The sequence below is a fragment of the Punica granatum genome, chromosome 6 (assembly GCF_007655135.1).
Source record: "Punica granatum isolate Tunisia-2019 chromosome 6, ASM765513v2, whole genome shotgun sequence".
NCBI classification, from domain to species: Eukaryota; Viridiplantae; Streptophyta; class Magnoliopsida; order Myrtales; family Lythraceae; genus Punica; species Punica granatum.
The window spans coordinates 27,600,156-27,857,177 of NC_045132.1; the positions used below are offsets into that span (position 1 = coordinate 27,600,156).

General features: G+C 39.6%; 41 protein-coding genes, 2 long non-coding RNA genes and 3 pseudogenes across 67 annotated transcripts; 22 read left to right on the forward strand and 24 right to left on the reverse strand.

Moving 5' to 3' along the window:
* Nucleotides 1-4,480: 4,480 nt before the first annotated feature.
* Nucleotides 4,481-6,438, reverse strand: LOC116211825 (E3 ubiquitin-protein ligase RDUF2-like). The gene has a single exon (XM_031546353.1). It carries the CDS (start codon nt 5,924-5,926, stop codon nt 4,814-4,816), a length of 1,113 nt encoding a protein of 370 aa, XP_031402213.1. The 5' UTR covers nt 5,927-6,438; the 3' UTR covers nt 4,481-4,813.
* A 5,243-nt stretch (nt 6,439-11,681) lies between these two features.
* On the reverse strand, nt 11,682-12,973 carry LOC116212526. The gene is made up of 2 exons (XM_031547185.1): nt 12,268-12,973; nt 11,682-12,122 (listed from the first exon to the last, which is right to left on the reverse strand). The coding sequence occupies exons 1-2, from the start codon at nt 12,616-12,618 to the stop codon at nt 11,952-11,954; spliced, it is 522 nt and encodes a 173-aa protein (XP_031403045.1). The 5' UTR covers nt 12,619-12,973; the 3' UTR covers nt 11,682-11,951.
* A 3,742-nt stretch (nt 12,974-16,715) lies between these two features.
* On the forward strand, nt 16,716-19,829 carry LOC116210138 (transcription factor LUX-like). Its single transcript, XM_031543954.1, has 2 exons — nt 16,716-17,998; nt 19,603-19,829. Exon 1 carries the CDS (start codon nt 16,974-16,976, stop codon nt 17,952-17,954), a length of 981 nt encoding a protein of 326 aa, XP_031399814.1. The 5' UTR covers nt 16,716-16,973; the 3' UTR covers nt 17,955-17,998; nt 19,603-19,829.
* Nucleotides 19,830-19,856: 27 nt separating this feature from the next.
* On the reverse strand, nt 19,857-21,810 carry LOC116210137 (pentatricopeptide repeat-containing protein At5g59600-like). Of its 2 annotated transcripts, XM_031543953.1 has the most exons (2): nt 21,686-21,810; nt 19,857-21,518 (listed from the first exon to the last, which is right to left on the reverse strand). In XM_031543953.1, exons 1-2 carry the CDS (start codon nt 21,695-21,697, stop codon nt 19,998-20,000), a joined length of 1,533 nt encoding a protein of 510 aa, XP_031399813.1. In that variant the 5' UTR covers nt 21,698-21,810; the 3' UTR covers nt 19,857-19,997. The 2 variants fall into 2 exon arrangements, with proteins under 2 accessions (XP_031399813.1, XP_031399812.1); XM_031543952.1 differs by having other exon boundaries at nt 19,857-21,706.
* Nucleotides 21,811-21,880: 70 nt separating this feature from the next.
* LOC116210139 (chaperone protein DnaJ) lies at nt 21,881-24,489 on the forward strand. Of its 3 annotated transcripts, XM_031543957.1 has the most exons (6): nt 21,881-22,043; nt 22,131-22,409; nt 23,072-23,228; nt 23,638-23,670; nt 23,819-23,913; nt 24,067-24,489. In XM_031543957.1, the coding sequence occupies exons 1-6, from the start codon at nt 22,035-22,037 to the stop codon at nt 24,304-24,306; spliced, it is 813 nt and encodes a 270-aa protein (XP_031399817.1). In that variant the 5' UTR covers nt 21,881-22,034; the 3' UTR covers nt 24,307-24,489. The 3 variants fall into 3 exon arrangements, with proteins under 3 accessions (XP_031399817.1, XP_031399815.1, XP_031399816.1); XM_031543955.1 differs by having other exon boundaries at nt 21,885-22,409; XM_031543956.1 differs by lacking the exon at nt 23,638-23,670 and having other exon boundaries at nt 21,885-22,409.
* A 133-nt stretch (nt 24,490-24,622) lies between these two features.
* Nucleotides 24,623-26,717, forward strand: LOC116210136 (pentatricopeptide repeat-containing protein At1g11290, chloroplastic-like). The gene has a single exon (XM_031543951.1). It carries the CDS (start codon nt 24,646-24,648, stop codon nt 26,518-26,520), a length of 1,875 nt encoding a protein of 624 aa, XP_031399811.1. The 5' UTR covers nt 24,623-24,645; the 3' UTR covers nt 26,521-26,717.
* A 390-nt stretch (nt 26,718-27,107) lies between these two features.
* On the forward strand, nt 27,108-28,956 carry LOC116210513 (low-temperature-induced 65 kDa protein). The gene is made up of 4 exons (XM_031544397.1): nt 27,108-27,304; nt 27,470-27,718; nt 27,832-28,506; nt 28,596-28,956. The coding sequence occupies exons 1-4, from the start codon at nt 27,220-27,222 to the stop codon at nt 28,637-28,639; spliced, it is 1,053 nt and encodes a 350-aa protein (XP_031400257.1). The 5' UTR covers nt 27,108-27,219; the 3' UTR covers nt 28,640-28,956.
* An 82-nt stretch (nt 28,957-29,038) lies between these two features.
* On the reverse strand, nt 29,039-36,341 carry LOC116212323 (annotated as a pseudogene).
* A 1,698-nt stretch (nt 36,342-38,039) lies between these two features.
* LOC116211956 (tropinone reductase homolog At1g07450-like) lies at nt 38,040-40,731 on the forward strand. Its single transcript, XM_031546506.1, is given in 6 exon segments — nt 38,040-38,214; nt 38,429-38,636; nt 38,786-38,974; nt 38,976-39,000; nt 40,031-40,137; nt 40,334-40,731. Coding segments are annotated over 6 exon segments (798 nt in total). The 5' UTR covers nt 38,040-38,137; the 3' UTR covers nt 40,526-40,731.
* A 2,639-nt stretch (nt 40,732-43,370) lies between these two features.
* LOC116212441 lies at nt 43,371-46,793 on the forward strand. The gene is made up of 2 exons (XR_004157851.1): nt 43,371-43,494; nt 46,532-46,793. It is a non-coding gene; the product is annotated as an uncharacterized LOC116212441 (long non-coding RNA).
* A 422-nt stretch (nt 46,794-47,215) lies between these two features.
* LOC116210473 (tropinone reductase homolog At2g30670-like) lies at nt 47,216-49,395 on the reverse strand. Its single transcript, XM_031544349.1, has 5 exons — nt 49,040-49,395; nt 48,603-48,810; nt 48,089-48,305; nt 47,874-47,980; nt 47,216-47,559 (listed from the first exon to the last, which is right to left on the reverse strand). Exons 1-5 carry the CDS (start codon nt 49,111-49,113, stop codon nt 47,368-47,370), a joined length of 798 nt encoding a protein of 265 aa, XP_031400209.1. The 5' UTR covers nt 49,114-49,395; the 3' UTR covers nt 47,216-47,367.
* A 2,363-nt stretch (nt 49,396-51,758) lies between these two features.
* Nucleotides 51,759-55,879, forward strand: LOC116212324. Its single transcript, XM_031546875.1, has 3 exons — nt 51,759-53,906; nt 54,236-54,736; nt 54,893-55,879. The coding sequence occupies exons 1-3, from the start codon at nt 51,759-51,761 to the stop codon at nt 55,877-55,879; spliced, it is 3,636 nt and encodes a 1,211-aa protein (XP_031402735.1).
* Nucleotides 55,880-67,721: 11,842 nt separating this feature from the next.
* Nucleotides 67,722-70,053, forward strand: LOC116212360 (tropinone reductase homolog At5g06060-like). Of its 2 annotated transcripts, XM_031546925.1 has the most exons (5): nt 67,722-68,168; nt 68,329-68,536; nt 68,705-68,921; nt 69,159-69,265; nt 69,616-70,053. In XM_031546925.1, the coding sequence occupies exons 1-5, from the start codon at nt 68,095-68,097 to the stop codon at nt 69,808-69,810; spliced, it is 801 nt and encodes a 266-aa protein (XP_031402785.1). In that variant the 5' UTR covers nt 67,722-68,094; the 3' UTR covers nt 69,811-70,053. The 2 variants fall into 2 exon arrangements, with proteins under 2 accessions (XP_031402785.1, XP_031402784.1); XM_031546924.1 differs by lacking the exon at nt 67,722-68,168 and having other exon boundaries at nt 68,175-68,536.
* A 6,662-nt stretch (nt 70,054-76,715) lies between these two features.
* On the forward strand, nt 76,716-79,006 carry LOC116212359 (probable protein phosphatase 2C 24). Its single transcript, XM_031546923.1, has 4 exons — nt 76,716-77,547; nt 77,716-78,042; nt 78,160-78,265; nt 78,391-79,006. Exons 1-4 carry the CDS (start codon nt 77,047-77,049, stop codon nt 78,741-78,743), a joined length of 1,287 nt encoding a protein of 428 aa, XP_031402783.1. The 5' UTR covers nt 76,716-77,046; the 3' UTR covers nt 78,744-79,006.
* A 748-nt stretch (nt 79,007-79,754) lies between these two features.
* LOC116212361 (methylsterol monooxygenase 2-2-like) lies at nt 79,755-83,202 on the reverse strand. Its single transcript, XM_031546926.1, has 7 exons — nt 82,887-83,202; nt 81,845-81,982; nt 81,244-81,389; nt 80,956-81,075; nt 80,661-80,873; nt 80,475-80,555; nt 79,755-80,092 (listed from the first exon to the last, which is right to left on the reverse strand). Exons 1-7 carry the CDS (start codon nt 82,914-82,916, stop codon nt 80,011-80,013), a joined length of 810 nt encoding a protein of 269 aa, XP_031402786.1. The 5' UTR covers nt 82,917-83,202; the 3' UTR covers nt 79,755-80,010.
* A 1,787-nt stretch (nt 83,203-84,989) lies between these two features.
* LOC116211121 (pentatricopeptide repeat-containing protein At3g46790, chloroplastic) lies at nt 84,990-87,505 on the reverse strand. Its single transcript, XM_031545348.1, has one exon. The coding sequence runs from the start codon at nt 87,366-87,368 to the stop codon at nt 85,398-85,400; it is 1,971 nt and encodes a 656-aa protein (XP_031401208.1). The 5' UTR covers nt 87,369-87,505; the 3' UTR covers nt 84,990-85,397.
* A 7,185-nt stretch (nt 87,506-94,690) lies between these two features.
* On the reverse strand, nt 94,691-96,668 carry LOC116211123 (extensin-like). The gene has a single exon (XM_031545350.1). It carries the CDS (start codon nt 96,427-96,429, stop codon nt 94,948-94,950), a length of 1,482 nt encoding a protein of 493 aa, XP_031401210.1. The 5' UTR covers nt 96,430-96,668; the 3' UTR covers nt 94,691-94,947.
* Nucleotides 96,669-97,426: 758 nt separating this feature from the next.
* Nucleotides 97,427-100,978, reverse strand: LOC116211127 (serine/threonine-protein phosphatase PP1 isozyme 2-like). Of its 2 annotated transcripts, XM_031545358.1 has the most exons (4): nt 100,093-100,956; nt 98,274-98,833; nt 97,853-98,072; nt 97,427-97,698 (listed from the first exon to the last, which is right to left on the reverse strand). In XM_031545358.1, the coding sequence occupies exons 1-3, from the start codon at nt 100,283-100,285 to the stop codon at nt 97,899-97,901; spliced, it is 927 nt and encodes a 308-aa protein (XP_031401218.1). In that variant the 5' UTR covers nt 100,286-100,956; the 3' UTR covers nt 97,427-97,698; nt 97,853-97,898. The 2 variants fall into 2 exon arrangements, with proteins under 2 accessions (XP_031401218.1, XP_031401219.1); XM_031545359.1 differs by lacking the exon at nt 97,427-97,698 and having other exon boundaries at nt 97,859-98,100; nt 100,093-100,978.
* A 286-nt stretch (nt 100,979-101,264) lies between these two features.
* Nucleotides 101,265-103,702, reverse strand: LOC116211131 (ras-related protein Rab11C-like). Of its 2 annotated transcripts, none has more exons than XM_031545364.1 (3): nt 103,430-103,702; nt 103,116-103,289; nt 101,265-102,064 (listed from the first exon to the last, which is right to left on the reverse strand). In XM_031545364.1, exons 2-3 carry the CDS (start codon nt 103,278-103,280, stop codon nt 101,576-101,578), a joined length of 654 nt encoding a protein of 217 aa, XP_031401224.1. In that variant the 5' UTR covers nt 103,281-103,289; nt 103,430-103,702; the 3' UTR covers nt 101,265-101,575. The 2 variants fall into 2 exon arrangements, with proteins under 2 accessions (XP_031401224.1, XP_031401225.1); XM_031545365.1 differs by having other exon boundaries at nt 103,116-103,293; nt 103,430-103,683.
* Nucleotides 103,703-103,923: 221 nt separating this feature from the next.
* LOC116211133 lies at nt 103,924-105,577 on the reverse strand. The gene is made up of 2 exons (XM_031545368.1): nt 105,435-105,577; nt 103,924-104,682 (listed from the first exon to the last, which is right to left on the reverse strand). Exon 2 carries the CDS (start codon nt 104,660-104,662, stop codon nt 104,084-104,086), a length of 579 nt encoding a protein of 192 aa, XP_031401228.1. The 5' UTR covers nt 104,663-104,682; nt 105,435-105,577; the 3' UTR covers nt 103,924-104,083.
* Nucleotides 105,578-105,806: 229 nt separating this feature from the next.
* On the forward strand, nt 105,807-108,984 carry LOC116211126. Its single transcript, XM_031545357.1, has 5 exons — nt 105,807-106,575; nt 106,936-107,232; nt 107,356-107,557; nt 108,304-108,393; nt 108,592-108,984. Exons 1-5 carry the CDS (start codon nt 106,261-106,263, stop codon nt 108,693-108,695), a joined length of 1,008 nt encoding a protein of 335 aa, XP_031401217.1. The 5' UTR covers nt 105,807-106,260; the 3' UTR covers nt 108,696-108,984.
* A 1,186-nt stretch (nt 108,985-110,170) lies between these two features.
* Nucleotides 110,171-111,135, reverse strand: LOC116211135 (copper transporter 6-like). The gene has a single exon (XM_031545369.1). It carries the CDS (start codon nt 110,877-110,879, stop codon nt 110,388-110,390), a length of 492 nt encoding a protein of 163 aa, XP_031401229.1. The 5' UTR covers nt 110,880-111,135; the 3' UTR covers nt 110,171-110,387.
* Nucleotides 111,136-114,173: 3,038 nt separating this feature from the next.
* LOC116211132 (copper transporter 6-like) lies at nt 114,174-115,056 on the reverse strand. The gene has a single exon (XM_031545367.1). It carries the CDS (start codon nt 115,041-115,043, stop codon nt 114,417-114,419), a length of 627 nt encoding a protein of 208 aa, XP_031401227.1. The 5' UTR covers nt 115,044-115,056; the 3' UTR covers nt 114,174-114,416.
* A 1,126-nt stretch (nt 115,057-116,182) lies between these two features.
* On the reverse strand, nt 116,183-116,764 carry LOC116211137 (copper transporter 1-like). The gene has a single exon (XM_031545371.1). The coding sequence runs from the start codon at nt 116,678-116,680 to the stop codon at nt 116,303-116,305; it is 378 nt and encodes a 125-aa protein (XP_031401231.1). The 5' UTR covers nt 116,681-116,764; the 3' UTR covers nt 116,183-116,302.
* A 385-nt stretch (nt 116,765-117,149) lies between these two features.
* Nucleotides 117,150-118,723, forward strand: LOC116211134 (annotated as a pseudogene).
* Nucleotides 118,724-119,292: 569 nt separating this feature from the next.
* On the reverse strand, nt 119,293-121,401 carry LOC116211125 (UDP-glucose iridoid glucosyltransferase-like). The gene is made up of 2 exons (XM_031545356.1): nt 120,845-121,401; nt 119,293-120,308 (listed from the first exon to the last, which is right to left on the reverse strand). Exons 1-2 carry the CDS (start codon nt 121,356-121,358, stop codon nt 119,413-119,415), a joined length of 1,410 nt encoding a protein of 469 aa, XP_031401216.1. The 5' UTR covers nt 121,359-121,401; the 3' UTR covers nt 119,293-119,412.
* A 7,161-nt stretch (nt 121,402-128,562) lies between these two features.
* LOC116211120 lies at nt 128,563-132,754 on the forward strand. Its single transcript, XM_031545347.1, has 3 exons — nt 128,563-128,866; nt 129,614-132,073; nt 132,163-132,754. Exons 2-3 carry the CDS (start codon nt 129,824-129,826, stop codon nt 132,442-132,444), a joined length of 2,532 nt encoding a protein of 843 aa, XP_031401207.1. The 5' UTR covers nt 128,563-128,866; nt 129,614-129,823; the 3' UTR covers nt 132,445-132,754.
* A 590-nt stretch (nt 132,755-133,344) lies between these two features.
* Nucleotides 133,345-137,813, forward strand: LOC116211128 (phosphatidylinositol:ceramide inositolphosphotransferase 1-like). Of its 4 annotated transcripts, XR_004157619.1 has the most exons (13): nt 133,346-133,909; nt 134,015-134,104; nt 134,760-134,846; nt 134,929-134,997; nt 135,134-135,214; nt 135,656-135,727; nt 135,860-135,920; nt 136,009-136,111; nt 136,303-136,398; nt 136,500-136,546; nt 136,684-136,811; nt 137,090-137,157; nt 137,459-137,813. XR_004157619.1 is itself a non-coding variant. In XM_031545362.1 (12 exons), exons 1-11 carry the CDS (start codon nt 133,877-133,879, stop codon nt 136,809-136,811), a joined length of 867 nt encoding a protein of 288 aa, XP_031401222.1. In that variant the 5' UTR covers nt 133,345-133,876; the 3' UTR covers nt 137,459-137,813. The 4 variants fall into 4 exon arrangements, 3 of the variants coding, with proteins under 3 accessions (XP_031401222.1, XP_031401221.1, XP_031401220.1); XM_031545362.1 differs by lacking the exon at nt 137,090-137,157 and having other exon boundaries at nt 133,345-133,909; XM_031545361.1 differs by lacking the exons at nt 137,090-137,157; nt 137,459-137,813 and adding an exon at nt 136,902-137,043 and having other exon boundaries at nt 133,345-133,909.
* Nucleotides 137,814-150,273: 12,460 nt separating this feature from the next.
* On the forward strand, nt 150,274-154,762 carry LOC116211124 (serine/threonine-protein kinase BSK5-like). Of its 4 annotated transcripts, XM_031545352.1 has the most exons (11): nt 150,274-150,839; nt 151,024-151,247; nt 151,478-151,613; nt 151,701-151,834; nt 151,958-152,063; nt 152,255-152,340; nt 152,562-152,750; nt 153,040-153,204; nt 153,377-153,484; nt 153,737-153,983; nt 154,552-154,762. In XM_031545352.1, the coding sequence occupies exons 1-10, from the start codon at nt 150,761-150,763 to the stop codon at nt 153,977-153,979; spliced, it is 1,470 nt and encodes a 489-aa protein (XP_031401212.1). In that variant the 5' UTR covers nt 150,274-150,760; the 3' UTR covers nt 153,980-153,983; nt 154,552-154,762. The 4 variants fall into 4 exon arrangements, with proteins under 4 accessions (XP_031401212.1, XP_031401215.1, XP_031401211.1 ...); XM_031545355.1 differs by lacking the exon at nt 154,552-154,762 and having other exon boundaries at nt 150,274-150,845; nt 151,024-151,170; nt 153,737-154,157; XM_031545351.1 differs by lacking the exon at nt 154,552-154,762 and having other exon boundaries at nt 153,737-154,157.
* Nucleotides 154,263-156,053, reverse strand: LOC116211122 (pentatricopeptide repeat-containing protein At2g37320). Its single transcript, XM_031545349.1, has one exon. It carries the CDS (start codon nt 155,855-155,857, stop codon nt 154,316-154,318), a length of 1,542 nt encoding a protein of 513 aa, XP_031401209.1. The 5' UTR covers nt 155,858-156,053; the 3' UTR covers nt 154,263-154,315.
* A 488-nt stretch (nt 156,054-156,541) lies between these two features.
* LOC116211130 lies at nt 156,542-157,659 on the reverse strand. Its single transcript, XM_031545363.1, has 3 exons — nt 157,442-157,659; nt 157,020-157,346; nt 156,542-156,909 (listed from the first exon to the last, which is right to left on the reverse strand). Exons 1-3 carry the CDS (start codon nt 157,599-157,601, stop codon nt 156,740-156,742), a joined length of 657 nt encoding a protein of 218 aa, XP_031401223.1. The 5' UTR covers nt 157,602-157,659; the 3' UTR covers nt 156,542-156,739.
* Nucleotides 157,660-158,123: 464 nt separating this feature from the next.
* LOC116211136 lies at nt 158,124-160,159 on the reverse strand. The gene is made up of 3 exons (XM_031545370.1): nt 159,798-160,159; nt 159,431-159,473; nt 158,124-158,616 (listed from the first exon to the last, which is right to left on the reverse strand). The coding sequence occupies exons 1-3, from the start codon at nt 160,056-160,058 to the stop codon at nt 158,465-158,467; spliced, it is 456 nt and encodes a 151-aa protein (XP_031401230.1). The 5' UTR covers nt 160,059-160,159; the 3' UTR covers nt 158,124-158,464.
* Nucleotides 160,160-162,425: 2,266 nt separating this feature from the next.
* On the forward strand, nt 162,426-168,154 carry LOC116211554 (neutral ceramidase 1-like). Its single transcript, XM_031545996.1, has 10 exons — nt 162,426-162,693; nt 163,380-163,741; nt 163,914-164,122; nt 164,746-165,090; nt 165,314-165,578; nt 165,663-165,933; nt 166,035-166,160; nt 166,373-166,436; nt 166,557-166,726; nt 167,606-168,154. The coding sequence occupies exons 2-10, from the start codon at nt 163,401-163,403 to the stop codon at nt 168,152-168,154; spliced, it is 2,340 nt and encodes a 779-aa protein (XP_031401856.1). The 5' UTR covers nt 162,426-162,693; nt 163,380-163,400.
* A 1,174-nt stretch (nt 168,155-169,328) lies between these two features.
* On the forward strand, nt 169,329-177,543 carry LOC116211556 (cytosolic enolase 3). The gene is made up of 13 exons (XM_031545999.1): nt 169,329-169,627; nt 169,725-169,879; nt 170,094-170,268; nt 170,409-170,480; nt 170,599-170,715; nt 170,892-170,972; nt 171,385-171,461; nt 171,676-171,779; nt 172,150-172,248; nt 172,349-172,434; nt 176,193-176,279; nt 176,440-176,637; nt 177,143-177,543. The coding sequence occupies exons 1-13, from the start codon at nt 169,523-169,525 to the stop codon at nt 177,209-177,211; spliced, it is 1,425 nt and encodes a 474-aa protein (XP_031401859.1). The 5' UTR covers nt 169,329-169,522; the 3' UTR covers nt 177,212-177,543.
* Nucleotides 177,544-177,636: 93 nt separating this feature from the next.
* On the reverse strand, nt 177,637-179,980 carry LOC116211560 (proliferating cell nuclear antigen). The gene is made up of 4 exons (XM_031546009.1): nt 179,262-179,980; nt 178,401-178,553; nt 178,203-178,300; nt 177,637-178,093 (listed from the first exon to the last, which is right to left on the reverse strand). Exons 1-4 carry the CDS (start codon nt 179,578-179,580, stop codon nt 177,869-177,871), a joined length of 795 nt encoding a protein of 264 aa, XP_031401869.1. The 5' UTR covers nt 179,581-179,980; the 3' UTR covers nt 177,637-177,868.
* Nucleotides 179,981-180,126: 146 nt separating this feature from the next.
* Nucleotides 180,127-183,815, reverse strand: LOC116211555 (protein GRAVITROPIC IN THE LIGHT 1-like). 2 transcript variants are annotated; one of them, XM_031545997.1, is made up of 3 exons: nt 182,609-183,815; nt 181,571-182,362; nt 180,127-181,176 (listed from the first exon to the last, which is right to left on the reverse strand). In XM_031545997.1, exons 2-3 carry the CDS (start codon nt 182,262-182,264, stop codon nt 180,410-180,412), a joined length of 1,461 nt encoding a protein of 486 aa, XP_031401857.1. In that variant the 5' UTR covers nt 182,265-182,362; nt 182,609-183,815; the 3' UTR covers nt 180,127-180,409. The 2 variants fall into 2 exon arrangements, with proteins under 2 accessions (XP_031401857.1, XP_031401858.1); XM_031545998.1 differs by having other exon boundaries at nt 181,571-182,469.
* Nucleotides 183,816-184,194: 379 nt separating this feature from the next.
* LOC116211561 lies at nt 184,195-185,785 on the forward strand. The gene is made up of 3 exons (XM_031546010.1): nt 184,195-184,488; nt 184,827-184,919; nt 185,296-185,785. Exons 1-3 carry the CDS (start codon nt 184,258-184,260, stop codon nt 185,500-185,502), a joined length of 531 nt encoding a protein of 176 aa, XP_031401870.1. The 5' UTR covers nt 184,195-184,257; the 3' UTR covers nt 185,503-185,785.
* A 6,403-nt stretch (nt 185,786-192,188) lies between these two features.
* Nucleotides 192,189-195,081, forward strand: LOC116211559 (serine/arginine-rich splicing factor SR45a). 11 transcript variants are annotated; one of them, XR_004157697.1, is made up of 7 exons: nt 192,330-192,494; nt 193,022-193,122; nt 193,231-193,339; nt 193,437-193,586; nt 193,691-193,841; nt 194,010-194,073; nt 194,258-194,335. XR_004157697.1 is itself a non-coding variant. In XM_031546003.1 (7 exons), exons 3-7 carry the CDS (start codon nt 193,022-193,024, stop codon nt 194,884-194,886), a joined length of 1,053 nt encoding a protein of 350 aa, XP_031401863.1. In that variant the 5' UTR covers nt 192,330-192,494; nt 192,673-192,814; the 3' UTR covers nt 194,887-195,081. The 11 variants fall into 11 exon arrangements, 7 of the variants coding, with proteins under 7 accessions (XP_031401864.1, XP_031401868.1, XP_031401863.1 ...); XR_004157698.1 differs by having other exon boundaries at nt 193,691-193,838; nt 194,258-194,334; XM_031546003.1 differs by lacking the exon at nt 193,691-193,841 and adding an exon at nt 192,673-192,814 and having other exon boundaries at nt 194,258-195,081.
* A 175-nt stretch (nt 195,082-195,256) lies between these two features.
* LOC116211558 (calmodulin-binding receptor-like cytoplasmic kinase 1) lies at nt 195,257-197,748 on the reverse strand. 2 transcript variants are annotated; one of them, XM_031546000.1, is made up of 6 exons: nt 197,361-197,748; nt 196,988-197,235; nt 196,718-196,886; nt 196,319-196,411; nt 195,929-196,227; nt 195,257-195,763 (listed from the first exon to the last, which is right to left on the reverse strand). In XM_031546000.1, the coding sequence occupies exons 1-6, from the start codon at nt 197,605-197,607 to the stop codon at nt 195,443-195,445; spliced, it is 1,377 nt and encodes a 458-aa protein (XP_031401860.1). In that variant the 5' UTR covers nt 197,608-197,748; the 3' UTR covers nt 195,257-195,442. The 2 variants fall into 2 exon arrangements, with proteins under 2 accessions (XP_031401860.1, XP_031401861.1); XM_031546001.1 differs by having other exon boundaries at nt 196,319-196,408; nt 197,361-197,746.
* A 2,155-nt stretch (nt 197,749-199,903) lies between these two features.
* LOC116210038 (putative esterase F42H10.6) lies at nt 199,904-201,577 on the reverse strand. The gene is made up of 3 exons (XM_031543831.1): nt 201,310-201,577; nt 200,655-200,795; nt 199,904-200,226 (listed from the first exon to the last, which is right to left on the reverse strand). Exons 1-3 carry the CDS (start codon nt 201,499-201,501, stop codon nt 200,083-200,085), a joined length of 477 nt encoding a protein of 158 aa, XP_031399691.1. The 5' UTR covers nt 201,502-201,577; the 3' UTR covers nt 199,904-200,082.
* Nucleotides 201,578-212,559: 10,982 nt separating this feature from the next.
* Nucleotides 212,560-214,413, forward strand: LOC116212325 (protein OCTOPUS-like). Its single transcript, XM_031546876.1, has one exon. It carries the CDS (start codon nt 212,560-212,562, stop codon nt 214,411-214,413), a length of 1,854 nt encoding a protein of 617 aa, XP_031402736.1.
* Nucleotides 214,414-214,676: 263 nt separating this feature from the next.
* Nucleotides 214,677-217,411, reverse strand: LOC116210877 (annotated as a pseudogene).
* A 4,796-nt stretch (nt 217,412-222,207) lies between these two features.
* LOC116210060 (laccase-4-like) lies at nt 222,208-226,975 on the forward strand. The gene is made up of 6 exons (XM_031543862.1): nt 222,208-222,486; nt 224,547-224,698; nt 224,810-225,054; nt 225,174-225,299; nt 225,506-226,429; nt 226,644-226,975. Exons 1-6 carry the CDS (start codon nt 222,328-222,330, stop codon nt 226,772-226,774), a joined length of 1,737 nt encoding a protein of 578 aa, XP_031399722.1. The 5' UTR covers nt 222,208-222,327; the 3' UTR covers nt 226,775-226,975.
* A 6,706-nt stretch (nt 226,976-233,681) lies between these two features.
* On the forward strand, nt 233,682-234,732 carry LOC116210039. The gene is made up of 2 exons (XR_004157400.1): nt 233,682-233,786; nt 233,976-234,732. It is a non-coding gene; the product is annotated as an uncharacterized LOC116210039 (long non-coding RNA).
* A 10,310-nt stretch (nt 234,733-245,042) lies between these two features.
* Nucleotides 245,043-247,853, forward strand: LOC116211384 (transcription factor DIVARICATA-like). Its single transcript, XM_031545745.1, has 2 exons — nt 245,043-246,415; nt 246,757-247,853. Exons 1-2 carry the CDS (start codon nt 245,982-245,984, stop codon nt 247,244-247,246), a joined length of 924 nt encoding a protein of 307 aa, XP_031401605.1. The 5' UTR covers nt 245,043-245,981; the 3' UTR covers nt 247,247-247,853.
* A 4,710-nt stretch (nt 247,854-252,563) lies between these two features.
* Nucleotides 252,564-255,904, reverse strand: LOC116212326. The gene is made up of 4 exons (XM_031546877.1): nt 254,608-255,904; nt 253,506-254,430; nt 253,234-253,410; nt 252,564-253,138 (listed from the first exon to the last, which is right to left on the reverse strand). The coding sequence occupies exons 1-2, from the start codon at nt 255,902-255,904 to the stop codon at nt 253,784-253,786; spliced, it is 1,944 nt and encodes a 647-aa protein (XP_031402737.1). The 3' UTR covers nt 252,564-253,138; nt 253,234-253,410; nt 253,506-253,783.
* Nucleotides 255,905-257,022: the final 1,118 nt, after the last annotated feature.

Sequence of the window (257,022 nt, forward strand, 5' to 3'; positions counted from 1 at the left end):
AAGCTGACCCGTCGAGATTAGGTTAAGGCGAATTTCTGGAACATGCCTCACCTTCTTCAGAAGCAACTTGCAGCCAAGCTCGGTCTCTAGACAGACATCACCAGTACCGACAATCTTGCATGACTGTCCATTCCCCATTCTCACATAACCATAGTCTCCGGTAGTGTAAGATGAGAAGAAATCCCGATGAGGAGTGACATGAAACGAGGCACCTGTATCTGCAACCCAGGTAGAGTCCTGACATGTGAAATTCACATAGGCTTCATCACAAATGATGTAGGTCTCTCCATCAGATGCTACTGCTGTAGTGCCTTCTTCCTTCTTGCTCTCACCGTTGCCATTCTGATTTTTCTTCAGAGCTCTACACTCCCTTTTGTAGTGTCCCTCCTTTCCACAGTGATAGCAAGTGACCACTTTCCTCGTCTTCGACTTTGATCGACCCCTCGATTTGCCACGTGAGTTACTATGCTTGGAAGAGAAATTTCTGCTTTGACTTCTTCCCCGTTGTTCAGTAACCAAGGCTTCAGACTGAATGGAAATCCCCGAGCCTTTCCTTCTAGTCTCCTCATTAAATAAACTTTCTGTCACCGTGGCCAACGATAGCTTCCCGTTTGGCGCAGAATTGCTTAATGCAACCACGAGTGTGTCCCAATTATCCGGTAGAGTCCCTAAAAGTAGACAAGCCTGCAACTCATCGGGTAATATTATCTCCAGGTTCGTCAACTGGTTAATAATATCCTGGAAATTACTCATGTGCGCAGCCATATCACCTCCATCCTGAAAACGAAGATGAACCAGCTTCTTCACGAGGAATGCTTTATTTTGCTGTGTCTTCCTCGCATAGAGATTTGTCAATTTATCCCACAAAGCTTTTGCATTTGTCTCCTGAGCAACATGATGATAAATACTATTGTCTATCCACTGCCGAATCAAACCAACAGTCTTCCGATTTGTGCGTTCCCAAGCCTTGTCATCCTTATCTTTGGGTTTCGCGGAATCCCCTTCAATGGGATCGTACAAATCCCTGCAAAATAGAAGATCCTCCATCCGAGACTTCCATATAGAGTAGTTGGTTGCATTCAACTTGAACATAGATCCTGTAGATTCCTCCATCTCGAAAACACCGAAAAACTCAAAACTTCTCTAACCCGAGACTCTGATACCACTTGTTGGGAAGGGATGTACTTATCCAAATAATAACGCAGCGATTAATCTTCCTCCCCTACTAGTGTAATCGAGATAGGAACTAATCAAATCAACCAACAAGCAGTAAAGTAAAAGAACACCAAGAATTTTACGTGGAAAACCCCGATGTGGGGAAAAACCACGGGACCAACTCCGAATCAACAATCCACTATGAATGAAGGTTATACAATGTCTTTCATCAAGGTAAACCCTTGGATCACCAAACTCAAGAGAAACACTCTCTTGGATCACCCAAACACTAAATTCGTCACCCACACCGGGTGGTTCACAAAGTCAGCTGAAACAGCACCTACAGAGCTCGAATAGAAATTCTGACCGTTCAGAACTTAGCCCCACGTGTTGTGAAGCTGCTGTCAAAATTTCGTCCCAATCGGAGTTCGTTTGACGTCCCGATCGAGGTTTGATCTCCAGCTGCGCGCTGCCCCTGTTTATCCGATTTTGCTCTGTTCTTTTGTTGCTGCTTCTGCTGATCTGCTGCTTCTGTCTGCTGCTGCCGCACATCCGCTAATCTGCAGCCGTTCTGCTGCTATTTATTCCTCAGCTAGTTTGCTGAAATATTAACCCTAACAAAACTGGGTTCTTGGGCTTATTAAAACCCGATAAAAGCCCAATACAATTGAGCCCAACTTCCTCCAAATTGGAGGGATACCCAACAAACTCAATTGTTGGGCCGGTTTCTCTCCTATATGAAGAATGGTGAGGGCCGGTGTTGGAAGTAATCCCACATGGAAAAGTTGAGAGGAAATCCATAGGTTTATAAGAGATAATGGTCTAGCAACCCATTGGCTTAAGCTTTTGGGTTGCGGATGGGCCCGAGTCCAAAGTAGACCTGTGGATTTTACCTAACAAGTGGTATCAAAGCCCAAGGTAACGATCCTGGGGAAGTGCACACGCTATGCGTGGAAACCCACACCACGACAAGGCCCGAGTGTGGAACTCGTGGCTAGTGATGGGCCTAACAATTGGTATCCGAGTCCGGAAGTGGAAGCCCGGCTCGAAGTCCTCCATATAGTCGAGAAGGGGGGGAATTGTTGGGCCGGTTTCTCTCCTATATGGAGAATGGTGAGAGCCGGTGTTGGAAGTAATCCCACATGGAAAAGTTGAGAGGAAATCCATAGGTTTATAAGAGATAATGGTCTAGCAACCCATTGGCTTAAGCTTTTGGGTTGCGGATGGGCCCGAGTCCAAAGTAGACCTGTGAATTTTACCTAACAGATTTGATTGGAGAGGAAAAGGGCATGTTCACTGAAGGGGAGAAAGAGACTACCACCACACGAACCTTACCGAAGACGGAGAGAAAGGGGGAAGGCCGTTGCAACCTCTAGGACTCCATCAAAACCATCTCCACGACAGATCGAGGACGGAGACATCAAAGACATTATGGAGAAAACAATTGCAGCCACGTGGACGACCCAATAATGGAGGGCAACATGTATGACCAAAGCAGGGGATACCGCGACAACCACAGCAACGAAATTGACCTCGAGGAGGGCAATCTAGACGGCCACAGACACGGTGCCTTCAAGGGGTGCCGCCACCATCATATCCCACCAGGGCGGCTCTTTTGCAGAGAGAGAGAGAGATCACATTCATGGATCAAAATATGATGTGCATATTAGTTATGGCGCTTTTGCATCGGCTACCCCGATTTCAGAACAATATGCTGTGCAAGCTATACATTTTATATTATGGGTCAAAATATTTGCTCTCAGACAGTCTATGACAGAGTCTAGTACACATATATTAAGTATTAATTTAAATATATTAACGTGTGTAACTAAATTTTAATTTGGAGTACAGAGAATGAGAACATTCATTCATTGAAGCGCGTCAAAGATATATAGATAGTGCACCCCAGCTGGCCCATACATACATTTACATTACATACATAATGTATAAATATCACCAGAAAGCCCAACCATGCACCCACCTCCTCCCCTCTTTTCTATATAAAGACACAAATTTGTTTATATATAGATATACATATTATTTGAACCATAAATAGATAATTTTTCTATTTTTACATAAATTGTGGTCCCTATTCTAAAAGCAAAAATCTGGGGAATTTGATGACTAAGGCTAAGGCACGCACTTCGTAAATCACACACACACACATATATATATATATATAGGAAAAAAGGAAAAAAGGAAAAAAGAAGAAGAAGAAGGATTATGAGTATGCAGAACGCTGTCACTGTGCAAAGGACGACAAAGCAAAAGCATGATGATGAGCACTCAGCATTCAGCAAAATTAATTGAAAAATTGATTTTCTTAATCATTATTATATATATATATATATTAATTAGTTAAATGATAATAATTCATGAGGTCGGTCATGGTCGCAAAGGGACAAGCAACTCGGACACAATTTAGATTGATTGATACCCCACACATATTGTTCTCAAATGGGATCCCACGTGAATTTCTGTTGCAATTAGCTAGACGTCGGATGTTTCGGTCGTGACTTACTAGTTGGTATCTACGTCGATATTATGTTTCCAATCTAATTTAAAATTCGTGAGAAATAAAAATCACGATTTCTTTTGATCGAGCATAACATAAACAAAACTGAAATTGAAAATATAAAATTAAAAGGAAGATGATATAATAATACATTACTAATACACATGTGGATGGAGATCTCCGAAAACAATTTGATGATGCGTCACACATTTGTCTCATCTCTATGAAACCTAGTGCTCTATTAATGAAATCTCACACATTTTGATATAATATTTATTATCATCTGACATTAAAAAATAAATATATGAGAAAAATATAAATAATGTAGTAGGCACGTATTACAGTCAAAGAACCAAAAGATTCTACATTTAATTTTCACATGAAAATTGAATCGGTCATTTGACTTTATTTAACTTTTCATTTCCTTGTCCTACGCATAATTTTCTGTTGTAACCGACAGTAAATGTATAAGGGGCGATTGCTATTTGCTAGGCTGCAAGGCAAGTGTAGAGGCATCATGCGGACGGATGAATGGATGAGTCATTGCCATTTCATGGCATAGACAATATGAGTTGTTTAATCCCATGACCAGCTAGCTCGCAATCCGATCTTTCTCGTGCATCTTCATCACGTTTCCTATTGGAATATTAACACGAGAAGATACTATATATATGGCCAGATCCGGTTCTATCTCAGATATATCTTTTTCCTTTTACAGAAATATATATGTACTGTGTACAGTTAGTTACCAGCATGCATCCACGATTAAAGAATCCAACCCAAAAAACAAGTACCGCAGGTTCTGGGAAAAACGATGTAAAACTCGAACTTCATATATGTTTGTTTGTGTTTCCTCTGCTGTGCAGTGTGCTCTGCCATATATTCTCCTCATTTCCAGAAAAATTTCAAACAATCGGGAGGATAAGTTGTACGAGTCAAAAATTTCTTTCTTCCTGCAATTACATAGGTACTGCATCTATCTATGTCTATACATGCACTGATAATCTTACCGATCATAATCTTAGTTCTAGCAAAGCAAATGAATTAATAATAAATGAAAAAATTTTGAACAATTTTTACTACTTTTTTTTTCTTTTTAGCTCTAGTGGGATATACCAATTAATTACCGAGTTCATCTCAACTCTAATGCTCCAGAACCCAAGTTCTGTTCCTCCTCCTCCGGAATCCACCGATGCTCCGGCTTCTCCGAATCGATCCCGAATCCGATGATTCATTAGACAGTCTAGACCTCCCCAGGAAGGAAAAAAGGTTCCGGAATATCCTCCCAAACCCGCTTCTCTCTCGCGTTCGACTGCTCAAACCCCATGAGACGTTCCTCGGAGTCCCATTCGACCTGCCGAAACCGCCATCCATCTCCGTGTATACACCGGGCAGCTCCCTATCTCCACCTCTCCTGAACCTCCCCACAGCGAACCCACCTCCCGGCAGTCTCCATATCGTCAGCCCGACCGGCTCCTCGTCCCCGGCTTGATTGGAACTGTTGACGGGGCTCGGGTCCGCAGGCAGCTCGTGGCGGCAGACTGGGCAGGAGTTCCGCATCGAGAGCCACGGGAGGATGCAGTCGGAGTGGTACACGTGCTTGCACGGCATCTCTCGGGCCTCCGCTCCGAGCTCGAATGCGTCCTTGCAGACGGCACAGTGCAGTTCCGATCCGATGTGGTCTGAACCGATCTCGATCCTCGGCATCGACTCGATGGCCGCCTTCGAGGCAGGCGGGTTCTCGGGCCGCCCGAATCCAGTGATCTCCAGCTGCGCGAGTTGCTCCAGCAGACGGTCGAACCCGGACCCCATGAGGAAGTCCGACATGGTGGCAGGCAGCGGCCGGAGCCCTGTGCCAGTGCCATCGTCGTAGTACAGCTCAAAGGTGTTGCTTTCGCTGTCGCTGTCGGAGGTAGGCCCCCGGAGGACGATGACAGGGTTGAACGGGGACCTGTCGCCGGCGGCGGGGGTGCGCCGGCGACGGACCCGGGAGTCGGTAGTGCGGTTGGGGTGATCATCAGCGTGGGCGACTCCAAGCATGGCCATGGCGGAGGGGGGGAATCTCGGATGAGGGGTGGGGCTATCGGGGAAGGGCTCCGGGGAGGAGCTTGCGTCGGCATCGGCATCGGCATCTGGAGGGAGCTGTTCGATGAAACCGGAGTTGCAGTAGGGGCAGGAGACGGAGTCGCTCTGGGTCCAGGCGCTGACGAAGCGGGCGCACCGGTAGCACCAGTACGTCGCCGTTAAGGATGTCATCTCTGCTTCTCTCTCCTGTGTCTCTGCGTAGCGCTTTCGGTTCAGATCCGGCCGGCGGGCGATGCTGAAGGAGCTCAGCTTAAGCTGGAGAGAGAGAGAGAGAGAGAGAAGATTGATTGGTTGATTGACAGAGAAAAAGCAAGAGCCTTTGGAAATGTGAGGGGAGAGAAAGAGAGGGGGGACTTTTTATGGGAGGGGGGAGGGGAGACGGAGGGGATAACGGCGAAAGAGTGTTCATACTTAATGGGGTGACGTGGCATGATGTTACTGGAGGGGAGAGGTGGAAAGAGTTAACGGAGGTGTCCCAAAAGGTTGATCGATGCCGATGGGCGGGATGGAACTGTGACGGAGTGAATGAATGAGCTCATTGATGCTGAGCGCGTAGGAGTCGGAGAGGAGCGGTAGCTGAGCTGAGGGCGGGCAGAGGAGAGATGGTACTTTGACTTGACGAGTTTTAAAAGACGCCGAGTTTGAATTTCAAAAGGTATAATAGGAGGAGTCTCCCATGCCATGGAAGATTCCTCGTCGAGGCTTCATTCTTAGGGATGTTCATGGACAGGATATGAGATGGCTGAATCCTTCCCAAATCCAAGCTCTTTATAAAGAATTGGTCTCCAAATCCTTCTCGCTAAGTTAAGGGGTTCCCATCGGAAACCTATCTTCATAAATACACTCTTAGCCATTATAAAAAAACCTGAATAGTAGCGACAATAAAGCAAATATTATATCAAACGAGTTTTAAGAATAAAAATATCAATTAAATTAATATCGCTCTCGAACAAGTTCAATAATATCGAGTTTTACTAATACAACGATGAGGAAATAATAGATTTCGATGGAATTCTGTGATAACTCGAGAAGATCGATACTTGACTGATGTGGAGAGACTGGAATAGCAGAGAGAGAGAGGGGCGGAGATGATAGGCACGAGTAGAATATGTCAAGGGTGAGGATGATTGATAATTACTAATTGAAGTTTATTTTGTAAAATTAACAAATGAATTGAGGAATTTTAAGGCTTGCTTGGTTTCAAAGTGTGATTTTAAAATCGCACTTTAATTTAATTCTACCAATGACAAAACAAAATAACTCATACAAAGTCAAAGGGTGGATCCCATTTATACCACTCTTTTTTCCACAACAAAACAAAATAACTCATACAAAGTCAAAGGGTGAGCTCCATACATAACCATTTATACCTTAAAATTTTACTTTGAAACCAAACGCAGCATTAGTAATTATACCTTAATGGGTTTGGGATGGGTTTTAATGCAAAATACCAAACCCTTCCCAAACCCTCTAGGGTTTTAATAAGAATCGCTAGACCTTTCTCGTAATCCAACGGACAAACTCCTTTAACTACCCATTAGGGTTTGTGAATGGTTAAGACCCGTTTACAGAAACCCATTAACGTCCCAATTCATTCTAGTCCTGTCATGTCTCGCTTCATCGCTCCTTCTAAACTTTATTATTTTACACGTGTCATTCAGGGATTGAGTTTTATACAATCAAATGATTATGTATTACTCACCTAATATTTTCTCTCTTTTTAATGGCTGACCTGGACCTTGGGCCTAGCCCTATCCATGGCTTCACCCCTTCACTGATATTTTTTTTCGCCATATGGGAAAGAAAATAAAAAAGAAAGACAATCCATAGATTATAATAGTGTGTTTTGCTTATATGACTCCGTGTTATCATGACACGGGTCTCCCTACCATTAGATTCGTGTGGGTCCCATAGCCCATTACACCATCCAACGATGGGGCGAGGAAACTCCGTGTCACGATGACACGGAGTCATATCATATTAGATTCTCTATAAATGTGCATTTGGTAATGAAGTATAATTATGATTTTATTTTATTTCACGAAATAAAAAAACAAAAGGAGTTGGGAAAGTTTATTCTTAAATTGAAGAAAAAAATAAAAAAGTAATGATTTTATTGTTTTGCTAATATGACCATGTGTCATCATGACATGAGTCTCCTTACCTGGATACGTGTAGGTCCCGCAACCCATTACACCATCCAACGATGGGGTGGAAAGACTCCGTGTCACGGTGATATGGAGTTATATCATATTAGATTTTTTCTATAACAGTGCTTTTAGTAACGAGTATGATTATGATTTTATTTTACATGATAAAAACAAAAGGAGTTGAGAAAGTTTATTATTAAATTGAAGAAGAATATAAAATAATAATGATTGTTTTATTGAATTGAGAAAAAGTAATGAATAATTGAGATAATTTAATATTAAAAATTAATTATAAAAATAGATAAGAAAAAGCACATTATAGAATTTATTATTAAATTGAAGAAAAAGATAAAAAAAAGTAATGATTGTGTTATTGAATTAAGAGAAAAATAAAGTGAAATTAAATTAAGTTAAACTTAACTTCATTTTTAAACAAAGTATATTTTTTTAATACTAAATTATTTCAACTATTTATTTATTTATTTTTTAAAAAAATTTATGATAAATTCTCTCACATATATTTTCTTAATATTTGTTAATAGTGAATCCACCTAACTATTTTGTCTCCATTTGATGGAGTGAAATAGAATTATAATTATACTCTGAAACCAAACGCCCAATAAATATTTGCATGAAGCAACTCGTGGACAGGCCACACCAACTACGGAGCATGAATTATTGATTTTAGTCGAGCATGAATTAATCTCAATCAACTGATTATGATCTTATGAAAAAAAATTGCGTTTTGGCAATAGTATAAGCTTTTGTCGTACGGAGAAATCATGATAAGTTGAGCGCTCCTATAATATGTATATACACATAAATTGCACATCGTCCTCTTTTATGAATAAACCGTCATATTTCGAGAATCGAATATGAAAAATTAAGCCTTGTTTGTTTATGGAGTTAAATTTCACTTAACTCTGCCTTATTTTTCTCGCAATTTAACAATACAATCATTATTACTTTTATTTTTTTTCAATTTAATAATAAATTATCTCACATAATTTTTCTTAATGATTATTATAATTAATTTCATAATATTAATTATCATAATTATTTATTACTTTTATATCAATTCAACAACACAATCATTATTTTTTTTTATCTTCTTCTTTAATTTTTAATAATAAAATTTTCCACTCCACTCTATTCTTCTATTAATTCAACAATATAATCATTACTTTTTTATCTTTTCTTTTATTTAATAATAAATTTTTATACATTCTTTTTTTCAATTTTCATTATAATCTCATTTAAATATATATATTAATATTTGAAAAAAAGTGGAGTTAATCAAAAACTACCTTAATATATCAGATAGAAACGTGCGTCAACGTATTACAACCTTTTTATCTCTTATATTTTCATTTAATTTGTTTTACAAATGATATTCTCGTCAAATTCAAAAGATGGTCATTTACTGGTCATAGCTGGCAGCCAACGCAATTTCCTACCATCTTCCAGGGACGGGGATAAACCTACCGATGTCAATATCGCATATATATGATATATACATATAATAATAAACATAGTAAAATAATGCCCACATCCTAATAACAAAGTTCTATTGTACGTCTAGTCAAAGTAACACAAAAAAAATTTTAATCATTTAATGGGGGAAGATAATGATAAATGTTCCTTGCATCAACGGGATTTGGATTTTGGAAATGAACACAAGCAAAGCAACATATACACCATTTGTCTATGGGCCAGAAAACCAAGAATCCCTCCCCCACACCCCAAATGTATGTATGTCTAATTTCTGTTTTGACAAGTTATTTGATAATGTGTGTGTGTGTGTGTATATATATATATATATATTCATGCGTAATGGGAAATGAAGCTCCCCAAGTTCTTCATAACGAAAGAAACGAAGCAATATATATGTAATAGCTTTGATCGAACCTACTAGATACATATGTCCAGTCCACTGTGCACATAAGTGAATTATATAGTAATATAATTGTAGTTAAAAATGTACAAAATGATAGACAAAAGATTATACTGGAAGCTTCTTGCTCTAATCTTTCCTAAATTCGGGAAAAATATTATCAACAATTGCAAAAAATATTTTGAATTGATCTATAGCTGCGAGCCTGCGACAGAATGAAAAAGATTGCTGACTCGGCTGTTTGAGCCCTTGTGATCGAGTATTTCGCATGAAACGAAAACTGAGATTATATACGGACCAATAACATAATATGGACCAATAAAATTTGAGATTATATGGGCCCCAAAATAATATGGTTTCACGCCTACGCCTATGGGTGGGTGTACGGGCCCTTAATAATTAGTGAGCAATTAACACGAGAGAAAGAAAAGGTTTGAGTTGCTTCCGTGTATGGGTTCACGCCTAAAAAGAATACACGACTTGCAAGTCCAAAGCATGATGACCAATTGTCTCTTCTTTCCTTTTCTTTTCTCACCTTCCTTTTTCTTTAAATTTTTATTTTGATATTTTTTTTCATTCAATCCTATAAAATTTCGAGAGAATTTACTCTCCTAATTTTAAGAGATCGAGTACTTAAAATTTACTCCTTCAACCGACAAATACGCGAGTATTCTCCCCCTCAGTATTAAAGCAGCTTTGCTTATCGTCCAACCAACATATAGTTTTTATTTAGCATATATATTTTTTAATCTTTTTTATGTGCATATTGATATTTTGAAGTTCAACCGACCTGATTAATTCACTCGAATCCAGTTAATTTATTAAGAAATAAAATTCTCTCAGTATAAATTTTCTCCATTCGCAAGATTTCGAACCTAACACCTCATGTTATAATTACACCTCACACTAAATTAATGACTTTTGGGTCTTATATTTATTATATTAATCAGTAAGAGCTTTGCTAAAATCCTCGCAAGCATCCCCTTTCTACTAAGATGCGACCAACATTCATTCTTTCACCCCCCCCCCCCCCCCCCGCCCTTTATCCTTTGAGGCCATTAATGGAATAGTTTTGAGGAAGGTATGCATGGATTTCCTTGCCCTGCATGCTACCTGCTACGCGTATCTGAGACGAGACTTCGAGATTTTGGAGGGTAGAATAAGGAGCAATGAATATGGATACTAACACGTATTTGGGACAAGACTTCAATGGTACGTTTAGTTTCAGAGTTAAAGTAACTTTGATTTTGATTATGGAAAAGGACAAATGATTGTGTAGTGTGTTGAGTTACAGTTAAAGTTAAAATTTTTGTAATTTTAACTGTGAAATCAAACGGAGCGCAAGAGTTTGAAAGGTAAAATAAGGAGCAATTGATACGCTAGAAGCATGAACTTGACAGCCACATTTTACGTCGAGATAGTTTTTTTTCCAAATTAACTATTTGTCCCTCTGTTAGAGATGTTCCAAAAATGTTTACGATCGAGTAAATAGCTCTACGAACTAATGGATCGGATCGAATTGCAAAATGGAAAGATTTGTACAAATTATACCTTTTCACTTTGTGAAAAATCGTTAGGTATGAATATGTTAGATATCTGTGACTCGATTCGTGAAATAATATCCCTCTCCAAAAAAGCTTTTTTTTTTTTTTTACCACCGCACAAAGAAATTCTTTTGTTATGAATGAACAAGATATTGAGGAATTATCCATAGGTAAAATCATAATTATTGATATAGGCTCTTTCCACATAAAAGGGAATCTTTTGTTACAATAGAAGCAGAAGTGATGTGCATTTTTAAAGAATCGAAGTGGATTTGCTTTATAAAAAGAAGATATCGCTCAAAAGAGATATGTGATTATTGTCTCCAAGATCGCCTGCGAGATGAAAGGCTCTTGCACGGTTTTGAATGAACCATTTAATTCCCCTTGGCACGATATACAAAGTACAAAGTTGTCAAAATCGAATATGCTGCAACTTTCATGCCCATTTTGAGACTCAAGAGAGGAAAAAAAGGAAAAAAGAAAAAGATCAGAACGCCTCACGAGAGTTAATGGCTATTACATACAAAAAAAAAAAAAAATTCGAGAAGAGAAGTAAACCATCACTGCGACAGCCAACAGATTACCATCCAAAGCTAAGCAAATCCCATCTAATCGTCAAATTCATCTTCAACATCAGTCTTCTGCCCGAACCCTCTGGGGCCAGCCCTTGCCCTGACCTTAACCTTCTTCCCACCCTTCTTCTTCTTAGCTGCCTCTTCCTTCTCAAACTTCTCTCTCTCCCTCTTCTGCAAAAAATCGGTCACTCCGATGTAGATAACCTGGTCAAAGCACAAATTTAGGATTGGCCACAGTCCCACGTCCCAAAATTACAACTTTGGCCCAATTTCGGGGGCAAACAATCGATCGATCCGAGCTATGAATCGAATCTAATGCGCGAGACCAGCTTTAGGTTTGCTAATTTACCCCAATCGTGAGAACTGATAGACCGATGAACGCGATTAAGAGAAGGACCGAAATGATGGTGTATACGCCATCATCACCGCTGCTGGAGACCATCTGCTGAGCGTCCGATGGCGAGGACAGAGCATCTTCGGCCGCAGCGGAGGCTGTGCAGCCCCGGCGGATCTTCCGGGGAACTTCATTGGGCAGTAGGGACTGAAGAAGAAGGGGTCTTCTGCAGGAGAAGGAAGCTGGTGAGGTGACAGTAAGGAAGGGAGCAGCGGCGCGTTTCGAGAAATTAGGGGGTCTGAGGTTTAACGGCAGGGAGGGATGAAGAGGCGAGGCAGAAGATGACAGACACAAAGGTGAGGCCATGGGACATCTATCTATAACAGAAGAAATAAGAGAGCAGAGCTGAGCTGCAGCTGCTTAGCATCCACATTCCACATTACAGAAGGCAACGGAATAGGAAAGGCAAGGCTCTGACGAACAAACTGTTTCAGTTTGGAAGTTCAGAGTACTATGGGCCTTAGAGCCCAGTAGCTACAAAGATCAAAGGCCTCCCGGGCTGTTGGCTTTCCTCAGTGGATCTCCATGAGAATGGTCTTTCTTTATTCGTCGGGCCCCGAGCTATCCGTCGAGGCCCCGCCGACGGCCGAGTGCGTCTCCACCGGGCTCATGCGACATCGCAGGCCTCGAGTGGCAGTGGGAGACTCTTGTTGGATAATAATCCCCGAAAGGGACTACAATTCCACTACCTTTATATACCATAACTAGTGGATATTCACCGGTTGTGCAATAACTTTTTGTAATTTTTATATGATAACAAATAGATAAACACCACATATGCATATGAATTAACTAATACCGATATAAAAAAAAAAGTACATGAAAAACTATATGTTTGACCGAATATACATATTAAACGCTATAAATTGTGAGTGAGAGTCAATGGAGTGAAAATCACGAGTAGTTACTATGCTCTTATAAAAAGGACATCACATATATACGAGGAGATAATAATCCTATATTACATATGTAGCTGCAATATGAAGAGTAGTAAATATCATGTTGGAGTTTTGATATAAAAGAAAGTTATACTAACTACTAAGCTCAAACAAAGATGATGCATGAAATGAACGGGGATACATGTTTATTAAAATGGGGTTACTTGAACCCACTTAAATTAAGAGATTATTTACATTGTTAATATTTTATTTGCTTTACTTTATTTGTTTTGAAAAATATTTATAGAATACATGGCAAATGACGCACTGAACCTCTTTGGTCTCTTATTCTTCAATTGAATGTGAAAAAGGATGTACAGAGTCAAATATAAAGATTCTCTCTCCGAGAAAGGGCAACTATTATCAAATAGTTTGTTATCATATTATCTAATATATTATTTAACGGAAAATTTCATTTTGTAACTGCTCTGACTTTTTATAACATTAAACTTTATTAATATATATATATATATATATAAACTGCCAAAATTTACTATTTTAAAGAAAAATATTGCAAAATAAATATTTTAAAAAGTTCACTATTCTATTTTCTCAAAAATCTTCTCTATTATTATATCTTTATAATGCATATAAATGCAATCCAAAAAATAGTAAATGTTCATTTAAATTGGAATTATAAGTTTAATTCACGTGAAGTTATGAATTTGAAAAGTTATTTTTGATGAATATGGATTTGAAATTTTAATTTAAATGACATGACACAATTATATCTCAATTCTTTTTTTTTTATATATATATACTAGTAAGGTTGCTCATGTAATGCAGGGTGAAATTAATAAATAAAATCATACACAGTATATATGAGGGAAAATATGTATTACTTGTTTCATAATTAAATTATATTTCAATTTTATACAATCATTATAAATTATTTGAAAAGTTTGACGATTCAATATCCATATTAAAAATACATTATGTATTTTTCGATCGACCCTTATTATGCTATTACATTGATGCATCTTATCCATAATATTGTTGGCTTATTCAAGTTCTATAAGTAACAATCCTTATTTAAATACTTTGTAAATCAACTTATAAGATTGAACTAAGAACAATTATGTTATATTATATTATGTTATGTTATGTTATATTATATTAATTGTCGGGGCAGTTTCTCTCCTATATGGAGAATGGCGAGGGCGGGTGTTGGAGGTAATTCCACATGGAAAAATTGAGTGGAAATTCATAGGTTTATAATAAACAATGATCTAACAATCTATTGGTTTAAGCTTTTGAGTTGAAGATAGACCAGAGTTTGAAGTAGGCCTGTGAATTTTTCCTAACAAGTGGTATCATAGCTCAATGTAACAATATTGGGGAAACGCAAATGCATATGTGTGAAAACCCACACCGTACCAAGGCCCGTGTATGGAACTCGTAGCTAGTGAATGGCCTAATAATTGGTATCTGAGTCCGAAAGTAGAAGTCCGGCTCGAAATTAGTTATGTTCGGTGTGTTGCTTGCCGTAGTATCACGGGGATTACGACGGAGTTCTCCACATAGTCGATAAGGGGGAGAATTGTTGGGCTAGTTTCTCTTCTATATGGAGAATGGTGAGGGCGGGTGTTGGAGGTAATCCCACATGGAAAAATTGAGTAGAAATCCATAGACTTAAAGGAGACAATGGTCAATGGTCTAGTAATTTATTAACTTAACCTTTTGAGTTGCGGATAGATCGGAGTCCAAAATAAGTATGTGAATTTTTCCTAACAGTACCATATTGTATTATTATTTTATGATATTATTATTATTTACTTATTTCATGGTTAAGTAATGTGCATATTTAAATTATTTTATTTACCTTTAAAAAAAAATAAAAGAGAAACTTGAGAGTATGAAAAATAAATATCCTCTTCGCGGAAACTTTCAAAATATTTCCGCTTTAGACGGATTGATAGATAGATAGATTGATAGATGTAGATAAAGATATAAATATAGGTAAGATAGATATAGATAAAGATATAAATATAGGTATGATAGATATAGGTATAGATGTGTATGTGGTAAGCTATGCATATTTATTCAATCATAAAAAAAGTACATACTTAGTTGAAGTCTGATGATCTACGGATCATCCCGCTACAAGATAAACTCATACAATCCGTTAAATAAACAAAATACAAATTGCCAGGAACCTAGGTGAATATAGCAAAATCGTCCCGCTGGATAGTTTCCTTCTTCGCAAGAATATTCGTGCAAAACTTAACTTTCCGTTTTATATATGATTAATCACGTATAAATGCACGACTTTTACTCAAATTTTTAATTTTAGCATGACCTTTCATTTTAGTTTCAAATATAATACGATCTTTGCTTGAATTTCCACAGACACTACATTTCGGAAATAGTATAGAAATGTACGACATTTCGTTTTAGTCTAAAATCGAGCACAACCTTTTATTTTAATCTCAAATCTAACACGATAAGTGGACCTTATAATTTTTTCTATTTAATTTCACATTTTTTTCCTTATCAAATAATGTTACGACATGTGCCACCGTTAACGCCTAGTTAGCTCTACCGTTAAAATTGACATAAAATTTAACGACATACTAGATTTGAGATTAAAACGAAAAATCATATTCGATTTGAGACAATAATGAAAATATTTTTATACTATTTTTGAAATATTATGTTAAAATTGATAATTCAAGTAAATGCGGTGATTTATATATATATATATATATATATATATAGGCGCGCGTAGCCTTGAATCTATGGAACGGTGCTTCTTATAAACCTGCATAATTGCAGTTATATAATGATGATTGATGTAGAAGTGGAGATGATAAAATCTGTTATGAATCCTCGGGAATCCGTATTACGTCGGGTATTCCGCCGTAGATTGACGCTCTTTGGAACGTCTATAAACATCGGACGGCCCACATGAAAGGAAGGCATGGTGTCGTCCTAAATTGTCCACGTACCCTCCCCCACCAGCTGTCCACCAACACCCCCTCCTCCCATTGGTCGAGCCGCCTCAAACTTTATGCTCTTTCGCACTTTCGCCCCCACTATTATTCCGGCAATTGCATGGGGGCCCAGGCCGGCAATATTAAAATAACAAGAAAACAAAGAAAACCAATTTTACCAGAACGCCCTCAGAAAGTGCACCCGCTTTACTCCCGTGGCAGCCCTCAGCGAATCACAGCCTCTTTTGTGATGCCTCAAATCCCACGCGCCCCCTCCCATTTGACCCACCTACGTGGCTCCATCAGACTCCAGTTTGGACGCGTGGAGAACATCCAGCGGCGAGTAAGGTCTACGAGTGCGATGTGAAAACCCCATCGGAGGGAAGATATTTAGAGGATCAAAAATATCTGCCTAAAGTAGTCCACGTTGGCAGAGGCTGGAGACTGATCTGGAATCAGATATTGCACTTTTTCTCTAATTTTCTTTATTTTCATTTTCATTTTATTTATTTTCGCCGATCAACAATTATTTTTTTCCGTTTCTCGCGAAAATATCTTCTCTCTTCTTCTTACTCCATCTCCATCTCCACACCTCAAATCTCTCTCTCTTGTGTCCGTCAATCTCTCTCCTCTTTGAAGATCCGAAACTGACTCATGATTGCTCGGTTGCTTCACCTCCAGCTCATAGCTCGCCGTTTATGAACCAATCAATCTGACATAGAGAGCGGCAGTGGTCTGGAGGTTTCGGATTATCCTCCCCGGAAACAAACCCTACCGGGTGGAAGCAGCCATGGGCGAAGAAGTGAAGATGACTGAGTACGAGAACGGCATCGAGGACGACGATGAGGATGACAACTCTGGTGGTGATGATGATCGCGTTCTCGAGTGGGAGGCCGGGTTGCCGGCCGCCGACGATCTGACCCCCCTCTCCCAGGCCTTGATCTCGCCTGAGCTGGCCTTGGCTTTCAGCATCTCCCCCGAGCCCTCCCGGACGCTCCTGGACGTCAACCGCGCCTCGCAGACCACCCTCGCGAGCCTGCGCGGCAACTCCGCCCAGTCCCAGGGCTTTTCCACCAATAACAACTTCAAGTCCTTCGCTGAGAACCGTGACCCGATGGCTGTGGATCAGGACGATGTGGATCGCACAGACTCCCGGAAATCGAGGAGGATTGAGTCCCCTGAAGAGGCGGATTCCGCCCTCCGGGCGGATAATTCTACCGATGATCCATCCGCGAGGACGCTGAAGAGGCCGCGATTGGTCTGGACTCCGCAGCTACACAAGCGATTCGTGGATGTGGTCGCGCACCTGGGAATAAAAAACGCGGTGCCTAAGACGATTATGCAGCTGATGAATGTCGAGGGGTTGACTCGGGAAAATGTGGCCAGTCACCTGCAAAAGTACAGGCTCTACTTAAAGCGGATGCACGGGCTGTCTAATGAAGGCCCATCCTCATCGGATCAGTTGTTTGCATCCACTCCAGTTCCACAGAGCTTGCATGAGAGCGGAGGGGCTCATAGTGCGCATGGAAATGGGCACATTCCGGTCCCAATTCCAATGTCCTACGGGGCCCCACAGATGATGTCCATGCCTATGTACGGAATGGCCCATCATGGGCATATGGGGATGCAAATGGGAAATCCAGGCGGAAGTGCCCCCGGATATAATGGGTTCGACTCGAACCCGTATATGATGCAGCAGAGGGACTGGTTAGGGAACAGGTATGGGTCAGTTGTGTCATATCCAGAGTCTGCTACCCCGAATGACAAGTGAGGTGCAGCAATAGCTGCATTTCGCCGGCAGTATCAGACATAGAGGTGAGCTTCTTGATCCTTGAATTTGTTGAAACTCAATTGGCTGTTTGGTTTCATCATTTTATAGGAACTCACATGCAGTTGCCTTTAGGGTTCTTATAATAATTATAATTAGTAACAGAAGTGAGTCGAACTGATGTTATTACCTTGTTCCTAATAATGATTACTTTCTGTGAAAACAAAATTTTTGTTCTTTACTGACAATTTCTCTGGCAGATTCTGCTTTTCATAATGAATGCTAAAAATATCCTGTAGCAATGCTTAGGGAATTTTTGAAATATCATGTCTCTATGGGAACAGGGATCTCATGCGCGGTTCCTTACCGCCGGAGTGCGTTTTGAGTGTTAAGCATATCTCAATATGCAGGATTCATTTGATTGGTGGTTATTTGGAGTCCCTGTTCCTTATACATGATACTCTGTTTTGGAGGATTTACTCCTCTTCTTAGCTTATTACATAAGAGTCTCTGTCTACTGAGGTGGTCTTGTCAGACTGCTGCCAAACGTATTTTCGTATTATGACAATACATCAAGCTTGACGAGTTCAACTTCTGTTGCTGCGGATGTGGTACTTGTTGTCGCTGCTTGTGGATTTCATCTAAATCGTTGTTGCTGTTTATAGCTCTCCTCTAAATTTTTCAGATAAAATTATTAGATTTTGGCATAGAGTTGGTGATTTGTAATGTTTACGGATATTCATTTTCGCGAAATTGTAACGCATTAAGTTTCAAAGCAATGCAGAGAGGGTCTTACAGTTTGCTCTATAGTGGTCAGAGATTGCATCTAATTTTTTTTTTCTGGCACTGCTTTAGTTTTCATTTCTTGCATTTGATACATTTGTCCGCTCTTAAGTATTGGGACTGAGAAGTGAAAGACGTCGTGTCATTCAGTGATAAAATATGTGGTCAGAGTTATTGTTAAGGTACTATTCTTTCTGGCCATTCTGAATCGTTGGCGGGTTTAATGGTATGGTAAGTACTAAGTTCGAACCATCCATTGCCTGCCATTAATTGGCTAATAGAGGCAGTCTCGAGCTTGGTAACCATCTAATCCTTCATTCAATCTGGGCAAGTAATCTTCGCTCATGCTGTAAATAGTTGCATTGTAGTATGCTGCCAGAAAGCTAAAAGAAACCGCCGCCGGGGGGGGGGGGGGGGGGGGGGGGGGGGGGGGGGGTGTGTTTTGGTTTTGTTTTAGAATTCTGGGATTCTCCGTACCTTTTACCTGCTATAGGAGGCTCTGAGACAGGTGCTGACATTGCACCTTTCGCTGAAATAACGAAATGACCTTGTTGAAGAGGCCTGTAATGGGCAGGGCCTTTAGGGGAGGTTTCATATTGTGCTGTCAATTGTGATTGTACGTGAATGATGGTTGTTTTTATCACGAACTAGTTGCCAGACGCAGTATCACCATTTCCATGAACTCGGTGGTACCTCTGCAGTTGGGAATAACGAAGAGGACGTTCTCTCATTTCTTTAGTGTATGGCTTCTATTCAACATTTGAGATTGTTTTCTTCTTTCGGAAGTTGTATTGGTTGCCGTGCATTGTTTCTTGTTTGTTATGAATAATTATTTTGACTGTGATCTTGGTCTTGCAATTCATCGCAGCCAATGAGATAGTGCGTCAAGATCAGTAAATTGTTTTCAGCCGAGTTCATCTTGATGTTCAAGGTCCCTTCTGCAATTGGTACTCCATGAAAATGCGCCAGTTATAATTGCTGTTTCGAAGACAGATGATTATTAACTTGTACCATTTTCCTTGATCCAGACAGTTATCTTCTTGGACTGAAAATTGGTATTCCTTTTTAAATTAACATCGTCTTTTTTTGTTATCATCCGATCGAAGCATCAGAATTTCTCAATTTCAATATTCATGTACTTTGTTTTGAAAACAAACGATGCAGTGCCAAATAAGTGAACTGATATCATGTGAGGCCGAAAAGTGGAGCTGAACTGAGGCAAAGCCTGTAACTCAGAAAATCAGTGAATTTGTGTCTGCTCGATCACCCCATTGCCTCTATCCAAGTACGACCGAGAAACTCTCTCATTTTCCTTCTCCGTGTCATCCTCTTTAACTGCGAAGCATATTCCCAGCCACCAGCATTGGCGTACAAACTGGACAACAACAAACCACTCCCTGGGCTCCTAGGCTCGAGCTCAGACAGATGCCGAGCAGCCACCTCGGCGAGCTCTATGCTCCCGTGCATTCTACATGCACCCAGCAATGCTCCCCAGACAAACATATCAGCTTCCATTGGCATCGCCTTGATCAGATTGTGAGCTTCCATAAGATTTCCCCCTCGACCAAGGAGATCCACCAGGCAAGCATAATGCTCGAGTCTTGGCTTGATTCCATATACCTCCTGCATATTCTTAAAAAGGCTTTTCCCGAACTCGATCATCCCACCATGGCTACAGGCAGTAAGAGCTGCGGTGAAGGTCAAATGATCAATCCTCCCCCTATCCTCTTTCTCCATCTGAGCGAATGTTTCGATGGCTTCGTTGCAATAACCGTTGTTTGCTAGCCCAAAGATCATTGTGTTCCAAGAAACAGAGCTCCTCTCAGAAATCTGATCAAACGAAATCTTTGCATGCGATATGAGACCGCATTTTGCATACATGTCCACAAGAGCACTTCTAACAAACACATCTGTTTCAACTCCGATGACAATTGCATGCCCGTGAATTTCCTTTCCACGTCTTAAATCTGCCAGTGAAGCACAAGCAGGCAGGATGCTGCTGATTGTGGCCGAGTTTGGAAGAATACCACGAGCCATCATCTCTGCGAATGTCCTGAAAGCATCACGAATCCAGAAGTTTTGAACGAACCCAGAGATGACGGAAGTCCATGAAACAACATCAGGCTCAAATCCATCAATCATCATCGTCATGAAAACCTTAGGAAACATCGAAGCATCGCCCTTACGCGAAAACCCGGCAATTATGCTATTCCAAGTAACAAGATCAGGATTTAAACCCGCAGATCTCACATTCTCCACCAGCTCTAATGCCTCTTGCATCAACCCATGCCGCGCATATCCTGACACCAGAGCATTCAACACGGCCAAGTCTTTCACGGGCATTCCCTCGAATACCTGGCGTGCCCTTCCGACAAGACCGCACTTCAAGTACATATCGACCAATCCGCAGCTCACAAATGGGTCATCTTCCATGGAACGCTTCTCAACAATGGCGTGCATACACTCTCCAGCCCGTAGATCGCGCAGTCTCCCACAGGATTTGAGGATGCTGGGGAGCACGAACTCCACGGGCCCTGTGCCATGTCTCTGCATCTCACGGAATGCTCGCAGGGCCTCGTCATGGTGCCCCTGTCGAGTAAACGCGCTGAGGAGGGCAGTCCAGCGTCGGGGCTCTGTCTGGGGAATTCCGTCAAACGAATGGCGAGCCTCGGCGAATTGGCCGAATTGGACGTAGAAAGCAATGAGCTTGCAGGCGATGTGGGTGGGGAGAGGCGGACCATTGACGATCAGGCGAGCGTGGAGGGCTCTGCCTGAGCTCAACGACTGATTAAGGCAGTAGATATCGATTAGTCTAGCGCAGACGTCCGATGAAGAATGGATTAATGAACAGTTGAATGCTGAAGTAGTTAGCTTGAGCAATGATACGGCTTTGATGAGGGAGTTCATCAGTCATAGCCAGAGGGAAGAATGGATGCGGACATTTTAAATACCTCACACGCCATTGATGATATTCTTCTTCATGGCAAGGATTGATTGATTCTCAGTTTTATGAGCTCAATCTCATCGTTCCCAAAGGGCCAATTCTTTCTGGGCCTTTAGCCCATTTACTCTTCACTGCAACTTCTTGGATTTGGTTTAGCTCATAATCCGAAATTGCTCCTCCATCTCTCTCTCTCTCTCTCTCTCTCTCTCTCAGCCGTTACAATTTCACAGGAAGTTGATAAGAAGAGAGAACGAACGTGAACAGCTGCAATCCTAACATGTCTCGGGCGGGCAGAATCTTCAGCAGCAGCAGCAGCATGAGATGAGATCCATCGCAGTCAGTCTTACTTCACGAACATGCTTCATGTATTAGCTTTGCCCCCCTCACAACCTCACCTTCTCTCCTGCTTCCCGTCGAAACCTCACTGTTTTCTTCTTCCCTGCCGTGCCAAGGCAAACTATTGCTCCGTAAGACCACAACCCAATCGCAGGAGCTGGTGCAGATGTCAATCTGGCGAGCCTGTTCTTGCTTACCCTTTCCGGTCCTTCCCACAGCCGAGTCACTGGAGGAGTTGTGCGGGTCGGAGGAGGTCTCCCTCTTTCCATTTGAAAGCGAGCCGCAGGGAATCTCCCTACGAGGTATTGGGCGTCTCACCCTCTGCCACCGCAGATGAAATCAAGAGGGCTTATCGGAAACTCGCCCTCAAGTACCACCCCGATGTCAACAAGGAGGTAACTCTCTTCATTTCTTCTCGTTCAACCATTAATTCCGGTTGTTTCTTCATCGCTGAATCTTTGTGAAGTTTGTGTCTTTGGCTTGAATTAGAGGGATGTTCTTTGAACTTTAGCTGGTGTTGGTTTTGGTTTGGGACAAATAAAATGATGCATTTAGCTAAAGGGTGAGCCGAAGGTCATCTTGCTGCTCATGGTTGATTATGAGTGCCGACTCTCGTTTTTGAGCTATGAACAGAAACAATTACGCTAGCCTAAAACATGAGCGATTTTTCTGGGAAATCAACTGGTATTTGTACCAAGTTTTGTTCACCTCTGTATAATGGACAACAACAAAATGGGGAGTTACTCCCTCTTATGTACTTTTAAAAAAAAAAATTTAAATATATATATATATATATATTTTGAAGTCCCTTCTATGTTGTGATTCTTAATTTCCCTCCTTGTCTTGTGGATTTAGGATCGATATTGAAAATACATTAGCTTCAGTTTGTTTATATGTATTCTATTGATCGCCTGCCTTTTGCCTTGCTGGATAGGGATTTTCCACTTGTTTATCACCTCATCCATGTTTCATACTCCAGTTTCATCGTCTGTCACTTCTAGCGAGCATTTTTTTTGTTAATAATTAGTCCTGCAAACATTGTCATTTGCTATAACAGGCTAATGCACAGGAGAAGTTCATGAAAATAAAACATGCATACAATACACTGCTTAATTCCAGCGCCTACGGAGGAAATCGAACATCTGGGTTCTCTTACTCTACTGCTGAAAGAAATCAAAGCAGAGAAACTCAAGAAGAGGATTTCTATGGATTTGGTATACGCTCATATAACACCCACTCAGCACTCCATATCACATGTTTACATATCTTCATCATGTCTAGAGTGTTTGGACCATATGGTATCCTTTCTGAGAATGCTATTAGATGGATTTTCATGTCACTGAGTAGACCTCTAGATATATATTAAGAAAATCAAATTTTCAGTGTCATGTTGCCTGTTAAAAATATTTCCATGAGGTACTAGTGCTTCCAACCGTTATATTTCCCTTGAGACACTAATGCCGGGTCCCCCAATTCTTTTCCTTCTTTCATGATAGAAGAATATTCTTGCATATAAATTGGGGGAAAGCTTTTCTTTTCTTTTCTTTTTGGTTTGTTTATTCTCTGGTATCCTAGGAGCTAGGTTTGTTTTGTACGTTCTTATAGTTACCGTTTATGCTGCAGGTAACTTTTTGAGGGATGTCCAAATAACAATAGGTAGATAGTCCTTGCTGCAAGATAATACTAAGTCCCACATAGTTGATTTTGAAACTTTCCTCTGTCCAGACTCTATTGACATTCATTCCCCTTTCAACTTGTCAGATTATTCCATGTGGATTTTTAACTTCTGAATCTGCTGTTACAGAGGACTTCGTCAGAGATTTACAGGAAGAATTCCGTAATTGGGAAGCTACTGCTTCTTCACAAGGGAAACCGAAGAGCCTGTGGGAGGAATTGGCGGTATGGCTTGTTTGTTCTTGCGGGGTTCCTTAATGCATGGAACGAAACAGTGTTTGTTAATATTTTGTAGTCATTAGATTGTGGATAGTCAGTAGAACGTGTGACTCTCACTTCCCTCGAAAAGTTGAGTTCATGTCTTGCTTATTCATCCAGGAAATTGGTGAAGAATTCGTGGAATTTCTAGAGAAGGAGCTCAACATAACCGACTCCGATGCTGAATCCAACAGCGATGATGATGGACAACAAAGGGGTGATCCTTTCCAAAGTTCTGGCAGTTCTAAGGGGACTGGAGATAGTAGTCGAAACGAAGCCGCCGGAGGGAGCAGCATCGAGGATAACATTGATGAGATCGAAGCCACCCTTGCTCAGCTGAAAAAGGAACTTGGCTTGTGACAGGAGGAGAACAGTATGTAAATTATAATTTTTCAGATGTGTACAGATGTATACGCGGATTGTACCACTTTTTTACCGGATTGTGAAATCCAATGCAATTGTAAGATTACTCAGTTAAGCTGTGCAATGCAGTCAGTATATTGTATGTTGTCCCAATTGACATGAATGAACCATTAAAAAGGACATCTTTTGGCGCTGTCTCGGATGTTTCTTCTGGTCTTTTTACTTGCATATCTTCAGTTAATGCTTTACGAAACGAAAGATTAGATGGAAGGTTGAAATTCCAGAATCTGCAGGAGAGGCTGTGCTGAGAGCTTCTCTGGGAAAGAACGATCGGGCATGGCGGGGAAATGGGACTGCCATGTTCTTGCTGCTGGTTGCCTGAAGCAGAGCCATGGACCTATATCCCGCTCCCTAAACACCCTCACCCGCCCCTGCAGCCCGGGCGGGAGTTGCTTCTCTGGTGGCTCCCAGCCCCAAGAACTGACCTCAAACAAGTACGTGCCACACCCATCTGAATTGAAGCTCCTCTCTCAGTTACAACAACATGGAACCTTCTCCGCTGATCCTTACGCACTCAACAGAATCATATCCTCTTGTGCAAAGTCTGCATCTTTACGCATGGGTACTCAGGTCCATCCCTTTGTTCTCAAATTGGGTCTCAGCTCAAATGTGTATATCTCGAGCGCCCTTGTTGCTATGTATGGGAAATGCGGTAGAATATGGGATGCCCATGACCTGTTCAACGAAATGCCCTTTAGAAACGTTGTGACCTGGAACTCTTTGATCTCAGGCTATATAGACTCTGGGAGCCCAGGCACTGGCATAGATTTATTCATGCAAATGCTTAGATTTGGAGTGAGCCCTACGCCTTTCAGTGTTTCAACCGTCTTGATGGGCTCGGCACAGTTGAAAGCTAAAGCTCTTGGATGTCAACTCCACGGGTTGAGTTATAAACTTGGGATCTGCTGCAACATTGTTATAGGAACCGGTCTAATTGATATGTACTCCAAATGTTCGATTTTAGATGACGCAAGGAGGGTGTTTGATTGGATGCTGGATAAGAATGTGATTACCTGGACCTCTATGGTCACTGGACACGCCCAGAATGAGCAGCCTCAAGAGGCAATGCTATTAGCAAGGGAAATGCTGCAGTTGGGTCTGCGGCCAAATTATGTAACTTACAGTAGTTTGTTAAGCTCATTTAGCAGCCAGGATTATTTAAATTACTGCGAGCAAATTCATTCTCGGGTGATTCGGGAAGGTTACGAATCCAACCCATTTATTGCAGTAACCCTTGTAACAGTCTATTCTGAATGTAGCAGTAGCTTAGGGGACTTCTGGAAAGTGTGCGCGGGCATAAAAAGGTGGGACCAGATCGCGTGGAATGCTATTATAGCTGGATATGCTAATCTAGGACAAGGGAAAGAAGCTCTGAGTTGTTTCGCCGAAATGAGGAAGGCTGGAGTTGAATTAGACTTCTTCACCTTCGTGAGTGCTCTAAAGGGTGCACGCATCTGCTCTGCGCTCAAAGAAGGGAAGCAACTTCATGGACTCATTTTTAAGATGGGGTGCGCCTCTTTGCTGCGAATCCAAAATGGACTCGTTTCTATGTATGCAGGCTGTGGCATGATTGGAGATGCTAAGAAGGTCTTCTCATCAATAAAAGAGCATGATGTGGTTTCATGGAATACGTTACTGTCAGGTTGTGCTCATCACGGGCTTGAAAATGAAGCTGCTGATGTGTTTGACCAGCTGAGGAGGATGAACATCAAGCCCGACGGCACTACCTTCCTCGCAGTTCTGACTGCTTGCAGTCATGTGGGTTTGGTGGAAAAGGGAGTCGAATACTTTGAAATGATGAGGAATGAGTATTCCATCGAGCCACAAGTGGAGCACTATGCGACTGCTGTGGATCTTCTTGGCCGGGCGGGGAATCTCCACGAAGCAGAGGCTTTGATCGATAAAATGCCAATGGAACCAGGTCCCTCAGTCTATAAAGCTCTGCTGAGCTCTTGCCAGATTCATGGAGATAGGGAAACTGCGGAGCGAACAGCTAAGAAGCTTCTTGATAGGTATCCCGATGACCCAGCCACTTACATTCTGCTATCCAATGTGTTGGAGATGGGGCAAAACTGGGTCGATGCAGCTGAAACGCGGTTACTTATGTGTGATAGAGGGATTAGGAAGAGTCCAGGTTGTAGTACAATTTGATTTTAAGTGACAGAAATGCTCTAACATGCTTGTAACTATGAAAATTGTGGTTAGTCACGGAGTTAACTCACATTATTCAGAGCAGTATCGTTCACGATTAACGGTTGCTCAACAAAACCAGTTTTCTGTTATCTTGATCTTGGACATGTAATACGTACAGACGTACATTTAATATTATTCATATAACAATTTTCTTCTGTATTCCATGTCATCAAGAATTAGTTTTTCGGCCTTGCAGGTCAAAAAAATTCCAACATCCTCGTACTAGTTTGACCCGTTTGAACATGAAAAGTGTGGCAATGAAATTTTTTGTCAATTGGCCGAGGCCAAACTTTCGGTTGGTGACAGGTTTTTACAGTTGCAAGCTTTTGGTCTATAATCTAGGCCTGGGCAAGGCCTAAGGATTCGCCTATTCAGAGGGAAGACTGTTCCCTTGGCCGGTATTCCTTAACTTAAGAAGAGGGCCATTCAATTTCTTGACACCACGTGGAAACATTAAGCTCCATAATTTATTTTAGTTCCTCGAACTAAGGGGCACTCTTCTTATTGTTATTACCAGACACGTGCAGAGTGGTGCGCAACCCGTGTTCGAGGGCTGGTATTAGTTTTTTGCAGTTAAAGACCTAAAAACAAAGAGAAATAGCGATCGATCTTTTAGAAACACGGAATTATCTCACGAATATCAACATCATTGGAGAAATGGCGCAACTTCAACGCCTGCAGAGACACAACAACTCTACTCCTAAAACACCTAAGAGCCCAACTGTTGAACAATTCCTCCAAGGTAATTGAGAATTCTCTGAGAGGTTCATGAAGTCCTCGGTTTTCAGTTTGATGACGATCACGGAAACTCAAAAAAGCACAACATCAGTCCCCGTCCGTTCAGCTGATTATTTTAAAGAGTTTCCGGGAAAGTTTCCTTTCGCGGTGTTGATTATATGCTATGCAGGTGAGGCTTCGGCGTGGTCGGGAACAGCTTCACCCACATTGCTTAGGGACCATGATCCGGAGTTTGATCACCCTCAACATCATCAGAAGCAGTCGGTCCTCAACAAGGTTAAAGAGAGGGCTCGAAGGTGGCGTCACTCTCTTAGCAAAAAGAAGCACAGCGATACCGTAAACACCACGCCCTCCTGGGGGGTCAGCTTGGAGGAGGAAGATCTCGGGGAAGAAGATCCCGAATATCTCGGAGCTCCAAGTAACATCTTCCATTTCCCTTGTTGAATATATGTGGAAATTTTTACTGACCCAAACGGAACTGCCACCGGGGGGTTATCATTTAGCCTGTATTCATGACATTGCATCTTACAGTGTACGAGTCGGAGGTGGCCCCTGAAGGGTACAAGGAGACCGGGAGGCCACATCTCAGGACCACCCCGGCGGTTCCCGAGAAGCATGTTACGCGAAGCACTGTCGGGAATTATCCCGAGCAGGACAAGGAAACAGAAAATCCTCCCAGTCCTAGTCCACCTAACAAGACCTTAACCTCAACTGTGACTGCGAAACTGGCACCTGCATACAATGCCGTTTCCGATGCGACCACCACAATTGCTTCCAAGATCCAGAACATCTCCGTTAGTGCCCCTACACAGGCTTCACCTTCTGCTTCGACCTCCTCCCCTGCGAGTGCTCCAGTGACCACCGAACACTCTCCTGAGTTTTATGATGCGCCAGTCAGTGCTCCGGCGAAAGTTTCGGGGACTGCTGAGAGTACTGGTTCAGGGAAGCAGATGTGGGACAAGGGCGTTTCAGTGAAGGAGTATCTGATGCAGAAGCTGGAGCCTGGGGAGGATGAGAAAGCTCTGTCTCAAGTGATCTCTGATGCTATGAGTCCAAGACGAGCTCCAGGGGATGCTGGAGTTGTCGAGAAAGTGAAAGAGGCTGTGACTTCCCTGCTTCGTAAGGAAGAGTCCTCTTCGCTGGTGATTGTCCACTCTGGTAAAAACTCTATGTCACAGATTCCCGTCTCCACCAATCCTCAGGAAGGTAAAAGTTCAAGATCCTTTCAGCACCCCGAAAGTTGCTCTGACCACAATATCTGAGCCTTTTAGTGACCGTTACTTCTTTTATTGTAGTTGCGGAGGGAGACAGTCATGGAAGAGTAGTTCAAACCAACTAAGGTGGCAAAGAATGAAATGGTTCTAGGCAGCTGCCGGTGAAGGATTTAAGTGGCTCGTATGATTTTGTATGCTATGTTTCTGTATCAATAGCATAACATAATCCCCACTTCTCGGTTTATATGTCACTCGTGAATTATTTCTCTGTCGGAATATTTACAATCTATGTAGTCATACAGATTTTATCATATTCGAAAGGGAAAGAAGTCTTTCCCTATTAACTCTGTTTCCGTGCTGATACCACAGCATGAAGTAAAACGGACTGTTGATACTGGAGGTGAAACTGGATATTTGAATGGAAAGAGAGTCCTTTGTCTTTTATTTGTTGCCACAAAAATCGAGTTTCCCGTTCCATACAAACAGTAATTTACCAGAGCAGAATCTAAGACTACCGCAACAATCTAAGACTGTGCGCTTAACATATACTGGCAGCTGCCATTTGTCACTCCTAGTTGTCAGGTCAAAGTTCTTTTCGTTTGGGTCAGTGCAACCTTCGGGGACGGGGACATTGACCTGTTGAGCCGCCTATCCTGCGTAGGATTTCACCAAAAAGAACTGTTAAAAATGCTCCTCTGATTCAACTGAATGAAAACGCGAATTTTCGGCACTAACCATAGAAAGTTCATCACTTGATGGAATCCTCGTTAGCATCTCCAAGAGCAGCCTTGCTCAAGTACTTATTAGCCAATATGACTCTCTTCACATTCCCCTGCTCTTGCACCAGCATGTTTCCATATTTGAGCAACTTCTCGAGGGTCATCTCGGGCTGCTCAATGGTCCGATGTCCCTCCTTCGAGTTGAACAGTTTCTTCCGAATGCTCTCGACTCCAACACCTGCTATCCACTTCCCCACCTCATCGTCATAAACCCGAGCCCTCAAGGCGCCAAAGAAGTCTGCATAATATTCGAGAATAACCAAATCACAACTTAACACAATCTGAAAAGAACTTTTTCTCCGGACACCCTCAAGTTTAACAACCAGGCTATCACCGACAGATTGACTAGGGAAGGTGTCCACAAGCTTCACTATGTCCTTTTGGGGAACATCGTTCGATCCTGAAGATACAAGTGCAGACACCAATACGGCCTTCAGGGGTAAGGGCCCAGTGGAACTGCTCTTAGTGACCATCACGAAAAGAGGGGCGTACAGTGTGGAGAAACCGTCATCAGTGACAATGATCGGGACATGGGGGTTCTCCATCCTTGTTATACATACCAGGGATGGCATCCTCGTACAATGCCATCCTTGTTATACATACCAGGGAGCTGGACATTAGTTGGGTTATATCAGAAATGTTCATGAGGGCGGCATTTTACCATCTGGTTTTTCATTGTGTACTGGCTGTCCCACCGAGCCTGCCGGCACCGGCATCAAGATCATTGATGAAGAGGCAGCATATCTTCCCCTTCTTGATGATGTCAGCGGCTTCTCTATGCCTTGGCTTAATCAACTTCGCTGGCTCTCCAGCGTTCCCACCCTCCAGCACTCATCATGATTGGGCTGGATGACATTTTGAAAACATCGAACGCGTCATGAGGAATAAATAGAAAGGATCATGGCAAATCGAGGATCGTGTTGTTAAAGACCCACGTGATGTGCATCTTCGCAAAGATGAGCTCACACTGGAAGGATTTTCCACGACCTTTTCTGTTGGGTATCCCTCCAATTTGGAGGAAGTTGGGCTCAAATTGTATTGGACTTTTATCGGGCTTTAATAGGCCCAAGACCCATTTTAGTTAGGGTTTATATTTGTTAGGCGGCATATATATATATATATATATATAGCAGCAGCGGCAGAAAAGAATATAGGAGAAGGCTGTAGAAGAAAGAAGCGGCAGACAGCAGAAAAGGGGCAGCCGCAAGCAGACAGCAGATAGCAGAACAGAGGAAGAGCAGAGGAGAATTCTGCTCAACAGGGGCAGCGCGCAGCTGGAGATCAAACCTCGATCGGGACATCAAACGAACTCCGATTGGGACGAAATTTTGACAGAAGCTTCACAACACGTGGGGCTAACTTCTGAACGGTCAGAATTTCTATTCGAGCTCTGTAGGTGCTGTTTCAGCTGATTTTGTGAACCACCCGGTGTGGGTGACGAATTTAGTATTTGGGTGATCCAAGAGAGTGTTTCTCTTGAGTTTGGTGATCCAAGGGTTTACCCTTGATGAAAGACATTGTATAACCTTCATAGTGGATCGTTGATTCGGAGTTGGTCCCGTGGTTTTTCCCACATTGGGGCTTTCCACGTAAAATTCTTGGTGTTGTTTTACTTTACTGCTTGTTGGTTGATTTGATTAGTTCCTATCTCGATTACACCAGTAGGGGAGGAAGATTAATTGCTGCGTTATTGTTTGGTTGAGTACATCCCTAACCCCAACAAGTGGTATCAGAGCTTCGGGATAGAGAAGTTTGAGTTTTTTTCGGTGTTTTCGAGATGGAGGAGTCTACAGGATCCATGTTCAAGTTGAATGCAACCAACTACTCTATATGGAAGTCTCGGACGGAGGATCTTCTATTTTGCAGGGATTTGTACGATCCTATTGAAGGGGATTCCGCGAAACCCAAAGATAAGGATGACAAGGCTTGGGAACGCACAAATCGGAAGACTATTTGTTTGATTCGGCAGTGGATAGACAATAGTATTTATCATCATGTTGCTCAGGAGACAAATGCAAAAGCTTTGTGGGATAAATTGACAAATCTCTATGCGAGGAAGACACCGCAAAATAAAGCATTCCTCGTGAAGAAGCTGGTTCATCTTCGTTTCCAGGATGGAGGTGATATGGCTGCGCACATGAGTAATTTCCAGGATATTATTAACCAGTTGACGAACCTGGAGATAATATTACCCGATGAGTTGCAGGCCTGTCTACTTTTAGGGACTCTACCGGATAATTGGGACACACTTGTGGTTGCATTAAGCAATTCTGCGCCAAACGGGAAGCTATCGTTGGCTACGGTGACAGACAATTTATTTAATGAGGAGACTAGAAGGAAAGGCTCGGGGATTTCCATTCAGTCTGAAGCTTTGGTTACTGAACAACGGGGGAGAAGTCAAAGCAGAAATTTCTCTTCCAAGCATAGTAACTCACGTGGCAAATCGAGGGGTAGATCAAAGTCGAAGACGAGGAAAGTGGTCACTTGCTATCACTGTGGAAAAGAGGGACACTACAAAAGGGAGTGTAGAGCTCTGAAGAAAAATCAGAATGGCAACGGTGAGAGCAAGAAGGAAGAAGGCACTACAGCAGTGGCATGTGATGGAGAGACCTACATCATTTGTGATGAAGCTTATGTGAATTTCACATGTCAGGACTCTACCTGGGTTGCAGATACAGGTGCCTCGTTTCATGTCACTCCTCATCGGGATTTCTTTTCATCTTACACTATCGGGGACTATGGTTATGTGAGAATGGGGAATGGACAGTCATGCAAGATTGTCGGTACTGGTGATGTCTGTCTAGAGACCGAGCTTGGCTGCAAGTTGCTTCTGAAGAAGGTGAGGCATGTTCCAGAAATTCGCCTTAACCTAATCTCGACGGGTCAACTTGATGATGAAGGCTACAGTAATGAATTCAGCAATGGGAGATGGAAGCTCTCCAAGGGTTCGTTGATTGTGGCACGGGGTCAGAAGACCGACACTCTCTACAGGCTGCGTGCCAGACACAACTCCGGTCAGGTTAATGTTGTTGAGGATTATCCTATCGAGCTATGGCATAGGAGACTTGGGCATATCAGTGAGAAAGGTATTCAAATTCTTGCTAGAAAGCAGTCTTTGCCCATTAAAGGTATGCACTTGAGCACCTGTGATCACTGTTTAGCTGGTAAGCAGAGGAGAGTTTCTTTTGTTAGAAGTCGTCCCTCTAGATGCCATCATATACTTGATCTTGTGCATACAGATGTTTGTTTTATGTCGGATAGATCTCTTGGTGGTGCTCTCTATTTTGTGACATTTATAGATGATCACACCAGGAAAGTTTGGGCTTACCCTATGAGAACTAAAGATCAGGTGACTGAGATTTTCAAGTACTTCCATGTAGCAGTGGAAAGAGAAACAGGCATGAAGCTGAAATGTGTCAGAGCTGATAATGGTGGTGAGTATAGAGGTCCTTTCGAGAACTATTGCAGGACTCACGGTATCAAACTTGAGAAGACGGTACCGAAGACACCACAACAGAACGGGCTTGCAGAGAGAATGAACCGCACAATTGTTGAGAGAGTTCGTTGTATGCTTTCTCAAGCGAAACTGTCTAAGCCTTTCTGGGGCGAGGCAATGAGGTCAGCGGTTGATCTTATTAATCTTACACCGTCAGTTGCACTTGATGGAGATGTACCCCAGCAGGTGTGGACCGGCAAGAAAGTATCATACAAGCATCTCAGAGTATTCGGGTGCAGGGCATCTGTTCACATTCCTCGAAATGAAAGATCAAAACTTGATGCCAAGGCAAAACAGTGCATCTTCTTGGGTTATGCACATGAAGAGTTCGGGTACAGGCTTTGGGACCCTGATAGCAAGAAGATCATCAGGAGCAGGGATGTTGTCTTCTTTGAGGACCAGACAATCGAGGATTTGCAAAAGTTAGAGAAGGCCAGTGTAGGCAATCCTCACGAGATCTCTATTCCTGTACCGGTTGATGTAGAGCATCCAATGGAAGAGGTACCTGGTGAATATGAAGAAACCACGACTGGGGGTGAGATTCCTCAGGTAGATGATGATGTGACTACGGATGATACAGGCTCGCAGTTACAGTTAGGGCCTGCAGATCTACCTAGACAATCTGATAGAATAAGACGATCATCTACAAGATATCCGCCTCATGAATATGTGCTACTGACTGACGGGGGAGAACCTGAGTGCTATGATGAAGCTGTGGCACATGAGTACAAGGAGCACTGGTTGAAGGCGATGAATGAGGAGATGAACTCCTTGTCTGAAAATCACACGTATGACCTAGTGAAGCTACCGCAAGGTAAGAGAGCATTGAAGAACAAATGGGTCTACAGGTTGAAGACAGAGAACTCGCGACCTCGATACAAAGCTCGACTGGTAGTGAAAGGTTTCAACCAGAAGAAAGGAGTTGACTTCGAGGAGATCTTCTCGCCCGTTGTCAAGATGTCATCGATCCGAGTTGTTCTCGCACTGGCAGCTAGTCTGAACTTGGAGATCGAGCAGCTCGATGTAAAAACAGCTTTCCTGCATGGTGACTTGGAGGAAGAAATATATATGGAGCAGCCTGAAGGATTCCGAGTTAAAGGTAAGGAGCATTTGGTGTGCAGGCTGAGAAAGAGCTTGTATGGGCTTAAGCAAGCACCTCGGCAGTGGTACAAAAAGTTCGACTCTTTCATGTTGAGCCATGGCTACACACGGACAACTTCAGATCATTGTGTGTTCGTGAAACAATTCTCGGATGGTGATTTTATCATTTTACTGTTATATGTGGATGATATGTTGCTTGTCGGTCATGATATGAGCAAGATTGCAGAGTTGAAGAAAGAGCTCAGCAAGTCCTTTGCCATGAAGGATTTGGGACCGGCAAAGCAGATCCTTGGGATGCATATTTCTCGTGACAGATCAAGTGGAAAACTTTGGCTTTCTCAAGAGAAGTACATCGAGAAGATTTTGGATCGGTTCAACATGGGTAATGCTAAACCAGTTTCATCACCACTTGCTTCTCATTTCAAACTTAGCTCGAAGCAATGTCCTACAAGTGAGAAGGAGAAAGAAGAGATGAAGAAAGTTCCTTACTCATCAGCTGTAGGAAGTTTGATGTATGCCATGGTCTGTACAAGACCAGATATCGCTCATTCTGTTGGTGTGGTTAGTCGTTTTCTCTCCAATCCGGGGAAAGAGCATTGGAATGCAGTTAAGTGGATTCTGAGGTATCTCAGAGGAACATCCAAGGTGTGTTTACACTTTGGCACTGGTAAGCCGGAGTTAGTGGGCTACACGGATGCGGATATGGCAGGAGATATTGATTCCCGGAAATCCACTTCGGGATACTTGATGACTTTTGCAGGGGGAGCTATCTCATGGCAGTCAAGGCTTCAAAAGTGCATCGCTTTGTCTACAACGGAAGCCGAATACATTGCGGTGACCGAAGGTTGCAAGGAGATGTTGTGGTTGCAAAAGTTTTTGCAGGAGTTGAGCTTGAAGCAAGAAATGTATGTTCTACACTGTGATAGTCAAAGCGCCATTCATCTTTGCAAGAATCCCACTTTCCATTCGAGGTCGAAGCATATCGATATCAAGTTTCATTGGATTAGAGATGTGTTGGAGTCCAAGCTGGTGAAGCTAGACAAAGTGCACACCGATGAGAATGGAGCTGATATGATGACAAAACCTCTCGCTAGGGAGAAACTTCATGTTTGCCGAAGTATAGCCGGTATGCTTGAAGCCTCCAAATAGTCGGGAGGGGGAGTTTGTTGGGTATCCCTCCAATTTGGAGGAAGTTGGGCTCAAATTGTATTGGGCTTTTATCGGGCTTTAATAAGCCCAGACCCATTTTAGTTAGGGTTTATATTTGTTAGGCGGCATATATATATATATATATATATATATATATAGCAGCAGCGGCAGAAAAGAATATAGGAGAAGGCTGTAGAAGAAAGAAGCGGCAGACAGCAGAAAAGGGGCAGCCGCAAGCAGACAGCAGATAGCAGAACAGAGGAAGAGCAGAGGAGAATTCTGCTCAACAGGGGCAGCGCGCAGCTGGAGATCAAACCTCGATCGGGACATCAAACGAACTCCGATTGGGACGAAATTTTGACAGCAGCTTCACAACACGTGGGGCTAACTTCTGAACGGTCAGAATTTCTATTCGAACTCTGTAGGTGCTGTTTCAGCTGATTTTGTGAACCACCCGGTGTGGGTGACGAATTTAGTATTTGGGTGATCCAAGAGAGTGTTTCTCTTGAGTTTGGTGATCCAAGGGTTTACCCTTGATGAAAGACATTGTATAACCTTCATAGTGGATCGTTGATTCGGAGTTGGTCCCGTGGTTTTTCCCACATTGGGGCTTTCCACGTAAAATTCTTGGTGTTGTTTTACTTTACTGCTTGTTGGTTGATTTGATTAGTTCCTATCTCGATTACACCAGTAGGGGAGGAAGATTAATTGCTGCGTTATTGTTTGGTTGAGTACATCCCTAACCCCAACATTTTCTTCCGCAAATGCTGAGGATGAGAGGAACCTTGATGTTGAGCAAGGTCATGAAGTTCTTGGTGATGTGAACCACGCGAGCTTGTCCATGAAAGCAGGCGCAATGTAGAACCCATCCGTCCTGTTGTCCAAGTTGCGTCTGAAATCACGATAAACACCTCTATTAGCAAAAACTGTCACGTTCCTGAATCTTATTCTGCCACATAGATCATCTCGTTTTATATACTTTTTTCTCATCTCAACTGGAAAACGACCACAGGAAGCTGGAGAATATTGTAACCAGACCTTAGAGTGGACAAAGAAATTAAGAAAATGAAAAACGATTTCTTTCATGGTTGTGTTATTTACTTACTGGCGAATTCCGGAGCTGATGTATTCGTAAGAGCTCATGACAGCATAGTGGGTCCCGGAGTAAATAGGAGCTTGAAAGAGAGAATCCACCATTCCTTCGACTCTGGTGATGTCTTGCTGATCATCGAAAGTGTCACAGGCGAGGCCTCTCCACTCGTCCTCATTGGTCTGCTTGCTCTCATCGACTTCAGCCACAAACCATCAAGATTCAAGATGTACGAGTGTCGCTAGCAGGTCCCATCCAGTTACTTAGGTTAGGTGCGGATTCTACTAATGAATCGGGGTTGATGTCAAGAGTGCATGTATAACGAATACATTAAAAGAGGTTTAAGTAAGCAAGTCAAGTAGCTGATGTGAATAAGCGGGACAGGTACGTCACTTATGAAGCTAAATGGCGGGAAAGTAGAATGTACTACTTTCCCATTGACAGTTCCGACCGTTGAGATTGTAGCAGTCATTTTTGGCTGGCCGACTCGGAAACTTGTGACAATCTGATGATCAGATGGTTTCTTTCTCCACTCCAACTTGCTCATGAGCAGGCGCAGTCTGCAGTGTGTTTTGTCAAAAGAAGCTTCTAGTCATATGGCACTTGACAGTGCAAACCAGATTGGTTGAAGCTCAATGCTGTGAGCTACCTTTTGTATCGATGATTCGAAGTGTGAGTCCCCATGAAGTTGAAAAGAAAGATTCGAAGTATGAGTTTACAAAATAGAAAAAGGAGATTCTTGTCTTGGATCTAATAGAAAAAACAATATTCGATAATTGGAAGTCAATATGTTTGTTTACAAAGACAAGTTGGGCCTCTTTCCATCCTCGAGCCTCTCATTCAAGTCCTCTCAAAGGGATTGAATGTGATTGTTTCAAGATGCTGTACCTATTACCTTAATGGGCCAAAGTCCAGTTCCCTTAATGGACTAAAGGCCAGCTGACTTCTGGTCAAGTCTTGACCAAGATACCTGGGCTGTATGGCGAGCCCATGGAGATATTAAATTAAATGGACCAAAAGTCCAGTTGCCTTATTGGGTTCAGCCGTTGAAGAATATGAGGCTCTGGAGTTGTTTGGGCTGTCAAAATCACCCACTCATTTTACACGTGCCTGGAATTATAATTCCAAAAAAATAAATAGTAAAAACTGGGATCATTATTTTAATTAATTTAACTTAATCATAACTTGTCTGCAGCCTACTGGTTCCACGTTTAACTTACTAATGATGATCTAAGTTAATTTAAAAGTCTAGTTTCAAAGAATGATCTGTTTACTTAGCCAAAAATAATTAAAAAAAAAGTTTAATTTAAAGGGCAACGTGTAACATATTGATAAAGGATTGACGAGTTAATTTAATTAATTTGAAGGGCACGTGTAGAGGTATGGACAGAAAAGATAAGAGGAAGCGGGAAAGTAGAGAAAATAAAGTTTTAGCATCAATTTCATGTCATTTGCGGTTAAATCAGCTATCTATCTTTTCAATTTTTGTAGTAGCCTAGCAAGGCGCATTATATAATATATATATATATATATATATATATATATATATATAAAAAGACACTTTTCGAAGTGTGGGACAAGACATGAAGGGTACAGATAGCTAATCAGGTGGGCTAGCTAGAGATATTTCTCACGTATATGAGGTGAGCATTCTTCGTGTAGATGTATGATGATCTTCTGCCAGTCGCTATCGCAGTCAAGTAAAATTACGAATAATCACATTCAATGCATGCGCGCATCTTTTTCGCATACAACCAAAAGGGCCATGCCCGCGCCTTCTCTGTTTTTCCACACTTTTTCTCGTGCCTTGTCGTTTTCCATATACATAGAATACATGTCCAGAAAAAAAAAAAGGAGGGAGAATAAGATATTTTTTGCTTGCTTGGCTATATATATATAAATATTGGCCGACTTGGGCAGGAAGGATATGAGCATGTATATATCCTCAGTAAGAGTGACTAACAAATTGATAGGTAGGTAGATAGAAGCCGAATTTTTTGTTGATATAATGGCTCGTCCTCAGCAGAACAAATGGTCCCTCCATGGAATGACAGCTCTTGTCACCGGTGGAACAAGAGGAATCGGGTGAAGTGAACAAGAACCATCACACTCTTCCTTTTTAGTTTGTTCTATTCTACTGCGTATTTCAATCTCTCATTAATAATAATGACATTGGTTCCTCCTGATCAATTAATATTGAAAGCTATAGCTAGCTAGGACATACCGATTCGTTGTCCATAGATTCATAAACATCTATATAAACTGATCATGAATATAGTAGATTATGCATGTGACACAGGCACGCTGTGGTGGAGGAACTAGCAGGACTCGGCGCGTCCGTGTACACGTGCACCTTCACTGAAGCCGAGCTTCAAGAATGCTTGGAGAAGTGGAAGGTCAAGGGATTACAAGTCACTGGATCCGTGTGTGATGTATCCTCTCGGGCTGACCGGGAAAAATTGATGAAAGATGTATCCTCCTTCTTCGGTGCTAAGCTCGACATCCTTGTGAGTTACTTAACATATATATGTGTGTGCGTGTTTATGGCGCCTATATGTATATATATGTGTGTGTGTCATCGACGTAGCTAGCTAGGGGAGTTTAGAAGACATCATCTAATTATTGCAATTGTAATTGTACATATGGTTGATTCAAGGTAAACAATGCTGGAACAAACGTATGGAAGGCCACGACCGAGCACACGGCAGAGGATTTCGCGTTCATCGTGAGCACCAACCTCGAATCCGCCTACCACCTGAGCCAACTCGCACATCCTCTGCTCAAGGCTTCTGGAGCTGGAAACATCGTGTCTCTGTCGTCTGTTGCCGGGGTTACGTCCGTGAATAGGATCACTCTATGGGATCACCAAAGGTCGCCACATTACATATCTAATCTAGTTACTAGTTAGTTTTGTTTTGTTTTTTTTTTAATAAGTAGGGTTTGATAAATTAAGTGCTTAAAAATTAAATACATAATTAATCAAGGAAATAAATTTATAGGAAGAGGATAAGAAATGATAAGGATGATAAAATATTTTGTGAGATAAAAAAGATCACCAATATGTTAAAAATCACTTATGTCACCAGTGTGGGTTGGCTCAAGCGGTTCGGCGCTTATACCCCTTAAGCAAGGTTTCAAGTTTGAGTTTTGTGAATAGAGAAAATATACGCCGGGAGAGATTACTCCTTAGTAGGTCGACCGGATTCGATTGGATTAATCGAGACACAATTGGACTTTCGGATGCTAGAGTTCATATCGAAAAAATCACATATTTCGTTAAGTCAATTTTTTTGGGTAAATAAGTCATTTTTTTTCCTTGCTCATCATTATCTTCTATCTTTCTTTCTGTCATATTCATTTTTCATTATAACTAATTTGTAATTAATTCTTAATCACTTATTTAATTAAGTTGTAATCAAACACAACCTATACTTTTATTTCAATTATTGATTGGTTATTTAATTTCCGGAAACAAATGGATAATCGGGCATAAATGGAATGTATGCAATCAGCCATGTATCCATTACAATTTCCAACGTTCAAATATAATACATATATACCAACAAAGTGTTGATTAAATGATAAGCAGCTCTAACCTCCATAAGGAAGAAAAAAAAATTCAAGTCCCGAGAAATACATTTATTGAGAGGGAAAATAACCTTTAATACTTGATTTTTTGAAATTACGAGAGTAATGTCTCCCACAATTTTAACTAATTGAAAAAAAAGTATAATATATATATATATATATCAAGAATTGATCCCAAAAACAAAAAAAGAATACTTTTATGTATGTATACATAAGTATATATATAAATCTTGATGTTACTAATTCACGGAATTCTGCTTCTTAGCTAATTAAAGTTAGTGTGACGTTCATTTCATGCATGCATGTGGTCCAGGAGCCATAAGTCAGCTGGCTAAGAATTTGGCTTGTGAATGGGCAAAGGACGGCATAAGAGTCAATGCCGTTGCTCCTTGGTTCATCTGGACGTCACTTACAGAAGCCGTAAGTCTAATTATTAATTTATTGTTAATCTATTAAGCTCCTTAATTACTTGCAATTTGTTAGGTAGTTTATCTAATATAGATTGTTATATATTGAAGTGTTTTTCTTTTTCTCTTTCCTATCTTTTTAAATAATAATCGGACTAATAAAAATTATATCTTGTATTATTAATTATTGATGGTATATATGCATGCAGTATCTGAGTGAGGAGAAATTTAACGAGGCTGTGGTGTCGAGAACCCCACTAGGACGGACAGGACAGCCAGAGGAGGTTGCGGCTTTGGTGGCATTCTTGTGCATGCCTGCGTCTTCATACATCACCGGCCAGACCATTTGTATTGACGGAGGCTTCACTGTCAACGGCTTCTTCTTCCCGCCTCCCGCATAAATTATATGCATGCATACATCTCTCTCTCTCTCTCTCTCTCTCTCTCTCTCTTTCACTTAATTTCCAGCATTAGTTAATCGCATCATGTACATATGTCTCCGTGTAGACTATTTCAATTTAATTTCTGGACTTGTTTGGAATGGGATTAATAAACGATGAATGTGACTCGACCGGGATTACAATTCTTGATCGGTCGCATTACTCAATTCCTCTCTCCGCTATATGATTGATAAGCCCTTCAAATCTCTGGCATAATTATTATGGCACATGCATGAGTCATGTCTCCAATTAATTAGCCTCAGAACTATTCATAAATTGGACCAAATTCCAGATCTTAATAAATTGTTCACCGCGCTACGGGTTTGCCTTACATGGACTGACTGAGCCTTAGCTTGGGAGTGCTTTTGGCCGTCTCGATCTATAAAAAGTCTTGATTCAGACTCTTCTCCCCTTCAACTCATGATCAACTTCCCCTACCTTTGGGCTTGAACAAAATTCTCCTTCATGAAGCAATTTATATCATAAGTAGATTAGTGTATGTATATATATATATAAGCAACGTGAGAAAAATGATTGCTGTCCCTTCATAGAAAGAATCGTGTACATGGGAACAGAATGGACCTGGCATGCACGAGCCGTGTATCTTAAAGACCAAGATTTAAGTGGTTACATGGACCAGGCGTTGAACCTACGATGCAACTCATCTAAAATCTATAAAGCTACTTACTTTTGAACAACGCGGGGGAGAGTTTGATTCGCCTTATATAACACTCTCATAATTCTTTGTAATTTTTATTTTCTATTAATAATATAGACGACGACCCGTACTATGCACCGAATTAAACTGAACTTTAATTTGAAAATTATAATCACGCTAAATTATTTTTAGAAAAAATATATTTCTTAAGTCTTTTTAATTCCTGTATGCCACATCCTATGTCTTTTACAGTGTTAGTAGTTCTTTTAATGATGAATTAGCTCATAAAGCCATCTTCATTGATATGTATTAGGGTGGTTATATAGGCAATCAAAGAATCATGGATAAGGGAAAAGAATCAGAAAAATCTGGACGAAAACGAAATCTCTAGTTTAGGAAATATCTATAACTACCCAATATGTACAACCATCAAAGATACGATACAATCTATCTAATCTAAAATAAAAAGTACACAGAATTTTTCATTTTTAAAAAATGGATATTGTTTTAATTATTAAAAATATGAAGGCAAGCAACCTCAATTCATTGGAGGAAATGCGTCTTCGAATCTTAGAAAATGTACTTGTTTAGAAGAGGAGTATGCTCTATTCTTCGGAATTGCAATAACAATGTCTCTCATAATTTTACCAATAAATTGTTGATTGAAATAGTAAGCAATCTTAACCCTTAGAAGGAAAACACGAATTCGAATTCTAAAAAATACAATTGTTATGAAGAGAAATAATCTTTAATATTACATCTCTTAAAATTATGAGAACAATGTTTTTTATAATTTTTTATTAAGAAAATGAAGGTAACAGTGACTTCAAGGAAATGACAGCGAGAATTGACGTGGCACAAAAAATAGTACAAAGAAAAAAAATGAAAAGCAGGGGAAATAATGGTTATAATTTTTTTTTAGCGTGCACTCTATTATTGGGACGACTAATGAGCCACGACTAATTTAGTTCGAGTTGTGTTAATTTACTAAAAAATAAAAATATTTTGGTAGAAATTTTTATCATTCACAAGACTCTAGATTTTACTTAAGGGAATAAACACCAAATCAATTGAATCAAATACGGTTGAAAACTCGGTAAAAATCGAGTTAGGAGAATACGTTTTGGGCAAGAATTGATTGTTAGGACTTAGAGATTGTCTTGTTTTATGTTAGTTTTCGTATAGTTTCAGTTTGGGGTTTGATTTTATAGGTTTATTAACTTTTAAATCGTTTTTAGTTGATTTTTCGAGTTTTCCATGAACTTCTTGCTATTGATCTTGAGTATATTATTTTAGGGACAACTTTGGAAGCATGGAGAAATCCAATGATCGTGATGGAGACTTTGGAATCATAAAGGAAGTAGAGATTTACGGTTTGTTTAAAAAAATAAATTTTACTTAATTTTACTTTTTCCTCAATTTAATAAAACAATAATTACTTTTTTATTTTTTCTTGAAATTCTCTTTTATACTTTTTTTCTTATATATTATTACAATTAATTTTTTAATACTAATTTCTCTAAACTATTTAACACTTTTCCTGAATTTTAACACTTTTTTCTCAATTCAACAATACAATCATTTTTTTATCTTCATTTTCAAATTCTCTCATGTACCTTTTCTAATCACTTTTGTCTTCATCTCCTTAAATCAAACTAAATCAAATTAAATCGAATTTAACTTCATTACCAAACGCTATGTAAAAGTTTATTTTTTCCTCTTCGGTAGATAAAGTTTTGTTAGATATTTTTGCGGACATGGCTGCCTATTTTGAGGGTCTCTCTTGTACGATTTTTTTTAATTATATGAGACATTACTCTCGTAATTTTGGGAGATCAAGTATTAAAAGTTATTCACCTTCCAACAAGTACGCTTCCCGGGACTCGAACTTATGGTCTCCTCCTTATTGGGATTGAAATTATTTATCAGTCAACCAACACTTTATTGATATGTATTTCATTAATTCTGATATGTAGGTAAATTTCGGTCTATATTGCGAAAGCCCAATCAATTAATAATGGTCCATGAAGGCCCGTAGGTCTATTATCGAGGCCCAATTAATTTCCCTACATTATACATATTCTCCCCATGGGATACATATATAAAGAAGTAAGGCAACCCCCTAAAAACCTAAAAAACTCTCTCTTGAACACTGCCCCTACACCTCTCACTTGAGTGTTGGAGGGGGCTCTCAGGCACCAACCCAAGAGCACTTCTGGCAGGTCCTGGAGCAGCGGTTAGACTCGAAGGACCCGAGGACCCTTCATGATGGGTGAGAATTCCGACCCGAATTTTTTTTCCGCATCAAATTTTATAATCAATTGATCATAGTTCTTATTTTAATGATCTTTTGGCCATATGTTCAGTAACGGTTGAGAAAGATATTCCCTTTTTCTCAATTGGTAATTAATAAAGGTAAACTATCATGAAATAATAATACTAATATGAACAATTAATAGAAATAATACTAATATGAATCTACCCAAAAAAATAATACTAATATGAAAGAGAGATCTTAATCTTTGCTTTGATTATAGTGAATCCGTCGGCCAGGAAAAATCATAAATGTATATATATATTCCTCCTGTTATGTGCCCACGAGGATATTATTTTCTCGTGTGATCATAATCAGTATATATATCTATTTAAAGAATCATTCAAGAAGACCATTTATCTATATATTATATAAAGTTGAATACAATGTAATAAATGGTGGCACAATAGTATATATATAATTAATTAGGGATACATATATATACAATTAGGATTAAATAGGATTAAATTAATAAATACAAATACATTAAGAGTTTATAAATAAAATTAATAATAAATTTAGCATATATATATTTGGACATGAAATATCTTAATTTTAATATATCCTCAAAAGTCGTGATAATTACAATATTATCCTCAAAACATCTAGCATACTAATTTTTGACTGAATTGGAGAGATAATAATTTTGAAAAAATTACATCACTATTCATGCTCCAATATAATAGTAATATATAAATTAGTCATAATTTCTTAAGATATTTGGATATAATTATTAATTATTATATACTATAGAAAAAAGAAAAAATTTCTATTATAATTTAGAAATTTAGATAACAATTAAAATTTGAATTAGGTTAAATGCAATCTACATATATATGAAAATAAAGTACAAGTCGAATTCTCACATCACCACCTCATTAAATAGAGCTATCTCGCTTTGTCATGTCGTCACTTATGTATTGAGGAATTTTTTATGTTTAAATTATACAGTTTTCTTATTCAATAAGGATCAATATATCTCGAGATTCTGTGTGTGTGAAATTCAACGTATATATATATAATATTGCCACAAAGATTCAGAATAAACAAAATAGTATAGTTGAAATAAATATATACTAGCAATATTAATTGTTCAATTATGGGATGACTTTTACACTTATTATGAGGATAAATTTGAGTTAATCTGATAAGACTTCTATTTCAGGAGAATATAAGGATCAGATCTTCGATATTCTGTAAAAGGTAAAAAAGAATATATTTTGAATATATATAGACTACGTTCTTATACATACACGTAATGTTTATATTTTCTAATATGTTAAAAAGAATATTTCTGTAATTTTCCAATTTTATATCCAAACTCGATTCTATAAATAAATCTAGAGTTTGGTTGGTTACGTACCTTCAATTCAAAGCTTTCAATTCTTCCCATTCAAGTTCACCATTAGTCACGCACCCTCTTTCAGAGCTTCCGTAACCAACGTGGGACTTATACCTTCTAGTAATTTCCTTTTGGTTTTATTTCGTTGTCATATTGTTGCTAAATTATAGTCACAAATAATTCTGCCACTCCCCTCTTCCCATCTCACTTTTTTTATTCCAGTGAAAAAAGATGAGCAAGCTTTGATTTCATTTGAAGTTAGGTTGAATTTGCAAAAAGACTTATATGTATTATTCGGGCAGGGTTTTATTATCGAGTTTGGCGAGACCAATACGAAGTATGATCTTTCCTTCTCGTTGAACTTGATATTTTTCTTTTGATTCATTTATCTTTTTAATGTATATAATATTGTTGATTTTGAGACGCTAAAATTGTTTATCCCGTGATTAAAGAATTAAGCCTTGAGAAAGACATATGGACAATTGGAGTGAAATTTACAAGACTGTGGAATACTGCAAACACAAAGACTAATGAAGTCATTAGTCTTGAGTAATTTTCCTAAATGAAGAGGTATGTTTTGGTGTTTTTGCATAATTATAATATTCATTTAATTATTATTGTATCTAATGAAATTAAGGTTCTTTAATGCATACAAGCGTAAGAAAATCTCAAATCGATTTGTAGAAATCGTTATTTCGTGAAAAAAGCTTATACACCATTAAGAACTACAAGAGTTTCAAGATCATCCTATTTGAAATTCAAAAACATAATATATATATATATATATGGTCTAATAAAGGTACTTCATGTTATTATGAACAATAAAAATATATACATACATGTATATACTCAGCAAAGTGAATATATAAGTTTATATCGGAGATGATAATATTTTAACAATTTAACTATGCGGTATATATATTTATATTTATTGCAAATCATAAATTATTTCGTACTATATATGACTTCATACATATAATCTATATATCTTTAACACTTTAAATATTAGGAAAAATATTTCCTAAGTATATATGCATTCAAACACATATATATAATATAATTGCGCTGAATTGAGAATAAAAAATCTATATTTATTTAACTCAATAAATATCTTTCATATTATCTATATTAGGAAATATCTATATATATACTTGATATATTATAATTTTTCATATTACTTTTTACACAATGGTAAAACTAAATTTTATCGGTATAATTAAACTTCTTATACAAGATAATCACATCTTTTTTTGGTGAATGATATCGCTAACTATATTAAATTGACAAATATAGTTCAATTATTAGATATTGATTATTTTTTATATTTTGAATAAAAGAATTACTTTTTTAATAATAGTTGTATTATTATTTATAAATAACTTCCCGCGCAACGCACATGTTTTTATCTAGTTATATTTGTAGCAAAAATTCTGCGCAATGGATGGGCCAAAAAATCTAATTTTAATATAAAAAAAAGATGAGTGGAAAAGGAAGAAGGTTATCAATCAAGATTTGTATACTGAGACCAAAGCATGTATCGTTCCAAGACTTGTAGCTAGCGTTTATTTTAGGCAAATATTAATTTCAGAATTGCCAACATTTAATTATAAGAACGCGTCTCACATCCTTCGTACCTGTAATACATTTTTATAGTTCCCCTGCAAGAAGCTCAGGTTTTGCGACTGCTGGTGGTACCAAGTACGTATGCAGAAGAAGCCGTTGATGGAAAAGGTGCATTGTAATTCCGATGTATGGATATGTGGATTTATAATAACCTCAATTCTAGTTGATTATGAGAGTAGTAATAACGTTGCGGAACTTGACTAATCAATGTCTACAAAGAAAATTCTGGAATATATACTATAAAGAAATATAGGAAAAGGAAAAAGGTGGTGGTCCAGATTGATTTTCGTTACAGTTAACGTATTCCTTTATTTTTTATTACAAATAAGGGCCATGAGTTTATTACGAGTAAATAAAAATTAAATATATTTATGAGAATCAGATTTGAAACCTCTTTGTTTTTATAATATAATTAAGCGAGGGCGTCGACTACACGATACTATTCTAGCTCCTTTCTCTACGTAATTTATTATTTGTTTCAAAGTTTCCAGTGTTTTTCTACCATGAAATAGCATAGGGAATGTCTTGGGATGCAACATCCATGCATGGTGCTCAACCAGGAGAATTACAATACATAAGAGAAATATTGATTATTGGATATATATCAGCTCAGACAAACACAAGCGGAATTCACACGTTATAGGCAAGAACACTTGTATAATACTTTTTTTTTTTGGGCTGAGTAACACTTGTAGAATACATATTACTATTGGATGTTATCCACACATATATAAAGCTAGCATACTAGTCGAGCATGATGAGCCTGCATACAAATATATCGATAAGACATCCTTACGTAGTACAATAATATGCACGAATATGATAAGCATATATATAATATTTTTATATATATTCCTAATTAGATCTCATATCTCGGGTTGGAAGAAGAAGCTGTTCACAGTAAACCCTCCATCAATGCAAATGGTTTGGCCAGTGATGTAAGAAGCTGCAGGCGTGCACAAAAATGCCACCAAAGATGCGGCCTCCTTGGGCTCCCCTAAGCGTTTGAGTGGGGTTCTTGACACCACTTCCTTCAAGAACTTCTCGTCCATCAGGAACTGCATCCCATTTCCATTGCATGCCCGGCCCCATGCACATGCATCAACCATGCACAAAATCCATCAATCAAATGCATGCACGCATGGATGCATGCATATGATAATAATATTATATATTGTGAAGCAAACAAGCTAGACATGCATATCAAAAATTAAATGGATAAGGTAAAAATTCATTATAAAGACGATGAAGAAAGAAGGAAATCAATCAATAAATAAAAGAGAAGTGCCAATCTGCATGCATAATTTCTCTCTCTCTCTCTCTCTATATATATATATATATATTGAATTTGAGTTGTTTAATATAATATTACAGCAGTCGAAAGTGGTGTCCGGATGAACCAGGGAGCAACGGAGTTGACTCTCACGCCGTCGTTAGCCCATTCACATGCCAAATTTTTGGCCAGCTGGTTCAGGGCCGCTGTCAAGAAAACAAATGCGCCAAATAGAAGATTAATTATATGTTATTCATCTGTAAATATATACAGTTGGTTTCAATTGGAACTACAATTACAGAGGGTCATCTAACCTTTGGCAATTCCATAGACCGATCCCGTACCAACAGACGTAACGCCACAAACTGAAGACAGAAACACAATGTTTCCTGCCCCCGAAGCCTTCAGTAGGGGATACGCGAGTTGGCTCAGATGGTAACCGGATTCAACGTTGGTGCTCATCAGAATTGAGAAATCAATTGCTGTGTATTCCAGAGTAGGTTTTCGGAAATTTACACCGACATTGTTTACCTTGGTCCATACAAGATATATATCGTTAATCACGCAATCACAGGGCTGCATGCGTGCATGACAATCTAGATATAATATACAAGTTGGATTTGCAGTAAATACACAAGATGATGGCGGAGATAACTTTTCAGTCGGTGTGTATATGTAGTACAATTTATAAAATTTTTAGTGGCATCCAATATTATATCCTTAATTGAAGATAATTTTTTTCGATTAATTCAAGATAATTAATAAGAAAAGGTAATTAATGACTAATGTGGCATATATTATTGAGAGTGTACGTAGAAAGAAACTCACAAGAATGTCGAGTTTGGAATTGAAGAAAGACGAGACGTCCTTTATCAATATTTCCCGCTCAGCTCGAGAGGATACATCGCACACTGAACCAGCGACCTTGAAACCCTTAACCTTCCAGTGATCCAAGCACTCATTAAGCTCAGGTTCACTTAAGGAGCATGTGTACACCGTCGCACCTAATCCTGCTAATTCCTCCACTATAGCATGCCTATATATGCATGCATGCACAAATTAACATCGATCGTTCATGCACATAACAAGACATGTATACACGTACATATTAAGCTATATTAAGCTACTGATCGGAATATAATTGTGAAAGATCGCATCAAAGCACTGCTACAATTAATGAATATGATCACACGGAAAAGCAAAAAAGAGTACTTTTGCGTAAAATGAAAAGAAAGAACGGAATAGAGTGACAATCAATTGAGCACCCGATTCCTGCTGATCCACCGGTGACAAGAGCAGTCATCCCTTGAAGCGACCATTTGTTTTGCTGAGGAGCCATTTTGAATAGTAAGTGTCAATTTACTATCAGCCTGAAATTAAATGAACTTATGTGTATATATGTATCTTTCTTGCTAGCTCTCTCTCTCTCTCTTTCTGAGTCTGGGGTTATGCCAATTTCAATGTCCTAAGGGGCCTATATATATATAATGGCAGAAATCACAGGCACAAACTTAATTATCTTAGTTTTCTAGTCTGTTTTTTTTTTTTTTAATTTTGGTGTATATGTTTAATTTATTGTTAGCAAGTTGATTACATGAGTTTAATTAATGACTCCTTTTAAGTTTAATTAAGCCGTGATTAGAGGGATCACAGATCTGTCGTTTTTTGAATAATGGAATCTCAAATCCCGACCGACCAGAAAACCTTTATATATATATATATCTCGTCCAAATATTCCCCTTTTGTCTCATTTTCGGTTTGTATTTTCACCAATAATAATACAAAGTTTTTTGTCACTGAAAATATAAATTTTAATAACCATCACTAGATTTAAATTATGGACCTGAGAGTAAAATATGACCAAATAACGAGGAATTGGCGAGGAGAGAAAATGGAGACTGCGAATTCTCTCTCGACGGAAGAGTCTGACCAACTCCGGCGAAGTACGAAGAGGACTAAACGTGTTCGAATCGATCGCTCTAGACAGGAGAGGTCTAATGCTGGCCAGGTGGGCATTACACCAGACACTACAGAGGGGATAGAGAAGGGTTTGGCTAATGATAAAGGGAAGCGAAAACTATCCTACAGCGCCGTCGTGGCAGGAGATGGCGAGGTCAACATGGATATGGAATCAGAGGAACCAACTGGGGAGGGGAATCTGGGGGTAAAACAGGCAGGTGTTGAGATGCCGGCGGCAGAGGAGATACCGATGGAAATGCCTGAGGAGATACCAGAACCTTCGAGCGAGGAAGAGGAAGCTGATCCGGGCTCTGAATTTTGCCCGAATATTAGGTTTTCTAAGGAACAACTCAGACGTTTTCGCGCTCCATGGTGGGGATCATTGATTGTGAAGGTATTGGGACAAAGGGTTGGGTACAAGTATCTCAAGCAGAGGCTGACACAACTGTGGAAGAGGTCTTTCAAGCTAATTAGCCTGGGAAGCGATTTCTTTTTGGTGAGATTCTCAAACAAGGCGGACCGTGAGGCAGTTATAGCGGGTGGCCCCTAGACCGTTCTCGGGCACTATTTGACAATCCAACAATGGAGGCCTAACTTCGTCCCTTCAAAGGCGACTATTGATCATGCAATGGTGTGGGTTCGTGTCCCCGAATTTCCCATGGAATACTACAACGATAAAAGTCTTGCTGAGATAGGTAATTACATTGGACGAATTGTTAAAGTAGATCGTGAAACGGCCTCCTCGGAAATTGGAAATTTTGCTCGCTTTTGTGTTGAAGTAGATCTAAACAAAAGGCTTAAGTCCCGGTTCACAATCCATGGGGAAGAGTACAAGGCAGCTTTTGAGAGCATCCATCTGGTGTGCTTCCAGTGTGGCTGTTATGGTCATCGTCAGGAAGTTTGTCCTGAGCTTGTACAACAAAATCGGGTGACACCATTGTCGACGAGAACTAATGAAGGAGTAGAGCTGGCTAAGCAAGTGGCGGAGCAGGAATCTGTCCTGGCAGAGGTACAACCGAAAGTTGTAGTGCCGGTCCCCGCGCCAGCTCTGACCACGCAGTCGGCGGCCGGTCCATGGATGATTGTCCAACGGCCAAAACAGAAGCCCCGCGATTCCCGGCGAAACAAGGGTGAGGGTGATAGTAACGGAAAGGAAGTGGGCGGGATAAAGGCCATGGATCACGATTTCGTGTGTTGGAGGAGGATTCTGCGGTTTCAGATAGGGAAGTGGCAGGAGGACAGCGGGTTGGATCTGATGCAGGAAAGTCTACGGTGAGGACTAGTGGTGAGTTGAAGTCAACAGGCTGTCAAGATTTCCAATTTAAGGGTGTGGGCTCTAGGGCCCAGGCCTCAACCTCTAAGGCTGTTAAAGGTAAAGCAAAAACAGTAGCTGTTAGGCCTCAGGCAAAAGTACGAGCGGTAAAGCCCATTGGGAACTCAAAGTCACTATTTTCATTAGGGTCGTGCAGGACCTTGGATGCCCAGTCTGCAGGCCTCCAAGTTGGGGAGGCGACACCCCGAGTTGAGATAGCTAAGGGGTTTCCTTCATCGGGCCAAGCCCCTGAGCTCAACCCATCAGCTATTTTCGGAAATGTTCCCCCTTTCTCGCAGCTTCAGCTCACCCAGGTATCGAAAGGTGCTGATCGAGCTACTTCTGACACTTCAATCCAGTGCGGAGAAGATAGAAGCGGGGATTGGTGTATTTCGGCAGATATGGCCCCAGATCCCATGGTGAGTGGGGTTTCTCCATTACAAAGTTCTTCTATGTCTCCGACCCTTGGGGTAGCAGCATCTCAAGCTGAATTGTTTTTGGCACCAATGGACACTGGTTCGGAGCCGCATGAGGCTAATACAGTGGAGGAAATTATGGTTGTCGAGGAGGCAACACATGCGACGAAGGTCGGGGGGACAATAGTTAACCAAGTTCGGTTAACGGAGGAATTGCATAACTCCATGGAAAGGGGCCAAAGCCCTCAGGATAATTGAGGTATTAAACCTCAGTACCCTATATTCATTAATTTTTTAATGCGTGTCCTCTGTTGGAATTGTCGTGGAGCAGGCAGTAGCAGGTTTGTTCGGGTCATGAAGGAGATGATTCGTGACCACCGACCGAATATTGTGGTAATAGTTGAGCCACGAATCAGTGGAGCTAAAGCTGATGCTGTATGTCGGAAATTCTCGGATTATTCGGTTGAAAGAGTTGAGGCGCAAGGCTTTTCGGGAGGCATCTGGGTCTGGTGGCAACCAAATGTTGTACAGGTGACAGTACATGACCGCCATGAACAGGCTTTGCATTGTCGTATTTCTCAGAATGATCGCACATGGGAGTTTACGGCCGTGTATGCTAGTCCTTCTATAATGAATCGGAGAGATCTCTGGAGTTGTCTTTCAACCATTTCAGCAGGTATCACAGGACCATGGGTTGTATTGGGAGACTTTAATACGATTCTCGATGCGTCAGAAAAGAAGGGCGGAGCTCCATTCAATCCAATCCCGGCAGCCCACTTCCAAGAGGCACTAGATAATTGCGGACTAATGGATCTAGAGAGTAGCGGACCACGTTTCACATGGCACGGCCCTGTACAAATTGGGTATGAACGGGTCTTTGAGAGGTTGGATAGGGCGGTCTGTAATGTGGAATGGCGTACGACATTTACTGATTGTAGTGTTCGTGTTTTGCCCCGACTGAAATCAGACCATCATCCTCTCTTGCTTGATACAACTGGCTTTCGGGGCAGTCATCAAGGGCGAAGACCTTTCCGCTATATGGCTGCCTGGCATTTACACAAGGACTTCCCCCGATTCGTTCGTGAAACATGGCACAACGTCACTGATTTACCTGGGGGTCTAACTTATTGTCGAGAGCAGCTACAAATTTGGAATCGAAACATGTTCGGCTCGATTAATCGGAGAAAGGAGAAGTTGATGGCTCGCCTTCTAGGGATACAATCCAAACTTCAGCGAGGAACGAATCCTTTCTTATCGAGGCTCAAGGCAAAGTTGTCGGCTGAGCTGGAAGAGGTGCTATCACAAGAGGAGATCATGTGGTATCAAAAGTCTCGATCGGAATGGGTGAAGCTTGGAGAGCGAAACACAAAATATTTCCATGCCAAAGCAGTCCAGAAGCGTAGACGTATTCGAGTTGAAATCCTACGAAATGACGAGGGGGAGTGGATCAATGACGAGGCTATGTTGAAGTGTATGACTCTTAGACACTTCCAGCGACTATATGTGGCATCTAATGACATACGGCCTACTACTTTACTAAATGGTTTTCCTGCTGTTCTACATGATAAGCTCCAGCATCTTGATAGAGCTATTACACCGGAAGAAGTTTACAGGGCTCTCTTTGATATGGATCCGTTTAAGGCGCCGGGTCCCGATGGCTTCCAAGCGGTGTTCTTCCAAAAGAATTGGTCGGTTATCTCTGAAGCAGTCATTAAATTTGTGCGGGATGTCTTTGAGAACAGACGGTCCATAGCTGAAGTGAACGATACTCTATTGGTGCTTATTCCAAAAATTCCTCAGCTAGAGACACTGCATAACTTTCGACCGATAAGCTTGTGTAATGTTGCCTTCAAGCTTGTAACGAAATTGATCGCCAATAGGCTGCAACGCTATATGTCGGATTTGATCTCTCCGAATCAAGTCAGCTTCGTCCCTGGGAGACACATTCAAGACAACATTGTCATTGCGCAAGAACTGGTTCATACCATGAGCCGAATGCGAGGGAAAAAACTCTTCATGTCGATCAAGATTGACCTTGAAAAGGCCTATGATAGACTGAGTTGGGACTTCATTCGTGACACCTTAGCTATTGCGGGGTTCCCTTCGAATTTGAGACGAGTAATCCTACAGTGTATTACGACGGCCTCGATGCAAGTTCTGTGGAATGGGGAGCTTACGGAGTCTTTCAACATGGGTCGTGGAATCAGGCAAGGCTGTCCTCTTTCTCCTTATATTTTTGTCCTTTGTATAGAGAGGTTGTCGCATTTGATTTCTAGTGCAGTAGGGGATGGGATTTGGAGACCAATTCGAACAGGTAGGCATGGGTCACCAATTTCTCACCTAATGTTCGCGGATGATCTGTTGCTCTTCTCGGAGGCTTCGATGGAGCAAGTACAAGTCATCAAGAACGTGTTGGATGCATTTTGTGCAGCTTCGGGGCAGAAGGTCAGTCCAGCTAAGTCGTCGTTGTTCTTCTCACGAAATGTCCCGCCTGATCTGCGAGCCCAAATCATGCAAGCCAGTGGTTTTGTGGTCGCGCCTTCGTTAGGGCGATATTTGGGAGTGCCTTTAATCGTAGGGAGAGTCACTCGAGATCATTTTCAAAGTGTGATTAAGAGGGTCCGAGCTAGATTAGAAGGATGGGAGAGTAGATCTTTGTTATTAGCAGGCATGATCACTCTTGCCCGAACAGTAATTCAAACCATCCCTTATTATTCAATGCAGGTTCTAAAATTCCCAGCATCAATCTGTGATGAATTAGAACGTATTTGCAGGAATTTTATATGGGGTCACTTGGCCGATCAAAGGAAGCTTCACTTGGTAGCTGGGAGACCCTTACACGGCCTGTGGTCGAAGGTGGCTTGGGACTACGAAGACTCAGGCAGGCTAACGACGCATTTCTGGCTAAATTGGGTTGGGGTCTATTGACTGAAAAGGAGGCTTTTTGGGTACGGGTACTTACACAGAAGTATGTGGGGCGTGTAGATGAGGGTTTGAAGTTAAAGATTTCGCCCCAAGATTCATGGCTATGGAAAGCAATTGCGCGGGCTTGGAATCAGGTTTCGGAAGGTGCTACGTGGGCCATCAATCGTGGTGATAGGGCCCGGTTCTGGGAGGACAGTTGGATTCCTAATTGTCGACCGTTATTAGATTTGTCGCGAAGGGAGGTGCCCGCAGATCTGCGAGGCCGACCAGTGGCGGATTTTGTAGATGTCAGTGGCAGCTGGAATTGGAACGTATTCTCGGATTGGTTGGATCACTCTTCGATGTTGAAGGTAGCAGCGGTGGTGCCACCGAAGGCTAGCATGGAGACTGACTTCTTGTTTTGGTAGAAGGAGACTTCAGGCTCGTTTTCGGTCTCATCTGCGTATTTGTTACTATGCCCGAGATCTAGTCTACACCCAGAAAATTTGTGGAAAATTATATGGCAGTGGGATGGACCACAAAGGATCCGTTCGTTCCTCTGGCTCGCCGGGCATGACCGATTGCTTACAAATGAACATCGGGTAAAAAGAAATTTAGCTTCATCCTCGCTGTGTGCTAGTTGTAATATTGCTGTGGAAAATACTCTCCATGTTCTACGAGATTGTTCTTTGTCTTGTGCGGTCTGGAAGCAGCTAATACTGCGCTCCATGTGGCAATCCTTCTCCTCTGTGCCTTTGAATAATTGGCTGGTCCAAAATTTGAGTATTAAGGTAAAAAATCAGAAGGGTATCTCATGGGCAGTGGTGTTTGGCGTGGGCTGCTGGCTTATGTGGTCGTGGAGAAATAAGTCAATTTTTGACCAAACCTTTTCTAGGCCGCAAGATGCGCATGTGTCCATTCTTCGGGCGGCCGAGTCCTTCTCTGTAGGATGGCAGGATCAGGTTGTAGTTCGCAGAACTGTTAGGGAATGGCAACTCGTGGGTTGGAATCGACCTTCACGTGGGTGGATCAAGTTAAACACGGATGGAGCCTCGAAAGGGAATCCGGGTCCAGCAGGAGCGGGAGGAGTCCTTCGGAAGGAGGATGGTGTCTGGACCGCGAGTTTTGCGAGAAATGTTGGGATTGCAACGGCAGTAGTGGCGGAGTTATGGGGAGTGCTTTCAGGATTGGAGCTGGCATGGGAGCTCGGTTATCGGCTTGTTTTATTGGAAGTTGACTCTTTATTAGTCACTCGTCTCATCGCTGGTAGTGGGCCGAGAGCACCACAATTGAGAACCATAGTTCGGGAGATTCGTTCGTGGCTTGAGCGTGACTGGCAGGTTGAAGTCAGTCATCAGTACCGGGAAGGGAATTCTGTAGCGGATTGGATGGCACGATGGTCACTTAGCCTACCCTTGGGGTTACACATTCAACATATTCCACCGCCGGAAGTTAGAGCTCTACTTGCTGGAGATATTATTGGGGCTGCCTTACCCCGTCTTTGTTCGATTTAGTTATTTGTATATTTGCTTTCTGTTTTGTCCTCGGGCTTCGGCCCCCTATCAACCGAAAAAAAAAAAAAATGACCAAATAACTACCACTCTTCAGTCTTCACCCCTTTTTCCCTTCCAGCTCCCTCTTTTCCCTATCCTTCTTTCTTATTCCAAAATTTCAACCGTACATATTGACATTTTTTGCCGATTTGACATTTTATGTTTTAAATATTTATCTATTAATATTATATATGTTGCCCGTAGCACGTGTGAATGGGCTAGGGTGGATATATATATATATATATAAAAGATAGAGTATATGGATGACCCTTCACCTACGGTACCTCCACACAGTACAATACATTTAGAGAGATCTAATGGTCAATTTTGTTAGGCAGTCCATTTTGCCCGGTTCAGATGCATAAATGTGAAAGATGTGCTCTCAGCAAAAAAAAAAAGAAAAAAAAGTGAAGGATGTGTTAATTTCTTGGTGTTAATTTCTAGAATCCCACATTGACTTACCACGTTGACTTATCGCCCTTGGATGTATTTTGTGTGGGTTCGAGCCATTGAACTACACCAATAAAATCAACATCTCCTTCAGTAAATTTAGGGACTAATGAAACTTCAAGTGGAACTTCGAGGTCGCTTGGACCAAGATCTGGATGGGCAAAGATCGTGACATTGAGTCATCAATCTTATGCTCTATAGTGCTTGCGGTAGGATGTTCCTCTAATTGTTCCTGACTCCACAGCCTGATCATTGTGGCTTCATCATCACTCTCCTCGTACGAGTTGATGTCAATGTAGGCCGACAACATTTTATGGAATTGGTTGCCAAGAATGGAGACAAATTGGCTACCTAAGGCGATTGATTATTCCTAATCATCTCGCAAATTAATCATGTTTCCCAACTCGAATTAATCTTTGGTTATCATATCCCGCTCCTAAACTTAGAATCCATTTCCCAAGTTCATCTAAGTTGCTAAAACAATCTAATTGTGGCCAATCAATTAAAAAGCATTAAAAACGGAACATGATAAACACAATCAGTCAATCAATAGACAATGAAGAATTAAGAATAAACTCTAGATTCCATTGAAACCCTAGGAAATGATATTAGCTCATAGTAATGAAGTTCAACGACCAAGAAATTAAAGAAAACATAATTAAACTAAATAAGAGTTAAAGAAGAATCAAAGAAAACACGGCATGTCTTGGGCTCGGGTCGTCTCCGTCTTCTTCTTTGTCTCTTGTAGTTCTCCCATGTATCCCTAGCTCTTCCTTGGTGTCGACTCCTTTCTTACATTCAGCCAAATTCTAAATAAATAAGAGAGAACTCCTAAAAATCCTCTAAAAGTTTGTTCTAATTAACCAAAAAATAAGATTTTAACTTCCTAATTTGAATAAAAAGAAATCGCAATAAAATATCTTCTTCAAACGTTGATTCTCAATCTCTTCTCATCATATCTTCTTTCTAAGAAAGTCTCCAACTTGTTTAGTTGCCCGAAATAAGCCAAAGCAACTCAAGATTCATTGAGAAGCTCGTGTACAAAGTGTGTTGCAACACAATCGAAGTGTGCTTCTAATAAGTATAATAGATTGCTAATTCATTAGGCTCGTATTTTCTATAAATTACTCGGTGTAATTTGTATAATTAGTGGACAAAATTGACAATTGAGTTTAATATATAAACATATGTATATATATATATATATGTATGTATGTATAGTGATGGAACAGTATTTGATCGTGGTGCTATATGTGTATATGCATGTCGAGCGATCAAAAGCTTTGACCGATACATTAGAACTCAAGAGGTTATTTGGGGGACAAATAACTACACGGTCTATCCGATTGTTTAATTATTATTAAGTTCCTTTATGGGACACGTCTCAAATAAAAGATACGTCTTTTCTTTCCGATGGTGCCCATTGAGCATAAATAAATAGAGGTTTCAGTGCCAAAAGTCGTAATTTTGATTAACTCGATACAATTCTAGACTATTGAGTGAGAGTATGGTGTTTTACGATTTTCTATCATAGAACACACAAAGGCTTCATTGTATCCTCAAATAGACTCGCTAAAAATCTAACAGCAACTTTGTGTGGGAGTGAATAGCTCTTTCGGAAAGCATTGCTCCATGCCTCGAAGCAAAAATTCATCTTCCTTGACCTCAAGTTTTGTTCCGCCTTCATCTCCAGACCATCCGTCGCAAGGTACAAATCCCTAACAATCAAAAAGAGTTATTTGTGATGGTTATGGAGACTATCATCGCGTTTGAGGTAAGTAATGAAATCATTAAACCTTGGTCATTTGCTTATATGGTTGATTTGTATTCTCTGTGAGATGTGAGGTTTGCACATTTAAGTCTAAGTTTCTTCAATACATGCAAATGAATGATTATATCAATTTAAAATGATAGTGATTTTCTTGATAGTTGTGAAATTTATATTTAATCAAAAAAACTGTACTTTGGTGGATATAATCAATTAAAGATTGGTTGGTTGTAAATTTCATCTGGGCTATTTAGTTTGATCAGCCGATATAGTTTGCATGCATGCTTGTGAGTGGCCACGAGATTTAAAAAATATAGTGGAGGTTTAGATCCATGGGTGTCGCAGCGGCATTGAGGGCTTGTGATGCAATGGATGCCACTCCGTGATACGGTGTCCCTTGACTTGGCGGTAATTATATTTATACATGTGTGTGTATTTGTGAGTGCAATAACCATTTTTACACTTTGTTCGAGTGTTTGTAAGCAAAATTGACAGAGAATAAGTTTCCATTTATATGGAAAGTTTATTTTGGATTATCTTGTGATATGTTTAGTGGGAGGATTGTGGTGGTAGAAAAAGATTAAATTTGATCTCACCTATTTCCTTAAATTTTGCATAATTTGAATTGATTGGTGATAATTAAGTGACTTTTACTTACAAGAGATTATTGTGTGTTCTGCGCTTCTTTCGATTTTGTGTACGAAATCAAAGTATTTCACAGTGAATAAAGTAATGATAAAGGTAATGATTGTATATCTCCGTATGTTTATGGAATAGTATGAGAAAATATCTTGTGCCAAATTGTGGGGTTTTTGGCCTATTAATGAATTCTCGATTAAAGGATAATCAGGAATTACTTGGGCTTCGTGTCGAGTACGATAGTTGAGACAAGAAAAATTGTGTTCATAGAAAACAAGTTCTCAAACGACTCGTTGGAACCGGATGAAGTGGAATTCGAAGAGGTGATCATTGGTGATCAAACCGACCAACATCTTAGTGACGAATTTATTACAGAATCAAGGATGTGTCAATTCCCAAGCATGTGTTGTTGAGAGAAATATGAATTCCGTGTAAAGAAAAGTTCTCATTAATTAAACTAAATGTGTAAGGTAATCTACAACATCACAGTGAAGGTATGACTTCTAGGGATTCGATACTTGAGAAGTGTCAATCCTAAGTGGATGACATGTAAATCTTGATGACAAACTTAGTAGGTGTTCGACAAATCAAAGGGTAAGTAATCTTATGATTCAAGGTGAAATGAGATTAAAAAGGATAATTAAAATGAGATTGATATGCTTTAGCTATATATATAAATCTGCGGAGGCACGAAAGATCCGATAAACAAACCCAATAAATCGGGAAAAGTTTTGAAAAGTTCAATCACTTGTGCACCAACTATTAGAACATCCCATTTCATAAGTCAGCGAGGGTCGTGATAAAGCAAAGGTGCAACTAGTGTGTTCATATCTTTATCATGTAAAACATATTATACTATACTCGATATTGTGTTTGTTGTGTGCAAACTATTAATAACGCACCATGCATCTCTGGTTTCGTAGTGTGTCCTTTAGGCAATGCATGCATATTAATGTGCTTAATCTGACATGAGGGAAAAAAAATAAAAGATTTACTTATAGATCAGCCATAATTATATTTTATATTTATATTTACATTCACACCGTTACGGACACGTGTACTCTTTTTTTTTAATTTCTCCAAATTTTTTTTATATTTTCAAAAACTTCTATAATCTTATATAATCTTTCATTTTATCTCACGAATATTTTTCGAATATGTTTGATTACAATTGTCATATATTTTTCTCATCTTTTCCACCTATATCTTATTGATAATTAAATTTAAAACAAAGTATCTGCTATTCATTTTGTAAAAAATTTTAAATTATAATTAATTGTTTTAATGTATTATATATACATATATATGTATGTTTAACGCATTGTTGAAATTTTTTTTAATGCTTCCAACTAATTAATGTACTCTTTTATCTTGAAACAATATATCGTCCGTCAAACAATCTTGAAATCATTAAAATAATCTTACTTGAAGTATAACCAACAAAAATGAATCTAAATAGTTCATATGTAATTTTTCGAAAAAATTCATTTTATATTTATATCATGTTAACTTTCTCTCCTTTTTAATTAATACTCTTTATCATTTTCTCGCTCTTTCATTTTCATCATCCAAAATAATTTCAGAAAGAGTATGTCCTATTTAATTTTTCAAATATATTGAATCATAACAATTTTGATGTTATTAATTTTGATTTGGTTATACTTATATTTTTTTATCGCATTGCAATGTCATTGACCTTTTATGAACATTTTAGCTCCCAATTGTATTATAGTATATACTATATCAATTAGTATTCTTTTTATCAAATAATTTAAAAATATTTCCGAATTTAAATCCTCAAAAGACTTAAATCACTTAAAAAAATTCATCAAAATGACATTAAAATAGAGAAATAAGCTAAAGTTATAATGTAAATGGATGGTACACTAAGATTAAGTACAAATTCATTAAGTGTATAAATTTTATTAGGTACAAAATCTTTTGGAACAGTAATATGTGACATTATTAAGAAAGAATTGGAGTCGATAAAAATTTATATAAAAATAATAATTTCAATACAAATTAAATTAAGTTCGATGATACAGCATTATCAAAAACAGATGCGCATGCAAATGAAAAAAAATGAATCAATGATATGCAATTATGAAGAAATAATAAAATATACGCACCTACTATATATGTTTTTAAATTAATTCGGTTATTATCTTTTTATCATAAAAAGAGATAAAATAAATAATTAATTGTTTTGGTTTTATATTTTTAAAGTTAATTAGGAAACTTAATTTTTGGCCAGTACCATCGTGCGGGTATTAGTTCCTATAGTATATATTTATACTACAACACATAACACTAACAGGTCAACCAAGACGTGTATATATTATACTACAAGACACACGATTAAAGAAATTGATTTGTATGGTGTGATTTTGTAATAGTTTGATGGGCACAGTATATTATGGGAGGTAAGTATAGCAGACGTATACATAAATCTCATTTTAGACACACACTTTCATCTGATAATTAATTAAGAGATTTTAGATTTGATACTCATTTATGAAACTATTCGTATTCTTTTATTATATATTACGATCTTCATTTCATTGTATTAAACTTATGAACCTCTCTCTTTCGTAGCAGGAAAAAAAAAATTTTCGGACTCTGCATGAAGAACAGTGATAGACATAAAATGATATATATTTTTTTGGTTTGGGGGGTGGGGGGGGGGGGGGGTTTAACACCTTGGAAATTATGATTTTCTTTTATACATCACTTAGACAATTAAATGTTTGTCATGTATAAGTATTATTTTCACATAATAAAATTTTCTAGCTAAACAGTATTAAACACACATGCATATACTTTTTTCGTGGAGAAATAAATTTAGAAAAAAAATTAAAAGGAAAAACGAGCATTCACTTTTCAAAACTAAACGACCCTTGTCCCGTTAGTTTTAGCGCGCTTTTTATTTGCTTCAAAATTAGCTCTTTTATTGCCTGATTTACTCATATTTCTGTGGGCTCCATCACCGTTATCCACCGAACATGAAGAAACTGCAATTTGACATCAAAGTGAGTAGTTTATAAATCCAAAATGCATGAAGGAAATATGAAAGAAGAATATATATATATATGTATATGTATATAACAAACGATTATTTAATTTTTGATCCCCTAGCATGAACAAATTAATTAAAACAGTTCCCGCATCAATATATTATTATGCAATGTGAACGGGGCAAGTGGGGCTGCCTAATTGAGTTTTGTACTGTTCTTTTTATTTATTTATTTATTGGTAATAGGAGTTTTATACTGTTCAAACGTTCCGATGTTGGACTAGGCAAGTGCGCTACCATTATTGATTAATATAGATATAATAGAACTTCATTTCTTCTATTTTATATACTTGTGACCGGTACAATGGATGTAATAAAGACTCTTTCTTTTCTTTTTTTCTTTGTAATTACAATGGATAATTAAGACTCCTTCTTATACTTATCCAAAAAAGAAAAGGACTCTTTCTTATAAATTGGAAATACTGAGATTAATGGCGCGTTTGATTTGTAAATGATATTTTAAAATCAGATTTTGATTTTGAAAAAGAATGGTATAAATGGTTATGTATGGAACTCACTCTTTGACTTTGTATGAATCATGTGATTTTGATTTTGATTTTGAAAAATAGTGGTATAAATGGGGTTTACCTTTTGACTTTGTATGAGTTATTTTATTTTGTTGTGGATAGAATTAAGTTAAAGTAAGATTTTAAAATTTTACTTTGAATCCAAACGGAGCATAATTGTTTATAGCGCCACGGTTTGTCTTAAATGAACCGGAGACTTTGGAAGTGCTTTGGTTTCAATGTACAAGTCATAGTTAACTCCTCCTTTTTTTTCCCTCCGTTTTGCGTTGGATTGATTCTATTTATATAGTTATATATATTGTTCACTTTTTTAAAGATAAAGAACAATAAAGAATCTTCAATAAATTATGTTAGATTTTGAAAACTAATCTCCAATAATTAGACTAACTTTAAATGACTCCGTGACTATTTTACAACTAATTGTCCTAAAATGTTTATATTTAAGTAATATAATTTGATAGAATCAGTGGATTCTGATTAAATATCTCTAGAAGTCCTATGTATATACTCAACATTTTTTTAATAAAAATTATGTTATTTAAGAACAATTTTGAAATCAATTATTTTGTTATAAATATATATCATGTACATATGTATATTTAATCACCAATAATACAGGGAAATATTGCATATATATTTAATCATACATACAATTTGTAACCTTATTTAATATGATCTTATTTAGGCTTGGTTTGGAAGTGTTATTGATGATGGTGAAGTACTGAAATAAAATTATTGAAAAATAAGTATTAATTTCAGAATAAGTTAAAGTGTTTGGGGAAAATTAATTTAAAATTGTTGAAAGTAAAAATAATAATTATTATTAATACTTGAAATAGAATAAGTAAAAGTAAATTTCATAAGTACCTATTAACCTGTTTGAAGAAATCACGTTTGCAATAATAATTTCGACCCAAATCATGGTTTTAAAAATTCTCACCAAACACCAAATCTACTTAAAATTATTTGAAAAAATTATTATGAAACTTCCAATCGCACTCACAAACGAACGAACTCTTAGTGTAAGTGTAGTTTATTTTATTATAGATATAGATTTTTTTTTTATGATCCCTTAGTAGTTAGTAGGGGCCAGGTCAGCAAACAAATTAATTGAAACAATTACATTGATGCATGTCGCTGTGAACAGGGGAAGCAGGCCGCCTAACGGAGTTTTGTAATGTTCGAACCTTCCCCGTGTTGGACTAAACTTCCCCTATAGTTATCATCAATTATAGAGTAAATTATATTGATGATCCAAAAAATTTTACAAAATTTTTTCAATATGGTATAAATTTGTTTTTTGCTGCTTGATGGTACAAAAGATTTCAAAGTTATTTCAGTATAGTACAAATCGTCATCTCGCCATTAACACCATTAAGCTGTTCTTTACAATATCTGTAAAATTTACACCATCATGTAACTTACGTAAAATATTTTGTACTATTTAGTTACAATTTTAAAACATTTTGTACCATCATGTAACGTCCCACAAAAACTGGTTTTGCACCATCAGCGTCGGTTTGAAGGCGTCAATAGCGAAATAACGGTTTGTACTATATTGAAACAACTTTAAAATATTTTGTACCATCAAGTAGCAAAAAAAACTTTTTATACCATATTAAAATATTTATAAAACTTTTTGGACCATCAGTGTAATTTACCCTCAATTATATTATCAATCTAATTAGAACTCCCTCCATCTCTTTTTCTCTCTCAATCCACTGCCAATATATTGAGGTACATACATACCAAGTAATTAATATGAAGCGAAGGTGATCCAACTACATATATAGATTAATTAATTATTTCTTCTTGGCAAGAGGACCTAAAATTTTCCGATTGCTCCAACATAACAATACCTAATCCCCTACACATCACTGATTAACTTATAGACTAATTACAACTTTATCTGATCGGTCTCCACTGCCTCATTTTGAGCCCATTTCGAGATCTGACCAGCGAGAAGAGGAAGCAGGCAGTCTCTCCGAAGAATGGAGCTTCATACACACTGATGCTGCATGGACCCCAGAAAACGCCACCCTTGCAGGAACTAGAAGCCAACGAAACAGGCCCATATCACACTCATGGATTTCTAAAGCAGAAACGGCCTCTCCCCTGCAAGCTGAAGCCCGAGCAGTCTTGCTCGCAATCTCCGTGGCGCTTGACCAAGGATGGCAAAAGATCTGGATTAGGTCGAATGCCCTGCTGCTAATTGAAGCTATTATTTCTCCGCATCGCTCCCCTTGGGAAATCAAACCTTTAGTCTCCGACATCGTTAGATTATTTGCTCTTTTCTGGGACTGGAAATGTACTTGGGTTCCACGATCGGATAACTCTCAAGCTCATGACTTAAGCCAGCTTGGCAATAAGTCAAATTTTCCTTCCTTTTGTATGTTTGAGGGTTATCCAAAGTTTGATGTACCTTTTATGAATTAATACAACCCCTATCTTATTTATAAAAAAAAAAAAACATATATTACATTTATATACGCCAATACAAAACGAACAAAAAAGCTTAAGACAAAGGGTTTGTGGTCGCAGTTTTGTGCCATCATTGTTATTATATTAATTTATTTAATTGATTTGTGCAGGGGCGCGCTATAGAGTGGATGAATTATGAAGAAATATTAGTTAAGTGTTACCAATCAATATTAAGTGGAAATATATTGATCCGTTTTAGGGTCGGTTTCCTACTTTTAGGCATTTTAATTGGATGTTACACAACCAAGTATTTGAGTAGTACTCATCGAGTATTTGCTCAAGAATTATAGCACGGGATTAGGGGCTGCTATGTACACATGCTCCTTGAGTGAAGCTGAGCTTAATGAGTGCTTGGATCATTGGAAGTTCAAGGGTTACAAGGTCACTGGATCAGTTTGCAATATTTTTGGACCCGCAGCAAAGCGCAGAAAGAAATCGCTTAGGTACTTTCAATATAAGAAAAATCCTTATTAAAGACGAATACTAAGAGGCAATTATAATATTAGTCTCTTTAATTCTTATTTTGAGACAAATACAATATATGTCTCTCATATGAATCTTATTTACCTCTAAAAGCATCTAAAATTTAATTTTTTACTAAATTACAAATCTATACCACAATTATTAGCAACAAATAAGTATTTAGCCTCAAAAGAATAACCTTTAGAAACATATTAGTTGAGGCATATAGAAAATTTATGGCTAAATATTTTTTTAGAATATAAAAGACTTAATTACTTCTAAATCCAATTTTATTTGCCACTAATGTATGTTGCGTTTGGTTTCATAGTAGTATTTTAAAATTAGATTTTGATTTTGAAAAAGAGTGGTATAAATGGGGTACACCCTTTGACTTTGTATGAGTTATGTTGTTTTGTTGTGGAAAAAAGTGGTATAAATGGGTTCACTCTTTGATTTGTATGAGTTATTTTGTTTTGTAGTTGGTAGAGTTAAAGTTAGAATTGTGATTTTAAAATAATACCCACAAACCAAACAAGGCTTATATTCTTTTAGAGTAAAATACCATTTTTTTCTAAATCTAATTCTCATTTGCCTTAAACTTAAGAAATTTTATCTATAGAGTAAGTAGATAAAATGTTGAAAGTCTAATGGATTACTTTTACCTAAAATAAATAAATTATTCAACGTGAATTAAAGCATATTCAAATTACTCTCAACATAAGTTGAAAATATATTTTATTTATTTATGGATGTGAATTACATTATGCAGATTTTGAATTAAATAAAATAGTATATTAGCAATCTTTTTATGTATTTTACTTCATCTATTGTGTTTATATATGATTTATTACATAATTTTTTGGATAATTTAACAATCTTCAACTTACCACACGAGAATTAGCAATATATATATGCACAATATTTGATTTAATATTATATGCATATTAATTATTTTCTTAATTTTAAATAATTATATAAATAAAATTTTTACATATTTATTGAGTCTTGACAAAAATTTAAATTAAATGCAATTCAATTTAAAGATGCATTGTGGCGAAATGGTAAAGGGGCAAGACAAAATACTATATTAGAGGTCAATAGTTCGAGTCGGGTTCAAATCATAATATAAAGATATGAGAGAGATAATAGTCAAATATAATTACCATCATTTATTTTGGAAAAAATTTATAGAGGCAATTACAATTGTCCTAAATAATATATTTAGTAACAAAATTTGTTGTTATATATTCTTTTGGAGGCAAATTTAATTAACACTAAAAATATGAATTAGGGACTTTTTATAATTGTTGCTAATTTGCCTCTATAGATCTAGGCAATTTACTCTTTTATCTCTAATACCTTTAGAGGCAAATAAATGGTTAAACATCTTCTTCTTCTTCTTTTTTTTTTTTATGAACAAGGTAAGTACTATTAATAACTAAGAAACTCGGTCCTTTACAATACGGGACATAGGAATCCCCATTATGTCTTTAAGTAAATCAAGACCTAAAAAAGTACAGGAGCAACACTAAAGATGGATAAATCCTCCATTTGGCCTCCTCCTGCCCGAGCCAAATGATATGCACAAAAGTTAGTTTGACCATAGATGGTTGTTGGCTGTATTTCCTTGAAAGATTCACATAGCATCCTGCAGTCATGGATGATGGGTTCAAGCAGAGTATTAGAGGAGCCATAACCCCAGAACCGTTCGTAAATTAAAGTAGCATCGATCTCTATAAACAGTTTCCGAATGTCCTGGAATTTTGCTAATAGGAGACCCTGACGAAGAGCAATAGTTCTGCAACAATACTAGTTGTTATTCCGAGATTCATGGAGAGACCAACCGTCCAATTCCCCGCCTCATCTCGGATGATTCCCCCCGGCACTCGCCTTTCTTGGATTACCACAGCTCGAGCCATCGGTGTTAAGCTTGTAGTAGCCCAGTGGCGGAGGGGACCAACTCACCTCGATGTGAGACAACTAAGCACCGTGTACGTGCATCCAAGGACTTAATCTTGCTATGCAATCTCATGGTTGCAAATGACACTAGCGAATTGCTTTTTGTACGATGGGACCACTTTCGTCCTTGTATTTCGTTTTTTCCACAACTTTAATGGTGCATATCTGTCAAGTTCTAGTACGTTCTGACGCCATTACTCTTGATTAAAGATTGAGATTATTATGAATTGATCGTCAGTGGTACACATATCCATACGTCTCTATCGTCCCAGTGTTCCTTATCGAAGTTGGCTTCTTCTTCTAGCTAATTCTTTTTTTACGCACCACAATTAATCGATCAGGACAAAAAAGATATTTTTGGTTGTACCATAACTCGACGTCGATCTGATTCATCCCCTGACGTCGTCATTCTGGGCATAATAAATAAGTGAAACTGCACGAAGGAAACTTCATCGCCCACATCGCCTTTGAATACGCATGCATACATTTCTGGTTTGTGGGCTCACATGTATCGATGGACAATTTCAACTTCTCGCTTGCATGTAGAAGTAGAACTATCAAAATATATTACATAGACCGGCGACACATGCATGGACATAGTGATGTGAACTAGCCGATTTTTCTTGATCAAGAGCATGTGATATTGTGCCACCTCAACTAGTCTCATATAATTTCCGTGTACGGAAAATTTTATGGTTATAAAGATATATATATATATATATATATGTATGTATGTATGTTTGTATGTATGTATGGGTAAGGACTCCAGAAGGCATGACGTAAACCCAATAATTAATTTCTCGCTCAGTTAGGAAGAATGGCAGCTCCGGATGGAAGATGGTCTCTCCAGGGGATGACCGCTCTCGTCACCGGTGGAACCAAAGGAATCGGGTACCTAATTCTCTGATCAGTGTCTTTAACTGTTTGTTACCATGCCAGAAGAAACTAGAAATCATGACCCGATCATTCCGTGTGCATACGACTTTCTGAGTTGTGCATGCAGTCTGAGTACACACATATATACATATGTACAACTGTGTGATATTACTAGGTATGCTATTGTGGAGGAACTCGCGAGACTGGGAGCAGCTGTCTACACATGCTCTCGGAATGATTCAGAGCTTAACGAGTGCCTGAATAACTGGAAGGCAAAGGGCTTTCAAGTTGCGGGTTCAGTGTGCGACGTATCTGCCCGAGCTGAAAGAGAGAAGCTGATGCAGACAGTGTCATCTGTCTTCTCATCAAAGCTCAACATCCTAGTCAGTGACCAAATTATTTGATTCCTCCTTCGCAGATTGTCTTCTATTATTTGGTATATATAAAGTGGCAAAGAAAGCTGTATGTGTCATTAATTTTTTCTTTTTCCTTTTTTCCTTCTCTGTTTTTTCTCTGTGCGCGCGCTTGTTTGTGTCGTGGTCCTGTATTAGGTAAACAATGCTGGAACGAACATAACCAAAGCCACCACAGAGTACACGGCGGAGGAGTTTGCTATCATCATGAACACGAATTTCGAGTCGGCATATCACCTTTGCCAACTCGCACACCCTAAGCTGAAGGCTTCGGGTGCGGGAAGCATCGTGTTCGTGTCTTCCATATCTGGGGTTATTTCTAGCCCTGCTGGATCTATATATTCTGCCACTAAAGGTTATCGATATGATACCAATGATATCTTCAGTCGTAGCACTTATTGATTATATATGTTTGAGTATCTAATTTATCATGACATTCTTCCATGTTCTGATCACTTAAGATCAATATGAAATTAACCAATCGTAGCTGGCTAGCTAACTACTTCGATTATTTCGTTACATATCAGTGTCAATTATCGCATGATTTTTTGTTATGGATTATTAATTTCTTTTCGTGTGGGTTTGCTTGCAGGAGCCATGAATCAGCTAGCGAAAAATTTGGCCTGTGAGTGGGCAAAAGACAACATAAGATGCAATTCGGTTGCACCTTATTACATCTCGACACCGCTAAGCGAACCTGTAAGTGTGCCGAGAAATTAATCGCATACCTTGTAATTCATAAATAGGAGAAGATATCAATTCAATAATAAGTGGAACTGAGAAAATAGTGTAGTGCAATGACACACATAATAACGGGGTTTAATTTTCATAATAGGACTACATGCTTTCTTTTGTTAATTTTTCTACTTTCTTATATTAGGCTCGTGCGCTTCCTTTTATAATTCAAAAAAGAAAAAAAATTCAATAAGCTGAGTTTTAAACTCAGAAAACTTTTATTGGTAGGAGTTCACTGATCACCACATGATTAATTAATTCTGATCTAATATATATATATATATATATATATGTATATATGCATGCATTTGCAGCACTTAAAGAACGAGAAGTTATATGAGGCCATTATATCAAGAACGCCGATGGGCCGCGTAGGAGAGCCGAAAGAGGTGTCCTCCTTGGTAGCCTTCTTGTGCATGCCGGCAGCATCTTATATAACCGGTCAAACTATCTCCGTCGATGGGGGATTCACCGTAAATGGGCTCTTCTTCGACTGGACGGCCAACTAATTGTACATCGCTCATTTTGAATACTACGACGACGACTTTCCGGAACATAAAGCCATACACGCCTACTGTTTGCTGCTATATAATAAAGAAATAAATACTGTGCTATATATGCTCTTTGTTTTAATATTTGTTCACGTAGTACAAATCTATAGGGCGGTTGAAAAGTCAAAAATATCGATAGTTCTTAATTTAAAGATACGGTTTAAAATAAAATAAAGAAGTTGTATGTTCTTCCTTCTCTCTTTCTCCGATGTGTCAAATCTCTCCGTAATTTGCTTTCTTCTCTCTCAACCTCTTAATCCTATGTTCTATCTTTTTTTTTTTTTCTATTTCAAAATTTATCTCCAACTCTTTTTTTTTCTCACTAATAATTTGTTTTCTTCCTCTTTAAAATCAATCCATCCATCCATAAGCGTATTGAATCTCGCATAGTGTACGCTGGCAGTTATCAATTATACTCATTTGCATAGTTAAAAATAAAATATTCAAAATTGGGAAAGCTAGCCAGCAATTACAAAGTTTAAGTTGATTTCATTTGACGGAGAAATCATGATTTATACCATGACATGTCAAATTTTAAAATCTTTATAGGCGGTGAAAATTGAGAAAAATAAGTGTTATAGTGCTATTTTTCCTCATTATCAAGTATTCTCGTTTAGGCTTTCTTATTGGGCTTTGCAGGCCTTTTATTACTGGGTTATTCTGGCCCGAACAGTGAGAGACCAAATCAGTATAAATGTAGGGAAGGATCATATCATGATGTATCAAAGGGGAACCAAATTTATTCAAAAAGGAATCAATTGATGCATCTCAACTATTTCAGGAAGGATATTTGCATATTTGCTCTTATTATTATTACAAGAGCACCGCAGATTTCATCGGATAATATATATATATATATATAGAGAGAGAGAGAGAGAGAGAGAGTATATCTCTTACTATAAAATACGAAAAATTCTTTCGTCTCACTATCCATTACTAAAATTATGCATATTACAAAATTGAGTAACCAAATAAATTTAGAGGCAAATTGAATTAACCGTATCGGAAGAGCTCGGATCTGAGGTAGCCAGCACAGAGACAGGGAGAGCAGCAAAGAGGATTAGGAGTTCTAAATTTTTTTAAGATTTTGGGACCAAGTGCCACTGCCCGCAGCGAGTGTGTGGACTTCATAAATCTCTTTCATCTGGACATAGAGGCAATGTAATTACTAAACGTGAAAGGGACAACTTACAGGGCTCGTGAACTGGTTAAAACTGCAGCTCATTTTGATTTCCAGAGCTTTTGAAGGGTTGTTTTTCTGGAAGTTTTTGCTGCGTAAATAAATTGCTTAATGTGAATGATATGTTTATGTTTCGTCAAAAAAAGACTTCATAAATCTATTGGGAGAGAAAGTCTTCTATGTAGCGAATATACAACGCGATAATGTCACAAGTAAATAAAGTTTTCCTAATATCTATTATTTTTAGAAATTAAAAAAAAATCTATTGTCAATAAAGATAATTTTTTGTGCATGTCTAGTGATACAATATTGCGTGATATACGCATTACACACAATACATTCTCGTTTGAGTGGGGGAATTGGAACACTGCGCATGTAAGGATGCTTTTAGACTTTATTAACGAAATTCATTTTACTTATAATAGCTAGCTTGGGATGCGTACATATACATAGTTATATATATATATATATATATATATATGTATATTCCATAAGGAAAATTAACCAGGAAAGAGCATGCATAGCATGTGCAAAGGGCATACTAATCTAATTAGGAAAAGATGTGGAGTTTTGACGAGGAAAGGATAATGAACATGAAGAATCCTTGTGGAGTTCATGATTCCTTCCTAGTCTATGCAGTGTTTTGCTCGTTTGGGCTTTCTTCTTGGACTAAATGATAAATTAAACGAAATCCACTAAAGTATTGTACTCCAAAGAATAAGGAAATGAGTTGTATCAATATCCGGACTTTTTTTATTTTTATATATAAATATACAAAAATAGGTCCCGCGTAGCAGCTTGCTTGAATGGGCCCAAATAGTGAGAGACCAAATTAATGTAATATAGCAAAGGACCAAATTGATGAATTAAAGGGGAACCAAATCTATATAAAATACAAAAAGTCGGATCAAAGTATTGGAAAACACCACGTGAGAAGAAGAAGGCTTCTCCTTGCGTGACTATTTGTCTAATTGCCAATTGTCATGTAACAAGTGGCACAATATTATGCAGTCACATCGCTTACATGAATTAAAATTATTTGTAATAATGGAAGACAAAAATATTAATATAATAAATTTATTATATTGTTAATATTTTGCTTGGTGATTTACATATTGGTTAAGGCACTCGTACGAAAATATTAAAATTTTCAAGGAAATATATAATATTAGTTTACCGTAATGTTTAATATATAAAGTATAGAAGATAAAAAGCATTTTGATAGAATTATCATACTAAATGTATTGATTATCGCAACCATTTTGGCTAGCATATATGTGCGGGCTAGTTCGTCTTGTGAATCCATAAAAGGAAACAATTTATGCAGATCATGCAAAACACTCCATTGATGCAACTCAAGAGCGATATTTGTATATTTGCACTTATTATTAAATTAAGACCACTGACTTCATCGGAGTGTATATATATATATATATATAGTATATATACACTAGACGCATATCCGCACTAAAATAATTATTCCACTTGAATTACTAAAATAATTGGCCAAAAAATCACAAAAATAAAATAAACTTCATTTACAATATCAGTTTAAGTAAAAGAAATAATCTAAATAGATCTAATATGACATTCAACAATTTTAATATTCGGAAAATTAATTAATAAATAAATTTTCATTGGAAAAAGATAGGCGTTTGCTGGGGGAGAGAGAGAGATGGAGAGGAGAGGGAAGAGAAAGAGAAGATGAGAGAAAATAGAGGTGAAAAGTGCAATGGGCGGTTAAAAGAAAAAAATGAAATTACTAATATATCCTTTTATGTGCTTTTAAGCATTGTTATCAGAACCGGACCGGACCGGCCGGTTCGACCGGTCGGACCGGGAACCGGCACCAAGTCCGGACCGGTTCGCCTAAAAATCGAAATGGCTGCTTTGAACCGCTGGACCCATTGAACCGGCAGGTTTTAAGTAAAATTTCATTAAACCGGCCGGTTCTATGAGTTTCCTATTTAATGTAAAAATTAGTTGGTTGTGTAAGGATTTGAACTCATGACCTCTTGCTTTTCATATTAGCATACTACCAACCAAGCCACCACCACTTTTTTGTTCTTTTAACTCTACTTTTAAGTACTTATTAAAATACAATATTTATTTTGAAGTAAGAAATATTAAATATAGATACTTTCTTATACTATTGTTATATTTCTTTAAAATCATCATACTTTTATCTTAATTATCATAATTTTTTTAATAATATGAATATTTATTTTATTTTAAATAAACGAGCGGTCCGACCCATCAAACCCCCGGTTGGACCCATAAACCCATGACTCCGTACCCCTTCCGGTTCATCATCCAGTCCAGTTCTGATAACACTGCTTTTAAATACATCATAATTTGAGTAGTTGTAATTTATAATTTTTATTCTTATAAAGGGTATTTTTAAAATAATAAAAATTACGTCAATTATTTTCTTTTTCCTTTTGTTATATAAATAGATAGATAGATAGATATAAATTATACCTCCTCCCTCTCTATACTATTATAAAGCTCGAAGTACCATTTCCTCTCACTTTTCATTATGGAAATTGCGCATACTATGTGTAACTTAATCAATAAAAATGGTTATATTGAGATTATGATAATAATTTTTTTTGTTAGTAACAATCCTCTAACTTTATTTTTATTCGATTACAAGATAGGTCCGCGAGCCTAATACAATGAAATAGAAATTATAATTGCGAGATAGTCTTACCGAGTATCGAATCTAAAATCTCAATTATCAGAAGAGAACGTATACCACTTATTACACATTTTTTTGATTGAGTGCCTCGATTTTAACTTTGCCACTTTTACATTGGATTTTCTTTTGTTTTTGGCTTTTTCTCTTTTTCGCAATTATTATTTTCTTATTCTACTAAGGTTAGTTCTCAAGTGCCTACTTGATTATTTAGTATATCAAATGTATAATTTCCGCACGTAACGGGGATACTCCCTCTAATATCATATTATATTATATCACTATATTAAAAGGAGGACCCGGTGTCTCAGTCTGTTGCTTTTTTATCGATTTTATTAAATTATCCTCAATATATTTATTATAGTTGCAGTAAAGTAATATAAAGGATTAAAGACATGAATAAACTGTAAAACTACTCTAATATTGAACACACGCATCTCTGGTCTCTTCTCTTTTCTTATTTACACGTCTCCTAGTCCTCAACTCCCTTCTCTTCTCTAAGCACAAACATTATATATTGACAGTTACATATAGATGTCGTTTGTGTTGGGACCTGTGTTATATTTCTGTTAGTAAAAATGTGGGCGTCTTTATGGACTTGATAATATACTCTGTTGTATACTTATCTAGTTCCAACATCGATCCTACCACAATTTAATTGTTTAAATAAGGTTTCATTAAATTTTCTCTTTACTTACTCTATCCTGATAGTTTACTCAGGAAGTTTTTTCTTTTTTTTTTTGGACATGTACGATATTTATCTTGAAGTTCAATTAAGCGCGATTAATTCAGGTCAGGTCACATCAATCCATTAGTCGAAGAAGTATATGCTCTTGGGTTGGTCTCGGGTCAGGTTAGCCCGTTCAAAGTCAGGTTGAAACGTGGCCGTAGCAAATAGCAATGAACGGGCGCGAGTCACCAGAAAGGCTCCCAAGTGTCGGAGAATGCGGGGGGACTGCCCAGGCCTATATCTATATCTATATATGTATATCGACATATATATTTTCAGCGGGCGTCAACAGACGACGTCGACCTGAGGGCTGCTTCTCTCCCTAAACCCGCGCTACGTAGAGTTCTCTGGTTGGGCCACGCTATCTATCCCTATCATCCCGCTAACTATAATAATTAATTATCAATAAATAAAGCTTGACAAGTCCTTTTCCTTCTTTTAAATGCCCAAAGTGTCCATCCTCGTAAGACGCGTGTCCACCAACTTCCTCCACCCTCAAAATACCCGGGCCCAAAGAAACATAATAATAATAATAATAATAATAATAATAAGAGTGTAGCGTAGTAATGACATATTTTTCGTATGATAATTAAGAAGTTTTAGTTTCAGTATTCCATGAAATTACTCATATTTATTTAATAATTATTAGGATTTCTGTTTCATTATATTAATTTTCACGGCGTCCTTTCAAATCGAAAAAAAATAAATCAATAAATAAATAAAGGAAAACAAAAAGATCATCCTTTCAAATGCTCCTTGAACTTTCACTGCCTATTCAATCCGCACCTTCCATTTTCGTTGTCCGCCATTTCGATCTGAAATGTTTTCCTCAATAAGATGCAAATCGCGAGCTCCATCAAATACTACGTGCCACTCAAGCCGCATAAAGATAGATAGATAGATCATCACACAATAAGAAGAAGAAAAAAAAGTCTTTCATCATGTTGTGAATTATATCGAGAAATTTAGATTTAGAAAAAAAAATATTGAAATATATTAGGTGAAATTCTCTAAATCGAGGGAAACATTTGTGGATAAAGTATAAATATTTAATTAAATTGATAAATGAGGGTTTTACACACTCAATATTAAACTCATCTTTTTCAACACATTTACAAGACATTATCCGAGATGAATTTTACAATTCTCTCAATTCTCATCACTCTCATTCAAATAAATCATAGACACTACAAGAGAGCAATTCGAAAATACCCAAGAGAATTAACTTGTGATTCTCCGATCTCACAACCCATTGTGTTGTCTTACAAAGCTTGCCCGTATATATAGATTTAACACTCTGAATATTCTCGGAATATATCTTAAAATCCTCTAGAATATATCCCCTTTGATATAGGAAACATGATACAAAAGACCTCGCTCAAATAGGAGATGACCAGTTAGCGATCATATCTCGAATCTTGTCGTTTTGCTCTGATTGACTCCAGAACTGTGGTTTGTCATCCCTAACCATGGTTCACTAGTTACGCGTTAGTGGCCCTCAAACCACAATTTTGCTCCTCAAGTCAAGATTCAGCATGTGGTCCACATGCCTTGACCGCGGACCTTGCTAGAGTTTGGCATCCTTTCACCTCTCCTCTCGTCGATTCTACTTGTTTCCTCTGAATCTTTGGGTTTTCGAATTCTCCACCAAATAAGAAACACATCTCAAAAGATTAATTCAATCTCGCAATAATGTTATAAGTAAACAAAAAAAAACCATCTAGAAAAATACAAAAAGAGTATAAGTGAAACTCAAATCGTTTAATACGAAGTTCTTTTTTAATAACATAATATAACTTTGAAGATAATAGTTTCTCTTGAAATGAATTGAATTGATGATGATGAGGAAATAATATATCATTTTTATATATCTCGGTCTACGATATCAACGACACGAGCATTTCAGTTTTAGGGGCATTTTGCGGCGGAGATGTGCGACTCCATTTCAAAATCATGGGGAGGCAATATTGAGATGGATGAAACCATTGGGGAGCAAAGTGAGAAGAAAATAGACTACATGGCCTGAACAGACATTCAATTAAACACCTCCTCCCATATTTTGAACGAGCCCCGCGTGGGACCGGACACCAAATCGTGTCGTGTCGCACCCTCCTCCCGCTGTTGCTGCCTGATTAGCCCACGTACCCATAGGCCAAAAAGGTAGGAACACGTGGTCAAGGTTCGGCTCTGAGATGATGAAAGATGGACGGTCTAGATTGCGTCATTTAGGCGGAGCAACACTGCGTGACGCACATTAGTACCGGATTGCCGTGCTCCTCTTCTTCCTTCCTCTTTCTCTCAAGTATCAATGATGAATTGTCACGTCTGCAGCGCTTTACGTTGAGGAAGAGGAAGCCATGAACGCTCCTTTAAAGCTCACTTATTGGCATTCCAGCAATGCTTTTTCATTTTGCCCTCTTGATTTTCTCTAGCATAGCAAGTTGATAATAGTAGTAGTTAAGAGGAGGAGCTCTCTCCGTCGCTGAAACTTTAGCATAACTACAGCCAGCGCAGCCTGAATAATTAGAGGCGAGGAAGAGAATTAGAATAGCCATTGGTGCCTCAACGGAAGTTTCTTCGACGGAGATGGCGGAGATCTGCTGCGGCGTCGTGAGCGAGGCTTGCACGATCGCAGCATATCAGCCGAGCTCGAGGGCGGCCAGGCGGAAGAGGATGGAGCTCAGGCGGTTCAAGTTTGTGGGCGGCGCCGGCCTTGCTCCCGCGACGGTGTCGGATATTAACGAGCAGAAACGGCAGAAGCTGAAGGACTGCCTCAGTCGCAACTGCGAGAAAGCCTCCGAGAGCCGTCTCTCCGACGGAGATAGACGCGGATCGGAGACCAGAGACATCTCGAGCGATGATGATCGTAACCTTCCTTCAGTGTCTGACGTGAACGAGGTTCTTCCCATTCCAATGGGCCTAGGACTCTCGAAGGACCTCCCGAAATTCGGGGTGGCGTCAGTATGCGGGAGGAGGAGGGAGATGGAAGATGCGGTGGCGGTCCACCCCTCGCTCTGCATCCAACACCAAGATACCTCCAGCGGCTTCCATTACTTTGCAGTTTACGACGGCCATGGCTGCTCTCATGTAAGAGATCTGATCTCCTTCCATCTCGCATTAATGGGATATCTGACTGCATGAGAACCTCGTGTGTGTGTATATATATATATATATGTACCAGATCAGATTATAGAGCAAATCGAAAACAGTTCATGATATTTTCGGCCTTCCGTACGTTGTGTTGTTGTTGCTTAGGTAGCGATGAGGTGCAGGGAGAGACTGCACGAGCTGGTGAGGGAGGAGCTGGCGTCGGTGGGGGAAGGAGGTGGGACCGTGGAGTGGAGGGAGGCCATGGGGAGGAGCTTCCGGAAGATGGACATGGAGGTGATTGCATGGAATGAGAGCGTGGCGGGGAGGGGCTCCTGCAGGTGCGAGCTACAGTCCCCCGAGTGCGATGCCGTTGGATCAACTGCGGTGGTTGCTATTGTGACCCCCGATAAGATCATCGTGGCCAACTGTGGGGATTCGAGGGCCGTGCTCTCTAGGAAAGGCAAGGCTGTTCCTCTCTCCAGCGATCATAAGGTAAGGTTGGTTCTCGATCGGAATAGATAAGAGTGACGGTGATCATAATAAGAAACGTGGTCTTAGTAATTTTATCTCTTGCCGCTCTCATATTTGGTGGGTTGTATTGTTGAGCAGCCAGATCGCCCGGATGAGCTGGACCGGATTCAATCGGCCGGGGGCAGAGTGATCTATTGGGACGGCCCTCGAGTTCTTGGTGTCCTGGCCATGTCAAGAGCCATAGGTGAGCTTGATTTATATATCTGTCTGATCCACTAGTGTCTTAATCTTACATGCCTCTTTGGTCTTTAATTAATTAGTAGTAGTGCTCGCTTGATTAATGACCTGTGGGTGGATGCTGATTTGCAGGCGACAATTACCTGAAACCCTACGTGAGCTGTGAGCCAGAGGTGACTGTGATGGAGCGGACGCCGAGCGACGATTGCCTCATAATCGCAAGTGATGGACTGTGGGATGTGGTGTCCAACGACACAGCGTGTGGGGTGGCACGGATGTGCCTGAGGGGGAAGGTACGAGCTCCAGCAGAGGGAGAGGAGGGCTCCTCCTCCAACACATCGCCAGTGGATGATAGCAGCTGGGGGGAGATGTTGGACGGGGCATGTTCGGATGCGTCGATGTTGCTGATGAAGCTAGCACTGGCGAGGCACAGCACAGACAACGTGAGCGTGGTGGTGGTAGATCTCAGGAGATCCATTACGTAGGCTAGGAATGGGAAGCCTTCTCGGATCTGGTCTTGGTCTTTCCCTTGGTCGTGTGTTGTTTTCTGGAAGGGAGAAGGGGTTGTAGGAGGGAGATGGGGGTATGTATGCTGCATGTAGTAGGAGTATAGTAGGACTGGACTCTCTTAGACTTTCCCTTGATCATATAGGGAAATTTTTCAATTTCACTAAAAGGTGAAATTGGTGATTTACGGATATGATGGTTGACATGAACTTACTTGTGCGCTTGCACGTTTATCGTGGCATCCAGTACAAAGCGAAAAACAATTACGGACTACAAAGGTGAAAATGTACAAAAGCGAAAAATAATTACGGACTACAGAGGTGTAAAACAAACACGAACTTCAACGGTGGGGGATCATGGCATGGCATCTTTTTTTGGGTAAATGCATGTATGGATAAACACGAGCGCCACCACCGGTTGACGTGGTGTAATAAGCGGGAGCTGAAGGCCTTGTGCTTTTGGGCCTACACTAAGAAAGGGGCTTGAGTACGGGATAGAAGGAAAAATGACCTTTGCAAATTTAGTCCAAGGGCAATAAAAGCCATGACAGCTAGAAGGCCGACAAACCTTTTACAAGGCTTTAAAAAGTTACAACTTGCCATGCGTTAGTAACTACTACTATTAACGTAACGTAGAGTCCCGCTCCGCTTAAGTAAAAATCTCGGATTCGAGGATTTGTAAATGTGAAAAATTCATGCAAATGTAGGGTTTGAGCTCTACGGCTCTTTATTGCACTCATAGACTCCTACTGAAGGTTTTGGTGCACACAGTAAATCTCCCCTAATTTTCATCTAAAATGCAACAATTGCAGACGTCCAGTAGCACTGCAAACGTGAGAGCCAACAATTCAAAGGCTTACATGGGAGGAGCAGTAGAATGGCTCCTTGGTTCTTCTTCAATGGCTTCTTTTGTACGTAAAACCACTCCACTTGAATTGATACAGAACACAGCATGGATAGGCAAAGATATATCGACCAAAAAGCAAAAGCAGTAAGTAAGATGGCTGGGCAACTTCATTGATGCAGAAAAAAAATATGGCACATACAGTCCAAAGGTAGATCTCCACAGTTTCCACATCAAACCAAGAACTAAAATCAGAACAAACTGACTGAACACTAGGGCTGGCATCACTCAAAGAGGGATGAAAGGACAGACAAGGACCTCTCCCAAGACATCCCTTTTCAGCAAGGAGGAATCCATCTGCTCACGTCGTCAGGCCACCCAAAAAAAATTGTCTTCCCTCAGTTACATTACCTTGATGCCATATTCTGTTTGTTCGTCCTTCAATGCCTTCAACTTTCTATAACCCTTGTCAGTACCAAAGATCCTGAAAGAGACTCGAAAGTCATAGCAGCCAACTGTCAGCCATCATGCTTGGAGATCATCTTTTACTTCAACACAAATGCATATATTCTGCTTAAAGAGAGGCTCAAAGTTTTCAAAGACACCAAATAAATTACATGCTACTGGCACTATGCAGAATGATACTGTATTTGAACCATTCCCAGACTTCCGGGTTTCTTTACATCTATACCATTACCAGGTATTATAAACAGTCATTTCTTGGCATTATTTGATCGCATCGCATTTAGAACAACTGCATTCCTCCAACCCCAGCCAACTACTTATGGAAATACTAAACATCACAGAGAAAGCAAGCAAATGCTCCACCCTAATGCTTCCGTTCAAGGCACAGTTCAATCACTTACCTGTCCATATAAGTAAAGGTAGATGAATAGTTCCCGGACTTGGTATAAAGCAGCCGGTGATGATAATCATGAAAATCAGAACTGAAAAAGGGTGAAGATTAGATATTTTGCAAGTCATAAATTGAGAAAAGTCGGAAAGCTAATTGAGCTACCACGTAAACCACGAGGAGGAACTGTAATACTCACCCTCCATACAATGGCAAAAAGTTTGAAAGGCTCCAAGGAAAATGATAGCCGCAGTGAGCCTCAACTGTCTCCAACACCCTCAGTACCATCCATAACCACAGAGTCGAGAGATGTGGACCAGTTATAGCAGGGCCAATAATGGTAGCAAAGCCAAGAAATAGTATCTCAGCAGGATGAGCGTATTCAGAGGTCAAACCAAAGGGCGTAGCATACCTGTAAGAAGATTAACAAGCTGCTCAGCGTCTTCACTAATTCTAATAATTAAACAGTAATCCACTTATCTCATCTTGCTTACTCGTGATGGACGCTGTGCACATGCTTGTACAACCATTTTGTATGTAAGATCCGGTGTCCCCAATAGAATACGAAGTCCTCGAGGACGAAGTAGAAAGCTATCTGAGACATTACCACTTTCCTGAAAAATTAAGAGCAGAAGATCGATTACTATTTCATAACCAGGAGGATAGATACTTTGAAATCATGCCATGAGCATTTTGCATTTCCTTGGATGGACAGCCAAGCTGAAAACGGACCATATAATGTCCCATGAAAAGGATTTAATATATAAAGAACCTGAAGATACCAGGACGGCAATGGCAGACTGGTTTGCATGCCCATGTATCGGAAAACCGGATAAGAGAAGATCATGACCGGCAAATTTACACCCAAGTGGTACAGAATTAGGCGAATGATGCATTTCTCCTGAGCTGCCACGGTGTTATTCTTTGGCTGTAAAGAAGAGAAACTCAATGAGAAAGCTATAGGCATAGCTTCATTCGTGGTATCGAGTGATGGCAAAAGACACCTGGCAGGCGATGGAATTATAAATACTGACTGCATGGATAATCAACATGGATAATCAACATAAACTTCTTGTTCAAATGATAAGCATGTTCAAGAAACCATTAGACAGATCATCTCACAGAGAGCGAATGTGAAGTGGCAAAACTGCTCCACAAAGCTCAATTTATGAAACACTCAGCCACTCCACTCCACTCCACTCCACAGAGATGGAGACGCTTCAATGACTGCTACTGAATATTAAAAGGACACCAATTGAATATCCGGCTTCGCTTTGGTAGGTGATGACACGATTTTGAATACGTGTTCAAATCCAAATTTGGTTTCACCAAGAAAGAAGGGTGTTAATAAATGAGAGTGACGGCAAATAAAAAGTGACAGACCTGAATCTTATACTTGCTCAGCCATCCTGCCCTCTCAAGATAAATGAAAGGAAGTCCTGATAAGAAGAAAACACTCTCGTGGAGAAAGAAACTTCCAAGACAAGCCAGCTGAAAGTCGCTGAAATGCGTGATCAAATACTGCATCCAGACATAACAAGTTTAAATCAGTACACAGCATAAAATCTGCGACATGGAAAGGCACGGAGAAAGCCTTGAATGAGACTCGTGGTGTTTCAACATCCCAGTCACTTTCACATCGTTTTAATAATTTCAATCGCATTCCCTATTTTGATTGGAGAGCAGCCAATCAAAATAGATCATTAGCAGCAGTTAACATCGGGAACCAAAATAACGCAATCTGGTACGGATTATGGCGAATCTTTGGTGAACATCTAACAAAACGTTTCCAAGCACTGTACGGCCAACTCCCAAAAGCCATGTCCTACTCGAACCTATCTTATAAACTTGAAGAGGGAGCTGGAGCCGCACGCTGTGCATCAAAGGAAGATGGAAATGCCAAAGTGAATTGACAAGTGACAAACAATCAGTCTAGATCCCTCATTTGTGAACACCAGAATTTGCACAGAGGAAACATTGATTGAGCACTGAGCCTCAAGTCCTTATCCTCCGAACCAGGAAACACGTGGAATGACAGTAAACAAGTGGAGAGTGAAAGAATTAAACATGAATGAATGAATGAATGGATGGATGGTAAAAGCAGATTAATATTATTGAGAGCCGCCAGTCGATTAAGACTGAGCTTCAAACCCGGAAATCGAAATGTGACGGAGCTATCAGGAGAGTCGACATCCGATGAAATTCGCGTCTCGACGGAGGCAGCACAAGAAGGAAGGAGACGCAAAAAACGTGCATGCAGGAGGGCAGATCCAGGACAGGGAATGCAGAGGACGGAGAAACCGAGGGCAGGTTGAAAGAGAAGGGAAACGTTCAAGCACGAAATAAGCTCTCAATGATTGAGGTACAGAATATCAGAGGGAGGCAGGGAGAAGGAGAGGGGAAGAGAGAGAGAGAGAATGCCTACCAGCCAACAGGACTCCATAATCGACGCCATGAATGAATTTTCAGACAGTGAACTGGCCAGAGGAGCAAAGTGATAGAAATGCCAGCAGTTTGTATCTGAGTGTCTGTGTGTGTGTGTGTGTGTGTGTGTGTGTGTGAGAGAGAGAGAGAGAGAGAGAGAAGGCGGAGGAGGAGGGAGGAGGGTTGGGGGAGGGCCGGGGAAGAGAAGAGGCGGAGACAGAAGCCACGAGATGAGACAGACTGTCAAAAAGGGATCTGAGGAGCAGTTGTTTGTGAGTGAGAGCGAGTTCGTCCCCTCGCCGAATACCTGATTTTTTTTTTCCCCTTACCCATTTATAAGAGAATATAATCATGAATTTGTGGAATCACACTAAGAAGCATCTCGTGACTGTGTGTGAATAGCTAAATCTAAAAATTCTAAATAGTATATGAATATCTTGTGATGTTACGGTTTCTGATATTACTGAAGAAATGATATGAGATTTTTCTTTCACGAGACTTTTAAATTTTTTTTTTATATTCAGATACTTAAAAACACAATTGTCCTTATATAAGTAAGAATTTTTTATATTTACAATAATCAAACTGAAATTTTATTTAAAAGGGATATGTACCGAACTTCTTGAACGAGCGACACTTGTTATTTTTTTAAAGATGTTTTGGGTTTTTTTTTGTACTTGTTTTTTTGGACTCATTCTGCTTTCAAACATTCCATTTCAGATTAATGATGACGTGGCAATGATACCGTGGACGTAACATCTTCATGTTCTCTAAATTTTATTTTTCTTTTCCTATTTTATCCTCCTCTTAAAAGATAATTATATGAATGAATAAATGATGAAGGATATTATATAGATAAATATAAGAATTTGTGTCTAGCCCATGACGCAACCACCCATCACTTTCAATTTGCAACCTCGGACTCAATAAACTACTTGACAAAAGAGGTTGATACTGCATTTGCAAGCATAAATACAAGATAATTTCACTACCTAATAAGTGCTTCCAATTTTCAATCGAGCAAATATAAGTAAATTCACAATCTAATTATCTATGTCGCGTCATTAATATAGCATCAATTGGATACTCTCGATGGAATGGGTCAAGATACTTGATTCTTTCTTTATTAAGTCAACATGGAGAAGAGTAATTTGCACTTTATTTAATTTTAAAGTTTATTTTCAACTCTACTTTACTTAATTCCATTTATCTTCAATTCAATAATACAATTATTACTTTTTCTTTTTTTAAAATTTTTTTTAATCATTCAATTTAATTTTTTTAATCATTCAATTCAATTTTTTATACTAAATTCTCTCAACTATTCATTACTTTTTTTCATAATTCAACAATACAATTATTATTTTCTCTCAACCATTCATCATTGTTTCACGTTTTTTCTCATAATTCAACAACATAATCATTACAATTCAATTTATATATATCATAATTCAACAACATAATCATTACAATTCAATTTATATATATATATATATATGTATATATTTAGAATAATGTCGAGCTCAATTCACTCTAATTCCAAATAAAATATAAATAATTGATTAATTTCCCTAGAATTACTTCAGCTGAGCAATATCTAGCAGCCCGTCCATCGATGGTACCATGTAAAACTAGGTGCCACCTGATAAAATTAACTTCGTCCCTCCCCTTTCGGACTTTCATATACATAATTTCACGTGCATTTGTATTCTTGTGCCACAATGTATGATTTAATTAATTTTATAATAATGATTAATAATATAATAACTTCAAATACAAAATAACCTCTAATGAAATCAAAATACCCGCTTCACCGATAATTTTTAATTAAAAAAAAAAACAGTGGATGCTTAGCTACTCCGCTAGCCTAAATATAATTTGCAGAAGCATGCTCCAATTGATAAATCTTACTCACGGCTTCTTCCAATTTCAACTTGATACTCTCATCCATTATATATATAAGATTGGCACTCTCATGGTCATTGACTCATGGCAGTGCACTGCTCTCATTCCATATATCCCACGGCTTTGAACAATGTGACAACAGTTACTATCAGGACTAACCTATATGTGGATCCTCTGCCTCAAGCCTCTGCCGAAAACAAGTATAAAGAGCTGGCATGGGAAGTAGACAAGAATCATAAACATTACATAAGCCAATCCCAAATGATCCACGAAGCCATTATGCTCTGTCATTTCATACAACAAGCATTGGCTCCGTCCAACATCCACGTGTGTATAACAATAAAACAGTTTACTGCTCATAAGAGTAGCCGAGGTTGACGCGATTATTTATCAGTCAGATGAGAAAACCTGTCATCTGAACTGTCTATACATGTGGTCTCCCTCTCCGCCATCTCAAGAGAATGCGCAAACTGTCATCTTGCATGGACCAAATAGTTGAGCCCAGACAGTTCGAACAGATGTTGAGATTCTGCAGAGCTGCAGGGAGTTTGCAGCATACTCCAAGAAAAGCAGCAGTGATTTACACTAGATCCGTGAGACAACCCAACTACCAATAATCCCCGCAAGAGCAGACACCATCCCGGAAATGGTGGAACCGATTCACATCTCGCACAAGGATCTCCCGGTTTGTAAACTTGGAGATGAATTTTGTGACTGAGTGACAGTCTTCACATAGCCTCAAGTTCTTGGTGATCCGAATTGGTTCTCCCTTTCTGCTATTTATGAGTCCAAAAGCAACTGCTCGTTTCTCGCTGTGGCCTAACAAAATCCGCTCTTTCTCTTTTGTATCAAGATCGTAGAGGACGATCTTGGTCTGAGGAACATATCCTGACTCCTTCATCTCCATGGACAGTTTCTGCAACAGAGCATGGAGCTGTTCAATCTGTGGGTTTAGCTCATCATCAACCGAGACAAAGGAATAGATCTTCCTCTTCACTTCAATCCAGCTGCGCCCCGGGACTTTCTGTAGCCCACGAGCCTCTAAAAGCTTCTTCACTCTCTTCAACTCCTCCCACAGCTTGGCTCCTGCATATATATCCGCTAAGAGCACGTAATTCCCAGCATTTCTCGGTTCGAGCTCAAAAAGCCTCGAGCTTGCTCTCTCAGCAAGCTCAACGTTGCAGTGGATCCTGCAGGACCCAAGCAGAGAGCCCCAAACTTTGGGGCCAGGCTCTGTTCGCATCTCTTCTATAAGCTTCGCTGCTTCATCTAACCTATTTGCACGCCCGAGAAGGTCCACCATACAAGCATAATGCTCCACAGTGGGCCGAATCCCGTGTACCTCGACCATCGATTTAAACAGCTGCTTCCCTTCCTCGACCAGACCTGCGTGACTGCAAGCTCCCAAAACACTAACAAACGAGACAGGACTCGGTGAGATTCCATTAAGGGTCATCTGTTTAAAAATTCGGATGGCCTCCTCTCCGAATCCGTGAACCCCATAACTGGATATCAGCGAATTCCACGAAATAACATCCCTCTCCTCCATCCGATCGAATACTAACTGTGCCAACCCCAGCTTTCCACAGCGGGCATACATAGTTACAAGCGCACTAATAACAGGCAGGATCGAATTGAGACCCCTCCTCAGAACAAACCCATGCACTATTCTTCCCTGTTGTAGAGCAGCAAGGGCTGCGCAGGCTTGAAGAACACTGACCATGGTCACAGAGTTTGGTACCAAATCAGCTGGGTAATGCATCATCTCACGGAAGAGCTCCAATGCTTCAAAGGGCATCCCATTTTTGGAATAGCAAGCAATCATAGCGCTCCAAGATACAACATTCTTAACAGGCATTTCCTCGAATACGTAACTCGCCCTCTCCACACACCCAAACCTTGCATACATGTCCATCATAGTGGTCATGATGTGCACATGCCCCTCGTATCCATGCCTCAAGATATGGGCGTGAATCTCCCTCCCCTTTTTCAAAAGGGAAATCATGCTCTCAGAAACAACACAAGCTTTCAATACATAAGTGTACGTGAACCTATCCGAAGGTATATTGGTGCGGTTCATCCTCCGATATAAATCCATTACCTCCTCTCCCCGACCCGCCAAAGAGAGGGCCCGAAACAAGGAGTTCCAGACAAAGATAGTTCTTTCGCGAATTTTGTCGAACACGTCGCGTGCACTCTCCACAGCATCCAGCTCGGAGTACATATTGATGAGTTTGGTAGCCAAGAAGGGATCTTGGCCGAACCCATTATCGAAGAGGTGGCGGTGGACGACGCGGCCGTCGGAGAGGGAGTTTTGGCGGGAGCAGGATAGTATTAAGAGCTCGTATGTCAGCTGTGTCGGGTCGGGCTCCCGGGAGAGGACGTGGAGTGCCTGTTTGAGGTCGCCCTGCCGGCATAGCTTTTGGATTAGTCGGTTGTTGTTGGACGTTGAGGCTGCAGCACCGGTGAGGGTGGAGGGGTTAACGGTGAGCGAGCAGAGGAGCGGCTTCCGGCGGGTAGTGAATTGGACGGGGATAGGCGGTTTCTGTATCGTCTGGGGAGGCGTAAACGCAAACATCACAAGCAACACTAGGCTACGCGAAACAAACACTCCGTCCGATTGCTCACGACCAATTTTTTAAGTGATCGGAGAAGGATGGTCACTTGGCAGGGGACAATGCAAACAGTCCCATAATTTTGTAATTTTCATTCATTTATACTTTTATTTATTTATATAACTATTATATAAATAAAGTCAAAGGATGTTCTGTTGGTCTCACTTTCACCATAAAAATATCCATATTCTTTTTTTGCTGAATCATAGTAAACATACTTAAATTTATCAAAGCCACTGAATCTGGATCAAAACAGATAATAAATCACGTAAAATAATTTACCACTAACTTCCACATTCCTATATTTTCTCCTTTCTCTTTTCTCTCTCCTTGAATAAAACGTACGAAATCACTTTTTTCCAAATTATATTTTATTAGTTATTTGATAATAGTAGTATATCCTAATTAAATTCTAAATTATTTAGAAGTATTGTGCATATTACTCATTTTTTCATATTGATTATTCATAGATGTCATGTATATATGCTTACGAGTCATTTAAATGATTAATTAATATATGGAAAGCACAGTGTTATCAGAACCGGACCGGATGATGAACCGGAAGGGGTACGGGGTCATGGGTTTATGGGTCCAACCGGGTTCGATGGGTCGGACCGCTCGTTTATTTAAAATAAAATAAATATTCATATTATTAAAAAAATTATGATAATTAAGATAAAAATATGATGATTTTAAAGAAATATAACAATAGTATAAGAAAGTATCTATATTTAATATTTCTTACTTCAAAATAAATATTTTATTTTAATAAGTACTTAAAAGTAGAGTTAAAAGAACAAAAAAGTGGTGGTGGCTTGGTTGGTAGTATGCTAATATGAAAAGTAAGAGGTCATGAGTTCAAATCTTTACACAACCAACCAATTTTTACATTAAATAGGAAACCCATAAAAACCCATAGAACCGGCCGGTTTAATGAAATTTTGTTTAAAACCGGCCGATTCAATGGGTCCGGCGGTTCAAAGCTGCCATTTCGATTTTTAGGCGAACCGGACCGGACTTGGTGCCGGGTCCCGATCCGACCGGTCGAACCGGCCGGTCCGGTCCGGTTCTGATAACAATGGTTTAAAGGTGTGTTTAAGTTATGAAAGAGAAGAGAGAAAAAAATCAATGGGAGAGATGTGACAGAGATATGGAATGAGAGATTTTTGGGAAGTGAGAGAAAATTATGGAAAAAATGAAAGACAGTAATTTCTATAAAGTTAAATTGCACCAGGTATTCTATATTTGATATTTTTATCAAATATATCGTATGGTTAAAAAATTAGCTTAAGGGGATTATGATTTGCATAATGGTTCAATTCTATGCCACCGTGACCGGATCCATTAATTCTTGACTGACAATCTGATGTGGCGACGTTGAGGGCATATTGACGCTGACGTGTAAATGTTCGTGGGCCATCCAACCCACTATGGCCCTTCCCCGTCCTTGCCCGAGCCTGGCCGACCTTGCCCGCCCTTTGACGCCAATCCTCTGCTCTTATCTTCCCAAATCAAACAGATAATCCCCAAATTCCTAACCCTAAATTGCGAATGCTCCTCTCAATCCTATAATGCAATTAAGGTTTTAGTTCGATTTCGATCAGAGAATAAATATTATAGAAGCACACACATATATAATATATTATATATTATAATAGAGCGAGATTTTTTTATTATTCTGAAAATATAATTAAGGTAATGAAATCACAAATATGACCATTATAACTTCATCAAATCAATTACCACTCCCTTTGGAATCCCCCTATACGTGAGAACTCAATTTGTTTGAATATAATTAATTTGAATTCTATTTGTTTGGATTACAAAAAAATACAAGAATTAGAGCAAAATTTAAGATTTACGTTGAATTTTAATCGGGCCAAAATCAATAAAATTGACAACAATTCAATTCATTTGATTACTATGAGCTTAATTTAAGATCTCAAATTCCTTTGTTAATAAATCACACCATTCTTAAGTGCATTCTAAACAATTTTTTAAAATTTTTTTCACTTTTTTTGGGTAAATTATAATTAAATGCTATTAATAAAAATTAAGAAATGGAGAGACGAGGCATGCATGAAATTCTTTTCCATTAAATCTATCAATAATATTCCAAATGATATAATTCATTTACAATTCAATTGAACTAAATTCGACCTAATTGAAATAAATTGAATTCAAATGATTTATGTAAAAATTGATTCAAAACGATCAGAATTAATGCCGGTTATAAATTAACTATTTTTGAATATCTCATATAATTAAAACTGTTGTTTTGAAAGAGATGGTGGTGGCGAGTGCTTAGGTTTTCTCCACCCACGCCCACCATCTTTTTTCTTTTTTTAATTAATATTAAATGTTTTCTTTTCTTCAAATAATTTAATATTATTTATTTATCTTAATTTCTTCATTCGTATAAATTAATATTCGAATCCTTTGGTGAAATGAATAGGCACAATACAAATCTATAATTGAAACTAATTCTCAGAGTACTGATTTAACTGTGACTATCGGAGGTTTTTTACGAATTTTGAATTGTATATTGTATGCAAAGTTCGTTGCTTCACATTATCGTACCATTTAAAGCTTATATGATGAAAAATTCTCGCTTGGATAGTGACTAGATCGAGATTATGAAAAGCTTTTGATGATCTTCGGATCTACAATGCAACTAAAGTTTGTTACTTCAAATTAACATGGCCACTTAGAGATTATAATATTATCATCGTGCTTTTCTAATTAGAAATTTAGAAAATTCAAATGTAGCTAAATATCGTACAACATATTAATTAGTCTAATTCATTTTAGAAAATTTGGATCATTACTATCAATCAAGAGGTTATAATTTCTACAGGTAAATAATTTTATCATTAGTTTTACTTATACTCTATAATATAACAAAGTATAAATTGACTAAAAAAATTTTGACCACAGTATGGCACGGATCCGTACCCTCGGATATATATGTGTGTCATTTCATTCAATTTCCTATCATTTTCCTTTTATTTTTCCCCCCTCGCTCACTCATATGGTCACACTTGTCTCTCATTCTCACGTCTCTCTCTCTCTTCCTTCCCCCTCTCTCCTTTATGCAAGAATTGATTCGATGGCACTTTTTTCTCCAACAATTCAACTCCTTTAAGACTAACTGGCCACACAACTCCCGTGCCTTGTTGCGAGCCGGACGATCACTTATTGAATAATTAGAATGAAATTTTAACTTTAATTTATTAATTATTTGTAAGTATCACAATTATTCAATGAATAAATCATATTTAAAGCATGATCGATCTATCTACAATATGTAAATACACTATAATTAAATTTTTTGACATCTTGTAACACATGAACTCTTAAATTATAATGAAAAGTAAATATGTAAATAAAGAAAGATCATTCATTAAATTAAATTATATTTCTAAGGGAATCAATGTCATCATTCTTAAAAAATTGCAGGAGTCTTACTTACAAAAAAAAATAACAATCCACGTGCTTTGTGTATTTAAAAATTTAAGATAGATGTTATTATATTTGAGAATACCATAACCGTTTCTATATATAGTATAATTTTCACTATCTTTATCTTTAGCCAACATACCATTTATCTTATTTAACTTATGTCATACTTCATATTCATATGATAGGTTGCACTCATTATATTAGGTTTGGTTAATAGATAATCAAAAAATAATTTTAGAAATATATTTTAATATAAGTGATAAATATAAAAGTTTTCACCTGAAAGTATGGGTCCTTAGTATTATTTAATACCATAGTTTATAGAGGTGTCGCCTCTCATAATATTATGGGTTTTCTTTCTAGAATATGAAAAGAAATTGAGACTTCTAATAGTTAATTTAGATCATTATTGTTTTGTGAATAGAAAAAATTATTGATTGGGAGAGTTTTACCTCTTAGTAGATCGACTTTACTCGAACTGAATTAGTCAGGACTCATTGGACTTTCGGATACCATGATACAAATCGAAAACAAAAAATTGGATGATAATTTATTGCAGAAATATTGTTTATAACATGAAAACAAAAATAACATAGATGGTGGAGTAATTTTTATAAGTTAATATTGTGGAAATAATTTTATTTAGTCATTAGACAAAGATGACAAATTCGTAGAGCGCGACTCAAGATTGTATTTACCCAAAATTTAATTCATTCTAATTTTATAAAAATATGTAAAATGTCCTGCATCGAGGAAAGGATGTATTTATTAAAAAAATTAATATTTATCAAAGTGAATAAGGAAAGGAAGAATGAAGTGATGATTAAATAATTTAAAGAGAAAGAAAAAAGGAAAAATATGAAGTGACAGGTCAAAGGAAAAATTATGCAAAACAAACGGATGAAAGGAAGGCGAGCATTGAAGATCGAACACGAGACCTCTCACTAAATGAGGTTTTGCTATTCTGCTACAACGGCACTAACGTGATGTTTGGTTCATGGGAATTCCAATTCCCTGGCATTCCCATTCCGGACAGGTTCCATTATCATGCTCCTTGGTGCCATTTGGGGTCGGAATCGAGATTCTAATGGCACCCCAATTCCGTACGAATACGGAATTGTCACTCTCCCCAAATAAGTCAGATTTGCAATTCTCACATGAGGGGAATAAGCCCCAATAGAGAAAGTCCAAACTACCCTCAACCTCGACCACCGATGCCACGCAGCTCCCGCTGCCGCCACATGACCTTCCTTTGCGAACCTCCAATCGACCTCTCCCGGCACAGAGAGACCACAAGAGATCGTCAAGGGGTCGGCGACCTCGCGAACTCCCCTGGTCGAATCAATCCAGGAGGTCGGATCTGGGGTGGCTTAGGAGGTCGGATCGCGACCGGGGGTCGCGAGCCCAGCGCGAACCCATCCCGGGGGTCGCGAGTCCAGTGTGAACCCAGCCGTGGGATCGCGGGGTCAAGGTGGGTGGCTTAGGAGCTTCTGCTACATGGTTGAGAGCCATGTACTGTTCATCTTCTTCAACGTGAAGGAGATGAACAGTCCTTTTTTCTTTTTTCTTTTTTTAATTCTATTTAATATATTATGTTAATATTTTAAAAAGGGATATTCATGTCCTTTTATCTTGTTTAGGGTGTATTTCAAGCATACTGAAAAAGATTTAAAAATATTATGTAACATTGCACTAAAAGTAATTTTCAAACTAAAAATTATTTTGATTCGCACGTAATGCGAGTCTTGCCTCTAATTCATTTTTACAAAAACTCACTTTTACTTCCTTAATATGTTTTTAATAAAATAAATTGAATTAATAACAAACATTAAATTAAGATTACAATTATCTTTTCTTTTTTGGGCAAAATAAAAGGGGTCAAGGGATAGAAACTTCACAGGACATAATCATATGGGTTCGAATCTCGTCGTGGAATATCTATTTTGAGCCATGTCTATACTACGAATCAAGGGTATGGACTCGTCACCGTGACTCTAATGAGATAAACACCACCCATCCGGGGCATCAGGGCATCCAGCAAGAAAGAAAGAAATTACAAATCAAAATTGAATCAAAGAACGTACCATCGGGCATCCAGGAAGTTTGAGATGAACATTGGGAACTGAAAGAACCTTTTTCCCTTCACATCAGAAATAACCTGCTCAACAAAGTTTTCAAGCATCTGCATTGCCCCCTGAAAGATTTCTGCTGTAACGTCGCTCACTCCGTATTCTGTAGATGTAGCATGTCCAAGAGATAACTCCATGACGATGGAACCCCAAGTCCTTCCCCTTCCAGGTACGTAGATGTAACACTCAAAACTCCTGCACCCAATTGCCACTGCTACCTCTCGAAATGTGAGGTTGCATGCAGCAAGACAGAGCAAGCACCGAATCTGACTTGAAATATCATGCACAGGTAAAAGACGATATGGTCTCGAGCCTCAGGGACTTCATGACAAGACACACACGTCTGAATCAATATGCATGCATGGCATCCCCACTTAGAAAAAGTCTTTCTTTAGCGGCGAGCCTATATTCAAGATAGCTAGCCTAGCCAGGAAATAAATTAAAGAGGCTTGAGGGAGATTGAGCCTTTGGAACCCCAATAATAACTTGTGCCGTGGCACTTTCTCCTTATGTGGTCTAAGAACCTGCCGTCGTAAATGAGAAGTTTTGAAATTCCACATGTTAAAATCCCAAAGGAGAGATCTACCTAAAAAAATCCCAATGGAGAGTGCCAACAGAAGCTCCTACTGTAACTAATTAAATTAGCAATTCTGATAATCCTTGCAGCATTATTCTTCCATGATTTATGATGAATTATTGATGATATTTCTTATCTGTACCCCACTATGGAACAGAAGTTTTGGATGCATTGAGGTAAGCTTGGATTTTCTTTTTCTTTTTCTTTTTCTTTTTTCTTTTTTTGTTTTTTGTTTTGCCGTAACTAAACTTTGGAGTTCCTGAGGAAAAATCTTACGAACAAACGGTGTGCCCCCCGCACCAGTCTGATTAATCGAATACAATGGAAGGAATTGGAATGGGTGTGGACTTCTCACGCGCCCTTGCTTTTTCCTTAATTATTTTACTCACAACACAACGTTGTTATAATACATTAATTATTCCAAGTACGTTTGGTGCAGATTAATTTACCTATTATTGAAATTCAGAACATATTTACCAACTACCTATTATCAGAATTCAGAATGTATATTTCATCATCAGGGCGATATGACGTCATCCAAACAGGATTGGTCTCCGCGATTTGATTTGATTCGAACAGGTTTATAGTCTCAATTAATAGTGAATATGCAAATGATAGACTGGCCGAAAAGGGCTCCTGTTCTTCTAACCGAAAAAGAATTTATCGCATAATTTTTCATATATCACATCCATATGAAATTACAAACAACGAAAAAGAATTTATCACAAATTTTTTATATATCACATCCATATGAAATCACAGACTTTTTGATATATCACGTCAACCGAAAAAGAATTTATCACAGATTTTATATATATATATATATATATATATATCACATCCATATGAAATCACAGACTTTTTGATATATCACATACATCCATTGACGATTCATGTAACGGTATTATATACTCCTGAAAGGTGTTCATCCATGCATCGACGATCCATACATTGACGATTCATGTAACGGTGTTATATACTCCTGAAAGGTGTTCATCCATGCATTGATGATTCATGTGACGGTATTAATACTCCTGGAAGGCGTTCTATTTGCTCGTAGCTCTCGTCTGATACCGGATAGACAATTCTAAAATGATAGGAGAAATAAGAGGGGAAGTGAGCATAAATATTTTATTTTCATAATATCTAAACGAGCGAGGAGTGGAACGTTCATTCAACACACAAAGCTGGCTAGCATATTATTATTATTTGTCGTTCCTAGCGAAGCGTCACTATTAACACACTCATTTTTTTTTTTAGAAGAAAAAAGAAGGGAAGGAGAACAGAACATACAACACTGCCGGTCAACAATACACAGACTAGATTTTTGCGACCTTAATTTTGCAACTCTCCAGGCTCAATATCAATGACATGCTACTTCGCATACGGGGGCGGTGGTATCCCATATTGTGGTGGCGCAGGAGGCGGCGGTGATGGGTAGCTTGGCGGTGGTTGATACGTTGGACGAGGTGGAGTTGCACGAGGAGGGGGAGGTGAGGGAGGAGGTGGTGATAGCCGCCGTGGTGGTGGAGGTCGGCGAATGGGAGGAGGTGGACGCCTTACTGAGGGTGGTTTGCCTCGAGAAGGTGGTGGTGACGGGGGTCGTAAGGGTGGTGGTTGGTATTGGTATGGGGGTGGTGATGGGCAGGGGGAGGGAGGTGGAGGTCGGGGACGAGGACGAGGAGGTGGTGGTGGTGGCGGCGGATGCCTAAGGGAGGGGGCTTTGGCTCGTGAAGGGGGCCGTAAGGGCGGTGGTTGGTACTGGTAGGGGGGTGGGGATGGGTGCGAGGAAGGAGGTGGAGGTCGGTGACGAGGTGGTGGTGGTGGTGGATGCCTAAGCGAGGGTGGTTTGCCTTGAGAAGGTGGTGGGGATGGGGGTCGCGAGGGTGGTGGTCGGTACTGGTACGGGGGTGGGGATGGGCGCTGGGAAGGAGGTGGAGGTCGGTGACGAGGTGGCGGTGGTGGTGGGTGCCTAAGCGAGGGCGGTTTGCCTTGAGAGGGTGGTGGGGATGGGGTTCGTGAGGGTGGTGGTCGGTACTCGTACGGGGGTGGGGATGGGTGCGGGGAAGGAGGTGGAGGTCGGTGCCAAGGTGGTGGTGGTGGCGGGTGCCTAAGCGAGGGTGGTTTCCCTTGAGAAGGAGGTGGTGATGGGGGTCGCGAGGGTGGTGGTGGGTACTGGTACGGGGGTGGGGATGGACGCGGGGACGGAGGTGGTGGCGGTGGATGCCTAAGTGATGGTGGTTTGGCTCGGGAAGGTGGCGGTGGGTGCCTCCATGTGCATGGGGGTGGCGAGGGGTAGCGATATGGAGGTGGTGATGGATATTGCGGAGGAGGTGTAGGTTGGCGACGGGGTGGCGGCGGTGGATGCTTTAGTTTGGGTGGTTTAGCTCGCGAAGGTGGTGGTGGATGCCTATGTGAGGGTGGCGGAGGGTAGTGGTAGGAGGGTGGTGATGGAGGTCGGTGATGAGGAGGTGGCGGTGGGGGATGCCTAAGAGAAGGTGGTTTGGCTCGAGAAGGCGGTGGTGGGTAGCGGGGTGGTGGCCGACATCGAGGAGTTGATGGAGGCGGATAATGCCGCGGGGAAGGTGGTGGCGGTGGAGGATGATGCCGGGATGGAGGTTTGGAGCGTTGTGGTGGAGGAGTTGGATAACCGTAAGCTGGGGGAGGGGGAGGAGGAGGGGGATACCCATATGCATCTTTCTTATGGACAAAGACTTCACCACCAACAGTAAAGTTGGCTCTGGCGGCGGCAGCGTCATCAGTAGCAGAGGAGAGAGCAAAGCCGTCTCCGACCAGCAGCAAAACATACAGAGACAATGCAGCTAGCAGCAGTGTCTTCTTGCCAGTCATCTTCATCTGAATTTCTTCTTTCTTCTTCTTCTTCTTCTTCTTCTTTTATAAGTAATACACACATGCACGCACAGATCAGACTACTCACATTGCTCAAATGCCTGACTGAGGAAGGAGGAACTCTCTACTCTCTAAAGAAGAAGAAGAAGAAGAAGAAGGGCCGAGCCCAGTGAGTGAAGGGAGGAGAAGGGTGAAGTTGTCAGCACATATCAGATTTATCTGGTCTCTGGAATGCATGCATGTATGTATGTATGTATGTAGTATTAAATATAGAGAGAGCACTTCCCAGCTACACAGTACCCATCCATGCAAAAGAATTTAATGGGAATCATACGTGTGCTTTGGAGCTTCTCCCTCTCTGATGGGTGGGACCCAGCCTTTTGCAATTTACGGAGATGGCAGTGGGCAGGGCGAATATTATCTCATCTTTGGACTGTTTCTAGGGGTGAGGGAGGGGGGAGCAAAGCAAAGCTAAGCAATGTGGCTCGAGGAATTTGACATTTGGAGCCTTAGCTCTAGGGTGAAATGAAACACACAAAACGGACCGACGTCAAAGGCTGGCTGGGGCTGTGCCCCTCTTAAATGAATGCAATGGGGGAAGATCATTAATTATCACTATTTTCACTACCTGTTTGCTCTTTGCTGGCTGCCATATTAAGTTTTGACTCTGAGGGTCTGTGTCAAAGATAAAAAGAAATGTTGTCGACAATTTCCTTTGGAAAAAAACGATATATATTGTTAATAGAATTATTGCCGATGATACGCATGTCCTATCCATGGCTGCCATATGAGTTTTGTTCATTTGATGCCTATGCCTCCACCCAACATTTGCGGTTTTGGTTGAAGAATAATTATATGAGCCCTTGTTAATAATGCATGCCTCTGTGCCCTACGTCTCAGCCTGGCTATTTATCTTATATCAACACAATGAGCAAAGCCAATTTCCGTTAGTTAATTTTAAGAGTGGGCTTGTCTGTTGATGTTGCCACCAGAAGATGCAATATTAGGATGAAGAAAATGCGGGAGCAACCACTCGAGCATAAGTAGATAGAGAAACTGGATCTAAATAGATCCCAGGAAAATTTAAAAAAAAAAAAAAATGAAAGTCATTCCACTGGTGTCCGCAACCATCATTTACAGCAATTATACTAGCATGGACACCGGAGCTAAACCAACCTGGAAACTCTATTTGCAATTTTCCCCATATCAGTAGAACCTTGTACGAAATCACAGTCTTGCTCCCCTTCGTTTATTGCTGCTGAAGGGCAGAGAATCCTGCAAAAACCAAGCCCAGGATCGTCATGTTGGAGTTATCGCACTATGCTCTCAAGAAGCTAATAGTGGCTCAATCATGGGGACTCAGCAACTCCCGTGGATTTGCAGCATTTTGAATTAGTAATACAGATACAGAGACGGAACAATAACTTACATGAGAAAATTCTAATAGCTATCGAGGTCGAGGGTCATAAACTTGTTCAGCTGAATCTGGCCTTCCTATCAGCTGGTTTCAGGATTTGAAAGGAGCACATCAAGCTTTCATCAACACTCATCATTGCACCAGAGTTATCGAATTCACCACAGTAGTTTGGGGCAGAGAAAATCGTGACCACCTGTCTTTCTGCAAAGAATTCGTACCCATCTTCCACGACCTGGACATGACGCATCTATGTAAATAAGCTGCACTCGAGGAAAAAAAAAATGTATCACTTTTCTATGATCTGACCCTAATTAGGGGTGCTTTCCATCCGTATTTGTCAATTTTCGTAATCTTCTTGCTCGCCATTTTGGAAAAAAGGAATATATGAAAATGGAATCGTTTACCACAAAACCAAGCAATGAATGTCATTTACCTGATGAGCACGGCAAACAAGGTCTATATCATGCTCTGTCAGGAACTCGGATACCTTATCTGGGCCGAAGGTGAATGAGACTCCTCGGTCGTTAATCCCCCAACCCTGGGCATCTTTACCAGGATCCGACCAAAGCAAGTCACAGAGCAGACCTGAATCAGGTATATCAGTTGGGCGAGGCAAATTCCTAATTTGGTCCAGATCAGTCAGATCGGGTGATAAACCACCATGCATGCAGAGAATCTTGTCGTCAATAAGAGCAGCCACTGGGAGACAGTTAAAGCAATCAGTAAATGTCTTCCACAGCCTCACATTAAACCGGCGCTTGCATTCATCGTAAAATCCATATATCCTATTAACAGAAGCACATTCATGATTTCCTCTTAAAAGGAAGAAATTCTCAGGGTATTTGATCTTGTAGGCGAGGAGGAGGCATATTGTTTCCAAACTTTGCTTGCCACGGTCCACATAATCACCAAGGAATAAATAGTTGGACTGAGGAGGGAATCCCCCGTACTCGAAAAGTCTCAGAAGATCGGAATACTGCCCGTGAATGTCACCTGGAATGTCCTCGAAGAAAATACAAACAAAAAGTTAGGGGGGGAAAAAAGTTAAAGGCGACAAGGAAACTTAGCTTAATACTCAACATCTTGTGCACTATGGAGTGGACGGGGACCATGAAAATTTCCAAGCAACTAAGAGTTAACAGCCAGGAAATTGATATTTCAACAAAAAAGAACTCTTTCCCATGTAAGTAGGAACGTGACCTGGCAGTACTAGGTCACCAAAATCCAATGAAAAGTATACTAACACATTCTCCAGGGTCCCAAGGTAGGTATGTGTTCGTATTCAAAAAACCTATCCTCCAAACAAGGATAGAGAGAGATAGTCGAAGATCAAAAGATTAGCTGGATATCATGGCCTATCCCATGAAAATCCTCTAAACGACTTAATAAATAAGCACAGAAAATGCCAGTTCCACGCCCCAAAAGAGTTAATGACATCGGATTCTCTCGTTTCTAGCTGGACGCAAGAAAGTACATATGTATGTCAAGATGGGATTTTCTCCTAGAATAGAAACTACCCTTAAATTACACGAGATGGGAATGCATTTGTAACGGCAAGTATAATCTTTTTTGTCATCAGTGACAGAGACCGTCATGCCTCCGCAGTCGATGTTTCATCTATATCAGTCATTAAAAAAGGGACAAGTCATGTAGAGTAATTCAATTGCAAAAACATAAGTTCAAATCAGTAAGATCATATGACATCCGTCTTTTCTGTTGCGCTTTTTCTCCCATCAGTAATCATAACCTTCTATATGAGCAGGAAAAACAGAGGGAACGAGTAATAAACGTCTCTAGAGTGTAGAGAATAATACATAAAACAATTGATGGCTCGAAGAAATTATCCAAAACCTTAGAGAACTTTCACCGTTCCTATTCTTTTTGACATTGAAAACCTTGAGGCTACATGGCCAGAAAACACAGAGCGAGCACTTCAATTGAAAAACACTATCGTGAACTTAACTCTTCATTTCCGAGCTCCAAAATTCGAACCAAATTGGCAAATTCCTCAAGTTGCACAAAATTTCATCTTTTTTTTTGTTTTTTGGATAAGTAAGTTACACAAATTAATTATCACTGCTAATTCCAAATTCTCAATGCCCAAACTAACTGCAAGATTGATCAGACAGGCCTATAACATCTAAAAGAACACAGGAAACGATACTACATCCCTCATTGTCATTGGCATGCAAGTCAGTGTTATGCACCCAGATTGACCCAGAGAGTAAAAGAAAGTAGGAAAAGAGTAGTACCGCAGATCTTGATGGGAGCTTCGAGCTCGAGCAGGGCGGGTTGCTGGAGGAAGACTTCACGGGCAGCGGCACAAAGCTCCCGGATCTCCGCCTCCATGAGCTGCACCTGCTTGCAAGCCCTGTTGTTCCTGTGATCCAACAGCCTCTGTATTATCCCATCGAGAACCACCGGCTCCATTCCCTGTTTGGCCATTCGAGATTCAAGAATCTGCCCGCAACGCAACCCTCCAATTCCTTTTTTCCCCTTGTCCGGTCCTCTGCGTATCACTCCCAAAAAGCCGATCACTGTTTGTTGGTTTTGGTCTTGGCTTGTGTTTGTCTTGCAGTGATAATGACGATAAAGGGCGAAAAAGGCGGAGCGTGGGAGGAAGGAGCGGCTGCTTTTGATTGGAAATGAGCGTGTGGGTGTGGGGTGGGGGCTAGGCTCCCTCAGGATGGAGAGACCAGCGACAAATTATTATCATTATTATTTTAAGAAAAAAGGCAAAAGATTGAGTTGAGAGATCAATCCCTTGGGGGAGTGCTGCCTTTATGGGACGGTAGAGGCAACGGTGAAATCAGCTTATTATATTGGTGGAGACGAGACGTAAAGACAAGAGTCACGGAGAGGGAGAGATGAGACGAGAATCGGGGGGAGAGGAGCATCCATCCTTGCTCGCATCCTGCAATTCCGATGAGGCCCGCGGAGATTACCATGGGAATGATGATTGATGATTGGTGGATAGATGGGTGAAGTAGATTTTGTCGGAAAGGATGAACAAACATTGGACGTTTGCACTGAGGTCGCAAAAAAAAAAGGGAAATCTGCCTCTCTGCGCTACATTGCGCTGGCCGTTTCAATTTATCAGCCGGGGCCAGACATAGTCCCTGCCAAAATGAGAATGATCGTCGGCTTTTTTGGATGCTCTGCTCTGCAGTGCCCGGTTTCTTTTTCTCTCTTTCTTTGTTTAAAAGCTGCACCGTGAAAGAATTCTTCGAGTCTCCAATCAATTTCATTTCTGCGTAATGTTACATCCTTGGCGCTCTCGATTAATTGCCTTATACTATCCACGAGCCAAAACTATTTTTGACAGGTTTACAACGTGATGGTAACGCTGAGAAAAGAGAAGATGAAGTTTATCCCATTCACCTAAAAAGATCCATTTCCGGGAAAATCAAGTGACAAAAAAAGAGAGAGGATAAAGACAGTATCTCCATTGATTTGCCCATGCTACCCCGAACATCCAACTATCTTTACTTGACATTTCCAGTGTGAAGATATAACTGTAAACATGACGACAAGAGAAAGAAAGTATATCGAGATAGGTTAGGTTTCCCGGCACCACTCAAAAGCTTATAGTACTGCTATTCAGTATCACTTCCACGATCAGAATTCCAAGGTAGAAAAAGAATCAGGTACTCTACAAAGCTTTGGACCTGTCCGTCCCGCGAGCAAATGGGTTTTGTTTGCAGGAAAAACCTTCCCCTCTATCGAATCTTTGTCCTAAGTAGAACAACAGCTTTTCTTGTTCTCGCTCCCCAATGTATCTGCAACATTAATCGTGGTTCCCTGACCGGGAATTGCAGCAGCACCTGCTGCTTGCTGAGCTGCCAATGCCTTCTTGCTTATAATATGGTATATCTCGGACAGAATTGTTTGGAATGCCTTCTCTATGTTTGTTGCATCCAATGCAGATGTCTCCAGAAATGAAAGGCCCTCCCTCTCAGCCAAGCTCTGGCCGTCTGATTCTCGAACAGCTCGAAGATGGCTCAGGTCAGACTTATTCCCGGCCATCATTATAACAATGTTAGAGTCTGCATGATCCCTCAGCTCACGAAGCCACCTTTGCACATTGTCGAAAGTCTGCCTCTTGGTTATGTCGTAGACAAGAAGCGCCCCAACTGCTCCCCTATAATAAGCACTAGTAATAGCTCGATACCGCTCCTGACCAGCAGTATCCCATATCTGCGCCTTGACTGTCTTTCCCTCTACCTGCATTTAAGAGTTTTAGTCGCATTATAAGATTAGCATTAACTTCAGATCACGATTCATTGGCGACATCTGCTTGAACAACTCGGTGTCTCATTCTCCTATACACTCATCAATAACCAGCCTCTCTAATACCATCTGAAGATTCAGACAAATAAGTTTTAAACTTAAGATAACTTCGAGACCAGTGTCCACCATGAGTTAATAATAAATTTACTGGAAGTCAACTTTGCTAAAGAAGTTACTCGTATCAAACAATTTTTCTCCAAGGAAAATGAATAAAAGAAGCTTGACTACATTCAGTCAGACAAGCTCACATACACCACTTATAAGAACATATATGCATATCATAAATAGGACACGATCAGCAAGGATACTAGGATATACACACCTTTCCTTCTTACAATACATTCCAATGCCCCATCTGACTACTAAACATTGCACGATAAATGTTTAGAAGAATGACCATTCCCGGCTAGATTCCATGTCCAATAACCCAGGCCACCTATCAAACACCACATGCCCTGAAAGATAAGATCCAGTCTATCTTCCATCTACTGCTGATTGTTCAATATCGTTCAGGGGGGATGCTGACTTATTAGATTACAACATAGAAAGGCGAAATGACAATCTTGGATACAAGCCGGTTATCAACATTATGCAATGAGAGTTTCCATTACAGTAATCGATGTCTATTGATTGGTGAAGTCATCAAAACAATAGCTTATGCTTGTGAAAACGGGGAAGCAGCTTATTCTGGCATGGCATGTGACCCCCGAGTTATGCTCCATTCAAGAACCTCAAGACGGCGAGAGCTCTCGATGATATGCTAACAATAAAGTGGACTGCTTCATGTAGCAGGAGCACCTCATAGGAACGTGTGCCCACACACTGATATATGCTAGATCGTTACTATATTTACAGCAAGCAACGATGAACGGCCAAATTGATGGTGCAGAGAGCTAATTGGAGGATCAGACTACCTAGCAAAGACCTCACAGTGGCGAAAGGTGAAAATTGAGGAAGCATCAGAGGATGAGAGAAGCACATTCACCTGCAAAGTTCTGGTGGCGAACTCCACGCCGATCGTGGACTTGGATTCCAAGCAAAACTCATTTCTCGTGTACCTCGAGAGGATGTTGGACTTGCCGACGCCGGAGTCTCCGATCAACACGATCTTGAATAGATAGTCGTACTCGTGATCCACCCGACTAGCCATCTCCGAGACCTATCTAGCAGATCGAATCATCAAAACCAATCACAGATCAAAACGCGAAACACAGAGAAGCGGTCAATTCAGTCCAAATCAAATCGAAATGCGAGGAGGAAGGTATGTGAGATCAATGAGCAGCTCATCAAGAAACGGACCTGGGAAGGTGATCGAGATGGTGGAAATGGAGAGCGATTGGGAGGAGAGGGGGACAGGGAGAGACAAAAGGAGGTGGAAATGGGGGGAAGGGAAATTCAACGGAGGGAAGAGGGAATCAGAACCGGGACAGGAGGGAGCTGTCTCGTCTGTGTTGAGATGAGGGATCGATTGACATTGTCAAGTCGCCATTTTTATTTTTTCTCTCCGGAGGGCGAGAAACGGAAAAAACGATGAGAGTGATGAAATGGCCTTTTGAAACGGCCAAACCAAACCTCCTCCCCTCAATTCTTTCCTCTCTCTTTCTAATTATTATTATTTTTTTGTGACCAAGCCTGGAAACTATTTATTTTTATTATTATAAATATCAAAACCATAACATACATTTCCATTTATTAGTAGCATTTTCATCATTCATTTAAGAACTTATTATGATGATATAAGAAATTGTCTATTTATGTCACACATTTCGCTATCCTGATTCTATTGCACAGTGCTAAAAATTTATGATACTCGTTTATATGTCATATCGTACTGCAAGAAGTAAGTTTTAATATTTTTCTTTCAATGTCGATCCTACCATATTAATATCTTTTGATCGCCGTATAGTAATACTCAGGACTCCAAAAACAATATGTAACTAATAATATCTAACTTTAATGTTTAAATGAATAAAAGACAAGGCAAACGTAAATAAAAAGTGCCGATGGGACTAGGATCGCTAAGGGCACAATTGCAGCCAAGGTATACAGACTCCCGCAAGCCAAAGTCCCCAACTTGATCTGGACCAAGTTCACGAGAGCCATCATCAAGAACCCGCACCCGAACACCGAACCCACGCCCGATACCAGAATCCCGACCCGCAAACCGGCAAGGTTAATGTGACCGAGGTCAATCCTGCGCATGTCACAGCAGTCATCGCCTCCGCTGCCCGGCCAATCTGTGATCTTGATGGCCTGCTTCAGAGCCAGAGCTATTAGGCTAGAGAACAGGAAGGAGCTGAATGAGTATACGTGGAAGGCCACCAGCTGCTCGGCCACTTCGTTGTCCGCGACACAGGAGGCCTTGAGACCACCCCGTGCGATTGGAGCGGAGATGGTGGAGCCGGGAGTGGCAGTGAGGCCGAGAAAGAGTGCCACGGTGAAGAGGGAGTTCACATTGATGAGGCCATCCAAGGCCATAACGTGAATCCTCGTCGCGGATGTAAGCAAGAGGCATCCAGATGCGACCGGCATACTTCGGCCACTGGAGGCAGCTGAGGGAATCGGAAATTAGGCAAACGTGTCAGAGGAGTCTGAAATTATATATATCGAGTGTATTTGCCTTTTGTTGGCTGCCAATGCAATGGCATGAATTGAGTGGCGTCGAAGCATGGAAGACATTGGAAATGGAAGCAACCTGTGGTGTGTACTCACAAACTTAATTTTTTTAAAAAAAAAGAGGTATCTATTAGAATCTTATCTGACCATACCACATATACCACACAAGACGAAGATTTTCAAACTCTCCCCCTTGAGAATCTTTATTGGCCTATTCTGATTCCATTCCCTGAGATCATCGCATGTATGAAAACATCAATTCAACTGAAGACAGACTCCATAGTTTACGGACTCCTCATCACCAACCGGGCTAACAACTAGGGAAAGGTTGGACAGCAAATCATCTGCCTGTCATGCACCCAAATTCCTTCTCTTCTCCCCCATGATTATTAATTTACAATAACTATTAGTTAAGCTCTCAACGTATACCGATAATCTTACAGTTGAAATGTGGTCTGGGATAACATGTATGCGTATCCTACCAAAAAAAAAAAACACCACTTGATATAGATTTATCTTGAGATTTAATTTTTAGATATCTGAATTCATTTCTGGTAGTTTTATTATTATTATTATTATTATTTTCAGAAGTACAGAGAGGAAGATACTATTGATAGAAGCCTTATACTCAGGAATCACCATAATATACTCTAATCTTAAAATAAATAAATAAAAAGAGGAGTCGTACTTTCAATTTTGGTGACGAAAGTGCAGTCCCAACGAATGGCTGGAGAGCTGAAGTTGAACAGCTGCAGGGCTGGGACAATGTCCAATCCAATCCAATCCAACTACTAATTAAAACCCATAAATAAACCCAACTGACCTTCAAGCTCTGTCCTAGTAAGCCTAACTCCCACACACACACACATATTTGCCCCCAACGCAGCCAAAACTATATATATATATATATATATATATATATATATATGTATATGTATGTATGTATATGTGCATGCCTTTCTTGTCCTGATGTCTGGTTCTAATACCCAATGACTTAATTTAGTTTAGTATATTATTATTATTATTATTATTATTATTATTATACGTATATAAAATACACACGGTTATGAAGAATGGTTGGTTGGCAATTTAATTCTAAAGGCCCTCTCCTCTCCTCTAACCTCAAATCTTGCAGTTGCGCTAGGCATCCAATTCACTTCTCTGAAAATCGCAACTAAGATCATTCATTGTCCTTCGTGTCCTTCCTTCCTCTCCTCCCGTGCTTGGGTTGGGTTGGGTTCCTCCATAGCGTAGCATAGCATAGCATAACAGCGGAGGGTCTGTTTTGTGGGTGTGTTCTTGTTGGTAAATCATGAGCATATTCTCACTCTGTGTTCGGGTCTGACGGGACGACCGCTCAAGGTTTAATAATTATAACTTCGCCAACCGGCAACCTCGAATCATCAAAACCCCTCCTCCTCCTCCTCCTGTCTGACAATCCTCCGCTACTCACCTCACATCCTATGTACTTCTGATTGATTGCTCTGAACTGAAGTGCCAAACTTCCATTTATTATGGCTGCTCACCTCCACCGAGCACAGTCATTGCTCCCACCTCAGATTCACCACCCACTGATCTTGTCAGACCAGTTTCGTCAAGAAGGGACTACTGCTTCTTCTTCCTCTTCTGGGTCGAACTCGGAATCAGGTCCGACCTCGCCTTCATCTGCTTCAGGAAACAGAGGAGGAGACGAGGACGACATCGAAATGGACGATGGGTTCACAGCTGAGTTGACCCGCCGTATGGCTCATTACATGCTTCAGGAGGAGGACGATGACCGCTTGCCTCGGCCCAGCATTGGCCTCTCGGCCCTCCCCCAGCAGTGCCAGGTAGGTCTCCTCTCTAATCCATCAATCAATCAAGACAGATTCTTCATTCTTTTAATCGAACCGCAGCCACAACCAACTTTTTGCTGACGGATAAATGAATATATAAATATAGTTTGTTTTGACCATATCTCCGGCAATTTTCTTCGAGATTATTATTATTATTATTATTATTATTATTATTATTATATGCAACTAACGACGAGGCCCTTAGATTTGCCATTTTCTGTTTTAGATTCTCGGTTGATTTTTCAGCTCACCTTGCTTTGCTATGAAATCATCTCGAGAGATTTTGCTACGATTTGGATTTGACAGTAATAGAGCCGCTCTGATTATAATTTTGGGGTATTTATGGGTACAAAGGAGTCATGGGGTCCAGCTGATGTTTCGATTTCACCTCACTCTCCCTTCTGGTCACCTCCGGTCACCCCTCCCGTGGAGTCCGAGATGGAACGTGCCGGGGAAGTTCTTCCATACCACCTAATCAATCGATTCAAGAAGATGGAAGTATCAGCCACGAGAGGTCTTGAACGTCCTGACAGTTATTCACTGAGGACCAAAGCACCTCCCAAGCCCGCTTCACGCAAGTACAATCCGAATCTAGTTCACCACTCGAATCGGGCCATTTTGGAGGACATAGAACTTCGAGGACCTCCGCAGGTAAGTATTGTGTTCATTATCGTCTAATATGGCCTGGAAGCTTCGTGCGACCACCTTTATTGAATTTTATTTTATTTTTACTTTCGAGTATTTTTCACTAAACTTGAGACCTTCTTAATACAGTTCAATCTACCAATGCCGGCCAAAACCGAGCAAAGGACCAGTGGGCGATCTCATCTGCAGCATCAGCTCAACCATCAGGTATCGGGATCGGGTATGCAGGCAGTATTCCTTAGCAAGTGGGGTTCTGGAAGCAGGTCTTGCGGGACCGGCGTGTTCTTGCCCCGTGGAGCTGGCAGTTCTGCTGAATCGCGGAAAAAACCCAGTAAGCGCAGACTTCTTTTAGTCTTGTGTTCAGTAAAATACTACTCGATACATTGTGATACCCAATTACTTATAAATTCATTAATTTCTCTTTAATTTTTTCGGATGGAACAATATGTTTCAGCACTCGTCCTTATGTGACAACGTGACTAAGGTGATGTGCAATTTGGCTACCTCAAAACTAGACTTAGCGTGATGTGAATCCGCAGGTGCATGCGAAAGCGTAATCCGTTTCGATACTATGTAAAATATCATTGGACTTATAAGCGATTGAGCCCATTTCTAATTCATAAGTTTGAGCTGATAGATTATGATATCCAATCACTTATAAATCCGTACATTTCTCTTTAATTTTTTTTGGTGTAAGACAATATGTCTCAACATGTTGCAATCTGGTTCTGGGTTCTTTATTATCTCTTTGTACTTGGGCTTTTGACAGGGATGGGGTTCCGTAGTAGTTGGAGTGGTTAGATGCTTCGTCAAGTTCTCTGAATGTTGTATTGTCTGTTTGCAATTCGTCGGATTCAATGCAATTCCAATTTCTAAGATACCACTAGCGTAGCGACCCGTGACCTTTATAGCTGCTTAACTTAAAAGTAGGGGCTAAAGTCACCAAAGAATCAACGGGGGAATCTTCGTCCAGGGACCGCAACACACTAAATAACAAAATTAGCACCGGAGGTAGGTCAAGCTACCTCGTTTCGTCGTCGGGAACCGAACCAGCTGATACCGATGTTTCTTGATCAGGGTGTTCGACGGTTCTGATTCCTGCTAGAGTGGCCCAGGCCTTAATGACGCACTTTGAGAGGATGAATTCTCAGCCACGGGCGAGTATCGGTAATGTTCTTGTCTTCTTGACCAGAGAATCTTCTTTTGGCAAAAGTCATTTTCTATTCCACCGTGAAATTGAAATTGAAATTGATGTGGTTTTTGTCTCTTTCATTTCTCTGCTAGTTTCAGCTCCTCAATCCCGCTGATCTAGTCTAATGTCCTTTTTTTTGCAAGTTTGTTCATAGTGCCTGTTCTCTTCTGCAGATGGAAGATTGGGAGGATTGAAATTCCAACAGAAGAGCCAGTCCCAGGCGGCTCCAGCCCTTAACAATAACGACACGGGCCTTCCCCACGAATGGATCTATTGACACCCCTCTTTGATCCTGTAGGCTGACATAAGGATGATCGTTTTCGCTGTCGGAGAACAGGATGAATAAAGAGCGAAATCGAAGGCATAGCTCAGACTTTTTGTTCAGGGTACTTATCTACAGTATTGGTAGTAGCAGTAGTAGTAGAGGAAGGTGGGATTATAATTAATAAATGATAAAAAAGAGCCAAGTATGGAATGGGGTTGGGGTCTCTCTACTCTGCAATCTGTCTTGCTCCTTAACAAATAAATAAAAATCATATGCCCGATCTGGTTCTACAATTATTCAAGAAGAAGCTGAGACTACCTTTTCTTGTAAACCTATGTTCTCCACTCTTCACAAGAAGTTGGCCTTAGCGGGCGGCCATTGGAATTAGAATTGGAAGTAAAATTAATGTGTCGATTTTGGCCTGGGACGGGGCGTTCGGCATAGATCAAATTTTCTTGTTAATGTTGAGCATAAAAACCACTACGCAGGAGTAGAACTCGACAAATGATTATTATTATTATTATTATTATGCTAAGGGGAGTTCTGCCCCACAATTGCATTCGTTGATTGAAATTATTGATTGATTTATGTTTGATAATTAAATATATATGCCTGGGACTGGGCTGGGATCATCTTTCCCATTCACGGAGGGACAGGATAGGCCCAAAATAAAATGGCATCAGCTTCGCCTTTTAGGGGCCCGTAATTGATTGATGGGGCGGCAATGGATGTCAATGAGAGAGAGGCATCGAACAATCATTCCCGATCATCAATCACTTCACAAGCAAAGCACGCGCTAATAATTAATTAGTATAATAATAACAACAATAATAATAATAATAATAACCAGTCCATGCCCATGCTCAGCAAAGCATTGGAATGTTTTGTCGTCACCCGTGGGGCCTCACCTCACTGGAACACAAATAATAAATAATTGGTCATGATGGCTGGGCTGGGCTGGGTAACGCATGGCTGTTGGGGTTGGCTTGGCAGGGCAGTGTCACTCACTCTCTCAACAGTCAGCTATGCAATGCTGTGCTCAGCTCGGGTTTAGCCCCACGACCACCACCACCACCACTACTACTACTACTGTTATTGTGCTCCTCCTATAGCCCGATTTTGGGCCACTCAAACTTTGGGCTTGGTCTCGAACCGAAGTGTCCAATCGTGTTGGAATTAATTTAATATTCATTCATTCGCTTGGAGTAGTGGATGGATGGATAGGAAGAGATAAAAGGGTCCATTCCATCTGTCTGCCTTTGTATTCAATTCAATTCAATTCACGTACACATCCATTTCTATGGTCCCTGCCAATTCTTGTTCAGCAACTTCTTGTTCAGCAATTTCTTGCTCCAACCCATTCACAGTATGTATATACAATCCCAGCTGCAAATTCTGATGGAAGGATCTGTGACAATTTCTCTTCTCGTTTTACGGCCATAATATATACATATATGTGATATGATCCTACAGATTAGACGAAGTTATTATATATAAGATAAGATAATAATAATTATTTTTTTAATAATATAATCAAAATCCAAAAGGAAGGTCCTGTCTTATTATATTATAAGACAAAGGCAAAAGCTACGTTAATTAATTACACAAGATTTAAGTTGATGATGATATTACTGCATTGCTTTTGCTGTTGCTGTTGCTGTTGCTGCTGCATCGATCCGGTCGGCCTCAGGGTGATCCTCAGGCTCAGCAATTCATTGTGGGAACATCGGAGGTCTTCACATATGGCGGCTGCAATTCCCCCCGTTTCCCAAATGCTCCGCTCCCGAATATCAGAAACCCCACCATGTGCCCCACGATCGCCGCGATAAACACCCCGCCGTTGAACGACATCAGAGCCAGCATGATCAGGTACGCCAGCCCCATGCGGATCGCGTGCACCATCGTCTTGGCGACGCCTCGGGCCAATCCGCCGCCCTGCCCCATCATCAGCCGGCACCGGGTGAGGAACTCGACGAGGACGGCGAGGGCGAAGGTGACGAACAGGGCGAGGACGTACATCCCAGTGCTGGTCCCGGGCCAGCCGGAGAAGAGGATATAGCCGTCCTTGCCCCAGAAGAAGGTCATGTGCATCATCGTCGTCATCTTGTGGGGGTGGTGGGGTGGAGCCGGCGCCCCGGTGGTGGCGTTGGCCGTATGCGGCGGCGCCATCCCGCCCATGCCGCCGCCCATGTCCATGGTTGCAGTGCAATTTGGGGGGAAGGGAAAGGAAAATGAAGAAATTTGGGTGGAGAGTAGGGCTAGGTTTTCTTTTTATGTTTTTTTTTTTTGGAGATATTATGGAAAAATGCCAAAACTGATCATGAAAGGACCTTTATGGATGGCATATAATTTGGTCCTACGGTGCACAGAGAGAGAGGGGGGGAAGGGAGTAGTAGTACAGTACAATACGATACGATGCCCCATCGGAATTGGTTATTGCAGTACAGAAAATTCCCAACAACATTTGCTGTTCGTTGCCGTCCGGCTCACGCGGCATTTCTTCTTATTTAACTTCTGTTTTATTTTGCTGTCAATTGCATTCTTGAAAAATCCTATGGTACATATACCTCATGTAAATATACCCATACATATAGATTATTCAAGTAGTTTGTCATCTATTTCTTTTAAATTAAATCTCAATTTTGGATCTTTCTGAATTGCCAATGAAAAAAATTTATAATTAAAAAGTTTTATCTCAATTCGAACTAAATTAATTGGTGTTTATTGAATTTTTTGGACACAGAGTGCACGGATAAATAAAAGTAAAAACATATATGATATATACACATGAATTTACTTGAAATACTTTGAATAATTTAATGATAATTTAAGAAAAATTATATAAAAATCAAGTAAAATGACTTGACATCAAGTAAATTATTTTTAAAAATATACAATTGTTTTATTTGTAAGTATTATTCAATCTATATATTGTAAACCAACCTGTCATTGCATTTGCAGGGAAAGGAAAACTTTTATGGATGGTGAGTTTATACTTACTCACCTTATGTATTTGGTCTTTGATGTAATATTCCTTTTCAGTCGTATCGAACAAAAATTAAACGAATGAGGCCAATTGTATCAATCATCAGTTTGAATTCTCAACCACGTACGATAAATTTAGACGAGAGTTTTTTTTTTTGTATATTCCCTGATTTTATTTAAATTCGAGGAAAATTTCCATGCTGGAAGAATTGAAGCTCAAACAATTGTATCAACTGTAATATAACATGAAATATATTCTTTTTTATTTTTATGAATGACATGAAGTATATTCACTATACATATACTTGAGAAGAATCAAACGACCATATATACTGTTTCCTTATACACCAATGACTTTCTCACCATCTAATCGGTGACATTACCGAGAATATCTTCTTTTTTCTTTCTGGGGGTAAAGATAATATCAATTTTTGTTTTAAATGTATTGGTCAATTTCCACCAGACAGATCCTACCGAAACCATACAGAGTCTTTACGAAACAAAGTCTATTGTGGTTTTTTATTAAAAAAGGAAAAAAAAAAGAAGAAGAAGTTCTACCAGCTAGCTACAAGCTTTTCAAAATTAGCCTTTTTCTCCAATTTAGAAATTAGAAAACTCGACATGCATTAACTCCCTCTAATTTGACTTCACTTAATTAATTAATTGGCCGACTAATTCGTCATGAATTATTAATGAGGATATTTTTTTTTAGGGGATTTTTTTTTTGGAAAAAGCGTTTTCCTCTACGGTACGTCTCCAAGTCTAAAGAAAGAAAGGCCTGATTCTTGCCGTTTTTAGTGCTTGTACTTTTCGTTCTTGACGTCCCAAAGTTGAACAAGTCCTCCCACCGGACACATACTCTCCCGCTACATTATATTCCATTTTAGTGTTTCCTTTCTTTTTTCGTGGTTATTTTATATATATACCATAATACCATACACTACAGACCTTATTATAGTGTATCTGGTACAAAAAGTGTCGCAAGATTAGTAAGTCTAAATTGCTAAATAGATATGACAAATTATGTTAGGAGTTCAATGAAAAACGAAAAAGAAAAATAAAATGTTGGCACGGGGCATATATATATATATATATATATATGTATGTATACCTATACATATGTAAGGGTAAGGCTTTGGTGTCATGTTGATTTCTTGAAAAACAACATAATCTACTTTCTTTTGCTTTCTCATTGCCCTTCAATTACATATACTAATTAAGGGTAACTAATATTGCTTGACAATCTGTTGGATACGTCTTGGAATGTTAGAATTGAGCACACGTACCGTAAAGGAAACTCGTGTGCGGATTGCTTTGCGAGGAAAGCTCTTCAATTGCTTCTTGGTCTTTATCGTTATCATTGTCCACCGGTTTATCCTGGAGCACTGTTTTTCGGTTATATTATTGCAGTATCCATACCCATCGTTATTTTTCATAATTTTTAGTTTTTATTGTATTTTCTTTTCTTTCCTTGCGCATTTGCCCGGTTTCCTACCGAATATATATATATATTGTGCGTGACGATCAGTGGGCTAATGTAAATATTGCGAATCCTAGTAAAGTCCGATACCTTTTCATTGCCGAATCTAATTTATTTTATCAGTTCTGATATATAGCTCTTTTTTTTTTGTGTTGCTTGTATATATCTCTTGTTATTGATTATTTCCAAACCGGCTAGCTAGTACAGCACTGTCCCATCTCTTAAAGTCGGGAAAATATTTACTCAGTCATTTGATCATTTAACACTCAATCACAATGAATAATACTCAATGAATATCTTCTCCTCAAAGTCGCCGTGTCTTGACTTAACTTTTTTTTTTTCGATTATAAGAAAAGCTTGAAGTGTAATATAATGAAAAAAAATTCTAAATAACTAATAAAATAGCATATATAGCCTTACTAGGTATTAAATTTATGATTTATAAGTCAACAGACGAGAGCGTGCGCCACTGTTCTACACTTTTTTTTTATTGGCTCGACTTAACTTTGCAATTCTCCAAGATATATACTTATCCTCAGCTTCTTTTTAAGAAGTAAATTTATTGTTTTTCTTATCTCGTCCTCTCACGTTAGAAACATCTTTTCCATATGTTTCTAGCTAGACCCCGAGACTCTGTGCCCTGCCATTTTATTATAGGTATCATAAAGCTATCAATTAATTAATCAGATGTTTATCATCGCAAGATTTTTTGTTTCTTTCTTTCTTTTTTTTCATAGATATGGAGAGATCAATCCAATATCCCTCCGAATTGAGGATGTACGTTATTGTTCCGCAAGCAAGGTACTATATATGGAATTACCCTATCATCAGAAAACTATGCTTTGGTGACATGGAAGAAATAACAAGGTGGATGGAGGGGTTACACCCACATGTTGCATTTCTTTTTCTTTTGTTTACGTATCGTAGGTCTCAAACAAAACTAATTATCATCTCATGCATTGTGTAATTAACTGAACATGCCCTATACATTTGAGGAAGCAAAAATGTATTACATTAGAAATATATACGTAAAAGCATCGAGCATAATGTATATATGGCATAGATTTCCAAATTTCTTCACTTTCTTTTTTTACAGGATAAACATGAAAATTACCAGATAAAAATTAAAAAAAAAAACGAAATTGAAAAACTTGTTCACAATTTTACTTTGATGAACACCAAATAAAATAGACGCTTATTATAGCAACACGGAGCAAGTGGGTACTGTGAGATATATGAAATATATTATCAGCTAATGGTAGGATAGATCAACAGCCGCATGGCGAAGGATCGGACGATACTGCTTTCTCCTCTGGCTTGGCCCTAATGGCCCTACTCCCAAAGAGAAAGAAGCCCACAGCGTGCCCCGCCACCGCGACTAGTAAGACCCCGCCGTTGAATGACATGACCGCCAACATCAAGAGAAAAGCAAGGCCAACACGTAGGCCGTATAAGGCCGTCTGGACGAGACCAGTCATGATGCGATTTGGTGGCGACGAGTGTGTACTGGGAGGGGAGCTGCCTGATGAGAATTTGGCATGACTACAGTGGGAGAGCCACTCGACGATGACCCCAAGGAAGAATACGAAGATGAGAGCAAGGGCATACATGCCATCGCGAGTGGCCGGCCATCCCCGGAAGAGGATCTCGGAGTCCTTCCCCCAGTAGAAAGTCATGTGGGTGTAGCTCATCTCGTGACTTCCCATATGATCGTGATCCCCCGTTCCTTCCATATCTGCCTGTCTCTCTCTTTGAATAACTATAAGAAGAAAAAGGAAGACGAGAGGGTTGAAGAATTGAGTTCTATGGCTCTGTGGTATTTGAATGTGAGATGGACGATATATATGTGTGTGTATATACAAGGGGGATGGAGACGAGAATGAAACTAAGAACATTTATATACACACACAGAAATATATGTAATGAAGTACATCGCTAGCTACATTCTATCTGGAAGGTTATGCTCGTTATGTACTGCACATGAAGTACGCCTTGTGTGCAATGGTAATTGTCACAAAACACATCAAAAATATTATTTTTATTAACAATATATATATTTTATTTTTATTTACATATTAAAAATCAAAATGACAAACTTGTGGTATTACCACATGGCGCCACTGTTGCATACAATACAACACTTTCACATATCAGAAATTTTCCAACCAGACGTGATTACAGTGGAAGAATCAAAGGCTAATTAACAGCAATCCCAAAGTCAAATAGAAATTATTAACACGTCCTTTTCTTGCTGAATAGAAATAATTATAACATCGCCAATGTAATGTGTGGCACCAATTGATAACTCTATAATATTATTGAATACAAGAATTATTGTAATCTATCACTTGCATACAGTCACATCGTAATTTCATATGAGTCGGGGTAGATAACAATTTGTAAGTATAGTCTGTGTACATGGAGTCATGATTGTCTAGTTTCGGAGTCAACCCCTTTATTATTTCATCTGCCAACCGATATTATCATAGCCGGCAGATATTACCATGTTATACGTGTCACTAGTACTCTCTCTCTATATATAGTCTCGTGGTACTTCTTAATACACTGACTGCACAACTTTTGACATGGGAATAAATTGATTATTGACGAGTTTTTTGGTTAAATATAAAAATCTCCTTTCAATATCTATTGTTTTCATTGTACTTTCATTGATATCTCTCGACTCGATGTGTACAACAAAAAGAAAATGCAGTCCTGATAAATGCTTGTCCTAGTGCCGCACTAGTTCGGGCTTATAATTAACTTCTTACGACCTCACTTTTGGTTCCTGATTTTTCGCACAAGCACTCAAGATTAGCGTGCTGATAATAGCCATGATTTTTATTTTCCTGGCAAGACCAGGGAGATATTTAAGTTTATATATATATATTGAGTTCATTGAGGCTAATCCTCACTTAGGCATGAAATTTTTTCTTTTTTTTCGGTGGATACTTAACATGAACTTTAATTATTGGAAGTTCATACACTAAACGATATGAAACTACTTATGCACAATTATATAACGGAAAATATTAGCAAAATATACGTGTCTAGATACCATAATGTAACCTACAGAAGATTCTGCAAATTGTACAGAGCCCGTTGTTGCAGCTGGCTACTACAATATATATATATATATATATATGAACTATCATCAACAATTCAATGGAGGAAGATCGGAAGGTTCTTGATAGTCCCCGACCCGCCACTTCCTGAACATCTGGCTGCCAAAAACCAAGAATCCGAAGGTGTATCCACCGACCGCGGATAGGAATACACCACCATCAAATGACATGATTGCAAGCATCACCAGATAAGCCACCGCCACTCGAAGGGCATACATAGATGTCTGCAGAATCCCAGCCATCACGCTATCAGTGTTGGACTTGATCAGGCGCACGTGAGATAGCCACTCGACGAACACCGAGAGCAGAAAGACGAGGAGGAGGGCTAGCACGTAGGAAAGTAAGCTGTGGCCTGGCCAATTGGGGAAGAAGATCTCGGTGTTGGTCTTGGCCCATGAGAAGGCCATATGATCTTTCCTTTTCTTTATCGCGAGGCTGGCTGTCTAGGGGTGTAAAAGCAAGTGGAAGCATAAATTTATATACAGGGAGAGACACGGAAGTCCCATATAAGGAAAAGCTATATATATTATATGAATCCATGTGTATGTACGTACTTGCAAATTTCTGTACTACCCTAGCTATGTGTAGTGTATAATATATATTGATGCTTTGGGCATTTTCGAAACTCTACAAGAAAGCTTCCTTTCAGTAAAATTATCTGGCAAATCTACGAACAAAACACATTGTTCGATAAATCTACACTCCTGCACACATATTCTTTCGAATTCTGAAAATTCTCATTGCATCATTCATACAAAGAAAACTTGCCAAAAACATTTCAGTTCAAAACTCTCGATCAAATATTGAATATTTATTTGATAGGATATATATTTATATTCTAGGTCGTTGTCAAGGTACAAAGTGGTGAACCTCGATAATGGCCCAAAGAGTGAGAGGGGCATTAAAATATCTGAAGTGCTTGCCTTTTTCCTTAAACTATATGCCGTTAGTCCAATGAAGTGAAGCTGACAGCCCGGCACTGCACTACATACACATCCGCCGGAGAGAGAGCTTTAGCACCATCTCTCAGTCCCATCTATGATTTTGCAGTACAAACAAACAAAGACAGTCGTACAAACAAAGACAGACGTACACACACACACACACAGAGACGGCACAACTGTGTAAGAAGACCTCATTCCCTTGGAATTGGACTCGGGCCAGTTTGTGTTGTACATTGAAAATTGTGGAAAGGCATGGCAACAATGCAGAAATGGAACATGGGACCACTGACAGGGCCCGAGATTCCTTAGTTTTGAGCCCATGACTGCGTAAGCTTTGGATGGAATGTGCTACAAGGTTCTCCTATGTACGAGAAAGTTCGTTATTAACTGCCAATTTGAACATGTCTCTGGAAGATGCCACAGCAGAACAACCCCCCCACCCCCCGGCTTCTGTATGTATACCTCAACTCACCCTTCTCTTCTACGTCAGAGATCTCAGAGCAATTGCGAATCACCAAGCATCTTCCTCTACTTCGCTTTCTATATAGTCTCTGTATTTTCAATTACTCAGTAGGAAATGTCGCTGATTCCGAGCTGGTTCGGTGGCCAAAGGAGCAATGTACGTCTTCGACCCCTTCTCACTCGATGTCTGGGACCCCTTCAAGGACTTTCCTTTCCCTGGCTCTTCCACCTCCCTCTCCTCTGGCTTCCCTGATGCCCTCCGGGAGAATACTGCATTCGTCAACAGCAGGATCGACTGGAAGGAGACCCCCGGAGGCGCACGTGTTCAAGGTTGACCTTCCGGGGCTGAAGAAGGACGAGGTGAAGGTCGAGCTCGAGGACAACCGCGTGCTCCAGATCAGTGGCCAGAGGGACACTGAGAAGGAGGACAAGAATGATACATAGCACAGAGTCGAGCGCAGCTCCGGCAAGTTCATGGGGAGGTTTAGGGTGCCTGAGAATGCAAGGATGGATCAAGTCAAGGCTTCCATGGAGAATGGGGTGCTTACAGTCACCATCCCCAAGGTTGAGGAGAAGAAGCCCGGGGTCAAGGCCATTGAGATCTCGGATTAAGCTAGATTGGTGTGATTGTGATGTGCTTATTGGAGTAGGAGTGCGTTTGATTCAATTTAATTAAATAAGTGCTTAAAAGTTAATTACAAGTTAAAAGGAATATAAGAAAGAAGCAAAGATGAGAGATGAAAGTCTAAACTACTTAATCATTAAGCAAAAAATCACCTAATGAAATAAGTAAAATTTTTTGAATTAGGCGGTGTTTAATAAATTAAGTACTTAATTTTTAAATACTTAATTAGTTAAGAGAATAAATGTATAGAAAGAAGGCAGGAATAAATAAAAATGAGAAAAGTTTTATAAGAGATAAATAGTAACAATAAGTGAAAAATGACTTATTTTATTAAATTAAATTTTTTTTACTTATTTCATTAAGTGATTTTTTTGCTTAATGATGAAGTAATTTAGATCTTATCTCTCATCTTTTCGTCTTTCTTACATTCATTTTTTCTTATAACTAATTTGCAATTAATTTTTAAGCATTTATTTAATTAAGTTGAATCAAACACACCTTTAATGAAATTAGTCGTTTTTCACTTATTGATACTCTTTATCTTTTGCAAAACTTCTCTCATTATTATTCATTCTTCCATTCCTGCTATATATTTCTTTTAAGCGCTTACATTTATCAAACTGTGGAATGTTGGGTTGGTACTCTGTGAGTGCTTAATATATGAACAATAAAAGCAGATAATGAAGCTACTGCATGAAGCTTTATAAATATTTACGGTAATTATACTACTAATAAATCTTCTTACATATTTCTTGGCTGATCACCTGGAAGTCTTTACTGAATCGATAATGCCGGAAACCCCATTGAATCTTACGTCTAGCATTACCAGGGAAAGGTCTCATCGAGCCGTATTTTCGGTGAACTTGATTACTTAGATCAAACATAGTCTAACTAGCAAAGCAGTGACATTACTTGACAACCTAAGCAATACAACCACCAAGTAGAAAATATTAATTAGGCTGTAAATTTTCCGTGTTTAGAAATCTTATGAACCGAAGAATTTCCCCTGTTTTGAGCAAATCTGATCATACAATGGATTGATGCCTAATTGCCAAAAACTAAAGCTAGCTCTTTACACACACACAAACCGGCTCTCTTGGATATCGGGCTAAATTGATTGAAGAAACTCAATTAACCTCTCCAAGGACCCGTAGGATGATCCGCCTTCTTGAATACTAACCTCAACCTTGTCCTTCAACTTCGACATCCTCTGCCTCATCTCCTCCCCTTGTGTCCCCACCATGAGTTCTCTTATTGCCTTCTCAACACTCCTCCTGTCGTTCTCACCGTCCCCGAGTTCATAGCCGACCTTCCATACACTGGTGAGATACCTTGCATTCACTCTCTGGTCACCAAAACACGGCTGACGGATCATTGGGACCCCTTCGCAGATGCTCTCTAGAGTAGAATTCCACCCGCAATGGCTCCAAAATCCTCCTACAGAACCATGGCTCAGCACCCTCCTCTGTGGTGCCCATTTCACAATGCAGCCCCTCTCCTCAACAATCTCCTTGAACCCTTTGCTGAGTGACTCAAACCCGCTCCATTCAGAACCCCGAACTAGGTTGGGTCGGACAACCCACAAGAAGGGCTGCCCGCTGTTGGCTAACCCCCAAGCCATTTCCATCAACTGCCTGTCATCAATGGAAGCGATGCTCCCCAAGCTTATATAGATGACCGAATTTCGACATTGCTTATCGAGCCAAGAGATGCAAGCATTGTCCTCTTCCAAGAGACCAGTAGAGGAGGAGGACGAACCTGCAGGAGCTAGTTTGTTTAGAGGGCCCAGCGAAAAGATTGGAACCCGATAATCTTCCCGAAGCTGTGCCAGTGGTGATTCCTCGAGACACTCGAGGGTGTTCCACACGAGTGCTGAGGATGTTCTGATATCACCAGCCAGGGATATCAGCTGCAGATGATCTTCTAGTCTCCCGAAATGGGAGATTGGGAGATCTTTAAAACGGAGAGGTTGAAGTTGCGGCACAGGGTCCTGCAACATGGACTCTGCAGATGACAAGAGCAATTCTTTGTTGATGTGTATATATATATAACATCGCAAGTCAAGTTTCTTATATAGTAAAATCTTAAAAAAAACTAGAGGGAGGCTACTAAGCAAATACATATAAGGAGGATACAGGATACTGAAATGAAGCAAATATGAGCTGGAAGAACAACAGTCTTTATTAAAGAGTAAAAATCGGGACCTGAAGTCCAATACCGTATTAAGCAATTACACCTCTTACTGGAATGTGGACGAACAGTTATCCATGAAGCTGGCTTTAGAAACATACTGATGCATGTTATAAGTCTTAAATTCACAAAATGAAATATCTAAATGCCTCGCATTACTCATTGGTCATTTGGACCTCTAGTCGAGTGACCAATTTACTTAAAAGCTTATATATCTGACCAATTCTAGATGTCGCTACAATATTTGATTCAATTCATAAATATATATATATATACACACGTGTGTGTGTGTATGTATAATAAACAGAAATCGATCATATATATATATATATATAGCGAAAGATTTGTACCCTGTAGTGGAATGAAACCTAGAGCCTTTAGCTGGTGTAAGAAGGAACGAGCCAGTGAACTTGCAGCACTGTTTGTGTGCAGAATGACACTTGGAATCTTCAGAGGACGAGCTGCCGATTCTGAGAAGTACATGAGGGCATCGTAAAAGACGCAAGCTATCCGGTCTTGAGCTAGGAATTCTCGAAGGGGCTGTTCACATTTAGTGTTAAGAGTTAATACGAGAGATACTAGATCTCGGGACTGGACCTCATCTTTGGATAGTCTGTCTTCTATGCATAGGAAGTGGAAATCAGGGTGACTAGAAGGATGGGGATGGTTGAATTTTGTGTGAGCAATCGTGATGGAGAACCCTCTGGAGTGAAGGATGGTTCCCAGCTGAAGCATAGGAGTTAAGTGCCCCTGAAATGGACCAGGGACTAGAACCAGTCTTCGATGTTTCCTCTGTTCTACCCCTTCCATCTCTCTCTTCCTGACACTTTTCTCTGAAGATGTATAAGAATTCTGGGAGTTCATCCGTTTAGGTGGCTGCGGACTGCTGATGTGATGTTGAAAGACAGGTAGCACCAAAAGCAGTCTTACATAATAATATCCGATGCCCCTTCATTTTGTTCCTTGTTAAATCCAAACCAACCCCTGCCGGTTACCTAATCATCATCATTATATACAAATATACATGTATATACAGTGTTAATAATTCTTTAATTTTTAGCATGGGCTGGAGAGTAAATTTCCTCCATACTTTAGTTTAGGGGCAAGACACTTGCGCGGTGTCCAAGTGAAGATCAAAGTTGAATGATGAAACGAAACATTAGCAGCTATTCTGCTTCCGTCATATAGAGAACCAATTCTTTGGATGATCATCCCCCCTCTTCTACTGAGAATAGATTAACTGAAATAACATCAAGACAGAGAAACAGACCAAACGAAGGAAGTTTCTGAGCATTGCAAAAAATATATATTATAATCAATTATAGATTTCAAGAATGCGGCCGGCTCGGTGATAGTGACATTTGGAATTACAAAATCAGAAGCAGCCACTTTCTCCTCGGTGATGATGTGAGGTTATCTTTTAGTCCAATTTCTTGGAAACAAACAGAGCATTTCTTGCCGTATGGCTCCATTTCTTGTTCTAACAAATGCAGCGGCCAAGCCTCTTCTGTGGAGGCGGGGAATATTCTCCAGAAGAATCGGGTAAACTGCAATGACATAAAAAAAGTTACATCCTTGATACAGTAGCATCCTCGTATTAGTCAATGCTTTCAATGCCTTGTATCACGAGGAATAACTTGAGCTTGTTTCACGGTTCCCACCGATATAAACTGGACAATTCATTCCCCATATCTCAAAAGATTGCATTACGAGCTCCTGTGATTCATAAAGTCCCAAAGCTGTCTATATCATAGGTTAATTTACTCAAGAACAACGTCAGATGGAAGAGCAAGAACAACAAAGAGGTCGGAGTTGCAGTGTGGTTCTGGTCCCATATCCATTTCATGGGCTCGTAACTCCCATGTTCAGCTTGGGAGGAGCTCTGCACTCAAAGGGCTTCTCCATCACAATAGCTCACACACAGTTCAGCTTTCCTGACCAGTCTAATTTCCCCAACTTCTCATTCATATCACTACCTGCCAGCTTCTCGGAAGACGAACTCTCCTCGAGAGATTTTGCTGCCCTTGTGGCATCCCTCGATATGAGATATGAGGGGCCGTTCCTAGAGTCACTGTCGCAGTTCAAGGATCTGCCACTTTTTGGCATGGTGGATTTGGAGTCGCTGCTGCAGTTAATCCGACAAAGTATTGGATGAGAGCATCGCCTCGGCGATTATCCGGAACACGGTGGACTGCCTAGAGCAATCAATACCAGCACAGCTCCCGAAACAAAAGGGCGTGCCAATTTTGCCAATGGGACCGCTGCACAAAATTGCCCCACCGTCCTCAATCAGTACATCACGGGAAGGAAAAACCGAGTGCATCTTTATGGCTTGAAAACCAAGAAGACAATTCAGTTGTCTACTTGAGCTTGGGAAGCATAGCTGTTAACTCTACAAAAATAGAGTTATTCGGCACTTTTAACGGGTATAATAGGAGCTAGCTTGTCGAGATTAGGTTAGTTTGAGTAGGTTTTTAATTATTTTTCATTCATTTGCATTTTTTAAGAGGTTTAGGAGTTTTTATTAGTTTTTTGGTATTTTTAGAGTCATTTAGTTTATTGATCTTTCGCAGCCTCTAAGTTCTTCGTGATTTTTGACAAGTTTAACTTGGGTAATTAGTGCAAATTGCATATGGATAGAAGCTTATCGAGTTAGGAACGCAATGGTTTAAACAGTTTGTGATTTGGAGCTCAAACAAGGAAGAAACAACAAGTTAGAGTTCGGTGCGCGATGTTGGTTTACAGACCTGAGAGAGCACAGGCCGTGGCAGGTCGTTCATTTGGCTGAAATTCAACTTTCTTGATATCCGGCATGGGTCTCGAGAATATTTAAAGAAGAAAATTAAGAGGGCGATATTTTGATTTATTTGGGATATTGTTCTTGGATTTTAGGAAAGATATTCAGGGAGAAAGCATGGGCGTGACTTTGAAGGTGTGGACAGCAAAGGAGAAGAAGACACCATAGAGAAGAAGTCGACTTGGATTTTATTGAATTTTCTTAATATTTTGTTGATATCTTTTGAATTTAATGTCTATGTTGAATTCGTCTTATATGTTTTGTAATTCTTATGGACTAAATTTCATATGCTAGGATTAAGATTAAACCCACTCTTGGCTAATTTGTTTATTTTATGTTGATCTAATTAGTTTTAGATCTTGATCTATTTATTATATCTCGTGCTTAAGGCTTGCAATTGATAGATCAACAGTTGTTATGATTTGTTAATCTAAATGAACATGGAAAAGGAATTTTAGATTTAGAACATGGATAAAGTAGCCTAAGTTCAATCTCGAGGAATCAAGTTGATTATTGGGCGAGATAGGAATATACTTACACACCTTAGGTAGCCAATTCAAGTTGAAACTTAATGAGTTTAGTTTAATTACAATTCCTGTAGGAATATATGGGATTTGTTGAGTTAGATATTTTTCCTAAACAATTCGGAAGATACTTAGGAAATACTTGTGAAATTGAGGTTAATAGATTGTGCCTTAATCGAATTAGGGAAAGAGGGAGTAGATCAGATTAGCAAAGTGTGGGGAAAATTGTAATTCTAGGTCGTCTCACTAATTGATCGTCGGTTGTTTTAATTTGCTTTATATTTCATAGAACCGAATTTACTATTAGCTTGACTTCAATTAGGTTGTTATAATTCAAACGCTAGTAGAATTCTAGGTCAAGTTCTCGTGGAAACAATATTCTACGTACTTTATATTACTAGTTACGGCCTGTACGGTCGCGGCGTCATAAAAACCGTCAAACAATAGCTTCTGTCGACGTGGAAGAGCTAGTTGAAATGGCCTGGGGACTCGAGAATTGAGGCCTGCCTTTTCTGTGGGTTGTCCGGCCCGGAGCAGCTAGAGGGTTCAACTGGATTGAGTTCCTGCCTGAAGGGTTTGCCGATAGAGTGGGTAAAAGAAGACAGTTGTTAAGTGGGCTCCGCAAACGGAGGTACTAGCGCACCTTGCTGTGCGATGCTTCTGGACTCACTGCGGTTGGAACTCGACTCTCGAGAGCCTCTCAGAAGGCGTGCCGGTGATATGCAGGCCGTGCTTTCCAGACCAGACAGTGTATGCGAGATACCTGAGCCGTGTATGGGAGGTGGGCTTGGAGATGGAGGGGCAACTGGAGCGAAATGGCGCAGAGAGAGCAATAGGAACAGTGATGACTGACGAGAAAGGTCAAGTCATGAGACAGAATGCTTTGGCTTTGAAGCGTGACCTCGAAGCTTCGATCTCTGAAGGCGGTTTCACTTCCGTTTCCGTACGTGAGCTGGTCAGATTGATCAGCTCATTCTGCTCGTGTTAGGCAACTTCACTTCTTCCGCAGAAGTACGGCTAGCTAAAATTGTACTTTTTAATCCCGTGACCCAAAAGCAAGCATCATTAAAAATATGATCTGGAGAACACAGACTTGTATCGGAAACTTTTGAATGGATGCCGAGGCGCTGACTGCTTGCTCCGAGATTTGCTGACGAAGAACTCAAATCGAATTACAGAAAGGTTGATAAAGGCGGGAGTATATTTATAAGTAAACCGGGGAGAGTTCTGGTAGTTTCCCGGACGGCCGACCGACAATTAACGAACTTTCTCCCTGGACCAGAAAAATTAACGAACTCTCTCTCTCTCTCTCTCTCTCTCTCTCTGTCGTACCGTACGTACGGTGGGCCATTCAGGAGTCTGGGCTTAGGCCCAATCCCATTTCCAAAGCCCATTCATGAGCTCAATACTCCGCCATCCCGTACAATAATAGATGGTCTCCAGCTTGAACTCCCATTCGACCTGTTAGGAATAATTGGTTAGGAAGAAGGGAAGATAACGCTTTTAACATGCGTGGAATATAACAGATGGTCTGCGCATCCGTGGACGAAGAATAATATGTCAATATTTAGTTGTCTTGGAACTGTCAGACACAATGGGGCCAACGTCGGTGATTGATCTCAACTGTGAAAAGGAAAATCTGAGGCCACGTACTACAATTGTCGAAGCAAAAGCATATGTTCTATCTTTTATTATCTTCTTTGATCATGCAACTGGTCCTCTTCTTCTAATAGCCCTTTCACCCATTTAGTATGCGGTAATAATCACGAGACCAAAATTAAATGAATACAGGTCTGTAACCCCACAACTCATAGAATGCATGTCGATATCTCGAACGTACTGGAAGTTAACATTATATGTGTGTGTATAGATTCGTTCATTATGTGCATAGTATCTTCATGATCATCTATTGACTATCATACATATATGTGCGGACCTGCAGGGATGCTACTAGTGATCGAATCATGGTAAAAGCAAAAAATAAAATATATAAAGATTTCTCCGAGTCAATGATCCAATTATATATGCAAAGCATGTGCTATTAATGCACATCATGCCAGTTGCGTGACCTCAGATTCCTCACGTCCACACGTACGTAAAACGTTCCACATTTACAAGCGACTTTAACATCCGCGCGCCATATTATATATATATCGAGTCCATGTTTATTTAGAATATACCCGTACTGTTGAAAATGATTTAATGTTTTTTTTATTAATTTCTTCTCTTCTCTTCTCTTTTTTTTTTTATGGGTAATTTCTTCTCTTTTCGCATAATTTATTTTACTTTCCAATGATGATATTTCGTTATATATAAATTATAATAAGCGATATGTACGTCTAGTCTCCTTATTTCACTGCATTTTTTTTTTACCGTAGAGACAAATATACCTTTATTTCCGTAGTATTTAAACTGTATTAACTCAGAAGACGAGCTTGATACAATTCAATAGGTTAGAGCTCATGACAAGGCCCATCCAATATATGTTTACCAGCTGATTAACAAAAGCAAGAAAAGAAAAGGAATCTGACAATGGATGGCCCCGGCCGAGAGACAGAGAGAGAGAGAGAGTGAGAGTGATGATTAAGCAAATGTGGATGGTGGGACCATATGCAATGTGATGACCACAGGATCATTTGATTATCAGTTCATAATAATCTGATTCTTTTGAACGTGCAGAAGCACATTTCCTAATTAAAATGCTGGCCTAGCCTTGGGCTTGGATCTCAATCTCATGTCACGGTCTTTTTTACCGATCCCTATATTTATACTTATATATGTCTTTGTAATCATATCAGGGGTCATATATTTCATATATATATATATATATATTATGCTTAACTAAACTCCTCTTCCCTTTTTCCTATTTGTTTTTATTATTGTTTCGACTTTTTTTGCTTTTACCATGTTAACTTTCTCTTTATTTTCAGTAAACTCTTCCTTTTTTCCAGTTTTATATCTTTTTATGATTCATTCGTGTCAACTTTTCAATTTAGAGCCTAAAGTAGGTTTTTGCTTTCGGATAATAGGCGCGGATTCAAAAGCATGGCATCTTTTTAATTTTTCTTCGTCCTTTTTCCTGTTTCCCTCCTCAACTTTTTAATTATAATTAGGTGAATGTCGGGGCATGATGAGAGGTATACGTTGTAGAGAAAATATTTTAATTTTAACAAGAACAAATTGTGAAGGATGATTAATAAGATGAATATGACCAATATGACCATACACATGCATCCTCTCATACTTGGCGCCTTTTTTCACATTTCTCATACACATGCATCCTCTCATACTTGGCGCCTTTTTTTTCACATTTCTTAGCTCATTTATTTCTTTCACAAGTGTCTGAGTCCTCAATTTGAGGTCATCAACTTTGTCTTCCCATGCGTTCAGCTTCATCTCAGTGACTTCCATCTTCTCCTCCATTAGTTTAAGATGCTCAAATAAATTCTTCCTTTTAGCCATTAAAGATCGCAAGGCCACTCTTGTATAGCCAAGAGTCATCGGCATCATGCCATTGAAAGAAACCACGAGCATTCTCCTAATTCAACAAAAAACAATTATTCATGTGAACCATCAGAACAATTCGATTTCAGCTTTGTTTAATCAAAATAGTCACATATCTTCCAAAATTCACATCCCCAAAATCTTCTTCCCGGATTATTATGGCTCCAGGAGGTGAAGAGCACAACTCGAACACTGCGATGATAGAACTTCAGCGTTTCACAAAATATTGAATTTTCGAAGTATCCCGCGGCTCTCTTTCCATAATGAATTCAACAAACGAAATCATTCACACGAGCTCCTTTGTTTTGTCACCACTCTCGCTGCTAAAATTTGAGTAATTGTAATCAAATTTCTACTTTATAAAACCGCAAAACCTAAATTTGGGCAACGATTCATGTCCCCATATGATTTCCCCAAAACCCTAATTTCTACTTCAGAAAATTTCCCCAATTTTGCTCTGATTTTTCCCCCTAATGCACCCTTAAATGGAGCCCTAATTAGCCGAGAAGCCATCGTTTTGGACCGGAAGGGGGATGAACAGTGAAGTTGCGTTTTTGTTCCTCCCTGTCAAACGCTCGAAGAAGAAAAGAGGGGGCAAGGTGGTCTTTTCGGTTTCGGGCCCCACCGGACACATGCTCAACTATCCAACTCAACTTCCATTTGCCTTCTTAGCGCCGTTATGGTGCCACGTCGACATTCTCCGTTAATTTTCACGGACAATGTAATTTCGTGCTAAATGTTGCACTAAACTCAAAGTTTGTACCTTTTTGACTAATTATGAAAAGTTCGTGCTAAAAACCGGAATACGTGCAAAATTGGTTTTTTTTTTTTATCAATTAACCCTTTCGGAAAACAACATTACGGGATTGTAGTTGTTGTTTATATGCCAATGAACCTCACCGAAAATAAAAAGCACATGGCAGTCCACTGGGCCCACCACACAGACCCATCAAGTGACGAGAGACCCCCTGATTTAATCACAACCTTTTAGCAAACACAACACAAAAACCTCTTTCATTCTTAAAATTCTTTTCTTTTTCCTTATTTTTTTCGGTGAATCTCTCTCTTTTTTTTTAATATTATAGCCATATAGGTGAAAACAAAAAAAAAAAGGGGGAAAAGGAATGAGGCGTCAAAGGTAGGGCCCGCTCTGTACTCCCTCGCCATGAATGATGTGACCGCTCGATTAACCAGCTCTTCCATCTCCGCCGTCTGATGATGATGATCTCCCCCCTCCCAACTCTCACTAATTAAGTACTGCACTGCAACCCTGTCCTCTTCGTCTCTCTCTGCTCACGCTTCTGCTCTGCGCTCTCTGCAGCTCTGGAGTTTGGGGAAGAAAGAGTCCGAACCGACGGCGGGCATTGGGGATTACAAGTTCGAGACGATTCCTTTTGCCTTCTCAGCCGCTGATCCCTCTGAGCTCTCAGCTCCACTGCCAGCTGCCAGCTGCCGCACCACCGACACCTCGACCTCGATCTCCGCCCGCGATAGCTAGCCGACGTTGTCACTGTGGCATCGCTTCCCTCTCCCCAGCTAGCTGAAGGGTACGCGTTTCTTCTGTTATTCTTTCTCCATTAAGTTCTTCAATGATAGATGTGTGTGGTGGTTGAGGTAGAAATGGTTTTACTGCTCGCTTGATCGGTGATCGATTCTCGTGGTTCTTAAATGATCGATGCTAGTGTTTCGTATAGTCTTTCATGAAGTTCTTTTGTTTATTTTCTTTCAGTCGTTTTGCTTTCGGTAGGTTGGTTGCCGCTTTAGAGTTCAAGTCACGGCAACAATGAACTGACCGCCGAGGAATGAAATTTGGACATTTTAAATTGAGAATCATAACCTTAACCACGATGCTTATATTTGTTTTGTTTTGTAATATAATAATGCAACTGCTGTTGAAAAGCGACGTTACCATCATCGATTTCCAAGTGTGGATGGGTGCTCTGTTTCGAGATGCTGGAATATTGTCCTTTTTCCTTTAGTTGCAGCAGAAGGTTAGCAGAGGGGATTAGGAGGGGTCGTTTTCTGCCTTATCTTATGATCTTCATAGGGGTTGCTCAATTTTTCATGGACCACCCCATTTCTGCTCATGACCTTTCCAGTTTCTTCTAGCCGTGCCACAAAATTAAATTGTCCTCTTCGATTATTCAAAATTTGTTTGTTACAGGGCAGTTTCAATTTTCCGATCCAGTTAGATTTGGTTATCCGGTGTTTTTAACTTTTATCCCTGTCATGATTGATACTTTAGTCTGTGGTATGTATGTTGAAAAATTAACATGCTTTTGCTTCTTCTTCAGGAGAGTACCAGATGGGGCACATGCAGGACAAACCCTGGCATGGAGATAAAAGATAGCGAATTACTAGATATTTGATCAGTTTGCCAATGGACATAACTTGTCCGCAGGTTGTCCGGATCCTATTGGTAGCTCAAGAAGATTTCAAAGGTTTGTGCAGACACTAAAAACCTATTGGTGAACATCATAAACAGGCTTTAGAATATTGATAGTATGAAGCTGGGGGACAGGTTCCAAGCAGAAAAGTTCAATCTTTCTTATGCTGATCTCCATTACGAAATCACTAAGGATGTACAAGATACACGTTCACTGGATGACCAGAAGAGGACTGTGAGAAGCACAAATGAGGACGATGAGCTAGTTAAGTACATGTCCAATTTGCCAAGTTTCCTCAAGAGAGGGGAAAACATCCAAGAGAAGACATTTAGCGTTGGAGTCCTTGACTGGGGACGCCTAGAGAAATGGCAGCATAGTCACAAACAGACAGTGCACAAAGCTAGTAGGTATTTTACCTCTAGTACCAGCACATCCTCATCACACTCGACGGAGGCATCTTCCAGTCATTCCAGTAGAGGTCGAAGTTGCTCTCCTATCAATCAGAGGATGCATCAGCCTACACTTCGACCCTCTCCAATAGCTTCTCTTGATGAACATGATGTGGCAACTGTCAAACCTACTGGAGAAAATGCTTTTGTAGTGGATAAAGGCAACAGTGTGCTCGATAATTATTCGTATAGTGCAAACGCTGCATTAGATCAAACTCTCAAACTCTGTCCGGAAGACGAGAGAGAAGAGAGCGAGAAGAGAGAGCTTAATCCCAAGATGTTTCAGAAGATAGAAGCGTCAAAAGATGTAAAAGGGAATGTGGTAAGATCTTGTTCGAAGGAGAAGAAAGAGGTCCAACTCCAAGAATGCAAGTCTGGAGAGACAGTTGATCTGTTGGAACAATCTAACGCTGGTAAATCTGGCGGTGAACTTGCGGAATGGCCAAATAGAATTGTTATTCTTCTGCCCAGAAACGTCCCTAGCAGCGGTAAGTTTGAAGTATCGCAGCTTCCTGATTCCACTGCCAGTTCAGAACAGAAATCATCAGCAGGGCGAAGTCAAGGAGGCATCTCTGGAAAATGTTTGGAAGTTCACCGGGCGAAGTTTGATTCCAATTTTGTGCAGATTAAGCAACGGATTTCACTAGATGCGAGTCCAACAAAGTTACCGTTGGAGGGGTTTTGTCCTGTTCCTGCACCAGCTAGAGCTTCTGTGAGCCCACGCACAAGCAGCAATGTGCAAATGAGACCCTCTAATGTTGCTTTGTTGAAAGATGATGCTGGTAAGCCATCTAAGGGACTGGATTCAAAAACAAGCAAAGCGTCAAGTGAAAAGCCAAGAAGCACTTCACCTTTCCGCCGCTTGACAATTGGTGTTGGGAAGATTGTTAAGAGCTCTAACTCAAAGGAGGTTCCAACTTCATCAGATTCAAGTTCTTTACAGACTTCTGTGAGTTCATGTCTAGAGAAGCTTGAGTCATCTGCTACCTCTCCAGCTAGATCCAGGTCCAGTCCCCTGAGAAGGTTGTTGGACCCATTGCTGAAACCAAAAGTGTCAAGTTACAATCATTCTGATTATCCATCAAGGAAGACTGCAGCTTCAATTGGACTGGGTTGCAATTCATCCAAGGGCCGGCCAGATTCCACGGTTGTACAGCCAGGAAAAGCCAAATTGGATTTAACCGGTCGTAATTCAATTAATGTTGATAATTCACATTTGGAGAAGAACAGTGGCTTACCCATGGTGCAAGCTCTTCTCCGGGTGGCATTCAAGAATGGTTTTCCGTTGTTTACCTTTGCAGTGGACAATGACGGAGATATTCTCGCAGCCACGATGAAAGAATGCAGCAGCTCCTCAGTAAAGGATAATCGAAGTTGGATTTACACGTTCCTCACAATCCGGGAAGTCAAGAAGAAGAACGGAATCTGGATAAATCAGGGAGGCAAGAGCAAATGTCATGATTACGTCCCCAGTGTTGTGGCCCAGATGAAGGTTTCAGATTCCCGCTCATCGAACTTGAGAGAGTTTGTTTTATTTTCTGTGGAGCCGAGAAAGCAAAATCAGTCGAGCTCAGACTTCAAGCCAAATGATGAGCTTGCAGCAATCGTATGTCAGATCCCTTTGAGATTAAATCCATGTTCAGTCGGAAGCGGGCATCAGGGAGTTGTCTCTGATGACATGGATCATGAGGATCTCGTCAACACGACAGTGATCCTTCCGAGTGGGGTCCACAGTTTGCCGAGTAAGGGGGGGCCTTCTTCGCTTATTCAGCGCTGGAGGTCAGGTGGATCTTGTGATTGTGGAGGCTGGGATCTGGGTTGCCAACTGAAGGTTCTTTCTGGAGATCATCACCCCAGGGAGAGAGTGAGTTCATCAGAAGCTGCGTCGGCAGCAGATCTCTGTGTCCTTTTCCCTCAGGTGCTGAAGTTTTTCTTTGATTTGGACGATCATTAGATCTTTACTTTGTCAAGTTGATTTATGTTATTTGACCGATGGACTGTTGACAGGTGGATACACAAGAAAATCTGCCCGAGCTTACTTTGGCTCTGTTCAAGGATGGAATCTACTCGATCGAGTTCAATTCGTCACTCTCTGTGCTACAGACCTTCTCCGCCTGCATAGCAGTCCTGGAAAGTAGAAAGATGATCGAGAACTTGGAAGATCCGAATCTTTCTGTAGGAAAATCTTCCGGTGTAAGCATGCACTCTCATAATGGAGATCTTCCTGGAAAGTATATCTCTAATCCTCCCCTTTCTCCAGCCGGGAGAGTATTAGAACGGCCCATATAGGAATCAGCTCATAGTAGTTCATATGCACTTATGCTCTGATGCAATTATTTTAGATAGGTAATGGGGTGATCGGAATCAACTTCGACTTACTGGAAGTTCATAGCTTGTAAAAATATAAGCATCATGTCCAGAGTTTCTACAATAATTATATGTATCTTTAGTAGTGATGAGAATGCGGTTCTCTTTTTGTGTTAGGTCCTGCATTCTGACTGATTAGGAAGCATTTGGCAGCTTCAAAGTGTACTTCAATGGGGAACATTGTTCACTGTTTATTATTAATAACATTAATTAAAGTGCGCATATTTCTATTTATGGCTTAAACTTTACAAAATGTAACAATCTATACCTCCGAATGACCCCAAATTACCCATGGTAATCTTTACTAATAGTGGATCAATCATTCTCTTTCGGATGATAATTTTATCGAATATATTGAACGGAAATAAGTGGAAATATATAATATATATAACCCTTTTTTCAGAAATACAAACTCTTTTTGGCTGTATATGCTCGGTTGCAATTCGATTTTCATGGACCTTTATAGAGCATATGGACAGCGCGTGGATTTTATATTTTTGAATTTTGAAATGTCTTCTTAAAATTGAAATTATACGCAATGGCTGCTCACAATCACACGAATAAAATTGACAATAGTGAAACCTTAATTTGTAACCGAAAGACAAACGAAAAGGAGCTTTCATGAGCCCGCGCCGGATGTTCTCATCATCGGGAATTTTTTTTTTCTTATCTATAATTGTCCATCGTCAAAAATAGTCAAAACATATCGACCGACGAATAATAATAATAATAATAATAACAAAAGGCAAGTAAAATTTAGCCTAATTAAATTGATTGAATTGGTCTAAGCTTAATCAATCATCATCCCAAGTGTGTTTAGATGTCAAGCTTTGGGGTTGGGGGATGCAAGAGGAAGAACCGATCGATTGATCGATCACGCGCTGTGTGTGTGTGTGTGTCTGTGAGAGAGAGAGAGAGAGAGAGAGAGAGAGAGAGAGAGAGAGAGAGAGAGTGAGAAGTGAAATCTACAATCCTGACCGCGGAATCCTCTCGATTCTCATTTCCGCTTTACTCCCTCCTCCCCTGAACTGATTTGTCAACAAACATATTCGCGCTCTGATACAGTTTCTCGCCATAATTTTGAAATATTGAAATTTGATCTGATCGATGCTGCTGCTGCTGTTTTTGCTTGTTGGACTTGGATCCGATTCGATTCTGCTCAATCTTCTTCGTCTACTCCGGTCTTGCGGTTGGTCGCTTTGATCCGGAGTATTCTGTTCTATCTATTTGATTCTCCACCTCGTTCTTGCTCTCGCTCTCATTTCGTAGCGGTAGTGGGTTCATTAACACTGAGTATCAGCTTTCTTGAGAGGCGGATGGGCGATTGACCTCCGGCTCAGGCTCCGATCGAGAAATGCCGGTCCATGTTGCTCGTGAAGCTCCTAAGGTTTTCCCTCTCTTTTCCATTTCAGTCACGAACTCTCTGTCTCGTTTCTTCATCATGGCTCTACTTAACTATCTTTCTCTGTAACATCACGTCTCTGACTTGAAGCTATGGAGGAAGATTTGCTCGGAGGTCTCTGTAGAGATTGCGCTTCTCTCTGAGAATTGGAAGCATCTTCTAGCTGGGATCGTTTTTCAGGTTTGGGCTTTATCATTGATTGGGCTACTTCTTCACCCTCCATTGATGAGTTGACGCTGCCGTTATTAATGCGATGATGATCTCGTTTAATGCTAGACTATTTGATACCATTACTTCCTAATATTATAAGTTTACTATACGATGACCTTGGTTCTGGGGTTTAAGAGATATCGTTGTCGCTCCAACACTTTAACTAAGCGCATCTGGAGATGCAGCCAGCCACATTTGCAGTCTTCTGTTTATATTATTATTTTTTTAAGAAAAGAAATGATCATCTTAATTTTCAGAACTGTGCGAATGTATCACCGAAGTCATGCAATGCAAATGCTGCACACTCAGTATATAACTTGTTAACTCCATGGCTAGGCTGTTTGTGCATGAACTTAGGTGGGTGAATGTCGTTCAGCAAGTGTTCCATCCTGCTTGATGTAGATTCTTTTGTCTTGCTGAAAATTGTTTCCAGAAGGAGTGAAAATCTCTTTTATCAAATTCTCCCTGCTTCTCCATGTCTCTGGATGTCTGCATGGTTACATTTGCCCCATTTTTCTCTTCTTTCCGAGGGAATCTCTACTTTCATTAGGCTCTTTATATATAGTTACTGATGGTTTTATGGGTATTCGGAGGGTCAACTCACTCTACTTCCCATCTTTGGCAGTACCTTCATGGAGTGGCTGCTCATGGAGTTCACTACTTGCATCGACCTGGACCAACACTGCAGGATGTTGGGTTTTTTCTTGTTCCTGTAAGCAATGTATCCTTGTTTTTTGACACTATATTTTTATAGTTGGCTCTTGTAAGTCTTTTATCTTTTCATTATGTTGCAGGAACTGGGTCAAGAAAGAGCATATATCAGCGAGTCTCTGTTTTCGGTTATATTTTGTTCCTTTGTCTTGGTGAGATTTCATGATTCCTTCTACTTTTTGTCCTCGGCTGCTTGCTTGGCGTCCACATTATAAGTTTTGTGTTTATATCAGAATGTCATCATGATTTATTTTGTATTAGCAACCTACTGATTCTTCTTCATTGCAGTGGACATTTCACCCTTTTGTTTTCCAGAGCAAAAAAATCTATACAGCCCTCATATGGTGCAGGGTTCTTGCTTATTTAGTTGTAAGTTTCACTTTGTTGATCTTTCGCTTGCTTCTTTTCCTTTTCCCCCTTTTTGGTGAAAACTTACTAATCGTACTGTTTTACATGTTAATTAATTTGGCTCCTGTAAGGTCCTGATTCTCTTGCACTAGGAGTTTAGCAATTGATACTGTAATTTACTTTCTATGGAATTTCTTGGTATGGACAAGTTTACAATTATCAGATTGATTTTGATATTCTGAAGTAGTTAGTTTTGTCAGACCTTGCAACACTAAGTGATTAGTTTTCTTTTTAATTGTGTGTGTGTGTGTGTGTGTGTGTGTGTGCGTGTGCGTGTGTGTGCGTGCGTGCATGCATGAAACTAAAAATGCATGTCACAGGTGTGAGTTGATTGATAGTTCTGCCTGAGATTCTGTCGATTCTGCCTAACAATGTTCTGGGCATGTCCAATGGTTTTTCTAGGCGTGCCAAATTCTCCGCATCCTCACTTTTTATTCAACTCAGCTACCAGGTCCAAACTACCATTGCCGTGAGGTAAGCTTATTTTGTTGCTGGTAGAAAATCAATTCTACTAGTGGCACATAGTAATCTACTTCTTCATTTATTTTTATTCTTGGGACTGCTAGATTCGTTCTCCAGCATACTATGAAATAATGGTTCTTTCAGGGTTCAAGACTTGCTAGGCTGCCCCCTCCAGAGAGTGTGTTCGAGGTGGTTTTGCTAAACTGTAAGTTTAATCTCGTATGTTTTTCTCTCTGTCGCATGGTATCGTATCCATTTATTTGTTTGTTTATTAGTTAATTTTGAATGGGCAGTTCCCCGAGGGATTCTCTATGGATGTGGTGACTTGATTTTTTCATCACACATGATCTTTAGCTTGGTTTTTGTTCGCACGTACCACAAGTACGGTGTCAGCAGGTAACTCATTATCAAGTGGAAAGATGATTCTTTCTAACGACTAGTTCAGTTTTTGTTACTGAATGATTTGTCTAATCCGATAGGGCTTAATGTTTGGCTGCACATGGAGCTGATGGGTGTTTATCATCTATTGGCAAAAAAACAGTTATTCATATTTGTGATTTGGTGCTATTCCGCATTCATGCCTGCAGGTTTATGAAGCTGTTTGGCTGGTTATTAGCTGTGGTCCAGAGCATATTAATCATAGCATCTCGCAAGCATTACACAGTTGACATTGTAGTCGCATGGTAATCATAGAATGCTTTTGCTCGGACATTGATGAGGGAATCCTTGAGGAGTGAAGTTTTCTTTGGTAGCCTCATCGATCATTTTTTTTTTCTTTCTGCAGGTATACTGTAAATCTGGTAGCTTTCTTTGTTGACAAAAAATTGCCAGGTCAGCATTCTTTAAACCGGCTTGTTTCTGCTGTATATATATATATTTTTTTAAATTAAAGTGTTTGAGCAGTTAGTTCAGTAAATTTCCAGTTTGAGAGGATATGTGACTGGGTGAGTAATGCTCGTTTATTGCAGAACTACCTGATAGATCCTCTTCTGCTTCTATGTCTCCCTCGTTACTTCCTTCTATCGCCAAAGATAAGGACAGCAAGAACAGAGAAGAGAGATTCAATCTCCTTAATGGGATCACTGTGAGCACATAGGTTGAGCAAAGCGATATCTTATCCTAACCTCCAATAACAGCATTCCTGGCTCCATTTGATTTTTCAATGCTCAAATTTGTGTTCTTTTAGATCTACCATGAACCGTACTCTCTTGGGATTGGAGCTGGTAAGATGAAGAATGATGAATATGCTAATACGAGCAACATGAGCTGAAGATAGCTGTGTTGCTGATTTATACCTTTTATGCACTGAGTTCAGTGTTTGAAGCTGTTGCGACCTCGAGTCTGAATTTGTGTCCTGATCTGTGTTATTGTTAGGAGAATGCAGCAGTGGAATTACACGTGATTGCTAAAATTGCAGCACTGTACAGCAGCATGTGCCTGTGGTGAGAAGTGCTATACTTATTGCTCTTAAAAACTAGAGGGGGAGAGAGACTGAGAGAGGGAGAGAGAGAATGGGCTTTTGTCGCATTGCACAGATCCATGAGACTTGGTTGCATAATCGGATCACCAAAGGAGGGGACGATACGGGGAGTAAATTGTTTGCGGAGCTATTCTTCTCCCTCTCTGGCATAGGAGAATTCCATTGACTTTCTTCTTTGCAGGAGCCGCTATTGTTGCTTCACTATTTAATCAAATTCGAGTTGATACAAATATGGAAAATTGACCTATGTCCTGAATTTGTAGGTTCCTATGCAACACATAGAGACGATGTTAATGGCAAGTATCTGAGGGGATGACAACACAGATCCAGCAGTACCAATACCGATACTAAGTGCTAAGCTTCACTAATAATGCAATTACAAACAAATTACGACATTCACATGCAGCTAAATTTTGTCTAAAAAATTTGATCAAATTATAATCTTTTTATTCTCGCGCGAGTACTAATTGAGAACAGCAGCCGCAGCAGGAGTTTGTCATGCGATGGGGTTTCCTTTTAGGCCATTTTTTGACCCAATTATTATGAACTACTGATATGTGTGTCCGCGTTATATTGCGGGAGACAGTTTTCGTGACAATCATGTCATAATTTGCTACACGTTCAAAATTGATATATTTTAGGGGTTTCGACGCCATATATCTTTTGGTTTGATCCGTTTTTAAAATTTATCTCATGGTTTAAAAATTACCTAAAAGTATTTATAGTTTACATGTTGTTCAAGATCTATCGTAACGTTAATTTGTCTGTCAATTTTTAACGGAGATTTAAGATGGATCAGTTTTAATTTTTCCGGATGAAGTATAATATAATATAATACTTTGCAGCTATACCCACGCAGAAGCACAGAGCCAGGGGTGCAGGTGGCCCAGCCCACTAACTCCATTTGCCTTTTAACATCCTTTTCGCTCATTGCAATAATCTCTGTTATATTCATCGGACAACTGATGATGTGGGAAAGAGGAGACAGCCTTTGTTACTCCCCAACATGCCTCTAGTTGAGTTGAGTTGAGTTGAGTTCTCCACAATACTACCTTTCCTCTTTTCTTTTCTGCTTCCAAGGGTCTTCGAGTCGCAACATGGTTGTCCGTATGTAACTTCCCATGCCAAGTACCCCTAGGCAGTCCAAGTCCGACAAAAGTAAATCGATTCGGGAAATGGACTACTATAGTATACATGGAGGAGTGGAATCTTGGCTGGTACATATATTATATATATACTAGTCGTGAAACTCGTGAATTGTATGAGATAGATCTATCAATTTTGAAAAAAAAATAATTAAAGAAAATGAAAATTACTTGGAAAATCAAAAGTGAATAAAAATAAACAAACAACATTCACATTTAGTGGTAGAAAAACTTACTTTCTGAAATACTTTTTCAAGATATTAACTCACATCACCAATCATGAAAAAATATGAAAAAAATTAGAGAAAAATAAAAGAATGAAATCTTTTTATAAATATGAGAGAAAAATCAAAGTATAAATTTAATCAAATCACCTACATTTAGAGAGAGACATAGTTTCAATAGCTCGCATCTAGTTGTAGACGTATTATTTAAGAGCTGAATAGACTCCTATTTACATGTGTGATAATTCATATTTATAACTACCATATAAAATATAGTTAAAATATAATATGATTTATTTATTTATTTTGCGAAAATCTGATTTGTTTTTTATATTAAAATAGTTATCTACAAAAACATATAATTCATATATTCTTTTTCTTACTATATGTACTAAAAGTTACATAACCATATATTAATATATTGTATATTATGTATGAATATACACTAATATATATATACTTATTTTGATGTTAACATTTATTTATAAAATATTCATTTTAATTTTAAAACTTTTGAGATTATTAAATAATATCTATACATATAATAAAATCTTCTCTTTTGTATCAAATACATTATGTTATATAGATTATAAAAATTAAAGAAATCAAGCAATTGAATTTTCTGACGAGATATCTTCAAAAAATATTTTCTTATTAAAAACAATTTCGAAAATCAAAAAAATCAAAAAATCTAGAAAATTCCATATTTACCTATAATATATTATCTAATCTATTTTTAAAAAATAGATATCTATAAAACAGTATAATTCATATATACATTTTCTTATTATATATAATAAAAGTTGTCCACACAGCCACATATTGATACATCTATATTATGTATGAATATATAATAGTACAAACTTATTTTGATATTAGTATCTATGTGATGAAATATTTTTTTATTTTAAAAATTCAAGATTATTTAATAATATATAGATTATAAAAATTTTAAAATCAAGAAATTGTATTTTATGATGAGATATCTTTTAAAAATATTTTTTTATTAAAAATAATTCCGAAAATTTAAAAAAATTTAAAAACCTAGAAAGATCCATTTAGAAAATGCATATTGCATTCAACGGAGATCACCATAATATCCAAAGGATTTTATGGTATTTTCTATTTTATTAAATGGAATATTATTTCAAGAGATTTTGTTGCTAATTTTGTAATTGACTATAATTTAAAATTTTAAAAAAACTCAAAAAATAAGAAAATTTCATTCATAAATAGCGCGTTCTAAGGTAATCTAGGATGAAATATTAACTTTCATATTAAAAACTTAAAGATTATGAAATAATATATAAAATATAAAAATTAAAGAAATCAAGAAATCAAATTTTATGATGAGGTATCTTTTATTAAAAATAATTCTGAAAATTAGAATACCTAGAAAGTGCATTTAGAAAATTTATATTGCCTTCAATTGGAGATCACCATAGTATCTAAAAGATTTTATGGTGTTCTCGATTTTTTAAATGAAATATTATTTCAGAAGATTTTATTGTTAATTTTATAATCAAAGATAATTTAAAATTTTAAAAACTCAAAAAATCGAGAAAATTTCATTAAGAAACGGAGCGTTTTGAGATTAACTGACCTAGCCACCTCGTACCTTATTTTCATATATGTTAGTCTTGGAGCCCGTGCGTTGCGCGGATACTTCCACCAACTTGAAAAAAATGTATATAATAAAAAATTAAAAAGAAAACCTCCTTCGAGAATCATGATTGAATAAAGAATAAAATAAATAAATACCTTTGCGTTAGGGAGTAATAATATTTTTCGAGAGATGAAACTCACATCACAAATCTTGAAAAAGAATATGAGAAAAAAGCAAAAAATTAGAGAAAAATAAAAAAAATGAAAATTTTCAATGAACATGAGAGATAAGATCAAGGCATAAATTTAATCAACTAACTTGCATTTATGGATAGACATACGTTTCGAGAGATCGCATTTAGTTGTAGACATATGAGCTGGATATATCATGTTTATGTGTATAATAATCCATATTTATAACTATCGTACAAAATATAGATAAAATATAATATGATTTATTTTACTTTTTCGGTGAATAAATATATTTAGTTTTAAAAATAAAATATTGCTAGTTCCACGGGGCGCAACGAAAGCGAAAAAGGAACAGAAATTCAAAATTTCCTACCCGTGAAACTAATTCCAAGACCTACTAGAAGAATAAGAGTAAATAAAAGCGTACCTGGAATATTTAAAATTGTCGACCGAGCGTCCCACGCGTGACGCCTCTATCGGTATCCACACCGACTTTGTCGACGAGTCTTCGAGATCGGCGGTGCTAGCGACCAACACTCGAAAGAAACACTGATGCGACACCCGAAATTTTCAGACTAATAGACCTAATTTGAGTTGAACAATTCAACCCAAATAATATATATATATATATGTGCTGATACATATATGTGTGCGTGCATATATGTGTATGCATATAAAATATATATATAATTTGGGTTGAATTGTTCAACTCAAATTAGGTCCATTAGTCTGAAAATTTCGGGTGTCGCATCAGTGTTTCTTTCGAGTGTTGGTCGCTAGCACCGCCGATCTCGAAGACTCGTCGACAAAGTCGGTGTGGATACCGGTAGAGGCGTTACGCGTGGGACGCTCGGTCGACAATTTTAAATATTCAAGGTACGCTTTTATTTACTCTTATTCTTCTAGTAGGTCTTTGAATTAGTTTCACGGGTATGAAATTTTGAATTTCTGTTCCTTTTTCGCTTCCGTTGCGCCCCGTGGAACTAGCAATTGGTATCAGAGACTAGCTAGTTAGAATCCGAGTAGATAATAGCATAAAATATGATTTTATACTTGGTACTGGTGTGATTATGTTTGATATTTGCGGTGCATGACTGTTAGACATGGACAATGTCCTAGTTGTGTTAGTATAATAGTTATGCGTGTGGACTATTATGTAATGGTTACATAATAATGTATGGTAAGATCGATTAAATGTTAATAAAATCCCTCAAAATATTAAGTCCTTATCCTTCCACCGTGTAACGCTAGTCAAGACCAAGATCGATGAGTGTGTAGACCTTGCTCTCGCAGGATGCCCTCATCTATCCTAGTAAGACGTGGTGTTTACCAGTGGGCCGGACTTAACTGAGCAAGCCTAATAGGATTAGGAGTTCAGAGGCATGTAGTTGGGCATCGATCTACAAGATAGATTTGAATAAAGGAGTTATTCACCCAACTAATCAAGAGTTGCATGTGATGCAATTGGGAAAGTGAGTTCCCTACCTAAATAGCCAGTTTTGGGTGAATCAGCCCTCGCTGACTCAGAGCTTGGTGCGATATGGATCTTGAACTACTATGAGAATGATATTCTCTGAATCAATATTCAGGGTCATTGATTTGATATAAATAGTGGGAGCAATATTTAATAAAGTCCTCATTAAATATTGTAGTGTCATAATACTTATTTTGCATTTTTTTGTGGTAGTTACCATGGCAGGGAGCACCTCTAGTACTTTCTGTTTGCGATCCGTCCTTGATAAGGACAAACTGTCAGGGAATAATTTCCTTGGTTGGTATCGAAACTTGAGAATTGTTCTCAACCAAGAAAAGAAACTATATGTCTTAGAGCAACCTCTTCTTGCGCCACCACCTGACGATGCCCCCCAAGCTGAGAAAGATGCTTATAGTAAGCATCATGATGATGCCGTAAACGTCGGATGTCTCATGTTAGTCACCATGGACTCGGAGCTTCAGAAGCAACACGAGAACATGAAGGCGTACGATATGATCGTGCATCTCAGGCAGCTCTATCAAGAGCAGGCCAGACATGAGAGATTCGAGATCTCTAAAGCACTTTTTCAGGCAAGGTTGACTGAGGGTAGCCCGGTGGGTCTTCATGTACTCAAGATGATTGGGTACGTTGAGACTCTGGGAAGACTGGGATTTCCTCTGGGTCAAGAGTTGGCCACAAATTTAGTCCTACAGTCGCTGCCCAGCAGTTATAGTCAGTTCATCATGAGCTATAATATGAATGACTACAATAAACCATTGCCTGAACTGCTTAACATGTTGAGAACAGCTGAGCATGATATCAGCAAGGGGACGTCTGTTCTAATGGTCCAGGGGACCAAAAGAAAGGGCAAGGGCAAGAGTAAAGGCCAGAGGGCTAAAGGTGCATCCAAGTATGACTTGGGTGCGTTGAAGCCTAAAGCCAAGGTGGCGAAGAATGATTACTGCTTCCATTGTGGCAACACTAGACATTGGAAGCGGAATTGTAAGATATACCTGGAAGAGTTGAAGAAGAAGAAGGGAAGTGAGACTTCCACTTCAGGTATCCATGTTATAGAGATTAATGTATCTACTACTTCTATATCTTGGGTATTAGATACCGGGTGTGGTGCTCATATTTGTGGAAATATGCAGGACCTAAAGAACAGTAGATCGTTGGCAAAGGGCGAGGTGGACCTCTGAGTTGGAAATGGAGCAAGAGTTGCTACATTAACTGTAGGGACTTATCACCTAGTTTTGCCTACTGGGCTTGTATTAGATCTTAACGACTGTTATTATGTACCTGCTATTAGTAGAAACATAATATATGTTTCTTGTTTGGACAAGAAGGGATTTTGTTTCACTATCAAGAACAAGTGTTGTTCTATGTACATGAATGATGTATATTATGGCAGTGCACATTTAAGTAATGGTCTGTATGTTCTTGATCTAGATACGCCTATTTATAATGTGGAAACCAAACGGTTCAAATCTAATGATTCGAACCCGACTTACCTCTGGCATTGTCGTTTAGGCCATATTAGCGAGAATCGCATCTCTAGACTCCATAAGGATGGATTACTGGACTCGTTTGATTTAGAATCGATCGAGACATGCGAACCTTGCTTAATGGGGAAAATGACTAATGCCCCTTATACCGGAAAAGGTGAGCGAGCTAGTGATCATCTGGCTCTCATACATACTGATGTATGTGGACCAGTGAACAAGCTTGCTAGAGGTGGGTATCTCTACTTCATTACATTTACTGATGATTTCAGTAGATTTGGATATGTGTATTTGATGAAACACAAATCTGAATCCTTTGAAAAGTTCAAAGAATTTAAGAATGAAGTGGAAAATCAGTTGGGTAAGAGCATTAAAGTTCTTCGATCAGATCGAGGAGGTGAATATTTGAGCTATGAGTTTGCTGACTATCTTAAACAGTGTGGGATTTTATCTCAACTGACTCCACCTGGAACACCACAGTGGAATGGTGTAGCTGAGAGGAGGAATAGAACTTTATTAGATATGGTTCGATCTTTGATGAGTCATGCAAACTTACCTGACTCCTTTTGAGGATATGCTCTACAGACAGCTGCTCTCATATTAAACAATGCTCCGTCGAAATCAGTTGAAAGGACACCATATAAGATGTGGTATGGGAAGCGTCCCAAGATGTCTTTTCTAAAAATATGGGGTTGCGAAGCTTATGTGAAGAGATTGTCTTCAGATAAGCTTGGCCCTAAATCGGACAAATGTTACTTTGTGGGGTATCCTAAGGAAACTCGAGGATACTATTTCTATAATCCCATCGAGGGCAAAGTGTTTGTTGCTCGAACTGCGGTATTCTTTGAGAAAGAGTTTCTCTCCAAAGGAACTAGTGGGAGAAAATTAGAACTTGGGGAAGTTCTACCACAAAATGACATTGACCAATCGACGGGCGATGTTGCAGAACAAGTACCACAAGTTGTTGTGGCACAATCTTCTACACAGGTGACACAGGAGCCTCGTAGGTCTAGTAGGATACGTCATGAGCCCGAGAGATATGGATTTCTCGTGACTCAAGACAATGATGTATTGCTCATAGATAATGATGAGCCTACAACCTATGCGGAAGCCATAATAGGCCCTGACTCTGAGAAATGGCTAGAGGCCATGAGATCTGAGATGGAGTCCATGTACACTAACCAAGTATGGATTTTGGTTGATCCACCTGAAGGGGCAAAACCCATTGGGTGTAAGTGGGTCTTCAAGAAGAAGACTGATATGGACGGTAATGTGATTACCTTTAAGGGCCGACTTGTGGCAAAAGGTTTCAGACAAGTTCATGGTGTTGACTATGACGAAACTTTTTTCCCCGGTGGCTATGCTTAAATCCATAAGGATCTTGCTTGCAATTGCAGCTTATTATGATTATGAGATCTGGCAAATTGATGTCAAAACTGCTTTCCTGAACGGGAAGCTCCTCGAGGATGTGTATATGACGCAACTTGAGGGTTTTGTCGATCCACATAGTGCCGAAAAGGTTTGTAAGCTACAACGGTCTATTTATGGGCTGAAGCAAGCTTCTAGGAGTTGGAATCTTCGTTTTGATGATGCAATCAAAGAGTTTGGTTTCATCAAGAATGAAGATGAACCCTGTGTTTACAAGAAGGTTAGTGGGAGCATAGTAATCTTCCTGGTGTTAAATGTAGATGACATACTTCTAATAGGGAATGACATTCCTTCCCTACAGTCTGTAAAGACTTGGTTGGGAAGGTGTTTCTCTATGAAGGACTTAGGCGAAGCTACCTACGTGCTAGGTATTAGGATCTATAGAGATAGATCCAGGAGACTGCTTGGCCTAAGTCAGAGTGCATACATAGATAAAGTGCTTCGGCGTTTTAGCATGCAGGATTCTAAGAAAGGGTCGCTGCCTATGTTACATGGCATAAGCCTTTCGAAGGCTCAAAGTCCTTCTACTCGAGAGAAGAGGGACCGCATGAATAGGATTCCATATGCGTCAGCTATTGGATCCATCATGTATGCTATGTTATGCACTCGATCAGATGTCTCGTATGCTTTGAGTATGACGAGTCGATACCAATCAGATCCAGGTGAAAGACACTGGATTGCGGTAAAGAACATCCTTAAGTACTTACGAAGGACTAAGGAGATGTTTTTGGTATATGGAGGCGAAGAAGAGCTCGTTGTAAGAGGTTACACCGATGCTAGCTTTCAGACCGATAAGGACGACAGTAGATCGCAGTCAGGGTATGTGTTCTGCCTGAATGGAGGTGCTGTGAGTTGGAAGAGTTCCAAACAGGAGACAGTAGCCGATTCTACCACAGAGGCCGAGTATATTGCTGCCTCTAACGCTGCAAAAGAGGCCGTTTGGATAAAGAAGTTCGTGACAGAACTTGTTGTGGTTCCTAGCATCGCAGACCCAGTGGATCTCTATTGTGACAACAATGGAGCCATTGCGCAAGCTAAGGAACCCAGGTCTCACCAGCGATCCAAACATATACTCAGGCGCTTCCATCTCATTCGCGAGATCATCGACAGAGGAGATGTGAAGATATGCAGAATACCAACAAATGAGAATCTCGCAGATCCACTTACGAAACCTCTTGTGTAGCGCAAGCACGAGGCTCACACTAGATCTATTGGCATAAGACATGCCAGATTGGCTCTAGTGCAAGTGGGAGATTGTTGGGAATTGGTGTATGCCCTAGAGGCAATCTATAATCAGTTTTGTAATATGATATCTATTTCATTATAAAACGAGGCATATCTGTTATTGTGTAGATTGCGCTAAATATGATTTTACACAATAATGTCCTTGGAATAGTAGGTTCAATAGGCATCAAGTGTGACTTGATTGTGAGATCCTATAATTACTGAACATTATTCCTAAATGTCCATAGTCAAAGTATTATCGTTAATTAGGACAACGTTAATACGGTTAGACTAGTGTGAGTGTTGATTGATGACCAAATCTCATAGGTCATGGATATGGAGATATCAAATCACACCACATGTATACATTAAGAGTAATGTGTATTGGACTGATCCGCCATGAGATTGCTACATGGGTTGTTACGTAACTGTCATTAGCATATCTCAAAGTGACTATAGTGTAATGGTCCTTTGACTTGAGGTCACCATGGATTCCTACATGTAATGTCATATACTTTGATACTGTCAAATGCCACCGTAACAGGTTGGTTATAAAGACAATTATTGGGTATATCATAGAGCATGGAGAGGAATATGAGTGACCAAGATAGGATTTGTCCCTCCTACGAAACGGGAGCGATATCTCACGGCCACTTGGTGGTTAAGTCTAAAAGTGTATGCATACCCAAATGAGTCGATATAGCGATATCGAACTCATTTGTTCTGATAGACTTACCCGGTAAACCAAGAAAGAGAGATATTGAGCCATACAAGGATGTCATCGACCATGCCTTGGGCTCAATAGAGATATAGAGGACAATGGATTATATTACACGGTAATATAGGTCACGAGGTTCGTCAAGAAATTGACTTTCCGATTACTTGAGTAATAGTGATACATTGCTAGATGCCGCTCACTGTTTGTAATATTGAAATAGAGATTTCGATATTACTGTCAACGTAATTAGGAACCTACAGGGTCACACACTACGACTAAATTGACGAGATATTTTGAAATAATAAAATCGTCTAATTGAGATTAGATGATTTATGGTGTGACCAATTAATCGGATATTTAATGAGATTAAATCTACCGATTAATTAGACCCGATTTATTAGATTAAATGGACCAAATTGATGCACGATTAATATCATGACACATGGCTTTTGTATTAATAGACATGTGTATGGACACATGTCATGTGAGGAGCAATCTAATTTTAATCCCACATCGGTGGGACTTTAAATTGCTACCCCCCTTAGCTGCTTATAAAAAGGGGCAGTAAGCATGCTTACAAATATAATATAGATATATGCTTATATGTGTGTATATGCATATACTTTTATATATATAAAAGCATTGGTATATATGTGTGCTTTTATATATATAAAAGTATATGCATATACACACATATAAGCATATATCTATATTATATTTGTAAGCATGCTTACTGCCCCTTTTTATAAGCAGCTAAGGGGGGGAGCAATTTAAAGTCCCACCGATGTGGGATTAAAATTAGATTGCTCCTCACATGACATGTGTCCATACACATGTCTATTAATACAAAAGTCATGTGTCATGATATTAATCGTGTATCAATTTGGTCCATTTAATCTAATAAATCGGGTCTAATTAATCGGTAGATTTAATCTCATTAAATATCCGATTAATTGGTCACACCATAAATCATCTAATCTCAATTAGACGATTTTATTATTTCAAAATATCTCTCAATTTAGTCGTAGTGTGTGACCCTGTAGGTTTCTAATTACGTTGACAGTAATATCGAAATCTCTATTTCAATATTACAAACAGTGAGCGGCATCTAGCAATGTATCACTATTACTCAAGTAATCGGAAAGTCAATTTCTTGACGAACCTCGTGACCTATATTACCGTGTAATATAATCCATTGTCCTCTATATCTCTATTGAGCCCAAGGCATGGTCGATGACATCCTTGTATGGCTCAATATCTCTCTTTCTTGGTTTACCGGGTAAGTCTATCAGAACAAATGAGTTCGATATCGCTATATCGACTCATTTGGGTATGCATACACTTTTAGACTTAACCACCAAGTGTCCGTGAGATATCGCTCCCGTTTCGTAGGAGGGACAAATCTTATCTTGGTCACTCATATTCCTCTCCATGCTCTATGATATACCCAATAATTGTCTTTATAACCAACCTGTTACGGTGGCATTTGACAGTATCAAAGTATATGACATTACATGTAGGAATCCATGGTGACCTCAAGTCAAAGGACCATTACACTATAGTCACTTTGAGATATGCTAATGACAGTTACGTAACAACCCATGTAGCAATCTCATGGCGGATCAGTCCAATAGACATTACTCTTAATGTATACATGTGGTGTGATTTGATATCTCCATATCCATGACCTATGAGATTTGGTCATCAATCAACACTCACACTAGTCTAACCGTATTAACGTTGTCCTAATTAACGATAATACTTTGACTATGGACATTTAGGAATAATGTTCAGTAATTATAGGATCTCACAATCAAGTCACACTTGATGCCTATTGAACCTACTATTCCAAGGACATTATTGTGTAAAATCATATTTAGCGCAATCTACACAATAACAGATATGCCTCGTTTTATAATGAAATAGATATCATATTACAAAACTGATTATAGATTGCCTCTAGGGCATACACCAATTCCCAACAAATATAATTTATATATCTATAAAATATTATATAAAATATTTTAAAAAATAGATATCTATAAAAACATATAATTTATATATACTTTTTCTTCCCATATATACACTAAAGGTTGTACGCATAACCATATATTAATATATTTATATTATGCATGAATATATATTAATACTTACTTATTTTTATGTTAATATTTATGTGATGAGATATTACTCTTTATTTTAAAAATTCAAGATTATTAAATAATATCTATATATATAATAAAATTTTCTCATTTATTTCAAATAAATTCATGTTATATAAATATTAGAAATTGAAGAAATCAGATTCTATGATGAGATATTTTTTAAAAATATTTTTAATTAAAAATAATTTCAAAAGTAAATAAATAAAACTTAAAAAACTCTTTTAAGAAAATACATGCTAATATATACTTATATTTTATGTTAATATTGATGTGAATAAGTATTAATTTTTATTTTAAAAAAGATTATTATTAAATAATATATACATATAAAAAAATCTTATCATTTATTTTAAATACATTATGTCATATGAATTATAAAATTGAGGAAATCAAGAGATCGGATTTTATGATGAGATATCTTCAAAAAAAGTATTAAAAATAAAAACCTAAAAAATTCCATTCGGAAAATTTATATTGCATTCAATTAAAAATAATTGTATTATCCAAAATTTTTTGTGATATTCTTGGTTTTTTTAAATGGAATATTATTATCAAATTTTTTTTCGAAAGATTTTGTTGCTAATTTTCTAATAAAAGTATTTAAAATTTTAAAATCTCAAAAAACGAGAAAATTTCATTAAAAAACGAAGCGTTCTGAGACCATTTAACCGAGTTTGCCTCATATCTTGTTTTCATATAGATATAGATGTATATATATAGAGAGAGAGAACACAGCGGAATTGGCATAGATCAAACTGAGTTTATTCCTAAATTTGTTTGGCCTATTTGATTGGGGTAACATGAAAAACAACCACGTCGACGGGAATGATCATAATAAATATTATTAATGCATGTTGAATAAATGAACAATTTAATGCATGGGCATATGGGAAAAGAACAACAAAGGGGGTGATATCCTCGGCGCATGTTCAACAAACTTTGTTTTTCTTTTCTTTTTTTTTTTCCCCTCAAAGTTTAATGAACTTTGCTTAGAATGTGCCATAATTAGCAGATGTCATGGACCGGACGAATGATGATATTGAATAAATAAAGGCATATCTATCTATCTATCTATATATGGGTAACGCAGCGGAGCCAGCCGTCAATCCAATCCCAAAACCAACCAGCCAACCAGCTCCCTTCCACTTCACTCTACTTCTCTAACGGGTCGGTCCGTCTAAGTAGTAGTTTTTGTCACAACGGAAATGGCAAAGAAAGGAAAACACGACACAGGAAAACAAAAGGAACTACTGTAGGAGTCTCACTGTCTCAGTCTCAGCCGCAGTCAAAGGAAAGAAAATGGAGATTTTTTTTTTTGTGGAGAACCCATAAATTAAAATAATAATAAATGAAAGATAAAAAAAATAATAATAATGGGGATGGATGCGGAGCAGAGCAGATTGAACTGAAGATGAAGAAGAAGGGACAGAGACAGACAAGCGGAAGCTCATAGCATATCATGGAAAACTCCTCCATTAGCTCCTCACATGGTGTTGAGATAGAGAGAGAGAGAGAGAGAGCTGTGGATCTGAAAAGAAACGAAAAGCTATCGTCTTCCTCAACTCAGCCCATCTTTTCTAAGTCTAGTCTCTGCTTCTCCTGGTATCGTCGTCTTCCCATGCCATCCTCCTCCTAGCTCGAACCCGAAACAGAACAGCCAATGCCTTGCTGCCTAGAAGACCGGACCAGACCCTGACCTCACCGGACCATCAAACCATCATCAATTAACTAACGAGAGCTTTGCTTTCACTCAAATCCAAATCACTCTCTCTCACTCACAGCTTTCTTCTTCTTTATGTAAGGGCTAATAAGGATTAGATTAAAAAAAAAAAGGAGTAGAAACTTTGTTGCAGTTGTTCCATCCAGCTCCCAAAATCAATCTGCCCGGATGGGAGTCCGCTGCTCCAAGGTCTCTCTCTGCTGGTGGCCCTCCCATCTCCCTTCCAACCTCCACCCCTCCGATCTCGGTGATTGTATCCTCCTCATCCTCTCATCTCCAGCTCCCCCCCCCCTCCCTCGCATCCTCATTTCCTTTTCCACCTACACTCTTTCTAGATTTGCTATCTCTTCACCATTTTACTGCCACGGAAAACCTTACCTTACGGGTTTCAAATTTTTTTTTGTTTGCCCTCTTATTTTTTAATACATTAGAGAATGGGGTCTTGAGTGAAGCAGGCAGCGGATTGCCGGTGTTCAGGGAGTACAGCCTCGATCAGTTGAAGGCTGCCACTTCTGGCTTCTCCCGCGACAACGTCGTCTCCGAACATGGGGAGAAAGCTCCCAATGTGGTCTTCCGGGGTAAGCTCGATGATGATCACTGGATTGCTGTTAAGCGCTTCAACAAGTCCGCCTGGCCCGATCCGAGACAGTTCCTGGTCTTACTGACTCCAATCCCATCCTCTTTGCTTTGCTTTCATTCTGATGCAGCAGCAAATAATTATTAGATGGCTTATATAGAATCTCTTATGTGAACGAATCTACTGATATTGTCTTGGTGCCATGATGATGCGAGTTGTTGGTTTATAGTATATGCGTAAAAAAAAATCATTTGCATATATGTTGGTGGCGAATGGAGTGGTGATATGTTCGGTTTTTTCGATTCTAGGAGGAAGCAAAAGCAGTTGGGCAGTTAAGGAGTGAGTGGTTAGCAAACTTGATAGGGTGCTGCTGTGAGGGCAATGAGAGGCTGCTTGTTGCTGAGTTCATGCCGAATGAGACTTTATCCAAGCATTTGTTCCACTGTAAAGTCGATTTCAACCAAATCCCTTCAGTTCAGTTACTTGTTGGAACAATCATTAATCCCTAGGAATTAATTATATTCTGTATAGGGGAGAATCAACCCATGAAATGGGCAATGAGAATAAGAGTGGCTCTCTACTTGGCACAAGCACTGGAATACTGCAGTGGGAAAGGGCGGGCTCTGTACCATGACCTTAATGCTTACAGAGTCCTATTTGACAAGGTAATCTTGCCCTTTGCATATGCACTCCTCAAAAGCTTTTGCAACTCTATATGTAGCGTAATATGTATGTTCTCGGCATATGAGTGTTTATTTCCTTAATTATAGTGAGTCAGCCCTTGACAGGATGGTAATCCCAGGCTCTCTTGCTTTGGCCTCATGAAGAATAGCAGAAACGGCAAGAGCTACAGCACGAACTTGGCTTTCACTCCTCCAGAGTACCTTAGAACAGGTAATGGACTCACAAACGAAAGAGTTCCATTCCCTCCTATACTCTACAATACTTCAGTTTCTTTCATAAGCAAATTACGACTGTAGTGTGCTGCCATCCGCTGAAACTGAAAAGGCCCACGATCATTCATCCATCGTATGTTTTCTCAGTTTACTTGACGGATAACTTTCATGGATGTTTCTTTCTGGCAGGAAGAGTGACACCCGAAAGTGTAGTATACAGCTTCGGCACCGTGCTGCTTGATCTTCTCAGTGGAAAGCACATTCCCCCAAGCCATGTAAGCTTCTCTTTCTTCAAATGGAATTCTCTTTTGTCCAATGAATGCTTGTGCAGGAATCTTCTGGATTTTTCGGCTCTATATATGACTTGAGCAGCCTTCTTGAATCGCCAAAAACATTTGTTGGTTTTGCATTTTATGATCTCTGCTACAACGCCATGGATACTATTCTTGTAACTAGATTTTACCTACTTCCTGCTGGTTCTTCTTGTTGCTTGTAGGCGCTTGACCTGATACATGGAAAAAATTTTCTCGTGCTGATGGACTCATGCTTGGAGGGGCATTTCTCAAATGATGACGGAACCGAACTTGTCCGCTTAGCCTCAAGGTGCTTACAGTACGAACCTCGAGAAAGGCCACATGTCAAATCTCTTGTGACTTCTCTGTTGCCTCTTCAGAAAGATACTCAGGTACTCTCTCGGAATGCCTCATTATTAAAGCTCATGGGGTGGTTACCGTGAAAAAAAAATGCAATTTTCTTCTTTTCTTAAAGTGGGTCCATTTTCCTTAAGAATTCCATCCTGCAGTCCGATCAATAGTAGGGATTTTATTCTTACCTGTATTAAATATGTTCATGTTATGGAGGAGTTGGATTAGTGTATGATCTGACGAATATAGTTCTTTGTAAGATCACTTACTTGTTTCCGGTGCATGGAAAAACTTTGAAATGCTTTTCTTTTGATTTTATGGTATTTGCAGGTATCGTCATACATTTTGATGGGTCTTTCCCAAGAAACTGCAGCCTCGAAACAAACACTTTCATTGACCCCTTTTGGTGAAGCCTGCTTCAGGAAGGATGTTATTGCAATACATGAAATGCTAGAGAAAATGGGATGCAAGGATGATGAGACAGATGCCAGTGAGGTATGTAGACTCTGCTTATTGCATGAAACTTCTAACGTGGTGGTGCTTTCAGCTTATGTGTAAGAAAGCTGCTTATAAGTTGCAAAAATGTTTGTTACGAGAATGAGTTCGGTGGCTCATACCCAAATATACTCATTTTTTCGATGTGTCATTACGGATCTTGTCATTGCAGGTTTCTTCCAAAATGTGGCAAGCGGAGGAGTCCTTGAATTCTAAAAACCACGGGGATGCAGCATTTCGAGCCAAAGACTTTACCACCGCCATCGACTGTTATACTCGAGTATACTTTCACTGAAGTGTCTAGGTCTTTTTATCTTTTGGGAAATCTGATCATCTTGAAGTACAATTGAAAAGCATTAACCAAATCTGTTTCGTGCATAAAATCACTGGTTGTTCTAAAGCCAGTATGTAGGAGCTCTAAACCAATCACTTTTAAGAAGGCCCGACCCAAGCACCGCGTGTTTTCAGCGGTTTCATTATGCAATTAAATTGCTCCAATAACAAGTTTAACTTCTCTTGCTTCATGTTGCAGTTCATCGATGGGAGAACTGTAGTAACACCTACTGTTTATGCACGGCGGTGCTTATGTTACTTGATGAACAACATGGCTCAAGAAGCTCTTGGAGATGCTATGCAAGCCCAAGTTGCTTCTCCTGAGTGGCCCACCGCCTTTTATCTTCAAGCAGCTGCACTTTTCAGTCTCGGAATGGACAATGATGCTGTGGAATCCCTGAAGGATGGCACGAATTTGGAAGCCCATTTATACAGAAACTGAAAATGTAAGGTTTTTTGCCTGTTTTTGTTACTTACTGTATGTATACTGGTCTCTTTCCATGTCGCATTTCAAGTTTCTGCAGCGACTAGTTGTAACTTGTAACAGGCATTCTGTTTCTGTTGGTGCATGTTTTCATCGGACAAGACCATGGAATTTAGGCACTAATATTATTTTTTCAGGTTGCAAATCGAAAGCCAGCCCAAATGCCCAATGAATTGGTATTCAACTGATCATGCATTAGTTATTTCTTGGGATGGTCAAAATACTCCATCTCGCGACCTTATAGCATCTAAATAAAGGATCTTTTTTCCATTTCTTGTGTAAGCTCCATGCTAATCAAATTGTTTCACGAAATAGTATTCCATCATCATCTTCCTCATATACCTCAGGCGAATAACCGAAACTTCTCATATGAACCAGCAAACAATCTAGGATGGATAGAATGTGAACTCTGCTATCATTTGACACATCTTCTGCTCTGAATCTGTGGACTTTTTTAGAAATCTCGATCCAACTGTATCCGGGACAGGTCCTAAGCCCTCTATCCTTCATGAACTTCCTCACCCTTGCAGCTTCATCCCAGTAACCAACACTGGCATAGAGATTTGCAAGCTGAACATAAGTGGCTGCACATCGAGGCTCCAGCACCAGCCTACTCTCTGCAGCCTCAATCCCGATCCAGACACCCCCATGGACCCTACAAGAAGAGAGCAACGATCCCCATATCACACCATTCGCGCTGATAGGCATCCTCTCAATGAAGCTCCGAGCCTCTTCAAGCTTCCGGCTCCTGCCCAGGAGGTCGACAATGCACGAGTAGTGGCCCAATTCAGGCTCCACCCCGTGCATGGCCATTGAGTTGAAGTAATCCCGGCCCAGCTCCAGAAGACCGGCATGGCGACATGATGATAAGATACCAAGGAAAGTGATCCTATCGGGTTTGACATTCCTCTGCTTCATCTCTTCGAAGAGCTTGTTCGCTTGAACTGCCTGACCAAACTGGGCGTGGCCTGCAATCATTGAGTTCCACGACACGATATCCCTACTGGGCATGTCCCTGAATACCTGCAAAGCTTCCTTAATGTCCCCGCACTTGCAGTACATGGAGATGAGGGAGTTTGCGACGTGGGTGTGTGAATTGAAGCCTGCACGGACTGTTAGGCAGTGGACGCTCCTGCCCTGCCCAAGGGCCCCGCTGCCCATGCAGGCAGCCAAGAGGCCCACGAACGTGAGATCATTCGGCTCTGAGCCTGAAATCCTCATCGAGCCGTAGAGCTTCAAGCACGCATTGACCTGCCAGCCCTGGGCATAGCCCGATATCATAGCCGTCCACGAAACTACATTCTTCACGGACATTTCGTCAAGCACCTTGTGCGCATTCTCCAGCTCGCCGCATCGGCTGTATAAGGTGATCAAAGAACTTCCGACGTAGGAATTGCCAAAGAATCCTGTTTTTACTGCTAAGCAGTGGAACTGAATCCCCCCAAAGAGATCTCGGGTGGACCCACATGAGCTGACGGCACGCGACAGAACAATCGCGTCGACCGCTTCCCTTTCCTTCCGAGGATGAGATGGCAGAGAAGTCGGTTCGGCTTCTGCGAGAAACTCTGGTTCAGGGACTGTGTGTCGTGGGCGTGCATTTGGGTCTGCCCGGAAGAAGTCCTGAATGAGCCTAAGGTGGCTTTGGCGAGGTGTGGGGACATTGGGACTTCGCGCTATCAGGTCAAGAACTCTCAGTGCTTTGTCCACTCTGCTGCTTCGGATCGGCCCAGTAGACTTGGAAGAAGAAGAAGAAGAAGACAAGTGAGAACGCGGCGAGAGTTGTTGGAGATGGCGGACTGAGAAGGATGGCTTGTTCAGGGGGAAGAGTGTTTTCATTCCAACAAAAAGCCCATCATCAAGATTCGAAACTTCCCTCCCTATTTCATTTTCATTTCATGGGCAGTAAGCTGAAACCGTCCCTTATCTTTCTCTTTCTCCCTTTTTTGTCTCAACATGTCTCTGGTTGAGCTTAAATGGCCAGACGCAATACGTTTATGGAATTTGTTACTCATATATATATATATATATGAATGGTTTTAATCATGGCCTAGACATACTGTACAAGGATGATGCTCCTATCATCCTATGTAATGTCTCCGAAAACATACATTTACTCGGATTGGAATTGACGATGATGATGTAAAATCCTCATCTGATTTGGGAAGCTCAATATGCATCGAAACTGAAGATGTATAGCTAGGTATTTGCCTGCCTTCCTATAGCATTTCTTGTATCTACTGTAGTGACCTCCCCCTTTGCAAGACGGGAGTTTCTACAACAACCAGTTTTTAAGTTCAAACATCTCATAGTGTAGTGTGTTGTTCTCCTTTCTTTCGGATATATGATTTCCCGACATACCTGTCCTTTCTGTTTTTGATAGTTATGGCGATGTCTATGTTCATTTTTTCCAAAGTTGAGATCGTAGTTCTTCTTCGTCAATATTGTAAATGGCAGCTGGAGTTTGATAAAATGAATTTTTGAGGTAAATTTGGAGCTACTTTAATTCAGTAATAATTTGTCTAACTTCAAAGATGAATAGTGTCCATAACGTTTATTATAGTGTCAATTACATTCTCCACATGACCTTTCAATACATAATTTTCTACTATAACAATAGTAATGGTAATAATAACAGAAACTCTGAAGTACAACAAGCCGATGTGCTCATATCGACATGGAAAGTGCAGTGAAGGGGAGAAGTCAAGCCGACTACTAGTATTAGGGCTCAGCTACAGGGCCAGCAGCTATGCCAGCTAGAGGAGCTTCTGCTACTGGGGCAGCGGCTACGGCGGAGACTGGACCTGAGGTATGACCTGAACTCTGAATCTCCATCATGGCTCGGTGCATATTTGTTCTCTGCGCCTCACACATGCTCGGCAAGTAAACTCCTGCAGTCATTCAAAGAATTCCATTTCAATACTGAGCTAGTTTGTCGATGCTTACATGAGTCCTGCAGTTGGAATTTGAGAGGTGTTATGAGAATATTTGTTGCCCTTACCTTCTGCAGTAGCTAAGTTGAAGTAGAGATCAACAATGTTTGGGCAGTAATCGTAGCACTCGCTCGAACAGAGCTTCATGGTGAAGTGCGGCTGGAGGAGGGAATCGGAAGATATGCCAATGGAGTTCCTGTCCACCCCACATGCTCTGATGCAGTCGTCGGTCTCGATCCACTCGTGCATTATGTCTGCGACCACTGGGGAAGTCTTGCACTGGTACTCCATACTTCCTCCTTGGGTCATGTAGTACTCTAACAGGCATCTCTTTCCCGATGATGCAATTGAGAACGAGCACATCTGAGTGGGCAATTGCTCGCATGCAATATCACCTAATACGGAACCACGCATGGTAAAAACTGCGTTAGTCAAGCAAAAAAAAAAAAGAAAAAACGAATGCATAAGGTATTAGTACGATGACATGTACCTAGAGCTCCTTGAAGAAGGAGAGAGAACACAAGGAAGAGGATCAATGCCATTATAACTATAAAAGAGAAGACAACTTGCCAAACTCTTCTAGCTCTCCAATTAAATTGCTGGGATTTGATTGAATTGGTGGGGGGAATTTGTTTTAGGATGTGTGGCATTTATAAGAGATTTGAGTGAGTGAGTAGATAGATAGAGGTCAAGGCTCGACCGACTGAGAATCTCTTCCCCCAAAAAAAAAAAAAAACTTAAGTGCCCCTGTGTTGTTTTTATGTCGAAGAATGTATCCATCTTCAACCGTCGGGGCAACGGTGTTTTGGTGGCAACGAAACCCACCAAGATTTGGGATTTCTCTCTCCGGTCTTCCTCTTTGCTTTCATCGCCTTTGTCACTTTGAATTCAATTTTGACGTTTCCCTATATCACTTACTTATCAATCAACAAAAGAGAGAATGTTGCTTCAAATATTCCTGGTGCCAACCTTTTATTTTTCCCCCAACAAGCTAGGAGGTACTGGTAATTCAATGGTATGGTTCGATAGCTACATCACGTTGCTATCGCAAACTGAAAAGTAAAGATAGGAGGCCCTTCTTCCAGGATTTCTTATGTTAGGAATTCATCATTCAGGTTAATATGCATCCAAGGAACCCAGTAGTCGTAGATCAGGAGAAGAAGACATAATTGTTCTCGCTGTATCATCTTCCACATTTTCAGTTGCAAGGTACGTTCATTATCACAGCGAGTTCACGGGCTCACTGGATCATGAGTCCAACAGAACGTTCAAGCTGGGGGGCATGCTAGAAGGACAACAAAATCTCAGAAAGTGAGGAATTACATTTATGAGAACATCCTGCAGCATGCCTATCAAATCTATCCACTCGCTTCACCCAAAGGCTATTGAAATATCGAGCACATCTAGCAGACCAAACAATTGAACACTAGTTCTACACTTGAGCTCCGCAATACTTGAGTCCAAGAAAATATCCCCTTGGAATAGAAATTGTGATAGCCTCCATTTGACAAAATCATGCCGCTTGAGCTTCACTTTTGGAAGTACTGTCTTCAGTTGCACTTTTGATGCTGGGTGAGCTCCCGGTGCTTGCTAAATTAGGGATGTACCTCCAGCAGCGCTTGTGAACACCGCTTATCTTCTTGTGAGCTTCTGCAGCTGGCAAGCCTGAATTGAGAGTAGAAAAGAATGTGAAGACAAGTCGGCCAAAATGTCAAAAATTGAGCAGCTCCAAATGTCATAACAATTTTTTCTTGCATCCCAATGTTTAAGGGTCCCAGAAGTTGTCACTTGGATGTAACATTATCGCATCTAGAATTGACATCTTCTTAGTTGGTCTGGGGAGTGAAGATATTGCATCTATTCTCAAGTAAGTAAAGGTGACAAGTGCTCACGAGAAGAAAACAATGTGATATTGATGAGAATAATGATTTCGACTTCACAGCGATGGGAGGGATAATGCATTGTGACTTAACTGCTTCTCCACATCTTCATTAATAACAGGTGTGTCCAGCTGCAGTTTTTAAGCAATAACATCAGAAAGTCTACATCCTAAAGCTCGCTGATTAAAGTACATGTGTTGCTACCCACTAGTATATGCGCAATCAGCTTTCTCATTTAACTAATGGTGAATGTAAACAAATTGATGCCTCTAATAATCTTCACCAACCACAGCAGGCTGCTCTCCAATATTTCCCATCCAAATGCTCACTGGAGACAACCTTTACACAACTATGACTATGAGGGGTATTGGTATTATGGAAGCTGCAATACAATTCTTCCTTGAGACGAATGCCAGCAACAGCGATTATTCTCGAGTTTTAGTTTGATCTTCTTTTCTTTTCTTTTCTTTCTGTTTTTTTTTGATAAGTTAGTTTTGTTTTAAGAAAAGCTTCATTTACTTATCATGGTATCAATCAGCAGTGTGCAGTCAAGTTCAAATCACATTAAGGAAATTCACGCAAAGAAAAGTATTACTGACCGTCTTTGTGAACAATTCCCCATGCCTTGCCGTGCCTGCCATCCTGCAACGTACCAATCACAAAAACCCTGATCAGCCCGAAGTTGGTCCAACGATCCGTTCATTAAACCTCCAAAAGGAATCAAGAAGAAAGCTAACTCCACGCACACAACACTGGTTAACGTTATTAAATGGACCTTACATGCTTTATTTCACGGGCCAAATAGTTCTAAGTATCTCCTTGGGGTAAAATGATTCATTTCAGAATTCAATTCACAGGCAACATGAAACAAACACACTGTTTCTGAACTACTTGAACAGCACACCATTGACAGCCTAAAGAGATTAACTTTAATGAAATGGAGATGGGACAGCAGAGGAGAAGGACCTTGTAGAGATTGATTTTGGTGATTTGATAGGAGACACCGGTCCAGTGGGTCTTGGCCATGTGGTACCCGATCCCCCAGTTGGGCAAGAACTGAGCCACCTCGAATAAATTCTTCTTCTTCTTCCGCTTCGGCTTCTTCGAAGCAGCGCCGCCGCTCGCCGGTGACGCCGCGGCGGTACTGAGGCTCCTGAGGAAGTTAAGAGACTGCCGGAGCGCGCTCAATGCTGAACCGGCTCTGTTTGATAGAGCGGCCGCCGCCATTGTTAGACGAAGCTTTTCCTCTTCTTCTCAGGGGAAAAACACACCTCCCCGTAATCTGTGTCTGCTCCGCCGAGTCCGTTTCTTCTCGGTGCGCATCGGAAGCTGAAGGAGGAAGTAGAAAGGGAAGCAGGTGGCACTGTGGGAGGGGGAGACGGGCTTGGGCCGTTGCGGTATTTCGGGCTGAAAGCCCGTCTAAGCCCGCAAAATGGGCCCCGGAGATCATGCGCCGAGAAACTAGAAGCCCAATCCTCGTGGGCCTTCGTCTCTCCGAGCCCGAAACACTTCGTCCATAATAATATTAACCGGAGGAAACGTGTCCGCACCACAGACAGAAATCATATATAAAATAAATGCTAAAATATTCAAATAAGTATAAGAGCACTCAAGGTTTTTCTGAAATTTGTAAAGAAAGAGATCAACAATGATGTATTAAAAATCTATAATAATAAAATAACAAATGAAAAGCATAAGTAGAAAAAAAAGATACGAATGCAAACTTAGAAAGGTTATGGAAGTTCAATAAGATGTTCGAAGCGGAGGGGGATGAGAACTGTTAAATTAATTGGTGGCTAATTATTATAAGAAATTTATAATTGTACCCTCAGTCTACTGATTTTCATTAATCACATCGTATGTAGCGTGAGTGATTTTGGTAATAAAAAGTGAGACGAAAGGTGGCCTACTTATCATCCTTGTTGATCAAATTTTATTCTATCGAGAGAGCAATATATAGGGAGAAGAGTTGATGTAAAAAAGATAATGGTTAGATATTTCTTACATATTATTTTTAAAAAATTTATTTGGAATTACGTACATTTAAAAAAAAACATTTCAATAAGATTGGCTAATGATAAAAAAAATTGAAAGCCGTCTCAAATAAATTGCTCAAACCTTATAACTTTTTTCATAATTACTTTAATTTGTATTTAATTAACTGTGATGTATTGATGCTATATTATGCTAAGTGTTATTCCATTGATTGGCTAACATATGAATAGTTGCTTAATTAGATCTCTTTCGTTCCATGTGGCATGATTTGGCATTTCATCTTAACTTTTAGTATTGTATACATATAGGTAAATAGATATAAATCTACAATATTAATTTTAATATCACAATAAAAACGATAACATGAGATTCACTTGATCAAAACATGGTTTGCTCTGGGTAAAATTTTGGGAAAGTTAATATACACGAGATGGGATCTAGCGTGGTTCTGATAGACAACCGCGATGAGACCATCTTGGACAGGTAATAAGGTGAAATATAATCATTACTCTACCCATTCTTTATTTCATTCTTCTCGAAATTCAATATTATAATCATTATTTTTTAAAATCTTTTTATTCCATTTAATAATAAATTTTTATTCATACTCTTTTTTAAATTATTACCACAATCAATTATTTAATAATAAATTCTCAATTTAATTTAAAATATATATTTTTTCTTTCATTTAATAATAAATTCACGCTCATATTTTTTTATTACGACTATTTTTTAATAATAAATTCTTTCAATTATTATTTTTTATATGGATGGAATACAAACCCAAACCAACCTTATTATTCAATTTTCGAGGATACAAAATCTCAAAAGATAAGTAGGTCCCACCAGAATTTCTTAGATATTTCCTCAATTGGAATATATCGAATGATTAAGGTAAGGTTGTTTTCACCCTTCAAAACCGGGGCGATCACGTATGAGTGTGAACAGGAAATCCTCTATTTTGGCTCATATCTTCTGTTTGATGTATAATGATGATGATCTGCTCGGCCTTGTTTTTGTCCCCTTACAGATGCTTGCTTGTGAAAATCGTCCATCAAATTATGTTCATTCGCAAGCCTTTTCTAGTAACGTATTGCTTTTATTTGGAAATCGAAGTACAAACATTATAGGAATAGAATTCGCGTGACTCTAAAGTATAAGTGCGATTCACCCAAAAAAAAGAAGAAGAAAGTATTAAGTGCCTGTTGCTCACTATTTGAAGCCAAGCTGAATCACCTCAAATAAAAAATCATCAGTCTCCTAAATAAAATCAACAGTGAAAAGAAGAATTATTTTATAATGACATTGTATCGAGCTCCACGTAATCACAATTTTTTTTTAAAAAATGGTATGTTTACTCTTGTAAAGTATACGTATTTTAATGTATAATTACAGACATTGCAATTGTTGGGAATAACTCAAGTGTACCATTGTTAGCAACATAAATTGATGATTAATTTGGGTTCAGCTCACCGTGCACCCACCAGTCAACCGCCTTTTTTATTTTTATTTTTTCCTCCTCAAAGATAAATAATTCGGAGAAGCTACTGTCATTATGGTGTTTCCTTCATCCTCATATCATAACAAAATTTAAAAAAATAAAAAAAAAAAACATAGACATTCCGCTTTGCCTTCCCTTCGCTGCAACCGGTTGTGTACTCTTTTGACTCCTCTTCCCATCGCAATCCCACGGAGAAGGGAAGCTCATCTCTGCTCTCTCTCTCTTTCCATCCTGCAGATTCTTGCTGCTTTTGATTGGGTCCATATAAAGCCAAGCAGATTCATAGACTCTGCAGCTCAAATAGCCTTCCCCATGCAACTGCAGCTTCAGCCCGTGAGCTGCTGAGTGCTGACCACCGTAGTAGAGGTACGCGGTCTTCCAAAAAATTTTCAGCTCTGCTGCTGTTTCGCTTCTTATTAGGGTTTGCTTTTGTTTTTCGTTGAAGATCATGTTCCGTTAGTGGAGTCTGCTGGTGCCGTCCCTACGCTAATGCTCTTTCCGTTTCCATTTCTGATTCTCTGACGTGGAATGGAATGATCGGCCGAGCGCGCTCCAAACCTTTCTGTTAGCATCCTGAAAAACTATGGATTGAGGTCTTGGCCGGTGGAGCCGTATCGAGTATTTTTTTCGGGATTGAGCTTTACTTGAATTCGATATTCAGTTTCTATCGCCTCGCCTAAGTAGTAGGAACAACAAAAAGTGCGTTTTCCCCACCTAAATGCCAATTGTACCACCATGTCGGGGAAACATTAAATTGATCTTCCGACCCTCTTCCTCTCTCGTGGTAGACAGTTCATGTGTTTCATTTGCTTTCATTCATACGCACTTCGCCGGACCGATCTAGCATCCCAAAGTTTTCTGTAATTCAATTCACCACTCCGACTCCGACACACTTCTAGCGTGCACGTCAGTTTACCAATTTTTATTATTTTCTCCTTTTTTTTTTTGGATGGCTGAATTCTCCTTGCTTTCTTTAATTCCATGGAGATAAAGTTTGACAATTTATAGTTGTTGGATCCAGGCAAATGATATAGTTGTTGATTGATCACCAGGTCATTTCTCGAGAAAACACGATGGAGAGCTCTCTCTTTATTCTCAGGATTCAGAGGCCATTGTCAACGCTTTGGCTATGGATTGCTCTAGCACTTCTTCTGCAGAGTAGTAGAGGAGTGCTCTCTGATTCCAATTATTTAATTGGTCTTGGTAGCTATGACATCACTGGTCCAGCAGCCGATGTCAATATGATGGGGTATGCAAATACAGAACAGATTGCCTCAGGCGTCCACTTCAGGCTGCGAGCACGCACATTTATTGTGGCAGAGCCGCAGGGAAACTGTGTGGTATTCGTGAATCTCGATGCTTGCATGGCATCGCAACTGGTCACGATTAAAGTGATTGAGAGGTTGAAAGCGAGGTGATGATTTTCTCTTGCTATCATACTCCTTTGCTGCTGTCTCATTTATAATCCAATCTAGTTTAATAGTAGTGAAATGTTGGGGGAGATGAAAATTGCATCTCTCTATTACCATACGTGCACTCTAAAAGCTGATTTTTAGTCACTAATTAACACTTTCAAATCTTGGCAGATATGGCGACTTGTATACTGAAAAGAATGTAGCTATCAGTGGGATTCACACCCATGCCGGCCCTGGCGGCTATCTCCAATATGTTACATATATCGTGACATCTCTTGGCTTTGTCCGACAGTCCTTCGATGTTATTGTAGATGGTATTGAGAAGAGCATCATACAAGCTCATGAAAATCTTAGGCCTGGTTCGATTTTCGTGAACAAAGGTAAGAGAGTAAACTTACTTTCATGTTTTCCTGTCTGTTTCATGGGCTGCAATGCACCTGTCCATGATATATAGGCTCCAAGATTATATCTTACTTTCTAGCGTTTGAAATACTTTTGAAAAATTTCGAGCGACCATTACGCTATGTTTGGATTGAGAGGTTTGGGGGTTTTCGGAGGGGAGGGTTTGGAGATGTTACAAACCCCTCCAAAAACCTTTTGGCAGAATTTTATAAAGGTTTTGGAGGGGTTTGAAACACCTCCAAAGGTCACAATCCTAACCCTCCAAATTGGGAGGTTTAGGAGGTTTTCGTGCATTTCTTTATAAAAAAAGAAAACAAATTTGACATTTCGACCCCTAAAAAAATCTGAAATAACAGAACAAATCCAGTCAGAACCTTCCAAACCCGTTAATGAGCTCTATCCAAACAAAGGTTTTGAAACCCCGCCATTCCCCCTCAAAACCTTCCCCTCATTAACCTTTCATAACCTTCCAAACCCCTCCCCCCCTGAACCCTTAATGAGGAATATAGTATTGGGGACTCAATGAATTCTAGAAAAATTGTTATTCTTTTCCTTTCTGCAGGCGATCTTCTTCTCAAGCTCATGTGCTTATAATTTGCAGGGGAGATCTTGGATGCTGGTGTAAATCGCAGTCCTAGTGCTTATCTCAACAACCCTGCAACAGAGCGCAACAAGTATAAGTATGACGTTGATAAGGAGATGACCCTTTTGAAATTTGTTGACAACGAATGGGGTCCAGTGGGCAGCTTTAATTGGTTTGCAACACACGGAACATCAATGAGTCGTTCAAACTCATTGATTAGTGGGGATAACAAAGGGGCAGCTGCTCGATTCATGGAAGATTGGTTTGGCAAGAACATTGTTGAAAGGTCCTATTCTGATGATGTTGAGGCAGATGGGATTCCTCGAAGAGTCTCAAATATTATCCCAGACATTCAGGAGAATCGTAAGGCTGTCACTTCCCTTCCGTAACCCTAATAAATTCTTATAAGCATGGAAATAATAATTGTTTCCCTTGACTTTCACTGGGATCCTAAAAGTAACAATGATTTCCCATGTTTGAAAAATGTCTGAAATGCAAACATGCTTTATCTTGCAAGCTGACATGTATCACCTCAATGCATTTGAGAAGTTTATTTATGGTGCTGTATTTCTACCTTATTTTCTAGATCATGAGTTGTTGGAGCTTGCTGCCTCTTTCCAATCTCCCTCTGGTCAACCGGCAACAAAGATTTTGAGTGTTGCAAGACGTGTAAGGAGTGCTCTCAGGCAGGCTGAGAAGCCTGCATTTGTTTCTGCATTTTGTCAAACAAACTGTGGAGATGTCAGCCCTAATGTGCTAGGGGCATTTTGTATAGACACTGGGTTACCCTGTGACTTCAATCATAGTACCTGTGGTGGCAAGAATGAGTTATGCTATGGCCGTGGACCCGGGTATTTGTCATTAAGCTTTCTGGAAACTTTAGACACCTTTTGCTTATGAGAGACTAAATGGAACGTTTTTACTTGATTTCTCAGTTATCCAGATGAATTTGAGAGCACACGTATTATTGGGGAGAGGCAATTTAAAAAAGCTGTCGATCTCTTCAACAAAGCATCTGAACAATTGAAGGGCAAGGTTGACTACCGTCAAATTTATTTGGACTTCTCCAATAATGAGGTGACAATGACCAATCGGAGTGGAGCTTCTGAGGTGGTAAAGACTTGTCCTGCTGCAATGGGTTTTGCATTTGCTGCAGGAACTACTGATGGACCGGGTGCTTTTGACTTCAAGCAAGGGGATGACAAGGTAATGCTCAATTGAGACTCTTAAGTCAAAACTTTTGTTTACTTTCTGCCATGTACTGCCTTACTACTCTTGTGGCAATGTTCTAATCCGTGATGTATCAGGGAAATCCCTTCTGGAGGTTGGTGCGTAACCTACTTAAAACACCAGGGCAGGAACAAGTTGATTGCCAACACCCAAAGCCTATATTGCTCGATACTGGTGAAATGAAGCAGCCATATGATTGGGCAGTGAGTTCATCATATAACTTAAAAATGCGGAACATTACCACTCGCTGATTACTCTTTAGAATGGAAAAAAGTTTACTTGATCTTGAGCCTCCTGCACTCGTTGCATGTCTTATCCTGGAAAGAATGTTTTGGTTTATATTCATTCTACCATATGTCAATTGTTCTCTATGAGCGTGATGTTTATATGAATATGACTGTCTTGGTTTGTGTAGCCTTCAATTCTTCCAATTCAGATCCTCAGGGTAGGGCAGCTGGTAATTCTCAGTGTACCAGGAGGTAGGAAATTAATGTCAGATCTCTGCATTCATGTTTGGCTTGACCCATGAAGCAAATGCAATTAACAGCATTCATCAAATTATTTTAACTCTTGGAGATTTTGTTACATTATTCTCGCAGAATTCACAACTATGGCAGGGAGACGGCTTCGTGATGCTGTGAAGTCAGTCCTCACAAGTGGCAGTCATGGACAGTTCGATGACAATGTCCATGTTGTTATAGCTGGGTTGACTAATACCTACTCACAGTATATAACAACTTTTGAAGAGTACCAAGTGCAGAGATATGAGGTCAGTACGCATATCATTAAAATTTTTTTTTTTGGTAGAAGGAATGTTAAATTTCCCATATATTACTATGGTGACAGAAGATACCTGCACGAAAGAATTTTTTGAATGAACATGATCTTCGTCCTTCCTGAGTGATGACCAATCATCGTAAGGGGCATGTGCACTTTATTTCCGCAGTAGTTGGTTAAGTGAGTAGATGCATAGCGAAATTCTAATCATTGCCATTGTATTCTTCACTTCCTATTGGGATTACATGCTAGAAGATGTGTTTTTTGATGAATATACGAAAAATTTTTTTTGCTTTCTAACTAATTGAAAAAAGGAAAATAAATAAATAAACACCATTTTTACTTTAAAAGAAGAACTGAAAATTAGGACTTTGTTAGGTCATGTTTGATATGGTAGAATGGAAAGGAATGGGCTCTATAATGTGAAATATAATTTTATTGAGAGAAAAATGAAAATGTGGAGGAGTGTAGTTAAAACGGATGAACTTATCTATATATGATATATGAACCTCAAAGAAAATATATCATACTTAATTAAAAGCCGGTTGATATGATGGAATGAGCATTTAATTAAGTTTTTTGAAAATATTATTCCATGAAGTTGGAGAAAAAAAGATCGTATAATGGAATATTTTTTTCAACTTATAAAAGAGGCAATAAAGAAAGAAATGGAGGAAAGGATGAAATATCCATTCCATTTCTATTCCTTTCAATTCCGGTGTATCAAGCGTGACCATTACAGTAAAGGGAAGGTAGGTTGACGGAAGGCAATTTTTGTTGGTGCCTTTCATTAATGCTCAGGACTTTTACTGTTTAAGTTTGTTATTGCGATCCAGAAACTTAAACTGGTATTTATGTGATACTTTCACAGGGTGCCTCCACATTGTATGGTCCCTACACTCTCAACTCTTACATTCAGGAATTCAAGAAACTTGCAAGTGCCCTCCTGAGCGGGCAACCTGTTGAATCAGGTCCACAGCCGCCTGATCTCCTGAGCAAGCAGATAAGCTTACTTACTCCTGTTGTGATGGATGCGACACCAGCAGGGATGAACTTTGGAGACGTTGTATCTGATGTGCCCAAAAATTCGACCTTCAAGAGGGGCAGTTTGGTTAAAGTCGTTTTCTGGTCGGCTTGTCCTCGGAACGACTTGATGACCGAGGGCACATTTACCCTCGTTGAGAAGCTCCAAGGGACAGATACATGGGTTCCGGCCTATGATGATGATGATTTCTGCCTTAGGTTCATATGGTCTCGGCCTTCAAAGCTTAGTCCCCGGAGTCAGGCAACTATAGAGTGGAGAATTCCTGATTATGCAACTCCTGGGGTGTATAGAGTGAGGCACTTTGGTGCTGCGAAGGGACTCATGGGTTCTGTTCGCCATTTCGCAGGATCTTCTAGTGCATTTGTAGTTTCTTGAAGAAGCCCGACAGATATTCTTTACTTGTAAAGGCTATTTCCAATGCTTATACATGACTAAGCATCTAGAATGGCATATGTATTTGGATTCCCTTCATCTCATATAGCTATGCCTGTTGTAGAGCGTAAAGCTCTGTGTGTATGTCTTTAGGGCCTCTGTGCGATAAGTACAATAATCTTCCTAGAACAATCAAAAGAGCCTGCTGGGGACTTGAAAGTACAAGCTGGTGACTTTCAAATTCCATTCTCCCATCCTCCTACAAGCACGTCTAATTTAGCGATGTTATTCGAAGCTCCTCGAGGCCATTTTCCTATTGTGCCTGAATGACTGGCACTTGAGAGTCGGTCTCCAGCACGATGTCGGTTTTGACAGAGTAGAAAAACTTTTGGGGCGGGGGATTGAGATAAACAGAAACAAGTATGATTACTATAGGTTACGTTTAGTCTCGCTTGGCTGGGTTAGGATTTTAGGGGGGATGGGAAGGTATTTGAAATCCCATGGATATGTGGTATCATATATCCCGATCATCTGTTTGGAAGGCGTCACGGCATAGAATTGGGATATGAAATGGAAAAGACCGAGGTATCCATCAATTTATTTAAAAAAATCAAAAATAAAAAGAATAATCAGGAAAAAAAGAAAGAAAGTGAATTACAAAGTGATAGAGGAGGCGACAATCATGTCAACCAAGTCGGGCAACATCAGGGTTCATTGATAAAATGAATTGGGTGGTAGTGACTAGCGTTAAGCCTTCACCGCCTTGGAATCATCATACTTTTCTCAAAAAGAGAAAAGAGAAAAAATAAAGAAAAGGGAAGGTGGTGACTCAATGCCAACCACCATGATCCCTATCAAGGTCGCTGGTGGCCACTACCACCTAGTATGAGGTTGCTAGAGAATCTTGAGGCCGTTGGGACCTGCTTAGGGCCGTGGTCGTCAGCTTTTGACCACCGCCCGCCCTTCCATATTTTCTCATATTCAGTGGCCTTTTTTAAAAAAATTGATACAAAATTAGGGACGATAATGTCATTTTGCTCAACAGCTACTGGGCCATGTGGGCTTAAAATCTGGTATTGTAAGTCGGCCGAGTGGGCTCATCGGGTCTGAATCTTTGCGAACCTCGGCCCTTTTCATAAATGGGCTTGGTCGTCGTTCCTGTCCTCCTCCTTCTCCTCTTCCTCCATAGTGGAGTGAGTGTGGAGTCCTGAGTTCTCGATCTCCAGCTCAGCTTGGGCGCTCGCGAGTCACAGCTCCTCCTCCCTCTGTCCGAAGTGATCCCTTACGTTGAGATTTTTAGCTGCGGATCATTGCTATTCATCTTACTGACGTCGCCGGAAGTCCCGTACCCCGGAGGAAGAGGAGCTCGAAATGTCGGTACAGGAGTACTTGGACAAGCATATGCTCTCTCGCAAGATCGAAGATGCTGTTAATGCCGCCGTCAGGGCCAAGACTCCCGATCCCGTCCTCTTCATCGTAATCCTTCCTCACTCCCTCGTTTTAGCTGAGCTCAATTCTGGCGAATCGTTCAGTCGAGTTCTGTTAATGTGCAGTGTGTTTTGAACTTGTGCAGTCTAATCATATGCGGAAAGCGGTTTCCTCTGTAATAAGAAAGATAAAAGCGAGGCAAATTCTTGACAGCAGAGGCATCCCTACGGTGGAGGTGGACCTCTACACTAACAAAGGAATGTTTCGAGCCTCAGTTCCTAGCGGCGATCCTTCTGGAATGTGAGATTTGATTCTGGCATGGAACTCGACTTTACGTATCTTCTTTGCTATCTATAAATTGGTGGGAGACGAAACTAATAATCCAAAGAAGGTTGCAATTAGTTGGTGATTTTTCAATAGAGTTGATGAAACTCAAATGTTTGAACTGCTACGCTTCTAGTTGAGAAAAACATTCCATATAATGCGACTTAAAGGCTTGAATTGATGTTTTAAGGTATGAAGCTGTTGAACTGCGTGATGGGGACAAGGGGATGTATCTTGGAAATAGCGTGATGAAGGCCGTCAAGAATATAAACGACAGAATATCTGAAGCATTGATTGGGATGGATCCTACTCTTCAATCTCAGATTGATCAGGCCATGATAGACCTTGACAAGACCGAAAAGAAGGTATCTATAGTTGATATCATTTGTCTATTATACTTAATTGTCTCCCAGCATTTTTTTTTCCCTTTTATGTTTTTGTTCATATCTCAATATTGAGTCATGAACTAGCAGATATGTTATGTGGAATATGACATACTTCTCAGGGTGAACTCGGTGCTAATGCAATATTGGCTGTTTCCATTGCTGCCTGCAAAGCTGGAGCTGCTGAAAAGGAGGCATGTAACTTTTGTTTCTCATTTAATGTTTTAAACCAACATCTGCTGTGCATGTATGTGTTTGTGTATGTGCATGTGTTTTAATTTTTGTAATTATGCTCATGATGCAACAATACAGGTTCCACTATATAAACATATTGCTGATCTTGCTGGGAGAACCAACCTCACTCTTCCAGTCCCTGCCTTCAGTGTTATTAGTGGAGGAAAACATGCTGGCAACAACCTTGCTATTCAGGTTTTTTTTTTTTCCCTTTTAAATAATAATAATGCTACTAGTTTTATTCAGATCATTTAGCCGGTCTGTTAATCCCTTAATATTTCTGCCTCCATGTTGCCTCTTGGTTTATTTCCCTTTGATACTCAGGCTTGCCAACTAGTGGTAACAGTAATAGTTGGTTTTAAATACCCCAGGAAATCATGATTCTACCGGTTGGAGCAAGCAAATTTGAGGAGGCATTGCAAATGGGAGCCGAAACCTATCATCACTTGAAGGTCTTCTTCGAAATAAGCTGTGTATATATATTTTTATATTAATGTTTTACTTCATGGTGATAGCTCTTCAATCTCCATGTTTCGTCGACATTTCAATAATTATAGAGGTTGACCTTGTCTTAGGTGATTACCTCTGAGTCTGAAGAGTATTAATGAATGTCCTTTTAATGATTCGTGGGTATGTGTGAAATTAGCCACTACTGTTTTATGGAATAGTTAATTGGATCTATATGTAAAATGTACCTATTTGCTGGGTGAGTAATTACTGAATTGAATGGCCATCATATTTTTGTTACCTTGAAGAATGCATTCCTCTGAATATCACAAATTTAAAAATGCACAACATATAGTATTATCTTGGTTTAATTTTTGTACACTCACCACCTTTTATTCTATTCTAATGAAAACGCAGGAAGTTATTTCAGAGAGACATGGTTCACATGGATGTAATGTTGGTGAAGATGGTGGTTTCGCCCCAAACATTTCGAGGTTATCCTACATTTGCTGTACATTTCCAGTTTCCTCTGGTCATCCTCAAATGATATGATAGGTGACGGAATATGTTGCAGATAAATTAGGATTATCTGCTATCTTAGGAGTAGTTATATCACACTCATCAGGATAATATATGGACTGGGTAGAGCTAGAGTAATTATTTTGAGCTAGCTGAAAATTTAATTATGTCTTCTACAATTTTTTGCAGCTTTACAGAAGGCCTAAATCTTGTTAAAGAGGCTATTTCTAGAACAGGCTACAACGACAAAATAAAGATAGCACTCGATGTTGCGGCAACTGAATTTTGCATAGGTGATTATAATCTTTTATTGAAATGCTTTTATGCAAAGTTAGTAAGAAAGGAAATAGCAATGTTTCATTCAAGCAATTAATTAAGTGGCATGCATAATCATTTTCATGGTATTACTTGCATTGCATTAGCTTGGATACAAGAATATTGTATTAATGTGGATTATGCACAATGATGTCTTACTGAAGTGCTAAATTGTCTATAGTTTAAGGACAAATTAACAGCCAATTTAGAGAGTGCTAAGAATGCGAAAGACATTTAGGGTCCATTGTGGACTGATGCAATTTAATTAGTTGAGAACTTGAGACCACTGTAGCTTTATATGTTGAAGGGTTGCAAATAGCGAACTGATCTTCTCTTATGTTCATTCAGGGACAAAATATGATTTAGACCCCAAGTCTCCTAACAAGTCAGGCCAGAATTTCAAATCGGGGGACGATATGATTGACATGTACAAAGAACTCTGTTCCGGTATCCCATCCTCCTTTGAAGTTTATCCAGTGAATGGTTATATATATATATATATATATACAGCCTTCTCTTTCGTTAATACTTGTCTGTTGTGCATCAGATTATCCTATTGAATCAATTGAAGATCCCTTTGACAAGGAGGACTGGGAGCACACCAAATATTTTTCTAGTCTTGACATCTGCCAGGTTTGCTTAGACACTTGACTATGGATGCGAATCGCTCTGTGCCTCCTTTTTTTTTTGATGAGTAATACTGAATGTTATTGCAAATAGTAAGGAACATCATGAAACGTCACTGCAAGGGTATCCCTAGAAGATAGTAAAAGCATCACAGCCTAAACTAAAGCCAAGTTGACAAAGGTCACGCGCTTGGTAATTCTACACTCTAGGGACCCAACTGCAACAACATTATGACAAAAGAGAAGATAAAACCATAATGTCTGAAATGATATTCTTGATTATCCAAGGAGCATTCCGGGAATTAGCAAAAGCATCTACTACTAATAAAGTGTCAATTTTCAATGCAAATTTTCGACCATCCTGCATTATGGGCTAAGGAAAGGGCAAGAAGGACCGTAACATAGTGATGTCGTCTTGATGGGTGCACACCATGACTGGGTGATGATCTGGTTGTGAAGCCGAGCTACCCCTAATATGCATGCTTTGTCTCCTCTCCAAGCTGCATAAGAGCTGATTTTCCACCATCCAGGTCTCAAGTTCTGTACAGCGATTCTTAGGGGCTGTAAAGTTCGATCATGGAGAGGGTCCAACATAATGGGGTAATTCTCCGACATGCCAGGACATTGGAGATGGCTGCAGGCTTTAGGCTGGGGATTTGTCGAGCTGTTCGAAGGTTGTGGCTGCTGATGGTCTTTAGGGCTTGAATGCTCCCTGAAAGCTTTCCTGATGCGTTGCAGCATTCGGTTGAGTTCGGTCTTGGTTCTTGCAAACAAACTTTCATTTCTTAGGTTCCATAAAGTGTAGAGAACAATAGCACCATAAGTTGAGAAAGACAGATGATCTATGTGATTAATAAAAAGCATAGTAGGGGGCTGCACAATAAAATTTACAATATCAGACAAAGAGCTTGTAGGAAAATTATCTGAGATCAAGTTCCATGGTGATTCCTTCCATGCCACTCAATAATAGATACAACCACCAAATAGGTGGGTAAAATTATCGAAATCGGATTGACAAAGGGGACGTGATGTTCCACTTTTAGCAAATCAGGGGAGGCATTCACTTGCTACTCTCCATAAGTGGATTTTCAATCTTTGGTGAATCTGTAGATCCCATATGCACTTCTATTTAACCATAGAATTTTTATTGAATCGAGATCTTTGATAGAGCAATAAAAAGAATTGTGTGAACTCCTGAAGAGGTGGGAGTCCAAACAATATAAAGGGAGATGCAACTTTGTAATATTCAGCACACTATCAATATCGAACATATTTCTGATCAAAGGAATATTCCACCTTTTCGGGTAGAAGAGCATTAGGTCTCGTACCTTGATGCCATGGTTGGTGTCAATATCTATTGCAAGTAAAGGTTTAAAATTTGTTATACTTTTCACCCATGGGTCCTTCCATATTGAAATTGAGGTTCTGTTACCTATAGAGTGGCAAGCACCTACCTAGAGGGTGTCGCGACACTATTGCAGCCCTTTCCAAATGTGTAATGAGTTGGTCATGGATCTTTGTTTGGGGGATAGGAAATTGCCGTATTTTGCTTTCATTGCCCTCGTTATTGAGCTATTTTTGTTTGAAGTTAAAGCCCAAGCCATTTTGAAGAGCATGGCCTTATTGGAGTCTTCTGCTCTTCTAAAACCCAAGCCACTTGAGGCTTTCGGTTGGCAGAGGGTATCCCAGCTTTTCGAGGCGTAGTAGGAACTTTTTCTCTTTGCTTCCCCACCATAATCGTCTAGTGAGCTGATCCATCTTATTTAGAGTGGTCTTTGAGAAATGGAACAAAGACATAATATATATTGGAGTATTACCAATGGCTGAGTTAATGAGGGCCGCTCTACTTGCCCATGAAAGTTTCTTTGATTTCTAGGCCTCTAACTTACCTTTGATCTTGTCGATAAGAAATTGAAAGGATTCCTTTTTCCTTTTGCGGAGAAAGAGTGCATTGCCAAGATATTGAGCATCGGCCTTGAGCTTTTTCATTCCAAGCATGTTCTTGATGCTTTGACGCCTTGAGGCTTGGGTATTTTTTGAGAAGAATGCCCCAGATTATCAAGATTAATTTGTTGGCCCGACTAGGAACAAAACTTCTCCAAGATTTCCTTTGTATGAATAATGTCAGTGTTTGTGGCCCTTGAGAGGATGAGTAAGTCATTGACAAACATGAGATGGGAGATGGTAGGTCTGCCACGACTAATTTGAACGCCTTTAATCACACTATTTGCCTCAGCCTTGTAGAGTAATCTAGACAAGATTTCTGTTGATATGATGAAGAGATAAGAGGAGATGGGATCGCCTTGTCTGAGGCCTCTTTTCGGGTTGAAGTACCCATGGGGAGATCCATTGATGAGAATGTATAGTGAAGTTGTGGAAAGACATTGTTCGATCTAGGAAATAATTTGGAATCAAACCCAAAGTTTTTAAAATCGATTTTCATTCCAATCAAGCCCCTACCAGCTTGCTGTTTTTCATGTAATGAAGTATTTCATGGGCAAGGATTCCGTTTTCGTTTATCCATCTTCCTTCAATAAAAACTATTTGATTTGGATATATAATTCTATGAAGGAAGGGTTTGAGCGTTCAGCCAAAATTTTCGAAATTACTATATAAGAAACATTGCATAGGCTGATCGGACGGAAATTTTTGAAATATGCAGCCCCTGGCTTTTTTGGGATAAGGGTAATGAAAGTATTATTCCACTCTTTTAAAAAGAAATCATGTTTGGAAAAATCATTGCACAGAAGAGTTGAGAAGAGGTTGAACTGTCTCCCCATAAAAACTATATAAAAGAGTTGGTAGTCAGTCGCGTCCTGGGCTCTGAGGTTTGGTATAGCTTTTAAGGGCCGGGAAATTTCATCAATGGTGGGGATGTCAGTAAGTTTCCGATTCTCTTCCTCGGTGATAATTGGGCTAATAAGCCCCTCTAGATCTGCAGGGAATGAGGGATTAGAGGACGAGAAGAGGTGCGTAAAGTTTTGGATAAAATAATTACTAATGTCCTTCGGTCTTGGATTGTAACTCCATTCTCCAATTTGATTGCTTCAATATGATTTGTACGGCGTCGGATAACTGTTGAGAGATCTAAGAACTTGGTATTTCTGTCACCGTCTTTCAGTCATAGCTCTCGATACTTCTGTCTCCAGATCAGGTCTTTTCTGGTCAGTAGTTCATCGAGCTCTAGTTCAAGCCTGATCTCCTCCTCCCTGTTCTGTTCAGTGGGGTCTTGGTATTGTATCTCCTCCAACTTGTTCGAGTGTTTCTGCAATTCCCATATCACAAAAGCCAAAATAGTTCTTGTTCCATCCTCTCAAGTCTTTTTTTACCACTTTGATGTTACCGAAGAGTTGGAAAGGTTTTGAACCTATGATAGGTGTTTGCCATGCTTTTTTAATGACATCAGCAGTTGAAGGATCCCTACTCTAGGCCTCCTCGAAGCGAAAAGGCCCAGGGTTGGTGGATGATTCCATCCGCAATTTGACTAAGATAGGGTTGTGGTCGGATTTAGCAGCAGGAGGATGTACAACCCCAGCCTTAGGGAAATGGATTCTCCATTCACTATTTGCAATGGCTCTATCAAGTCTCTGTTTGATATGGGCTAGACCAAGCCTTTCCGACAAAACCTAAGTCCACACAACCTAAGTGAATTAGAAAGTCATCGAGAAAAGACTTGGAGGAGGAGGCCAGGTTCCTACCTCCTCTTTTGTCAGTTAATTATTTAAGATCATTGTCATTGATTATATTTGAATTATATTTTGTCAGGTTGTGGGTGATGACTTGCTGGTTTCCAATCCAAAACGTGTTGAGAGAGCAATTCAGGAGTCCACCTGCAATGCTCTTGTACTCAAGGTACCTGAAATGTTGCTTTGGTTGATTGTTGCTTTCCTTTCTTTCCCTTGGAAAATATGCCAACATTTTTGCGACAGAACATTTGGCGATAAACAAGTTACTCTGGATTTGCGTTGTTTTGCACCATAAGTAGTGACTAAACACTAGATTTTGAATGCAGTTGAATCAGATAGGGACCGTGACAGAGGCTATAGACGTGGTGAAGCTGGCAAAGGATGCGCGCTGGGGAGTAGTGACATCACATAGATGTGGTGAGACTGTGGATTCCTTCATAGCTGATCTTGCTGTCGGGCTTGCCACTGGCCAGATTAAAGCAGGCGCTCCTTGTAGAGGAGAAAGGATGGCCAAATACAACCAGGTCCGCTTTCTTTGTTTTCTAGTGCACAAGGTTATTCGTGTGGGATCTTATGATTTCTTATGAGCCTTCATTTCGTGAGCACCCCTTGTGAACCCATGATTTTCTTTTCTTTCTTTCTTTCTTTTGTTTTGTTTTTTTTTTTTGGGAGGAACTACTGTTATTTAGCTTTTAAAGCATTTATTTCACTCATTAGGCCTCCAGCTGAGGAACAGAGCGTCTCACTAAGGCCCAGATTTCTTTTATGAGTATTGCTATATCCTTTTGATGGCATGCCTAAACATCCATCCTCTAACACTCGCAATGGGATGTTAATTTTAACAATTGAGGGCATCTATTCTATGCTAGTGGAATGTTTAAGCCCAAATTATTGGACATTGTTCTTTTGTACCTCTGAGCGTTCATAGGGTCCATGAACTGGAAAGTCTTAATTGTGTTAAGGTTGATTGGTTGTAGATTCCTGTGTAGAAAAAAATAAGAGCTAAGTGGTGTGCGGGATTGTTTGCAGTTGCTGCGCATTGAGGAAGAGCTTGGAGATCAAGCCGTCTATGCAGGTGAAGATTGGAAGCTCTCTTGATTGTTGCAATATGGGACTTTTGGCGGCTATATAAGAATCTCTGGTAATGTGGTCTTCAATACACTGCTAGTTTTGCTTCTCTTGTTGCTCTCAGATGTATGTAAACCTACCGGTTTGAAAGTGTATTTTATTTGTATTCTCTACCTCCACAGTTAGGAGAGAGAGAATCTTCTTCAAAAAAATCTGAGTTTGTTAGTAATGATACAGTGCAGATTTTGGTGTGGATTTGCTGACAATTAGGAAACTAGTCTCAGTCTGCACAAGTTTGTCAAAAGTGAAGTGGACAGATGAAGCTATCAGCAGTTCTGACTCGAAATCTTTCAATTCTTTCATTGATTGGTTGTGCTTTGTGATTGCTTAATTTCGAGTTCTGTTATTGGGGTTCACTCTCTTTCCCTCCGAGTTTAGAAAAAGAAACAAAGAACTGAATCCAAGAATGCTACTCATAATGCACAACAAAGAAAAGTTCATCATAGCACATTGATGAAAAATAGCCAAAGAACAAAACTATATACGCCTGAAGATTTCCAAAACATAAACAAAGAAAAAGGCATCCAAAACTTAAGCTTGCTTTGCACGATGGAAATACTAACCTAAGCCAACAGAAAATTTCAGATGTAATCACACGGCATGTCAAGTATAGGAACCGATCAGGAGCTAGGTTTTTGTTTCATCCTCATCCTCTTCAATCTTTGGAGCCAGGTAAAACCTGATGTACCCCATCTCTGCAATCTTGTACTCGACGACGACAGGGAGCTCCGAAGACAAACTGATCGTTACCGTGTTAGACAGTGGGGTTGCCTTTGTGAATGAGTTCAGATACCTCAAGGCAAATGTCAATGAAACCGGCTCATTCATCTCGATGATTGTTGCTTCTTCCGGCTGTAAATATTTAACAAGAATCAGCAAAGCCACACATGCATAACCTCAAAGTAACTGGGCCACCTTTAAAAGCAGACACGCAATAAAGTAACCGGGATTAAAAAACAACCTTGTCTACAGTGGTATTCTGCCTGCATACGATATTTGCAGTTCCTATATCACCTCGGGTAGAAAACTTCACGCCCTCCTTTGTCACGGATATCAAAACTGCAAGCAATAGTTCAAAAAGAGTTGATCAATCATTATACGTTCATCCTAATTCTGTGGTTCAAACTAAATCACAAGGCGAGTCTATTTGAGAAAGTACCTGTGTCACCGATGCTGCTAAGGTCTTTGCAAATCCTAGCAAACTCAGCCGAAGGCATCCTTACGATTGCATGGTACTCAGCCTCCGGGATGCCCAGATGCTCACTGTCAATGTCCATCAGTTTCATCTCAAAATCTGCTATCTTATCTTGTGCTGCAAGATAGAACAAAGCAAAGATGGGATTACTCACATGGACTCCTCTTCGCATATGACTTGAAAACTTGCCGACAGTTAAATATAATCTTAGAGGAAATGATGACCAACACAACAAAGAAAAATCAACACTGCTTGACGCATCCAATCGACAGCCTTCCACAAACTTCGATTGTTGATTCATTAACTTCAGGCGATTTCTCAAGCAAAAAAGAGCTTACTTAAGCTCTCAGTTATGAATTTACAAGTGACACTCATGAAGTCTAAAATTTTTCAATGAGCTTCAGAGTCGCTTTCGAAAAGCATTTGGATTGAAAAATCACGAGCCAAGTCCCCAAATAAACAACCTCCAGATTTTATTTTTTATTTTTGAATGATGATATAACATTGTGAACAAAGATCAAGATAATTACAGGGATAACTAGGATCGTGGAAAGCCATATTTGATGAATGTAGTCTGGATCAAAGGGAATCCCTAAGGCTCCACTCAACCAAACATATCAAAAACAACAACAGTTAACGAAATGAAATCAGCAACTAGAGCTGAGTAAGTGCAGCAGAATTAGCATCGATCGAGCAGCAACTCCAGAAACATCAGCAGCAAGGTAGCAGAAGAAGCCTAAGAATGACAACACATTTACTATTTTATGATGGGATTACAAGCTTCTCGATAGATAGAATCCGAAATGAAAGTCAAGAGGCACATACTTGGACTCTCGAACATGAAGGTGACGGTATCGCTGCCGTCGTCCGCTTTGATCGTGATGATGTCGTCATTTCCGGCGCATTTGAGCATCTTCGACATGTTATTGAGATTCATGCCCATGGAGATGTTCCTGTCGCACCGGTAGTGCTCGAAGCCCTCCGACCGGAGGAGGAGGGCGACGAGTGCCACGTGGCTCGAGTCCATGGCCTGAAGGGAGAAGCCGGTAGCGGAGCAGTCGAAGTTGGCATCGTTCACTAGGTCCTTTATGGAGTCGAGAACCTTCTTCAGGAGTGAACCTTGGACTAGCCGGAGCTCAAGCATCTTTCCTCTATCTCCGCGGCCCGTCCGGTTGCTAGGGTTAGAGTTCTGAGAACGGCACTGTTTGACAACCGGGGAGGAAGTCCACTCCTCCCAGTGGCGGGAGATATGCTGCTTCTTTACCGCCACGTCGTCCGAGGGAAGCTACCGTCCTCTGCAGAGGGGCCTAACAGGTGAGCATGTAAGCCCGCAACTCTGGGCCACCTATGTTCAGGACCTAGATCTTGGGCCTCCCCGGTCCATCTCAATACATGCATGCTCCCAGCGTAAGCCCATAATCCTGGGTCGTCTACGTTTCTGACAGTTGGGCCTTGGGCCCAATATAGCGGGATGGTAGATTGGGCTTACCCCGGTCTATCTTGATATATATTATACATTCGTCCTCCTATCTCTCAAGCTTCCCTAATGTTGTCCCCCCGAACTTCCTATTTTTCCTGATAAGATCCCTCAACGCCGGCGAAGTTTTCCGAATTTCCTTTGCTCACATTCGCTTTTGTGCCCAAAGACCTGTGCAGACGTAAGTGGGATACAGCTTATCACTCGAAAATGGAAAACTAGAGACTGTTATTTTAACTGAGGGTCAAACTTCAAAGTCGTAACGAACTCGGGGTACTCGATTGAACAAATCAGAACAATTAGTAAGGAGGAAAATGCAGACCAAACTAAGAGACCATTTCAGCAGTATGCAACAAAACTCCCTCTTCCATCGTCCCTCTCTGATCATTTCCAACAGCGTCCTCCCTAAATTATCTAATACAAATAGTAAACTACGCTATGTCTGCATTTTTCCGTAAATGAAGCAGGGGTGAACGGAGCACAATTTTTTCTAATTTCACATCCTCGACACCAAATAAACTCTTGCTCTTATTACCGATCCATTCCCGAGCTTGAATCCGGGGCTGACGGGAAATCCGACAATATGACCAGCAGGAACCCTGCCATCTGAAAATTTCACCACACTCTCCATGTACTGAGGGTGAAACTCGGCTCCTCTGCTAGCCTCGAACTGGTTCGGCGAAGGATCAAGTGAGAAAGCCAGCAAATGGAGCGACCAAACAGCCTTTGCCAGCCCCAGGAACTCCCGATAAAACTCGCTCCTCGGGTGGTTCCCATGTATTACTTGGTTCTGCTGATCCAAGTTTCCAAAAAGGGACCCCTCCATTTTTGGGTTAACAATCAAGAGGTACTTCTTTAAGCAGAACTGACCAAACTGGCAGGTGGGTAAGATCCCAAGAAGCTCAACAGGGTCCATTGACTTCATGTCACGATACTGAGTGAAACATTCTTGGTGGTATTGTTCAGGATTCAGGAGCGAGGAGAGACTGCCATCCATGTAGAATGTCTCGTGATCAAAGCCCTGGAAGATTTTGTGGGAGATGTAGGACTCAAGGGAGTACTTCACATGGTGAGTGCCAGTTTTGGAGGAGGTGTTTTTGGTGCCGCCAGCAGCAGAGGTGGCTTGAATAGAACGAATGGCGGCTGAAATGTCCCAGTGAGCAGAGCGCATGAGGGATAGTAGGATGGCAGTGAAGGACTTTAACGCTTCCTTCACTCGACTCATCGTAGCCTCAAACAGCTCTGGAGCGGGGGCTGCTATGACTGTCAAGGAAAAAGCAAACGTGAACCACAGCATCAGTATGCGAAGCAAACCGCGCAAAACTGAGCCTTAGGGATTGGTAAACTGGAACTGAATGCAACATTTGCTTGATGATTCCGGTGATGTGTAATTTGGTGCATAGAATTGAATAACTAGCAAATTTAGAAACAAATCACCCGCCCATGCCGACTAAATAATTCTATGCTCTCTATCTATTTCCATTAAGGGAAAGAACATACTAAGCACCAAAGATTTCTAATTTTTATCATTACTCTGGTGAATCTATAAAATATTCGGCTTGTTTACCAGTCAAGTATTATGTCACGAATACGAACTAAGACAGAAAAATCAATAACATTGCTAACAGCAGAATAAAGAAAGGCACGAACTACAGACCTTGACTAGGGCTGAGGGTGAGTTTCTTCTTTGAGAGGGACCTTCCTTTTTTTGTATTACCCCCAAGATTTGTCACACTCCTCAGCTTCTCCCTCAAGTTCTCGACTTCAACTTCCCTCGCCTTCACCTCCCTCTTCAGCTCATCCACAGCTGCCTCGTATGGTGCAACCACCTCTCTTAGCCCAACTGCCCTGCCATCAATGCTTCTCCTTCCGCTAACACCGCCCCCATTCACGAGAATGCTCCTCCTGTATCTCTCCCTTAGCACCCCGAGCCTCTTCAGCTCCGCCACCACTGTCACATCAGCAGCCCTCATCTTCTCCGGGTCCCACGGGCAGTGCGCTTCCTGCAGGCCCACATAAGCCCTCTTCATCATCGACACTGCATCGAACACCTCGTTAAGCAAAACCTCCATCTCAACCGCTAGCCCCTCCATTCTTGATTCTCTCTTACTCTGCTCCAACGTCCTAACTCCTCCATTATTCTCTTCTTGCTGCGTTGCTTCCCGCTCTTCTTCTTCCTCCTCTGTATCCTGACCCTCTTCGAAGTGTTCCAAATCACGTTCCTCATCATCTTCATAGTACTTCCCATTCGCATAATCTGGGTCCCGCCGGACTGCACAGAGGGGATCCAGCAAGCACGAAGCTGAGACCCTTTGTATCAGATTGGAGAAATTCGACACCCTGCTGGCCATTTTCAGGTCCCTCCTTTCTTCTCACTACTGCTTCCCGGTAGAGAGATGGAAATGGAGATCATGCAATGCAGCTTTATAGCCGAAGCATTAACAGTGAACTGCAGCAGATTGGGGCATGAAAGTTAATATAATATTACCGGCTACCCCGTCCACCATACCATACATCTCAGCACACAGGACAAAAGGGTCCACATGCTGCTGGGTTCTGCAGGATAATTTAATCTCAACCTCAACCCACCGTTAAATGAATAAATAAATGGGGCATCATAAATCTGTCTATCTCTCCATCTATCAATGCAGTCGATTACATCGAATAAGAGAAAGGTGTGTCAGAAGAACCTCACCTTCCCTTGTGAGCTTGATGGATCGCAAGTGAATTTTTCTTTCTTCTTCTTCCGGATTGTGAGCAATAAGTTCTGGCCTTTTTTTTTTTTTTTTTTTTTTTTTGCGGTCACTGTTACTGCTCAGACAGCTTCCTTCTCCTTCGGGCCAAGGCCAACACGCAGAAACCCCACCTACCTCGCCGAGGAAACCGCCATTAACGGGAGGGAGAGGAAGCAAAGGAAGGAAGTGAGGGCTTTGAAAGTCTGACTGAAAATTGGGGAGCAACAACTCCCAGTTGCATACCAATCATTCTCATTCATCATTCGTTGTTTGAGCAACTCAGGGGACACGTGTACGGTCGGATGAACGACTGGCTGTAAAGTTCAAACCTCAAGAGAGTTTGACTATAGGCTATAGCACAGAGGAAGTCACGTGATGGACAAGTCCCGTCACGTGAAGCGAACCAGCTAGTAGCTACTACAGTACTGCCCCCCATTGGATTGTCACTTCATCTAAAAGCAGGCTCATAGCATGAGTTTCCAATGCTCGGGTTGCTACTTTGGACCCGAGTCAATTCAGAGTCAGGCCAATCCATTGGACCCGATCTGGATTCAAAGCCAATCCAAATTCACAGAATTTGCAAAAATCAAATGCAGCCTAAGAATCAAAGAGAGGTCATACCGTCGGAACATGAATCACACCATTCTATTGCCACGCCATACTCTATTGCCAAATTATCATATATGGTTCCCAATTATATTATATGTGATAGCATATACTATATAGTACATGAAAAAAAGGGAAAGTGAAAATAAAAATCCGCCGAAGAATCTACTCCCTCCTCTGTATCAACAGAACCTGGACGTCCACATGGACTTCTGTATCTTCAAGAATCATGACCGAATCAAGTCCACTGGCTGGGAGTTGGCTCTTCAATTCGACCAGTATTAACACCAGCAACTATCGACTCAACTAACGCACTGCCCTCTGAAGGAGCAGCTGATCCAGGCTCCAGTGCCTCCGGAGCTTGGCCTTTTCTCATCTCAAGCTCATTCTGGCGGATAAACGAAAGCGAGCTATAAGAGGAAAAGATGCTGCATGGTGAGTATCCGCAAGAAAGGCATCCTCGTATCGCCCATGGAAGAATCTCTAACTGGAGAAGCCTCTGACTTAGAATGCCAAGCCATCCAATCATGTCGTCACCGGATGGCGATGGCGATGGCGAAGCTAGTGTCTCCTCCGTTTCAGCTGCCAAACATCCGCAGCGAATGTTTACTTACGAAGAGAGGAGTGAAGCTCATGCACAACGAAGAATTTCCTTCATTTATCGTATCTATCACGTGACAGCAGCACAGATCTAAAATAAAGTCAGCAACTTCGAACCAATTTTCCTGCTAAAAATATCTCCATTTTTTTTTTTTAATACCACCACCATTTCATTTGGATAAAAGCGAGCAGATATTTTATTCAAGTGTCAACATTAGTGGTCCCATGGCTGCAACCTTCCGTACACCCAACAGCTAACAAGCGCACAGAAATATCTAAGCAACAGCTAATAGGAGTCTCTCTATAAGTTCAACCAACATGGGACCTTCTATGCATCAAACCTTATCCCCAGTTGGAAACTAACAGAGAGGAGTACCTTAGGAAATCGATTGACACTAGAGAGATGGAATCCTTCAGGAGGCCTAACAGAAGCGATGTTCATTTATCGAGGGATGAAGAGGTGAAAGCAGAGGAGGAGACGAGAGATTACTTTGACGGTATCGCTCCCAAGCGCCATACCAAGCCGCGGAGGAGCGAGGATTCTTCCAACTATGTTGATGCACTGTCCAGTAATGGCGTTGACAATCCTACACCGGAGTTGGTGGAGTTCCAACGCCTCGAGGGTAGTACTCAGGTCTGTATACGTACCTTGGCATATAATCAAGTCTCTGTCAATGAATAGATTCAATGCGGGCATCTCATGTAAGCACAAATACGTACACTGAGCAATCATATACTCTGATAAGTCTGTTACCTTTCTATATTTGTCTGTAATCACGAGCACTGCATTAGTAACACTGTCGAAAAGTTTCATTATTATGTCGGCACATTGAATACGTGCTGGAATAATTCCAAATAAAAAAGTGCTACTAAACTACAACAATGCACAGCGAATAACAGCTTTACCGATACTAATCAGCTTCCATCTGTCAAACCATTGCCTGGATCTGCTTTTGGGACTTTTGAAAGCAGAAACTGAATTACAGTGGAAGCCAAGTGGAGGAGGAATTTATGGAGACTGCCTACTACAAGGATCTCAACAACGTTGACAAGCAACACCACCAGGTAGGTATAATTGGGTTCAACAACCTTTGCCAAAGTCATGATAATAATGAATAAAACCACACGGGGATACTAAGACCTTTCCCGACACCTACCTAATTTTCGAAATCTTTCCAGTTTATCCTTTTTTCTTTTACCTGAACCCAGAAGTTTTAGTGTTAATGCAAGACGATCTACCGGTTAATGCAGTTTCAATTAAGATTCCTGACCAGAACATTGTTAGCTTGAAAAAGCTCAGCTGTTTATCTTATCGATCTAGATAGGAATCAGAAAACGCATTAAATAAGGCAAAAGAGTTACATGTGTAATCAGGTAATGCAAATTGCGAGCAGAAATTAGAAGGTTGATTACACTAATCTATCTGCTTGTTTCATTTCAGACTGGAACCGGCTTTATAAAGGTGGATAATTCAAGTGATGGAAGTTTCAATCTCACACCTGATACTTCCACAGGACTTCATGCCTCCTGCAAGGGCAATCCAGCAACCAACGATTGGATTCCCTCCGCTGCTGACACGGTGAGCCAGAAATCTGCACCAGATCAGGATTTAATTGCCTCAGACAAGCCAAACAGGAGTGAAAATTGAGGTGGCTTGGTCATGTCTCCAAATATTCTGGACGAAGCACATTATTCCATGCATTTGACGTGGTTCATATTCAGTATTTGAAAGGAGTTATTGTCCAACTTATCCCCAGCCTACAGGGTCTAAGATATGGTAGCTACAACACCAATAGTATTGCCTCAGGTTGCACGGGTCACTTATCCCAAAAAAAAAAAAAAGAAGTTGCGCTGGTCAATGTGGAAGTGTTTCTTTTACTGTAAGATTACTACCTTTGAATAATCAATAAATGACCAAATAAATCTTCAATTCAGTCCCTGTTCCTCGGATTTTGTTTTGAACCATTTACCAATCACTAACAAGTAATCCCCAGTCCTACGGTTGACCCTGATCAAAGGGGCAATCCAACAACCTGTCAGCCGATCCATGCAAAATGCAGCTGAGATTAGAGATGAAACAACAGTGCTAATATATATTACTAGATCAGCCAGCAATTTTTATATCTAGTATTGACATCCTAAGTCCTCCGGACAAGGTTATCCAGAAGTACTTATTCAACAAAAAAAAGAGTACTCCCAGCAATTAAGATTGTTTAAAGAAACCAATCCAAGTCCACAAACCTGTTCAAGGATGCCATTTTAAAAATCCCATGATCTGATGTCATCCAAATTATTCAATGTTTCCAAAGAAGTGGGAGGGAAAAGAGAAACAAATTGAAACTGCTATTTTGGTATTAAAACAAAAACCCTTCCGAGAGTAAACTATACACATATAATATCAAATTTGATTCTGTAGGACTGTGAGGAAGGATGACCAAAAACTGGCAAGAGGAAATTAAATGTGCTAATTGGGAAAATCTCGGAAGGAGTTGATGCTATTCGGTCCATCTAGCATAAAAAAGGGGGTAAAACGACAGATCTAGACAAACAAATTCAGATAACAATCCGTCTCACCTGGAAAATTATAGTCCGTCTGCCACTTGCAACTCATACAATGCCAGAGAACTCCCTGTATAGACTGCTTTCACTCAAAGCCTCAATGCACTGGATCCATGTAGATATCTTTATGTTTCCAACAACTGGAAATGGCTCCACATTACAGGTCACAGTACCTGCACTCAATATTCAATGAATACTGTATGAGAAACAACCTTTGGGAAAAGGAGATGAACATTTTGGCGACTTGAAGCAAAAAGATAACTCAATGTTTTGCAAGCCATCAATCCATGCATCAACTTCTGCCACGTAAACAGTTTCCATATTGACATCTGTAAAAAGACAGTTAGACTTGAAGCTCCTCAGGATTATAAAACTAGTTTGAATGCTTTTCAACATTATACGCGATCATAACTATTTTGCCCGATGAACATAAATATATGGGATCTCCTATAAAGACTATTACATCCTTAACCGTATTACTAGGCTAGAGTCTATTAATAGAATGATACTCTCCAACAACTAGATGGATCACCATCCAAGGCAACACAGTTTCCTCTACTGGTCGTCAACATCATGGACCAGTGTATGTAGATGGAGTTAACCACGATAGACGTATCATGCTGCGAGTTCAGGACATACTGTCACAATGTAATTTGTAATTTCCAATAAAAGAAAATGTAGTACCTTTTAAGTATCATTGCCCTAAGCAAGAATTTGGCTATTGAAGAAACTGGAAAACCCTATATAGATTTCACAGCTGATGAAAATGGATAAGTAGTAACAAATAATTATTATGGAACACAAAGTACCTCAGAGTAACAGTGTCGTTTACCCATTTTATCAACAATTAAAGACAATGCATTTGAACATCAAAGACTAATAAATATCTCGTCCTGATTACACTCTTAGTAAATTGTTTGTATCATATAGTAACTACCACATGCCGCATCGACAGATAAACAGAGTCTTGTTTCCCAAGGTCGCGTTGATACTTTTATCCCATTACCTCTGAGCAAATAATCTCATCCTCATCATAGTCTTTCTGTAAATTGCTTGTATCAATATATCATAACTACCAGATGCCACATCGATGGAGAACCAAGTCTAGCTTTCCGAGGTCTGTTGATATATACTTTTACCCCATTATTCTTTAGCAAATATCTGCAGACTTATGCTAAGCAAGAACCTTTTTTACCATTGAATGACGTGGCAGGAGTCGATCAGACTTACTTGTCTATCAGACATATGTCATTCATCCTACTTGCGCTCTTATATTTGCTAATAATTGTGGTAAGGTGAGCTTGCTATTAGTAAATATCCCCGAAAAAATGTGAATACAAGGAAATTTTATTGATAAACTAGAAACCATTTGTAATTCTCGGCCATCACAAGCAACAAAAACAAAGAGGCAGTTCTTTGAAAGAACATAAGCCATCAAAACTAAAAGCAACATATAGTTTTTTCCCCTTCTGTTTTGGCAAGAAACATAATATTGTGTCTTGAGCCTTTCGAACACTTCCCTTTTATTCTAACATCAAAAAGGAAAGAGAATCTCAATATCAGAACAATACTGATGGAAGCAGAAAAATGATTTTGTTCGTTTAGAATGAAATACAGGCAGAAAGAGAAATAAACATGTGTAAGATGCATGTGACGTAAGACAGAGCCAGTGGCAAGAACTAACAATTTGTCATCAGATGGATCTGGAAAAGTTGGCGCATTCCATCCAAAAATACCACGTCCAAGTTCCGACAAAGGCATTGAATTATTAACATTTTGAATGCAAAAACTACTAATATTAAGATGCACCAATTCAACTTCTTGCAGAAAACTTACAGGCAAACACAAACATGGAAATGATGATGCAAGTCCAAGGACTGAGCATAGGAGTCTCATCTTTTAAGATGAGTACATAAAATGTTCACATTGGAAAATTTTGCATCAGAACAAAGCCCAAAAGAACCATTCTAACAATTTAAAAAAAGAAAAACCCAAAGAAGGTTATGATCATTCGCGAGTAGGAATCCCACTATTTAGTTCTACGCTAGCAACAGAAATACAAAAGAAATTTTAGGAAAAGGAAACTATAGGGTGCGTGCATTAAGACAGATATGCCAAAAAGGGCATCGTTTCAGCAGCTTCACAAACTTGCTAGGACTGGTCCACGCAACTCCTTCAGTGCTAAAGGTTATGTTCAACTATTCACTTCTAGAATATCTCTCCTATTTTTTTCTGCAAGATTCCAGAACTTCACAAACCATGATCAAATTTTCATAATTATCCTCAGACAAAGTCAGAATTGCAAAAAGTTCCAATATAACTCGGTTTGACATGGAACATATTTTTTCTGGAATAAAGCACTTAAAGTCAGCTGTACAGAAGAGAAATTTCACATAGCAGACAGAAGATCCGCCAAAATAAAAACACATAGCACATGGAAATCATTTTAAGAGAGACGAAGAAATCATCTAGACGCTCTCGCTATTCAAAAACTTCTCCTGCCGCTATGCATGTATCTTCCAATTTAATACCTGTAGATAATTTCCATGCGTAGCCATGAATGCCCCCTTGTTTTAGAATAAAATGAATAAACGACTTTCCATAGGTAATTGAAAATTTACCTTCTTCTTTATTAGCAGCTGAAATATGTTCAAGCGAGGTGCTAGAGGGAACATCAGCTTCATCATTCTGGCATACAAAATGAGAAGATTGCCCTGAATTCTGATTCAGAGGCGTCTCAGTTACAGATTCATCTAAGGCAAGTACAAGGGATCCAGGGTTGCTGCAACTTCCATTTATTGAACTAATCCTCCTCCTCTTACCAGTACTCTAATCCGCAATGAAATTAAGCATCCGGATCTAGTGGCTATGTCATAAACTAACTTTCAGCAATCTTTCATTCTTTTCACAGGACATCACCAGAAATGAAAAATATGCTCATAGATGCCCATCTTTCGGAATGAAAGAAGTTGCCACAAATCAGCAAAACAAGGTAACGAGGAACGGTCAGGATGATGAAGTGCTGATAAGAAGCTGAATTATTTTCTTCAGTTTTGCCTTCCTCGCACCAGAATGATGGTCATGTACCTTTGATATGGGAAAGGAACATGATTGGAATATTATGTGTCCTCCATAGGAGGCAAAGGCTTTCTGAAGATGGACTGAAGCAGTAGAAGCTAGCAAAATGTGCAAAAATAGACTTATAACTTATTCTAAAGGTTCAAGTATGAGCGTGTGAATACCTCATTTAGTGGCATCTTTGCTCTAAGATCACTCTCATTTATTTGCTGCAATGACCTCAAAAAGCGAGGGCTGAGCTCTGAGGCACAGGCTCTGCTCCCTGTTTAATATCACAGAATTTCAGTAGGCAACTCCAAGTGGACTTGATTCAGTCATTATTCTAGAAGAGTACAAGGGTGACATGGACGTCCCAGGATTCTGTTGATACAGAGAAAATAGGAGATTCTTGGAGGTTTGATGAGTTAGCTGTGACTGGAAGATCAAACAAAAGGCTGAGAGCTAGGTTGTCAAGAAATTGGTGGTGAAAAAGATTGCTCCATAAACAGTGATCACCACCAAAGGCCACATCCCTGACGGTGCTGGAAAGTGTCTCAAAGTTAATCCTGCATTAACAGATATCAATTACATATAGTCAAAATACTAGTAACGCGTGCAATAGATGAGTATGCATGACTAGCACATCAAAGAAAAATGCATGAAAACAACATGCTTAGCCACTACATGTTACTTGACCTGCTAAGGTTGGCAATGTCAGCAGTTGCTTCCTTGTTTGAGAAATCATCCGATCAACGCAAACTTTAATAATTTTGGAAGGCTGAATTATGTATATTAAACTTTTTGTAGGTTTGAGAATGAAAATTTTAAATAAAGGAGAGGGTTATGCATATGCAAGCACCAAAATATATTAAAGACAAAGGTTTATGAATGAAAGTTAGTGGTGTGGAAGTGTAAATCTATAAGGAAAAATGAGTTGCTGCTTTGAAGGACAATCCTCAAGGAGAGGCGGTAATATAGTCAACTGTCGTATTTATGTTCTTTTCTCGAATATCAATCATAACTTAAGCAGATTCGCATGAAAATGTATCAATCCTCGTTCTCAAAGAGAACATCTTCAAATACAAAGTTCTAAGAAGATAATTCAACACCATACCATTACTGGCACTGAGACTGACAGCCAAAGTTTGAACTCTTTCCTCAATCAATGTGGAGTGTCTTGACAGAGAGGCATTAATCTGCTCGGAAGCGCTCATCATCTGTTCAAAATAAGCTTGATGAAAATAAGAACGTCATGCCTACAGAAATGACTGATTTGCTTCACCTAGAACATTCAAAATTTCAACAATCACCATTACCACCACCACTCGTGCAGGAAGCCAGAGAAAGTTGTCCAATCAAATAATATCCAACATGGAAACACGATTGCGGAGATGAAATGATCTAAGTCGGGGAAAGCAAAGAGACGCCTGCGAAAATCAAGGGTGTCTGTTTTCGGTTGTGGGTATAGAGATAGATCATAGAACAGCACAAGTAAAGAGAATGAAAATGACAGATAAGATAGGAAATGAAGAGGCAAAACGATTAAGCTTAGCACGCGACAATCATCTACCTGGGTGAAGAATTGATGAGAAAGATAAAGAGCGAGAAGTCATATTATATCATGATAATCATACATTACAGATAGCGTTCAAACCTGAGAAAGGCAGTAAAGATCACATAAATGAGGGATCACATCAACGAAAGCGAGCCCAGAATCGATGAGACCGTGAGAGAGAGAGAGAGAGAGTGAGAGAGAGAGAGAGAGAGAGAGAGAGAGAGAGAGAGAGAGAGAGAGAGAGAGATAGCTTACAGAGCCTGGGCTTCGGAACTAGCCATGATGCACAAGCACATGCTTGTAGCTAGCTGGAGACCCATACCCAGTGAGCGGAGGAGAATAGAGATAGTGCAAGGCGTCACTGTCGGCGAGGAGCTCCATGGTTGCAATGCCGGGTGAGGAAGGATCAATGCGGCCCCGCCCCCATTTGGCAGAATCACAAATTAATACGAAATCTGAAAGAGTAGCGGTATGGGGACTGATAGTGAATTGCAAGTACAGTAGCAGTAGTGGTATGGGGTGGGTGGGTTTTCTACACTGACGGGGCGTCGCGTTACACAGCTGGTAAAAACCGCCACGACCTCGCTCGACCTTCGCAGTTGCAGAATTCCGTCCTCAATTTCTCTGCCGAGAAAATGCGGAGCGACCGAGTGAGAAGAAAACTAGAAGGCAGAGTGAGAGCCATAGTGCGATCGATAGATAGATAGATAGATAGATTCACAGTGTCAAGCAGATGGGAGCTCAACTCAAGGAGGGAAGGGAACCATCATGCATGAGCATGACAGACGAGCGCAGAGCACGCACTCCTTTTTTAGTCCACCTTTCCTATAAGAGTCCTTCCCATTCCATCCCCAAGTGGCTGAGTAATATTATAGCTGGTCGAGCAGCATCTTGAGCCCCATGCATGATTCGTGGATCATTATGCCGTGAGCGAGTGCAGTCAACGGCCCACCTCATCATTTTCTGGGCTAAACGTCAAACACCATGTCCAGTCCCACCACGGGCCCCCTGGTTATCGAGATGAGAAGAAATGGAGGGAGGCCCAAAAGCCTCTTCGCAGTTCATTACTAATCCATCCATCCATCCAACCAATGATCTCATGGCAACCAAGCCAATAGGAGCCCGCCACGTTAAATTAAAAGATCCATTATGGAAGGAGGCGTGGGGAGGGGATGGTGGAAGAACCCAGAAATTCCGCCCGACCACGAACGAAACCATTCGTTGAACTGAATTTGAATAAGCCCTTGGAGTCCAGAAGCTTCTCTCCTGTCTCTCCATCTCCATATTTAAAACGTGAGCCCTCTCTCGAAATTGCGGGATTTCGGTGGTTTTCCAGCTCAGTTCGACAGGGCTGTGTTGTCTTCTTCTTCTTCTTCTTCTTCTTCTTGTGATCGATAGGAAAGAGGGAGTGGGACGGGCATCCTCTTCTCTTCCAACGCCTACTTGTGTCGAGCTTCAATTGCTGTACGGTGTGTTTTCCACTTCCGTTCATCGGACTTGATTTGGAGCCGTGTGGTCAGTCTTCTAGATGAAGAAAGGCCGGCTTTTTCGGTTTCTTTTCATTTGAAAAGGCTTACTTTGGTTTGGTTCTTTGGGCGCGGTGACTGTATTGTTTCCGGGTTTTGATTAGATGTTTGGAATTTATAGGCGATGACTGTAGTGAATTGCCGAATTGAGAGTCTTGTTGTGTCTGCGGCTAGCTGATCTGATGGGGAGTTAACGTTTGACTATAGAGGGAATAAACAGACGGGTCAGCTAGAGAGAGGAGCTACCGAACCGTTATTTCGAGGTTGTGATTGTGATGAGCTTAATCGTGTCTTTTACGGGTCTCTGATCTCAAGTACCAAAATTGCGGCTTTCATTCTCTTATCATCGTATTGTTTGGAAACCATGGACGTGCTATTCCATTTCGCTTTGATTTGTAGACTTCTTGTGTTGTTGTGGTAATATGATGCTTGTGGATCTCAAGCTATGTCCTTTTCCTGGATGTATATAGATGTCTTACTCAAGTAGGTCAAGGTACTCTCGCTCCCCTTCTTACGGGAGCTACAGCCGGTCTGCCTCGATGTCAAGGTCGGTGTCCCGGAGCAGATCAAGGTATATTACCTCTAACAAGAAAGTCTGTTTCTTTTTGTGTTGTTTTGGTCCTGTTTTCTGGGGCCTGTGTCTCTAACTATCAAGCTTGTGCATGATTTGTGGCGGCAGGAGCCTTTCAAGTGATGTTGAGAACCCTGGTAACAACCTGTATGTGACTGGTTTGTCCCCTCGGACTACAAAGAAAGAACTTGAGAAGCATTTCTCGAGTGAGGGAACGGTATGACTTCTTACCAGATCTTCCTGCCTGTGCTTTTCTCAACTTCTGGTGAATGCTCGAGCATGTGCATTTACTTTTCCATGTCTTTATCTATTAGGTGGTGGATGTCCATCTTGTGGTTGATCCATGGACAAGGGAATCGCGAGGGTTTGGATTTGTAACGATGTCATCTATTGAGGAGGCTGAACGATGCATTAAGTACCTTGATCGTTCTGTCCTTGAAAGCCGAATTATTACCGTGGAGAAGGTATGAACTATGAAATTTTATTGATCCATCTGTTTCTTTGTAAAGAAGGCCTCTGATGCATTTCTTATATATAATAATAATGCTGTGATGCTTCACATTTATAGATTTTCTCTTCTTGGTTTCTGTGAGTTTGAAAGTTGTTTGGATCTTTCCACTTGAAGCTTGTTGTGGCAGCAGGTTAGCTCTTCATCAAACTACAAATACAACTAACCAAACAAATCAAAGTACTACACCGAATATCAGATCCTTGGGGTTGTATGCCCTGCATCTCTTTTTCCTTTCTGCGTTAAATTAGATCCTTTCAGTTACAGTTGTCTTATCTTTTCCCTTCCATCTAACTTTTGCTTCTTCTGCTCCGTAATTCATCTGACTCTATTTAACCTATTGTGCTGTTGATCTTTTACTTTATCATATTCATGCCAGGCTCGCAGAAGGAGGGGACGTACCCCTACTCCAGGACGGTATTTGGGGCTGAGAACTGTCAGAGGTAATAACTGTCTCACTGCTTAGGCATTAATGGTTGTGGAGTTGCTGAATATATGGATTGGCAGGTTAAGTAATGTGCAGGACTCTCTAACTTCCGTATGGAAAGTTGGGATAGATTTCACCTATTCAAGCTCTAAATATGATCATAGTTTGACTTAAAATATCCCTTTATTTTATCTTTTCAGGGTGTCGGCGCTCTCCCAGTTATGATTCTTGCCGGCGATCCCCTAGCTATTCTCCATATAGTCGGAGCCGGAGCAGGTCTCCCTGCTATTCCTCTGATCGAAGTCGGAGCAGGTCTTACTCACCTTATTATAGCAGGAGTGGATCATACTCTCCTTACTACCGTCGCCGCAGGTCCTATTCACCTCGCTATGATCGGCGGAGTTATTACTATTACCGTGAGAGGTCCTACTCTTGTTCTCGCCCTTGTAGGTCACCAGTATACAGGCAGGACAGGTCCTGTTCTAGATATAGCTACAGGGATTATTCGCCAGATGAGCGGTACTATAAACGGACCAGAAGCAGGTACCGCTCAGTGTCTCGCAGCTACTCGCCTGGGAGGAGGGACTACTCCAGCAGCTACTCGCCAAGGCCGAGGAGGAGCTACTCTCCTAGTGTCTCTCCAAGGCCTAGGAGAAGCTCAAGGAGGAGTTATTCTAGCAGCACCTCTCCAAGTCCAAGGAGGAGCTCAAAAAGGAGTCGTGGCTCAAAGAGTCGCGGTCGGAGTGAGTCTCAGAGCCGCAGTGCAAGGGCTACTTCTAGGGTGGTTTCGAGATCTGTCACTCCTAGCTCGGCTTCTCCTTCTCCTTGAGCACCTGGGTGTTAGTATCAAAGTTAGGTGAATTACCCTGCTATGGGAGGATTAATGTAATTGAGGACTTGCTATCATGTGCTGCATATTGTGCTCTCCGAGTGATTGATGGATACATGTAGTACCAAAGTTCTGTTTATTATATAAACAAATAAATTAGTGACTGTTCTATGAAATAGCTATTTTCATTGCTTACTGCTGTTATGCTGGACTACCTCCGCCTCCTCTTCCCGGCAAGAGAATGGTTGTGACAGCTACGTTTGTCAGGTCAGATTTTGGCGGTCTCTGCGATACTAACATGCGATCCACACATTTTGGCGATTTCTGTGATTCTAACATACGAAGTGTGGATTGCAGCTGAGATGGTAAATGGTCTATGAGAAACAGATGAATTTGGATAACGAGGAACGAATTATAGAACTCGCACTTCTTATGAGGCCTGCATGGTTGCCCAGCTTTCTCAGAAGGCTGGAAAACCGAAGAAGGAAAAGAAAAGAAAAAGGGGGAAAAAAAAAAGGCTCAGATCCAAACGAAAACTTTCAATCTAGTATCCCCATCAAGCAGAGACAAACTTATGGCTCTCTTCTTCAATGCCAAATGATGTATGTCGGTGGTCCTTAGCATCTCTATTTGGAAAATTTGCAGAATGATGAGAAGCCGATAGCAAGGCAGACGAAGTTCTCTCTTTGAACTCCTTGCGGATTCCCCATAAAATTTCCACGCATTTTCTCATGGGTGGTCTCGAATGTCTTGTAGGTGCCAGGCATTGCCGAGCCAGTTTCAGGACCTCTTCGTGGGCTGTGACTGATGCAGGATTTCTCCGTATCCTCCAGTCCATTGCAAGAACCGACTCTCTGTTCTTTAGCTTTTGCATTGCCTGCAAGTGTTTATAAGCAGAGATCATCACCATTCCCAAATGCTTGTCTATGGAGCCGAACAAGCTTGTCAAAAGAAAGGCATTAGACATAGGACTGATTGCGGCTTTCGACGGGAGAAGCAAAACAATGTGAGAGAAGCGTCGAGGCTTGGATGGAACTCTCACCCATTTTATGGTAGTCCTCTCATGCAATGGTCTTTTAGACTCGATAGGGTGTCTTCCTGTCATCATTTCCACGAGCAGCACCCCAAAAGAGTAAACATCGCTTTTTGGGGAAAGTTGATATGTCCTCAGGTACTCCGGATCCACATAACCTGTTGACCCTTTTATTTGAGTGGAAATATGAGTCGCATCAGAGCCTTCTGTAGCCGACCGTGCGAACCCAAAGTCGGCCACTTTAGCCCTCAGCTTCTCAGTAATTAAGATGTTCGATGCCTTTATATCTCTGTGGATGATTGGAGGATCTGTCAAAAGAAAAAGCAAAATTTGAAGTGTGCAGGAGCTTAAGCATAATGCTTTTCTGGGTTTTATTTGTGGATGGAGTTCTTGGATTACCTGTGTATGTGTGAAGGTAAGTGACTGCATGAGCCACATCAATAGCAATGTCCAGCCGTTCCGCCATCTCGAGTCCATTTCCACGAACACCTGCTTCACTAAAAGAATTCAGTTCCCAAGCTTGGATAACAGTAATATTGTAACTGATTAATAACCATCCACAACATGCAGAACAGATAACAGATTTCAAAGTAGCCTCTACTCATATGACTGACCAACGCCTGAAGTCGGATCACTATTCTTCGAGTCCATCTTTACTACATATTATTATCTAGTTGTCAATTACTGGAGTGGAGAAACTGTCATTTCACTTTTAACTTGATCTTCTTCATGCAATCCATAAAGCAATGAAGATGTTCCCAATGCTTGGCGTATAGAAATAGAAAGAGCACAACATACCATCGAGGTGCTCCCTAAGCGTTCCATTACTGACATATTCGACCACCATAACTCTTTCATCACCGTGCTCTAGGTACCCATATAGTCTCACCAAATTCAGATGCTCAATCTGTGATAAGGTAAGCACTTCGTTCTTGAAATCAGATGAAGTTCGCTGATCGTATATGTTCTGCCGGAGAACACCAATGAAATAGTTAAATAAGCAATCTCCAGCCCCGTTTCCTACTGAAAATTGAAACCACAGCACTGAGGTGCGAAGAATTCTTTTACCTTTCTGGCACGCTTGACGGCAACAGGAGAACCATTCTTGAGCTTCCCCTTGTACACTGTTCCAAACCCACCTTCCCCGGTCACGTTCGCCGAGGAGAAATTCTCGGTCGCCTTCAGAACCTCTTCAAAGGAGAAGTTCGATGATCCCACAGGCCCACTCGCAGCAGTTGAAGTCGAGCTTGCGGAAAAGGAAGGTCTTAGCTTTGACAAGCTCCTCGGATTGCTTCCGGTCGAAGCATCTGTGGAAGCTGCAAATTTGTGTTCAAAATCATTAGAACTAAGTAATAAACTGTACGAAATGCAAGTTTTGAAGCTGATAACGCGTCCTGTGAGTCAAGATTGACCGTATGTGTGATTTCAAGCAATCACTTACAAGAAACTGCAGTGACTTGATCATTTTTGCTTCCCGATTCAGCTATGGATCCTTCCGGAGGAGTCCTCTTCCGCCGAAGCAGAAAGATCGCAAACAGCCCGGAAGCTTTCTTGGTTGCAAGCTTGAAGTAATCAGCAAATGATCGATTTTTCCGATTTGGGACCGTCGAACGGTGAAGATCGGAGGTGGGATTCCCACGACCCGGCCGCTGGTTCGGGTTGTTCGTGGCGGTTGGTGGTGTCCTCATCTTCTAGCGGAGCTTATTACGTTCGCTGTCGCATCTCTGATATTCATTGGGTTGTCTGATGTTCCTTCCCATTATTGATAGAAGTAAACGGTTTTTGTTTTGTTGCAGAGATGGGAATTCATCCTTATATGCTCGAATAAATTAGTGAGGTTTCTTCTCACAGACGGACCATTTCAAGACATATAACCAAGTCTTCCAATTCGATGTTCTGTTTTACGTGAGTAGAATCGAAGACTTCACTCGGATTGATTGCCATTTCCCCTCCGTTATGATTTAAAAAGTTAAAAAGATTAAAATTGAGAAACCGAGTCAAATTGACAACAATGTCAACGAATACAGGATAATAAAGAGAATAAGAAGCTGACAAAATATATCCTGAAACATAGACTTTACATCAAATTAAACCTTAAATTTTTTTTTACATCACATAATCCTTTGATAGTTGAAAAATATGTATGAAAAGCCCCTCCATCAGCCTCCCATTAAAAAGGACGAAATGCTCCTAATGACATTTTTTATTGTTTCATGCCTTTTTTTATTCTTTCTGTTTCTTTTTTTCCTCTACCATTACTTATAATGTTATTTTAACAAAAAATGAAAACCCAAACAAAAAGTCTTCTGGAAATTACACAGAGAGAGATAAAGAGAGGCTAGGTGGGAAAGGAGAAGGTCGGCGATGGGGCGCCCCGGTGGTCACCGCGCCCCCCCCCCCAATGGGACCCTAGCGGAGTGGTAATCCCTTTTGGCTACAACCATGTGTCACGGCTACAAAGGAAGAACTCGACTCGGAACCGAGGACAACATGCAGTTAGGAGATGTGAGATACATTGAGCTCAAGATGACAGTATGTTGAATTCTGGAAAAGAGAGAGAGATAGAGGTTTGTTTTGTGCAGGGAAGATGGAGTCGGCGGTGGCCGTTGGAGTGCCCTTATTGCTCCTCTCTCTCTTCAATTTCTTTTCGGTGGCTTCTCTCTTTAATTTTTTGCATAGTAGAGTGCTCCGCTTCGAGATCTTCTCAACTTCCAGGCTAAGCTGGGATCCCTTTTTGCACCCCTACTATTTCATTCTCAACTCAAATCTTGCTTCTTTCTTCTTTGTTTATGAACATTTGTCTCAGTATACCTTTACCCTACCCTACTTGTGCAATTGGGTGTTGTTGCCATGGGATTGGGGGTGAGAGAGTTGGGGTTGTTACAGGGAGGCAGCGATGGCAGAAGTCACTCAAGATCCCGCTTTATCCCATTGACCAGTCCAAGCTCGATTTGGCCATTTACGGGTCTGACAAGCTAGACACAAATCTCAACTAGGTCAAAGGTAGGTGCAGGGCAGTGCTAATGGGGATGATGGTGGAGGCACTCGGTGACAATTTTGCAACGCTTGTAGAGATGACCGATTCAATTGGAAGTACAATTTGGCTTGCATTTATTAAACAAAAATTCTTTGATAGTGATCTTCTGAGAGGAGAGGAGAGGAGAGGAGAGCGACGTTATTTATCCATCGGAGTGATCGCCGAAGCTCTTAGGAGTAGCCAGAGCTCTCCCATGGATGGGAGGGCGGAGGGCGAAGGGCGTAGCCAACTTGACTCCCAATCCATCCTCCTCTCTTTGACTTAAATGGGAGAGAGAAAGAGAAAGAAATAGTAGATATATATAAAGTAATGGAAGAGATTTAAAAAAAAAGAATAAAAAAAGATAGGAAATAATAAAAGATGTTACTTTTGATGTAAAGTTCATCCGTCAAAACCCAAGATTTGCGCACTACAGCCCCATGCTTTGGATGTCTCTGACCCCAATCCTACCGTAATTAAGGGACGCAAATAGAGCTTCCTTTTAAGTAGTAGTAATTTTAACGGTTTAAAAGGTAATTTTCTCCATCAAATTAATATATATTTATGGAAATTACTTATACTTATTCACTATTTTAAGTATTAATTTTAATTTCAATAATTTCAAATTGCTACCTCAAAAACACCTATATTTTAACATCACTCCCAAACTAATAATACTTCCCGACTTCCATAAGATCAGGACCTTCATTGATAATGCCCCAGACAAAACATTGTCTACTACCTTCTGTCACTAGCAAAAACCATGGTGCCCCTATGGTTTCTCATACATGCGTGCAGCTCGCTTCATAAGGACCTACTGGCAACCCGACCTTGGAAAGATCTACTCAACGGGGTTGACCCATAGTTCTATTAGCTCCAACCAAAACCATTTATATGGAGCGAGCTCCAAAGCTTGTCCAGAAGTCGAGCCGAGCTCTACTCCCGCTTCATAAGGAGAGCAGATCAAATGAAGGTACAACTTGCTTTCAGGCATAAAGAAATAGTTTCATTACAATCACGAACTTACACTGGTCCCAAAGAGGTAGGCCAGATATACATTGCAGTGATATCTTGATAAATCAGGGATTCAAAGTGTTGATATTATGGGCACATTGTTTCGGCGATACTGTGCAAAATCTTCCAACAGTCAAAGCTTGCTGGCATGGGGGCTAAACAACGAATGTCGACCTTCAGCAATAATCTCCCCACTCTCTTTGTTCCGCAAAAGAACCATTGTTCCAGAATAAGCCCCTCTTTGTCCTAAGACCTTTGAGGTAATCTCTAATTTATCCTGCAATTCCAAACAGCATAACACAAAGGCAAAATCAACATTGATCTACCATTGGAGGGGGTGGATAAGACTACCGCGACAAATTAGTTTAGGAAACTCAGTCCTAGCAATGTATGGCCGAACAGAAAAGAACAGGAGAAACTCAACACTAGCAAATGGGTCTCTCTCTAGGATCGATCATCGCTTATGCTTCAAAGATTAGCACTCGAGTCTTAACCAAGATGCTGCTCAAACTACACTACCATTATAAAGCATCATGATACTCCCTCTTCCATCAATGACATAGAGACACATATTCAAGTTCAAGTAAGCAAGCATGCTCATTCAAAAAACAATTCCTCTGACATTTCCGAGGAAACATACTAAACAAGCTCACAGACTAGAATCCAATTCAAGGGAAGTCCAGCCAGCCAAAAGGGTCCACTCACACCGGCCTTAGCAGTCGAGAGATAGGAGATTGACATGTTAACTGAGACGCATATTGGAACACCCTCGACGTGCAGCACAGCATACCCGATCTCATCAACCAGGTTTGCAATTGCTCCTGTCGCCAAGTTCCCACTGTGATCCTGAACAAACAATCGAATCCGGGACGACCTCATAAGATATAGAAGCGAAGCTTAACAACATGTTATCAATTCCTTAACACAAAATCACGTTTTTATCCATGAAGTCATATGTAAACCCGATCTATAGCTCGGAATCATCCAAAATACTTCCTAATACAGAATTTCCAGGCCACTAACTACATTCAACTCGAACGTGAAGCTTAACAACAAAATCACGTTTTTATCCATGAAGTCACATGTAAATTCGATGTATAGCTCGGTATCATCCAAAATACTTCCTAATACAGAATTTCCAGGCCACTCACTACATTCAACTCGAACGCTTTGGAATTTCACCAATTGATCTCTCAGCTCAGAAGAATAATAATTCGAGCACCGATGAGAATAATTCTAATTTCGCAAGCAAATTACTTCCAACTAGCAGGACGCTGAGATTCAAGTAAAAAAAAAATTCTATATTTTTCTCATAAGATTTCCAGAATAGGCAAGGAAGAGAAATCAGTCTTATAATTACAGCGAGGCGAGAGGGGACAGTGAAGGTGCAGACGATGAGCCCGCGTTCAACTCGGTCGACTATGAGGCCCCTCAGAGTGAAGCTCTCGTAGTAGCTCGGATAGTTGCCAGGCGGGCGAGCCGGAACGGTGAGTCGCGACACGGCCTCCGCCTCATCCTCAGGTACGCTCAGATACTCCTTCGCTTTCTCCATGGATATACACTTAGCCTACTCCCTGCCGCTGCAAAAATCTGCGAATTGAATTCTAACTATGACGATCGTCAAAATCTTCTTATTAATCTAATTTATTTCAACGTTCATTAGTCCGACAGCATCTCACCGATCATAATTCCTCTTCCCCAGAGATTCTTATATTTCGACAATCGTCCCTGAACTCTAAAAGTTGACCTGATTTGGTCACTTGCGATTTTTCCTTCCCCAAAAATGTAAGTGTAATAGGCAATTTCGTTCTTGACGTAGATAAGTCGCATTATTTGAGCTCTTTTGATATTTTGCATTAATTGGATGTTTTTATACATAACTTTGGGGCGCTGGGAAAGGCTGTGGTAGCTCCTCTACTTTTCTCTCAGTAAAATAAATAATAATAATAATAAAAAAGAAAATAGAGGCGAAAGAACTTAGTTGATAATCAAAATATTTGGATGGTTGACGAAATTATTAACTTAAGGACCAAACTGATGTCTTTGAGAAGTGATGTACCTATCTAGCCAAAAAGAGAAGTGATGTGCCTGATTAATATAGTGAGGAGGACCCTTTTAATATTTCATTAATTGGATACTTTTATACATAAATTTGGTCTCTTGTTACTTATACTAAATTGATATATAGAAGAAAAATCATGAAAAAAAAAGATTGATACAACTCGTTTATGGAACTCGAGGGACGGGGGCTTTAGCTCCAACGCCCCCCACCCCCAACCCTATGGCCCGAGTTTGGAACCTCACCCCATGTTAGATTTGACAGAGAAGTTGTGATTTATGTTATTGACGTGCTAAATTTTAGAAAAGTGATTGACGAGAAAAATTAAGAAAAAAAATTGCGTTTGAGAAAAAATTGTGTTATATGATGTTAGTTTCTCAATATAAATATATAATTTGATTTTTAGTTATGGTTAATTATCTAAAAAAACTAATTCTAGCACGAATTTTTTCCTTTGACCTAGAAATACATCAACTATCAATTTAGTATCAATTTTTTCCGACCAGTGGAGCTGGCTACTCCAATTAGAGGGTGATGGCCACCAACGAGGCTCTCACCATCGGGCCCTTCTTCCTCCCATTGTCGAATTCCTTTTTCTTTTTAAATTCAGACGGCTTGGCCTCGCCGAAGGCCACCACCACCCTCATAGGGTTGCTGACAACCGCAAATGTTTGCAATTTCCGTTTAAATTAATGGAGTGATGCCGTGCTAATATTGATACTAAATCGATAGTTGGTGTTTTTTTTATCAAGGAAAAGGCTCCATGCCAGAATTAATAAAATAAGAAAAGTTTAGGTTATTTTAAATAATTAACCCTTTCGGCATGCTCAGTCGATCAGCTATGATAGGAGTAAAAAGAGGGTTAGATAGGATTGAAATCCTAAGGAAATAAAATATCATTATCAAGTGTTTGGTGCATGCTAAGGTATGGAATTGGTATATGAAGGGAAAAAGACCAATTTGTCCGTTAAATAAATATTTTCAAAAAATTTAAAAATAATTCAAAAATTAATTAAATCAAAAATAAAAATCTTAAAAAATAGAGTTGTTGTTCAAATGAACTGCTATTTGTGAGGGGCGGTGGGGGTCCGTTGTCGGTATCACCCTAGTGAGGTTGCCGATGGTCCTAAGGGTCTCAGCGACCTGACCTAGGGCTGTGGTGACCGTTGTTGAACCCTCACCATTCCACAGTTGTCTTTCTCTTCACTCGAAGAGAGACCAACTTGATTTAGGCTATGGTGGGCCAATTCCAACCACCACAGTCCTCGTCTCCATCCCTTCTTCTCTCAAAAAAGAAGATGGGAGGAATGAATCCGAGGCGGTGGTGGCAAGGGTCGAGTCCCACTGCCCCTCTTCCAGCTCTCTTTTAGTACAAATTCTAGATGGCAAGTTTTGAAATTTTGAAATAAGGTCAGGGGGTTTTTGTCTTTTCACTCAAGTTATGATCCTAAGCCGTCCATAACTCATCCTCTAGCTGAGATTAACTCCTTAATATTTATATCTCGATGAATCCAAAACCCAATCCCTATCCTATAATCACCAAACACGAGTCTAAGAATTTAAAAATGCTATCCTACTCTATATCCAGTCTACCAGACGCGGCCTACTTTATCAAAATGGGCCAAGAACATGATATAAAGCCCATGTACAGATCCAACTTTATTTCTGTTCTAATAACGCGTCAAATGATGCTAAATCGATGCAAATTGTCAAAATTCCAAGGCGACGATGTGCAATTAATTAATCGATTGTTAAATCATTTTATTAATGAAATAAAGAAGAGAAAAGATAATCTTTGGATTCGATGATAACTAAGCTATGTCTTGTTTGTTTTGTATTATAATAAGAGAGGTGTTGCGCATGCCAAAATCGACAGTGCCAAAGAGAGATGATGGCACCTCTTGTAAATTTGAGCAACTTTAAGGGCAATTCCCAGGTCGGATATTAGGAGGATAGTTTTGGATATTATGAACAACTTTAAATCACACAACACACCGTGGGAGATTAGGAATATAGTTTTGGATATTAGTACTATTCTTAATCGTTTTACGGAATGAATTTGTTCCTGAATTTCTAGGTCGGATAACTCCCATGCTCATGACTTGAGCCTATTTGATTCAGCGTAAAATTTTAACTTTCTTTGTATTTTACTGGGGCATGCGAACTTGTTTAACAATGTAGATTCTACTACGCAGTAATTATTAATAATATCCTTTATTCAGCAAAAAAACAAACTTTAAGGGCAATTAATGTTCACTCTACCTTCGGCACATTCGCAGGAAATGCAATTTTTCTTCTAATAGTGGCTTTTATTAATTCGACAATGAATAAAGAAAATAGAAAGGAAAATATGGTAGCGTGCGAAGGACGGTCTAGTCTGGTCGTCTCCTTCTTTAGCCATCGGAGCAAGTCATGGAGGGAGTTTCAGTGAGTGAGTTGACTTTTTCTTTTTTCTTTTCCTTTTTCTTTTGTCTTTTATTCTTTTTCTTTTTTTTCTCAAGGAAAAAATGGAAAAAAATACTAATCTCCTAATAATCTTGTTAATATTAAATTACGTAAATTACAACTCAAATCATTATGAGTATAATTTTTCAATTAAAAAATTAGATTAATTATTAAAAAAATATATAATAACACGCTAGCATCATGGAATAATAAAGTTACAATTAATTCTCTTTGCCCTTGGATTTTGTCTTTGCATATAATCATTTCATTTCATTACATAATTGTAAATAAATTGTATATTATATCAACACGGGTTAGTTCAAATAATTCGACGTTTATTCCTTTTAAATAAGATTTAATTTGATCCTTATGAATGGATAAAATTCATGATTGGGAGAATTATACTCTTTAATGAGCAAATTTGATTTGAATTAAATTAGTTGGAACCCATTATATTTTTTAATATCAGAATGCATATAAAAAAGTTACATATTTATAAAAATGAAAGAGTTGAGAGAGAGAGAGGAGGATGTGGAGGAAGAGGAAGAAAAAGAAGAAGAATTCAAACCAAAACCAACATATATAAGTAAAGCGAGTGGCTGCAATAGCAGGGGGTGGGCTCCGCTCCATGCCACTGGCGCAACATTATCATCATCATAAAAAGATTAATCTGTATATATATTATAAAAATTGTATTTCACACTATTAATTATTAAATATGAGCAAAATAGCAAATGTCTTTATTAAATAGGGATAGAATAATAAATGTATTAATAAAATTGTATGCTATATAGAAGTTGAGTAATATTACTTATTATTGTAATTAAAGAAATATATCCAAAAGAAATATTAAAGAAGAATTCTAATCACTTATTATTACTAGCTTTTTTGCCCGTGGCCCTGGTTATGGTTAAAGTAGTTATTTTTAGATGGATTTTTTAAAATTTTGACATCACAATTGAAATGTTCATTAAGTTATATATATTTTTAGATTAAAAACTTCAAATATTAGTACATATAATAACAAATTTCAGATTATTGAAAAATGAATTATTACCAAATATGGATGAAGAAAATGATATTACTTAGAAAACATATTACATTTTCTCAAATATCAAATTCTAAAGAATTGTAATTGATGACTTCCATGTATTTTGTAATAAAAAAGAACTGCAAATCATCTATCATCATAAATTCTTATTGCAAATTCTTACTTTTAAAAATTTATAAATATATTTATGTTTTATTATTTCAAAAGTGTTCAATATTTAAACATATTTATTGCATATCAGTATATTTTTTATTTTTAATTACTAATTATTTCATGTTATTTTAAGACATTGTATTTGTTCTAAATAAATTTTGAGACTAATTTTTTTAAAATTAAGAATGTGCTTGTATAACAAAATTATTACATATTTAATGATTTATATGTGTTAATTAAGTTAACTCTAATTGTATATGCATTTACAAATATTTATTTAGGCATTTACCTTTATGACCTTATATTATAATATTAATTTACATTTCTAACCCTATTAATTATGGGTGATGCAACTTTATATATATATAGATTCTATAAGCTACTGCTATTTTATTATTAAATAAATATACATAATTTTAAAGAAATTAAGAATTGTTAAACTTTACTTAATTAATTTTAATAATCATTATTAGACTTGTGAAAGTTAAATTAAATAAATCTCTCATCGAAGTGATTAACCATTTTATCTAAAATTATTCAAATTTATAAAATTTAATATTTGAAATAAAAGTGAGAAAAAGACAATTGCAAATACTTAATGCTAAAATTTAATAGTCTCTATGATTGTTAATCTTTCTTTCATTAACTAAAGTTAGGAATTTTGTATTTTTTGTATTTTATAATTATATTCTTATAAATTGAATTGATTATTGGGATCATCTCTATGAAATATTTTATATAAATCATTTGCTTATGAGCTCTTAAATTAATATTATCCAGCGTAGATGTGAAATTTATTGCATTAAAATTTATACAATATTAATAATTGTCTTAATATCTAACATTTTATAATAAATTTTTTAAAAAAAATCCCTACAACGTACGAATTGAATAGTCTAATAATAAATAAAAGAGTAAAAATGGACCCTACGGGTTACGGTGCGGGGTTAACCCCCTTCCCTTTCCCATTTTCTCTATGTTTGGGCCCCCACTTCCTCTCATTTCCTCTCCCCTCCAGCCATTGCCCTCTCACAAGACAAGAAACAAAGATCTGATATTGTAGAATGGGTAGACAGGGGCTTTCATTCAAGACATATATACATTACATTTGTGCTGCCTATATGGAAAATCCTTTCATATTTGATTTGATAATTCGTTTTTTGTTTTGTTTTCCTTTCTTTTTGAACTTTTGAGAAGCACTTGCTACTTGCTAGTACCACATACAAATTACGGAAAACAAAAATATATCCACATTCCAAATAATGATAATAGTTCGTCGATGAGATCTATAGCAAACTTTGTTGAATTATAAAGGATTTTTTTGCCTAAAAATACACGAACTATTCAAATATTCATTAATCTAGTGCGTACTTTACAATTAACTTAGAAAAACACAAAGTTTCAAATCTTTCATAATCTAGCATGTCGTTAGTTTCCATCCATCCTCCAATGTCAAATGCTTACGTGGCCATCAATTCTCGTCTACGTGGCCATTCAATGCCATGTGTAGTCAATTGACTTCCATTAGTGGGCCCAAAGCACAAAAAATTTGTTCCCTCCAAACTCTATCCCTCAATTTTCCCTCCAAAATTTGTTCCCTCCTCCCTCATCCTCATGCATATATTTAGGGCAAAAAACAGAGGCCATCTCTCTCTTCCTTTTTCTCCACAACCCGAATCGATTAGGGTAGAATGGATTTGGGTTTCTCTTGCTTCCTTCAATTGAGTGCTCATTGAATGAAATTTGTTCCTCGATTTTAGAGGAAATCGGGACATCCCCACAAGCAATAGAGAAGAAGTTCAGCTAAAATGTCGACGGGTGAATCTTCTGCAACCTTTAACAGCTTTGGAGCTTATAAGTAATGCTATCACAAGGTACAAGTTGTGCTATTGGCTTCATGGAGTGAGAACAATTTCGAAAGAGGGTTTTTTCGTTGCAAACATTGGAAGGTACCACTATTTGTTACGCTATAATCGTGTTGATTATGATTAACTCTAATATGCTCCTAAAAAAGGCACACTATATGCTAATAGAGAAAATAAAATTATAGGAAAATGATTGTAAATACTTCGAATGGTATGATCCCGATGACTCTAAGCATAGAAAACACATCTTAAGGGTCCTGATAAAAGAGAAGAAATCTCATACTACAAAGCTCAACCATGTGAAAGAGAGGAATGAATTTCTTCTTTTGAAACGGTCAGCAATCGAAGATAAATTGGTCACACTGGAGTTGGAGAATGAAATGATGCATAAGGAGTTAAATGAGATGAGATTGCAAGTCCAAAATGGGCAAAATTCCTGCAAGTTGAAAGCAACAATGTAGGTTGTAATGATATACGTGTTTTTCAGTTGGATTTTTGTATTTGGCAATGCCAACCAGAAGATACTTCCATGACATCCTTTCATGGAAATGACATATGAGTGCTTTACTTTTGTAAGAATCATGCAAGTGTTTGTAAATGAGCAATGAGTAATGGAACCTTGTTGTTGTTCTTCACATAATGCAATGAATACTCTACTATCTAATATTGCTCCTTGTAGTAATCAGAGAACCCATAACAAACAAAAGTAACCAAACAAGCCATTAAAATATATATCCATGTTCATAATCATGACAATCCATTCTTATGTAATCTTACAAGCCATGACAATATCTAGACATTAGTGAAGGTTTCACAATACCAACCACCATCATACAACAAAAAGACAACCAAAAGTCATACTAGCAACCACAATTATAGACAAAAAAACTCCAACATAAACTAACAAATCACCGCCGCCAACACTATCATTGGTTTCTTTGCTTCTTGTTTGTGGCCTTATCTGCAAGTTGCATCTGCTGTTCTCAGAGTCTTTATGTCCTTATCCTCACTCTTGGCTCAACCCCTTGGAGCTAACCCCCTTGTTGTTGTTGTTGTTGCTCTCCTTGGACTCAACTCGTGAACTGACCTCCATATCTGCCACTATAAATAGTCATCACTGGTTGTTCAGGCATGTGTACACAAGTAATTCCAGATTATCCTGTCATGACCCCAACAACTTTGGAAGCCTATTGAAATTCCATATACATAAGTTGTCTCATGTTTTTGCTTCCATTGACCTTGTCGGTGCTTGGTTTGTCCCCCCTTGTTTGTGATTGTTGTTGCTTAGTATGTTTGTAACTTCCTTGGGCTTAGTGACCCCTTTGTTGTTAGTGTTGCTGTCATTTGTTGTTTCCAGCTTCCATAGGACTGTTGTTACTTGGTGTGTCCTTAACTTGTCTTGTGACAAATCTTCTAACCTGTTATTCACAAGTGTATGATGACTTAGCAAATTTTTAAACTGGACATGACACTAAGTCAACAACAAACACAATAAACTTACTAGTAACTTTGGCTTTGTGGCATAATTAGACATTTGCCCTTTGATTGTTCTCCTTTGAGACCCCATCAGTGTGCTCCTCACTAGGTCCATGATTGTACTGGTTTGAGTTTCCATCACAGTACTCCTCTGAGGCTCCATGATTGTACTTGCTCTCTTGAGGCTCCATCATCGTGCTTTCATGAGGCCCCATCACAGTTGAGGTCCTAGAAATTCCTCATTAACTGAGTGCACATTCTTTATAGGTCTTTCTCTCTTTTTCTACTACATAGGTAGATATAAAGCAATCATTTATTGAAATACAATCAATTAATAAATTAGATGAATCAATCGGGATATAAACACTTACTTAAACAACAAACTCGGGTGTTGAGCCTATTTGGGGGACATTTTTTGATGTTGTGATCATATCAATTGCATCTTGAGCACGTCATTCTTAGTCCCTTCCTTGTATGAACATTTGGATTATGATCTTTCTCAATTATGTCATTCATCCTACTTTTTTAGGTCTTTCTGGTTGCTTCTTAATTTTGGAGTACTTCCTCACCATCAATAGGAAGCCAATGGTTTTTTCTAGTTGGTGGTTCAAATCTTCCATTACATGTTGCACAAACCATCTCCATGAAGACTCATTCTCCCCCTCTACAATAGTCTGGGAAAATGGAAACATTTGGTTATTCTCATCACGACCTACAACACTCAATAGTTGCTCTCTCAAATGGGTCTTCAAAAAAGAGTCATCCAATCCTATAATTGGTTTGCATCCTTCTAAAAACCCTTTTCTTAACCCTTCAAAAACAACAGTAGAATTTCTTGAACCTAGGTTTTGAGTCAAGAGCATCTCTGTGGAGGACAAGTCAAAGTTGTTGCCTCTATTGACCTTCTTCAACTAAGCAAAGTATGAGAGCAACAACTTGTAATGGTCTTCCAAAGTTCCCAATATCAACTTTCGAGCATGTGTTCTTGTTTTATAGCAAGTGTTTTTGCTAACTTTGATTGCAAAATCATGATTAACTTGTCTCATCGTCTCCTTGATATTCCAATTGAGGTTCATTCTAAATCTTTCCAAATAATTACTAGGTATCCAATCATAGGTAACTTGACTATTTTTTGCTGGCCTACTGCACTTTTTGCTCATCATTGAAAACCTTAATAGTAAGTGTTTTTTCATCTTGCAACCAACTGGCGTGAATCTTCCATGGGCAACCTAAAGCACACGAAGCTATTACCTCTTGTCACCACTTCTTTTCCATTTTATATCAAACCCCTTAAAAATAGTATAATTCTTGACAGCTTGTTTAAACTGTCTTGGTGACTGAAATTTCACGCCTTTAGTAAATTTGGGATTAGCCATGTTACATTTGGGATTCGCCATGTTACATTTGGGATTCAACACTCTATACTTCATCCTTCTATTGTTATCACCCTCATTTTTAAAGCTCACAAGGGTAGCAACCTCCTCATCTGAGTCTACATCACTCATATGATCGTAACCGCCAAGGATAGGTTCCCAACTCTTCCTCCTTGTGACTCCTATTGCCTCATTGTGTTATTAGCAGCCATTTGCCTCCTCAAAGTTCTCCTTTTCTGCATTCCAACTACATATTCATCACTATCTTTCTCACTCTCTAGCTCTCCATTAGTGGAATCTTCATACTTAGATTCTTTAACAGGCAAATAATCAACATCATCATCAAAATCAACATTCTCTACTTCATGATCATCAGTACGCCAATGTGTATCCTCTACTTCATGCTCATCAATATGTCCTGTTTCATGCCCATCACCATGCCTTGTTTCATCCTTCTTATTAGCCTCAACATAAACATCTATAATGCCATGTTTCACCCCTAATTGAACCATTTCCCAGACTTCATGATATGTATTTTTCTCAACCTATCCAGTATTCAAACTTAATTTGGTCTAACATACCACATACAATGCGAAGTCTTGTAGCCTATCTCACCAAGCAAATCCCTAAGCTCCACCCACAACATTTTCTCAGGGTCTTCTATTGAAATACTGACCTTACCTCCAACATACTTTACTAGAGGTATGATCATCGTATATCCCCCATGATGCAACCTCAAATCAAATTCTCCTCCTCTTGTCATCTTACAATAAGAAATGCATGTGACTCATCAATATGAAAAGAACCCCAAATAACGAAAACAAATAAGAAAAAAAGAAACCATATTTGTTTAACTAACCTTTTCGGTTAGATTTTGACACTTGGGACCGCGATCTAGACTGAAATTCCGATAGCTAGGGCCACAAAGCAATTGAGATACCAAATGGGACCACAAGCCGGCCACAAAGCGACCAAGATTCCAAATGAGTCCAACAAACCGCAAGTTGATCGTCTCCTCTCAAGCTGCGATCTCACAACCTTCGATTCACTCCTCTCAACGTGCGATCTCAGTTGCGATCTCTCTTACGACTATGTTTTTTGACCAAACCCCAAAAACCTTAAACCGACAAAACCTCACTCAACTATGTGTCATTTGATGCTCGGAGAACATGAAGAACAGAGAGGGGAAGAGATTTTGGAAGGAAAAAGGAAATGAGTCCCTCTACACGTTCTATTGGACTACACAAGGCATTTAACGGCCATGTAGATGAGAATTGACAGCTACATAAGCATTCGTGGAACGACATGTTAGATCATGAAAAGATTTGAAATTTTGTGAATTTCTAGGCTAATTTTAAGTACGTGATATATGAGAAAAATTTTGAATTGTTCGTGCCTTTTTAAGCAAAAAAAAAAGAAGAAGAAGAAAAACCTAATTATAAATATACTATCACTGGTCATTGTATTTAATATTATACTGACCACGCGAAAAATAAAAAAAAGTAACAATTACTACATTTGATTCACTAAGAAGGTATCCCCGACAATCAAACTTATATTCTTTTGAATTGTCTTTGTTGTTCCGTAAATCTGCCAGAGAAAAAAAAAGGCTTGGTTCGACAATTTCGTGAAAGGAAACTCAGTGACACATTACTCTCGTAGCTTCCACGAGATAAACTTTATATTAGAGCGACAAAGAATGTGATCAGTAGATAATGCAAGGCTAGCGTGCCCTGATAGTCCCTTCTTTCATAATACTAAGACAATTACGCGCTAATTATGTGTTGTAATAGTATTGGTTATATCATCTTATAAATATCACGAGGGGCGAAAATTTATTTTTCGGCACCATATATATCATATCATAATATTTATTCTCTCCATAATAATACCCATGACTTTCCCATTCCCTTTTCCTTTTTTTTCCCCTTCCCGTTCTTTTATTCTTGTACATATTAGAGGGTTAAATATTAATAGCGTAAGTAGCACTATAGTACTACTTCTAGTTGGAGTATACAATGCAGCAGCTACCAGTACTCTGGGCAGGGTTTAGGTGTCCCATTAGTTTCCGTTTAACAGAGATCGAGAGAAAAGGCTCTCACCTCTGTCTTCTGTCTGTCTCGCCTTGCATTCTCTCTCTCCCTCTGCTAATGCAATTGCAACGAATCTCCCTCTGCAGAGTCCTCCGATGACTACCCTCCACCACCGAAGCCACCACCCTCACCACACCGGCCGCCGCCTCTCTGTCTGCCCCCTCCACCCCTCCGCCACTCCCTCCACCGCCGTCTGCGCCTCCTGCCTCCGCGAACGCCTCTCCGTCATCGAACCTTCCACCCTCCACGAGATCCCCAACGCCTGCTCACCCCGCCTTGACCGTCTCCGCCGCTGCAGGTCCTACTCCTCACGCCCCGAGGCTGGCGCCGCCCGCACCTCCGCCGAGCCCCGCCGTAGATCATGCGACTCCCGAGGCCGGAGCTGCAGCCTTTCCGATCTGTTCACTGCCGAGGATGAGGGGACCGGCCTGAAGGTCGAATCTTTGTCCGGTTTGAGGGAAGAGGATGAGAGCGAGCAAGACGGAGAAGAAATTAGGGTTGACGTCTCTCAGCGCACTGATGCGATTGCGCGGGAGGACAATGCAGCTAACAATAGGAGATTCTACGATGACGATTTCGAAGGAGATGTTGAGTTGAAAACTATGAAGGAGTTTATAGATCTCGAGCTGCACAGCAAGAAGCAGCAACCGAGGAAAGAAATGAGAGCCTTTTGGGAGGCAGCTTCGGTGTTCAGCAAAAGATTGACGAAATGGCGGCGGAAGCAGAAAATCGAGAACAAGAAGGGAGGAGCCGCTGGCAGTGGCAATGATGATGCAGTGAAGGTCCGTGAGAAGCTCCATCCGGGCAAGCTAAGAATAAGAGAGACGCAGTCTGAGGTTGGAGAGTACGGACTCGGCAGGCGGCCATGTGATACTGATCAGAGGTTGTCACTCGATGCTGGGAGGTTATCACTCGATGCTGGGAGGTTATCTCTTGATGCTGCGAGGCTCTCGCTCGATGTTGGGAGGTTTTCGGTGGATGTTGGAAGGGTTTCTCTTGAAGAACCTCGGGCTTCTTGGGATGGTCATTTGATTGGGGGGAGGAGCTACAGTCATCATCATCACCATCCCCACAATCAGAGGTTTAACCCGATGGTGTCCTTTCTTGAGGATGTGAAGGTGATTGATAGTATGCTCAAGAGCAGGGCACTGGTTGAGGACAAGTTGAATGTGGTGGATGAGGAGGGGAGGAGCCCTGGTGGGTCGATCCAGACCCGGGATTACTACAAGGACTCTGTAGGTTCTCAGCGGCGAAGGAGGAGTTTTGATCGGTTGAACTCAAGCAGAAAGGGGCCTCTGTTGGAAGCTGACGAGTTGAAGTCAATGTCCAATGCAAAGGTTTCTCCTGCCACTACGGAGTTATTTTACGGGGCAAAGTTGCTGATTTCGGAGGGAAAGCCAAGGGGCTCAGACTCAAAAGTTACCCAGGATGATAGCTGCCTAAAGAGTATTGCCCCTGCCTCCAATAATGCCAGGCATGTTGCTGGTGGGAGTGATCCAAGGCAGGGTAAGAAGTCGCAAAAGTGGGGTAAGGCGAGGAGTATCTGGGGCATAATTCAGAGACGGAATGAGACCAAGTGTGCGAATGAAGAGAAGTTTGAGAATGGATGCATAGAGGGTGTGCCAGTTCCCAATTCTTGGGAGAGGGCGAATCAGGTTTTAAGTGGGGGAGAACTGAATGGTATGATTGGCTCGAGGCATGTTTGCAGTGGCAGTGTTAGTGCAAGGAATTCGGGTGCAGCGGCTGTTGAGGCGAGGGGCATTGGCTCGAGGACTCGGGAGGAATGTGCTCTGCAGAGAAACCAGAGTGTGAAGTATTCTCCGGGCAATATCGACAATGGTCTGCTGCGGTTCTACCTGACTCCGTTAAGGAGCTCCAGAAGCAAATCCATGAAGAGCAGGCTAAGGAAAGCGCATTCCGTAGCAAGAGGCATGAACGCTGTAATATAAAGACGTGTTAGCTTGTGCTGTGTGGTTCGTTGTTGGTCATCTTTTGTATTATATTAACAGTTTAACACACACAATATGCCATCAGTTCTATATGCTTCCCATGACAGCTGCTCGACTGATAATTGTAACTCCTTGCTTTTGTTAGAGAATGAAATACTGCTGAGGCACTTTTACTATTTAGTGATCTCCATCAACTGTTATTGCAATTATGATCTTTATCGTGGAAAGAAAAGTATGCCTTGAAACATTTATTTGAACTATGATGAAGAGAATACAAAGAGGTGACTTCTTTTTATATTTCTTTCAGTAGGAGCCAGATATCTGCAAACAGAATATGTACATTGAGCAGACGATACTTATCCAAGAGCTTCGTGCAACAACAGGAACCGAAATTTGCACTTGCCACTAGGGCAGCAGAAACTAAATATATCTGCAGAAGTTCATCGGAGTGTGCCGACTGCCCTCTTGTAAGTGTACCACCTTGCCACCAGCAGGAAAGCTCCCAGATTAAGCCCGCTCAGCACTGCCAGCAGCCAAAAGAAGAAGTACAGGTGCCCGTAATTTAGATTATCAGGAATCCACCCGAGCTTTCCACCCCTGGTGCTGATCTTTGTAACGATCGTCACGAGCAGAGAACTCAGATAGCTACCTAGAGCAACCGTAGTCAGAGCAAAAGCCGAGCAGAAACTCCTCATTGCATCTGGTGCCTGCTCGTAGAAGAACTCAAGCTGCCCGATGAAGGTGAAAACTTCTGCACACCCTATGATGAAATATTGCGGGACCTGCCAGAATATGGACATGGGAACAACTTCATACTTGTAATAGTCGTGCCTTCTCACCATGTTGAGCCTAAGCACCTCTAGTATCCCTGCAGCCAGCATAGAGAAGATGGAAATGACGAGGCCTATTCCCATCCTCTGGAGCTGGGTGAGGCCATTCTTGTGACCCGTGAATTTTCTCGCCTGTGGAACGATGATTCGGTCGTAGATCGGGACCCAAAGGATGACGCTGAGGGTGGCAAAGATGGAGAGGGAGGCAGTCGGGACATAGAAGCTGGTGTGTCCCACCTGACGATCCATCGTGTAGCCTTGCAGGATAAACATGTTTGTCACTTGATTGTACACTGTCGAGAAGATGATGCCTGTGGCCCACACCGGAAGCAAGCGTGCTATTGCCTTTAATTCCTCCACCTGAGTGACAGTGCAGAGCCTCCATGGGTTGGGGCACTCATTAATGTTATCGGATTGCATCTCCACTGCTGCCTTGTCGAAGAAGCTGGACAACGGCAAAGTGATAAATGGGAACACTTTTTTGCTTCGAGTGATCGTTTTGCTACATGTGAGAGCAGAATGAATAGCCCTGGACACTCGCTACTTATTTCCATCTTCTCTTTGAAAAGTAAGAAATTGGGCAGCTCCCCCACACAGTTTTCTACCTCTCTACTAGCAAATAAAACAGACAATTAAAAATTCTCCGCAAACCAAATCAGGCTTCGACTAACCTCAGATCTTTGGTGTGATCGAGCTTTCGGCTTCCTTTGATCGCCGATTCTGCATCAGCTGTCTCATACAAGAGGGACTTATCTGCAGGAACTTTGATGCGGTACTTCCTCACCGAAGCAACCACCACCTGACACAAGCGGGTGATAGGGCTTCCTCCCGGTTTCTGGTTCCGATACAACCTCGTACCTGAAAAGAAACTCACAACAGCTATTGCCATGGCCACTGCAGGGATCCCGAATCCCAATCCAAACCCAACATTGTCCTGCACATAAACCAGCACAGAGGCAGCAATGAGAGCTCCGATGTTGATGGAGAAGTAGAACCAGTTGAAAAAGGAACTCTTGCGCTTCTTCTCCCCCTCATCAGCGTCATCAAACTGATCAGCTCCATAGGATGATACTCAGGGTTTGATCCCTCCTGTCCCGAGTGCGATCAGATAAAGTGCAGTGAAGCAGATGGCACTCTGAGCCTCCGTCGGGTGGCAACCGTCCTTCGCCTCACACGTTGGCTTCATGGCCAGCACTGATGCTGACAATGTTAGCAGAGCCATTCCCTGCACGACGATAAATGCATTATGACGGCTTCAAGCATTCATCTATCGTGATCTAAGCCTTGAGGACGGCCGACCAGCCCTTTAACAGATCTGTGTCGAGTCATGTCAGGAGGACTTACAAAGACATAGATCATGGAGAAGCAAGCGATGGTCCAATATCGACCCAAGTAAGCATCGGCCAGGAAGGCTCCAATCAGAGGAGTGATGTAGCAGGTCCCGCTCCAGTTGGAGCTGTTTTTGGAAGCAGTAGTATTGTGCTGATGAAGTCGAAGTTTGAAGTAAAGCACCAGATTGGAGCTCATCCCGTAGTAAGCCAGTCTCTCGCAGCATTCGGTCCCTGTCCATTGCAGCTAGTTATCCCTTAGGATTCTTTTGGTTCCATAATAATATATTATTAGTTCTCCCATACTTTGTGTTGAGCGAAGTCAAGTTTGGTACCGAGAATGTAGGGGCAGGCCTTCCATGTCCCGGTTTTCTTCTTATTGGCAGGGTTGCCTTTGTAGTCAACAGTTCCATCCTTCGTGTAAACATCTTCTTCCTCCATTGCTTCTGATTGTAGATGTAGCGGAAGAGATGAGCTTCGGATCAGCTGCAAAATATACAAAGAATCCGCTAGAGTTGAGACCGAGCACGCAAAAATACAAATAAGGAAGCAAACTGGATCGTTGTGTTCGTGTGCTATGAAGAAGGCGAAGAGGCCTCCTCGGAGTTGAGACGAAACATGTTTACGCGTGGGGGCTTAAGAGTCGAGACGGAGCACGTTTACGCGTGGGGGCTCGAGACTAGGAGCTATCATCTTCTTCTTCATCCTTCTTTCCTTTGGAAAGTAACAGGAGGACAGTGCTTAGGCACTTCCAGTCTCTTGACTCCTTGACTATTCCATCTGCGCAAGTTACACTTCTGTTCAATAATAGAGGAAATTATATGTGCACAGTCCCTCTTCCCAAGATAGATAGATATATATATATATATTATATAAATATATATGTCAATTGCTAATCGAACATGTCGCCGGGAGCTGTAATATAATGACAGCAATCAATCGCTTTAATTTCGATTGGTTGAAAAACTAGATCCAGTAAGTCCAACAACAGCCATGTCAGTTTAGCTGTAGTTAGATTCCCTTGGTAAGGACGTCATGTGCCGAGCCGAACCTAACATATTTTGCTGTTTCAACTTGAGACTCTCAAGAGTCAAGACTTCATTTTCAATATAAGGGAAAATAAAATACTTTTCCTCCGAGGTTCGGAGGATAATGCCGAACCCTGATCAATATGGATTCCCATCATTTGTTAGAAAAATTACAGCCACGCCACTATGCCTTGTAGCACTAATATTCGGCATATTAGGTCGGCACAAATAGCATTGCTCTTCAATATATTGAACCATTCCACGTCATTTCATTTAAATGTTTTTCCATTCTTAGCTTTATACCATTTTTTTTTTAAATGTTAGTGATCTATGATAGGAGGCGTGGACCCGTAAGTATAGAAAAGGTAATGTCTCAAATACCATTGGCTTTGGAATTATATCTTCGTTTCGTTCAATTTCACTCCGCACGGCATCTTACTTAATTTTAAAGATATGGGCAAGTCCTTCCATCACCTTACCATCAAAGAGAACGCCAATACCGCAATGCGTGAAAACAAAGGGACTGGTCCATGTAGATTGAATTAGGAAAATCAAGAGAGCCACAAATTAAACTCGATTGGTGGGCCGTTTTGTTTGGACTGATTGCTGCTATGTCGTGTGTTCTTATTTTCTTCCATGGTGGCGAGTGATTTATATCTATTTAGACAAAAAAAAAAAAAAGAAGAAGCTTATTTTGTCTTTTAATTAGGGTCCAATTGTCCCTCTCTTTCTCCCGGCGGTCCCTTTCGATCAGTACCTTGTCTGGAAGGACGTCTGACCCCAAAATTGTTTCTTGCCATCAATTTGCTTTACGGTTGATGAGAATTGGATTGACGCACTGAGCAACTTTGAACAATTTAAAGCATCCAAGCTGATAGATGTATCCAATTTGTATGGATCGCATTCTTTTTTGGGCCAGGTGTGGATCAAAATATATGTCATCTTGGTCTTTTTAGGCTTTAGAAATCGAAAGCTCATTTACTTTTTTATAAGGCCACTGTAAGATGAGATGGGCTTTCCAGCCCATTACGGTCTCCTTCCTAAGTCCTAACCATTACCCAGCTTCGAGCATGCTTCCATATATACCCAAACATTCTCTTAAATTAAATCAATCTATATTATACACATGTATAAGACTATAAGTTAACTTTCATATGTCAAAAAGAACATTGAAGAGTGTATATATATATATATATATCTCTTTGTCTTGGTCAACATCCAACAGAGGGAGCTATCCGATGATTGGGGACGCGTTGTTCTTTACTTGTACACAAATCATCTCTAGAATGAGTTGCCGATCAGTAGAAAAGAAAGAAAATTAAACTATGGTTTTGATGTGCATTTTGTGAAATCAAATGAAAGCTCCCATAACTATATGTTAATTATCCATACGTATACCTTTCTAAGCATCGCAAGATAATCTTGCAATCTGACAGGTGTTGATTCTTCATGGAACAATGAAAGGGACATGTCCACATCCCTTTTTCATCTTCATATAATACACACACACGCACGCACATATGTAGAAGTCATTTTTTCTGCAAACTCCTAGATGAATTATAGAGATTAATCTACCTTTATTAGGAGAGAGAGAGTAGACAAATTTTAAGCAACACACGGCGGGGAGGAGCATAAATAAAGTCCGAAATAATTAATCATTGTTAAATTTATTTTTATCTACGAAAAATGGAACGGCTAATGAACTTTTACTTAAAAGGGGAAAAAAATTGAAAAGAAAGAAAAGATAAGAAAACGTGTGCTGCCTGTGGTCATATTGATCATCTTAGTGCTCTCTATAGTGTAACGTCATTTTCATTCACAACCACCTCCTTTTAAAGCTGGATATGAAATGTGTTCTTTTTGATAATTTAATTAACAAAAAGAGAAATTACAGGCATGTCAGTCGTTGTTCGTAGCCAGCTTTGATCTTAGACGGTACTGAACCTAGCTAGCTAGTTACATTTCATATATCGTCTTCGTGTTCCTTTTTCCTCCAAACCCGCCAATCCTAGGCATTTAATTTTACCTGATCATCACAAAATAATATATGTAAAAGAACATGTCGATCTGCGTTTTCGTGTTTAATTAACTTCTTCATCTATATTTTTTTATTTACTAAAGTACACCTTTTTAAATTTCGGGGAAAACGTAAAACAAATAATTAAATCTATTGATAATGAGAAGTATGGATGAGCTGTGATCAACATATATACATGCACCTTCAACTCAAAATCTTTTGCTTTCACGGAGGAAATACATATTTACTTGTCCAATTAGCCAATCGTCTTGAAAACCATTTTTCAACAACTGATCAACTTATATACCTTCTGCCCCCAATCCCAGCCCGGCCAAAGAAAACCCGACGAGGAAGAAGCAGGAACTACATAATTAAAGGAAATGAAAATAATATGTACAGTCAATCGAGTTGGGTTAACACTCTTTACCTTTAATCCATTCAACCCCCACATCTACTTTAACTGCCTTTCCACAAACATTATTGCTATATCCTCCTAATAATAAACATAAAAATCCTACTAATTCAAAATTTCATTCACAGTGATATAAGTTATAATTACATGATATCCAGAGACTATTCAATTAATGTGAGTGAGAGTTTGAATTAGGAAGATATTTAGACACACCAATTAGGAGAATTTAACATTTTTTATTAGACTCTAAAAGATATATAAGAATCAACCATATTAAATAAATAAATATATATATATATAGAGTTTTTACTTAAAATGGCTTATGGTTTGTCCGTTTTGTCAAATCTATCCTATGTTTTTTTTGTCAAATCTATCACATGGTTTACTTTTTTCATAAAATCTATCCCGGCGTTATCTTTTTCATCAACATCTAACGGCCGTGCTGACGTGGCACGTGGAAAGATAGTGGGCCACACTTGCCACGTAGGCGCCACATCAACACGGCCATTAGATATCGACGGAAAAGATAACGCCGAGATAGATTTGATGCAAAAGATAAACCATGAGATAGATTTGACAAAAAAAACATATGATAGATTTAACAAAACGGCCAAATTGTGGACTATTTTAGGTAAATACCCCATATATATATATCCTCCAAGAAGTTTGACTCATTGGGAGTCGATCGAGGTTGTGAGGACTAGGATATATTTATTCACACAGACATATTATATATGAAATCGATGGATTTAATAAGTAATCCAAAAGAAAGGGAGCGGATTTTCATTCACATTGCTAAATAAATGACATTGGATCTATCAGAATCTTTCCCAGTTAAACTTGTTTAAATTTACATTTACTAGAGACATGACTTACCTCAGATGATACACTTGCCCTCTTTCTCACTCATAAAAAAAGATATGACGTGAAAAAGGATCCTGATACAGTAGTATAAGATGTCAATTCAAAATTAAAATGTATTGAATTTAATTTTCAATAAATGAAACTTTAATATATATATATATATATATATATCTTCTTATTTTCGCTTATTTTCTATCTTTGTATTGAATCCACTCGGCTATTACCGAAAAAATGCTGCATCTCTCTAAGCATGTGTGTCATAAATTGATAATTTGACATTGATCACGTGCCCGACGTCAAGCTAGCTCAATAAATGACAAAAGTAGCTAGGGTTTCAATTGACTAGCTAGGATAGAGCGGAGTTCATGGTAGATTCTCAGGATACCACTATTAATTATAATAAACTAATTAACAAATATATATATATATATATATATACACATACAAGCATAGGGAAAAAAATGTAATTGCGAAGGGAGTGGTTGTGGTTAGATGGGTTCGGGTGTACTTAATTTACCTCAAAATTAATCTGTAAACCAACCAAAATTAATGATTTAATTTGCTTACCTCTTCCATTCTTGAAAATCGGAACCCATGACATGATGCTGAGCTCAACTATATACATTAGAAATTCAAAACCACTAACCGGTCACGGAATTATATATATTAATTAAAAGATTTTCAGGCGATATTAATTTTGATAATTAATTAAGTTCCATGAAGGATGAATTAGAGAAAGGCCATTGCACGTACGCATGCATTTGATCAAGTTACCCAGTATTCATATATATGGAATGGGTATTGAATAATTTGAATATGAATATGAATAGGACCCATATACATTTTTATGCCATATAAGGTGATGTGTATAAATGCCATCAAGACTCAATAGTATTATAATCTCAACATTTTATCATTCCATTCTAGATTAATAATCCTAGATATATAGCTAGCATATACTCTCTCTATGAATGCGTACTGTTTTGTACTCTGTATATTATCGATTTGTTTGGTGTAAATAAATATATATAATAAATTAATGAGAAACATGATACACACACATATATGCTACGTAGTTATACACACACATGTATGTGCGTGTGTGTGTGCATCCTTATGCTTTCGTTTCGTGCGTGTTTGACCTATCTGTGTGTGTGTGTGTGTGTGTGTGTGTGTATCTATCTATCTATGCAACTACATTAATATTCAATTAAGAATCGTCTCTGGTCCAAAAAAATGAGTAAAAAGACAGCGCAACCTGAGATCGACTTCTTGGGGTTATATATATCGGTCTGGGGAGTTGACACCCTCCCACACTTTTATGCCACAAATAGCAAAACTCACCGGCGGTCACACAGCACAATCTTCTTTCTTCTAATAATTTCCATTAAACCAAACTCACAGAGAGAGAGAGAGAGAGACAGAAAAGTGATTGATGATGGCATTGGCAGCAGCGGTGGCACACAATGATAATCTGATGACGACGGTGACGATTCGGGTCATAGTAGTAGGGGGCTGGCTCTTAGCAGCTCTACTGATGATGCTGCATCAGGTTCAGGAGGTGCAAGGCATGGAGAGACACTACAAGTTCAATGTGAGTTATCATTATAATTATTAGTTATAATATGTTTGTTCATACATTTCTATATATACATCTATGTATAAATTTATCAAAACTTCCTTCTGATCAATAATCTTTCTTCATCGTCTTCCAGCCTCCTCTATCTCCTTCTTATTATCATTCTTCTTCATACATTGATTTCTATTTAGATAAGAGTGCATGTGTACTAATGAGCGAGAGAGTGTAGTGTACGCAATTGAACATAATTGACCAGAAGCATGCATATAAAAGGGAAAAAAAATCAACAAAAGTGTTGGTTGAGTGGTAAGTAGCTCACCCCGTAAGGAGGAGAACACAAGTTCGAACCCCGGGAAGCGCACTTGTTGGGAGGGAGAATAACCTTTAATGCTCGATCGCCCGACTGGATTAGTCAGATCCCATTGGGCTCTGGATACCATGGTACACATCGAAAAAAAAGAGGAAAAAATCAAGAGATGGTATAATGCAATGACGCACCTCTCATAAGGTGATCAAGAGGTCCAAGATTTTATATCCAGTGAAACTATTCATGCATTTTTATCAGATATTTAGGATTTATATTTTAATATACTAGTTTTATAACCTTATTTGTAACAAAAAAAAAGGGAAAAAGAGTGAGTGAGGTGCAAAAGAAAAAAATTTATTGCCATGTCCCATACGTAAAAATCAAACATACCCCGGGTCCTAATATATATATATATGTGTATATATATATATATATATTGTTTTCTTAGCTATCAGCCGGCCGGCGGCTATATCTCTTGGTCTGTTCAATATATGCATATATTGCTGGCCATATTAATTAATTTAGTTATTATTTAAATACTTGACAATCGCAATAATCCAATCAAAGCACAAACAGGAGTATAACCTTCCAACATTTTGTAACATATATACGTACAGAAGCAGATATGCAGAATTTCAATACTTTTCAATTCCCACTAACTACGATTGAACCCTAATAATTTTAACAAGCTAAGCCAAGTAAGACTTGGCAGAAACACTTATTTAGCTCATTATTAATTAATTAAGGACCTCCCATATATATGTCTGCACACATTCGTCAAACTTTCCGTAGCGATGAATTCTCAATTTTATTGATTAATGAGTTCCCAGTTTTATGGTAAAATCAACTGTCTCATTTTTATGTGTTTTTTGGCTTAGTTGTATGATATAGAGGACTACAAAAAAACGAATCATGAAAGATTATTAGACAGTTAATTCGATTTTGAGCGCGGTGCTTTGTTTAACACAGGACCTTTTCCTGTCTTTGACTCCTAATCTACAGATTTTCGAGCTCCCAAATAAAAGATAGAAAAGAAAAGAAAAGGTGCCTTTTGTTATTTCAGCTGGAAGCTATAAGTGACTCATCAACAGCCGGAATTCTTTTATATATTTTTATTCCAGGCAAGCAATGTACACGTGTCTATTAATTAGTCCGCTGCGAGAATTTTCAAATTTCAAATAAAAAAAAAGGATTTTGTAGTAAGTATTTCGTGATGAGTTTAAGAGTAGGACTGCTTGCCGATCAATTTCGCATGCACGCAACGAAAGCAAAATTTAACTACATTGCATTTATATTCAAAAATATAAAATAACAATTACGTGCCCCGATAAATCATAATGCATGTGGAACAAATTCTAATTTTTAGAACTTGCAAGGCATCTTTATATATGATATATCTCATTTTGTCCGAGGTGGCAAAATACACATGGGACACAGACAATAGGCTCATAATCCCAGTTTTTTTTTTTTTAAGGAAAACGGGGCGCCCAAGAAACTCTGGATTTTTTTATTTAATAATATATATAATGTAGGTCTGCCATCGAAATTGTAGGCAAACTGTAACGTCATTTTAATAATTTATTCTTAAAATTTGTAATCATGTAAATTTCTGTGTCGAAGCTATATTTCCTTTCCTCTTTTTGGTTGTCGGTTTGAGTCAAATTCTCAACATTACATTCAATGAACATAATTTTTTTTGCTGATATATGCATGTAAATCGACTTTGTATCTGTGTTTGCTCTTCCTCCTGGGTGGGTAATGCATGCAGGTGGTGACGAAAAAAATAAGCAGATTGTGTTGCTCAAAGCCAATTGTAACGGTAAATGGCAAGTTCCCTGGACCGACTATATACGCCCGAGAGGATGACACCGTTCTAGTCAAAGTGCTCAACCACGTCGACTATAATGTCAGCATTCACTGGTACGACAGATAGTTTAATGTGGGACTAGGTAGCTAAGTTAACTAGCTAAGCTCAATTCCTCCTTCTCATTGGTTGGTAATTCTTCCTGTTCGAAATTTTGCATCGTGTAGGCATGGTGTTAGACAACTTCGGACAGGATGGGCTGATGGACCAGCGTACATAACCCAATGCCCAATCCAACCGGGACAGGTCTACACATACAATTTCACGGTCACGGGCCAAAGGGGCACGCTTCTGTGGCATGCCCATATCCTCTGGCTTAGAGCCACTGTGCACGGTGCTATTGTCATCCTGCCCAAGATAGGCGTTCCATACCCATTCCCCGATCCCCACAAAGAAAAACTGGTGATATTAGGTAAGAAATGACTAATTTAAAGATCCCCTACTTCATCAGTTTCATTGTACAACAGCTGGAATAATATTATAATTGGAACTTCGCCTTTTACGTAAATGATTATATGCATACAAGTGCAGGTGAGTGGTGGAAATCAGATGTCGAAGCTGTGCTCGATGAAGCCGTGAGATCTGGATTAGCTCCCAATGTCTCCGATGCTCACACCATCAATGGCCACCCGGGTCCTATCTCCTCTTGCACACAACGTAACATGACCGACTCTGATCGACTTATTATTATTATTTTGTGATGACGCTATACTATTACTACTCACTACACATCTATTGGCTACTTTTCATTCTTGAAAAAAAAAAAAAAAAAAAACATAGTGGCTATTTTGGCGGGAACGACAAATTGAACAGGACAGGAGAGACTAGTAATTACTTCCTGCTATGGGAATTTTAATTTACAGGGGGCTTCCGCTTATCTATAAAGCACGGGAGAACGTACTTGCTCCGGATTATCAATGCTGCACTGAATGACGAGACCTTCCTGAAGATAGCCGGGCACCACTTCACAGTGGTCGAGGTCGATGCAGCTTACGTGAAGCCCTTCAAAACTGACACTATCTTGATCGCACCAGGACAGACGACCAACGTCCTCCTGACTGCCGACCAAGACCCAGGGAAGTACTTGATCACGGTCTCACCCTTCATGGACTCCCCCATCGATGTGGATAACGTTACTGGCACAGCCATATTGGAATATTCAGGAGTCCCCAAGTCAGGCGGCCCCACAATCATTACCACCCCACCGCCCAAGAACGCCACCCCGGTCGCAGCTGACTTCATGAACTCCCTCCGAAGCTTAAACTCGGGAGCCTACCCTGCGAGGGTGCCGCTAGAGATCGACCACTCTCTCTTCGTCACAGCTGGGCTGGGGATCAACGCTTGTCCAACCTGCCCCACCAAGAATAGGGTTGTGGCCTATATGAACAACGTGACCTTTGTGATGCCGGAAATAGCCCTCCTCCAAGCCCATTACTACGGCATCAGAGGTGTCTTCACCGATGACTTCCCCGTGAAGCCACCAACGGAGTACAATTACACGGGGACTCCGCCAAAGAATCTCAACACCATGAAAGGGACGAGGCTTTATAGGCTCAACTACAACTCAACGGTTCAGATAATTTTACAGGACACGAGCATGATTGCGCCTGAGAATCATCCAATTCATCTCCATGGGTTCAATTTCTTTGCAGTGGGAAGGGGACTGGGAAACTTCAACCCCGAGAAGGACCCAAAGAAGTTTAATCTTGTTGACCCCGTGGAAAGGAACACGGTCGGGGTGCCATCTGGTGGATGGACTGCAATCAGATTCAGAGCTGATAATCCAGGTGATTAATCGTGAATATATATATATATCTTTAATTTTCTCTTAATTAACCTTGCGCAAGCATGCTTGGTATTTTAATTAATTAATTAAACTTACCTAGTTCCAATATATATATATGTTTATGTTCTTAATCACATCATAATATATATATATATATATGATGTTATGATGTCTACAATTAAATCGATATTATATATACATTATGATGATGGCAGGGGTTTGGTTTATGCATTGCCATTTAGAAGTGCACACGACATGGGGACTTAAGATGGCATTTGTTGTCGACAATGGAAAAGGGCCTGACCAGTCTCTTCTCCCACCTCCTACTGACCTTCCCAAGTGCTGAGAAAGAAAAGAAATTCAAGTAGCACTAGCTTAATTAGCACAATATTAATTATCTTCTACTTTTTCTTTCATCGCACGTACAAAAAAGCTTTTTCTGTTTTTTTTTTCCTTTTTTTTAAATATATATTTTTTGCTCCCTTATTTTCGTATTGTTCAGATGGAGTATTGTAGCAAATTTATGGAGAGTGGTCCTGTTTGTAAACGTCCCAAAAGGGAAACAGAAAGGACATATATATCCATATATATGTAATATGTATAATATATATATACACACACACACACACAAACAGGATACAATTTCCATATATAAATTGGTTTGATTCAGCTGCTTAGTCATGAGGAACGAAGTTTTAACTAGGAATCAGCTTGCCGTTGTGGATTTTACTTCTTTCCTTGGTGTGTCCATGCATGCACCTCCTCTAGCTATATCTATATAGTTTGAGTTCATTCAAGATGCATTCTTTTTAGATTAATTCAGGATTCCGTATTACATCAACTGTACGTACCTATAATCCTTGGAAACAAGCAAGAGGAATATGTTTCAGATATCATAAAAGATACAAGTCATAACCATTGATCCTAACTTCACCTACGTGATCTCAGACCAGGTTGTAAAATCATTCTTATATATCTTGTTGGATTTTTTTTTTTGGTATGCCATGATATACAAACGGGCCCCGAATAATTCAGTTTGGGCTAGATCTTCTCGGATTTTTGGTTGTCTAGTCGGAGCGCCTGCAATAACATAGTTAATAGCAAAGCTTGAAAGATGTAATTGAAGATTGCCGCATCTTTCTTTTGGTTATTTATAGATCAGAACGGAGTCCAAAGCCGACCAAATGGTGATGAAAAGAAGCTTTAAGCTTAACAGATATACAGTGGGCTTGTTGGGCCTGGAAGTATCTATTAGGAGCAGACTCATTGGGCTTTTCTTTAATTGGACTGTTTGAGCAGACTCTTTTCGGGAATTATATTTTTTTATTTATTATTTGGAAAGTTGGATTATTTTCTTTTTTACGAGAGGCACCTCTATTACAGCATTAATTTTTTATCACAATGTTGAGAGAGATTGTCCCATACGAAAAATTAAAAAGAAATTCACAGATTTATAGGAAATTGGGTACCGCAACATACTGGTTCGGGCTTTTATGTTGAAAATGGATCCAATAGTTTATAGGCTCAATAAAATTTTATATGGTATCGAAGCTAGTTAGGCTTCATCGTGCCCACGTGGAGACTTACACAGTGCACGGGCTCGAATGTGGAACTTGTGGCAAGTGCAGTCCGAGTCCGAAAGTGAAAGCTTGACTCGTAGTTGGTTTGGCTCCCCTCGCTTGAGTGTGGAAGAGGAAGCCACCTCGAGGTAGTTAAGGCCCGAGTCTGGAAGAGATGAGAGTCTGACTCAAGATAAGTTATTGAGGGCGGGTGTTTAAGTATTCACGTAAAATGTGTAGGTAAACGGTGGGAAAGACAACACTGTGCCACGTGAATGAGAGTGTTGAGAGAGATTGTCCCATGTGAAAAAATTAAAGAGAAATCCGCTAGTTTATAAAAGATCGGATACTACAACCTACTGTCTTGGGTTTTTGGGTTGAAAATAGACCCAATTTACACACAATTATTGGGTCTGATGGGCTCTTTGTGAAATGAGAATTTTTTTTAAGGGTTGGGAGTAGAAATAGACAGACTTTTTCGGGTTGCTATTTAATTTATCATTACATTGGGCTGTCTTTTGGGGTTTTTTTGTTTTCTTGGAGAATCTTTTCGTTAATGGCAACAAAAATATAGCTCAATTTAAACTTCAAACAAAAAAAAATATTATAACATGTGCATATATATTTTTAATAAGGAATTTGCCAGTCCATTGGCAATCATTCATTTCCAACAACACTGCATCTAGCCCATTACCCCCTCGGCCCGTCTAAGGGACAGTTTCTTTGTTTTTTTGTTTTTTTTTTGGGTTAGAATATCAGGGACAGTCCACATTGGGAAATCCACAAATAACAAAATAAGTTAAAGAAAAGCTGCAAATTGCTATTATTATATTGCGAGTATAATTGAATTCACTTCAACACGTGACTGATTATTAAACTAGATTGTGTGAAAGAGGAAGAGATACTAAGAATTACTTATTGTAATTCTCTTGATATATTGATATGTGTATTAATTTCACCGACTATAGGAAACTTTACTTCTCATGTACAAATTAATAATAAGTTGTCGGCTAACATATTTAAGTCAACTACATGCATGATTATTTCCAAACACTCCCACGCCTCGACCAGCTATAATTTGTTCGATTATAGATGTAAGCAAAACAAACTAATCACAGCTAGCTAGACAAAAATTATGAAGTTAGGTTATTTGAATGCATATAACTAGGCTGCAGACGGCTGATCCATAATTCTTTTGCATGCAAATTGGGCTTTATGTCTCCCTTTTTTACTGAAAGGGCTCTATCTTTTTGGAGAAAAAAAAAAGAAAAAAAAAGCATATATATGTACATAAAAATGAATTAGAAAATTTCAAATTATTAGAAAGAGTGATTTTAGCATGGACACTAAATAATGTCCTATGGTGGGACACTAATTCTATTCATTAGATTTTCAACATGAAATCTTGACCATTCATAATTTATATATTTCGTTTTTTAAATTGTAGTCTTTCAACTATTTATATAGCGGTTTTTGCCAACGATAATTTGTACTCGTCCTTCACTCATCCGACACATAGCCCAACCACTCCGTCACGCGTGTCCACACGCGAGACAAAACGTAATTGGGTAATGGGCGAAACCTAACCCTAATTAATTGGACTAATACTGAACCGATAGTATGGTTTTTTGCAAATCCAATTTGATCTTATTTATCCAATCGATTTTTTCGATTTTTCATTGGTTCATTCTATCATTTTTGAACCGGTTTCTTCGATTTTTTATTGGTTCATTATATCGTTTTCAATCCCAATCACCACGTTCGATTATCATCTAATTGATAAAGAGATTTCGACCTATTCGGTTATCAAATTGTTTCCACAAATGACTAGGTTTTGCATTTCTTTGTACCTAGTTGAAAATTTTGTTCACTGAAATTGAAACTTCAACTCCTTCATTTGTTTCGTGATGCTTTCAATATGGAAAGAGTCCCTTGCTGGATGTCTCGCCATCGCAATGGGAAACTAGTTTGATTACGATGGCCAATTCCTATCGACACATTTTGCTTCACTTCGTCAAACCGCGCCATGGCTAAAGGCTTTCCGTAGTATTCTCGGAGAATTCATCGAAGGTCGGCCATGTTGATCTTTCTCTTTTTTTCTGTCAGCCTCTGATCAGTTTTTTTTTTTGCAACGATAATTTTCTTATGTTATTCCCTGGTATAGAGGGATATTTTGCAATTTTTTTCTGATAAGTTGATATATTCGAAGAATATTGCGTTCGTTAATTGAATTGATTTTTCTTCGTAAAACTATTTTGTATTATTGGTTTAAATTAATTGTCACATCTGCTAGAGCTCATTTGTGCTATAAATAGTATTAGGAATATAAATTTATTTAGGAGGAAAAATAAAAGTATCAGTGAAGAGTACCGTAATAAGCTCATATATTTATATATTGGTCTAAGTCAATTCCATAATTCATTGAAGCAACTCTAATTAAAGGGATAACAGCTAGTAATTGTTGAAGACTTCGAGCAATAATGATTTTGGTCGATTGAATGACTTGCCAAGGCCGATCTTCACATTCTATTCTTATTTATAGTCTCGGTTGTTGATGAATGTAACAACAATGACGACCATTTAATAGAAATAAATATTTGGAATATAATTAAATTTTATTTTGCTTATTTATATTGGCACAAGCTAATTATAATGTTTGTTATAGCTCATTTGTGCTATAAATAATCTTAGGGATATAAACTTCTTTAGGAAGAAAAGCAAAAGCATTAGTGAAAATGATCATGATGAAAAAATAATAAGTTCGTATATTTATATATTGACCTATACCAATCCTATAATCCTGTTAAGCAAATCTAACTAAAAGAATAACGATGAGTAATTATTAAATACTTTGAGCAATATTGATTTGGTTGATTGAATGACTTGTCAAGGGTGACCTTCATATTCTATTCCTAATTATAGTCTCAATTGTTGATGAATGTAGCAATGATGACAACCATTGATGGAGACAAATATTTGGAACAGAACTAACTTTTATTTTGTTTCTTTATATTGGCTCGAGTTAATTATCACGTCTGCCAGAGTTCATTTGTACTATAAATAGTCTTAGGAATATAAATTTCTTTAGGATGGGAAATAAAAGCATCAGCGAAGAAGACCCTAATAAAAAACTAATAAGTTCGTTTATTTATATATTGGCATTGGCTAATTGTATAATCTGCTTAAGCAAATATATCTAAAAGAATAAGAGCGAGTTATTGTACGGTTAGATGTAAATGGCGATTAGAGGTATCGTGTTCTTCAGATTTTTTGGCCTATTTTCCTAATTTAATTTACTCTTTTAATTCCATAATTTTAGGGATAATGATCTCAAAAAGACTAACATTCTATATTTTTAGGAAGTTATTTTTTCCGATAGTTTTTTTGGACAACTGAAAAGTAAAGGCATCTGTTCGTTCATTGGAAGCTGTCATCGACGATGACGTTCATCATCTTTAAAATATATTAAGCCTTATTGCAACAATCTCATTTCCTTCCAACAATCTCATTGCCGTTTCATAAATTTGCAATCCGCCATGCTGTGTTCATCCAACTACACAACAAGACCACCACCAATGGTCGTCTTTAGCACGTAGGAGCATGGCCGAATATAAACCGTTAATAAAACTTAACCATAAGTTGACTAAATTTATTCGTTTGATTTACTTGATTATGTATTGTTTCATTCTGTTATAATTCTCCAAAACCTAAGTCCGACTCTTTATTCTTCGGCTATGATGAATGCCATGGGCGACGACGTTGTTTCAAAAGAATAACTAATATTTTAACTGCGTCTACGAATCATACCGATAAATCCGAGTTGATTTAATTATGAACGGCTTTGTGTTAAGCCGGTTTACTTGAAAAATCATTCGGTTAAAAAAAGACAGGTCAGGTTTGTCGTGGTTCGAGTAGGAACAATTAAAGGGTCGGGTAGTAATTGCATCCGATACATCATCGATACAACATATTTGATTATTTTGAAATGTGACCTGATAATATTATAATAAGACTGAAAAAACTACAAGTTAAAATGTGAATTTTAATACTTCAAGGGTAAAAAAAAAGAAGCATATATCCCATCACAAGACATTATTTAGTGTAAGGGTCGGGTAGTAATTGCATCCGATACATCATCGATACAACATATTTGATTATTTTGAAATGTGACCTGATAATATTATAATAAGACTGAAAAAACTACAAGTTAAAATGTGAATTTTAATACTTAAAGGGTAAAAAAAAAGAAGCATATATCCCATCACAAGACATTATTTAGTGTCTCATACTAGAATTTTCCACTAACAAAACCCAACAACTCTTTATGTCTCTGTTCTTCCTTTATGGTGCGTCTGTATGCGACCAAAGGACCCAACCCAAGGAAGACATAAATAAGGAGAATGCATTTACCCAAAAAGCAATAAATTAGGAGAATGCGACAATGCTGAAAACAGTCCCCAATGACAGAAAATTATAGAAATATGTATTTGGGTTGGATTTACATTTATTGCAGCAGAGGAGCCCAATTTCTTTGGACACTCACTTTCCTTTTATACGGCTACATTTACATGCTCGGATGATATCGCAATTTCAATGATGCTTATATTAGATATATCTAGCATGTAGAATTCCTTTTTTAACAATATAGTTACTTCGACAAACCTAACTCCATCACTAGAGTTAAACTGTCGACTTATTGATAATAGAAGATTGAAAAAAAATTTCCCGTGCATCATTCTCTTTAAAAATTAGATATTAAAAAAAAGTTCGTCAAATGGAAATTCTTTTTTCTTTCCATTATATCTCAATTGTTAGTACTAAAAACATATGATAGTACAACAGTTTCGATCCTAATAATCGATTGCTTATTAAATTATGTAAATTGCGTGAAAATACGATAGTGGAAGGATCGAGGGGAAGCGCGAGCCCAGGACGTGCAGTGGGGACAAAGGCAAGGGAGCTGGACCGACCGCAGGTGGGGGACCATTTCCGCGCGTGGGGACTCGGGCCCCTCCAGCGCGCGTAGGGAAGCTTCTCCCAATGACAGCTAGATGTGAGAGCCAGAGCGAAATTAAAAAAAAAAAACACCATCTGAGCCAACAGAAAAGAAAAACGAAAAGAAGACAAAAAAAACATAAAATATTAGGCTTCCAATTTTTCCATTTAAAAAAAGTTTTATTATTATTTTATTTTGAATATTATCTTCTAGTAATGAAATTAAATTTAATTTAATTTGATTCGAGAAAATGAAGATAAAATTGGTTAAAAAAATATGTGAAAATTTAAAGAATGAGATAAAAAAGTAATGATGGTGTTGTTGAATTGAGAAAAAAAATATTGAATAGAATTTAATATTAAAAAAATTAATTTAAATAATAGATAAGAAATGCTATTAGAGAGAATTTGAAAGATAAAATAATAACAATTGTATTGTTGAATTCATTGTTATCAGAATCGAACCGGACTAGCTAGTTCGATCGATCGAACTGGAAACCAAACCTATGTCCAGTCCAATTAGCTTAAAAATTCAAAATGCATAAATAAACTGGTGAACCTTAAAAAGCAACCGATTTTTAAGCAAACCCATCGAATCCATGTGAACTGGCCGATTGAATGGGTCTGAACTTTTTAAAAATGAAGGACCTAAATGTAAATTTGAAAAATAAAAAAACTCAAAACTAATGAAACCCTAGCCTTCATTGATTGTTCTCCTTTTCTCTGTTGCAGAGGCTGCAACATCCCGAACTCAAAGTCCCCCTCTCGAACTCGAAGTCTCTCTCTCAAACTCGAAGTCTCCATGTGAGTTCTGAACTGACGCCTCTTCTTGGCTCCCTCTTCTCCTTCTGTCTCTTCTTGACTTCATCTTCTCCTTCCGTTCTCCTTCCCGCTTCTTCTCGGCTCATTCTAGTTCCAATCTCTAAATGTTCTGACCAGAGTTGCAGGAGAGCTTTTTTCGGACTTTGCTTGATCTTTCTTCTTCTTTTGCAGGAGAGCTTTTGTTGGCATTCCAACGATTTGGGTATTGATTGATGTTCTGCACTTGCAATTTGGGGATCGATTGATTTCCTTCCACTTGCAATTTGGGTTTTGCACTTGCAATTTGGCCACTTTCAGTCTCAGTTCTGCACTTTCGTGAGAGAGAGGGAGAGAGTCGGCTACGAGCTCGACTTGAGAGAACCGAGGGTAAGAGGGGAGCCAGGCGTGTGAGACTGAGCCGAGAACGTGAGAGTTGGAGTGTCGAGCTGAGGGGAAAGGAAGCGAGATTGAGCTGAGAGGGTTCGCTAGTCCCGAGAAAGAGAGAGGTGTTGAGCTTGTATGTTTTGTCTAGAGCTCAGAGAGGGAAGGAAGACGTGAGAGGGCAAGGGATAACAGACGCTGTAGGGAGTGGAAGCAGAAGGGAAGGAAAGGGAAAAGAGAGAGAAAAATGAAAGAATCGATCAGAGAGGTTCAGATGGGTCACGGGTAAGAAAGGAAAAACAAAAAACATAAGAAGTAAGGGGAAGAAGATATGAGTTGGTTGTAGGTTTGAATTGCAGAAAGGGAAGAAGAAAGAAAGGAAAAAGCATAGCAGGTTCGGGCAAAGATGCAAAAGAAGAAAAGCAAAAAAAAAAAGAAAATGAAAGGCCGGAAGCAAAATGAAGGGGAACATATAAATAAAACAAACATAGGGTCAAGTCAACCTCTGTTATATATATATATATATATATTCTTAAAATAATAAATATTTATTTATTTTATAATTAAACATGCGGTCCGATTTATCGAACCTCTAGTTGAACTCATAAATCCATAGCTCGATCGATTCGATGTCTAGTTCGGTTCTGATAACACTGGTTGAATTGAAAGAAAAATAAAGTTAAGTTAAGTTAAGTAAAATTTGATTTTGTTATCAAACATATACCATAAAATTGTCTTCGCCATGAAAGTTTTGCATGTTACGTCTTTGAATCTTTTGTTGTACGTTCATTACAAATTTCAAAGTCCATAATAGTTTATTTTACTACATGATTGTCTTTCTTTCTTTTTTATTGATACATAAGATGTGACTATATAATCTTTCTTAATCCTTTTCTTTTCTTTGGTCTTTATTTGATTGTTCTTTGATTCCTACATTCATAAATGCATAATTTTATTATATGGTTTCTCATTTCAACTTGGCCAAATGTGCGATTAGCCAAAACTTCCTTCCAACTTCCCAAATAAATATTGAATATAAATTCTACTCATTGTTCTTCGATGAAAATTAATTAGTCTACAACTTGATATTTTTCCTTTTCATCACAATTAAAATGAAATTTTTTCAAATTTAATGTGCAATTAACTTCATGCAAAACTTTTACAAATTTTTTCCAACATTCAAAAAATAGATAGATACACTCGCAATGCATGGGCAAACAAAGTAATCAACTGTTGAATTATGCGATGACGTAATAAAGACTCATATACTAATCATATTTAGTGACATAACCGATAGAAATACTATATTTGTTGAGCGCTTTCTAGGTGACAATTCTTCCCATCTTCAAATCCAAGGCCGGTTTTGGGTACATTGATCCCTTCGTCTCGTCACGACGGTTGCTAGCGAGCCTATATCCAAAAGCCCCGTCACGACGGTTGCTAGCGAGCCTATATCCAAAAGCCCCAATGTGTTAAGAATCGCCTGCTAAAATGGCACATAAGTAAGAGTGTTGTTACATTTTCATGATGATCAACTTAAAAGTTCTCCTAATTCAAAATTCCCACTCATGTTAATATGAAATATAAGGTTTACTTATACTATTATAAAAGTGAGAAGGAAATATTTCAAACTTTCATTTATACTCTTATACTCTTTTAATTTTAAACACCGTTAGGTCGAGGGTATAATTGTAACTGCAATCAAATAATCACGCATTCTCATCTTTCTCTCACTCCCTTCCTCCTTTAGTTCTCGTTCTCGTTTTTCTCTCTCCTCTTCTTAATCAACGGTACAAATAATAACATTTATTCAATTTATCAAAATTTTAATAGTATATCTTATTATATAACATGGATGGATCGAGGGGGAGGGGGGTTGGGGCCGGGGGCAATTGGGCCCCTAGAATTTTCATGCTTTACATATAGTTATTCGAATTTTGATGAAATTTTTATGTTCGACCTACTAGAAAAACGCCTATCTTACTAATTGCCCCCTCTAGGATCTCACTCCCCAAAGTCCAAATCATGAGTCCATCCCTGTTAAATAGCCCATGATTTAATTATAGCAAGGGAAAAAGAATAAATGACCTAGTACAACATTAGACTGTGAAACGTTACCCTGCATAATGTAATGTGTTTCCAATGCCAATAAAAAGTAACCCATCAAATGGTATTTAACATCCATAAAACTGCCAAATAAAATGCTAAAACTGATTAAACTGCAATGATGAGATTAATATAATTGCCAGAGGGATGAGTTTCCTGCTGACTTATACTCAAATCCAGTTTAATATACCTGAGTAATGTGAGGATTATTAGACATCCAATTTAGGAGCATCAGCAATTTTCTATAAAAAGAAAAAAAAATTGAAAGACGAAAAGAAGAACAATTTCTATTATTAATCATTGAGATTCAGATTCCTCCCATCTACACTCGCGCAGAGGAACGCGTGGAACAGAATGTGGGAGGAGAGGTGGTTGGCTCATGGCTGTGCCTGGATTGGAAGCTTGTACAGCCAGCGCTGCTGCTTCTATACCAATACACTATTATACAATGCAATACACACATGCGCGCATACACATATATATATATATATATATATATGTGCGAGACGAAGAGGCATCACCCACGTACGTCAGGTCCCAATGGACCCATATCGCATCGATAACGCTCCGCGTGTTACTGACTCACTGGTCGAGCTCCATCTTTGTCTCCATTAGGGATGTATAAGGATACCGGGTATATTTGGAATCGTTATGGTAAGATTCGGGTAGCTCGTATTGAAAAATAGAATATGATCCAAGTATTAAAATAAGAAACCCGTAAAAATTGGTTCAAGTTCCGATTCTTACATGTAAGGTATTCAAAATCGATATCCGGATCTGGATAATAATTTCTCTCATTATATATATATATATATAGTTATATTTAGATATTCCCATATTTTAAAAAATATTGTTACTAATTTTAAAGAAAAATTTAAATCTATGTCGATATTTTGTTTTACGTGATTATTGATCATGAATTAGACATTTTTTATTTTATTTAGCGAGACAAAAAAAATTATATGTTCCAACAGAGTACCTAAAACCTACGATACAATACAAATTTCGAATAAGTTTCGATTCTAAAACTTAACCGAATAAGATCCGATTCTAAAATCTTAAAATTTGTCCATTACAGGCTAAAATTCGAGTATTAAAAAAAAATGTATTCGAACCGCCCAACCTACTCTCCATGCAAGTGTTGTGCTGTGCTCACGGGCCCATTGCTTCGCTTTCGTCGTGCCGCCCCTGCCGGCAAATGAAAGGCTGCCACGTCTCCGGACTCCACCGTTAATGAGGGGGGACGCGATTCCTTCGGATCCGAACCCGGACCAATAAAGCAGGAGACCTTGTCCAATGGGAGGGATGCAAAAGGCAGTGCACTGAATAGTAAGCCTCAGGTGGGTCCCGCATCACCCAGTTGCGAGTTGAAACTCGCAGGGAAATGAATCAGCTGATCTGGACCGTCGGTTTGGCGGCTCACTCCTGGACCGGATCTGGCCCGTTAAATTAATAATGGAATGAAATGAATGAACACACGCGTTCGTGTGTGTGTGTGTATATATATATATATATATATATTTATGGTATACTAAATGTAGACTCGCTCCACGCACGAAATTTAAGATCAAATAATTTTTTCGGTGATAATTTTTTTTATTTCATATGTATTTTGATCGGATGGATATCCTTATCTTGATAAATTTGTTGATATAAATTTATGAAAATTCAAAAAAATCGATTTTGAAATTGAAATTAATTAATTAAATTAATTTAATTTAATTGAAAATGACAATAAAATGGAAGTTGCACGTTCATAAGAAGTTGAGGAAGAAGAGAGAGGAAGAGTCGAAGAACTTTTAGGAGAAAAAAATTGGTAGATTGAGATAGAAGATTTATCAAACTAACCTTAAATTTAATGGCCTTTACTTTTTATTTGAATCAGGTGAAGTATATTTCTGGAAACTGAACGCTACACTGATAGGTTGTTTCTCCTTTTTGAAGTAGTATGGATGATATGATGATGGTTTGATCGTCATGAAAATATTGGGAGCATCAACAAATTTAAAATTGCACCGCAATTATTAAATGCTCTTTCTTCTGGTCTTGCTTTCCGGACCAAGAAATGAGATAGAGGATATATATATATATATATATATATATATTTTAATGTATGAATGAGATAGAGGAGAATTGATTGTAGGAACTTTGCTAAATACTCTTAATAATGTTCCATCAAAAGAAAAAAAGAAATATTCCTAATAATTTTCTTAAAATTTTTCATAAAAACGAATTTTACTTTCATCAACATTCATGAGTAGTTTATCACATTCGAGTGTTATGAGGATGATTAGACATGCATCTTTGGAGGATTTAATATTTTTGTTGATGATAGATTCCTCTTAAAGGGTAAAATGGAGGTTCTTATTTTTGTGTCTTGAACTTAAGGTCACATAATCTGATTACAAAATCTGAAAAGTTTCTGAAATACATAAATTATAATACCAATATCAGTTCAAAAAGTTCAAGATGGTTTATATGAAAAGTGAGAACCGAATAGATAACAAACATTTTATTTTCCCCTTTTTCATGGTTCTTCTTTTGCTAAACTCCATATACTCTGTGATGTGATGAATCTTTAGTAGGAAAATCACATCATTGCTATAAACTAAATTCTCTCGTTGATATGGACACATGTCAACTTATTAATTTTTGCTTCTTTTATTTTGATTTCTTCGTATTGGTTTATAATCTCATTAAGGCTTATATAAATCGTTTTTGTTTTTATATTTTTAATAATTTATTTATTTAAATATAAAAGTTTTATTTCAAATGGCCACCAATTTAAGTTTTTTTTTTTATTATCAAGACGTTGGAAATATCCTAATTCTTTTCTTCGGTTAAATGTAAGATTACTCCAGCCTAATTACAATTCTTGCTTGGTTGGTCGTGGTCACAAGATATTTTAAATGAATTTCGAAGACCACTTGAATTTGACGGGATTCTCAATAATGATTTTTACACTGATTCGAGAAAGAATTTTCTCCGACTAAATTTTTATTTATTTATTTATGCATTTGTATCCTTTTTTATATTCATTCCGTATACTATTAAGATGGATTTTGATATTTTCTCCCGCATTCATGTATGTTTTCGAGATAAGATTAGTATTAGAATCTTCAATTAGATTTTTACTTAATAATTATCCTTTTTATTATTATGGAAAGAATCTCTTTCTTTCTATTATCTTGTTTCTACTTTTATGTATATATCTTTATGTACCATACAGAGAATAAACTTAGTATAGAAGTAGATAATATTTTCCTTTATTATCAGCTAGAATAGTTGTATACATACCTTTTCAGAATGAATGCAAATTCAAGCTTTTTTGCTCAATCACATCTCTCTACATGGTATCAGAGCATCGATCCTGAGGAATCGTCAAAATTCTTTCATTGCCGGCCAATCTTTTGGTCGAGCTTCCATCCTGCCAGTTCCATTCAAACTGAGCGTCCTACTCTTAATTTGCTATCTTGCCAGTTCTCTTCAAACTGGGCGTCATCCTTGATTTGTTATTTTGCTAAATTCACCTTTGACTTGTTAAAATGTCGAAGAATACAGACAGTGGTAATTCTGCCACAACCATGCCTCCAGCATACGTTCTGTCTCCCTCTGATGGCCCTGGAACACAACTTATCTCCTGTAAGCTCAACGGAAGAAATTACAATACATGGTCTCAGGCTATGCAGACTGCATTACGAGCGAAGAACAAGCTCGTTTTTATCGAAGGTAAATTGAAACAACCGGCAGAAGGAGAAGCTTACCACGAACAGTGGATGACATGCAACTCGATGCTTGTCTCTTGGCTCTTCAATCACTTAGACGAGGAACTACAGAGCTCTGTGGCTGGAGCGAAAAACGCCAAAATTCTCTGGGACGATCTCAAGGAACGTTTCTCGCAAGGTAATGAAGCGAGAATTCATCAGCTCAAAACTGAAATTTGCTTACTCAGACAGGACGGAAAATCAGTTTCGGAATACTATTCGAAATTAAAGAGTTTTTGGGACGAATTAGACTTATACCTTGATTTACCAGCATGTATCTGTGACGCCGGTGCCCGAATCGCTGCTCAGAGGGAGAAGGAAAAGGTTCACCAATTCTTGATCGGGCTCAACTCCGATTTTTCGACCATTCGGTCGCAAATCCTAAGCATGGACCCACTGCCCAGCGTCAATCGAGCTCATTCGATGGCCGCTCATGATGAAGCTCAGCGCTTGATTGCTCAAGGAAGGGATTCCGGCTCCGACGTGATGGGCTTTGCAGCCAAAATGGCGACCGATTCAGGGTCGTTAACCCTAATTTCTCCAGGGTCGGTAACCCTAATTTCAACCCCAATCGAGGCGATTTCAAACCTCGAGCCCGACCATTCTGTGATTTCTGTGGGCGAAACGGCCACCACCGAGCCACCTGCTACCAGCTTCACGGCCACCCGAACTCCGACCAGGCGAATCAACGCGGCGCGCGAGGGAACCCATCCGGGCAGTCTCGGCCTGGAGGAAAGTTAGGGTTCTCGTCTCCTTCTGTTTCGCAGATACGCGGAGGAGGAAATTCCGGTTCCGGTTCGGGTCATTCTGTTCTATCGGGCAATCACTATTCGAGTGGCCCATTCCAGACGCGCTCGGCCCAACAGACTTGTGGGCAGTGGAGGCCCAATCATTCAGCCCAGCACATTCCGTCCCAGAGTGGAACAGGCCATATGGCGGCCCAGGCCCAGGCCCAGGGCGATCAGGCCCCTGACCTTAGCAAACTGGCACATCTCACTGAGGCCCAATTACAGCAACTGGTTTCGATGGTCTCACAAGATGATGGTGAGATAAATCGTTTAAGCGGTGAGACTTTTGTGCCAATTACTTCAAAAATTGATTGGATCATTGATTCAGGAGCTTCTCAACATATGACTGGTAACTTGGACAGTTTTTTTGATATTACTCCAGTTCATGATGGTCCGATTATCCACGTTCCAAATGGAACAACGAAAGCCACTTTTATTGGGAAAATCTCTTTGGGAGCAAATATTGTCCTTCCTAATGTTCTCTACGTGCCAGATTTTAATTGCAACTTATTATCCGTGGCTCAATTATATCGGGAATTTAATTGGAGTGTGCACTATATTTCTGGCTTGTGTTTGATTCAGGACCGCACCTCGGGGAGTACGATTGGAGTGGGTGAACTTCACGGGGGGGTCTGGCTTCTGCGACGAGTGTCTTCTTTATTTCAGAGAGCACGAGCAATGAAAGCAGATACTGAAGACATTTGGCACAAGCGGTTGGGTCATCCTTCCTGTCGTATTAAGTTTGAGAGTAATTCCATTTTTATGAATCGATCAGATAGTAATGCACTTTGTGACATATGTTGTCGAGCGAAACAGACACGCTCCAATTTTCCAACAAGTCCCAATAAAGCTTCCTTCCCATTCCAATTAATACATTGTGACATATGGGGGCCTTACAAGGTTTCGTCAATTTCTGGTGCTCGATATTTCTTATCGATTGTGGATGATTTTAGCAGAGCTGTATGGGTTTATCTCCTCCGAGATAAGTCAGAAGCCCAGAGTTTCCTGATCAGTTTCTGCAAGCTGGTTAAGAATCAATTTGATCGAACAGTGAAGACTGTACGCAGTGACAATGGATCAGAATTCACAAGTCGGGTTGTCCAAGGCTATTTTTCTGATAATGGGATTATCCACCAAACTTCATGCATTGACACACCTCAGCAAAATGGGCGGGTCGAACGCAAGCACCGTCACATTCTTAATGTAGCCCGGGCATTAATGTTTCAAGCCTCGCTTCCTATTGAATTTTGGGGGGAGTGCATCTCCGCTGCGGCGCATCTCATTAACCTCACACCTTCAAGTGTTCTATCGGGAAAGACACCATTTGAACTCCTTTTTCATCGGAAGCCGGATTATCAGCATGTTCGTGTCTTTGGATGCCTTTGTTATGCACATCATAATCCACGTTTTAAGGATAAGTTTGGGCCACGTTCCAGAAGATGCATTTTCATTGGATATCCTTTTGGAAAGAAAGGTTGGCGGGTTTATGACTTGGAAAACCGTGAGGTCTTTATTTCTCGAGATGTTCGGTTTAATGAGGCTGACTTTCCATTCAGCAAAAGACAGTTTGCTGATTTAATTAGTCCTGGGATTCGTTTCTTAGATGATACCGGCTTAGTAATTCAGGGGGAGTTTTTCGGCTCAAGCGGCTCAAGTCTGACTGGGGAAACGTCATCCAATCCCGACCAGTCCAGTTTAGATGAGGGTACACATGATCCTGAGCCCAATCTGTCCAATAGAATAACTACTGAGCCTGTTCCGCTTGACCCGGCACCCGATACATCTTCTTCTGACCTGATGGTTTCCTCTTCTTCTGGAGTCCAAGCAGATTGCATTGCCCGTTCCAAGGCCCCTCGAGATACTCGTCAACCTAGTTGGTTCAAAGATTTTGTTTCTCACACAGCTCGTTGCCTTGATTACCCCCCCCCCCCCCCCCCCCCGGCATCAAATCACCTACTCCATCGCGCTCTCCATGTACGTCTCATCCTCTCGAACATTACCTTACATACTCTGACATTGATGCCACACAATTATCCTTTCTTGCTGCTATTGATTCCGACATGGAGCCGAGGACCTACTCCGAAGCAGCTAGGGATTCACGTTGGTGCCACGCAATGTCAGAAGAAATTCGCGCTCTTGAGGATAATAATACTTGGGTTGTTCAGTCACTTCCTCCTGGGAAGAAACCCATTGGCTGTAAATGGGTTTTCAAGATTAAAAGACGGGCAGATGGCACTGTGGAGCGTTATAAAGCTCGACTGGTGGCAAAAGGCTTCACTCAGATTGAAGGTGTCGACTTCCATGAGACCTTTGCTCCAGTTGCCAAATTAGTCACAGTACGTTGTCTTTTAACCATTGTTGTTGCTAAAAACTGGGAAATGCATCAGCTTGACGTTCATAATGCTTTTCTTCACGGGGACTTGGATGAAGAAGTTTACATGTCCCTCCCTCCTGGCTTTCGCTCCGCCAACTCTGGTCAGGTTTGTCGATTGCAGAAATCTTTATATGGTCTACGACAGGCCTCGCGCAATTGGTACTCAAAGTTTGCCACTGCTCTTATACAATATGGTTTCCAGCAATCTGAAGCTGATCACTCTTTATTCACCTTCTCTCATGACGGTGTGTTTCTTGCTGTGCTTGTTTACGTGGATGATATGATTCTCGTTTCCAATGACTCTGTCTCCTGTGCTCATTTCAAGAATTATCTTCATCAATGCTTCCGCATTAAAGATCTTGGACCATTATCATATTTTTTGGGGATAGAAATTATTCGGAGCGGTTCAGGTCTTTTTCTAAACCAACGAAAGTACACTCTGGATATTCTCACTGAAGCTGGTATGTTAGGCTCTCGACCAGCTTACTTTCCGATGGAACAACAGCATCGGTTATCTCATGATAGTGGCGATTCCATTCCTGATCCAGGACAATATCGTCGCCTCGTTGGTCGTCTTCTATATCTTACTATCACCAGACCGGAACTCAGCTACTCTGTCCATATTTTATCTCAGTTCTTACAGGACCCCCGTCAAGGCCACTGGGATGCTGCCATACGAGTTCTTCGCTACCTCAAGCAATCTCCAGGACAAGGAATTTTTCTTTGTCCCACTTCTCTATCATTAACAGCTTACTGTGATGCGGATTGGGCCAGTTGTCCTATGACTAGGCGATCCGTGACTGGCTATTTTATCACTCTTGGTGGAAGCCCCATCTCTTGGAAGACCAAAAAGCAAACAACGGTCTCCAAGTCCTCCGCAGAAGCAGAATACCGAGCCATGGCAGCAACAGTCAGTGAACTCCTTTGGCTTCGCTCTCTTCTTAGCTCCCTTGGTGTTCTTCATGCCGGCCCCATGCGCTTATTATGCGATAATCAAGCGGCTCTCCACATTGCCTCCAATCCTGTCTTCCATGAGCGCACCAAGCACATTGAAATCGATTGTCACTTCATCAGACAATATTTACGCTCTGGCACTATTGTCACTTCCCATGTGTCTTCGCGCTTTCAACTGGCTGACATATTCACCAAGGCACTTGGGCGCGATCAATTTCATTTTCTCCTCAGCAAGTTGGGAATTCGGAATCCTCATTCTCCAACTTGAGGGGGAGTATTATGGAAAGAATCTCTTTCTTTCTATTATCTTGTTTCTACTTTTATGTATATATCTTTATGTACCATACAGAGAATAAACTTAGTATAGAAGTAGATAATATTTTCCTTTATTATCAGCTAGAATAGTTGTATACATACCTTTTCAGAATGAATGCAAATTCAAACTTTTTTGCTCAATCACATCTCTCTACATTTATATTCTCCTTTTTTTTTTACCTTTTAATTCGTAAGTTGTGATCTTTATTAGATTTTACTTACACCATAAATCGATCCAGTCTTTGACGAGTGGTCGACAGGCGAGCTTTCCATGATTCATCATGGTTTGCCGACCCTTACAGCTAGCCATCTCTCAAACTCTATCAGTTTGATTGTTTATTTATTAGGAACAGATGAATTAAATTAAGGAAAAAAAAGAGAGAGAAAGAATTATTTGGATGCAAAAGTTTTGGTCGAAGTTTTATGTCAATAGTTTATTACTGGGGGAGAACAGAAAGAAAAATTTTAATAACAGAAGAAACTGAAGAGGGGGAGGAGGAGGGAGGGAGGGAGGGAGGGAGGGAGTGAGAGGGAACTCTTAATCCACAAGGGAGTGCAGTGCAGTGCAGTATCCCATATCCTCCAATCAGCATCCAACACCTCCCGCCATTCACCTTTATCCCTTTTCTCACTATCATCTCATCACAACAAAGATTTTTAGCCAAATTCTCAGATTCATTCATTCATTCATGTGTCTCAGCTTGCTGTTACCATCTGAGCTCATGTTATAGTAGCTGCTTAACTTAAAAATAAAAGGCGACGAGAGATTATTCTCTCTCTCTCTCTCGAGCTCTGTTGCTCGGGTTCAGAGCCAAGGCAATGGAGTGAGCAAGGAGGAAAGAGGAGATCTTTTCTCAGCTTCCCCCCCTCCCCTCCTCTTCTCCTCATTATTCAGAGCCCTCCCATCCCATCCCATCCCATCCCATATTTCAGTTTCTTTCACTTCGCTTTCTTCCTGCCGCTTTTGGGGATTTTGTTCTCTTTCTCTTTCTCTTTCTCTTCTTCAACATCAACAGCCTCATTTCCATCCCCCAGCCCAGACAGACCCGCTGAGAGTTGCATATAACTGACAAGTTCTTTTCTTTCTTATGCTATTAGTATTAGAATCGTTGCTTCTCCGCCACCTGAGCTCTAAGTATCGGATCTTCTTTCGGGTTTTATGCTTTCAAGGGCGGTGGAATCACAGGAATTATTTCGGTGGGGATTTCTGTTCCTAATCTTAGAGTGGGTTTTGCTCGAAGGAAAAAAAATAAAAAAAATAAAAAAAAAGTTGCTTCCTTTCAAGATTCCACTGCAACAAAAAGGGTATTCCCATTCCTTTTTACAAAAATGCTCTGATATTATTTCTGTGGTGAAACCTTCCACCTCTCTCCGCTCTTCCCCCCTTTTTCACCAATTCCAAATCACAAATCACTAGACTGAGGGAGAGAGACTGATGAGGCAATGTCAGGAAAGCTCGCGAATTGATCGCCAGTCCACGCACCCGTGTTCTGTTTCCCTTTGATTTCTCGTGTCGATGAAGTGTGAGATGGAAGTTCTTCCTCAACCCACTCGTCTCTCGAGCATGAACTGGTTCCTTGACGAAGGGAAGCCAGCTTCTAGGTGGACTCCTGCTGAGAACAAGATGTTTGAGAATGCCCTCGCAGTCCACGATGAGGACGCCCCCGATCGGTGGCACAGAGTGGCCGCTCTAATCCCGGGAAAGACCGTTGGCGATGTTATCAAGCACTATCGGGAGTTAGAAGTTGATGTTAGTAACATCGAGGCAGGCTTGATCCCCGTGCCGGGATATAGCAACACCGCACCATTCACCCTGGAGTGGGTGAATAGCCATGGCTTTGATGGTGTTTTCAAGCAATCTTTTGGCCTCGGTGGAAAGAGATCTTCTTCTGCTCGTGGGCCTGAACAGGAGAGAAAGAAGGGGGTTCCATGGACGGAGGAAGAGCATAAGTAAGATTTCCGCATCTCAGTTTTTCATCTTGCTCTGCACATAGCACATAGCACATAGCACATTTCATTGAAAATGCTATCGGTCTTTGATGATATTCCAATGAATGAATATGGGCATTTATTGATGAAAGTTTTCTATTTAAAGTTGGTATTTGCTGCACGAGGAGGATGTTTTCATTCCTCAACACTTACTCAAAACGAAATAGTCGTAAAAGGGAAAAAGAGAACCAAAAAAAATTGCTCCTGCCACTCGAGTATTATTATTTATAATTGATGATTGGTAGTAAATATGCCCTTCATGCTTGGTTTTACTTAACTTTTTGGTAATCATTGGCGTCAAGGCTATTTCTGATGGGTTTGAAGAAGTACGGGAAAGGTGATTGGAGGAACATCTCGAGAAATTTTGTTATCACTAGAACACCGACTCAAGTTGCAAGTCATGCACAAAAGTACTTCATCAGGCAACTCTCCGGAGGGAAAGATAAGAGGAGAGCGAGCATTCACGATATAACAACCGTGAATCTCAATGAGACAAGAACTCCTTCTCCTGATAGCAATAGACCACCTTGCTCTCCCGATCTACTGTCTGCTCTGCTTCCCCAGCCACCGAATTCTTCTGCCATTTCAAGAACGCCATCCCTATGGAATCAGAATCAGCCCAACAGCGGAGGGGGAGCCGTGCTTCCCAATGCAACTCACGGGAGTAACAGTTTTGCCGCTTCTCAGGTTTATGGAGGTAATAATTACGGGCTTAATAAGATGCCAGGGCAGAATCATCACTACCTTGGAATTCAGAACTTGATTTTTCAGCAGCATTATCCACGTGGATGATATCATTATTGGTTTGAATCTCACAGTCGCGCTTGTTTTTCTTATTTCTACGTGTAGTAGGATAGATGTGTTATGTGCTTCCTTTTTTTCCTTTTCCTGGCTCTCTGTGAATATGTTGAGGGAAGCTGAGTTAAGGGAAAACCAAATCTGGGTTTTAATATGTTGAGTTTCCAAAGCCTCTGCAAAATCTGAGTCCAAATTTCGGCCTTGAAGAAGTAGAACAATCGAGAAAGGGCGCTTCGTAAGGTCACATAACAGGAACTCCTACTGTTTAGATAGATCTTATTGTTCTTCTTAGCCTTTATTTGATGCTCTGAGAATGCGAATGCTGCCGTGGAGATAAGATGTATGGAATCTGAAATCTGATAAGGAGTGAAAATAAAGGTGGTGGAAAGATGAGCATATTCAATCATAAGTTGAAGGAAGCTTTTTGGGAGATTTGTGGGCAAAGAAGGGATGGAAGAGAAGGAGACAAGGGAAGAAAGAAAGAAAGAAAGAAGGGTAGTTGCTCACTGCTGCTGTATTATTTGCTTAAGACATACGGTCTGCCTGTTTTATCTGTAAAACACACCATTGGCTATATTAAAAACTCTTCCTTCCTTCACAATGTTGGTTGTGGTTCTTGAGCGCTTTTTCACCTAGCGCGGCCTTTGCAACTACTTTTGCATGAATCAAAGAATCCTAGAGAAGCATTATTAATTTAACCAAGCAAAGGCAAAACTCGAACCCCTGTAGCTAAACCTGCATTCAAGACCTGATCCGATGAACTTGCGCTTAGCTTAGGTTATTTAAACACAGGGTCCTTGAAGGGTCTGCTGGTGATCTTTGTTAAATCGAAGCTTGTCTGAGTCACCAAGCAGAGCTATCTATCTTTACGCATTCACACACTCGAGGTAGTGCCGGAAGGGGGAAAAAGGAAAAAGAAAGGGGAAAAGGAGAATGGTATCTAATCAAAACTATTCTATACTCGGGGGGTGCTTTTCTTTTCGGGTCTTTTGGATTGTTCAACTGCTACTTATTGCAAATCACATGAGACACCAATAATTTAATGGACAATAAGTAATTAAGTTGACTGGACATTGACCCTGGCCTCAATAGTTTCTGAGTCATTGCTGAGTCCTATTTCCACTAACTGGAGAGCATCATATGCTTATTCAACCTCCTCTTCGTCGTTATTCAGCCAAAAAAAAAACCTCCTCTTCCTCGTTTGCTAAGGTTCTAACATTTACATGAGATCTTTCTCTTGATATATGGATCCCTTGCTCTTCCCCTTCCCCTTCAAAAAAGAAGATCCTAACCTAACCTGGGAGGAGCATTTAATTAACCACACATAGAAATTTACCACGTAGTACAAAGTGAGATTCAGGGGTCAGATTATTCTCATATTATTAATGTAATTAAAAATAAAAATAGTAAAAATCAGTGGCTTATTCTTTGACACACCTCCAAATATTCCTCTCCTCTCTTTCGTGATTTGATCTTCCCGTGGTGGCAGTACTATTTATTTAGCTACTGTTTTCCATTAGAGATTTCCATTCCTGGATCCACTGTTATCTCTTGATAATCCAAGATTCAACAATCAAAAGGTGACCGTCAATTAGCAGTATTATATTGATTAATCTGTCAACGAGATTTTTTTTATCTGGACTTTTATATAGGATTAGAAAAAAAAAATGAAGAAATTCTATGCAGGTTAGATCTTCTACAACAGGCAGGCATTCCATCCCATGATTCTGATTGTACGGACCTACCCAGCCCGACTCACCATATAAATTTTTCTTTTCAAGTATATCTATCCATCCATCTATCTATCAATCTAAAGATAAGAGAGCTGATCTTAGTGTTCTCTAAATCAGCAGCTCGCTCTGTGATCCCCTTCTATGGGGACAAAAACCCCACATTAGCTTCCCATTTCTTCCATTATTATTATTATTATTAGGACGAAAAGATTCAAAAGACTACTTTATACACCCTTTTCTCTTCTTAATTAATCAGCGTGGCCTGAATTTCCGATATATACAGCTTAAAGTTAAATAAAAGGTTTGACTAGAGATTCCGTTTTCTTATTTATAATAATGTTGCTAGGCTTATAAAATCTACTTGGGCAGCGCAGAGGAACAATCACCTTGTACATGAGGGTCTAGCTCCATCAAGTTCAGTGCATCGATTGAGGGTTATATATGTTTGATTGAAGTCCACTTCATCTTGATCCAAGCACATTCTCCAGCTAAACGAACAAAAAGAATCAAAAGTTGACACAACAGACAAGCTGTATGTCTTCCATCCATTCATGGAAGACCTCAAATATATATAACAATAATCAATGAGCATAGATATGCAAGCTCTTAAATGTGTACACTAAAGAATTCCAATGTTTTAATTGGTTGCTACATGCCTGCCTCCCCTGAGCTTTTCCTTGGATATATAGGAGCAATTAAAAACACTTTTTGCTTATATATATGTGTGTGTGTGTATGTGCTCCCTGTTTTGGTTCCCCCATTATTTTCTTTTGCGCTGCTTTTCTATTTTGTTGCTAGCTAGCAGCATTCCCGTTATCACATGATGATGCATCGATAATAACTACATGGGAAAAGGCGATGGAGACTGCGTCCCCTTTGCATCGAGCAAAGGCTTTCCGACTGAGGGCACAGAATAAATGAAGAAAATATATAAATAAATGGTCATTTCATCCGTATGTATTCAGCAGCTTCTGAGGAAGGAAGGAGAAAGGAAGGGTAGATAAGATACAGATGACAACAAAGAAACAAATGAGCCCATTTCTATCAAAAGGGGCTCACTACTGCAAGTTGCATGTGGAAGCATCTTTGGTGTTCGCTTTATTCCGGTGTTGCATCCCAATAATATCAACACAATTTCGCGACTTTCGGTCCGTCTTGTTGCATCCATTTCTGAGTCGACATTTCGATTCTTCCTTGTCGATCCATGCGTCTCTTCAGATCTCGCGATGAAAATAATAGATATAGAGTCAGCCCATATATATATATATATATATATATATATGTACTCAGAGATATCATGTGTGGAGCAAATTTTTCACTCTTTTACATGGCCCCATTTTCAATTATTGTGGCAAAAGAAGTTCACCTGAGGACTGATCATTGGGTATAATTTCACTGACCCTACAGGGATCTATGAGCAATCTGTTGTGGGGGCTTACAGCACACATGTCAGTAAAAACAGTAAAATTCATTAAATTAACTATTTCACTCCCGCATTGTGCGGGGATTGTGTAAGTGACACAAATATATATATATTTTATTATATATAGTCTCTGAAAATATTAATTTGTTTATAAGTGTAGAATTAACTATATAACAATGAACAGAAAACGTTACATACATCATATTTAATTAATAATATTAAATTATTTATATAAAAAATTGCATTATTCACTTAAAAAAGCATCAGTTTATCTATTTTATAAATAAGATTAATAAAATCAAAAGAACGAAATTATTTAAATTAAAATTAAGGTAATTAATTAGAACCTTTTAGTTTCTAAAGAAAATTAATTTTCAAAATTGAAATTATAGAAGATATTTTTTATTTATTAATTTTACATCTTTTATACAATAATATATTACTCATAGAAGTTAAACATTTCAATTAAAATTACGTAAATTTAGTTTGTATTTTTATTAAGTTTACTTACTCTGGTATATCATGCATTGCATAGTCTACTTAACATTTTTGTTAATGAATTTTGTTTTGAAAATCACACATTTATAATTTTATTTCTAAAATCTTTTGCAACATTTTCTCTTTTTACTTTATTTCTTATTCAAGTAAAAATTTTCATCAAATTAATATTAGTTATCCAAGTGAACAAACTTATAAGTTATTGATAACAAATTAATTATTTGGAAATTATAATTATATATATATATATATTAATATGACTTTGATTTTACATGTAGTTTGCATGAAATAGATTTTCATTCGCTCAGAATTTACAAAGTTGACACGTATAATAAAATTAATGATAATTAAATCGTTACATTTTATTTTAATTTTTCAGAGATTTTTTACTTTGTTTGGAAATACTTCTTTTTTAATTTTACTGATATTTGATAGTTCACTCCAAGATGCCAACTAAGTCAAAGCCTGGAAATCTATATATAGATATATATATATATGTAGATATAGATTCATACAATATATAAATATAAAGATTATTTTAAAAATCTTCATTTTTGTAGTTATTTTTTTTAGGGTAAATTGCACCAAAGGTACAAGAGATTTTAGAAATGCGACAATTTCGTTCAAAACAAAAAGGATGAAAACAATTTAATATGCAAAATTTGAAAATGTTGCAATAAATTACATTCATCATCTCTAGACTAATGATATTAGTCAGTAGTGACGTGGCACCTGACATGGCATGAATTGTAGTAGATATGAGGTCAATACAAATTAAACATGGAATCGAATCAGATTTGTTTCGTCTTTGATGATATGATATCTGCTGCTGCTGCTGTTGCATCCAGTTATTTCTTTCTTCTTTTTTTTTTGCTGAATAATTTAATTTATTATTAACTAGAAGCGTTTGCATCCAGTTATTTCATTTAGCAGTTAAGATCTCTTTATACTGTATGCAGTTTGGGCTTAATATTTACCTGTATATTATGGAACACTGTAGGTCTTAGTTAGAATTCGGGTGTGCTCCGTAGAGTGACAAAATTCGTAGTTTTGAGCTGGAGATACTTGTTAAATTTTCCATGCACGCATTGCATTGGTAGTCTTTCTTGCTGTTAGTCCCTTTTGGGTAGCAATTTTACTTTTATCGGAGATTTGGGAACTGTAGGTCTTCTTTTATTTATTATATATATATATATATATATATTTTTGGGGGGTGTTTGGGAGGGATTCAGCGATGGTAATTGATGGAATACAATTTGGAATGTTGTTCGTGCTTGCAAATGTGTAGCAGAATGACGAGGTCTTCCTTCTTTGGGGTTGTTTTTCAACTGAGTTCCACTGTCGGGTATTGTGCATAGGCCGTGAAATGCGATTCTTGACATGTTTTTTGCGTAAGATAGTTACCTAATGACGCATAGTGTAGAGCTCGCTCATTTTAAAAGTTTGTGGATGCCATTCTCTCCAGTTTTTGTCGTCTGTTGAGACATAATCTTGTATCTCCACTCCATAAGCCATTAACAGTGCAGCAAATCAAAGCATTGTTATTATACATATATACATACATATATATATATATTAAGACATGAATATCTGTAATTCTCAATAATTATAATATTCGGGGGGGGGGGGGGGGGGGGGGGGGGGGGGGGGGGGGGGAGGAAGGTCCCATCATGTTTAATATGTACATGAAGATTCTTGCACCTGAAGTGAAGTGACCAGTACTACCGTAACATCATCATCATCACCAAGTAAGTGCCAGAGAAGAAATTTGAGGCCTTCCCCCAATTTTTGGACTAAAATAACTCGTTCAAGCATGCAGTTTCTTCTTTTCTTCTTAGTTCTTTCAGCAAACAAGTTGCGCCAATATACCAAAAAAAAAAAATTAAAAAAAGACTATCTAAGTGAGTGTTACATTACATCCACCGAAGAATTCCATGCCATCCAGTACTATAGTGTGAAAAACTCGTTTGACTTACTCAGAGGGACTTGATGGCTGAGTTCATTTTAACTTTCCTGTTTCTGGCAATCCGACTGAAGTTCAGTCGGTGTGCATTGCATATTGTCATGGCTGAGGTTCCTCTCCTCTACAGCTCGGGTTTTGAATTCTCCCTTGAGTCCTTCAGCAGTCTCCCGCTCGATCTCTCCGTCTTCTGCCCTTTGTGCTGTGGAGTCGATTGTGGTGTAAGTCATGCTGGTCTCCTCTAAGAGACCGGCGAAGGGATTAATATCTTCCTGCAGTTTTCATGTCAACCAAGCAAATTACTGATTAGCTAAGCTTCGATATCTCTTTGTCGTTCTGTCAGCGAAAAAATTGAAAGAGATTCTACCTCCTCTAATTTTCCAGCATGAGGAATGATGTCCTGGTCAATCTGATTTTTGACTTCATCCACAGCATGTTGTTCAATAGGCCCACAGTTATTCTTATCTTCATGGCTGTTCTGAACAACTGCGCTCGGGTTGTACCTGATTTTCACAGTTGAACTCCCCGTGGAGCTCGAAATTTCCTGGAAAAGGAATTGAGATTCAAAAATGAATAACATTGTCCGAGATTTCAAGCAATACACATTAGCTTAGTGTTGAGTCGTGTTGACCGGCTGACCTCAGGTTCACTGGAACGAACTTCATGGGGCATTGAATTATCTACGAACTGTATTACTTCAGGAATCTCGGCATCTAAAGAGTCAGGAGAACCGGGTTTTCTTTCCCCTGATGCTTTATCCATGTAGATGTTCTCGTTAGAACCCACTTGATCATTGGGATGAACCTCCTCAGAATTTGGGGTGGTTGATGAAGAAGTTGATATTTTACTAGCTGAATCTTCTTCATCCTTATCCCTTATGGAAACCGCTGATGGGGAAGAGTTCACGAGATCATTGTTCACTCCTGAAATCCAAGGTCCGCAGCATCGTCTTGCTGATTATCATCGGTCTCGTTTAATTCCTTCAACTCATCTTCTTCAATGACATCAGGGGGGGACATGATGTCATCGGGAATATTCCGAGGCGAGCTTGTCTCGGAAACCTCAACCTGCATATCTGAGGCTATCGAGTACGTCATGCTGTGGCCCATTCCCCTGTCAAGATACTCAATGATTGACTGACCCGAGCCATAGAAAGGGTCATTTGTGGTACTCCAACCGTTGGCAATGGGAGACCCTTCTCTAGGAATGTTGGGCTCCTCAGGGGAGTTGTCAACCTTTCCCAGATCTAAAGTGTCCTGAACTTCATCACTTTCTTTCGGAATGGATTCCTCTTTGTGCTCTTCTGATGTAGATGATGAGTCTGACTTCACAGCCCCCTCTTCAGGTTTTGCGAGGACTTCATTTTGAGGATAACTACTCGATTTTGTATCTCTAGAATTTCCAGATTCATCCGCATTATCTCCATTTTCCCTGTTTTGTTCCTGCATGTTTTCAAGGGATTTTGGCATCTCTTTGGGAGATTTATCTTCTTGTTCATCACAATCTGAAGAGTTCTGCCGATGATATAAGATTTGTTCGACTAACCTGTCATGATCTCCCTTTTCTGCAAAAGGAAGAGGGCTTATAATATCATCGACATTGTTAAATAATACGTGTATAACCATGCTTTCATCTGCGAGCTCAACCTTTTCAGATGAACTAAACATTCACATTGCACGCGAAAATAGACTTAATTATATTGGATCGCAAAATCATGGTACTCAATTTGAACAAGACTGACCTGCTAGTTTTCTGAACCTCGAGAATCTTGCTTCTCTCAGGATCTGTCCGTCAGGCCAAGAATGAAGATTCGGGCCCACTGGACCTTGGTCCTGATAAATGTCAGCAGAGAAAGAGGGCCCAAGGGTGAAGCTCTCGTGCCGACAGAAGATGTCTCTAGCCTGAGAAGAAGCCAAGATCTCCTGCTGAAACCCGTCAGTCGTGAGGTTCGGCTTCTCTTCGTGTGGGTCGTAAGGGATGTCAAAAGGATTTCGAGCAGGCAACAGAACTGAAGGGGCTGAACCGGGGATCTGTGAGTCCATCATATCTTCCTCGGACCCGCCAGGAAGGATAACGAAAGGGTTGTTCTTTGATAACTGAACTGGCGGCACATGACTGGAACGGGCATTGCTGTCGAGATCCAAGAGGTGCGGTTGGCCCCTCAACGCGGTCATTAACTTCCGGGCACGTCTCTTAGCAATCAGATTTTCCAGTCTCCGGTTTCTTTCGAGCTCGGAGAAACCAAGATCCATGACATTCTTCTGATCATCCTCTGTCCACTCCACGACCCGATTCCCTTCATCCTGGGCCTGATCTTCTTCGTCATCATCTTCTGCTTCTTCCAACTCCGCCTCTACCTGACTTGCGCTAGGTCCACTGTTGCCCAAACCATTGGAAGTCTCATCTCCTAACCCAATATCCAGCTTCTGAGGATCAGAATCACCTGCTACCGGAGCTGGCTCATCCAAAAAATTTTCTGCTTTTCTGGAACTCTCCCCCTGATCAGGTTGGAAATGTACCTGCTGCTGTCCTACGATTGGATTTTCAATCTCTTCTTTCTTTTCGCTTTTTCTGATAATAAAATTATCATCAGGTACGGAGAGCTCAGCCTGTTTTACCTCTACAGGCCCCCGATCGTTTAGATCTTCTCTCCTCGTCTTAAAATTCCGGCGCTTGCTCATTTGAGCACTTATTACGGGCTTTTTTGGCCTGCGGATTGGAGTTCCCTCTAGGGCCGAGTCAGAGTTTGAGGGCTGGAAGTCCTGTCCGGGTTTTCCATCTCCCTTGAAATGTTCGACCTTACGAATCGCAGAACTGGAAGAAAGATATCTTGTAATGCCAGTTGCGATGCATGTGAGGATGGGAATGGAATACACCAGTAGCTTGAAAACGAACGGGAACAACAGATACAGAAGGAAGAAGAAAAGCAGAACTCCTGAAGCCAATGGGTACTTTTGGACGTATGAACTGACAAATTTTACGGAAAGTCCGAGGAATTTGCATACGTAGAGCTTGATATCCTTTGCCTCGATAGCCATTCTCGCTCGTTAAAGATCAGATGGGACTAGGAATTTGGGGACATTTAATTTATCTTTCTGCAGGTGCAGGTAGTAAGTAGAAGAAGAAAATCCATTGCAGGATTGATGGGAGGAGGAGGAGGACAAGATACGGGAAATTAAACAGTAACAAACGAGAACTTCAAACTGATGGAAGTTTTTGCAGTTGGCTGAGGGAATTGTCCTTCGTTTGTGTTTTCCATGTTTAGGAATAATTTTTCTTGGCTGAGAATTTCTGCGACATCCTTCGTTTCAGGACTCCTCTCCTCTCTTCCCTCCCTGTTAATTGGGAATCCCATTTCCCGGGAGTTGGGACATAGTACGACAAATTAGTGGACAGGTACATTTAGTTTTACTAACGACCGAAAATGGAAATGCGATTACAACAACAGCCGGCATCCACCTTCTTTTTTTTCTTTTGGTAAGCCCACCCTCTATAATTTGTGAAATGGTTAACGATATTTATCTTTTTAAAAATTAACCACATATCACCCTTTATTTGACTGATGTGGCACTAAGAGAATATTCACCTTACAACGTGGATTCTATGTGCAAAACTGCACAAACCGACTCGTTACTTGTATCTTTGCTCTAACCAAATCTAACCCGATTTAAGAGAAAAAAAAAAAAGAGAGAGAGAGTAGAAATTAGCGAAAGGGTGTAGTGTATGGCTAATTGTCAAAGGAGGAGTGTCGTTGACCATTTTATAAATTATAGGGGGTGTCGTCGAAATTTACGTTTTTTTTTTCCCTTTTCTTTAACTTTCCTTTCTAATCCATTTAGATTTAAGATAGACTTGGATCATTTTATGCTTACGTCTTATCCGACCAATCTTCACTTTCAAAAGTCTCACTATATCGTTAATGAACCAAACTGCTTTGTTTGATATGTACCACCACTGAATTTAGACATAACATGCGTCAAACAACTTTTGTCAAATTTATTGACTCTACATTATATATACATATATATATAATAGTCATAGAGCCGGGGCGTCGTACATAATAGAACTTGACTCTTTTATATTTTTATTACATACAATATTGTTATAAGTTGTTAAAAATAATAATTTAAAATGAATAACGGTATATTATATTACT

Coding starts and splice junctions, on each gene's coding strand:
- LOC116211825 (XM_031546353.1), bottom strand. CDS start 5,926: ATGACATCCTTAACGGCGACGTACTGGTGCTACCGGTGCGCCCGCTTC.
- LOC116212526 (XM_031547185.1), bottom strand. CDS start 12,618: ATGGCCTCACCTTTGTGTCTGTCATCTTCTGCCTCGCCTCTTCATCCC. Junction 12,123..12,267: donor TATCAGTTCTCACGATTGGG/GTAAATTAGCAA, acceptor TGCTTTGACCAG/GTTATCTACATCGGAGTGAC.
- LOC116210138 (XM_031543954.1), top strand. CDS start 16,974: ATGGGCGAAGAAGTGAAGATGACTGAGTACGAGAACGGCATCGAGGAC.
- LOC116210137 (XM_031543952.1), bottom strand. CDS start 21,641: ATGAACTCCCTCATCAAAGCCGTATCATTGCTCAAGCTAACTACTTCA.
- LOC116210139 (XM_031543955.1), top strand. CDS start 22,035: ATGCTTCATGTATTAGCTTTGCCCCCCTCACAACCTCACCTTCTCTCC. Junction 23,671..23,818: donor GGATGTCCAAATAACAATAG/GTAGATAGTCCT, acceptor CTGCTGTTACAG/AGGACTTCGTCAGAGATTTA. Junction 23,914..24,066: donor GCCTGTGGGAGGAATTGGCG/GTATGGCTTGTT, acceptor TTATTCATCCAG/GAAATTGGTGAAGAATTCGT.
- LOC116210136 (XM_031543951.1), top strand. CDS start 24,646: ATGGCGGGGAAATGGGACTGCCATGTTCTTGCTGCTGGTTGCCTGAAG.
- LOC116210513 (XM_031544397.1), top strand. CDS start 27,220: ATGGCGCAACTTCAACGCCTGCAGAGACACAACAACTCTACTCCTAAA. Junction 27,719..27,831: donor CGAATATCTCGGAGCTCCAA/GTAACATCTTCC, acceptor TGCATCTTACAG/TGTACGAGTCGGAGGTGGCC. Junction 28,507..28,595: donor CTCCACCAATCCTCAGGAAG/GTAAAAGTTCAA, acceptor CTTTTATTGTAG/TTGCGGAGGGAGACAGTCAT.
- LOC116210473 (XM_031544349.1), bottom strand. CDS start 49,113: ATGGCTCCTCAGCAAAACAAATGGTCGCTTCAAGGGATGACTGCTCTT. Junction 47,981..48,088: donor GGTCTATGGAATTGCCAAAG/GTTAGATGACCC, acceptor TTTTCTTGACAG/CGGCCCTGAACCAGCTGGCC. Junction 47,560..47,873: donor GGACACCACTTTCGACTGCT/GTAATATTATAT, acceptor AATGGGATGCAG/TTCCTGATGGACGAGAAGTT.
- LOC116212324 (XM_031546875.1), top strand. CDS start 51,759: ATGCGTGTCCTCTGTTGGAATTGTCGTGGAGCAGGCAGTAGCAGGTTT. Junction 53,907..54,235: donor GTGCAGCTTCGGGGCAGAAG/GTCAGTCCAGCT, acceptor ACGTATTTGCAG/GAATTTTATATGGGGTCACT. Junction 54,737..54,892: donor ATCACTCTTCGATGTTGAAG/GTAGCAGCGGTG, acceptor ATTATATGGCAG/TGGGATGGACCACAAAGGAT.
- LOC116212360 (XM_031546924.1), top strand. CDS start 68,210: ATGCCAGAAGAAACTAGAAATCATGACCCGATCATTCCGTGTGCATAC. Junction 68,922..69,158: donor TATATATTCTGCCACTAAAG/GTTATCGATATG, acceptor GTTTGCTTGCAG/GAGCCATGAATCAGCTAGCG. Junction 69,266..69,615: donor CGACACCGCTAAGCGAACCT/GTAAGTGTGCCG, acceptor ATGCATTTGCAG/CACTTAAAGAACGAGAAGTT.
- LOC116212359 (XM_031546923.1), top strand. CDS start 77,047: ATGGCGGAGATCTGCTGCGGCGTCGTGAGCGAGGCTTGCACGATCGCA. Junction 77,548..77,715: donor ACGGCCATGGCTGCTCTCAT/GTAAGAGATCTG, acceptor GTTGTTGCTTAG/GTAGCGATGAGGTGCAGGGA. Junction 78,266..78,390: donor GGCCATGTCAAGAGCCATAG/GTGAGCTTGATT, acceptor GCTGATTTGCAG/GCGACAATTACCTGAAACCC.
- LOC116212361 (XM_031546926.1), bottom strand. CDS start 82,916: ATGGCGTCGATTATGGAGTCCTGTTGGCTG. Junction 81,076..81,243: donor AGTCTGCCATTGCCGTCCTG/GTATCTTCAGGT, acceptor TTAATTTTTCAG/GAAAGTGGTAATGTCTCAGA. Junction 80,874..80,955: donor GTGCACAGCGTCCATCACGA/GTAAGCAAGATG, acceptor ATCTTCTTACAG/GTATGCTACGCCCTTTGGTT.
- LOC116211121 (XM_031545348.1), bottom strand. CDS start 87,368: ATGTTTGCGTTTACGCCTCCCCAGACGATACAGAAACCGCCTATCCCC.
- LOC116211123 (XM_031545350.1), bottom strand. CDS start 96,429: ATGAAGATGACTGGCAAGAAGACACTGCTGCTAGCTGCATTGTCTCTG.
- LOC116211127 (XM_031545358.1), bottom strand. CDS start 100,285: ATGGCCAAACAGGGAATGGAGCCGGTGGTTCTCGATGGGATAATACAG. Junction 98,834..100,092: donor AGCTCCCATCAAGATCTGCG/GTACTACTCTTT, acceptor AGGACATTCCAG/GTGACATTCACGGGCAGTAT. Junction 98,073..98,273: donor TTGTTTGCCGTGCTCATCAG/GTAAATGACATT, acceptor CGTCATGTCCAG/GTCGTGGAAGATGGGTACGA.
- LOC116211131 (XM_031545364.1), bottom strand. CDS start 103,280: ATGGCTAGTCGGGTGGATCACGAGTACGACTATCTATTCAAGATCGTG. Junction 102,065..103,115: donor TCGCCACCAGAACTTTGCAG/GTGAATGTGCTT, acceptor TCTTAAATGCAG/GTAGAGGGAAAGACAGTCAA.
- LOC116211133 (XM_031545368.1), bottom strand. CDS start 104,662: ATGCCGGTCGCATCTGGATGCCTCTTGCTTACATCCGCGACGAGGATT.
- LOC116211126 (XM_031545357.1), top strand. CDS start 106,261: ATGGCTGCTCACCTCCACCGAGCACAGTCATTGCTCCCACCTCAGATT. Junction 107,558..108,303: donor TGAATCGCGGAAAAAACCCA/GTAAGCGCAGAC, acceptor TTTCTTGATCAG/GGTGTTCGACGGTTCTGATT. Junction 108,394..108,591: donor TCAGCCACGGGCGAGTATCG/GTAATGTTCTTG, acceptor TCTCTTCTGCAG/ATGGAAGATTGGGAGGATTG.
- LOC116211135 (XM_031545369.1), bottom strand. CDS start 110,879: ATGGACATGGGCGGCGGCATGGGCGGGATGGCGCCGCCGCATACGGCC.
- LOC116211132 (XM_031545367.1), bottom strand. CDS start 115,043: ATGTTCTTAGTTTCATTCTCGTCTCCATCCCCCTTGTATATACACACA.
- LOC116211137 (XM_031545371.1), bottom strand. CDS start 116,680: ATGGCCTTCTCATGGGCCAAGACCAACACCGAGATCTTCTTCCCCAAT.
- LOC116211125 (XM_031545356.1), bottom strand. CDS start 121,358: ATGAACTCCCAGAATTCTTATACATCTTCAGAGAAAAGTGTCAGGAAG. Junction 120,309..120,844: donor AGGTTTCATTCCACTACAGG/GTACAAATCTTT, acceptor TGTCATCTGCAG/AGTCCATGTTGCAGGACCCT.
- LOC116211120 (XM_031545347.1), top strand. CDS start 129,824: ATGAAGCTGGGGGACAGGTTCCAAGCAGAAAAGTTCAATCTTTCTTAT. Junction 132,074..132,162: donor TCTGTGTCCTTTTCCCTCAG/GTGCTGAAGTTT, acceptor GACTGTTGACAG/GTGGATACACAAGAAAATCT.
- LOC116211128 (XM_031545362.1), top strand. CDS start 133,877: ATGCCGGTCCATGTTGCTCGTGAAGCTCCTAAG. Junction 134,998..135,133: donor TATTTTGTTCCTTTGTCTTG/GTGAGATTTCAT, acceptor TCTTCATTGCAG/TGGACATTTCACCCTTTTGT. Junction 136,399..136,499: donor GTTGACATTGTAGTCGCATG/GTAATCATAGAA, acceptor TTCTTTCTGCAG/GTATACTGTAAATCTGGTAG.
- LOC116211124 (XM_031545352.1), top strand. CDS start 150,761: ATGGGAGTCCGCTGCTCCAAGGTCTCTCTCTGCTGGTGGCCCTCCCAT. Junction 151,248..151,477: donor CCGATCCGAGACAGTTCCTG/GTCTTACTGACT, acceptor TTTCGATTCTAG/GAGGAAGCAAAAGCAGTTGG. Junction 152,064..152,254: donor TCCAGAGTACCTTAGAACAG/GTAATGGACTCA, acceptor TCTTTCTGGCAG/GAAGAGTGACACCCGAAAGT.
- LOC116211122 (XM_031545349.1), bottom strand. CDS start 155,857: ATGAAAACACTCTTCCCCCTGAACAAGCCATCCTTCTCAGTCCGCCAT.
- LOC116211130 (XM_031545363.1), bottom strand. CDS start 157,601: ATGCCACACATCCTAAAACAAATTCCCCCCACCAATTCAATCAAATCC. Junction 157,347..157,441: donor CCTTCTTCAAGGAGCTCTAG/GTACATGTCATC, acceptor GTTCCGTATTAG/GTGATATTGCATGCGAGCAA. Junction 156,910..157,019: donor CAACTTAGCTACTGCAGAAG/GTAAGGGCAACA, acceptor GAATGACTGCAG/GAGTTTACTTGCCGAGCATG.
- LOC116211136 (XM_031545370.1), bottom strand. CDS start 160,058: ATGGCGGCGGCCGCTCTATCAAACAGAGCCGGTTCAGCATTGAGCGCG. Junction 159,474..159,797: donor CCAAAATCAATCTCTACAAG/GTCCTTCTCCTC, acceptor GGTACGTTGCAG/GATGGCAGGCACGGCAAGGC. Junction 158,617..159,430: donor GGGAATTGTTCACAAAGACG/GTCAGTAATACT, acceptor CTCTCAATTCAG/GCTTGCCAGCTGCAGAAGCT.
- LOC116211554 (XM_031545996.1), top strand. CDS start 163,401: ATGGAGAGCTCTCTCTTTATTCTCAGGATTCAGAGGCCATTGTCAACG. Junction 164,123..164,745: donor TTCGATTTTCGTGAACAAAG/GTAAGAGAGTAA, acceptor TATAATTTGCAG/GGGAGATCTTGGATGCTGGT. Junction 165,934..166,034: donor TCAAGCAAGGGGATGACAAG/GTAATGCTCAAT, acceptor GTGATGTATCAG/GGAAATCCCTTCTGGAGGTT.
- LOC116211556 (XM_031545999.1), top strand. CDS start 169,523: ATGTCGGTACAGGAGTACTTGGACAAGCATATGCTCTCTCGCAAGATC. Junction 169,628..169,724: donor CCGATCCCGTCCTCTTCATC/GTAATCCTTCCT, acceptor GAACTTGTGCAG/TCTAATCATATGCGGAAAGC. Junction 170,481..170,598: donor CTGGAGCTGCTGAAAAGGAG/GCATGTAACTTT, acceptor GCAACAATACAG/GTTCCACTATATAAACATAT.
- LOC116211560 (XM_031546009.1), bottom strand. CDS start 179,580: ATGCTTGAGCTCCGGCTAGTCCAAGGTTCACTCCTGAAGAAGGTTCTC. Junction 178,301..178,400: donor TAGCAGCATCGGTGACACAG/GTACTTTCTCAA, acceptor TATTGCTTGCAG/TTTTGATATCCGTGACAAAG. Junction 178,094..178,202: donor AGAATACCACTGTAGACAAG/GTTGTTTTTTAA, acceptor AAATATTTACAG/CCGGAAGAAGCAACAATCAT.
- LOC116211555 (XM_031545997.1), bottom strand. CDS start 182,264: ATGGCCAGCAGGGTGTCGAATTTCTCCAATCTGATACAAAGGGTCTCA. Junction 181,177..181,570: donor CACCCTCAGCCCTAGTCAAG/GTCTGTAGTTCG, acceptor TTTCCTTGACAG/TCATAGCAGCCCCCGCTCCA.
- LOC116211561 (XM_031546010.1), top strand. CDS start 184,258: ATGGAATCCTTCAGGAGGCCTAACAGAAGCGATGTTCATTTATCGAGG. Junction 184,489..184,826: donor GCCTCGAGGGTAGTACTCAG/GTCTGTATACGT, acceptor TTTTGAAAGCAG/AAACTGAATTACAGTGGAAG. Junction 184,920..185,295: donor TTGACAAGCAACACCACCAG/GTAGGTATAATT, acceptor GTTTCATTTCAG/ACTGGAACCGGCTTTATAAA.
- LOC116211559 (XM_031546004.1), top strand. CDS start 193,022: ATGTCTTACTCAAGTAGGTCAAGGTACTCTCGCTCCCCTTCTTACGGG. Junction 193,123..193,230: donor GTGTCCCGGAGCAGATCAAG/GTATATTACCTC, acceptor TTGTGGCGGCAG/GAGCCTTTCAAGTGATGTTG. Junction 193,340..193,436: donor ATTTCTCGAGTGAGGGAACG/GTATGACTTCTT, acceptor TTTATCTATTAG/GTGGTGGATGTCCATCTTGT.
- LOC116211558 (XM_031546000.1), bottom strand. CDS start 197,607: ATGAGGACACCACCAACCGCCACGAACAACCCGAACCAGCGGCCGGGT. Junction 196,887..196,987: donor CCGTCAAGCGTGCCAGAAAG/GTAAAAGAATTC, acceptor GTTCTCCGGCAG/AACATATACGATCAGCGAAC. Junction 195,764..195,928: donor AGAGGACTACCATAAAATGG/GTGAGAGTTCCA, acceptor AAACACTTGCAG/GCAATGCAAAAGCTAAAGAA.
- LOC116210038 (XM_031543831.1), bottom strand. CDS start 201,501: ATGGAGAAAGCGAAGGAGTATCTGAGCGTACCTGAGGATGAGGCGGAG. Junction 200,796..201,309: donor CTGTCCCCTCTCGCCTCGCT/GTAATTATAAGA, acceptor TTGTTTGTTCAG/GATCACAGTGGGAACTTGGC. Junction 200,227..200,654: donor TCTCGACTGCTAAGGCCGGT/GTGAGTGGACCC, acceptor TTGGAATTGCAG/GATAAATTAGAGATTACCTC.
- LOC116212325 (XM_031546876.1), top strand. CDS start 212,560: ATGACTACCCTCCACCACCGAAGCCACCACCCTCACCACACCGGCCGC.
- LOC116210060 (XM_031543862.1), top strand. CDS start 222,328: ATGATGGCATTGGCAGCAGCGGTGGCACACAATGATAATCTGATGACG. Junction 225,055..225,173: donor AGAAAAACTGGTGATATTAG/GTAAGAAATGAC, acceptor ATACAAGTGCAG/GTGAGTGGTGGAAATCAGAT. Junction 225,300..225,505: donor TATCTCCTCTTGCACACAAC/GTAACATGACCG, acceptor TTTAATTTACAG/GGGGCTTCCGCTTATCTATA.
- LOC116211384 (XM_031545745.1), top strand. CDS start 245,982: ATGAAGTGTGAGATGGAAGTTCTTCCTCAACCCACTCGTCTCTCGAGC. Junction 246,416..246,756: donor TGGACGGAGGAAGAGCATAA/GTAAGATTTCCG, acceptor ATTGGCGTCAAG/GCTATTTCTGATGGGTTTGA.
- LOC116212326 (XM_031546877.1), bottom strand. CDS start 255,904: ATGGCTATCGAGGCAAAGGATATCAAGCTCTACGTATGCAAATTCCTC. Junction 254,431..254,607: donor GAGGTTCAGAAAACTAGCAG/GTCAGTCTTGTT, acceptor TTCCTTTTGCAG/AAAAGGGAGATCATGACAGG.